Genomic DNA, 279,748 nt, shown 5'->3' with positions numbered 1-279,748 from the left:
CAAAAACTTTTGTGGAGCGATGCTGGCCTCTCTGCGTTGTAATAGAGCATTGGAGAGAAGCCCAGTAATTCCATCTTACGAAGCTGAGAAGAGAGAACAAAATGTTTTAAACAAGAGTACACAGTCAAATGAAAAACTATGCTCTTATCCACTATCTACTTAAATAAATATTAGTTTTTTGTTTACTGAACTGAATTGTAGTTGTAATAATTATAATAAATAAATAAAAATATATTTTATAAATGAAACTTACAAGCAAGTCCACACAGTTCATAATTTTGTTAGAATTGGCATGTTTTTTTATTTGGCTGCCCACTGATCATCAAAATTTACTTTTGGGGATTTCAAGTTTTTCTTTTGTATAATCTTTACTCCACAGTATTTGCAGGTTTTGAAGGCACCGCCAATTTCTTTGTAGCAAGCACTACACTGGCGTGTTCTGGATCCAGGTACCTTGTGTGTGTCAGTGTGTGAGTGAGTGAGTGAGTGAGTTGGAGAGTGAGTGAGTGGGATATATTTTTTAAATTCTTTATTTACTAAACATTGTATGTGTATAACTATTTACAACAAACCCCAAGATCCGCCCACTATCATAAGACTATATAATAAGATAAATAAATAAATAAAACGGCAATATAATAAAACTGACCAAAAAAAGAAAGATCTGAATGTCTAAAGATTTCAGATTTGTACATCAAATGTATTAAAAGCATGTTGTTGGTGTTACTGTTTTTTTTACTATGTATAAAAAGGCTGAACTACTGTGGTAAAAGCATAAGGTTTGCTGTTACTGCACTACAAAATACCACAGTAGAAGTAGACTAACTGCGGTAAAAACATGGTACGATTTGTGTACTATAAACACACAATACCACAGTAGTACATTGGTAGTTAATTCCAAAAATATGAATATAATAAAATGATCGAGGATAACGTGACTAGCTTTTAATCACGCGCTAATCAATCACCCACTGCTTGATTATGTGTTGATTGAACTTATTTTGAACAAAAAGAAAGAATGTAATATAGATGACCAATACAATTCAGATAACATTTAGAAGCCGATCTGGATTAATAAAGAACATATAATGAATTTAATATCGAACAAACAGACACTTTTAGTATACTCACCGAGTGGCGACGTTTGTAAACAGATGATACATATCGCGATGATGTGCGAACGAGATTTGGGTCGCGGCAGGGGCGTAGCCACGGGTGTGCCGGAGCCAACCACAGTAGCACACCTAAAATTGATGCAGAATATTTATTTATAGTTTCAATATTTTTTTGTACTAAACTTGGGCTGTTGTTGTTTACTTAGAATATATATATATATATATATATTTAAAATCAACCCTTTCACGCGTAAGTTAAAAATATTTTATCTGACCCCTTGTGTCCATGGCGACGGGTCATGATTGTCACGTGACACACCGCAACAACAATAATGTATTCTATTCGTTTTATTTCGTTTTTCCTTTTTTTAATTAAAATATTAACTAACTTGCTTACCATGTCAACTATCTGATACTCCAATCCTTCGTTTAAAGATCTTTATAAATTATCTTGATCTATAACGAGATGAGTCCTGTCCACCGGATTTACAGCACCTGAATTCCCCAGCGTTTCTGCTTATCTTGCCTGTGACACACGCAGATTTTCAGATGCACACCCAGAGTTTTTTTCTGGCTACGGGTCACGCTTCTTGAATGCGATGAACAAAATCGTATGGTATAGTACGATTTAATCTATTCGTATTAATTAGCACGAAATCCCTGCAACACAGGGCTGTGTTAAATGCGATGAACTAATCGTACGATTTCGTACGAGCCAGCTCGTATGATTTCATACGATTTAGCCACTTGGTTAAATCGTTTGAATTATTACGAATTCGCCGTGAGATAGGGTTGAATAATCATACGTGTCTTGTTGATCGAGCTTTGCGTGTTGTGTTGTACAAAGTCAATGCAGCTTACATTACGCTCGCAAATCATGTGAGTTAGAGAGGCAGGACTCAAGAAAAGCTAATCCACATTGAACATTAGTAGGGACATGTCCCTAGCGTCCCACCCTAAATCTACGCCCATGGCCAATAGTCTTTGATCAGTGAGCACAGGAATGCAGATGATACAAGATGGAAATGAACATTTTTAATGTTATACATAAGGTAAACTACAGGGGCGTTGCTAGACATAAAGCTTTACTGGGGCACAGGCTCCCCATTTTTTTCAGATTTTTTAAAAGTAAGTAAGTAATTTTATTTCTATAGCACCTTTCGAGAGCAGTGTCAGAAAGTGCTTTACATTATAAATACAGAAATATACACAAACACAGTACCATTAGACTAAAACAAAAAAAATGATAAAAATCAAGCGATTATTTATTGATCTTAAGTCCAGCGGAAGAGTATTCCATAGCTTAGGAGCGCAACTTCAAATGCAAAGTCACCTTTAGTCTCGTACGTGGAACCACTAGCAGGGCGGAATTGCTGGATCTCAGATTCCTGCTGGGAATATGAAGTTACAACATGTCCTTTATTTATGCAGGAGCTTGCCCATGTAAAGCTTCACAGGAAGCCAGTGTAGCGTCATTAAAATTTGAGTTGCTGAAGACCTTTCGGGCACTTTATTAAGAGTCTGGCAGCCGCATTTTGTACCCCTTGTAGCTGTTTCAAGGATGAATTATTTAAAAAAGTAAAAAGAGAGTTGCAATAGTTAATACGAGAGGAAAAAAAGCATGAATAATTAATTCCAACTCCACAGTAGTTACCACTGGCCTCAGTTTAGAAATGTTTCTCAGTTGATAAAAGCAGTTTCTTACTAAATGACTTACATGTTGGTCAAGACTAAATGCTTTCCCCATATGAACACCAAGATTACGAATTGAAGACTTAACAGAGTGTGCTAGGACCAAGATGTGTCATCACTTTCGGGAGGATATCATGAAAAGCCTGCTGTGTGCAACACTTCTATACAATTTCCTTTACTTAAAGTGACACCATGTAATTTTTCAACCTTCATAATACATTTTCAAGACCCTTGTGATAGTACATCGACTTTAAATAGGTTGAATGACATGTCTACCATAGCCTGACGGGGTCTGTATCACTTTTACTCGTATTTTAAAACTTAGGGTTTCTGGTAGTAACCAGAGCACAAAAAAAAACTACAAAATTCGACTGCTTTACGGCATACGTCACTTCCTCCACACAATTTGTTTTTAACGTGAATTTTGCTGGAGGCTACTTAAGGAGTGTAGAGAGCAGTTTCTAATATGTGACTCTGTGGCACAGTCTTTAGTGTCACGGACCTATGACACGGGCGACCCGGGTTCGATTCCCCTTTAAGGCAATTTTTTATATAAACTCTTGATTCATACATAAATGCGATGTTCTTTATAAATGAAGGCGATTATATTGCATATAGTTCCCTGTATTCAGATGCTGTGTTCACGTATTTACCTTTCTTTTTACTGTGTCTATGATATTTACATTACAATCCAGGATGCTATAGCACTCAAACTTGCTCACAGTGTAAAACCAAACCCTATTCATTCACCAATCAGATCCGAGCGTTTCTCTCTTCTCTCTTCCTCATTTGCTGCGTTCCGCTGTCACTCGCGTGACGTATTACAAAGCGGCAGACCTAAACGCATCGGTTTACTTGGATTTGGAGCGATTTTCACACAAAAAAGAGGAATAACGAGCGCCATTGCGGAAAATCCTGGTGGCGAGGGAGAGAGAGAGGATGCAACAATATTTGTTTGGAAAAAGGCAAGGAAATACGTCTGGTCGTTTCTGAATTGGAAGGCTGCAGCCTCCGGAGGTCAAATATGCAGGCTGCACACGTCGTCAAGCCTGGGTTATTAAGGTAAACTGAGCATTACATTCGCAGGTCATAAGCATACTGCAACAATTTACGATTAACTAAGTATAATAGTCAACTTTGTAATTGTTAATATTGTGAAATAAGACAGTCTTGATGACGTATTAGAAATACGACATCCGGAGGCTGCAACCTTCAGATTGAGAAATGGCTTCTGCCACGACGAGTTCCTCATCAGAAAGTTGTAACATGACTGCGTTTCTCCCTGTTGTCTCAAAATGTTGATCGTTTAGCATTTTAAATGTTTAGTTTTTAGTTTAGTTTTAAGGTTGGCCAGTTCCTTTCCTTTGCGACAGTGCTGCGGCGCTTGTGGGCTCTAGGGGCGCTAGAAGTGAAAAATACGTGTCTAGCACCCCCTAGTGGCCAAAAGTTTCATGGTGTCCCTTTAACCCACTATTTCTTCACTGCATTCAGAGGTGATTCTAGGGTCTATGGGGGCCCCAAGCAGAAAATTCCCTGTGTACAAGAAGTGTGCAATACTTCTATACAATATCCTTTGCCACTATTCTACAGTGCAATAGTTACTGCGAAAGATACATATAATCCTCATCATACCTAACATTATTAACATGTTTGGATGCATAAATGGCATAACATGTTTGGAAATAATGACAGCAGAGAAATATTTTCTACATTATACAATGATAGCAATGATTAATGACTTATTTTTACAAAAATATTTTTACAAGAATATTTTAAGAAACCAGTCATTTTATGACTGCTACTAAATAATCTCAGTCATAGTTACTGCTAACTGTTATGTAAGTTAGTGTCCTAGAGTTAAATATTAGTAAACTAAATATTAATTTCATATCTGAAAATACAGAACAGTATAACACATACATCTGTTGATTTTCTCAGCAACAATGCAATTCTACAGACTTGACAAAAGGTTTTCCTGATATTTGTTTGATAATGTTTGAGACCTGACAGGGTGGGGATGTAATTTGTCTTACCTCCCTTAATGAACTCATCATCTCTCCTTTCTGCTTCCCTTTCCCTGCTTTGCACAAAACATTTCTGATGTATATCTATGAAGCCAATAATGATCGGGTCAAAATAAAATTAGCATTGTTAGTTAGAAACTTCCTTTAGTCTCGTCATGTTTTCATAAGCTAACTCACTCGCGTGGCGTCTTTTGAATGCGGTTGTGCGCGAATGAACGCAAAGACGCGCACAGACATGAATACGTGCGTGCACGCGTCATTGCGACTGCTTCGTCGCTTTTACAAGCGTAAATTGGGTAACTACATTGCATATATCCGTTTTTGCCGCGATTGTCTTTGTAAAGGATTGCACTAGTTAACTGTTAAAATTTTAACTTGAGATTTACACCAGAAGATTTACACTTGGGCACGTGCCTGTCTGGAGCTGGACCGGGCACATTAAACCACATGTGGGTACAGAGGGTTGCTCACTTTAGCGCCTTTTATATGCGGTTAAATTGTTTAAAATCACTTGAGTGTTATCATTTGCAAGCCTTTGAAACACGTGCAAATGATAAACTTTTCATATTTAAATTTGCGTATTAATCTGGCAATCACATGTGAGCCAAACTGTGGGTTGTGATCCATACGGATCAACTGCGACATTACGACTGAACGAATACAATGTCACCCATTCGCTACGTTCATTTTCAAAACTGGCAAGTTATCCACCTGGGTTGGATTTTGACTGGGCTAAGCCAATGTCAATCAACATTCCATCCAATCGGAATTTTGATATGCAGTCATGTTGTTCATCTACCGGGTGTAGCTGGCCATCCGAGAAACAAACTCGGGGGCCCTCTAGTGGCTCGGGGCTCCAAGCAGTTGCCTGCCTTGCCTGTTGACAAGGTGCGCCTCTGACTGCACTGTGAAAGATAAACATTTACTTAAAAATATTTAAGTATAACCTTCATATACTTAACACTTTTAACATGTTTGTTGGCATAAATGGCATAAAATGTTTGAAAATAATGAGAAAATTGAGAAAATATTTATTTGCATTTTACATATAATGATAACAATGATTAATAACTATTTTTTACAAGAATAATTTTACAATAACACTATTTCAATGTCATTTTATAGTCATAGTTACTGCTAACTGATTATGTAGTGTCCTGGAGTTAAATATGATTTTTCTCAGCAACAATGCAATTCTATAGACTTGACAAGAGCTTTTCCTGAGATTTTTCCTCTAATGTTTGAGACCTGACTGGGTGAGGATGTTATTTGTCTTACCTCCATCATCTCTCCATTCTGCTTCCCTTTCCCTGCTTTGCACAAACCATTTCTGATGTCCATCTACAGAAGCCAATAGTAATCGAGTCAAAATAAGATTATCATTATTATTTAGAAACGTACTTTATTTTCTTCATGTTTTTATAAGCTAACTCAATCGCGTGGTCGCCCCCTCACTGGCACTATTCCGCCCCCTCAGATCACCATTAATTTTGAATGGGATTTTAATGATAAAATGCGCTATTTAAAAATCACGTTTGCCTTGTGTATTGTCTTCCTAAAGTGAATTTTAAAGTCTAATTATTTAACAAAACAAAAAAACAAGTGTGCATGTATTCTACCGTGACACACGCCCACTCATGTGTAGCCTATAGGCTTGTTCGAATTCATCAGTCGAAGACGTCAAAATGCCGCGAGAGCGAGACGAAACGACACTTAGTATGATTTCTCGAATCGTTCTCGCGGTACTTTGACGTCATGTGGTTGTTGGTTCTTGCAGCCGCGCCTGAAGTTGAACAAGTTTATGTTGACGGCTTGAGGCACGCCGACATTGAGCCCGCGTTCTGAGTCTCAGAGGGAAATCAAGATGTCGAAGTGGGAAATTATATAAAAATTTACAGACAGGAGTGTGAGAGTGACCTGGGCCTGCCCTGTAGCAATGGATATATGGAAAATAGCATTGGAAGTTCTACAAACCGGACTCCGGATTGTCACACATCAATTAATGCCGTGGCGTGGATGAATTATCGGAGCATTTCAGGTGCAAAGATCCAAATGTTCGGCTGTCATTAAGTCAATTCGGGCACCATGAACTTCAGCCAGACTGTACATAGTTTTGAAAAGTTCAGATGTTCATGTTCTTCAGCATCCTTGCAAGTCAACGCACAACCAATAGCCTATTATTGTTCTGCATTTAACGTTAAAGGTAAGCCTGTACGATCTCTCTCTCTCTCACACACCTGTTTATCAGGAGTAAATAGATAAAAAACAGACATTGTTAAATTTATAATTAACGAATTTGAATTAGCCTATCCTACAGCATAGCTGTATACTGTATGTAAACGAGTTATTGTCATTTTGCTATTGTGGTTCTCTAGCTGCTTAATCGCTAGCTTTTGGTGCATTACTTGTGGCAGTTAAAATAACTACGTTATATGATCAAATTGAACCAAAATGTTGATAAAATGTTGCGTTTGGACCGTTTTTGGGCTGAAAACCATCAACTCTATTTGCCAACACTGCCCCCCACCATTACGTAAAATTTATTTCTACCTCTGGGTCTGAACTTCAAATGAGTGTTGTGCTAATATGTAACGTTAGGTATGCGTTTTTTTGTTGTTGTTGTATTGTTCAGAGCTCTGTACGTTGCTCACTATAGCTGTAGTTTTTGTGGTTGTATTACAGAGATGTTTGTTTATAACACTTTAAAACTTAATGTACCAAACCTATGTATTTTCTGGCTGGGGGAATTATATGCATTCATGTGATGGTATCGCCCCCTCTAGTATTTTAGACGCCCCCTCATCAGCGCTCGGCTGGCGCCGGCACTGCCTGGACTTTTGTATGCGGCTGTGCCTACTGCATTCCATAAAAAATTACATTTTATTTTTACACATATAACTTGCCAATAGACAGAGGTGGGCACAAATACATCAAAAACTATTTTGTTACAAACTACAAATAGAAATGTCTCATGAAATGTAACAAAGTAAAATATGAAATACTGATGTGAAAAATGTATTTAAATAAAGTAATTAGTAGATTTTGAAAATACAAAAATACTCCCACAATAATCTTAAGTCTTTTTTATAGCGTTACTGCAGAAAATGTTGGGGATAGGCTAGTACTCCAGGGGGAAAAATAACAGACCGAGAATGTTTGTCACAAAATCTAAATTCCATTTTAATCATGAGTGTGTTTGTTTTACACACAAGACTCTACTGCCCTGACCATGTATGACTTTTCCATAGTAGAATCGCACTGCATGCGCAATTATTGAAAAACAAAAGGATTGATGATTATTTTATACGCATTTGACAGAATATCAATATTTCTCATATGTAATATATGTTTAAAAATGTGTAAAAACTGCAGATGGATGTTATATAGTGAACGCTTGCTTAACATGGAGATTTCAGTGAAGTTATGACATGGGCTTCATGGGTTTCATAATAAGGTATGATGTCCTTTAATGATCATTGATCTCAAAAAGCACAATTATTTTCTCTGTAATGCCATTCAGTCTTCAATTTGTGTGTGTAGACTATATTTTTCACAAAACACTTAACCTTAATGTCGTTTTTTAAGAGGAGCAGTGCCACCACTTCTCTTTTTTTCAAAAGTCATTCACTTCTTGGAGGTAGCCCGGTCTACAGGGTGTGAGGTGATTTTCGTGCATCTAATCTGGACACTGCCAACTTCAGACCGAAAATATGGCAAAATCATTTACTATGGTGATAAACATATGGTGATTTTTCTTAAAGGAACACGCCCAGATTTTGGGGATATTCTCCGTATCCCCCAGAGTAAGATAAATCCATACATACCTTTCTCGTCTCCATGCGTGTTGTAACTCTATCTGACGCAGCCCCCGCTAGCTTAGCTTAGCACAAAGATTGGAAGTGAATGGCTTCAGCTAGTATACTGCTCCCAATAAGTGACAAAATAACATGAACATTTTCCTATTTATGTGTTGTGATTTGTAAAGTCACACCGTGTACAAATAACACGGTGATATGAGACACAACTATCTTTTAACAGTTTACATACTGGGAACTATATTCTCAGTAGGCGAAGCACTGCTACTTGGTCGTAGTGATTTGCACAACTCCGACCGAACTCTCTGCTCCTCACCAGGGGCTTCTCGGGTGCTGTGAGCAAATCACTCCACCCATGTAGCAGTGCTTCGTCTTCTGAGAATATAGTTCCCAGTGTGTATACTGTTAAAAGATAGCTGTGTCTCATTTGGCCTTGTTATCTGTACACGCTGTGACTATACCACACACAACACATAAATAGGAAAATGTTTGCGTTATTTTGTCACTTATTGGGAGCAGTATGCTAGCTAAAGCCATTCACTTCCAGTCTTTGTGCTAAGCTAAGCTAGCGGTGGCTGCGTCAGACAGAGCTACAGCACGCACAGAGATGAGAAAGGTAGGTATGGACTTATCTAACTCTGGGGGAATATGGTGAATAAGCTAAATTCCTAAAATGTGGGCGTGCTCCTTTAAGTATTTTAATATTTGAAATACTCTAAATACACTCCCTCAAAATATTTTGTTACAAACTACATTTTATTTTTTCCACACCTGCAAAATACAAATTACAAAATACACTAAAGTAATTAAATACATATTTAAAATAAATTTAATTGAAATACTGCCCATGTCTGCATATAGATCGGTTTTGCAGCGATTATCTTTGTAAATGAATACACCAGATAACTGCTCAAATTTAAACTTGAAATTTACACTGGGGCACGTAGCGACGCCCCTGGTAAAGTATATTCGGAATATTGCCAAAATCCCATAATCACATTATGAGGGTGCATGTAAACGTGGTCAATGATACTGACTGATGTTTCTCTACATAAGTGTGTATTAAAATATTATGAATTAAACTGTAGTAATAATAAAAATCATACATGTTCACTGAAATAAATGATTCATTCAATTTACTCATTTTTTTAAGTTTAGTTTGGTTGCAATCAATTTATTTAAGCTACATTTAAACAAAAAAGATTAGAAAAGCCGAACAAAACAAAAAACTTTTGTTTGAATGTAGCTTAAATAAATTGATTGCAACAACTTACCTTAATTAAATTAATCATTTTTTCCGTGTTGAAGCTGTTTTAACACAGCAGAAATTAATAGATAGTTGTAAATCGTATCATTAATTTATTTTCTATCGAAATAAATAATTAACCAATTAGATGTATAATAAAACCTATAAAGTTGTTATTTAAATAAACTATAGTAGAAAATAAATAATCTTTAAGTGAAATAAACTATCAGCATCATCATCTGCAGTATCTGTCACTGTGCAGTCTGACTGACAGAGGTTTTTGTATCACTCTTTATCACTGTGTCAACACATAAGTGCTACTAGGATCGTGAAAACTCTGACAGTAATAATCTCCTGAATCTTCAGTCTGAACTCCACTGATGGTCAAAGTGAAATCTGTTCTTGATCCGCTGCCACTGAATCTTGATGGAGTGTTTGAAAATCTTCGACTTGCAGCATAAATCAAGAGTTTAGGAGCTTCTCCAGGTTTCTGCAGGTACCAGGCCATACAAGTATATGGACCAGGACAAGCGTCTCTTACTTGTGTATTTGTTTTGCAGTTTATAGTGACAGATTCACCAGTCTGAACAGTTTTAAAAGATGGAGTTTGAGTCACAGTTATCTGTCCACTGACACCTGTTGGAGTTAAACACAGTGTAACATTAACTTTACATTACATTTTCAATAGTTTAACATTTCTATTAAAAAAAAACTATACCTTGGATAAAAAGTGTCCAGATGAAGATGATGATGAAAGTCATTGTTGTTCTTTTGGTTTGTGTGATGATGAAGATTCTGTTCTGTTCTGATCTCAGTCATGAAGTGTTAAACTCACAGCACTATAAACACTCACACATCACTGAAGCATGACAACACAATGCAAAGAAGACGACAGGAAACTTCTGCTCGTACAGACTACTACACTATCATTATTTAATGTGGACTTGCATGCTAAAAATATTCTGAATAAAATTAAAACCTTAGAAAATGAATACATTAATATAAAGATCTTAATAAAATTAATTAATGTGCAAAATTCATTTGTGTAAAGTGCTTGTGTATGCATGTTTAAGAGTTACAAAGTGTCCACACAAGTAGAAAAATAAAATCTAAATGATAGAGAAAACTGGAGAAAATACATTGATCAAGCAATAACAAACATGACAAGATTTTGAAATAGTTTTCTGTTCATTATTTAGACATAAATCATTCAGAGATCTTCACAATATTTGTTTTTGTTTTGTGATGTTAGTGTTGTATATTCTGCTGTAGTTTGTGTTCAGTCAAGTGTGTAGAGGTTTTTGTACAGTCGCTCTATTAGTTTGTATCACTGTGGTTCACATTCGGCAGCGGCACCAGACTGGATGTTGGCAGTAAGTAAATAATCCAATAATAATTTTAATACAATAAATAACTGTTCCTAAATATAAACATCAGGTATGAAATAATAGATGTTATTCACTTTATTTAAGTTTATTCTATGTTTGAATTATTGATTCTGATTGGCTGGAAAGTATAAAATAAAATTGTTTAACTGAAAATATTTTTAGCCATTTGGTCAAATACTGCACTGTAAAGAGCAATATTAGTATTAACTTGACTATAACTTGACAAAAGACCCTGGAAGAAGTGGAATAATCAATGGCCTGAAGGATTTAATGCACTCCTCATCACGTCGGGTAGTTCTGTGCCTTCACGTTGTGCAATTAAAATCCTTTAATGCACGGCAGGCCATTGATTATCCTTTACGTATTAACAATTATATTGTGTCGATCACCTTAGAATTTTGACTGTTGTGTTTTGGTATAAAGTAATTTTGTGACTAATATATTCGCTTGTACATAAAGTTTGTCAAATTGTCCAATCTGCTTCAAAAAATCAAAAAGTTTTATAATATTCATACGGACTCTGACAATCTTTTTCTGTTTAGACTCAATATTTTGTTAACAAAGTACAGCTTAATTTTAATATTGCTGCTACCCAGTCTCACAAGCTCTTGTGATATAGTCACGTAATATTTTGTATTATTTTTTCGTGATATTATCACAAATTTCTGCGTTTTTTCGTGATCGTATAACGAATTCCTGTTTTCGTGTGAATATCACGTATTGGTTACTCAACAGCTTTTTCCTATTTTTAAACCATTGTCGCTTCGGTTAAGGGTTAGATTTGGTGCTTGCATTTGAATGTCACTTTATTTATTTTTTAATACTTTTTTTCCTATTTATTTTTTTATATGTCGCCTGCCGTTAGGGTTTGGGTAGAGATGTAATTTTATGTAAATCTAACCATAACTGAAGCGACAATGGTAACAAAATAGGACAAAAAGTTGAGTAATACGTGATAATCACACGAAAACAGGAATTAATTATACGATCACGAAAAAACGCGAAAATTCGTAATAAAATCACAAAAAAATAATTAAAAAAATTACGTGACAATATAACGAAATGTGGAGCTACAAATGTAAAATTGATATTAATAATTAATAGTTTATGGTGAACTGTAAGGTAAACTCTGCACTTGTTTATAAATGTGTTTATGGGTATTTAGGCAAATTGAAATATTTTGGTAGTTTTATCTGTAAAATGAATGAATTTATATTCACCTCAAACTAAAATTTAAGTTTAAAAGTGTTTAAAGAAGCACATGTCAAACTTGTATTCTGTACAACATGTTTACATTATTTAGATTTTATATATTTATATTATTTACATATAATGCATACATATTACATATTATAATTAAACTATGTTATAACTGCTGTTATTTGTACAATTTTACACTGAAAAAAATTTCATTGAATTTAATCCATTTTTTGTAGCTTAAATAAAATGATTGCAACCACTTACCTTAAAAAAAATGATTAAATTCAATTAATAATTTTTTTCAGTGTACTTTATTTTACAAAGTCACTGTTACAGTGTAATTAAACATTTAATACTGAGTAATAATGATTAACAACATTTACTAAGTACAGGATAGGGGTTTGGTTTAGGGTTAGTTGAATGTAATTATGCATAATTTACTGTCAAAATTATATTAATTGTATTATATTGTATTATATTAAAATACTTAATGCCATAATGTGAATATGAACTTTCACCTTAAAAGAGATGATATTAGCTGTATAATTCAGCCATATGATTAAATAACCTTAAAATTATTTAGGAGAACAAAATATGTATTATTTATTATCAAGATATTTTATGTTTAACACCGATTCTTTTGTGAGTTATTGACTATTGATGTGATTGTCAGGTAACAGTCCCCCTAAAGTGAGCGTCCTGCCTCCGTCCAGTGAAGAGATTTCCACAAAGCAAACAGCAACACTGATGTGTGTGGCCAACAAGGGCTTCCCCTCAGACTGGAGTCTGAACTGGAAGGTGGACGGGATCAGCAGCAGGTCTCAGTACAGCAGTGTTGCTCTCCTGGAGAAGGACGGTCTGTACAGCTGGAGCAGCAGTCTGACTCTCTCTGAGCAGGAGTGGAGCTCAGTGATCTCAGTCAGCTGTGAGCTCACACAGAAAGACCAGCGTGATAAAGTCACTGGAGAATTGAGGAGAGATCAGTGTTCACAGTAGATCCACTCACTCTCACATCAAGACTAACAGACTAACTGTGTTTCTCTTCATTTCTCGCTCTCATCTCACATCAAGCAACACAAGTCTATGTCTGCTTTATTCATTCACTCATGATTGTGTGACAATTCATCAAATAAAATCATATTCTATCTTTATGTCTTTGACTCAGTTTGTCTGTTTTGAATACGAAAGCTCACATTTTATAAATAAACCTGACTCAATGAAGCATGAAAACACCTGCAGATGAAGTAAATTTACATAACTGTCAGTCAAATTTAAAACCTCGAACATGGAGCAATCAAAGGAAAAGTCGAGGAACACCTAGTTTTACTTCAATATTTTGGATGTAAATGTTTATTGAATCATGACAAACTATATATTTTTGGAAAGGTCTAAGCCTCTAGAATACATATTTCAGCAGTGTTTTATAAAATAAATTATGTAGGGAGAGTAATTGATTAATTTATGAAGAGACTGTGCTTCAAAACATTTATGTCCTGCTAAATGTCACTGTCCCACCGGTGGGATGCCTACAATTACTTCAGTGTTTTGCATATGAATTCTTATCCAATCATGACAAACTGTATATCAATGGAAAGCTAAGAGTGTAGTTTTCATTTGTCATTATCATTTTGGGAAAATATTGATAGTGTGAGTCATTTTCTAAAAGGTCACGGGCCCTCAAGCGGGCCCACATTGTTTTTAGATATTTATAACACTAATACCCTATCCTAAACCTAAAAATCTTGACAAACTATATATCTTTGGAAAGCTCTAAGAGTGTAGTTTTCATATTTCATCACAATTTTGAGGAAATTCTGACATAGTCAGAGTCAGTTTCTAAAACGTCATGGGCCACAGGTGGACCCAATTTGTTTTTACATATGTATAGCACTAATGCCCTGTTCTAAACCTAAAAAATCTTGACAAACTATATATCTTTGGAAAGCTCTTAGAGTGTAGTTTTCATATTTCATCAAAATTTTGGGAAATAAGTGATGTAGTAAGAGTCAATTTCTAAAAGGTCACAGGCCAACATGTAGGCCCAATTTGTTTTTACATATTTCTAACACTAAAACCCTACTCTAAACCTAAAAAATCTTCATAAACTATATATCACTGGAAAGCTCTCAGAATGTAGTTTTCATATTTCAAGGTCATCTGATGATAGAAATAATGTAGTGACAGTTTTTAGTTACATGACCCCACCCCCCATAGGAATGCATATTAATTTTATATATTCATAATTCTAATATCATATTATAAATCTTCAAAAATGTTGACAAATTATATATCATTGGAAAGCTCCAAGATTGTAGTTTTCATATTTCAAAACGTTTTAGCAGTTATAATAATGCAGTGACAGTATTTTATTAATTTGTGACAAGAGAATGCAGCAAACCGTTGACACCTAGTGGCCGTTGTTGGTAAAACCACTAAAAGTGTTACACAAACCTCATTTTTTGTGATTTTAACTTAAAATTTGGATCACAACTGCTTGAGACATATGGCCTCATGTTTACATTATCATTTTTATAATTTTATTTATCAAATTAAAGAAATATTTAAGTATGACTTTGCGTGACCAAAACACACACTTCAGTTCGTTATACAGGGCCTGAAGTTAACTTTTTTGACCACCTGCCACAGTGAATTTTTACCAGCCATTTTTTTTTTTGCCTGAATAATGAATGATTACTGTCTTTATTGTATGAATTAAATATAATTATTTTTTTAGAGCTACAAAACTGATTTTGTCTTTGTCTCAGGTTGTTTGATTAACATTAATGACACAGACTTAAGTAGGTTAATTGAGGTTACTGTCTCTTTAAGAACAAATAAGCACAGACTGGTTTTTGACTCCCTATACATACACTTAAGACATAAAGAAATGTTTTTATTAGAAAAATAATACTGTGAAGATCATTTTGTTTATATGTGCCCTGTCAAGAACAGAAAGATTTTCTGTAAGCTTGCTTTTTGGAACGCGTGTCTTCGTATGTGCACTATTGTTTTGAGTGCCCTTAAAGGTACAATTTGTAAGATATTTGCAGTAAAATATCCAAAAACCACTAGTCTGGTGTTATATATTTTGTCCAGCTGATTACTAACAAAATCTATAATGTTTTCATCTTGTAAATTATGAGAAAATTGCTGCCCTAAACAGTGACAAGGGGCAGTGTAGTCGCCTGTAAATGACGGTAATATCTACTTTACCCTTTGTTACCGCCTTTACTGACATAAAAACCACATGACAACAGTGTCGTGGACAAAAAATGCGGAAGTAATAGCGTCTGTCGGGCCACTTGCTTTTTTATGCTAAGTTTGTTCATCTGAACACTTAATTCTGTGCTGTGTTAACAAACCATCGAATTGGACTAATACTGTAACATCTATGACTAACAATTGCGTTTTGAACATTACATAAAACCTTACATAATGAAAAAAAAACGATGTCATCAAACACAACATTTATAAAACTTGATTACTTTACCTCATGTGGAACATGATTTCTCGTTCCATCTGATTGATGGCCATCAGCGTTTGAGTTAAAGACAACAATAAATCCCATCAGTCTACACTGCTTCAGAGCGTCATTAATCTACGTCATTGTTATTTATTTGATCTGGCGCCCTCTAGCGGCGCGGATAATACAAATTGCATCTTTAAACCCGCGTGCACACATAGACGGAGGGGGAATTCCAAACTGCTCACATAAACAGTCGCCCCACATACTTTGTTTTTCATTGCTCTGTTCGCAAAATGTATGTTAACCCATGTAGAAGGTGACGTTCTCGTGACCTTTCGCAACGTTCCCTAAAAGTTCTCTAAAGGGGGTGAAAAGACCTGAACCTTTAGAGAACATTAGTTACATTCCTAAAACATCCTTTGTTGGTTATTAAAGTCTTGCAGTTCAAGGTTCCTTATGTGACTTTAGGGGGACACCTGAGACATTAACAAAACATTCCCACATGGTATTTTGGTCAGATAACAACGTTCCCGATATGACTGTAGGGGGACGTCCCATATTGGTTATTCTGTGGTCACATGGCAACGTTACAAAGAGGACATTTTGAACATTAATAGAATGTTCCCACATGGTCCTCTGTTGGTCATTTAATAATGTTCCTGATATCACTAGGAGGACATAATATGAAATTACACTTAGAAAATGTTATTTTTTTAGGCAGTTAATACAAAGGATGTGTCAATGTGCAGTGGACCATACAAACAAAGTAATAAATAAATGATTTCAGAATGAAGAAAACTAAATGAGTGATTTAGTCTGTACTATCGTACATCAGCTACTAATATGTATTATGTAGTACTCTCCAAATATGATGATGTAGATTGCAATGCATCTTGGAAACAGTAGTCAGTTAACAGCAACAGCGTTCAATCCGCTTTATGAAAAGGACTAACTTTCCCATAATGCCACAGCTTACAAGAAGACCCGGAAGTCGCATGAAATACAAACTGCCACACATGACGACGTGTGATCTTCATTTTGTCTTTATATAATACTGTAAGGTAAGTTAAGATACTTTTCTTTTTAAACCTACATAGATTTCACTTGTTGTTCTACAGCGAGTTACATGAATGTTTTTTCTGTTTATTTGCTATTCTTTTATGTGATGTTTTTTATTTCTATGTTAGGCTGCAAGTGCTAGTATTAAATTCTTATTTGCCATTTAAAGTAGCGATAAACATGCAGGCTTACAAAACAATATGCATAAAGAGGATGTTAAAGAAATCTATAAGATGTTCGATCTTTACAAAACAAATTAATGCCCAGACCACAAAGAAGCCAACCAAAGATCATATGTTTTGTTTACAAAACAAAAAATCTTTTTGAAAATGCTTTTGTAAATGAATTTAATACCTAAGAGTCATAAATTTGTGTTTGTCTTACTCTTTTATTTTACTTTTTTACAATTAAAATGAACTCATGTTTGTGTTTGGTTTGCCGAAGTCATGTACCACACTTCGTCAAACCTGAAGAAGTGTATCTTCCTACAATCTGGGTAAAGAATTATGTAAGTTTACTTAAAAACTTAACAGTCATGTTCATTATTTATCTTTGTGCAATTTGATTTAAATTACAATATTGAATGTATTGAATTTGGTAAGTTTTGTATGGGTTCATTTCTTGGATGGGTTAATTTGCCTAATATTAGTATTAGATACAAAAGCACAAGTGTTTTGGCTTAAAAGCTTGCATTGTTTGAAGTAGTAAAGAATAATGGCAAATAATGATACAGGTGATAAAAAATACTTGACCAAGAAGTTTTGGAGCTTAACAATTTTGTAGTTTGTAATTGCTTTTTCTTTACATTGGTAATTTGAAAATCTATCTGGAAGTCTGAAATCTTCCAACATATTTTTTCACATCTCGATTTGAATGTTAAAAAAAGTTCTTGGACTTGTGATGTTTTGTACTATGTGTTTTTGCCCTTACTTATGCATTTTATGTACATTTATTTTTTAACTGGATTTGTATTTGTATGCTCTTATTCGGCAGGCTCCAGACCTGGAGATTGAAGTTCCTAAAGGTTGATGTTTATCAAGCTTGTGACCTTATTGCATGGTGTTATTTTTTACATTTGTATATCTAATACACATTTGCATCTGTAAACATGAATTTTATATTTCGTGGGTTATTTTTTTATTTTATTTAACCAGTTCTTGTATATTGGATTCTGTTATTACATTTTATGCACTTCAACTGTAAATGTTTTGTTTTAATTGCATCTTTATTGTTTTAAACAATTTAATTAATGTGGGGTTTTGTTAGCTTTTATGTTATTCTTGTATTTTTTGGCAATTTATTTGTAGCTTTTTTATTATCATTCTGTTTATTTGCCAGATTTTGACATTCTATTTATTTTTCCTGTAATTCCACTTCGATTATTTTCTGTGTTTTTCAATGATACATTTCTGTCACAGTCCCAGTTTGTTAAAGCTTGTTTCTCCATGTTTCACCGTTCATCACTCATTTGGACTTAATTTCCCATAATCCTCTTCACTCTCTCACCTGAACTGTGTTTGTTATTATCCTCACCTGACAGTCATCCCCCTCATCACTCAATTGTCTAAATACCCTGCTGTTCCCTTTGTCTAGGTCAGTTCTTGTTTGTAGTGATGTGTTGTGAGTTTTGCTGTTTACCAGTTGCCATGTGCCTTGTTTAATATTAATTAAAGATTATCATTTTGGTTTCATCATCTCTATCTCCTCCTTTATCCTCCACCACACCAACCGTATAAATTTCACAGTATAATTATATATTGGTTGAGTCACGGCTTTTTTGGGGGGGCTTCTGGATAAGTTGTGGGTGAGTCTCAAAACGTTCTGGGAACTTTACTAGGCAATGTCCTTAACACCAGCAGGGTCGTTCTGAGAGCGTTTTGTGAACGTAAAGTCTACATGAAATATGGTCCCCTTAACATTTCCAGAATGTCCTGAATGTTCCGTGAAGGTCTGCCAAATAACGTCCTTCAACCCTTTAAATAACTCCACAACACGTCCGCCTCATAACGTTCTGTAAATGTTACTAGACAACGTCCTTAACACCAGCAGGGTCGTTTTGAGAATGTTATGGGAATGTGAAATTTCAACCTAAAATATGGTTCTCTTAACATTCCCGGGATGTCCTGAATGTTCCGTGGAGGTCTGCCAAATAACGTCCTACAACCCTTTAGGGAACTCCACAACACGTCCGTCTCATAACGTTCTGGGAACTTTACTGGGCAACGTCCTTAACACCAGTGGGGTCGTTCTAAGAACATTATGGGAACGTAAAGTGTACATAAAATATGGTCCCCTTAACATTTCCAGAACGTCCTGAATGTTCCGTGGAGGTCTGCCAAATAACGTCCTCCAACCCTTTAGGGAACTCCACAACACGTCCGTCTCATAACGTTCTGGGAACTTTACTGGGCAACGTCCTTAAAACACGCGGGGTCGTTCTTAGAACGTTATGGGACCGTAAAATTTCAACCTAAAATATGGTTCTCTTAACATTCCCGGGACATCCTGAATGTTCCGTGGAGGTCTGCCAAATAACGTCCTCCAACCCTTTAGGGTACTCCACAACACGTCTGTCTCATAACGTTCTGGGAACTTTACTGGGCAACGTCCTTAACACCAGTGGGGTCGTTCTGAAAACGTTATGGGAACGTAAAATTTCTAGGGGGGAATATACTACAGAATAAGACACAGTAGCACAACTCTGCATTCTCATCCCATCTAAACAACAGTTTAATACTTACTCGCACATCCAAACGTAGTCAGAGAAGTGCCTCATCTTCTTTCCAGTCGCATGAATGTCGCATCCTCTCAATGAATCACTTAATTCGCATCAGTGATGCACGGGTTCATCCGAGTCCGAGTTGCGGGCGGGTTAGTTAAAAATGTCGGTTGGTACGAGTTGTTTATGCATTGATCCGCGCATCACTGATTCGCATTGGCTACCCACCAATGTGGCCGGTAGATTGACAGTGTTTCCCGCCAATTGCAAAAATCACCCGCATTGGGCGCGTGGTCGGGTGTTAATTTCAGGCCCTGATGGTATAGATGCGATTAAAACTTTTGGCACTAAAACTGGATTCAGTTATAATTGAAATGGTTACACTATGCATGAAATATTAAATATTACATCTACGATGAACTGTTTCCAATGTGTCTGAGATATTACCTGATAGGATAGAGAACAGAGAAAGAAAGAAAGTTTAGAAGAAAGAGAGTCACCATTGAGAACTGAAATCTTGGCCAAATAGCCTGAACCCCAGAGCTCAGGTAATGAAGAAGAGCACAGAGAATGAGACGAGTCCAAGAGCAAAGATCAAAGAGACCGGCCCAAAGAAGAAGAAACCCATCATGATAGATTCAAACTGACCAATCAGAAGACCACGTTTAACGCCCACGATACTGGATAAACAACTCTGCCAAAAGTCTTTGATCTATCAGTGAGCACAGCGATGCAGATGATACAGGACAGAAATTAAGGTTGTGACAGAGTAATAAATTCCTACATTTTTACACACAAGGTAAACTATAATCACAATATTGCCAAAATCACATTATTATCACATTATGAGGGTGCATGTAAACGTGGTCAATGATACTGACTGATGTTTCTCTACATGAGTATTAAATTATTGTGAATTAAACTGTAGTACAATAAGAATAAAAATCATCCATGTTGAAGCTGTTTTAACACAGCAGAAATGAATAGATAAATAAATAATTAACCAATTAGATGTATGATAAAATCTATAAAGTTGTTATTTAAATAGACTATAGTAGAAACTAAATTATCTGTAAGTTAAATAAACTATCAGCATCATCATCTGCAGTATCTGTCAGGTGTATGAGTTCAGTCACTGTGCAGTCTGACTGACAGAGGTTTTTGTATCACTCTTTATCACTGTGTGTACGTGGGTTCATTGTGATAACTCTGACAGTAATAATCTCCTGAATCTTCAGTCTGAACTCCACTGATGGTCAAAGTGAAATCTGTGTTTGATCCGCTGCCACTGAATCTTGATGGAGTTCCTGACTGGAGGGTTGTTGCATAATATATGAGGAGTTTAGGAGCTTCTCCAGGTTTCTGTAAGTACCAGTGTAAGTAATTACCATTATACACTGCACTGCTGACTTTACAGTTTATTTTAACTTGTTGTCCTGGTTGAACTGCTGTTATTGATGGACTCTGAGTAAGAGTGTACTGTCCTCTACACACTGAAAGAAACAACAAGAATGAAATATAAGACAAGACTGAAACAAATCAATATTTCACTCTTCAATGATTTAATGATCATGATAAAAATGTTACAACACAAACCTTGAGTAAAGACTGTGAGTGTCCAGATGAAGATGATGATGAAAGTCATTGTTGTTCTTTTGGTTTGTGTGATGATGAAGATTCTGTTCTGTTCTGATCTCAGTCATGAAGTGTTAAACTCACAGCACTATAAACACTCACACATCACTGAAGCATGACAACACAATGCAAAGAAGACGACAGGAAACTTCTGCTCGTACAGACTAATACACTATTATTATTTATTGGACTTGCATGCTAAATATATTATAACGCATAACTTAAATCTTAAACAATAATAAAGTTTTGAATGAACATAAAACATTATTATTATTATGTGCAAAAATCATTTGTGTAAAGTGCTTGTGCATGTATGTTTAAAGTGTCCACACAAGTAAAAAATAATAATGATACAGATAAGAAAAAAGTGGAAAAAATACATTGATCAAGCAATAACAAACAAGATTTTGAAATAGTTTTTTTGTTTATTATTTAGACATAAATCATTCAGAGATCTTCACAATATTTGTTTGTGTTGTGTGATGTTAGTGTTGTATATTCTGCTGTAGTTTGTGTTCAGTCAAGTGTGTAGAGGTTTTTGTACAGTCGCTCTATTAGTTTGTATCACTGTGGTGGACTTTCGGCAGCGGCACCAGACTGGATGTTGGCAGTGAGTAAATAATCCAATAATAATTTTAATACAATAAATATTTTTTTCTAAATATATACATCAGATATAAAACAATTAATGTAATTCACTTTATTTAAGTTTATTCCATAGTCTTTTGGAATTCTTTATTCTGATTGGCTGGAAAGTATAAAATAAAATAGTTTAGTGCACAGTAACTGAAAATATTTTTAGCAATTTGGTCAAATACTGCACTGTAAAGAGAAATACCAGTTTTAACTTGCCTTTAACTTTAACTTAAAATCAATGGCCTGCATTGTATTAAAGAATTTAATGCACTCCACTTCACGTCAGGCGTTTGTGCAGTTAAAATCATTTAATGCATGACAGGTCATTGATATCCCTTACGTATTAATAATACATTGTTGTGATCACCTTAGAATTTTGACTGTAGTGTTTTGGTATAATGTAATGATGTGACTAATATTCATTTGTACATACAGTTTGTCAAATTTTCCAATCTGTTCCAAAATTTGTTGCAAATTTAATAATATTCATTTGGACCCTGACAACTAATCTTATCCTGTTTAGACTCAACATTTTGTTAACAAAGTGCAGCTTCAATTTATTATTGAGTTTATTATGAGATTTTAACTTTATGGAGCAACAAATGTAAAATTGAGTTACAAAAACATTATCATTTTATGAATAGTTTATGGTGAACTGTAAGGTAAACTCTTTTAACTGCACTTGTTTATAAATGTGTTAATGTGTATTTGGGCAAATAAAATATATATTTTTTTTATCTGTAACATGAATGAATATATATTCACCTAAAACTAAAATTTAAGTTAAAAGTGTTGACAGAAGCACAGGTCAAACTTATATTCTGTACAACATGTTTATATTATTTAGATTTTATATCTTTATATTATTTACAAATAATACATACATATTGCATATTATAATTAAACTATAAATATGTTATAACATCTGTTATTTGAACAATGTTACTTTATTTTACAATGTCACTGTTACAATGTAATTATACATTTAAGTACTGAATAATAATGATTAACAAAATTTACTTAGTACAGGATTGGGGTTTGGTTTAGGGTTAGTTGAATGTAATTATGCATAATTTATTGTAAAAATTACATGTAATGTGTAAGACACTGTAAAATAAAGTGTTATCATTATTGTTTTTACAATAACCAATCATTTTCAACCTGACAAATAGTATTTTAATGAAATAAAATACTTAATGCAATAATGTGAATATGAACTTTCACCTTAAAAGAGATAAATTATATTAGCCGTATAATTCAGCCATATATGATTAAATAACCTTAAAATTATTCAGGAGACCAAAATATTTATTATTTATTATCAAGATATTTTATGTTTAACACAGATTCTTGTTTGAGTTATTGATTATTGATGTGATTGTCAGCCAACAGTCGTCCTAAAGTGAGCGTCCTGCCGCCGTCCAGTGAAGAGATTTCCACAAAGCAAACAGCAACACTGATGTGTGTGGCCAACAAGGGCTTCCCCTCAGACTGGAGTCTGAACTGGAAGGTGGACGGGATCAGCAGCAGGTCTCAGTACAGCAGTGTTGCTCTCCTGGAGAAGGACGGTCTGTACAGCTGGAGCAGCAGTCTGACTCTCTCTGAGCAGGAGTGGAGCTCAGTGATCTCAGTCAGCTGTGAGCTCACACAGAAAGACCAGCGTGATAAAGTCACTGGAGAATTGAGGAGAGATCAGTGTTCACAGTAGATCCACTCACTCTCACATCAAGACTAACAGACTAACTGTGTTTCTCTTCATTTCTCTCTCACATCAAACAACACAAGTCTATGTCTGCTTTATTCATTCACTCATGATTGTGTGACAATTCATCAAATAAAATCATATTCTATCTTTATGTCTTTGACTCATTTTGTCTGTTTTGAATATGAAAGCTCACATTTTATTAATAAACCTGACTCAATGAAGCATGAAAACACCTGCAGATGAAGTAAATTAACATAACTGTCAGTCAAATGAGGAACCTCAGACATGGAATGATGAAAGGAAATGTCTTGAAGAGATATTGAAGTAGAAACATGTGAGACAATCAAATATGTTTGATGTGTTAGTGTATTTAGTTTGATTAGTTATAGTTATTCTCATGTAACTCCTTCAGTATCTGTGATTGTGATGGAGCACGACTGTCATCCACCCTGAGCAGGCAACACTGGCGCACATACACATCCATACACCGCATCCACTAACTTTAATCATACTCTGATTCGGCGGCGGGTGCACACAAAGCCGATACACACAGACATTTCAGTCTACAACTTTTCCCCAGTTAATCCTGTTATTTGGCTGGCTAAACAAACAAACAAACAAAACAAAATGTGTGCATGTGTCTGGGTGTTCACAGCTGTTGACTGAATGACTTCATTTACCAATAATCAGAGTAAGGACTTCATCACAGTAACTCTCCACATGCAGTTTTTATTTTCTGATTATTCACAATTAATTGTGTTTATTATTCACATATTTTAAATATTGAGTAGATTGCGGTCTTTAACTGTCTAGCGATGTGTGTTTATATTAAAACTAAAACAAACGTTTGTCTTCATAAAAGTTTGCATTTCATGAAGTTTATTGAGTAGGCTTGCGTGATTTTCGGTTGGAGGGCTTCAGAAAAGGTCACGTGATTTCCGGTAAGGGAGCATGTGGACCATCGATGCTCACTGGTTTTTGCATTGCATTGTGGGAATTTTTAGGTAATTAACATTTCAGTGCACTGAAGGATTTTGAGATTGAAACAGCACTAAAATGGCCGACTCCCTAATCAGTGTCCTGACTACTGAACAACGGTGTTGATGAGAGCTCAGCTCCTCTTCTGCACCTGCACTCACTCTTGTACAAAATAAATGTTTATATGTTTGTTAAGTAAAATAAAGTTTAAGGGGCGGTTTCTCGGACAGGAATTAGACTAGTCCTAGACTAAAATAAATGTAAGAGCTGTCCAAACTGAAAACAACTTGCACTGACATATCTTAAAATACATCAGTGCCCTTTGTTTTGCTTCAAAATGCACACAAGTAATGTTTTTAGTACGGCATGTTTGTTAAAACTAGTAAAATTTTCTATATAAACTAAGTCCTACTCCTGGCTTAAACTAATTCCTGTAACCACCCCTATAATCTTTAAATATCATTTGTTGCCCTTTTTTTAATGTGCCCCTCTGGTTAAACACTGGCCCCTCCTTGGCCCCCTAGTGAAATTTGTCCAGAACCGCCAATTGGAAAGAAGAAGAAACCCAAACATTATACAGTCAAACTGACCAGTGATGTGCGGGTCAATGTATAAACAACATGCACACGACCGTTTTCAACTAACCCGCCCGCAAGTCAGACCGCAAAAAAAAATATTGTACCCGACCTGTACCGCTTCCTGGCCCGCATTTTAAATTGTTTTAAATAGTTAATTGGCATCTTTATTTCAAACGACCCAACCGACCGTGACCTGAATATCATTTAAAATATATTTGGATAACTCGTAACCGCGGGTGACCGCAGGCACTCACTCATTTTGGATCAACCCACACGCATCACTAAAACTGAGCAATCAGAAGACCACATTTAACCCGCACTGTACTGGATAAACAACTCTGCCAATAATCTTTGATCTATCAGTGAGCACAGGAATGCAGATGGTACAGGACGGGGTTGTGACAGAATAATAAATTACTACATTTTTAATCTTATACACGAGGTAATCTATAATATTGCAAAAATCCCATTATAATCACATCATGAGAGTTCAAGTAAATGTGGTCAATGATTCTTACTGACGTGTCCCTATATGAGTGATTATCATTCGTTTTTTATATTGTGAATTAAACTGTAGTACAATAATAATAAAAATCATGCTGCTTTAACACAGCAGACATTAATAGACAGACAATAAATCAATGATACAATTTTTAAACTTACAAAAATAATCTATTACCTGTATAATTGTCTATAAAGTTGTCATTTAAATAAACTATAGTTCAAAATAAATAATCTGTAAGTTAAATAAACTATCAGCATCATCATCTGCAGTATCTGTCAGGTGTATGAGTTCAGTCACTGTGAGTCTGACTGACAGAGGTTTTTGTATCACTCTTTATCACTGTGTCAACACAACACCACTGTGATAACTCTGACAGTAATAATCTCCTGAATCTTCAGTCTGAACTCCACTGATGGTCAAAGTGAAATCTGTGTTTGATCCGCTGCCACTGAATCTTGATGGAGTTCCTGTGTAGAGGGTTGTTGCATAATATATGAGGAGTTTAGGAGCTTCTCCAGGTTTCTGTAAGTACCAGGCTAAACGATTACCACTAGACACTCTACTGCTGACTTCACAGTTTATTTGAACTTGTTGTCCTGGTTGAACTGCTGTTATTGATGGACTCTGAGTAACAGTGTACTGTCCTCTACACACTGAAACAACAAGAATGAAATATAAGACAACACTGAAACAAATCAATATTTCACTCTTCAATGAATTAATGATGATGATAAAATGTTATAACACAAACCTTGAGTAAAGACTGTGAGTGTCCAGATGAAGATGATGATGAAAGTCATTGTTGTTCTTTTGGTTTGTGTGATGATGAAGATTCTGTTCTGTTCTGATCTCAGTCATGAAGTGTTAAACTCACAGCACTATAAACACTCACACATCACTGAAGCATGACAACACAATGCAAACTCACTCTCACTTCATTTACATCTTTAACCTGAACAGACTTTCTCATTTCATTTTTCACCATGTACGGTGCATTCATTCCCCCCACCCCCCCGGAGAAAATGTATGACAAACAAACTGTTCTCCAACTTAACATTATAATTAAACAAAACATTAAATTATACAAAGTAGTGCTGTTGGTTAGTAGCCTTATTTTTTTTAGGTTTAATTACACAGAATTCATGGTAAATTAATGTATTTTATAAAATGTCATCATATTCATGCAGACCTGTGTAACGTCACACTTTCAGATCTCACACATCTCTACTGAACTCCTCTATCATAGATCAAACCTGTGTATTAATGAGAATCAGTCGTATCTCATGCCTACTGAAGGTCATACAGGTTATCATAGATGAGCGTTTGGGTAACATCAACAACCACTGGGTTTCAGTATTACAATCTGATGTTAATGTCACAGATATTTGGATATAGAATCACACCTGGACATCCATCGTTTTATTTACATTCACTTATGTAATGTTTTCTTCTGACGTCTGTTGTTTGTCCACGAGCTCCACCTTGTGGTTCCAATACAATAAGACACAAAATTATTTTCATTGCTCTTCAGTTAAAGGACAAGTTCGGTATTTTACACTTAAAGCCCTGTTTTCAGATTGTTTATGTTGAAATAGAACGGTTTTGACTGAAATTTGGACATATGATGCTGGCCCGAGAATTTTCGGGTGTTTCTTGTATCACCTCCCACCTCTACAATAACTGTATAGTTTCACTGGAACAATCCTTCCTAACATGCATTAAACTTTTGTTTACAAAGACGTGAAACTCACCGAGTGGTCAGGGGTGTTCACTGGTATGCTCACACAAAAATCGCTGCAAAAGATGCTTTCCAACAGGTTTTATCGCAGTTTTTGTCCAACTCCATTGACTTGTATTAGATGTGCTGTGAGGTACGGTATTAAGGTTGTTTGTATTCTTGCATTTGGCAAAGGCGGATTATCGCCACCAACTGGGCTGGAGTGTCTATTATTCAAGCTCTCAACGGAAGAATATACGGGTGTGAGGCGTTTGGAAAAATAGGTCCACAAGTTTACAACGAAAGGTAAAACGCCTGCTGGAAAGCATCTTTTGTGTGAGGGTGGGATATTAGGAAAATTAAAGTTTTTCCTTACGTAGTAGTGCACTGAACAAGTTATTTAACATCAAATATGTGTACATAGTCCTCAACAAAATAAAAACAACACAGTTCCAAAGTTTACATCCAGCTGATTATTAACACTGTATGATGTTAATGGACAATCTTTCCCACATCTTTTACTGTTTGCCCGTTTGGTCACAAGCTAGAGTTACAACTCTGAAACCACTGCAATCACTTAACAAACAAACGGTTAAAATTCTGGATAAGAAACCGAACATTATTCATTATTGTCCAATACTACAACAATATAGATTACTCAGTTGGGAAAACATGGTAAAATTCTCAAATCTATGTCTTGCTTATAAAATTATTCATGGTTCATCTTCCCCTCCCCTCCATCAGTTTATCAACATTTGAACAGCTGATTATAGTAAAACCAGAGGTGCAGTGAGGGGGGATTGTATCATTCCCCTTAGGAAAAGTGTTTTTGGTCAAACAGCTTTTTCTTTTCGAGCTGCTACTGAATGGAACCTTACTCCTATAAACATCAGAAACCTGAACACGTACAGTACATTTAAGATCCAGTTCAAGAAATTGTTACTTAATAACCAGGGGCCTCATTTATAAAGCGTGCAAAGGTTGGGATTTATAAAAAAACACACTTGACAGGAGAATGAGCTTGCAGGGTGGGATATTAGGATGATTCATGTACGCACACTTGCAGGTGATCTGTGATTTATAAAGGGAACGTTGTTTTGTTTTATAAGTCTTCATATTTTTTGCTGTATGTCATTTTTGGTTTTTGTGCGTTCGTAGACTTTAAGTAAGGATCCTACGCACAGTTTTATAAATGATGCCCCAGAGCTGTCAACATTAGCTTACTTTATGACCTTTTCTTGTTGCTTCCTGACGGTTTCTTGCTAATTGTGTGTGTGTGTGTGTGTGTGTGTGTGTGTGTGTGTTTGTGTGTTTGTGTGTTTGTGTGTGTGTGTGTGTGTGTGTGTGTTGGTTTTTGTGATTTACGAGGACATTTCATATGAATACACGCCACACTATGAGGACATTTTGTATTATGAGGACAGGGTCGGTGTCCTCATAATACGGGCAATGTAGAAGTGCTTCTAGGGGTAGGAGGAGCTTAAATTCTAATTTTCTCCGAAAGTCTCCATAAGTCACAATGACCAGACTTTGTGTATGACGTGTGTATCGAGACTGCGCCCCTGTAGGCCGGTCTGGTGTACTGCACCTCCTAATTAATATTCATGTGTGTGTATGAAATCGCCGCTTCCGATTGGCTGACAGCCAGATGTCCTCATAATTTCGGGATTTGTCAAAGGATTGTGTTATGTACATCAAGGACGAATACGATAAAAATATAGTTCTAAAATCGTTTTTAATATAAAATGATCGCAGTGTTCATACCACAACTATATCAATAACAGCACAGAGGAACAATATGATTGGAAACACTTTCAGATCGATTGAACTGATGCATGGATTAACGTAGTAAAATCTGCTGAGAAGACCACATGTGAGGATAAATCATCGATTAAATCATCAAATAAATCATCAAAGTTACAAGACTCCAGGTAAGATTTATACAATGTTAAGCAAACAGCTGCTATTAAAGTTTTAAAACTGTTTTTACCACGTTAGCATTAGCAATCTTATGAAAATTAACCTTGGTTTTACTATAGTAAAAGTGTAACTTAGTAACCATGTCTTTTTTGGCAGATTATCATTTGTGAAACCACAGTTTTACATAGCATGGTTAAATTATGGTTACACTAGCAAAACTATGGTTAATTTGTGGTTACATGGTAAAACTGTAACTGTAACTACGTTATTTGTAATATTTATTTGTCATTCCCTGAGGAAAATAAACCATGGTTTTATAGTAACAGAAGACCATGGTAAATCTGGGGTTTCTATAGTTTTACTTTTATTTAAAAAATAGGCTAACTACTTAAACTATGGTTCATTTCATAAGGTTTGATTTTCTCATCATATAGTTGTATTAAGTAATTAAACCCTCTTATAAATGTACTGATTTTATTCCCATCAAGATTTTTAGAATAGATCGATAGTGATAACATGTTTTCTTTACATTTGCTCACATACAGTTGTGGTCATAAGTTTACAATACATCTATATTTGGTAATTTAATAAAAATAAGAGGAATGATGAAAATTGAAGTTTGTTTTTCATTTAATGCTAACTTGAACAAGTTATTTTAGATGACAGTGGTTTACATATAGTCCCCAACACAATAATAACTGAATTTACAAAAATAATCCAGTTTAAGTTTTTACATGAAGCTTCTTCTTAATACTGCTTGATGTTACCTGAATGATAAATGCCTGTTTTAATGTTTTGTGATAGTTGTTCATAGTTGTCTCTTCCTTCAGGTCTTGCAAATTATTTTGTTCCTTTATCAAGAACGGTCTCTTGATATTGCGTCAGAAGCTATGGGAGCTTCTTCCACTTTCCTTTTCTCTGAAGCTTTATTGAACAATGCCAGTGTACTGACCAATGCCGACCATAACGCTGTGTAGAAGTGCCTTCCAACACTATATAGCCTGTCTACGTGGTAAATTCATAGATTATTTATCTCCACATCGTGATGCTGAATCATCACCAGAGAGAATCGCACGGATTACGGACAGAAAGCCCATGACCCTTGCATGCATGCCGGTAAACATTTACATGGACATAGCTCCTCGCTTCATTCCTTGCCCCCCGTGCAGCGATCCGTCTTAACACAGCGCACAGCTCTCAGCCCTGTTCTTGATTGTGACCACAACACACTGCAGAGAGAGCCACGTGTATAAGCCTCCCTTTCCCACCAACTCGCCACAGTGTGCACAATACATAGACAGACCATAGGTTTCAGTTTTGTAAGATCACAGCTTGCTTCAGCCGCTCCCCATACATGAAAAGACCCTCATTCTGGCATCTGCCTTGTAACATAATTCACTTCGTTCACTGCTCAGACATGAACAGCCCCAGTTTCTTTGGAGCCTGTCATGTTCAGCGCACGGCATCCTCTCGTTCACAGCATACCAACGTCCCCATAAGTTCAGCCAAGTTTAACCTCACAGGCCTGTAAAAAACAGCAGATTCCCCGAAACAAACATATGTAACTGCCACCCTTTGTGTGCGTAGCGAGCTGTAACAAGTGTTTCAGTGTTAAAAGCAGGGTCTGATTTGATCTAGAAATTTTTTTAGTTATGCTGGTTAAAAGTCTCCTCACATCCTGATAGCAATCACTATGTTAATGTGTTTGAATCTATTTGTATAAATATGTTATCTGTGAAAGGTGTAGGACCAAAACATTCAACAAATCATTGAACTTGGACCAAATACAATAATTGGACGTATGCAATTTTTGCTCCTCTTCTGTGAACGTGTTTTGCATGCCACTGCGTTCACGCAGACATCATACGTCATCAGCGCGTTCATGTCTCCTCTGTAAACAGAGTCAAACCATGACAAAAAATGTCTGGATCAGCAAAGAGCAAAAACCCGAATTAACATCGGTTACTTTACTGCAGGGCTATTCAATTAGTTTGTCGTGGGGGCCAGTTCATGAAAAGCATCTCAAATGAGGGTCCGAAGATATAACAGTGATGATGATTAAATTTTCATACATTTAAACATACTAATGTTATATTTTGAAACTGCATAAAAACAAAATCAGTGCATTGTACAATAGGCTTTTTCTACAAACGTGTATTTTGAAACTGCATTCAACAACATTAGTGCATTGCCAGATGTCTAAGTAGGCTTTTTCTACTTCCAGACATGTTCATATGTTGTATTTAAGAAATTGCATAACAACAAGTGCATTGTAAGATGCCCAAGTAAGCTTTATTCTACATTTAAATAGGTAAATAAGATCCATATCACACTCATTGAGAATTTAACTCATTTACTCACTTCGGTGCACATAACAAAAAAGTTTATAATATGGAACATAATTGTTTTATGCTGTTTTTTGTCAAAGCTAATTATTACAGTAGCCCTATTTAAACTAAAACAGCCATCTTAATAATTGGCAAACATTAGGCTACCTTCTAATAAGACAATATGTTTTTAGATTTCGCAAGAGCAGTAAAATCAGGTGTATGTTTGTCAGCACGATACGCATAAAGTGGTGCAGGTGCTGGGCTGTGAGCGATAGGGTAGTGTTTTTAAGCTGGAAATACTACAAATAAAGTTAAAACCACCATAGAGTCCGGTCTCTTAACTCTGTCACTGTTGGCAAGAGGTCAAATATATAGAAGTTGCTGGAAAGGCAAATTCACCATACATCAGTTTAAGAACCACTGATCTAGATAACATCACACAGTACTAAGAATCACGTGACTTTAAATTTTGGTCTTGGACTAAGCCTAAATGTAAACATCTGCTCTGTGAAATAACTTATTGCACAAGTACTATCAATTACACAAGAGCAAAGAATACGTTGTTCATCATTAAAGCTTGATTCACTTTTCACAGGTAACTTCTAAGATGAAAAACAGACAGAAGGTTTGCTCAACTGTCCAGCAGATGATAGAACAAAGAAGGTATTTGCCAGTGAAGTGTTTGTTTGTATCCTGGAAAGATGATGACCAAGGTAAAGGGAACTCTGCTTTTGGAGAACCACTGTCCTGCAGAGTTTAGGTCCTACCCAGATAAAAACTGTTGCTACAGTTCGTTTTCAAGAGTTTGGCTATTCATTAGCAATACCACGTAAAACAAAATATCATAAACTGACTAATTTCACTGCACTGTGATTGCCATTAAACTCTGTCACCATACTGATAGTTAAACACTGTCACCGCACTGTGCTGCTACATAAACACTCTCACTGCACTGTCACTACAAGGAAAACACTGTGACTAACTCTGACTTCTAGTAAAACACTGTCACCATACTGTGACTTCTAGTTAAAGACTGTCACTATACGGTGTCTGCTAGGTAAACACTGTCCCGCACAGTGACTACTAGGAAATAGGGGTGGAACGGTACATGTATTCGTTTCGAACCGAATCGGTACGGGGGTCACGGTTCGGTGCATGAATTTAAATGGAGAATGCACGGTATGAAAATAAAAAAACTTTTGTGCAAAATAATTAATGTATGTGGAACTACTGTTAGATACGCGGGCTTTTTATGGACAGCTAATCTGTAGCCCCGCTTTAGCTCTGAAGCTCTGATTGGCACCGATGCAGCCGAGCTCCGCCTATGTATGCGCTTTATCAGAGCCTGTCTACATTCTCTGTCACTCTGCAGTTTTTTGTCAGGTCGACGCCGGTCCAGTCAGTGAGTGAGCGAGCAGCGACAGCGAGTATGGCAAGTGGTGATGTTCCACAGGAGTTAGGAGATCCGCCGGCCTTTTTAAGATCGCAAGTTTGGCAAAACTACGGTTTTCCAGTCAGTTATAGTAGCACAGGCGAGAGAGTGTTGGTAAAGACGAGGACTGTGTGTGGGCGTTGCTCAGCAGTTGTTGGGTATGTGAGTGGAAATACATCTAATGAGGGCTTTCAAGTCTCACGCATTCACCTTGAGACACACGCATTTCAGTTAGTTTACACGCTCACACGCCACACTTTGTGTTTCTCACGCTGAGAAGTAGGAGATAAATTGTCCTGTATATACAATTTATGGACAAAGCGCAGGCAAATACAGGGCAGTTCTGTCGAGTCCAGCTGCTTTTTTTAAGTGTGCTCAACTTTACGCAGCGCCGTCAGCGTCAGAGTACCGCGAGAAATCTTGCAGAGGATGCTGATTTCAAATCGCTCTTGCGTTACTCTGACGTCATCCACTTGACGTTTCTTACAGCGCCCCGTGAAGTCGTACACACCTTATTAATTCATCCTACAAGCCTATTTTTTTTGTTCTTTAGTACATTAATATGAAATAAGGCCAAAATGTAATTTTAAAATGTATTTAGGTAACACTTGTAATACATTTGAACTCATATTTGTATGTAAGATGAATACAAGATTACTTAAAGTGGTATACATTTTTCAGGGATGTGATTCTTCCGGATTAATCCGGAATTCCGGATTTTCCGACCTGAAAATGTGACCTACGTGAATCACGCAGAATATGTTTGCCGCTTTGTTTCGCGTCACGCGGGTGACAGCCAAACGTCGCAAATGAGGAGAAGAGAGGAGAGAAACGATCGGGTCTGATTGGTGAATGAATAGGGTTTGGTTTTGCACAGTGTGAGTGTAAGCAAGTTTGACAACATAACATCTGGATTGTTTTAATGTAAATACGTGAACACGTGCATCTGAATGCAGGGTATGAATCGAGATCGTGATTCCTTTTTCGATAGACACAAGCAATAATACATACCCAGATCATCCGATCTGGAGATGTTCTTTTCACGATACCACTGTACCGCGAGGGCGACTGAGGTACACTGCAGGACCCCTCGCAGGGAGCTTTATTGATCTGACCAATACAATCATACTTCGCCATCCGCCATTTGCGAACGGTCGGAAACACGTCCTTGTTGATACTTGGAAAGGAAGGAAAATGCATCTCTTTGTCATCTAACGTGCCGCCCGGTGTGGCCCTGTTGCGCGGGGACGGCGATTGTGGTTCCGTCCCGGATTACCATGGTGACGGCTGTGAGATACCCCCCTCCCCCCTATTTTTTACGTATCTGCATGATTCACGTAGGTCAGATTTTCAGGTCGGATAATCCGGAATTCCGGATTAATCCGGAAGAATCACATCCCTGATTTTTGTAATACGAGATAGTATGTTAAATGCATTTCAGTTCATATTCATGACATCTCAAAATAACACAGATAAGGACACCTATGTTTTTAAGATTAGCTTAAGTACTAAAAAAATTGCCTTCTGCATTTTTGTTTTGCTTTTCCCTCCATTGTACCGAAATTTAATCGAACCGTGACGCCTGAACCGAGGTACGAACCGAACCGTGACTTCTGTGTACCGTTCCACCCCTACTAGGAAAGCACTGTAACTAACTGTGACTTCTAGTTAAACACTCTCACCGCACTGTGACTGCTACTTAAACACTTTCACCACACTTGACTGCTAGTAAAACGCTGTCACTGACTCTGACTGCTAGTAAAACTCACTAACTGTGACTTCTTGTTAAACACTGTCACCGCACTGTGCAGCTAATTAAACAATCTCTTCGCACTGTGCTGCTAATTAAACAATCTCACCGCATTGTGACTGATAGTAAAACACTGTGACTAACTCTGACTTCTAGTTAAACACTGTCACCTTACTGTGTCTGATAGTTGAACACCGTCACTGTACTGTGTCTGATAGTAAAACACTGTCACCATACTGTGTCTGCTATTTGAACACTGTTACCACACTGTGTCTGCTAGTTGAACAGTGTCACTGCACTGTGACTGCTAATTAAATACTGTCACTAACTGTGACTGCTAGTAAAACACTTTGACTGCAATATGTCTGCTAGTTTATCACTGTCACCGCACTGTGACTGCTAATAAAACACTGTCATTAACTGTGACTACTAGTTAAACACTGTCACCATACTGTGCCTGCTAGTTAAACACTGTCACCATACTGTGTCTGCTAATAAAACACTGTCACTAACTGTGACTTCTAGTTAAACACTGTCACCATACTGTGACTGCTAATTAAACACTGTCACTAACTGTGACTGCTAGTAAAACACTTTGACTGCAATATGTCTGCTAGTAAAACACTGTCACCACACTGTGACTGCTAATTAAATACTGTCACTAACTGTGACTGTTAGTAAAACACTTTGACTGCAATATGTCTGCTAGTTTAACACTGTCACCGCACTGTGACTGCTAATAAAACACTGTCATTAACTATGACTTCTAGTTAAACACTGTCACCATACTGTGACTGCTAGTTTAACACTGTCACCACGCTAGTCTGTGACTGCTAATAAAACACTTTGACTGCAATATGTCTGCTAGTTAAACACTGTCACCGCACTGTGACTGCTAATAAAACACTGTCATTAACTATGACTTCTAGTTAAACACTGTCACCATACTTTGACTTCTATTTAAACACTGTCACTATACTGTGTCTGCTAGGTAAACACTGTCCCGCACTGTGACTACTAGGAAAGCACTGTAACTAACTGTGACTACTACTTAAACACTGACACCATACTGTGTCTTCTAGTTAAACACTGTCACCGTACTGTGTCTGCTAGTTTAACACTGTCACTGTACTGTGTCTGATAGTTAAACACTGTCACCGCACTGTGACTGCTAATTAAACACTTTCAACGCACTGTGTCTGCTAGTTAAACACTGTCACCGCACTGTGTCTTGCTAGTTAAACACTGTCACTGCACTGTGTCTGCTAGTTGAACACTGTCACCGCACTGTGTCTGCTAGTTGAACACTGTCACCGCACTGTGTCTGCTAGTTGAACACTGTCACCGCACTGTGTCTGCTAGTTGAACACTGTCACCGCACTGTGTCTGCTAGTTGAACACTGTCACCGCACTGTGTCTGCTAGTTGAACACTGTCACCGCACTGTGTCTGCTAGTTGAACACTGTCACCGCACTGTGTCTGCTAGTTGAACACTGTCACCGCACTGTGTCTGCTAGTTGAACACTGTCACCGCACTGTGTCTGCTAGTTGAACACTGTCACCGCACTGTGTCTGCTAGTTGAACACTGTCACCGCACTGTGTCTGCTAGTTGAACACTGTCACCACACTGTGTCTGCTAATTAAACACTGTCACTAACTGTGACTGCGAGTAAAACACTTTGACTGCAATATGTCTGCTAGTTAAACACTGTCACCACACTGTGACTGCTTTTAAACACTGTCACTTACTGTGACTGTTAGTAAAACACTTTAACTGCAATATGTCTGCTAGTTAAACAATCTCACCGCATTGTGACTGATAGTAAAACACTGTGACTAACTATGACTTCTAGTTAAACACTGTCACCTTACTGTGTCTGATAGTTGAACACCATCACCGTACGGTGTCTGATAGTTAAACACTGTCACCATACTGTGTCTGCTATTTGAACACTGTTACCACACTGGGTCTTCTGGTTGAACACTGTCACTGCACTGTGACTACTAATTAAACACTGTCACTAACTGTGACTGCTAGTAAAACACTTTGACTGCAATATGTCTGCTAGTTATACACTGTCACCACACTGTGACTGCTAATTAAATACTGTCACTAACTGTGACTGCTAGTAAAACACTTTGACTGCAATATGTCTTCTAGTTTATCACTGTCACCGCACTGTGACTGCTAATAAAACACTGTTATTAACTGTGACTACTAGTTAAACACTGTCACCATACTGTGCCTGCTAGTTAAACACTGTCACCATACTGTGTCTGCTATTTAAACACTGTCACCACACTGTGACTGCTAATAAAACACTGTCACTAACTGTGACTTCTAGTTAAACACTGTCACCATACTGTGACTGCTAATTAAACACTGTCACTAACTGTGACTGCTAGTAAAACACTTTGACTGCAATGTGTCTGCTAGTTTAACACTGTCACCGCACTGTGACTGCTAATAAAACACTGTCATTAACTATGACTTCTAGTTAAACACTGTCACTATACTTTGACTTGTAGTTAAACACTGTCACAATACTGTGTCTGCTAGTTTAACACTGTCACCACGCTAGTCTGTGACTGCTAATAAAACACTTTGACTGCAATATGTCTGCTAGTTAAACACTGTCACCGCACTGTGACTGCTAATAAAACACTGTCATTAACTATGACTTCTAGTTAAACACTGTCACCATACTTTGACTTCTAGTTAAACACTGTCACTCTACTGTGTCTGCTAGGTAAACACTGTCCCGCACTGTGACTACTAGGAAAGCACTGTAACTAACTGTGACTACTACTTAAACACTGACACCATACTGTGTCTTTTAGTTAAACACTGTCACCATACTGTGTCTGCTAGTTGAACACTGTCACCGCACTGTGTCTGCTAGTTGAACACTGTCACCGCACTGTGTCTGCTAGTTGAACACTGTCACCGCACTGTGTCTGCTAGTTGAACACTGTCACCGCACTGTGTCTGCTAGTTGAACACTGTCACCGCACTGTGTCTGCTAGTTGAACACTGTCACCGCACTGTGTCTGCTAGTTGAACACTGTCACCGCACTGTGTCTGCTAGTTGAACACTGTCACCGCACTGTGTCTGCTAGTTGAACACTGTCACCGCACTGTGTCTGCTAGTTGAACACTGTCACCGCACTGTGTCTGCTAGTTGAACAGTGTCACCACACTGTGTCTGCTAGTTGATCACTCACTATATTGTGACTGCAGTGCTGACTAAACACTGGCAGTCTAAAGTTCAGTGTTGAGTTCAGTGTTTCTCTAACTACATTCAGAATGGACCAGGGTTTTGTGCTCATACGTCCTCATAATTACTGATTGTGTCTTACTTTTCACCGTGGGGGATTGGCAGCAGTTCAGAGTTTCTCTAACTACATTCAGAATGTACCATGGTTTTGTGTTTGAACGTCCTCGTAATTACTGATGGTGTCTTACTGTACACTCTGGGGGATAGGTAGCAGTACACTTAGAATAGATCATGGTTTTGTGTTTGTATGTCCATGTAATTACTGATGGTGTCTTACTGTACACTCTGGGGGATGTTCAGCAGTTCAGTGTTTCTCTAACTACATTCAGAATGTACCATGGTTTTGTGTTTGTACGTCCTTGTAATTACTCATGGTGTCTTACTGTACACTCTGGGGGATGTTCAGCAGTTCAGTGTTTCTCTAACTACACTCAGAATGGACCATGGTTTTGTGTTTGTACGTCCTCGTAATTACTGATGGTGTCTTACTGTACACTCTGGGGGATGGGTTGCAGTACACTTAGAATAGATCATGGTTTTGTGTTTGTATGTCAATGTAATTACTGATGGTGTCTTACTGTACACTCTGGGGGATGGGCAGCAGTTCAGTGTTTCTCTAACTACACTCAGAATCGACCATGGTTTTGTGTTTGTACGTCCTCGTATTTACTGATGGTGTCTTACTGTACACTCTGGGGGATGGGTAACAGTACACTTAGAATAAATCATGATTTTGTGTTTGTATGTCCTCGTAATTACTGATGGTGTATTACTGTACAATCTGGGGCATAGGCAGCAGTTCAGTGTTTCTCTAACTACACTCAGAATAGACCATGGTTTTGTGTTTGTACGTCCTCGTAATTACTGATGGTGTCTTACTGTACACTCTGGGGGATGGGTAGCAGTACACTTAGAATAGATCATGGTTTTGTGTTTGTATGTCAATGTAATTACTGATGGTGTCTTACTGTACGCTCTGGGGGATGGGTAGCAGTACACTTAGAATAGATCATGGTTTTGTGTTTGTATGTCAATGTAATTACTGATGGTGTCTTACTGTACACTCTGGGGGATGTTCAGCAGTTCAGTGTTTCTCTAACTACATTCAGAATGGACCAGGTTTTTGTGCTCATACGTCCTCATAATTACTGATTGTGTCTTACTTTTCACCGTGGGGGATTGGCAGCAGTTCAGAGTTTCTCTAGCTACATTCAGAATGTACCATGGTTTTGTGTTTGTACGTCCTCGTAATTACTGATGGTGTCTTACTGTACACTCTGGGGGATGGGTAGCAGTACACTCAGAATAGACCATGGTTTTGTGTTTGTACGTCCTTGTAATTACTGATGGTGTATTACTGTACACTCCGGGGGATGTTCAGCAGTTCAGTTTTTCTCTAACTACATTCAGAATGGACCAGGGTTTTGTGCTCATACGTCCTCATAATTACTGATTGTGTTTTACTTTTCACCGTGGGGGATTGGCAGCAGTTCAGAGTTTCTCTAACTACATTCAGAATGTACCATGGTTTTGTGTTTGTACGTCCTCGTAATTACTGATGGTGTCTTACTGTACACTCTGGGGGATAGGTAGCAGTACACTTAGAATAGATCATGGTTTTGTGTTTGTATGTCCATGTAATTACTGATGGTGTCTTACTGTACACTCTGGGAGATGGGCAGCAGTTCAGTGTTTCTCTAACTACACTCAGAATAGACCATGGTTTTGTGTTTGTACGTCCTTGTAATTACTCATGGTGTCTTACTGTACACTCTGGGGGATGTTCAGCAGTTCAGTGTTTCTCTAACTACACTCAGAATGGACCATGGTTTTGTGTTTGTACGTCCTTGTAATTACTCATGGTGTCTTACTGTACACTCTGGGGGATGTTCAGCAGTTCAGTGTTTCTCTAACTACACTCAGAATGGACCATGGTTTTGTGTTTGTACGTCCTCGTAATTACTGATGGTGTCTTACTGTACACTCTGGGGGATGGGTAGCAGTACACTTAGAATAGATCATGGTTTTGTGTTTGTATGTCAATGTAATTACTGATGGTGTCTTACTGTACACTCTGGGGGATGTTCAGCAGTTCAGTGTTTCTCTAACTACATTCAGAATGGACCAGGTTTTTGTGCTCATACGTCCTCATAATTACTGATTGTGTCTTACTTTTCACCGTGGGGGATTGGCAGCAGTTCAGAGTTTCTCTAACTACATTCAGAATGTACCATGGTTTTGTGTTTGTACGTCCTCGTAATTACTGATGGTGTCTTACTGTACACTCTGGGGGATGGGTAGCAGTACACTCAGAATAGACCATGGTTTTGTGTTTGTACGTCCTTGTAATTACTGATGGTGTATTACTGTACACTCCGGGGGATGTTCAGCAGTTCAGTGTTTTTCTAACTACACTCAGAATGGACCATGGTTTTGTGTTTGTACGTCCTCGTAATTACTAATGGTGTCTTACTGTACACTCTGGGGGATGGGTAGCAGTACACTCAGAATGAACCATGGTTTTGTGTTTGTAATTCTTTGTATGCAACAACTTTGTAATGTTTTATTGTTTAAATGCTATTTGATACGTACAGAGTGAATTACATCCATATGTTTATTATATAGACCCCTTAATCGCCCACGTCACTTCAACGTCACCGCTCTAGCTGGAGGCAAAAAATAAGTAGGAACTCATAGCCGGCGCGCTAAAAGTTTGAGTTTTTGACTTTAAAATGTCATCTTGTTGTGTTTTTGGCTGCCAGATTAAAAGGAACAGCACTTTTGGTTCAAAAATAAAGTTTTACCGGATCCCAGCAGACATTGCTTCACAGAAATCAAGAAGACAATTGTGGTTGAATGCAATACGGCGTACAGACTAGACGGAGACTATCATAAATAATGCTCGTGTTTGCAGTGCACACTTCATATCAGGTAAAATAATCTATGCATATTTACTGTTGTGTTGGTTTTATCTAGTACAAATCAGCAAGTTTCTGTTTTATAGGTGAAAAGTCGCCAACCGCGCTATTGTTTAGCTTAAATGTTAAACAAACATACAGCGATAGATGTGTATGCCATCGTTTGAATAGTCTCTTAAAATAATCAATAGTTAGCCCAGCGATAGGTTACATAAGACAGTAAGCCTAGACAAAATTACCCAAACCACCTGAAAGTAATTCATATGTTGTCTAGGAAATATCTAAAACCTTAAAATTGCAAGAGTTAATTTACAAAAATACGTGTCACGGTCCCGCGGTCCTGACAGTGTTTGCATCCATGTTTAATAAATCCCTCCTAAAACGTGCTATCTTAAGCTTGTCAACATTGCCTCTGCGGCTCTTTTTGCCTCCAGCTAAGCCCCGCCCACACAAATACGTTACAATGTTTACCAACTGTAAAAGGGTCTATACCCTGGCTGCGTCTGAAACCGCATACTGTACAGCACGTACTGAATGAGAGTACCTACTTACAGTATGAATCCTGGTAATATAAATACCATTCAGACATACTACATCCGCCATGTTGATACGTCACATATGTCGTCATTACGTCATGTCATACCAGTGCGAATACAGCCTCATTGTCATTTCTGACATTTCCTAATATGACGACGCCTCTTCTTCAGTGGATAACTCCACTCCCGGGGCATCATGGGATAGAGAAGTGTCAGTCATATGCACACTGCAAAATCTAACCGGAAGTAGTAGGTCATCCAGGTACATTTCGCATACTGTATTTTTAATACTATGTATTCGGACATACTACTCACCTCGCCTACTGTTTTTTGCCCAAAATATGGTATGGAAGAAGGCGGTTTCGGACGCAGCACCTGTATAGTGTGTCATGGCCCTACCTTCCTGTAATAGTCTTTGTCCTTTGTGGCAGGATTATAACAGGAAAAAAACAGAAAAAGATCTGCATACTGTAAAAAGTCCCTTTTATTTCAAAAGTTAAAAAAGCTACGTTTCGGTCGAAGACCTTCGTCTGGCAAACCAGTGTTTCCCAGACGAAGGTCTTCGACTGAAACTTTGCTTTCTTAACTTTTGAAATAAAAGGGACTTTTTACAGTGTGCAGATCTTTTTCTGTTTTTTTTATTCATCTTTTGATCTTGCACCTGGTCAAGACTTTTTTGGATGTGCGTATCCTGTTTTCTCTTCAGGATTATAACAGGCCCAAATCTTTTTTGAGGTAGCACAAGGCCTTTGTTTATACTGTAGCTGTTTCTCAATGTCAAAGATACTTCCTTGGCAGGACTGGTCCTTACAAGTCACTTCCTTCAGAGGCCATGCGATGCTCCTCTTTAGCATTCAGTGTTTCCCACAGAATTTTGAGAGACTGTGGCGGTGATGACGTGACACGCCTATTAGCATATATGTGACGTCATATATTAAATTTAGAAAAATTAGAGAATACACTGTTGCTATGTTACGACTATAGAACACGTGCACAAGCATACTGTATCATAGGGGAGGGAGAGAGCTTGCACACAGACTCAGACCAAGAAAACGGGTATGTGTGGGAAACACTACTGCTAACCTTTCGTTAAGTCATGATGAACTCGATCAGGTGTCTTCTCTGTCAGTAACAGCCGTGACTGTTGACGTTTGCGCAAAAAAGAAAGTACACGGAGGAACACGGAGTTAAACATTGAGAATCACCTCCTGTGTGCTTCCTTGTCTTATTTCCTTACCCTGACCCCCGTCTCCTCGTTAATTATCTTATTATTGTTTCATGATTGCCCTCTTGATTTGCTCCTTATTTAATGCCCTTTTGTTTGCTTGTGCCGGTTAGTTTTGTACTCTGTGCCAAGTAAGTCCTAGTGTTTAAGTCTAATCTAAGTCTAGTTAAGTCATTGTCAAGTTTATTGTTTGTTTTACCTAGTCTGTTTATTGTTGTTTACTGGTTCCGTGTTGTTTTTACTTCTTGCGGGTCTTTTTTCTTTTACATGTTTTTCTATTTAAATAGTGTTGTGTTTCATCAGTCTGCTCCTGAATTCTGTGTTCCCTGAGAATCATGACATAGTGTGCTTCACACACGCTATGATTAAATTGTGAAGTCTAGTGCTGTCGCACTAGTGCCCGTGCACGTGTTCTGAAGTCTGTGTAACAACAACAACAGTGTATTCTCTTATATTTCTGAATTTGCACCGAATTGTCTGCGCTATATCACTCGCATTTAAAATCAAAAAATGGCTCAAAACACAACAACAATTATGATTATTAATTATAATTAAGAGCAACAGCAGTAAAGCTACAATGTAAATGTATGGTGATTTTGTCAGACAATGTTGCATATCTAAATCAGGATTTTAGCAGCAGTTAAAGGAACAGCTGGTTGGATTAAACACGAGGTGTAATGGGTCGTGTTTAGTCACTATTTTATAGGCTACTCGTTTTATGTCTGACAACAGAACAGATAATATGTAAAATAGCATTGAGTTGTGTTAAAATGCAATATAATGTGATAGATCAAAGAGTAGAAGTGAAACTGTTAATTTTTCTGTTAAGCCACTACTTTGCACTGGAATTTTACATTGTAATTGGGACAGGATTTGAAAAACTTTTTAAAAAGCGGCTGTTATCTGGGGGTAAGATGGGAGAGTAGAGCATGGAGAAAAGGTGGCAATTGCATCAAGGGGAGTTACATTAAGTAAATAAGTACAACACACACACACAGATTGGCAAGTTGGATAGTGATGCCAAGAGTAGCAGCTAAAGTGGCACCAGAATTCCCTGAATCACAGTATGATCCGATAAATGACAGTGCAGGTTAACTTCCTTATAAGTTTGAGCCGTTAGACCATCATGTGCATACAGGAGAACGTGAATATGAACCTAATGAAGCGTATATAGAAGTAATAACTATAAAAAATAACTATTCAAAGTTTATCTTGCATATAAATGCTGACGTATTGAAAACACTTATAATACTAAACAGTGTATTAATACAAACTAACCTGTATGGTGTCTTTAAAAGATGAAGATATGTGGAACTGGATTGCACTCAATACCAATTCACAAAACTGTCTGGTAAAGAAATGTTCCTTACAAGCATATTTTCTGTGTATGTTTGTAGGCCACCACAAACCAGCAGCATGCACCCAAACTTCACGTTGTGACATGGCTTTAACTTAACTTTTCAAACAGGATAAACAATATGGCCTCAATAAATGCAAAAATAACTAGTTTCCACTTTGTAATATCATTTGTGACAGCTATTATTGTTTTAAGTGATTTGCAACACATATACAACTTTTAGCGCATCATAACATCATTAATGACCTTCATCACCCTTTAAGAAGTTTCTTGCAATACAGTCCATTTTAAATCCCCCCACAGGACCTCAATAGGTTTTAGGATCTGGGATTTTCACTTTGCCAGTTTGCAGCCAGTCCTTGGTGGATTTGTTATGTTTTGGGTCATTGTCATGTTCCAAGGTCCAGTTCCACTTCAGGTAAAACATTTTTGACAGGTGGTCTCACTTGTTCTTCAAGCAACTTCTGATACAATGTAGAATTTACTTTAGATTTTATCGTGTTAAAGGGCAGCTCATCTAAGGACGTTCAGTGTCATCGCTTATTTTGTGTCGCTTACTGGAGTGAAACTCGATGATTTTTTCTAACAGTATGATTCCAGACACACCAGACAGGATACTTTTTTTCCCAGTACAAATGTCACATGTTTCGGATCCAGCATATTCAGCTTGTGGTTTAGTCCTCAGTTTCTCCACCACTTCACTCAGCACCGCGTTTTTACCTAAAACAGGTCTTGTGGTGAAGGTCTGTCTGCATTGAGGGAACCTGTAGACTTTAATGTCATCATTCTGATCCCAGCAGCCTGTAATACAGCTCGTACAATAAGTTCTTTATGAGCTTTGAACCTAATAGTTGTGTTACATATCTTCATTTGTGTTCTGAAGATGAATGAAGGTGTTATGGGTGTGGAATGGTATGAGGGAGAGTAATTAATGACAACATTTACATTTTGTAGTGAACTAACTCTTTAAAAGATGTAGTCTGTCAATCAGACTGATCCTGTCAAACACCTGAAGTGGGTGGTTACACTGAAGTCTTAAGGTGAAAACAGAAATACCCTTTCCAGTGGCGGCTTTTCCATCATATATGTGGCTTGTCATGTCAAAATACGTGTTCTGTGCGTCATGTGAACCTATGTGCATCACATCACATAAGGGTTTATGATAAAAGAGACACTTGCGTTTACTAAATACTCACTTAATATAATTTGTAATCAGAGTTAAGTGTGTTACAGTCCCGTTTTGTCAGCCTGCCTGTTTTCCTTTGTTTTCCCAGTTATCTCTCTAAGAACTCAATTTCCCATCATCCTCCACTCTCCCTCACTTGATCATCATCTTCAATCCTCTTCACCTGACCAGTCATCACACTCATCACTCCATTGTGTATATATACCCTGTTGTTTTTTAGTCATTGTCCTTTCTCGTTTAAGTTGCGTTATTGTGATGTAGATTTATTGTTTATTTCATAGGGAATGTATATTGAAGTTCTTGTTTATATTTATCCTCATTTTCTTCGTCATCATCCACCACTAAACCGTAACAGAACAGACCTTATAAAATTGATTCTCCAGAGGACTACTTGCTTCTTCACCTTCAGCAAAATGGATTGCCTCTGGAGGTATATGTAGCTGAGATCATGGAGTTGGCTCATCTGGAAAGCTGGGGTGATGCCATCCCTAATGCGTGTTTTAAGGTGGGGCTGGATGATCATATATTCATGATGATTTCTCCCCATCTATGCAATTTATCTCTTGAGCGCTCATTCTCCTGGCTTCCCTGAACTCAGCCCAGCACTCACTGTCTACCCCAAACTTAGCCCAGCACCCTCAGAACTGGATCCTGAAGTCGTTGTGGCAGCTGTGATGACGCAGGCCACGGTATATATCTTCTTCACCTGACAGTCATCACCCTCATCACTCCATTGTATATATATTGTATATGAGGAAAATAAGTATTTATGGAGTAAATCATGGGGGGGTCTGAAATTGTCCAAAAGCATGATAATACCACCCCCATGCTTCACAGTAGGGATGGTGTTCTTGGGATGGTACTCATCATTCTTCTTCCTTCAAACACGTTTAGTGGAATTATGACCAAAAAGTTCTATTTTGGTCTCATCTGACCACATGACTTTCTCCCATGTCTCCTCTGGATCATCCAAATGGTCATTGGCAAACTTAAGACGGGCCTGGACATATGCTGGTTTAAGCAGGGGAACCTTCCGTGCCATGCATGATTTCAAACCATGATGTCTTAGTGTATTACCAACAGTAAACTTGGAAATGGTGGTCTCAGCTCTTTTCAGGTCATTGACCAGCTCCTCCCATGTAGTTCTGGGCTGATTTCTCACCTTAGGATCATTGAGACCCCACAAGGTGAGATCTTGCATGGAGCCCCAGTCCGAGGGAGATTAACAGTCATGTTTAGCTTCTTCCATTTTCTAATGATTGCTCCAACAGTGGACCTTTTTCTACCAAGCAGCTTGGCAATTTCACCGTTGCCCTTTCCAGTACAATTTTGTCTCTGTCTTTGGAAAGCTCTTTGGTCTTGGCCATGTTAGTAGTTGAATTCTTACTGATTGTATGGGGTGGACAGGTGTCTTTATGCAGCTAACAGGTGCATCTAATTTAGGATAATAAATGGAGTGGAGGTGGACATTTTAAAGCCAGACTAACAGGTCTTTGAGGGTCAGAATTCTTGTTTAAATAAGCCCAAAAGACATAAAACAAAATAGCTAACGGAATAAAATAGAATAAATGAAAACATGTAAAACCTATTAAAACTCAAATATACATAAAATCACAATATACTGTATAAGATGAGCGGTACAACATGTTTCTTGTGTGACATTGTCACACTTGAACACATATTTTGCCATTTCTATCACTAGAAACAGGGTGCAAAAGGTCATAAATTACTTAATTTTGCACGTTTTCTATGCAAAAACTGTAGTAACATAAAAACTTGGTGAACATAAAAAATTAAAAGCCCATATGTCATGAACCTTTTATTGTGGTTTTAACAGTGTTTACTGCTGTTTTTTACTGTATGTTTATGAAAGGTTATAATGTTAATGCTACTGTGTGCTGAGTCTAATGTCCTTATAGATCAGTTGTGTCCCTTTAATACACACTGCTATCACTTTTGTGTTTGTGTTTAATCGATTGTCCTTATAAATCAGTTGTGTCCTTTTAATACACACTGCCATCACTTTTGTGTTTGTGTTTAATCGATTGTCCTTATAAAGCAGTTGTGTCCCTTTAATACACACTGCCATCACTTTTGTGTTTGTGTTTAATCGATTGTCCTTATAACTCAGTTGTGTCCCTTTAATACACACTGCCATCACTTTTGTGTTTGTGTTTAATCTATTGTCCTTATAACTCAGTTGTGTCCCTTTAATACACACTGCCATCACTTTTGTGTTTGTGTTTAATCTATTGTCCTTATAACTCAGTTGTGTCCCTTTAATACACACTGCCATCACTTTTGTGTTTATGTTTAATCATTTGTCCTTATAAATCAGTTGTGTCCCTTTAATGCACACTCCCATCACTTTTGTGTTTGTGTTTAATCATTTGTCCTTGTAAATCAGTTGTGTCCCTTTAATGCACACTGCCATCACTTTTGTGTTTGTGTTAAGCTATGTCCCATTAATTCACGTTGGACCCTGTAATACACTTTAAAGTCATGTGTGTGTGTGTTCATAATCACTGTCCTCATAATAACGTTTGTCATGGGTGGGGCTTCCATCTAATTATCAAATGTCCTCATAAATGCGTATTTTGTCTGGTTGCTATATTATACATTGTGTTGTGTGTAAACAAACTTTGAAGTGAAATCTGTGTTGTATGGCTCAAAATAAAATTTTTGATATCCTCCACATCACTGTAGAGCAAGTGGAAAGGGGTGTCCCCCTAATTCAGCAAAAAACTGGTTTGGGCTGAAGTGTCCTTGTAAATCACAAAAACCAGTATGTGTGTGTGTGTGTGTGTGTGTGTGTGTGTGTGTGTGTGTGTGTGTGTGTGTGTGTGTGTGTGTGATTTGTTTTTAATGAACATTCTTAGTTTAATAGTATTTTTAGTAAATATACTGAAGTTGTTTTATTGTTATTTAAATATGTACTTTTATCAATTTTCTTGTTTTTAGGGTGACTATTACCATCTGTTTAGGGACTACAGGTAAAAAATAGCAATTTGGCTAACTTTGGCATATTGGCTTAAATGTCTATAAAAATGCATTGTCCCTGTAATAAATAAATAAATAAAAATCAGTGAATGTTTTTTGTGATAGTTGCTTGTGAGTCTCTAGTTTTTGCTAAAAGAAACTGTTCATTGATATTCAGAAAAATCCTCAAAGTCCTTCACAAACTTTTGCTTTTCAGCATTTTCTATACATTTGACCATTGCAGCAACTGATGAGATTCAGATTTTAAAACACAAAAGTGGTATGCACATCAAATAAGCCCAAATTGGGGCCAGGTGCAGGACAACTAGATATGCAATCAAATAATACAAAGTGAAGTCCGCACACTGAAAAGTACTGCTCCTAACAAGTGTTTATTTTCACTTCACTTTGTATTATGAGATTCAGATTTGAACAGCAATGACAACCGAGACAACACTAAATATAATAGATGATGCACAAGACTGCGACACCAAATAATAAATGTATGATTTTAAAAATGAATAACTGATATTCTAATTCGTTAAAATAATTCAAATATTATAAACAAACCTTTAAATCACAACTAAATGGCATAAAAAGTGAAACTTCACAAAACTAATAGAAAGCTCTTCGACAGATAAAATGGGTGACTCTTAAAAGAGCCTTTGGGGTGTTAAAAGCTTCAACAGATTTATTTGGAGCTGGTGTACTTTGTGACGGCCTTTGTCCCCTCAGACACGGCGTGTTTGGCGAGTTCACCGGGTAGCAGCAGACGTACGGCGGTCTGGATCTCTCTCGATGTGATGGTGGAGCGCTTGTTGTAGTGAGCGAGACGAGAGGACTCACCGGCGATACGCTCGAAAATATCATTGACGAAAGAGTTCATGATGCCCATGGCCTTAGAGGAAATCCCGGTGTCAGGATGAACCTGCTTCAGGACCTTGTAGACGTAGATAGCATAGCTCTCCTTCCTGGACCTCTTGCGCTTCTTGCCGCCCTTTACAGCGGTTTTAGTGACGGCCTTCTTGGACCCCTTCTTAGGTGCTGACTTCGCTGGCTCAGGCATGATCACTCAAGACAGATTAACAAAGTATGTATCGATCGGCTCTGGGAAGAATTATTTATTCTCTGCGTATGCTAATTTTCAAAGACACCAGGCTCACCATGCTGATTGGGTGTCTTCTTTCGACAAATGCCATGAATGGATTTCATTGGTGTGGCTAAGACGTAGGAGAGCCAATCAGTGTCTTCAAATCGGCAGTCCCACCTAACGTTTGAAATGCCCTGTGTTTGAGTTTCGTTTTATTTTCCCGCTCAATTTTAATCCAAATTCAAGTATTATGGGAAAACATTGCTTAAAATAGTCTAGTTCTGTTCCTCGTTTTGAATGGAGTATTTTAATTGAAATGTAACATTTAAAATACTAGTATGATATTTATGTTTGAAAGCAATACGACATAAATTTACTAACAAAGTTTCAGCATTTTATAAATCTAATTCATGTCATTAAAAATAAGCAGTACATTGTTATTTTAGATTAAAAAGTATGTGAATAAAAAGATGTACGTTAACATAACGAAAGCTAGCGGGAACACACATTATACGAAAACCCATGAGAATGAGAATTCAATTCAGTACGCCATTTATATTTAGCAGAGGTGTTTGGCAAAAGCGACACACAAAATTAAAAACGAATAACCCGTTTGTAATAGGGAACAATAACACGTGTTACAAGCTTTCGCTATCCGTTACGAAGCAATTACATTTCAAGAAACACCACCGAAATCAGAATAGGATTCTTACGTCGACTTCTCAAACAACGGACACGTTTACTCTTTGTGCCAATGTGGGTGGCTCTTAAAAGAGCCGTTTGGATTTGTATGAAGTTTAGGACTTTAACCTCCGAAACCGTACAGAGTACGTCCCTGTCGTTTCAGAGCATAAACGACATCCATGGCGGTGACGGTCTTTCTCTTGGCGTGTTCAGTGTAGGTGACGGCGTCACGAATAACGTTCTCCAAAAACACCTTCAGCACACCGCGAGTCTCCTCATAGATCAGACCGGAGATACGCTTGACACCACCACGACGAGCGAGACGACGGATGGCGGGTTTGGTGATTCCCTGGATGTTATCACGCAAAACTTTGCGATGACGCTTAGCGCCTCCTTTACCGAGCCCTTTACCGCCTTTGCCTCTTCCTGACATGATTTCAGTTTCTCGTAGCAATAATGCATAATGAAGTGGTGTGATACAGGACTTTACAGTTGCCTACAGGACCTGATGGAAACACATAGAAATGAAGGCGGCACCAACAATGTGTTTTTACGTCACAGAAGGCACGACCCACCTCCAGTTCATATTATTTGGAAGCTGCAGTGCATTGTATCTTTTGTCGATCATTTTATTGGTTATGTAAAAATCATTTTTTAAAATATGTATTTTGTTTATTTACAAATAGGTATTTTGCAAACACAACACAACATACAGCCATACATTACATTAAAAATGTGCTGAATTACAACTGCAGCAACATACAATACCATTAAAATAATGACACAATTTTTAAAGGGGGCATTTCACAAGACCTTTTAAGATGTCAAATAAATCTTTGGTTTCTCCAGAGTAAGTGAAGTTCTAGCTGGAAATATAATATAGATCATTTATTATAACACACACACACGCACGCACGCACGCACGCACGCACGCACGCACGCACGCACGCACGCACACACACACACACACACACACACACACGTTTTTGTGATTTACAAGGACACTTCAGCCCAAACCAGTTTTTTGCTGAATTAGGGGGACACCCCTTTCCACTTGCTCTACAGTGATGTGGAGGATATCAAAAATTTTATTTTGAGCCATACAACACAGATTTCACTTCAAAGTTTGTTTACACACAACACAATGTATAATATAGCAACCAGACAAAATGCGCATTTATGAGGACATTTGATAATTAGATGGAAGCCCCACCCATGACAAACGTTATTATGAGGACAGTGATTATGAACACACACACACATGACTTTAAAGTGTATTACAGGGTCCAACGTGAATTAATGGGACATAGCTTAACACAAACACAAAAGTGATGGCAGTGTGCATTAAAGGGACACAACTGATTTACAAGGACAAATGATTAAACACAAACACAAAAGTGATGGGAGTGTGCATTAAAGGGACACAACTGATTTATAAGGACAAATGATTAAACACAAACACAAAAGTGATGGCAGTGTGTATTAAAGGGACACAAATGAGTTATAAGGACAATAGATTAAACACAAACACAAAAGTGATGGCAGTGTGTATTAAAGGGACACAACTGAGTTATAAGGACAATCGATTAAACACAAACACAAAAGTGATGGCAGTGTGTATTAAAGGGACACAACTGAGTTATAAGGACAATAGATTAAACACAAACACAAAAGTGATGGCAGTGTGTATTAAAGGGACACAACTGAGTTATAAGGACAATAGATTAAACACAAACACAAAAGTGATAGCAGTGTGTATTAAAGGGACACAACTGATTTATAAGGACAATCGATTAAACACAAACACAAAAGTGATAGCAGTGTGTATTAAAGGGACACAACTGATCTATAAGGACATTAGACTCAGCACACAGTAACATTAACATTATAACCTTTCATAAACATACAGTAAAAAACAGCAGTAAACACTGTTAAAACCACAATAAAAGGTTCATGACATATGGGCTTTTAATTTTTTATGTTCACCAAGTTTTTATGTTACTACAGTTTTTGCATAGAAAACGTGCAAAATTAAGTAATTTATGACCTTTTGCACCCTGTTTCTAGTGATAGAAATGGCAAAATATGTGTTCAAGTGTGACAATGTCACACAAGAAACATGTTGTACCGCTCATCTTATACAGTATATTGTGATTTTATGTATATTTGAGTTTTAATAGGTTTTACATGTTTTCATTTATTCTATTTTATTCCGTTAGCTATTTTGTTTTATGTCTTTTGGGCTTATTTAAACAAGAATTCTGACCCTCAAAGACCTGTTAGTCTGGCTTTAAAATGTCCACCTCCACTCCATTTATTATCCTAAATTAGATGCACCTGTTAGCTGCATAAAGACACCTGTCCACCCCATACAATCAGTAAGAATCCAAATACTTACATGGCCAAGACCAAAGAGCTTTCCAAAGACAGAGACAAAATTGTACTGGAAAGGGCAACGGGGAAATTGCCAAGCTGCTTGGTAAAAAAAGGTCCACTGTTGGAGCAATCATTAGAAAATGGAAGAAGCTAAACATGACTGTTAATCTCCCTCGGACTGGGGCTCCATGCAAGATCTCACCTTGTGGGGTCTCAATGATCCTAAGGTGAGAAATCAGCCCAGAACTACATGGGAGGAGCTGGTCAATGACCTGAAAAGAGCTGAGACCACCATTTCCAAGTTTACTGTTGGTAATACACTAAGACATCATGGTTTGAAATCATGCATGGCACGGAAGGTTCCCCTGCTTAAACCAGCATATGTCCAGGCCCGTCTTAAGTTTGCCAATGACCATTTGGATGATCCAGAGGAGACATGGGAGAAAGTCATGTGGTCAGATGAGACCAAAATAGAACTTTTTGGTCATAATTCCACTAAACGTGTTTGAAGGAAGAAGAATGATGAGTACCATCCCAAGAACACCATCCCTACTGTGAAGCATGGGGGTGGTATTATCATGCTTTTGGACAATTTCAGACCCCCCCATGATTTACTCCATAAATACTTATTTTCCTCATATACAATATATATACAATGGAGTGATGAGGGTGATGACTGTCAGGTGAAGAAGATATATACCGTGGCCAGCGTCATCACAGCTGCCACAACGACTTCAGGATCCAGTTCTGAGGGTGCTGGGCTAAGTTTGGGGTAGACAGTGAGTGCTGGGCTGAGTTCAGGGAAGCCAGGAGAATGAGCGCTTAAGAGATAAATTGCATAGATGGGGAGAAATCATCATGAATATATGATCATCCAGCCCCACCTTAAAACACGCATTAGGGATGGCATCACCCCAGCTTTCCAGATGAGCCAACTCCATGATCTCAGCTACATATACCTCCAGAGGCAATCCATTTTGCTGAAGGTGAAGAAGCAAGTAGTCCTCTGGAGAATCAATTTTATAAGGTCTGTTCTGTTACTGTTTAGTGGTGGATGATGACGAAGAAGATGAGGATAAATATAAACAAGAACTTCAATATACATTCCCTATGAAATAAACAATAAATCTACATCACAATAACGCAACTTAAACGAGAAAGGACAATGACTAAAAAACAACAGGGTATATATACACAATGGAGTGATGAGTGTGATGACTGGTCAGGTGAAGAGGATTGAAGATGATGATCAAGTGAGTGAGAGTGGAGGATGATGGGAAATTGAGTTCTTAGAGAGATAACTGGGAAAACAAAGGAAAACAGGCATGCTGACAAAACGGGACTGTAACACACTTAACTCTGATTACAAATTATATTAAGTGAGTATTTAGTAAACGCAAGTGTCTCTTTTATCATAAACCCTTATGTGATGCGATGCACATAGGTTCACATGATGCACAGAACACGTATTTTGACATGACAAGCCACATATATGATGGAAAAGCCGCCACTGGAAAGGGTATTTCTGTTTTCACCTTAAGACTTCAGTGTAACCACCCACTTCAGGTGTTTGACAGGATCAGTCTGATTGACAGACTACATCTTTTAAAGAGTTAGTTCACTACAAAATGTAAATGTTGTCATTAATTACTCTCCCTCATACCATTCCACACCCATAACACCTTCATTCATCTTCAGAACACAAATGAAGATATGTAACACAACTATTAGGTTCAAAGCTCATAAAGAACTTATTGTACGAGCTGTATTACAGGCTGCTGGGATCAGAATGATGACATTAAAGTCTACAGGTTCCCTCAATGCAGACAGACCTTCACCACAAGACCTGTTTTAGGTAAAAACGCGGTGCTGAGTGGTGGAGAAACTGAGGACTAAACCACAAGCTGAATATGCTGGATCCGAAACATGTGACATTTGTACTGGGAAAAAAAGTATCCTGTCTGGTGTGTCTGGAATCATACTGTTAGAAAAATTCAGCGAGTTTCACTCCAGTAAGCGACACAAAATAAGCGATGACACTGAACGTCCTTAGATGAGCTGCCCTTTAACACGATAAAATCTAAAGTAAATTCTACATTGTATCAGAAGTTGCTTGAAGAACAAGTGAGACCACCTGTCAAAAATGTTTTACCTGAAGTGGAACTGGACCTTGGAACATGACAATGACCCAAAACATAACAAATCCACCAAGGACTGGCTGCAAACTGGCAAAGTGAAAATCCCAGATCCTAAAACCTATTGAGGTCCTGTGGGGGGATTTAAAATGGACTGTATTGCAAGAAACTTCTTAAAGGGTGATGAAGGTCATTAATGATGTTATGATGCGCTAAAAGTTGTATATGTGTTGCAAATCACTTAAAACAATAATAGCTGTCACAAATGATATTACAAAGTGGAAACTAGTTATTTTTGCATTTATTGAGGCCATATTGTTTATCCTGTTTGAAAAGTTAAGTTAAAGCCATGTCACAACGTGAAGTTTGGGTGCATGCTGCTGGTTTGTGGTGGCCTACAAACATACACAGAAAATATGCTTGTAAGGAACATTTCTTTACCAGACAGTTTTGTGAATTGGTATTGAGTGCAATCCAGTTCCACATATCTTCATCTTTTAAAGACACCATACAGGTTAGTTTGTATTAATACACTGTTTAGTATTATAAGTGTTTTCAATACGTCAGCATTTATATGCAAGATAAACTTTGAATAGTTATTTTTTATAGTTATTACTTCTATATACGCTTCATTAGGTTCATATTCACGTTTTCCTGTATGCACATGATGGTCTAACGGCTCAAACTTATAAGGAAGTTAACCTGCACTGTCATCTATCGGATCATACTGTGATTCAGGGAATTCTGGTGCCAATTTAGCTGCTACTCTTGGCATCACTATCCAACTTGCCAATCTGTGTGTGTGTGTTGTACTTATTTACTTAATGTAACTCCCCTTGATGCAATTGCCACCTTTTCTCCATGCTCTACTCTCCCATCTTACCCCCAGATAACAGCCGCTTTTTAAAAAGTTTTTCAAATCCTGTCCCAATTACAATGTAAAATTCCAGTGCAAAGTAGTGGCTTAACAGAAAAATGAACAGTTTCACTTCTACTCTTTGATCTATCACATTATATTGCATTTTAACACAACTCAATGCTATTTTACATATTATCTGTTCTGTTGTCAGACATAAAACGAGTAGCCTATAAAATAGTGACTAAACACGACCCATTACACCTCGTGTTTAATCCAACCAGCTGTTCCTTTAACTGCTGCTAAAATCCTGATTTAGATATGCAACATTGTCTGACAAAATCACCATACATTTACATTGTAGCTTTACTGCTGTTGCTCTTAATTATAATTAATAATCATAATTGTTGTTGTGTTTTGAGCCATTTTTTGATTTTAAATGCGAGTGATATAGCGCAGACAATTCGGTGCAAATTCAGAAATATAAGAGAATACACTGTTGTTGTTGTTACACAGACTTCAGAACACATGCACGGGCACTAGTGCGACAGCACTAGACTTCACAATTTAATCATAGCGTGTGTGTGTGTGGCACAAGTAGAAGCACACTATGTCATGATTCTCAGGGAACACAGAATACAGGAGCAGACTGATGAAACACAACACTATTTAAATAGAAAAACATGTAAAAGAAAAAAGACCCGCAAGAAGTAAAAACAACACGGAACCAGTAAACAACAATAAACAGACTAGGTAAAACAAACAATAAACTTGACAATGACTTAACTAGACTTAGATTAGACTTAAACACTAGGACTTACTTGGCACAGAGTACAAAACTAACCGGCACAAGCAAACAAAAGGGCATTAAATAAGGAGCAAATCAAGAGGGCAATCATGAAACAATAATAAGATAATTAACGAGGAGACGGGGGTCAGGGTAAGGAAATAAGACAAGGAAGCACACAGGAGGTGATTCTCAATGTTTAACTCCGCGTTCCTCCGTGTACTTTCTTTTTTGCGCAAACGTCAACAGTCACGGCTGTTACTGACAGAGAAGACACCTGATCGAGTTCATCATGACTTAACGAAAGGTTAGCAGTAGTGTTTCCCACACATACCCGTTTTCTTGGTCTGAGTCTGTGTGCAAGCTCTCTCCCTCCCCTATGATACAGTATGCTTGTGCACGTGTTCTATAGTCGTAACATAGCAACAGTGTATTCTCTAATTTTTCTAAATTTAATATATGACGTCACATATATGTGACTATGATGCTAAAGAGGAGCATCGCATGGCCTCTGAAGGAAGTGACTTGTAAGGACCAGTCCTGCCAAGGAAGTATCCTTGACATTGAGAAACAGCTACAGTATAAACAAAGGCCTTGTGCTACCTCAAAAAAGATTTGGGCCTGTTATAATCCTGAAGAGAAAACAGGATACGCACATCCAAAAAAGTCTTGACCAGGTGCAAGATCAAAAGATGAATAAAAAAAACAGAAAAAGATCTGCACACTGTAAAAAGTCCCTTTTATTTCAAAAGTTAAGAAAGCAAAGTTTCAGTCGAAGACCTTCGTCTGGGAAACACTGGTTTGCCAGACGAAGGTCTTCGACCGAAACTTAGCTTTTTTAACTTTTGAAATAAAAGGGACTTTTTACAGTATGCAGATCTTTTTCTGTTTTTTCCTGTTATAATCCTGCTACAAAGGACAAAGACTATTACAGGAAGGTAGGGCCATGACACACTATACAGGTGCTGCATCCGAAACCGCCTTCTTCCATACCATATTTTGGGCAAAAAACAGTAGGCGAGGTGAGTAGTATGTCCGAATACATAGTATTAAAAAAACAGTATGCGAAATGTACCTGGATGACCTACTACTTCCGGTTAGATTTTGCAGTGTGCATATGACTGACACTTCTCTATCCCATGATGCCCCGGGAGTGGAGTTATCCACTGAAGAAGAGGCGTCGTCATATCAGGAAATGTCAGAAACGACAATGAGGCTGTATTCGCACTGGTATGACATGACGTAATGACGACATATGTGACGTATCAACATGGCGGATGTAGTATGTCTGAATGGTATTTATATTACCAGGATTCATACTGTAAGTAGGTACTCTCATTCAGTACGTGCTGTACAGTATGCGGTTTCAGACGCAGCCAGGGTATAGACCCTTTTACAGTTGGTAAACATTGTGATGTATTTGTGTGGGCGGGGCTTAGCTGGAGGCAAAAAGAGCCGCAGAGGCAATGTTGACAAGCTTAAGATAGCACGTTTTAGGAGGGATTTATTAAACATGGATGCAAACACTGTCAGGACCGCGGGACCGTGACACGTATTTTTGTAAATTAACTCTTGCGATTTTAAGGTTTTAGATATTTCCTAGACAACATATGAATTACTTTCAGGTGGTTTGGGTAATTTTGTCTAGGCTTACTGTCTTATGTTACCTATCGCTGGGCTAACTATTGATTATTTTAAGAGACTATTCAAACGATGGCATACACATCTATCGCTGTATGTTTGTTTAACATTTAAGCTAAACAATAGCACAGTTGGCGACTTTTCACCTATAAAACAGAAACTTGCTGATTTGTAATAGATAAAACCAACACAACAGTAAATATGCATAGATTATTTTACCTGATATGAAGTGTGCACTGCAAACACGAGCATTATTTATGATAGTCTCCGTCTAGTCTGTACGCCGTATTGCATTCAACCACAATTGTCTTCTTGATTTCTGTGAAGCAATGTCTGCTGGGATCCGGTAAAACTTTATTTTTGAACCAAAAGTGCTGTTCCTTTTAATCTGGCAGCCAAAAACACAACAAGATGACATTTTAAAGTCAAAAACTCAAACTTTTAGCGCGCCGGCTATGAGTTCCTACTTATTTTTTGCCTCCAGCTAGAGCGGTGACGTTACAGTGACGTGGGCGATTAAGGGGTCTATATAATAAACATATGGATGTAATTCACTCTGTACGTATCAAATAGCATTTAAACAATAAAACATTACACAGTTGTTGCATACAAAGAATTACAAACACAAAACCATGGTTCATTCTGAGTGTACTGCTACCCATCCCCCAGAGTGTACAGTAAGACACCATTAGTAATTACGAGGACGTACAAACACAAAACCATGGTCCATTCTGAGTGTAGTTAGAGAAACACTGAACTGCTGAACATCCCCCGGAGTGTACAGTAATACACCATCAGTAATTACAAGGACGTACAAACACAAAACCATGGTCTATTCTGAGTGTACTGCTACCCATCCCCCAGAGTGTACAGTAAGACACCATCAGTAATTACGAGGACGTACAAACACAAAACCATGGTACATTCTGAATGTAGTTAGAGAAACTCTGAACTGCTGCCAATCCCCCACGGTGAAAAGTAAGACACAATCAGTAATTATGAGGACGTATGAGCACAAAAACCTGGTCCATTCTGAATGTAGTTAGAGAAACACTGAACTGCTGAACATCCCCCAGAGTGTACAGTAAGACACCATCAGTAATTACATTGACATACAAACACAAAACCATGATCTATTCTAAGTGTACTGCTACCCATCCCCCAGAGTGTACAGTAAGACACCCTCAGTAATTACGAGGACGTACAAACACAAAACCATGGTCCATTCTGAGTGTAGTTAGAGAAACACTGAACTGCTGAACATCCCCCAGAGTGTACAGTAAGACACCATGAGTAATTACAAGGACGTACCAACACAAAACCATGGTCTATTCTGAGTGTAGTTAGAGAAACACTGAACTGCTGCCCATCTCCCAGAGTGTACAGTAAGACACCATCAGTAATTACATGGACATACAAACACAAAACCATGATCTATTCTAAGTGTACTGCTACCTATCCCCCAGAGTGTACAGTAAGACACCATCAGTAATTACGAGGACGTACAAACACAAAACCATGGTACATTCTGAATGTAGTTAGAGAAACTCTGAACTGCTGCCAATCCCCCACGGTGAAAAGTAAAACACAATCAGTAATTATGAGGACGTATGAGCACAAAACCCTGGTCCATTCTGAATGTAGTTAGAGAAACACTGAACTGCTGAACATCCCCCGGAGTGTACAGTAATACACCATCAGTAATTACAAGGATGTACAAACACAAAACCATGGTCTATTCTGAGTGTACTGCTACCCATCCCCCAGAGTGTACAGTAAGAAACCATCAGTAATTACGAGGACGTACAAACACAAAACCATGGTACATTCCGAATGTAGTTAGAGAAACTCTGAACTGCTGCCAATCCCCCACGGTGAAAAGTAAGACACAATCAGTAATTATGAGGACGTATGAGCACAAAAACCTGGTCCATTCTGAATGTAGTTAGAGAAACACTGAACTGCTGAACATCCCCCAGAGTGTACAGTAAGACACCATGAGTAATTACGAGGACGTACAAACACAAAACCATGGTGTATTCTGAGTGTAGTTAGAGAAACACTGAACTGCTGCCTGTCCCCCAGATTGTACAGTAATACACCATCAGTAATTACATTGACATACAAACACAAAACCATGATCTATTCTAAGTGTACTGCAACCCATCCCCCAGAGTGTACAGTAAGACACCATCAGTAATTACGAGGACGTACAAACACAAAACCATGGTCCATTCTGAGTGTAGTTAGAGAAACACTGAACTGCTGACCATCCCCCAGAGTGTACAGTAAGACACCATCAGTAATTACATTGACATACAAACACAAAACCATGATCTATTCTAAGTGTACTGCAACCCATCCCCCAGAGTGTACAGTAAGACACCATCAGTAATTACGAGGACGTACAAACACAAAACCATGGTCCATTCTGAGTGTAGTTAGAGAAACACTGAACTGTTGACCATCCCCCAGAGTGTACAGTAAGACACCATAAGTAATTACATGGACATACAAACACAAAACCATGATCTATTCTAAGTGTACTGCTACCTATCCCCCAGAGTGTACAGTAAGACACCATCAGTAATTACGAGGACGTTCAAACACAAAACCATGGTACATTCTGAATGTAGTTAGAGAAACTCTGAACTGCTGCCAATCCCCCACGGTGAAAAGTAAAACACAATCAGTAATTATGAGGACGTATGAGCACAAAACTCTGGTCCATTCTCAATGTAGTTAGAGAAACACTGAACTGCTGAACATCCCCCGGAGTGTACAATAAGACACCATTAGTAATTACGAGGACGTACAAACACAAAACCCTGGTCCATTCTGAGTGTAGTTAGAGAAACACTGAACTGCTGAACATCCCCCAGAGTGTACAGTAAGACACCATGAGTAATTACGAGGACGTACAAACACAAAACCATGGTACATTCTGAATGTAGTTAGAGAAACTCTGAACTGCTGCCAATCCCCCACGGTGAAAAGTAAGACACAATCAGTAATTATGAGGACGTATGAGCACAAAACCCTGGTCCATTCTGAATGTAGTTAGAGAAACACTGAACTCAACACTGAACTTTAGCCTGCCAGTGTTTAGTCAGCACTGCAGTCACAATATAGTGAGTGTTCAACTAGCAGACACAGTGTGGTGACACTGTTCAACTAGCAGACACAGTGCGGTGACAGTGTTCAACTAGCAGACACAGTGCGGTGACAGTGTTCAACTAGCAGACACAGTGCGGTGACAGTGTTCAACTAGCAGACACAGTGCGGTGACAGTGTTCAACTAGCAGACACAGTGCGGTGACAGTGTTCAACTAGCAGACACAGTGCGGTGACAGTGTTCAACTAGCAGACACAGTATGGTGACAGTGTTTAACTAAAAGACACAGTATGGTGTCAGTGTTTAAGTAGTAGTCACAGTTAGTTACAGTGCTTTCCTAGTAGTCACAGTGCGGGACAATGTTTACCTAGCAGACACAGTAGAGTGACAGTGTTTAACTAGAAGTCAAAGTATGGTGACAGTGTTTAACTAGAAGTCATAGTTAATGACAGTGTTTTATTAGCAGTCACAGTGCGGTGACAGTGTTTAACTAGCAGACATATAGCAGTCAAAGTGTTTTATTAGCAGTCACAGACTAGCGTGGTGACAGTGTTAAACTAGCAGACACAGTATGGTGACAGTGTTTAACTACAAGTCAAAGTATAGTGACAGTGTTTAACTAGAAGTCATAGTTAATGACAGTGTTTTATTAGCAGTCACAGTGCGGTGACAGTGTTTAACTAGCAGACATATTGCAGTCAAAGTGTTTTATTAGCAGTCACAGACTAGCGTGGTGACAGTGTTAAACTAGCAGACACAGTATGGTGACAGTGTTTAACTACAAGTCAAAGTATAGTGACAGTGTTTAACTAGAAGTCATAGTTAATGACAGTGTTTTATTAGCAGTCACAGTGCAGTGACAGTGTTAAACTAGCAGACATATTGCAGTCAAAGTGTTTTACTAACAGTCACAGTTAGTGACAGTATTTAATTAGCAGTCACAGTGTGGTGACAGTGTTTTACTAGCAGACATATTGCAGTCAAAGTGTTTTACTAGCAGTCACAGTTAGTGACAGTGTTTAATTAGCAGTCACAGTTAGTGACAGTGTTTAATTAGCAGTCACAGTATGGTGACAGTGTTTAACTAGAAGTCACAGTTAGTGACAGTGTTTTATTAGCAGTCACAGTGTGGTGACAGTGTTTAAATAGCAGACACAGTATGGTGACAGTGTTTAACTAGCAGACACAGTATGGTGACAGTGTTTAACTAGTAGTCACAGTTAATAACAGTGTTTTATTAGCAGTCACAGTGCGGTGACAGTGATAAACTAGAAGACATATTGCAGTCAAAGTGTTTTACTAGCAGTCACAGTTAGTGACAGTATTTAATTAGCAGTCACAGTGTGGTGACAGTGTATAACTAGCAGACATATTGCAGTCAAAGTGTTTTACTAGCAGTCACAGTTAGTGACAGTGTTTAATTAGCAGTCACAGTGCAGTGACAGTGTTCAACCAGAAGACCCAGTGTGGTAACAGTGTTCAAAAAGCAGACACAGTATGGTGACAGTGTTTAACTATCAGACACAGTATGGTGATGGTGTTCAACTATCAGACACAGTAAGGTGACAGTGTTTAACTAGAAGTCATAGTTAGTCACAGTGTTTTACTATCAGTCACAATGCGGTAAGATTGTTTAACTAGCAGACATATTGCAGTTAAAGTGTTTTACTAGCAGTCACAGTAAGTGACAGTGTTTAACTAGCAGACATATTGCAGTCAAAGTGTTTTACTCGCAGTCACAGTTAGTGACAGTGTTTAATTAGCAGACACAGTGTGGTGACAGTGTTCAACTAGCATACACAGTGCGGTGACAGTGTTCAACTAGCAGACACAGTGCGGTGACAGTGTTCAACTAGCAGACACAGTGCGGTGACAGTGTTCAACTGGCAGACACAGTGCGGTGACAGTGTTCAACTAGCAGACACAGTGCAGTGACAGTGTTTAACTAGCAAGACACAGTGCGGTGACAGTGTTTAACTAGCAGACACAGTGCGGTGAAAGTGTTTAATTAGCAGTCACAGTGCGGTGACAGTGTTTAACTATCAGACACAGTACAGTGACAGTGTTAAACTAGCAGACACAGTACGGTGACAGTGTTTAACTAGAAGACACAGTATGGTGTCAATGTTTAAGTAGTAGTCACAGTTAGTTACAGTGCTTTCCTAATAGTCACAGTGCGGGACAGTGTTTACCTAGCAGACACAGTATAGTGACAGTGTTTAAATAGAAGTCAAAGTATGGTGACAGTGTTTAACTAGAAGTCATAGTTAATGACAGTGTTTTATTAGCAGTCACAGTGCGGTGACAGTGTTTAACTAGCAGACATATTGCAGTCAAAGTGTTTTATTAGCAGTCACAGACTAGCGTGGTGACAGTGTTAAACTAGCAGTCACAGTATGGTGACAGTGTTTAACTAGAAGTCATAGTTAATGACAGTGTTTTATTAGCAGTCACAGTGCGGTGACAGTGTTAAACTAGCAGACATATTGCAGTCAAAGTGTTTTACTAACAGTCACAGTTAGTGACAGTATTTAATTAGCAGTCACAGTGTGGTGACAGTGTTTTACTAGCAGACATATTGCAGTCAAAGTGTTTTACTAGCAGACATATTGCAGTCAAAGTGTTTTACTAGCAGTCACAGTTAGTGACAGTGTTTAATTAGCAGTCACAGTATGGTGACAGTGTTTAACTAGAAGTCACAGTTAGTGACAGTGTTTTATTAGCAGACACAGTATGGTGACAGTGTTTAACTAGCAGGCACAGTATGGTGACAGTGTTTAACTAGTAGTCACAGTTAATGACAGTGTTTTATTAGCAGTCACAGTGCGGTGACAGTGATAAACTAGCAGACATATTGCAGTAAAAGTGTTTTACTAGCAGTCACAGTTAGTGACAGTATTTAATTAGCAGTCACAGTGCAGTGACACTGTTCAACTAGCAGACACAGTGTGGTAACAGTGTTCAAATAGCAGACACAGTATGGTGACAGTGTTTTACTATCAGACACAGTACAGTGACGGTGTTCAACTATCAGACACAGTAAGGTGACAGTGTTTAACTAGAAGTCAGAGTTAGTCACAGTGTTTTACTATCAGTCACAATGCGGTGAGATTGTTTAATTAGCAGCACAGTGCGAAGAGATTGTTTAATTAGCTGCACAGTGCGGTGACAGTGTTTAACAAGAAGTCACAGTTAGTGAGTTTTACTAGCAGTCAGAGTCAGTGACAGTGTTTTACTAGCAGTCAAGTGTGGTGAAAGTGTTTAAGTAGCAGTCACAGTGCGGTGAGAGTGTTTAACTAGAAGTCACAGTTAGTTACAGTGCTTTCCTAGTAGGGGTGGAACGGTACACAGAAGTCACGGTTCGGTTCGTACCTCGGTTCAGGCGTCACGGTTCGATTAAATTTCGGTACAATGGAGGGAAAAGCAAAACAAAAATGCAGAAGGCAATTTTTTTAGTACTTAAGATAATCTTAAAAACATAGGTGTCCTTATCTGTGTTATTTTGAGATGTCATGAATATGAACTGAAATGCATTTAACATACTATCTCGTATTACAAAAATCAGGGATGTGATTCTTCCGGATTAATCCGGAATTCCGGATTATCCAACCTGAAAATGTGACCTACGTGAATCATGCAGATACGTAAAAAAATAGGGGGGAGGGGGGTATCTCACAGCCGTCACCATGGTAACCCGGGACGGAACCACAATCGCCGTCCCCGCGCAACAGGGCCACACCGGGCGGCACGTTAGATGACAAAGAGATGCATTTTCCTTCCTTTCCAAGTATCAACAAGGACGTGTTTCCGACCGTTCGCAAATGGCAGATGGCGAAGTATGATTGTATTGGTCAGATCAATAAAGCTCCCTGCAAGGGGTCCTGCAGTGTACCTCAGTCGCCCTCGCGGTACAGTGGTATCGTGAAAAGAACATCTCCAGATCGGATGATCTGGGTATGTATTATTGCTTGTGTCTATCGAAAAAGGAATCACGATCTCGATTCATACCCTGCATTCAGATGCACGTGTTCACGTATTTACATTAAAACAATCCAGATGTTATGTTGTCAAACTTGCTTACACTCACACAGTGCAAAACCAAACCCTATTCATTCACCAATCAGACCCGATCGTTTCTCTCCTCTCTTCTCCTCATTTGCGACGTTTGGCTGTCACCCGCGTGACGCGAAACAAAGCGGCAAACATATTTTGCGTGATTCACGTAGGTCACATTTTCAGGTCGGAAAATCCGGAATTCCGGATTAATCCGGAAGAATCACATCCCTGAAAAATGTATACCACTTTAAGTAATCTTGTATTCATCTTACATACAAATATGAGTTCAAATGTATTACAAGTGTTACCTAAATACATTTTAAAATTACATTTTGGCCTTATTTCATATTAATGTACTAAAGAACAAAAAAAATAGGCTTGTAGGATGAATTAATAAGGTGTGGACGACTTCACGGGGCGCTGTAAGAAACGTCAAGTGGATGACGTCAGAGTAACGCAAGAGCGATTTGAAATCAGCATCCTCTGCAAGATTTCTCGCGGTACTCTGACGCTGATGGCGCTGCGTAAAGTTGAGCACACTTAAAAAAAGCAGCTGGACTCGACAGAACTGCCCTGTATTTGCCTGCGCTTTGTCCATAAATTGTATATACAGGACAATTTATCTCCTACTTCTCAGCGTGAGAAACACAAAGTGTGGCGTGTGAGCGTGTAAACTAACTGAAATGCGTGTGTCTCAAGGTGAATGCGTGAGACTTGAAAGCCCTCATTAGATGTATTTCCACTCACATACCCAACAACTGCTGAGCAACGGCCACACACAGTCCTCGTCTTTACCAACACTCTCTCGCCTGTACTACTATAACTGACTGGAAAACCGTAGTTTTGCCAAACTTGCGATCTTAAAAGGCCGGCGGATCTCCTAACTCCTGTGGAACATCACCACTTGCCATACTCGCTGTCGCTGCTCGCTCACTCACTGACTGGACCGGCGTCGACCTGACAAAAAACTGCAGAGTGACAGAGAATGTAGACAGGCTCTGATAAAGCGCATACATAGGCGGAGCTCGGCTGCATCGGCGCCAATCAGAGCTAAAGCGGGGCTACAGATTAGCTGTCCATAAAAAGCCCGCGTATCTAACAGTAGTTCCACATACATTAATTTTTTTAGTTTTTTTTATTTTCATACCGTGCATTCTCCGTTTAAATTCATGCACCGAACCGTGACCCCCGTACCGATTCGGTTCGAAACGAATACATGTACCGTTCCACCCCTATTTCCTAGTAGTCACTGTGCGGGACAGTGTTTACCTAGCAGACACCGTATAGTGACAGTCTTTAACTAGAAGTCACAGTATGGTGACAGTGTTTTACTAGAAGTCAGAGTTAGTCACAGTGTTTTCCTTGTAGTGACAGTGCAGTGAGAGTGTTTATGTAGCAGCACAGTGCGGTGACAGTGTTTAACTATCAGTATGGTGACAGAGTATAATGGCAATCACAGTGCAGTGAAATTAGTCAGTTTATGATATTTTGTTTTACGTGGTATTGCTAATGAATAGCCAAACTCTTGAAAACGAACTGTAGCAACAGTTTTTATCTGGGTAGGACCTAAACTCTGCAGGACAGTGGTTCTCCAAAAGCAGAGTTCCCTTTACCTTGGTCATCATCTTTCCAGGATACAAACAAACACTTCACTGGCAAATACCTTCTTTGTTCTATCATCTGCTGGACAGTTGAGCAAACCTTCTGTCTGTTTTTCATCTTAGAAGTTACCTGTGAAAAGTGAATCAAGCTTTAATGATGAACAACGTATTCTTTGCTCTTGTGTAATTGATAGTACTTGTGCAATAAGTTATTTCACAGAGCAGATGTTTACATTTAGGCTTAGTCCAAGACCAAAATTTAAATACACGTGATTCTTAGTACTGTGTGATGTTATCTAGATCAGTGGTTCTTAAACTGATGTATGGTGAATTTGCCTTTCCAGCAACTTCTATATATTTGACCTCTTGCCAACAGTGACAGTAAAATGTTTAAAATCATCTTTTCATACTAAAAACTGAGGCTCACACACATTAAAAAAGATTTAAAAATGCACTGATGATCAAAAAGGCAAAACCATAGGTGAAGGTTGAAATGATAATTATTATTGGTGTCAATTTTTTTTTTGTTGTCTGAAAAAACAGTTTCTAAAGACCACAACTAAGCTATAACTAAACAACCAAATGAATAAAAACTCTAAAAAAATAACTCTTTACACTGTTAACCCTGTCCAATATTCCACATACACCTGACTTTGAAAGTATGGTGCTACATTCTTGATCTTTAAATTGAAGTAAAAATGAAATCCCAGGACACTTAAAACAACCAAGAGAGATTAACTTTGCTACCTGTTCTATCACTGATGTGAAAGTGCGAGACAAGCGGTTATTTTAATTCAGTCAAGTTTGAAATCGCTTTTATCCAGTCATGACGGTTCACACCACAAATGAAAACGCAGGGTTTAGGGATGACAGTGTGAAACGTCAGCTTATGAATACCCAGGGTTATCTCTTAACCTCTGGTTAAGTATGAACAATGTGAAACGTGAAACAGATAACCCAGGATTCTGTTAACCCAGGGTTTAGAATAACCCAGGGTTAACTTTTCCAGTGTGAAAAGCCCTATTGTGTCAGAAGCTGATGCTATGAGAGCTCCTCCCACTTCCATTTTCTCTGAAGCTGGCGTGCAGACTGTCCTTCTATGTCCACACACAGGCTTAGATGGGATAGCGCTGCAACCTGTGAACGTGTGCTGGGCTAAATAGATCCCAGCATAAAGCACCGGCATAAGTGCGCTGTACAGTGCTTTCTCATCAGGCATGTGTTCATTGCACAGTCGCAATGTCTTGACTCAGTATTGTGCACTGCAACGATAATGTGAAAGGACCGTGGCAGATGGGGTGGTCTGCGTCGCATAGAAGCATTAGGCCGCTCTGAGTACTAGGATATAAGAATACCCGAAGCAGTAATGCAGAGTTCAGACTGCATGATTTTCAAACTAGTGGAGTCACAGATGTTTTCACTTTGCGCGACTATCTGGGGTAGCATGACTATCTGGGGAACTTCCAGCTGTCCTGTATTTTGCTCTCTCATTGGCTGTAGGTCATTGGCGATGTTTTTTTAGTCAAAACATATTTCACACGGCATGATTTTGAATCGCTCAGATCACGTCTTTGATAATTTACACTGTGTCATTGTCACTCGCGTGTACAAGCATCGATTTGCCTGTGATTTCAGGCATTTAGCTGCAATTTCTCAAAACCTGTCGGCGAGTCAAAATCAGGGCTAAAATCGTGCAGTCTGAACTCTGAACTCAGCATAAGTTAAAGGGGTAAACACTGCCGGGTAAGATAAAGGGGTAAACACTGCCGAATGATCGAGACATTGCGGCCCCATTATGACATGCATGCGGGTGCCCATTATATGCTGTCCGCTGTGGAATAACCCCCCTGCTAAAGACAGGCATGTGGGGTTTGCAGTAGTGAAAAACATTACCAAAATATTGAACATAAACAACTGTTTTAAATCAAAATTAGATACAGCATGTTTTCGGTTGTGTAGATGTAGTAGTTTGCTATTAATTTTGAAACGTAAACATTCAGACCCTTTGCGCTGTTTCTATCTCATGTTAAAGCAGTAAAGCAGGGCTATTCAATTGGCGGCCCGCGGGCCAAACCCGGCCCCCAAGGTAATTTGATCGGGCCCTTTATGTAGTCTGTTAAAAAGACATCTCTAGAATAAAGTTAGACAACGGGCCCTACAGTTACGAGTTGATGCGCGTGCGTCTGTTTCATACAGCATGAGCTGCAGAGCGCGAGTCATGTGACTGGTGCGAGCAGCTGTGTCACGTGTTTATATTCGCGCTTTGGTCCACAAGTTCAACGCGATCGCCTCCCCCGCTCGCGCTCGCGTCTCAAGACGCGATAGCTGACAGTGGTGAGTTAAGAGACCGGACTCTATGGTGGTTTTAACTTTATTTGTAGTATTTCCAGCTTAAAAACACTACCCTATCGCTCACAGCCCAGCACCTGCACCACTTTATGCGTATCGTGCTGACAAACATACACCTGATTTTACTGCTCTTGCGAAATCTAAAAACATATTGTCTTATTAGAAGGTAGCCTAATGTTTGCCAATTATTAAGATGGCTGTTTTAGTTTAAATAGGGCTACTGTAATAATTAGCTTTGACAAAAAACAGCATAAAACAATTATGTTCCATATTATAAACTTTTTTGTTATGTGCACCGAAGTGAGTAAATGAGTTAAATTCTCAATGAGTGTGATATGGATCTTATTTACCTATTTAAATGTAGAATAAAGCTTACTTGGGCATCTTACAATGCACTTGTTGTTATGCAATTTCTTAAATACAACATATGAACATGTCTGGAAGTAGAAAAAGCCTACTTAGACATCTGGCAATGCACTAATGTTGTTGAATGCAGTTTCAAAATACACGTTTGTAGAAAAAGCCTATTGTACAATGCACTGATTTTGTTTTTATGCAGTTTCAAAATATAACATTAGTATGTTTAAATGTATGAAAATTTAATCATCATCACTGTTATATCTTCGGACCCTCATTTGAGATGCTTTTCATGAACTGGCCCCCACGACAAACTAATTGAATAGCCCTGCAGTAAAGTAACCGATGTTAATTCGGGTTTTTGCTCTTTGCTGATCCAGACATTTTTTGTCATGGTTTGACTCTGTTTACAGAGGAGACATGAACGCGCTGATGACGTATGATGTCTGCGTGAACGCAGTGGCATGCAAAACACGTTCACAGAAGAGGAGCAAAAATTGCATACGTCCAATTATTGTATTTGGTCCAAGTTCAATGATTTGTTGAATGTTTTGGTCCTACACCTTTCACAGATAACATATTTATACAAATAGATTCAAACACATTAACATAGTGATTGCTATCAGGATGTGAGGAGACTTTTAACCAGCATAACTAAAAAAATTTCTAGATCAAATCAGACCCTGCTTTTAACACTGAAACACTTGTTACAGCTCGCTACGCACACAAAGGGTGGCAGTTACATATGTTTGTTTCGGGGAATCTGCTGTTTTTTACAGGCCTGTGAGGTTAAACTTGGCTGAACTTATGGGGACGTTGGTATGCTGTGAACGAGAGGATGCCGTGCGCTGAACATGACAGGCTCCAAAGAAACTGGGGCTGTTCATGTCTGAGCAGTGAACGAAGTGAATTATGTTACAAGGCAGATGCCAGAATGAGGGTCTTTTCATGTATGGGGAGCGGCTGAAGCAAGCTGTGATCTTACAAAACTGAAACCTATGGTCTGTCTATGTATTGTGCACACTGTGGCGAGTTGGTGGGAAAGGGAGGCTTATACATGTGGCTCTCTCTGCAGTGTGTTGTGGTCACAATCAAGAACAGGGCTGAGAGCTGTGCGCTGTGTTAAGACGGATCGCTGCACGGGGGGCAAGGAACGAAGCGAGGAGCTATATCCATGTAAATGTTTACCGGCATGCATGCAAGGGTCATGGGCTTTCTTTCCGTAATGCGTGCGATTCTCTCTGGTGATGATTCAGCATCACGATGTGGAGATAAATAATCTATGAATTTACCACGTAGACAGGCTATATAGTGTTGGAAGGCACTTCTACACAGCGTTATGGTCGGCATTGGTCAGTACACTGGCATTGTTCAATAAAGCTTCAGAGAAAAGGCAAGTGGAAGAAGCTCCCATAGCTTCTGACGCAATATCAAGAGATCGTTCTTGAAAAGGAACAAAATAATTTGCAAAACCTGAAGGAAGAGACAACTATGAACAACTATCACAAAACATTAAAACAGGCATTTATCATTCAGGTAACATCAAGCAGTATTAAGAAGAAGCTTCATGTAAAAACTTAAACTGGATTATTTTTGTAAATTCAGTTATTATTGTGTTGGGGACTATATGTAAACCACTGTCATCTAAAATAACTTGTTCAAGTTAGCATTAAATGAAAAACAAACTTCAATTTTCATCATTCCTCTTATTTTTATTAAATTACCAAATATAGATGTATTGTAAACTTATGACCACAACTGTATGAGAGCAAATGTAAAGAAAACATGTTATCACTATCGATCTATTCTAAAAATCTTGATGGGAATAAAATCAGTACATTTATAAGAGGGTTTAATTACTTAATACAACTATATGATGAGAAAATCAAACCTTATGAAATGAACCATAGTTTAAGTAGTTAGCCTATTTTTTTAAATAAAAGTAAAACTATAGAAACCCCAGATTTACCATGGTCTTCTGTTACTATAAAACCATGGTTTATTTTCCTCAGGGAATGACAAATAAATATTACAAATAACGTAGTTACAGTTACAGTTTTACCATGTAACCACAAATTAACCATAGTTTTGCTAGTGTAACCATAATTTAACCATGCTATGTAAAACTGTGGTTTCACAAATGATAATCTGCCAAAAAAGACATGGTTACTAAGTTACACTTTTACTATAGTAAAACCAAGGTTAATTTTCATAAGGTTGCTAATGCTAACGTGGTAAAAACAGTTTTAAAACTTTAATAGCAGCTGTTTGCTTAACATTGTATAAATCTTACCTGGAGTCTTGTAACTTTGATGATTTATTTGATGATTTAATCGATGATTTATCCTCACATGTGGTCTTCTCAGCAGATTTTACTAATCCATGCATCAGTTCAATCGATCTGAAAGTGTTTCCAATCATATTGTTCCTCTGTGCTGTTATTGATATAGTTGTGGTATGAACACTGCGATCATTTTATATTAAAAACGATTTTAGAACTATATTTTTATCGTTGTCGTCCTTGATGTACATAACACAATCCTTTGACAAATCCCGAAATTATGAGGACATCTGGCTGTCAGCCAATCGGAAGCGGCGATTTCATACACACACATGAATATTAATTAGGAGGTGCAGTACACCAGACCGGCCTACAGGGGCGCAGTCTCGATACACACGTCATACACAAAGTCTGGTCATTGTGACTTATGGAGACTTTCGGAGAAAATGAGAATTTAAGCTCCTCCTACCCCTAGAAGCACTTCTACATTGCCCATATTATGAGGACACCGACCCTGTCCTCATAATACAAAATGTCCTCATAGTGTGGCGTGTATTCATATGAAATGTCCTCGTAAATCACAAAAACCAACACACACACACACACACACACACACACACACACACACACACACACACACACACACACACACACACACACACACACACACACACACACACACACACACACACACGCACTCTGGTTTCCATGTTTTATGGGGACAGTCCATAGACGTAATGCATTTTATACCGTACAAACTGTATATTCTGTTCCCCTTACCTACCCCATTCCCTAACCCCAACCATCACATAAACCCTTCCACTACTTCACATTTTCAAGATACATCATTCTGTTTGATTTATAAGCTTGTTTCCTCATGGGGACATCAAAATGTCCCCACAAGGTCACAAAAACACTGGTATTCCTATCTTTGTGGGGACAATTGGTCCCCACAACGTGATAATTACCAGGTACACGCGCGCGCGCGCGCACACACACACACACACACACACACACACACACACACACACACACACACACACACACACACACACACACACACACACACACACACGTTTATCGGGCTAGAGGGACATTTTTTTTAATTTTTCATAAATCAGACTGGGCACAGGGCTGTGGGGACACCGGGATCCAGTGGTGCTAGAGCTACAAAAAACATATCAAAAATCATGAAAAAAATCAGCGAACCTATACACAACTTAAAATTAAAAGATTTTCTTTGCACAAATGAGATATAAAAAAAGTATATTTTTCAGACTTTCTGGTGGTTTGTAAAGACTTTTCTGTAACAATGTCTATAAGGACAGTGTGGTGTACAAGGTCAGTGATGACATCATACACACACACACAGAGTATAACCTGCTTTGAATGGACACAGGGTCTGTAAGGCCGGTTCACCATACACACACACGGAGTATAACCTGCTTTGAAAGGACACAGGGTCTGTAAGGTCGGTTCACCATACACACACACACAGAGTATAACCTGCTTTGAATGGACACAGGGTCTGTAAGGCCGGTTCACCATACACACACACGGAGTATAACCTGCTTTGAAAGGACACAGGGTCTGTAAGGTCGGTTCACCATACACACACACACGGAGTATAACCTGCTTTGAAAGGACACAGGGTCTGTAAGGCCGGTTCACCATACACACACACGGGGTATAACCTGCTTTGAAAGGACACAGGGTCTGTAAGGCCGGTTCACCATACACACACACGGGGTATAACCTGCTTTGAAAGGACACATGGATAATAAGACCAAAGTGAGGCGCACCATTATAATAACATGGAATCGGGACATACTTTTCAGATAAGCATATCCATTAAGCATGGGCAAGAGCAGGGAAAGCAGCAATACCCCCTCCAAGGGTAAACAGAACAGGACCAACATAATGTATTGCAGATATCATCCCTTAAACAGGCAATGTGCACCACGGGATATGCTCTCTTCAGTGTCTTGTTTGGGGCATAAAAAAGACTTTTCAATCAAATCCTTGTATCACTTATCAAACCTTGGTCTGTCTTGAATATGTGGGTAACATTATTTGCTTCAAGTTTTTTTTATTGATTGGTCAACCTAAATCCAACATGGCCACCGGTGGTGCAGGACAGTCAGATTTTGTGGTAAGTAAATGAATATTAATCTTACTTTTCTTCTTTAAAAAAATTTTTTAAAACTGATAATATTAATTGTGAACATTGTCTTAAGGTGCTGAAGAAGAAATTTCGGTAATATGTTGTTCATATTGTTATTTAGCACATTTTGAAATATGTGTATCCACTGAGATACATTGCCTGATTAGCATATAAAAATGGGATTAACCACAATATTGACTTTCTTTGTATTTTGAGTTGAAAAATGTAATAAATGATCAAATTTGCAGGTTAAACTGATATTCGTATATTAAGGTAACTGAATCTTAGCATTTTAACTGGATATTTTCTTTCGCGGCCTCACAGCGAATAGGAGTTATAGAGCCGATACCAATGAATTCTTCATCTTCATCACTGTTCTAAAATCTGAAGTTTTTGTGACAGTGCAGCAGTGTATTAGAACCAAGAAATTTAGTTAATTTTCCTCATGCCAGGCATGCATTCCTCTGAATTGCAGCCAATAAGAGGCTTCTGCATGAGACACATATAGTTTATATTGAGGGGTAGTTCAGGTAGTATGCAAAATGAATCAATTGCTAAATAATTTTTTTTTTTTTGCAGATGGAGGAGAAAAAGCACCAATTAAGCCAATGAAGACATTCAAAAACTGCTCATTCTTAGTTAGGCCTACTAACATTTAGTTGGTCATTTACATGTATTGTTACTAGTAAACCTGTTGTTTACACTGTTTAAAATGAATGAAAAAATATGTATGACATGTTTTAGAGCAAGAGAAGAAGTCAGAATCACATAATTTTTGCTGCAAATAAAAAATAAATATTGATGACTTAGTCCTTTTTTATACTTTAAAAGGGAAATGTATCCTGGGAGATCCTAAATAAATCCTGAATATATCAAATTTTAAAAATTGAAAATATCAATGAATATCTTTTACATAAGTTCAGATGATACCAAAAATGTCATGAAATGATTTTTTGCTCATCGTTTTCTACTCTTGACTGTTTAAGGGTTAAATGTACAAAATAATTGAGGAATTTAGTCCGATTCAAGGGAATAAATGAGCTCTGGAGAACGTGATAGCATGTGATAATACTAAAGAGCTACAGGTATCATAAATGTATGCTGTGATAAACATCATATTCCTATAGGTAGATGTGATCAGCGGACATTCAGCTGATGCAAACTTGACTAACATTACCTGCCAGAACTGACACAATACACTCGATTTATATGAAATATGCTCTTTGTTTTGTGGAGATTACGAATAGGATTGCAACTTGCTGAGGTCTCAAAGTATATTTAGCGCATTAGTTGATTTCATTATGTTTGACTACTAAACTTAACTCATCTGCAATTAAGCTAAAAATGTTGGGGGGGGGAATCTAGGTTTGTCATTATTAACACACACAACACAACATTTGTTGAATCACTGAAGTATATTTGATTTTGTCACCTCAAGAATAAATTCCTTAAAAGGAAACATTGTAAAATCACTTCTGAACACAGGACACCAACGTTTAAAACATGTCAGAAATGTAAAGGCTCAAGCTGTCCAAAAGTGCATTTACTTTTTAGCAGTGCCTCTTAAAGGCCAAGCCTCTGTTGCGTATAAAATTTAATAAAGGAAAATACAAGTAAATCTTGACATTAAAGGAAGACACCACCGTTTTTCAATATTTTACTATGTTCTTCTCTCAACTAGATGAATTAATATGCATTGAAAAAAGATAGGTATGCATCAATTCATCGAAGTTGAGAGAAGTACATAAAATATTGAAAACCGGTTGCGTTTTCCTTTAAAAGGCCAAGGCTAACCACATGGCAAAACAAAACACTGCCTGTTAGTGAAATAATTGAAGAAGTTACCTGAACTATTTCTGACAAAACATGCCTGGGAAGGGAAAGGCTCAATCTGTCCATTTAATGTTTAGCATTTGAATGCCTCTTAAAGGCCAAACCTCTGTTGCGCACAAAATCCCTAATGTTTTGAATGGATCTTGTGTCCAAGATGGGTTGTTCTTTTTCCTTGCACTTCAGGCACTGCTCATTGTTGACAGTCACGCCGTTTTCAATAAAAGGTCTCATGTGTTTCATCACAGCATGTATCTCCTCCTCAGACCATGGTCTCTTCACACACCGCCTTGAAACACGGGAACCTGAACAATTAAAAAAAAGATTAAAAAGAAAAGATCATGTGAGATGTACTTGCAGGTAGGGATGTTGCTGTTGAAAAATGCCAAACAACCTGGAACAATTTTGTGTAGAAAAAATGTGTGTTATAATACATTGACTTTAGATCTGCTAAAAATCAAGTTTGATTGTTTTCATTAACATGAAATTTCATCACACTGCTTGTTAAAAACAAAATACATCCAGCTTCTTTATATGCTTTATATGTCTAACCAAACATAATTTTAGTGTTGACTGCACATTAGCAAGTAACACATTATGTCATTCCATGTTGATTTTGAGTTCAAATAAATTAAAGGGACAACACAAGATGTGTTTAAACAACACAAAGTGTGTTGTTCCAAAAATAACACAGAGATGTGTTAAGTTAAAGACAACACATTAGATGTGTTGTCCTTAACTAGACACAAAATGTGTTATTTTAACACATTCATTTTAAGAGTGAAGGACATGGCACCGCATTTAATACCTTGAGTAACTGAGTCAGGGAGATGAGGTGAACCAGAAGCTACACAGGCAGCGCTCCCCTGGTCATCTAAAAAAAATATTTATACACAGTATAAATGTATGGGCTTAAAGGGGCATTTCACCTGTAGAAACATTTATCTTTATTGAAAGTGTCATATTTGTAGTCGAAATGTAACATACATTTAGAATTGGCGCCTATTTGACAGAGAAAATGGGTGTTTGTAGTCTCACTCCCTCAACAAAGATATTGGACTTTCTTCTTTCAATGATGCAAAATGATGATTTTTACATCATTGAAAGAAGGAATTGCAACACTGAAATCTGTATTTCTCCTGTCTCAGCGGAGACTGAGGAAATGATGCATGACCATTCAAAAACATGACTGGGGTTCTAACTATACAAAGCTTAATGCAAACGGGTGAAGTGTCCCTTTAAAGACCCTGTCTGCCTACCAGTCAAACACCATGCGCATGGAGGGGATGCATGTTAAACTGCAGAGAGCCAATTCTATTATAATAACTATACTCATGGCAAAGTTGTGAATATGAGCAACAATACCTTGAGTGATAATTGTACTAGGAAATTATGTAGATTTAACACAGGCCAAGTCTTCCCTGTTGTTTTAAAATGATCATGCAAACTACTGAACACATCAAAATACTAGCCACAAAGCATATGCATCACAATTAGAGATGGAGTGATTACCGGGTTCACCATAACCATAGTAAAAGGTACTGAAGGTTAGTATCGTTTAAAATTGATCATAAAAACGGTGTATGATTATCATGATTTTGAAAACTTGCAGTAAATCCTATCCAGCCAGCATCGGTCTAATGCAGAAGCAGTGCGAAACATTGTTTTTTGAATGTGAAGAAATGGCAGAAGGAAGTCACAGCACCAGGAGATTTCAGCCTTCTAAAAGGACCAAATCTGAGGTGTGGTCATATTTTGGCTGTTTGTAGGGAAACTTAAGAGTATGATCACCCTGTTTGTAAAACATGCAAGAAGAAAGTCGTTGCTATAGGGGCAAACACTTCAAATCTGCAAATGCAAGGCAAGTGGACTTTGACCTCAATACTAAAACTACATCTGGGAAATAATAACATGAATCTTCCACAAAGAAAAGTTTGTAGAAACTGGCTTTGAGCAAAAGACGAACTAACAAGTTCAGACAAGACTAGGGTGACAGTTAAGTAAGGAATAATTGACGACGGGCTATTGAATTATAAGAAAATAATGCACACCAAGGTGGTAATCCGTTACACCGCAGGTGTGCATTATTTTCAAATAATTCAAAGGACCGGAGTCAATTATTCCGCTTATACCACGGTTACCACAAACATTGCTCTGGTGTAGGGCTGAACGACACATCGAATTTTCATCGTCATCGCGATATGAATTCACGCGATGAACACATCGCAACAGACAGCCTTGACGCAATGAATGAAGGGAAAACAGTAAGCGCATGTAATAAACGTTTGACCGATCACGTTTAGTCCTGAAGACATGTGCTGCGTCCGAAATCGCCTACTACCATACTATATAGTATGCAAAAAGCACTACTTTGCCTACTATATAGTATGGAAGTAGGCGGTTTCGGACGCAGCGATGGTTTGCGCGTTCATGCTACTAGGCCAATCAGGGGAACCCCCAAGTCAGCTACGCTCATGATTTGTGAGGTGTCAGTTGCGACGCTGTGCCTGTTAGCAAAAACGATGGCAGAGGAAGGAGAGAAAAGTGAGGAAAATGTGTTGTCAGACGAAGACCTTGTGGTGAAAATGAACAGCACTTCAGCTATATCATGGAATTATTTTGGATTTAGGAGAGATGAAGCTGCAAACACAGGTACTGTGGAAGCGGTGATTCTCATATTGCGTCTATTGCACGCTCAAGTTCATTATTTTAAATGTATGTGTGCTCTGGAAGTGCCGCGGTCGCGACACGCTCGTTTTTCCAGGTATTTCAAAAAAATTTTAACTTTTCAGAATGACACAAGCGCAGCGTGCAGGTCATGTGACAATAACCTACGTGTCTAGTGTTTTCCACGTGTTTTTAGGCGCGACATGTGAATGGCCCCTAAAACATGAAAAAAAAAAATTATCGCAACTCACATCGTCATCGCAACATTAAACAATGTCATCGCACATCGCAACTTTTCCTCACATCGTTCAGCCCTACTCTGGTGCCTATTTTTTAGACATTTGACAAGTTAGGTGTGTGGTTTACAGAAAAATAATCAACACCCATAGAACATTTCTCAGCCAATCAGAATGCAGCATTCAACAGACCCGTGGTATAAAGGATAATAATGTATAGTCATTGTGCACTTATTACACAGATTTTCTTTACCACATAAATAATTACAGGGACATACTGAATAGAGATAATCTAACCTGCGTATTTTAATGCATTTTCTACAGTGTACAAAACAATGGCCCAGACAAGATCATAACAAGTTATAGTAATAATTATAGTACTAATAGTAAAGTCTGATTTCATTTTCAATACAAATCAAAAACAGAGACGCAAGTGGCATTAATGAAACGAGAGACCGTGTCCCTTGTTATAATGGGTTATTGGGCTATTGACATTTAAAACTTGTTAAAATGTTTTTAGTGTGTGCATCTGTTCTTTTGAAACATTTTCATCTCATTTTAACAACGCCGTGGTAATACTGATAACTGTGGTATTTTTGGGCACTATAACCGTGATATGAAATTTTAATACCATTCAATACCGTTCCATCCCTAGTCACAATAAAGAGAGATGACAAAAAGTTAAGCCTCTAACAAAGTTTCTAACCATTGTACTACTGGACTAACTTCTGACTAAAACATTTTTTATATACTCTAAGGAACCCATAGATCCCAGCTCATTACATGTGATATGTTGGAAATTGTGATTATACCTTGAGCTGCAGTCTCAGAGAGGTGAGGTGATCCAAGAGTCACAGAAGCCAACATTTCTTCATTGTCTAAAAACAAAGAGACATGTAGCCGTTATCTAAATGTATAAAAAAGGCATATTCCACCCATTTCACCAATACAACTGCAAAATTCACAACACAGGCTCCCAAGGCTACTGAAATTGTGGTATTCTATTTTAACAGTACCTTGCGATGTGGAAACATTAGGGAGTTGCTGTGATCCGGTATCCATATTGTCTACATCATCTATTAATTGACATTGTAAAAATGTTATCAAATGTTATTACACCAACTATATACACATACACCAAGCAGATTTAACAACATGTAAATGATGCATACCACCAATTTCATCCAGAGATTTTCCCTGAATATCCTTCACACTTCCCTTTTCCATAGCCATAAGCAGCTTTGAGATCTTAGCCAGCTGAATTGTTGATTGGGGCAGTCGATAGTACTCCCTATGCACCCTAATGTCATGGCCGAGAAAATCGGCCAGTTGGTCCAGTTCATTATCTTTCAAGTTCATGACTTGGCTTATTGTGGCGATCTGTTTGCGAAGGTTAGTTGATCGGAGGTTTTGAGGATCTTCGGCTCCACAAGCATCTGCAAATTGACCAAACTGCCCTCTGTAGTGACCATCACTACAAGGAATCGCGAAGAGGTAATTGTTGTTTTCAGTTACTCCACACTCTTTCCTCTTACTAATGAGAAGTGACAGGTTAGCAGTCATATCAGGAGTCAAGATCACAGCAACCTTTCGTCCTTTTTTCCCTTTCAGTTCCACTCTGGCGAATTGTTTGCAAAGTCTCTTTTCAACTTCTGTAAGCCCAGTGCTTATGTCATCGTTTAGCTGGGACATGTCACGATCTTGAAAATTTTTTACAGTCATCCGTGCCACTTCACCTTCCCTCCTCCTATTAAACAAAATTACTTGACAGAGTGTCACCTTTGCTAGTGCTGCATAAGTGCCTGCTGTTGGGTTACTGGCTAGTTTCTCCCTAGTCAATTCCACTTGCTGACCAAGATATAACTGTAGCTTCTGAACGTCTTTGGCCAGTGGAAGCCTGGAGCTCTTGTTGTATTTTGCCTCACTAAGGTTTGATAGGGCAGAATGGGAAACTAATTCAGACCACTTTGTTTCATGAAGTGTATGAAACCTCCTGATGGAATCGATCACCCCTTGGTCCTCTTCCATGAGAGCACGACACATGATGAGGTCACTTATCTTTCTGAGAGAATGCCCAATTTTTAGGGCCAAACTTGGGGCTTTGAATGTGTTTTTTTCGTTATCAAAACCCGAAACTTTCTTGACAGCACTAGTAAGAATAAAGAAGTTGCCGGGTTTTATTGCCTCTTCCATGTTATGGATTCTTGTTGTGTGGCGCAAAGTTACAAGTAATCTCCCAAGTTCCCTTACTTTTTGTCTTATATACTCATGCTTTGATCTGTCACTCCCATGTTTATTAAAGAGGGACTGTGCAAACTGCATGAGATAATGGTCATTCCTTATTGCAGTGGACACGTCATCCTTGTGCATTTTGCCCAGCACTGACCAAAGTTCACTTGAAATTGGCTGGGACATTGTGGATTGAGCAGATGCTATACCAAAGACTCTCCCTCTCAACTCAGGTCCATCTTCACCATTATTCTCTGGTCTTAGAGCACATCTTTTCATATGTCGAGAAAGTTCTTTTCTGGATAACATTCCCTTACAGTACAAGCAGTAATCATACGTCTCAGGGCTGCTGCTCTGTTTGGAACTCCTTTTCACTTTAAGACAGCCTGATCCCGTGGTTTTAACAATTGAGTTATGCTTGAAGTTGCCAAGGTTTCGGAATTTCTCAAGAAGAACCTTTCTGTCCTTTGATGATTTCGGGAACTGGAGTGCCTGAGCGATTTCAGCATTTTCATTTACATGCCTCTCGAGATGACGAGCAAATTTTGTTTGAGGTTTTCCACATACAAAACAATAATTGACTTGGCTTTTAAGTAATTTTGCCGATTTGGTTGGGGATTTACTTTGGCCAAGAATATCCACAGTACCCTTTTCACTACACTGCTGGTATGACTCTGAGCTTTCTGATTCTGGGTCACTTTGGAGATCACCAGTAGTTTCTAGATCCATCAGGATATTCTTACAGTTGTCCTGTATATCTAAGGTCTGTTCTTGTTCAGCAACAGTAACGCCTAAATCCGGCTTATTAGTGGTATGGGCCTTTTTGGATGGTGTAGGCAACTCAACACTCAACTCTGTCCCTGAGCTTTCTGAATCCGATACAGATCCTGGGATGTACTCATCATCAGATGAGACATCATCCTGTAAAGAACATTAAATTAATTAATTAAATAAATACAGCATACTTTAAAACAAAACAGAATTACACATGGAAAGGACGGATGTCAAAAACAAACTGCTAAGAGCCATCATACTGATATTAAGCATATTATACTTCGATGTACACTTACATCTGTTATATCCCAGTCTTCTGAGGATTTTTGGAGGCAGATTTTATGCCACACACCAGAGCATTCTTGACAGACAAAATTAAGCAAACCACAGCATTAGACAACATATGATCAGTTTTCCATGCTGACCAATACTCATTTTCTTGTTACATGCAAACAGCTTCACACTTGAAACATTCAAAATCAAGAAATGTAACAGTTCAGTACAAATGCAGTTTGAGTGATGGCTAACATTTCCCATTTAGAAGAATTAACACAGGTTGTAACCATTAAGGTAGAATTCACTAGAGTGGCAGAGCTTTTACATTACCCATTTAATGTCAAAAAAATGATGTAGTGATCCCACACATCACGAACGCCACTAAACATAACCATAAAGTGAACTAAAAAACTTAAGCATGAAGTGAGTTCAGAAAAAAAGCGGAATTTTTTGGAAAATGACTGTTCAAACTGGTGCATTCTGATGGGATTTCCAGACAGATACAAACAGATTTAAACTTACAAATATATATATATATATATATATATATATATATATATATATATATATATATATATATATATATATATATATATATATATATATATGGCATCGTCCTAACAATCAAGAGATTTGAGAATCTGATTATAAAACATTGTTATTGTAAAGACAGACACATTAGTAGTAGGGCTGGGACGATTCACTAATTTACCGATTAAATACGATCCTGATAATTGTGTGCCGATTCAATACATATTGCGATTTGTTTTTTTTGCCTAATAAAGACTAGACTATTGAAAATACTTGATCATTCCATTAAAGAGACTGTATATATGTTAAAAATCATATTAACAAAAATAATGCATTACATCTTTCTGGAGCAGACCACATAGTGCATATTTTAAAGTACCTTGAACTATAAAACTTTCCAAAACCCTGAACTTGAATATAATATTCAAATGTAAACCGTTCAAATAAATAACAATAAATAAATAAGCTACTGAACAATTTATATGATTTCAAAATGGTCTGGCAATTTCAGCTTGCAAACTCACTTGCGTGGTATGTCATAGTATCAGCCACTACAGTGTTTTCCACCACAATGGTTTGAACTGATAAAACATTCAAGCAAAATGTTTTTATGATTTATAGGTGTGAGCCTGGAACTGACATGTGGCATGAAATTAAGATACTTATGGTATACTGAGAAATGCATTAATTAAAAGAACACATTAAAAAAACACACTTACGTTTGCATCTTACACCTTGCCATCTGATAGATGTCATAGGTGAATGGCATATCCAGCATTTGTCAACTCTTACCAATTCAAAAACCAGCTTATGGATTGTACACTGTGAAAACAACAATTCAAAACATGAAATAAAACACCTTTACATTCACAAATTTTATCATGAATTAAAACATTTTGCTGTTTTACTTTCACACAATCTTTTCTACAAATCCTTCAGAAGAGATGAAAAGTAAGAAAGAAGTTTCTTTTGAGATATAACAGGGAAGCATATCTATTTCAATTCCTGCACACACATAAGAGAAAGATATGCTTCTACTTGGAACTCTTGTGATGATGGCAAGGAAGACAATTCCTCTAAATAATAAAGTAAACCTTCATCTGGCATTTAAAAAAAACACAACACATCTAGTTTCTGAACCTGTGTCCAAATTAGGGCTGGGCAATACAGCTAAAATGTATATCATAGATAGAACATGTTATACAGCGAAAATTATTGATACATTTTATTAAGCTTTTTAAAAAATTACAAGTAGTAATAAGTTTTAATTTAACCACTGTATGTTTTATTTACACACTTTATTAAGGCAAACAATATACAATTTTAGTTTAGCAGTACATTATATCTTACATAAAGATTTAGTTGGTATTAAATAAACTCTATAGTGTTAAATAAAGTTGTACAAAACCTGTGCAATGTATATGTAGAACAATTAAGGCAAACTTTGAGGTAGGAGCTGAAGGAGGGGCGCATTACAGTAGGTACGAGTGCATTGCAGCAGAGAGCAATATTAAAGTCTAAAATATAAAATTGTGTAACTCTAAAGTTGACACGCTGTTGGTGGCTCGTGACTCGACGGCCCGACTGTTTAAGTTAATTTTCAATAAAGCAGTGTTGATTTTTTTTTTCGCTTCTGGTCCATGTTTCAAAACCTGGCAAATGCTCAAGTAAGCCACGGACTAACTTAGGCTATGTTTACATAAATGCGTTTATCCTTTAAAACGCATTACTTTTGCTACGTTACGCCTTTCATTTACACTACACCACACCACCGTTTTCGACCCTCGTATTCGTTCGCAAACGCTGCAGGCCCTGTTTTAGTTTGAGAACTCAGACGTTGCGCTGCATTGTAAATGAACGTAGATGGGGTCTTATGTAAACGAACAGCTGATGTTAATGTGACAACGCATCATTTTCAAAGTAAAAATTATTTTTATTCAGGTAAATGGAGGTTTGCAACGGAGGTTTTGCCAAAAATAGTAAACATCTACCAACCAGCTATTATAAACGCTATATATTGTTTTAACATATATACTTCTAGATAATGTTTTATATTTATGTTTGAGTATTGTTGGGTCTGAATATTGTTGTATTTTTGTTTATGTTTTGTTTAAATTTAGTTAGCTTATTACGAAGGATAGACTGTAATTTTAAACGCCATATAGGGCGTTATAAAGGCCAATATGAAGGGAGAAGTGTAATGGGTCAGACATAATTTTCGAGTTTAATTTAAGTTTTGTTTGCTACTTTAAAATGAATTTCACTTCATATAATTTGTCTCTTAATTTTAATCAATGTTTTGTTGATAAGTTTTGTAAATATAAATTAATAAAAACAATAAAATCAACGTCAAATTTATATTTAATGCTTGTTTAGCCGCTTGCGCTTTTTGCTATTTCTGTGTTGCTAGCGGAGGACGTGCACGGACCTCGCATTCTATTTAAAATTAACGTCATATTAATTTTTATGAATTAATTACACAATGAACAGCGACAGGTAAAGCCTGGGATACACTGCACGATTATTGGCTGTCCCAGACGAAAGATTGCCATCGTGAAACTATGGTCGCGATTTCTGTGATCGTGGCTCTTCATCGGTGGTCCTATGTCGTACAATGAGAGAGGTTCAAAGACGGCCGTTTTCCCGGTCTTGCGTCCAAAGACAGCCTACGATAGTTTTCTGACAGTGTCAGAAATTCGGCATGATCACCGCACAGTGCGTTTGCTGCTACGACCTGCGCGCCGGTATTTGTTTACCACGAGCGCATGCTGGTGACGTTGTGCAACGTGTGACGCTGCCGCCGAAGCTTCAGTGTCATCATCGTACAGTCTATGTGCCTCTTGTACCCGAGCTTAAACGATACATGCCGCACATTGTGATAAGGTAATGATCTTATAAGAGGACAAAAATCGTGCAGTGTATTCCGGGCTTAAGGGAAGATAATTTATTTGGTGTTTACCTCTTATAATGTTTGATTGAAGTTTGCATTTGCTGAAATTTTTGCTTCAAGTTCGCTACTGTTTAGTACTGTTCACTTGAATGCTTCCTTTTAAAATCATAAAGACCTTGGTGTTTGGTTTATAACCTCAACAATAACCTATTAATCACATTTATATGTTGTAGGGGGAACTAGAACAATATAAGACTTTCCCAAACACATTTTTATAGGTACAAAAATAGTGTCTGTGTAGTTGCCGGCAAAGGATCCAGGTATGAATTTTTGTCAATATCGCACACCCCTAGGCTGCATAAATGCGCACAGATACTCTAATAATAGCTTAAGAAGTTATTTTACACTTTTATGCGCATGCCCAGTTACGTGATTGGTCATGTTTCATGCGTTTATGGTCGTTTATAGTGTGGATGAAGATTCTTTTTAAAATGCCAGTAGAAACGAGGATCGTTTCCATTTTAAAATGCCGTTTTAAAACGCAAATGCTCTAATGTAAACAGGGCCTTATTTGGTTAAATTACCCTGAAAAAGAGTTTTGCTTATACAAAACTAAATTTAAGGATTGTTTCTCGCCAAACCCACAGTATCCGGTCAGATCACAACACTTAAAATATAGCTTATGGCACGATTTGCATGGATTATGACAAAGTGCGGAACGTTTCTTTTTAGACACCCACCCATCACACACTTTCTGCCTCCGCCACTGATTAAGTTAGTTCTTCTGCATTATAAATTACTATTTTATTTTTTCGGACAGCGCTTTTCAGGAATGAACGGAGGTAAGAAATTCAAGACTTGGGTAAATTAAATTTAAGACTAAGACTCAATTTTCTACATTACAACCACTAGCGAAACGCAGGAAACTAAGTGATAGGAGCGAAGAAACTGATTATTCTCTTCTTCCTAGAAAAAAGGTATAGATTATGTATGTACGTGTGTGTGTGACACAGACAAACTCAAGGTATGCAAGGACACTGTCCTTCACACTTATAATGACATCCATGCTCAAACCCTGACTCTTCCACTGTTGAACTCCCAGTGTGTGGCACACTCAGAAAAACACGTGTGTTGGGAGGACACTGTGGTAAGAAAAGACCATCCATACTGAATAGAGGACATTTCCACCACAACTGCAAAGACGTTTACTTAAACACTGAAAACTGTGCTCCATGGAACATCACTTTTAATTAGGGGTCAAGCACCGAAGGTGCTGAGACACCTATTGTAATTGTTAGTATTATTATTATTATTATTATTATTATTATTATTTTTCCCCAATGGGAGTCTATGGCAGCCCTATGAACCGTACATAGGAAAATGATGAAATTTGGCACAGATGTAGAGGTGGTCATAAATAGTCATGTGACCAAAAATGGGGTCTTTAGCAGTAACTCTATAGCGCCACCAGTAGTCCAAAAATTCAATGTTCAAACTGTTATAATTGGTGAACCATTTGATCTATGAAAATTCTGCTTAGTACACGTGATTGCTCTCATCCCGCTTATTGAATTTGATACTTTACAGTAAGACTCCACCCATTACAGTAGCGGCCATTTTGAAATGTACAGTATTTCGTTTTTTCGCTACTCCTCCTTCAAATGTGGTTCAATTCTTATGAAATTTGGCACAGATGATCTTTGGAGTGAGCCGCATAGAAATGACCGAACAGAATTTTGATATTTATCTTTGTTCAAAAGTAATAAATGCGCAAACTTAACGAGGTTGACGCAAAAATGGTTCTGAAGCTGTAGCTCAGTCATTATTTGATCAATTGAAATGAAATTTGGTACACTTCATGTGGACCATGATCTTGGGGTCCATGCCAAATTTGGTGACAGCGCCACCTATGGGTCATGAGATAATAAAATAGGCTATTTTTGCCCATAACTTCTGAACTGCTTGTCAGAAAATTATGATCTTGATGTCTATGGATTGCTTACCTCATGCCGCATCTGTCAATGTGTATTATGCCGGGTTTGACCGAACCACCTGTCTGCCATTTTGAAATTTAACATAAATTGTTATATTTTTTGAACTATTTGACATATCCGCACAAAAATTGGTAAGGAGCTTTGACATGATGTCCTGAAGTTACCTGGGAAGTCAGAGTACAGCGCCACCTAGGGGTTATAAACTATTACAATTCTTATTGATATTATACTGTTATCTCTTTCTGCTGCCCAATGAACCGTGTCAACTGAGTGGCGCACCTAGTTAATCGTATGCATTGAGATTCTGAGATCCTGGGTTCGAATCCCACCTGAGTCAGGTATTTTGTTCTTCCTCATCAATTCTTCTAAACCTGTCTGTAGTTCACATGTGTTCTATTTTTCCATGTTTGCTGTTGTTGCTCTGCATTGTGGTGGTTCTGCTCTATGATTCCTGAGCCTTGCGTTTTTGATGCAATTTATGGTGCTTGCTGTGCTTTGTGTGCTTGCTGTGCTTTGTGTGCTTGCTGTGCTTTGTGAGCTTGCTGTGCTTTGTGAGCTTACTGTGCTTTGTGTGCTTGCTGTGCTTTGTGAGCTTGCTGTGCTTTGTGTGCTTGCTGTGCTTTGTGAGCTTGCTGTGCTTTGTGAGCTTGCTGTGCTTTGTGTGCTTGCTATGCTTTGTGTACTTGCTGTGCTTTGTGTGCTTGCTGTGCTTTGTGTGCTTGCTGTGCTTTGTGTGCTTGCTGTGCTTTGTGAGCTTGCTGTGCTTTGAGTGCCTGCTGTGATTTGTGTAATTAATGTGCTTTGTGTGCTTGCTGTGCTTTGTGAGCTTGCTATGCTTTGTGTGCTTGCTGTGCTTTGTGTGCTTGCTGTGCTTTGTGTGCTTGCTGTGCTTTGTGAGCTTGCTGTGCTTTGTGTGCTTGCTGTGCTTTGTGAGCTTACTGTGCTTTGTGTGCCTGCTGTGATTTGTGTAATTGCTGTGCTTTGTGTGCTTGGTGTGCATTGTGAGCTTGCTGTGCTTTGTGTGCTTGCTGTGCTTTGTGTGCTTGCTGTGCTTTGTGAGCTTGCTGTGCATTGTGTGCCTGCTGTGATTTGTGTAATTGCTGTGCTTTGTGTGCTTGCTGTGCTTTGTGTGCCTGCTGTGCTTTGTGTGCTTGCTGTGCTTTGTGAGCTTGCTGTGCTTTGTATGCCTGTTGTGATTTGTGTAATTGATGTGCTTTGTGTGCTTGCTGTGCTTTGTGAGCTTGCTATGCTTTGTTTGCTTGCTGTGCTTTGTGTGCTTGCTGTGCTTTGTGTGCTTGATGTGCTTTGTGAGCTTGCTGTGCTTTGTGAGCTTGCTGTGCTTTGTGTGCTTGCTGTGCTTTGTGAGCTTGCTGTGCTTTGTGGGCTTGCTGTGCTTTGTGTGCTTGCTGTGCTTTGTGTGCTTGCTGTGCTTTGTGAGCTTGCTGTGCTTTGTGTGCCTGCTGTGATTTGTGTGCTTGCTGTGCATTGTGAGCTTGCTGTGCTTTGTGTGCTTTGTGTGCTTGCTGTGCTTTGTGAGCTTGCTGTGCTTTGTGAGCTTGCTGTGCTTTGTGTGCCTGCTGTGATTTGTGTAATTGCTCTGCTTTGTGAGCTTGCCGTGCTTTGTGTGCTTGCTGTGCTGTGTGTGCATTGCGCCGAAGGTGCTTGACCCCGTGTTGCTGCTTGCAGCTATATTTTCTCTTGTTTTTATTCTTATTTTTAACTGTTTTATACTTTTTTTCCGTTTTATTCTTTTTCACACATTTTAAATCACATTTATTTTCTTTTAATTGATATTTCAAATTCAAGTATCTTTGATTTTTTGTTTTCTCATTTCTATGTAAAGCACTTTGAATTACCTCCGTGTATGAAATGTGCTATACAAATAAACTTGCCTTGCCTACTTCTAACCATTGGTCAATTTCAAAACAAAGGTATATTCAGACTCACCTCAGAAGCAGAGTTGTTTGGTGCGGCTCTAGATCTTTGACATGCTGATCTCGATTCGGTCTCTGTACAGGGGAACACAGGGAGAATCAGTGCTTGGCTTTCCTTGAGTCATAAAACCAATATAGGCATAACATACTCAACTCACATCCCTAACAGACAAAATTCTGTCAAGACACAAAATAATCATCTAAAAATGGCCTGATATTGCCACATGCTTTTCATGCTGCAAACCCTCAGGCATGCCATGCATTGCCAGAAGTTAACAACATTTACTGACCACTGTTAAGATCTGTTGAGAACGTAGGGGGTGAAATCTCCTGGTGCTGGACAGGAATTTCTCCAAACCCCTCTTTCGCAGAAGAAGTGTTACATTGACCTCTGACACAATGCACCTAAAAATAAAAGAACAGCAAAATGCAAAGATGAACAGGCATTAACTGGTACAGTATCCATTTCACCCAAGAGGAACATCATCACTAAAACCTTTTATGACACTCAAAATGATGTAGACAAGGGAACACAATGTTAAATGATGACTACTTGTACCAAACAAAGATTTCCAGACTAAACCTGCATTAATAATTGCAATTAATTGGTAAATATGCCCCTTACGAAACTAAACATTCATACATCCCAAAATAAACAGCTGAATTCACACTAACCTCATGCTCAGGGCTGTTTGGTGTGGGACTGGATGACTGACACACTGCTCTCAATTCGGTGTCTGTTGAAGACAACACAGGACATGAAGGCACAGTGCTTTGCAAGACACCAGTATTTACAAGGAATTGCTTATTCAAGCAAGAACTCACTTCTGAATAAGTCTGTAGAGGACACATTGGGTTCCAAGTCATGGGCGTGGTCACCAAGCTCTGCAATGGAGTATTGACCAGAAGGGATGCTTGCATTTGGATTTTGCTGTGTATAAAAAGTTAAACAGATACAGTAAACAGGGTTCCTACACAATTTTCATTTCAAAATTCCATACTTTTCCAGACTCCAAACTTCCAGACTTCCCTACAGATTTTTCTGACCATTATTTAACTTAATTTTAACATTATATAAATTGTTTTAAAATTCAACTGCTAACAAGTATGTTACATTCTAAACATTTAGTATTGGCGTTTTTGGCTTTTATTAGGATAGGAAAGCTAGACAGGAAGTGAGGTGGGAGGGGGGGATGAGTCCATGAGCCGACTTGGGTCTCTAGCTAAAACAGTGCAATGTTACTCATATTTGGAATTTTGTTCATTTAAATGACTGTAAATACCTACAGAAACAAAAGATATGTTCATGTACAATTAACCAGAAAATATGAAAATAGAGCTTAAGTCAAATGACAATGCTTAACTGGCTGTTAGGCACAGCAAATTTGAAAAGACTCTTTAAACAATAGGCTAATTATAAATAAAATATTTAGAAATTCTATATTAAAATATTGCCTCTTGTGACCTCAACAAAATGCTAAATCAGTCACAATTTTTAAAGGGTTATTAATTTACCCAAAAATGACATTTCTATCATCATTTACTTACCCTCATGTCAATCTAAACTAAGACGACTTATGTTAACCTTGGAAACACACATGAAGATATTTAAAGGATTAGTTCACCTCAAAATGAAGATGTCCTAATCATTTACTCACCCCAATGCCATCCAAGATGGCAACTAACTCAGTTGGTTGCTCAAAAACTTAAATTTATTTTTCACTAAAGAAAGACATGGATATCTTGGATGGCATTGAGGTGAGTAACTGATTAGGACATTTTCATTTTGGGGTGAACTAGTCCTTGAATAAAGGGAATTAAATCTATCAGATTTTTTGAAAAATATATTAATTTGTGTTAAGGTCTTGTCTTATAGTTTTGAAAGACATGGGGGTAAATAAATGACAAATTTTCATTTTGTGTGTACTATTCCTTTAAGAACTCCACCATTGACTTATTTTTCCCTATAAAATTTTAAGTCTTTGGCTAACCAGTCCTTATATCTAGGATAGGCAAGCCAGCCCTCGAAAACTTGCATTTTCACATTTTGTTTGCTGTGAAGTCCACACTCAAATGTAAAAATCAAGGAGAATGCTCCAAGAGATTTTAAGCAAGCAGTTTGAGGTCGGGGTGCTGCGATGGCAACTGCTGCGTAACAACCAATCACTGCAGACCTCCAGTAGACCAAGTGTAAAAACAATCTTTTGGCAGTGCTGGCACACTGATCCAAAACCACGAAAAAACGATTGTATATATAATAAATATTTATTATATACATTTAGAAATTCATAATTTTATATTTAGAAAACGAAAAGGTGACAACAATAGTCTGGAAACGTAAATTTTTTTCCATACTCAGATTTATTTTTTCCATACTTTTCCAGACTTGGAAATGACTCAAATCAAATTCCATACCCCATAGGAACTCTGAGTAAATATCTTGCAGTTGTGGTGGAAATGTCCTCTATTCAGTATGGATGGTCTTTTCTAACCACAGTGTCCTCCCAACACACATGTTTTTCTGAGTGTGCCACACACTGGGAGTTCAACAGTGGAAGAGTCAGGGTTTGAGCATGGATGTCATTATAAGTGCGAAGGACAGTGTCCTTGCATACCTTGAGTTTGTCTGTGTCACACACATGTACACAGTTCAATTTGTACTTGTTAACTAAATTACTTTCTTTTCTTACAATTGTTTTTACATTTCTTGCTTTACTTAAATAGATATTAACCCTGGACTAAACCCTTCCCTTGCTGTTAGGAGTGGCAGTGTTGTGGGTAGGAAAAAGATGGAGAATAATCGGTATAGCATTGACCGAAGTTGTAGGCTAAAGCCAATTGAACTGGGCAGGGAAATGACACTGAAACGGAGTTTCCTTCCCCTATCAGTTTGCAGATGTTTACTAAAACTGTGCTCCATGGAACATCACAGTACTTCTAACCATTGGTCAATTTCAAAACAAAGGTCAATTCAGACTCACCTCAAAAGCAGAGTTGTTTGGTGCGGCTCTAGATCTTTGACATGCTGATCTCGATTCGGTCTCTGTACAGGGGAACACAGGGAGAATCAGTGCTTGGCTTTCCTTGAGTCATAAAACCAATATAGGCATAACATACTCAACTCACATCCCTAACAGACAAAATTCTGTCAAGACACAAAATAATCATCTAAAAATGGCCTGATATTGCCACATGCTTTTCATGCTGCAAACCCTCAGGCATGCCATGCATTGCCAGAAGTTAACAACATTTACTGACCACTGTTAAGATCTGTTGAGAACGTAGGGGGTGAAATCTCCTGGTGCTGGACAGGAATTTCTCCAAACCCCTCTTTCGCAGAAGAAGTGTTACATTGACCTCTGACACAATGCACCTAAAAATAAAAGAACAGCAAAATGCAAAGATGAACAGGCATTAACTGGTACAGTATCCATTTCACCCAAGAGGATCAACATCACTAAAACCTTTTATGACACTCAAAATGATGTAGACAAGGGAACACAATGTTAAATGATGACTACTTGTACCAAACAAAGATTTCCAGACTAAACCTGCATTAATAATTGCAATTAATTGATAAATATGCCCCTTACGAAACTAAACATTCATACATCCCAAAATAAACAGCTGAATTCACACTAACCTCATGCTCAGGGCTGTTTGGTGTGGGACTGGATGACTGAGTCACTGCTCTCAATTCGGTGTCTGTTGAAGACAACACAGGACATGAAGGCACAGTGCTTTGCAAGACACCAGTATTTACAAGGAATTGCTTATTCAAGCAAGAACTCACTTCTGAATAAGTCTGTAGAGGACACATTGGGTTCCAAGTCATGGGCGTGGTCACCAAGCTCTGCAATGGAGTATTGACCAGAAGGGATGCTTGCACCACTGAGCTGTGTCTAAACAAGTTAAACAGAAAAATGCACATGTGAACTTGGACATCACCTACACAATTGTTATTGCACAGTTAAACTGACTAAAGTATCATTATTGTAAAACAAGACAGCAATATTCAACCTCACCTCACAAGCAGAAATGCCTGATGTTATATTGCAGAACTGGACTTCTGGTCTCTCTCTGGTCTCTGTAGAATACAGGAAAGAAAATGAGGAAGGCCAGGGAGGGTTGGGTTGTGCATCACTCTAGAAGCCACCGCACCATCACTGGTTCACATCCTTTATAGTCACAATATGGTTATATTGCCAACCATAACTACATTAAGTCAAACAGTCACTGACCTTCAATAGAGACTGTGGATGACATGCTTTGGTCTTGAAAATGGTCTTTAATAGACTCTTGGGCAGCAGTGCTTGTAACAGTAGGGGGAATCTAAAAACACACAGGACAAAAAAATGCAGATACGCTTGCTGGCATCACTTGGAAGAGTCATGCAAGTTCAAGATTAACCTGACAAGATTGACTGAAAACCGGATTGAATACCACCAAGAAGTGACTTCTGTTTTTGGTCAAAATGATTGGCACTAACAAGCGATAGGTGTTGTGGAGTGCTGCACAATTAATCGCATCACAATCGCGATGTCAGCCTGTGCGATTATATGACAGCAAAATGTTGCAATTATATTAAATACATAAATATGTGGACTTGTTAACACAAACTTTCTGATAACAGTTTGATGATTTTCCTTGCCGTTTAAAAAAAGAACGAAAAACGAACAAAAAAGGCAGTGCAATAGTGGCATGCACGTGTGTGGTGTGCGTCGTCACTTATACCAGAGCGAAGATGGATGCAGAGGAGGTTGACAGTGATCTGGTAGCTAAAAAAAACTATGTCTGTTGTATGACGGTATTTTGGATTTAGGATTACTGACACTGAGCAGTTGCTACATCACGTGGCAATACCAAAACATTTCTAGTTTTACAAACACACATTTCAGCTAAACTGTGTGTGGATTTTCCTTAAAACCCATCAAGTTGACTCATGATTCCACTTAGTATAATCGCAATCGTACATCGCAATATTAGCATCAATAACCGCAATGGGAAAAATTACCCAAATCGTGCAGCCCTAGTGTTGTGTAATCTCTGTGGCATCACGAAACTGACACATCTTAACACACACACTGCAAAAAATGACTTTCTTACTTAGTATTTTTGTCTTGTTTTCAGTCGAAATATCTAAAAATTCTTAAATCAAGATGTATTTTCTTGATGAGCAAAATGACCTTAGAAAATAATACTAGTTTTTACACAGAAAATATACAATTTAAGTGAACTTGTGCTTAAAACAAGCAAAAATATCTGCCAATCTGGCAATTTTTTCTCAGATAATTTTGCTTGTTTTAAGGACAATTTCACTTAAATTGTATATTATTTGTCTTAAAACTAGACTTATTTACTTGAGTCGTTTTGCTCATCAAGAAAAAGCATCTTAATTTAAGAATTTTTAGATATTTCTACTGAAAACAAGACAAAAATACTAAGTAAAGTCATCATTTGCAGTGCAGTAGCTTTTAAGACAGATGATTTCATTGTTATAAAGACATATAGATGTATAGGCTTTAAACCTTGACACTAAATCATAGGAAAAAATCTAAATGACCCACCTGACGCCAGGGCCATTCTTTCCCACCATAGTCATAAGTTATTTCAGTTCCTATAGTAATTTCCTTCAGTGCAAAAAGGCAGAGATGTGGCTTCCCTTCTGCTTCGATCAACTTCATTCTGCAATTTGGTGCCCTGTGCTCATCGTTTACCAGTCGCCCAAATGACCCATCTTCAAGTGCTCCATCAATACTGCAAATTAACAAACATTATGCACGCTTTGAGTTGCATTTTACTTGTATTGGATGTTGGCATTAGTGTAGTTGCTTACAAGTTATAGTTGTTCGAGGCATTGTTCATAAGTTAAAGAACTTACCACCATGTCTTCCGCTTCCATATGAAGTCAAACATGAAGATCGAACATGCATTGTGGTACAGTTTACGTCTATGTTCAGCTTCAGCTTCATCGATGAGTTCCCCTCTATACTCCACCACAAAGTCTCCTTGATTGAAAGCAGCTAAAGTGAAGATACCACGACCTGCAAAGTGCAAACACAACCTTATCAGAGACACAGAGTTAGCAGACTATCCACTGGATACAACTCATGGATAGTCTGCTACCTCTACAATGTAATTATTCCTATAAATTGCTACTATGCAACGTTTTATTTTTTCAATTCTACATGTAGAATCATGAATACATGTCCAAGAGTAGAATATAGCAACAGACAGGCCCAGTATTAACTAAAATATTATTAAAATACTATTAACAACTTTAATTTATATTGATGTTTGTACAATCAATAGTCATAGACTGAAAACCACTGGACATAACATCAATTTAAGAACCAGTGATGTGTAACCCTTCAGTCTAGCATGCAGTAAGTCACTCACCTTTAACTGGATTAATATATTTGATTTCTAACATTGAATTCTTGTCTCTTCCTGCAAGGATGTGATTAAGGGCATCCTGACGGGGAGTAGTTCTTCGTGGCATGACAGAATTTGCTAAGAAAATTAAGAACAAAAATGTAACATGGATATTCAAACAGTTTCAATTGAGCTATATGCTTTCCTTACATTCACATAACATTTTCCTGCTGTCATTATATCAATATATTTTAAGTGATGTGAGGGGACATACACAGACAAACAGATGGACACAAGGGTCTATTCCGGTTTCAAATACAACGCTTAAGCTAGTCCAACAAAAATTCATGTTTGAGCCGTTTTTACTGAAAGCAACTTTCACTGACAGATCTTAAAATGTGTAATTGTTGGTCTCAAAACCCACACCAGTATGTTCCTGGCTTAGTCTAAATCCTGTCTGTGAAACCAGGCTTTTGATCTCTTAGAAATGTAATGTGCTTCACGAATACAACTATAATAGTGCAAAACAATATAATGCAATTTAAAAAGGTAAAACATTACAATATTATATAAACAAATATGTGCAGAGTATACTAAAGAATGTGTCTTGTCATAACTGTTACTCTTGTCAGTCCTTTTACTATGCTCATATGTTTGAAAACTATAATATAGTTCTAATTAAAACTATTGTATAACAATAACGCATGTGTCTGTAACACCCAGGTGAAAAAATACTATAGTAATCTATATTTAATTCTATAGTGTTTTTGAACTATACTATAGTAAAGTACTTGGTTTAATTTGCTGTGGTAATCAGATTACTTTTGTCAAATACTTTACCCAATACATTTTCTACAACTATATTATACTACAATACACTACAGTTTACTGTAGTAAAAACTAAAGTATACTATATTATTTATTGCAGTTTATCAGTTCACTATAGTTAAAACTACAATATCCTGAAGCATTCATTGACAAAGTATAGTAAATACTACAATATAGACACAATACACTACATTGTTTACTGTAGTAAAAACTAAAGTATACTACATAGTTTATCAGTTCAAGTAAGTATGCTCTAGCATTCATTAACAAAGTATTTTAGATACTACAATATACAATACACTGCAGTTTACTATAGTATGGTTCAAAAACACAGTATTTACTATAAAAGTACTATAGTATTTTTTCACCTAGGCAGGCATGACAAAAATACCAAAACAAAACATGAGTTTTTTCTTTTAAGCTGCCTTCATTTCATGAATATTTAAAACAAATCGATTAAACGTTTTATTTAATTTGCCAGAGTGAAATGACCCGTTTTACTGTTAAGTTGAACTTCGTATTGTTGCTATTTGTACGTTGCTTTGGATAAAAGCGTCTTCTAAATACCATATCCATATTTATCATTCGAACCTATTAAAACGTTTTGTAATTATGTTGGCTTGACAAAGCCAACATACTGTTCTTCGATCTAAGCTTATTATTATTATGTTGGCTTGACAAAGCCAACATACTGATATTGCATTTAAACTTATTATTATTATTATGTTGGCTTGACAAAGCCAACATACTGATATTGCATTTAAACTTATTATTATTATTATTATGTTGGCTTGACAAAGCCAACATACTGTTCTTCGATCTAAGCTTATTATGTTGGCTTGACAAAGCCAACATACTGATATTGCATTTAAACTTATTATTATTATTATTATGTTGGCTTGACAAAGCCAACATACTGATATTGCATTTAAACTTATTATTATTATTATTATTATTATTCTTCTGAGACTATTTTTCTGCAGCTAACTCGTCCTACAGCTTTCAAGCTACATCCACCAAATTTTCCACGGACATTCAAACTGGTCTGACGAAGCGGGCTATATCTTTTCAAAGGGATCCGACTTATAGAATTCCTAAAACGGGACATCAAAATTCCGAAAGTCCCATTGACTTAACATTGGACAAACTTTGACGGGTCATAGCTGCGAGTGAGAAACTTGTAGAAACTTGTGGCTTACCACATTTAAGGAGGCTGACATGCTGTGTAAGAACATACCTCACAATGGGGTGTAAGCTGTACCCCTGGGGTGTAAGAGGCCCCCAAATTTTCCCATTGACTTATAATGGGGCAGGAAACATGCCCATAAAAGGGAATAAAAGCGTCCCAGATGGAATATCTTCACTTTAGAGTGTCTTAGAGACATGGGGGTGGGCTCATTTTACTCAAGCATCCAATCAGTATTTTAGGATCACCCCAGAGCTATTAAGCCACGCCCCTAGCAACAATTTTGGGTACCCTAGCAACATCTCCCATAGACTACCATTATAAAAAGCCCAGATGGATATCTTTGCAGCACAGTGTCATAGAGACATGGGGGTGGGCTTATTTTACTAAGGCATCCAATCAGTCTCTTAGGATTCTTATTGAGCTATTAAGCCACGCCCCTAGCAACCAAATATAAGCACCCTAGCAACATAATAAACAAAGCCTTATATCTCTGGATCCGAACATCATAGAGACACAGGGGTTGGGTCTTTTGCTCATGTTAGCTTCATGCTAGCTTCATGCTAAGTCATACTAGCTTCATGCTAGTTTTATGCTAATTTCATAATAAATCTTGCTAACTTCATGGTAAATCATGTTAGCATCATGCTAGCTTCATGCTAATTAATGTTAGCATCATGCTAGCTTTGTGCTAATTAATGTTAGCATCATGTTAGCTTCATGCTAATTAATGTTAGCATCATGCTAGCTTCATGCTAATTTATGTTAGCATCATGCTAGTTTTATGCTAATTATTGTTAGCATCATGCTAGCTTCATGCTAATTAATGTTAGCATCATGCTACATTCATGCTAATTAATGTTAGCATCATGCTAGTTTCATGCTAATTAATGTTAGCATCATGCTAGCTTCATGCTAATTCATGTTAACTTCATGCTAACTTCATGTTAAGTCATGTTAGCATCATGCTAGCTTCATGCTAATTCATGTTAGCATCATGTTAGCTTCATGCTAATTCATTTTAGCTTCATGCTAGCTTCATGCTAATTCATGTTAGCATCATGCTAGCTTCATGCTAATTCATGTTAACATCATGCTAGCTTCATGCTAACTTCATGCTAATTCATGTTAGCTTCATGCTAATTCATGTTAGCATCATGCTAGCTTCATGCTAATTCATGTTAGCATCATGCTAGCTTCATGCTAATTCATGTTAGCATCATGCTAGCTTCATGCTAATTAATGTTAGCATCATGCTAGCTTCATGCTAATCATGTTAGCATCATGTTAGCTTCATGCTAATCATGCTAGCATCATGTTAGCTTCATGCTAATCATGCTAACATCATGCTAGCTTTATGCTAATCATGCTAGCATCATGCTAGCTTCATGCTAATCATGCTAACATCATGCTAATCATGATAACATCATGTTAGCTTCATGCTAATCATGCTAGCTTCATGCTTAATCATGCTAGCTTCATACTTAAACATACTAACAGCCAGATAGCCTTTTAAACTAAACTTCTGTCAAACCGTTTTAAAAGTTCAGGCTACGCTTTGTCAAGCCAACATAAAGTTTGTCAACAAACTTTTCTATCTAGTTATTATTATTCTTCTGAGACTATTTTTCTGCAGCTAACTCGTCCTACAGCTTTCAAGCTACATCCACCAAATTTTCCACGGACATTCAAACGGGTCTGACGAAGCGGGCTATATCTTTTCAAAGGGATTCGACTTATAGAATTCCTAAAACGGGACATCAAAATTCCGAAAGTCCCATTGACTTAACATTGGACAAGCTTTGACGGGTCATAGCTGCGAGTGAGAAACTTGTAGAAACTTGTGGCTTACCACATTTAAGGAGGCTGACAGGCTGTGTAAGAACATACCTCACAATGGGGTGTAAGCTGTACCCCTGGGGTGTAAGAGGCCCCCAAAATTTCCCATTGACTTATAATGGGGCAGGAAACATGCCCATAAAAGGGAATAAAAGCGTCCCAGATGGAATATCTTCATTTTAGAGTGTCTTAGAGACATGGGGGTGGGCTCATTTTACTCAAGCATCCAATCAGTCTCTTAGGATCACCCCAGAGCTATTAAGCCACGCCCCTAGCAACATCTCCCATAGACTACCATTATAAAAAGCCCAGATGGATATCTTTGCAGCACAGTGTCATAGAGACATGGGGGTGGGCTTATTTTACTAAGGCATCCAATCAGTCTCTTAGGATTCTTATTGAGCTATTAAGCCACGCCCCTAGCAACCAAATATAAGCACCCTAGCAACATAATAAACAAAGCCTTATATCTCTGGATCCGAACATCATAGAGACACAGGGGTTGGGTCTTTTGCTCATGTTATCTTCATGCTAGCTTCATGCTAAGTCATACTAGCTTCATGCTAGTTTCATGTTAGCTTTATGCTAATTTCATAATAAATCTTGCTAACTTCATGGTAAATCATGTTAGCATCATGCTAGCTTCATGCTAATTAATGTTAGCATCATGCTAGCTTCATTCTAATAATGTTAGCATCATGCTAGCTTCATGCTAATTAATGTTAGCATCATGTTAGCTTCATGCTAATTAATGTTAGCATCATGCTAGCTTCATGCTAATTAATTTTAGCGTCATGCTAGCTTCATGCTAATTCATGTTAGCGTCGTGCTAGCTTCATGCTAATTCATGTTAGCGTCGTGCTAGCTTCATGCTAATTCATGTTAGCGTCATGCTAGCTTCATGCTAATTCATGTTAACGTCGTGCTAGCTTCATGCTAATTCATGTTAGCGTCGTGCTAGCTTCATGCTAATTCATGTTAGCGTCGTACTAGCTTCATGCTAATTCATGTTAGCTTCATGCTAATCCATGTTAGCATCATGCTAGCTTCATGCTAATTCATGTTAGCACAATGCTAATTCATGTTAGCATCATGCTAGCTTCATGCTAATTCATGTTAGCATCATGCTAGCTTCATGCTAATTCATGTTAGCATCATGCTAGCTTCATGCTAATTCATGTTAGCATCATGCTAGCTTCATGCTAATTCATGTTAGCATCATGCTAGCTTCATGCTAATTCATGTTAGCATCATGCTAGCTTCATGCTAATTCATGTTAGCATCATGCTAGCTTCATGCTAATTCATGTTAGCATCATGTTAGCTTCATGCTAATTCATGTTAGCATCATGCTAGCTTCATGCTAATTCATGTTAGCATCATGCTAGCTTCACTGCTAATTCATGTTAACATTATGCTAGCTTCATGCTAATTCATGTTAGCATCATGCTAGCTTCATGCTAATTCATGTTAGCATCATGCTAGCTTCATGCTAATTCATGTTAGCATCATGCTAGCTTCATGCTAATTCATGTTAGCATCATGATAGCTTCATGCTAATTCATGTTAGCATCATGCTAGCTTCATGCTAATTCATGTTAGCATCATGCTAGCTTCATGCTATTTCATGTTAGCATCATGCTAGCTTCATGCTAATCATGCTTACTTGATGCTAGCTTCATGCTAATCATGTTAGCTTCATGCTAGCTTCAGGCTAATCATGCTAGCTTCATGTTAAATCAGGCTAGCTTCATACTTAAACATACTAACAGCCAGATAGCCTACTAAACTTAACTTCTGTCAAACCATTTAAACGTACAGGCTACGCTTTGTCAAGCCAACATAAAGTTTGTCAACAAACTTTTCTATCTAGTTATTATTATTATGTTGGCTTGACAAAGCCAACATACTGTTCTTCGATCTAAGCTTATTATTATTATTATTATTATTATTATTATTATTATTCTTCTGGTACAAACTTTTTCTCACAGTAACTCCTCCTAGAGCTTTCAAGCTACACCCACAAAACTTTACAAAACTTTTAAGACTGGTACGTAGATTGTTGCTATGACTTTTCTAACTGATGGGACCTACCGAATTCCTAAACGGGGCGCTCAAACACCCCAAATTTTCCATTGACTTAACATTGCGACAAACTTTGACGGGTCATAGCTGCAAGCGAGAAATTTGTAGAAACTTGTGGGTTACCACATTTGAAGAGGCTGGCAGGCTCTGTAAGAACATACATCACATTGGGGTGTAAGTTTCACCCCTGGGGTGTAAGGGGCACCCAAATTTCCCCATTGACTTATAATGGGGCAGGGAACATGCCCATATAAGGGAATAAAAGCGTCCCAGATGGAATATCTTCACTTTAGAGTGTCGTAGAGATATGGGGGTGGGCTCATTTTACTCAGGCATCCAATCAGTCTCTGAGGATTCTTATTGAGGTATTAAGCCACGCCCCTAGCAACCAAATATGAGCACCCTAGCAACATAATAAACAAAGCCTTATATCTCTGGATCCGAAAATCATAGAGACATGGGGGTTGGGTCTTTTGGTCATGTTAGCCTTATGCTAGCTCCATGCTAAGTCATACTAGCTTCATGCTAGTTTCGTGCTAGCTTTATGCTAATTTCATAATAAATCATGCTAGCTTCATGCTAATTCATGTTAGCATCATGCTAGCTTCATGCTAATTCATGTTAGAACAATGTTAATTCATGTTAGCATCATGCTAGCTTCATGCTAATTCATGTTAGCATCATGCTAGCTTCATGCTAATTCATGTTAGCATCATGCTAGCTTCATGCTAATTTATGTTAGCATCGTGCTAGCTTCATGCTAATTCATGTTAGCATCATGCTAGCTTCATGCTAATTCATGTTAACGTCGTGCTAGCTTCATGCTAATTCATGTTAGCGTCGTGCTAGCTTCATGCTAATTCATGTTAGCGTCGTGCTAGCTTCATGCTAATTCATTTTAGCTTCATGCTAATCATGCTAGCATCATGCTAGCTTCATGCTAATCATGCTAGCTAGCATCATGCTAGCTTCATGCTAATTCATGTTAGCATCATGCTACCTTCATGCTAATTCATGTTAGCATCATGCTAGCTTCATGCTAATTCATGTTAGCATCATGCTAGCTTCATGCTAATTCATATTAGCATCATGCTAGCTTCATGCTAATTCATGTTAGCATCATGCTAGCTTCATGCTTATTCATGTTAGCATCATGCTAGCTTCATGCTAATTCATGTTAGCATCATGCTAGCTTCATGCTAATTCATGTTAGCATCATGCTAGCTTCATGCTTATTCATGTTAGCATCATGCTAGCTTCATGCTAATTCATGTTAGCATCATGCTAGCTTCATGCTAATTCATGTTAGCATCATGCTAGCTTCATGCTAATTCATGTTAGCATCATGCTAGCTTCATGCTAATTCATGTTAGCATCATGCTAGCTTCATGCTAATTCATTTTAGCATCATGCTAGCTTCATGCTAATTCATTTTAGCATCATGCTAGCTTCATGCTAATTTATGCTAGCTTCATGCTAATTCATGTTAGCATCATGCTAGCTTCATGTTAATTCATGTTGGCATCATGCTAGCTTCATGCTAGTTCATGTTAGCATCATGCTAGCTTCATGCTAATTCATGTTAGCATCATGCTAGCTTCATGCTAATTCATGTTAGCATCATGCTAGCTTCATGTTAATTCATGTTAGCATCATGCTAGCTTCATGCTAATTCATGTTAGCTTCATGTTAATTCATGTTAGCTTCATGCTAGCTTCATGCTAATTCATGCTAGCTTCATGCTAATTCATGTTAGCTTCATGCTAGCTTCATGCTAATTCATGTTAGCTTCATGCTAAGTCATACTAGCTTCATGCTAGTTTCATGCTAGCTTTATGCTAATTTCATAATAAATCTGTCTAACTTCATGCTAAATCATGTTAGCATCATGCTAGCTTCACGTTAAATCATGTTAACATCATGCTAGCTTCATGCTAATTCATGTTAGCATCATGTTAGCTTCATGCTAATTCATGTTAGCATCATGCTAGCTTCATGCTAATTCATGTTAGCATCATGTTAGCTTCATGCTAATTCATGTTAGCATCATGCTAGCTTCATGCTAATTCATGTTAGCTTCATGCTAGCTTCATGCTAATTCATGTTAGCTTCATGCTAGCTTAATGCTTATTCATGTTAGCTTCATGTTAATTCATGTTAGCTTAATGCTAGCTTCATGCTAATTCATGTTAGCATCATGCTAGCTTCATGTTAATTCATGTTAGCATCATGCTAGCTTCATGCTAATTCATGTTAGCATCATGCTAGCTTCATGCTAATTCATGTTAACATCATGCTAGCTTCATGCTAATTCATGTTAAAATCATGCTAGCTTCATGCTAATTCATGTTAGCATCATGCTAGCTTCATGCTAATTCATGTTAGCATCATGCTAGCTTCATGCTAATTCATGTTAGCATCATGCTAGCTTCATGCTAATTCATGTTAGCATCATGCTAGCTTCATGTTAATTCATGTTAGCATCATGCTAGCTTCATGCTAATTCATGTTAGCATCATGCTAGCTTCATGCTAATTCATGTTAGCATCATGCTAGCTTCATGCTAATTCATGTTAGCATCATGCTAGCTTCATGCTAATTCATGTTAGCATCATGCTAGCTTCATGCTAATTCATGTTAGCATCATGCTAGCTTCATGCTAGCTTCATGCTAATTCATGTTAGCATCATGCTAATTCATGTTAGCATCATGCTAATTCATGTTAGCATCATGCTAATTCATGTTAGCATCATGCTACCTTCATGCTAATTCATGTTAGCATCATGCTAACTTCATGCTAAATCATGTTAGCATCATGCTAGCTTCATGCTAATTCATGTTAGCTTCATGCTAGCTTCATGCTAATTCATGTTAGCTTCACGTTAATTCATGTTAGCTTAATGCTAGCTTCATGCTAATTAATGTTAGCATCATGCTAGCTTCATGCTAATTCATGTTAGCATCATGCTAGCTTCATGCTAATTCATGTTAGCATCATGCTAGCTTCATGCTAATTCATGTTAGCATCATGCTAGCTTCATGCTAATTCATGTTAGCATCATGCTAGCTTCATGCTAATTCATGTTAGCATCATGTTAGCATCATGCTAATTCATGTTAGCATCATGCTAGTTTCATGCTAATTCATGTTAGCATCATGCTATCTTCATGCTAATTCATGTTAGCATCATGCTAGCTTCATGTTAATTCATGTTAGCATCATGCTAGCTTCATGTTAATTCATGTTAGCATCATGCTAGCTTCATGTTAATTCATGTTAGCATCATGCTAGCTTCATGCTAATTCATGTTAACATCATGCTAATTCATGTTAGCATCATGCTACCTTCATGTTAATTCATGTTAGCATCATGCTAACTTCATGCTAAATCATGTTAGCATCATGCTAATTCATGTTAGCATCATGCTAGCTTCATGCTAATTCATGTTAGCATCATGCTAGCTTCATGCTAATTCATGTTAGCATCATGCTAATCGTGCTAGCATCATGCTAATCATGCTACCATCATGCTAACTTCGTGCTAACATCATGCTAATCATGCTAACATCATGCTAGCTCCATGCTAATCATGTTAGCTTCAGGCTAATCATGCTAACATCATGTTAAATCATGATGGTTTCATGTTAAATCATGTTAGCTTCATACTCAAACATACTAACAGCCAGATAGCCTACTAAACTAATCTTCTGTCAAATCGTTTTAAACGTTAAGTCTACGCTTTGTCAAGCCAACATAAAGTTTGTCCTCAAACTTTTATATCTAGTTATTATTATTCTTCTGGTCCACACTTTTTCTAACTGTAACTCCTCCTAGAGCTTTCAAGCTACACCCACAAAATTTTACAAAACTTTTAAGACTGGTACGTAGATTTATGCTATATCTTTTCTAACTGATGGGACCTACCGAATTCCTAAACGGGGCGCTCAAACACCCCAAATTTTCCATTGACTTAACATTGCGACAAACTTTGACGGGTCATAGCTGCGAGCGAGAAATTTGTAGAAACTTGTGGGTTACCACATTTGAAGAGGCTGGCAGGCTCTGTAAGAACATGCCTCACATTGGGGTGTAAGTTTCACCCCTGGGGCGTAAGGGCCACCCAAATTTCCCCATTGACTTATAATGGGGCAGGGAACATGCCCATATAAGGGAATAAAAGCGTCCCAGATGGAATATCTTCACTTTAGAGTGTCGTAGAGACATGGGGGTGGGCTCATTTTACTCAGTCATCCAATCAGTCTCTTAGGATCACCCCAGAGCTATTAAGCCACGCCCCTAGCAACCATTTTGGGCACCCTAGCAACATCTTCCATAGACTGCCATTATAAAATGCCCAGATGGATATCTTTGCATCACAGTGTCACAGAGACATGGGGGTGGGCTCATTTTACTCAGGCATCCAATCAGTCTCTTTGGATTCTTATTGAGGTATTAAGCCACGCCCCTAACAACCAAATATGAGCACCCTAGCAACATAATAAACAAAGCCTTATATCTCTGGATCCGAACATCATAGAGACATGGGGGTTGGGTCTTTTGGTCATGTTAGCCTTATGCTAGCTCCATGCTAAGTCATACTAGCTTCATGCTAGTTTCGTGCTAGCTTTATGCTAATTTCATAATAAATCTTGCTAACTTCATGCTAATTCATGTTAGCATCATGCTAGCTTCATGTTAATTCATGTTAGCATCGTTCTAGCTTCATGCTAATTCATATTAACATCGTGCTAGCTTCATGCTAATTCATGTTAGCTTCATGCTAGCTTCATGCTAATTCATGTTAGCATCGTGCTAGCTTCATGCTAATTCATGTTAACATCGTGCTAGCTTCATGTTAATTCATGTTAACATCGTGCTAGCTTCATGCTAATTCATGTTAGCATCGTGCTAGCTTCATGCTAATTCATGTTAGCTTCGTGCTAGCTTCATGCTAATTCATGTTAGCATCGTGCTAGCTTCATGCTAATTCATGTTAGCATCGTGCTAGCTTCATGCTAATTCATGTTAGCTTCGTGCTAGCTTCATGCTAATTCATGTTAGCATCGTGCTAGTTTCATGCTAATTCATGTTAGCATCGTGCTAGCTTCATGCTAATTCATGTTAGCATCGTGCTAGCTTCATGCTAATTCATGTTAGCATCGTGCTAGCTTCATGCTAATTCATGTTAGCATCGTGCTAGCTTCATGCTAATTCATGTTAGCATCGTGCTAGCTTCATGCTAATTCATGTTAGCATCGTGCTAGCTTCATGCTAATTCATGTTAGCATCGTGCTAGCTTCATGCTAATTCATGTTAGCATCGTGCTAGCTTCATGCTAATTCATGTTAGCATCGTGCTAGCTTCATGCTAATTCATGTTAGCATCGTGCTAGCTTCATGCTAATTCATGTTAGCATCGTGCTAGCTTCATGCTAATTCATGTTAGCATCGTGCTAGCTTCATGCTAATTCATGTTAGCATCGTGCTAGCTTCATGCTAATTCATGTTAACATCATGCTAGCTTCATGCTAATTCATGTTAGCATCGTGCTAGCTTCATGCTAATTCATGTTAGCATCATGCTAGCTTCATGCTAATTCATGTTAACATCATGCTAGCTTCATGCTAATTCATGTTAACATCATGCTAGCTTCATGCTAATTCATGTTAACATCGTGCTAGCTTCATGCTAATTCATGTTAGCGTCGTGCTAGCTTCATGCTAATTCATGTTAGCATCATGCTAGCTTCATGCTAATTCATGTTAGCTTCATGCTAATTCATGTTAGCATCATGTTAGCTTCATGCTAATCATGCTAACATGATGTTAGCTTCCTGCTAATCATGCTAGCATCATGCTAACTTCATGCTAATCATGCTAGCATCATGCTAGCTTCATGCTAATTCATGTTAGCATCATGCTAGCTTCATGCTTATTCATGTTAGCATCATGCTAGCTTCATGCTAATTCATGTTAGCATCATGCTAGCTTCATACTAATTCATGTTAGCATCATGCTAGCTTCATGCTAATTCATGTTAGCATCATGCTAGCTTCATGCTAATTCATGTTAGCTTCATGCTAATTCATGTTAGCATCATGCTAGCTTCATGCTAAGTCATGCTAGCTTCATGCTAATTTATGTTAGCATCATGCTAGCTTCATGTTAATTCATGTTAGCATCATGTTAGCTTCATGTTAATTCATGTTAGCATCATGTTAGCTTCATGCTAATTCATGTTAGCTTCATGCTAATTCATGTTAGCATCATGTTAGCTTCATGCTAATTCATGTTATCATCATGCTAGCTTCATGCTAATTCATGTTAGCATCATGCTAACTTAGTGCTAAACATGCTAACATGGTAACTTTTGGTATCATGTTTACGGAAAGTTATAATACTAAACTAAACTTGTTTTAAATTTCTCTCAATCTGTTTTAAACATTCAGGCTAGGCTTTGTCAAGCCAACATAAAGTTTGTCTTCAAACTTTTCTATCTAGTTATGTTGGCTTGACAAAGCCAACATACTGATATTGCATTTAAACTTATTATTATTATTATTATTATTATTCTTCTGAGACTATTTTTCTGCAGCTAACTCGTCCTACAGCTTTCAAGCTACATCCACCAAATTTTCCACGGACATTCAAACTGGTCTGACGAAGCGGGCTATATCTTTTCAAAGGGATCCGACTTATAGAATTCCTAAAACGGGACATCAAAATTCCGAAAGTCCCATTGACTTAACATTGGACAAACTTTGACGGGTCATAGCTGCGAGTGAGAAACTTGTAGAAACTTGTGGCTTACCACATTTAAGGAGGCTGACATGCTGTGTAAGAACATACCTCACAATGGGGTGTAAGCTGTACCCCTGGGGTGTAAGAGGCCCCCAAATTTTCCCATTGACTTATAATGGGGCAGGAAACATGCCCATAAAAGGGAATAAAAGCGTCCCAGATGGAATATCTTCACTTTAGAGTGTCTTAGAGACATGGGGGTGGGCTCATTTTACTCAAGCATCCAATCAGTATTTTAGGATCACCCCAGAGCTATTAAGCCACGCCCCTAGCAACAATTTTGGGTACCCTAGCAACATCTCCCATAGACTACCATTATAAAAAGCCCAGATGGATATCTTTGCAGCACAGTGTCATAGAGACATGGGGGTGGGCTTATTTTACTAAGGCATCCAATCAGTCTCTTAGGATTCTTATTGAGCTATTAAGCCACGCCCCTAGCAACCAAATATAAGCACCCTAGCAACATAATAAACAAAGCCTTATATCTCTGGATCCGAACATCATAGAGACACAGGGGTTGGGTCTTTTGCTCATGTTAGCTTCATGCTAGCTTCATGCTAAGTCATACTAGCTTCATGCTAGTTTTATGCTAATTTCATAATAAATCTTGCTAACTTCATGGTAAATCATGTTAGCATCATGCTAGCTTCATGCTAATTAATGTTAGCATCATGCTAGCTTTGTGCTAATTAATGTTAGCATCATGTTAGCTTCATGCTAATTAATGTTAGCATCATGCTAGCTTCATGCTAATTTATGTTAGCATCATGCTAGTTTTATGCTAATTATTGTTAGCATCATGCTAGCTTCATGCTAATTAATGTTAGCATCATGCTACATTCATGCTAATTAATGTTAGCATCATGCTAGTTTCATGCTAATTAATGTTAGCATCATGCTAGCTTCATGCTAATTCATGTTAACTTCATGCTAACTTCATGTTAAGTCATGTTAGCATCATGCTAGCTTCATGCTAATTCATGTTAGCATCATGTTAGCTTCATGCTAATTCATTTTAGCTTCATGCTAGCTTCATGCTAATTCATGTTAGCATCATGCTAGCTTCATGCTAATTCATGTTAACATCATGCTAGCTTCATGCTAACTTCATGCTAATTCATGTTAGCTTCATGCTAATTCATGTTAGCATCATGCTAGCTTCATGCTAATTCATGTTAGCATCATGCTAGCTTCATGCTAATTCATGTTAGCATCATGCTAGCTTCATGCTAATTAATGTTAGCATCATGCTAGCTTCATGCTAATCATGTTAGCATCATGTTAGCTTCATGCTAATCATGCTAGCATCATGTTAGCTTCATGCTAATCATGCTAACATCATGCTAGCTTTATGCTAATCATGCTAGCATCATGCTAGCTTCATGCTAATCATGCTAACATCATGCTAATCATGATAACATCATGTTAGCTTCATGCTAATCATGCTAGCTTCATGCTTAATCATGCTAGCTTCATACTTAAACATACTAACAGCCAGATAGCCTTTTAAACTAAACTTCTGTCAAACCGTTTTAAAAGTTCAGGCTACGCTTTGTCAAGCCAACATAAAGTTTGTCAACAAACTTTTCTATCTAGTTATGTTGGCTTGACAAAGCCAACATACTGATATTGCATTTAAACTTATTATTATTATTATTATTATTATTCTTCTGAGACTATTTTTCTGCAGCTAACTCGTCCTACAGCTTTCAAGCTACATCCACCAAATTTTCCACGGACATTCAAACTGGTCTGACGAAGCGGGCTATATCTTTTCAAAGGGATCCGACTTATAGAATTCCTAAAACGGGACATCAAAATTCCGAAAGTCCCATTGACTTAACATTGGACAAACTTTGACGGGTCATAGCTGCGAGTGAGAAACTTGTAGAAACTTGTGGCTTACCACATTTAAGGAGGCTGACAGGCTGTGTAAGAACATACCTCACAATGGGGTGTAAGCTGTACCCCTGGGGTGTAAGAGGCCCCCAAAATTTCCCATTGACTTATAATGGGGCAGGAAACATGCCCATAAAAGGGAATAAAAGCGTCCCAGATGGAATATCTTCACTTTAGAGTGTCTTAGAGACATGGGGGTGGGCTCATTTTACTCAAGCATCCAATCAGTCTCTTAGGATCACCCCAGAGCTATTAAGCCACGCCCCTAGCAACATCTCCCATAGACTACCATTATAAAAAGCCCAGATGGATATCTTTGCAGCACAGTGTCATAGAGACATGGGGGTGGGCTTATTTTACTAAGGCATCCAATCAGTCTCTTAGGATTCTTATTGAGCTATTAAGCCACGCCCCTAGCAACCAAATATAAGCACCCTAGCAACATAATAAACAAAGCCTTATATCTCTGGATCCGAACATCATAGAGACACAGGGGTTGGGTCTTTTGCTCATGTTAGCTTCATGCTAGCTTCATGCTAAGTCATACTAGCTTCATGCTAGTTTCATGCTAGCTTTATGCTAATTTCATAATAAATCTTGCTAACTTCATGGTAAATCATGTTAGCATCATGCTAGCTTCATGCTAATTAATGTTAGCATCATGCTAGCTTCATGCTAATAATGTTAGCATCATGCTAGCTTCATGCTAATTAATGTTAGCATCATGTTAGCTTCATGCTAATTAATGTTAGCATCATGCTAGCTTCATGCTAATTAATTTTAGCGTCATGCTAGCTTTATGCTAATTCATGTTAGCGTCGTGCTAGCTTCATGCTAATTCATGTTAGCGTCGTGCTAGCTTCATGCTAATTCATGTTAGCGTCATGCTAGCTTCATGCTAATTCATGTTAACGTCGTGCTAGCTTCATGCTAATTCATGTTAGCGTCGTGCTAGCTTCATGCTAATTCATGTTAGCGTCGTACTAGCTTCATGCTAATTCATGTTAGCTTCATGCTAATCCATGTTAGCATCATGCTAGCTTCATGCTAATTCATGTTAGCACAATGCTAATTCATGTTAGCATCATGCTAGCTTCATGCTAATTCATGTTAGCATCATGCTAGCTTCATGCTAATTCATGTTAGCATCATGCTAGCTTCATGCTAATTCATGTTAGCATCATGATAGCTTCATGCTAATTCATGTTAGCATCATGATAGCTTCATGCTAATTCATGTTAGCATCATGCTAGCTTCATGCTATTTCATGTTAGCATCATGCTAGCTTCATGCTAATCATGCTTACTTGATGCTAGCTTCATGCTAATCATGTTAGCTTCATGCTAGCTTCAGGCTAATCATGCTAGCTTCATGTTAAATCAGGCTAGCTTCATACTTAAACATACTAACAGCCAGATAGCCTACTAAACTTAACTTCTGTCAAACCGTTTAAACGTACAGGCTACGCTTTGTCAAGCCAACATAAAGTTTGTCAACAAACTTTTCTATCTAGTTATTATTATTCTTCTGAGACTATTTTTCTGCAGCTAACTCGTCCTACAGCTTTCAAGCTACATCCACCAAATTTTCCACGGACATTCAAACTGGTCTGACGAAGCGGGCTATATCTTTTCAAAGGGATCCGACTTATAGAATTCCTAAAACGGGACATCAAAATTCCGAAAGTCCCATTGACTTAACATTGGACAAACTTTGACGGGTCATAGCTGCGAGTGAGAAACTTGTAGAAACTTGTGGCTTACCACATTTAAGGAGGCTGACAGGCTGTGTAAGAACATACCTCACAATGGGGTGTAAGCTGTACCCCTGGGGTGTAAGAGGCCCCCAAAATTTCCCATTGACTTATAATGGGGCAGGAAACATGCCCATAAAAGGGAATAAAAGCGTCCCAGATGGAATATCTTCACTTTAGAGTGTCTTAGAGACATGGGGGTGGGCTCATTTTACTCAAGCATCCAATCAGTCTCTTAGGATCACCCCAGAGCTATTAAGCCACGCCCCTAGCAACAATTTTGGGTACCCTAGCAACATCTCCCATAGACTACCATTATAAAAAGCCCAGATGGATATCTTTGCAGCACAGTGTCATAGAGACATGGGGGTGGGCTTATTTTACTAAGGCATCCAATCAGTCTCTTAGGATTCTTATTGAGCTATTAAGCCACGCCCCTAGCAACCAAATATAAGCACCCTAGCAACATAATAAACAAAGCCTTATATCTCTGGATCCGAACATCATAGAGACACAGGGGTTGGGTCTTTTGCTCATGTTAGCTTCATGCTAGCTTCATGCTAAGTCATACTAGCTTCATGCTAGTTTCATGCTAGCTTTATGCTAATTTCATAATAAATCTTGCTAACTTCATGGTAAATCATGTTAGCATCATGCTAGCTTCATGCTAATTAATGTTAGCATCATGCTAGCTTCATGCTAATAATGTTAGCATCATGCTAGCTTCATGCTAATTAATGTTAGCATCATGTTAGCTTCATGCTAATTAATGTTAGCATCATGCTAGCTTCATGCTAATTAATTTTAGCGTCATGCTAGCTTCATGCTAATTCATGTTAGCGTCGTGCTAGCTTCATGCTAATTCATGTTAGCGTCGTGCTAGCTTCATGCTAATTCATGTTAGCGTCGTGCTAGCTTCATGCTAATTCATGTTAGCGTCATGCTAGCTTCATGCTAATTCATGTTAACGTCGTGCTAGCTTCATGCTAATTCATGTTAGCGTCGTGCTAGCTTCATGTTAATTCATGTTAGCGTCGTACTAGCTTCATGCTAATTCATGTTAGCTTCATGCTAATCCATGTTAGCATCATGCTAGCTTCATGCTAATTCATGTTAGCACAATGCTAATTCATGTTAGCATCATGCTAGCTTCATGCTAATTCATGTTAGCATCATGCTAGCTTCATGCTAATTCATGTTAGCATCATGCTAGCTTCATGCTAATTCATGTTAGCATCATGCTTGCTTCATGCTAATTCATGTTAGCATCATGCTAGCTTCATGCTAATTCATGTTAGCATCATGCTAGCTTCATGCTAATTCATGTTAGCATCATGCTAGCTTCATGCTAATTCATGTTAGCATCATGTTAGCTTCATGCTAATTCATGTTAGCATCATGCTAGCTTCATGCTAATTCATGTTAGCATCATGCTAGCTTCATGCTAATTCATGTTAGCATCATGCTAGCTTCATGCTAATTCATGTTAACATCATGCTAGCTTCATGCTAATTCATGTTAGCATCATGCTAGCTTCATGCTAATTCATGTTAGCATCATGCTAGCTTCATGCTAATTCATGTTAGCATCATGATAGCTTCATGCTAATTCATGTTAGCATCATGCTAGCTTCATGCTAATTCATGTTAGCATCATGCTAGCTTCATGCTATTTCATGTTAGCATCATGCTAGCTTCATGCTAATCATGCTTACTTGATGCTAGCTTCATGCTAATCATGTTAGCTTCATGCTAGCTTCAGGCTAATCATGCTAGCTTCATGTTAAATCAGGCTAGCTTCATACTTAAACATACTAACAGCCAGATAGCCTACTAAACTTAACTTCTGTCAAACCGTTTAAACGTACAGGCTACGCTTTGTCAAGCCAACATAAAGTTTGTCAACAAACTTTTCTATCTAGTTATTATTATTATTCTTCTGAGACTATTTTTCTGCAGCTAACTCGTCCTACAGCTTTCAAGCTACATCCACCAAATTTTCCACGGACATTCAAACTGGTCTGACGAAGCGGGCTATATCTTTTCAAAGGGATCCGACTTATAGAATTCCTAAAACGGGACATCAAAATTCCGAAAGTCCCATTGACTTAACATTGGACAAACTTTGACGGGTCATAGCTGCGAGTGAGAAACTTGTAGAAACTTGTGGCTTACCACATTTAAGGAGGCTGACAGGCTGTGTAAGAACATACCTCACAATGGGGTGTAAGCTGTACCCCTGGGGTGTAAGAGGCCCCCAAAATTTCCCATTGACTTATAATGGGGCAGGAAACATGCCCATAAAAGGGAATAAAAGCGTCCCAGATGGAATATCTTCACTTTAGAGTGTCTTAGAGACATGGGGGTGGGCTCATTTTACTCAAGCATCCAATCAGTCCCTTAGGATCACCCCAGAGCTATTAAGCCACGCCCCTAGCAACAATTTTGGGTACCCTAGCAACATCTCCCATAGACTACCATTATAAAAAGCCCAGATGGATATCTTTACAGCACAGTGTCATAGAGACATGGGGGTGGGCTTATTTTACTAAGGCATCCAATCAGTCTCTTAGGATTCTTATTGAGCTATTAAGCCACGCCCCTAGCAACCAAATATAAGCACCCTAGCAACATAATAAACAAAGCCTTATATCTCTGGATCCGAACATCATAGAGACACAGGGGTTGGGTCTTTTGCTCATGTTAGCTTCATGCTAGCTTCATGCTAAGTCATACTAGCTTCATGCTAGCTTTATGCTAATTTCAAAATAAATCTTGCTATCTTCATGGTAAATCATGTTAGCATCATGCTAGCTTCATGCTAATTAATGTTAGCATCATGCTAGCTTTGTGCTAATTAATGTTAGCATCATGCTAGCTTCATGCTAATTAATATTAGCATCATGCTAGCTTCATGCTAATTAATGTTAGCATCATGCTAGCTTCATGCTAATTATTGTTAGCATTATGCTAGCTTCATGCTAATTAATGTTAGCATCATGCTACATTCATGCTAATAAATGTTAGCATCATGCTAGTTTCATGCTAATTAATGTTAGCATCATGCTAGCTTCATGCTAATTCATGTTAACTTCATGCTAACTTCATGTTAAGTCATGTTAGCATCATGCTAGCTTCATGCTAATTCATGTTAGCATCATGTTAGCTTCATGCTAATTCATGTTAGCTTCATGCTAGCTTCATGCTAATTCATGTTAGCATCATGCTAGCTTCATGCTAATTCATGTTAACATCATGCTAGCTTCATGCTAACTTCATGCTAATTCATGTTAGCTTCATGCTAATTCATGTTAGCATCATGCTAATTCATGTTAGCATCATGCTAGCTTCATGCTAATTCATGTTAGCATCATGCTAGCTTCATGCTAATTCATGTTAGCATCATGCTAGCTTCATGCTAATTCATGTTAGCATCATGCTAGCTTCATGCTAATTCATGTAAGCATCATGCTAGCTTCATGCTAATTCATGTTAGCATCATGCTAGCTTCATGCTAATCATGTTAGCTTCATGCTAATCATGTTAGCATCATGTTAGCTTCATGCTAACATCATGCTAGCTTCATGCTAATCATGCTAACATCATGCTAGCTTCATGCTAATCATGCTAGCATCATGCTAATCATGCTAACATCATGTTAGCTTCATGCTAATTCATGCTAGCATCATGCTAGCTTCATGCTAATCATGATAACATCATGGTAGCTTCATGCTAACATCATGCTAGCTTCATGCTAATCATGCTAACAGCATGTTAATCATGCTAGCTTCATGCTAATCATGCTAACATCATGCTAGCTTCATGCTTATCATGATAGCATCATGCTAGCTTCATGCTAATTCATGTTAGCATCATGTTAGCTTCATGCTAATTCATGTTAGCTTCATGCTAGCTTCATGCTAATTCATGTTAGCATCATGCTAGCTTCATGCTAATTCATGTTAACATCATGCTAGCTTCATGCTAATTCATGTTAGCATCATGCTAGCTTCATGCTAATTCATGTTAGCATCATGCTAGCTTCATGCTAATTCATGTTAGCATCATGCTAGCTTCATGCTAATCATGTTAGCATCATGTTAGCTTCATGCTAATCATGTTAGCATCATGTTAGCTTCATGCTAACATCATGCTAGCTTCATGCTAATCATGCTAACATCATGCTAATCATGCTAACATCATGCTAGCTTCATGCTAATTCATGCTAGCATCATGCTAGCTTCATGCTAATCATGATAACATCATGGTAGCTTCATGCTAACATCATGCTAGCTTCATGCTAATCATGCTAACATCATGTTAATCATGCTAGCTTCATGCTAATCATGCTAGCATCATGCTAGCTTCATGCTAATCATGCTAGCATCATGCTAGCTTCATGCTAATCATGCTAGCATCATGTTAGCTTCATGCTAATCATGCTAGCATCGTGCTAGCTTCATGCTAATTCATGTTAGCATCATGCTAGCTTCATGCTAATTCATGCTATCATCATGTAAGCATCATGCTAATTTATGTTAGCATCATTCTAACTTTATGCTAATTTATGTTAGCATTATGCTAACTTTATGCTAATTCATGCTAATTTATGTTAGCACCGTGCTAGCTTCATGCTAATTCATGTTAGCATCATGCTAGCTTCATGCTAATTCATGTTAGCATCATGTTAGCTTCATGCTAATTCATGTTAGCAATCATGTTATTTTCATGCTAATTCATGCTAGAATCATGTTAGCAACATGCTAACTTTATGCTAATTCATGTTAGCATCATACTAGCTTTGTTTATTCATGTTAGCATCATGTTAGTTTTAATGCTAATTCATGTTAGCATCATGCTACTTCCATGCTAATTCATGTTAGCATCATGCTAATTCATGCTAATTAATGTTGGCATCATAATAGCTTCATGTTAATTCATGTTGGCATCATGTTAATTCATGTTAGTTAATGCATGTAAGCTTTATACTAAATCATGTTAGCATCTCATGTTAAATCATGTTTACTTTATACTAAATCATGTTAACATCATGCTAGCTGTATGCGTAATCATGTTAGCATCATGCTAACTTCATGCTAAATTATGTTAATGATAGCTTCATGCTAAATCATGTCAGCATCATGCTATCTTCATGTTAAATCTTGTTAACATCATGTTAAATCGTGTTAACTTTATACTAAATCATATTAGCATCATGTTAGCTTCATGTTATAACATGTTAACATCATGTTAACTTTATGCTAAATTATGTTAGCTTCATGCTAAATCATGCTAGCTTTATACTAAATCATGTTAACATCATGCTATCTTTATGCTAAATCATCCAAATTCATGTTGGCATCATGTTGGCATCATGCTTGCTTCATGCTAATTCATGTAAGCATCATGTTAGCTTCTTGTTAATTCATGTTGGCATCATAATAACTTCATGCTAATTCATGTTGGCATCATAATAACTTCATGCTAATTCATGTTGTCATCATAATAGCTTCATGCTAATTCATGTTGGCATCATGCTAATTCATGTTAATTAATGCATGTAAGCTTCATACAAAATCATGTTAGCGTCATGCTAGCTTCATGCTAATTCTTGTTAGCATCATGCTAGCTTCATGCTAATTCATGTTAGCTTCATGCTAGCTTCATGTTAGCTTAATGCTAAGTCATATTAACATCATGTTAGCTTCATGCTAATTCATGTTAACATCATGCTAGCTTTATGCTAATTCATGTTAGCATCATGCTAACTTTATGTTTATTCATGTTAGCATCATGCTAGCTTTATGCTAATTCATGTTAGCATCATGCTAACTTTATGTTTATTCATGTTACCATCATGCTAGCTTTATGCTAATTCATGTTAGCATCATGCTAGCTTTATGCTAATTCATGTTAGCATCATGCTAGCTTTATGCTAATTCATGTTAGCATCGTGCTAGCTTCATGTTAATTCATAATAACATCATGTTAGCTTCATGCTAATTCATGTTAGCATCGTGCTAGCTTCATGGTAATTCATGTTAGCATCGTGCTAGCTTCATGTTAATTCATGTTAACATCATGCTAGCTTCATGCTAATTCATGTTAGCATCATGCTAGCTTAATGCTAACATCATGTTAGCATCATGCTAATTTATGTTAGCATCATTATAACTTCATGCTAATTTATGTTAGCATCATGCCAACTTCATGCTAATTCATGTTAGCATCATGCTAGCTTTATGCTAATTCATGTTAGCATCATGCTAACTTCATGCTAATTCATGTTAGCAATCATGCTAACTTCATGCTAATTCATGCTAGCATCATGTTAGCATCATGCTAATTTATGTTAGCATCATGCTAACTTTATGCTTATTCATGTTAACATCATGCTAGCTTTATGCTAATTCATGTTAGCATCATGCTACTTCCAAGCTAATTCATGTTAGCATCATGTTGATTCATGTAAGCATCTTGTAGCTTCATGTTAGCTTCATGTTAATTCATGTTAACATCATGCTAGCTTCATGTTAATTTATGTCGGCATCATAATAGCTTCATGTTAATTCATGTTGGCATCATGCTAATTCATGTTAGTTAATGCATGTAAGCTTTATACTAAATCATGTTAGCATCATGCTAGCTTCATGTTAAATCATGCTAACTTTATACTAAATCATGTTAACATCATGCTAGATTTATGCGTAATCATGTTAGCATCATGCTAACTGCATGCTAAATTATGTTAATGATAGCTTCATGTTAAATCATGTCAGCATCATGCTATCTTCATGCTAAATCGTGTTAACTTTATACTAAATCATGTTAACATCATGTTAGCTTCATGTTATAACATGTTAACATCATGCTAGCTTCATGCTAAATCATGTTAACATCATGTTAGCTTCATGTTAAATCCATGTTAAATCATGCTAACTTTATACTAAATCATGTTAACATCATGATAGCTTTATGCGTAATCATGTTAGCATTATGCTAACTTCATGCTAAATTATGTTAATGATAGCTTCATGCTAAATCATGTCAGCATCATGTTAGCTTCATGTTAAATCTTGTTAACATCATGTTAAATCGTGTTAGCTTTATACTTAATCATGTTATCATCATGTTAGCTTCATGCTATAACATGTTAACATCATGCTAGCTTTATGCTAAATTATGTTAGCTTCATGCAAAATCATGCTAGCTTTATCCTAAATCATGTTAACATCATGCTAGCTTTATGCTAAATCATGCTAACTTCATGCTAAATCATGCTATCTTCATGCTAAATCATGTTAACATCATGTTAAATCATGAAACCTTAATGTAAAACCATGTTAACTTTGTTAAATCATGTTAGCATCATGTTAGCTTTAAGTTAAATCATGTCAGCATCATGCTAAATCATGTTAGCTTCATGTTAACAGCATGTTAGCTTTATGTTAAATCATGCTAACGTTATACTAAATCATGTCAACATCATGATAGCTTTATGCGTAATCATGTTAGCATCATGTTAACTTCATGTTAAAATATGTTAATGATAGCTTCATGCTAAATCATGTCAGCATCATGCTAGCTTCATGTTAAATCTTGTTAACATCATGTTAAATCTTGTTAGCTTTATACTAAATCATGTTAGCATCATGTTAGCTTCATGCTATAACATGTTAACATCATGCTAGCTTTATACTAAATCATGTTAGCTTCATGTTATAACATGTTAACATCATGTTAGCTTTATACTAAATCATGTTAACATCATGCTAGCTTTATGCTAAATCACGCTAACTTCATGCTAAATCATGTCAACATCATGTTAGCTTCATGCTAAATCATGCTATCTTCATACTAAATCATGTTAACATCATGTTAAATCATGAAACCTTAATGTAAAACCATGTTAACTTTGTTAAATCATGTTAGCATCATGTTAGCTTCAAGTTAAATCATGTTAGCATCATGTTAGCTTCATGCTAAATCATGTTAGCTTCATGTTAAATCAGGCTAGCTATATGCTAAATCATGCTAACTTCATGCTAAATCATGTTAACTTCATGTTAAATCATGGTAGCATCATGTTAAATCATGCTAGCTTCATGTTAAATTATGTTAGCTTCATGTTACAGTACCCTAGCAACGAAAAAAACAAAGCCTTATATCTCTGCATCAGAACATCATAAAGACACGGGGGCTAGAACGTTTTACTTGTGGATTTAAGTATAATCACTAGGGCATGCCAATTTTCTTCCTAGCAACAAAATACAGTACCCTAGCAACGGAAAAAAACAAGCCTTATAACAACTAGTTGTTATTCAATTTAAGTGATGCATGTACAAGTGGATCGCATTTAGTCTGGAACCTCACCCATCAGCAAGCCAATCTGAAGTTAAAATCAGCTTCCAACCAACTTGCTTTTAGGATCATTGGAACTCACAAGCCTTTCCACCACGTCAAGGTAGCGATCCTTGGAAAGGACCCCCCCCACACACACATTCTGTGCTAAAGTATTGTTCACTATAGTTTCAATGCAGTTTTGTTGATTTTTATATTAAGTTTATTATTTAATTTTTCCTGAGGTATTTCTCAAGTGGCTATAATTAATTGATGTTGCCCAGAGTGTGATTATTTAATTGTTCTGGAAACAAGTAATTGCCTGACAGGATGATGCGGTCAATAGGATTCTGGTCGAGTGGATTTTTTATTAAGGCAGCTTATAATTTCTTATAGCCCCTCATTTGATACTTTTGGCCCAGAAAGCATCACATCCACTTCACACATCACATCCATTTCACACCCCCCATACTTGGGCAGGTGCCCAGGGCGGTGATGTCCTGCCTTAGGTTGCCCCCCGCTGGCCAAAAGGGAGTCTTACCCGTCATTGGATCATCACCTCATGCCGCTGGTTACCGCTCTATCCCATTAGGCAAAAATGATTATAGGGTCTCGCTGTAGATCTGAAGTATGATTTAGGTGCTTTCTTGGGGTTGGTAGAATGTCACTTGAGATCCACCACCAAGTAAATCTGTTATAGAAAACAGAAGTATTGATTAATAGATAATATTTAATGATTGTTTTGTGTGTGTTTACCCTGCTGAAAAAACATCATGTACTGGTTGTTGTGCTTTTAAATGTTTACATGGTGAACAGCACAGGAGTGCAGATGTGCCATTGTAAGGTTAAATACTTTATATTAAATACTAAAACTTTGCCAAAAAAATGTATCAATGGTCCACAAGCTAGACTATCATTAAAATAGCAATAATTAGCATCATTCTGGTAAAGGTGTGCTGCTTTAGCAGGGTGTGTGTGTGTGGGGGGGGGGTTATTGGGGAGGGGAGCGTGTGTGGGGAGCATTTGTGGGGAAGGGGAGGGGGTTTGTGGGGTAGTGTCCCCCACAAACCTCCCCCTTTTTGTGGGGAAGGTTTGTGGGGTAGTGTCCCCCACAAACCTTCCCCCTTTTTGTGGGGGAGGAAGGATACGGTAGAGGCCAAAAACAGATGTAAATATATAAACACCAAACCATTATATACATGTATAAACAGCTACATAACATACTACAAAGGAAGAAAACATGAATTTGCATCATATGACCCCTTTCAGGTTTATAAATGTCTTATGTTTTATCATTTCTTACAGTAACTAGTCCAAAACACAGTAAACAGGATCATGGTAACTGTAATATGTCTGGAGTACTCCTGTTCTGGCATGTGAGTGTGAGCTGCTTATGAACGTAGGATCCATAAGGGTGTTGTTTTCTGTGGTCCCAGTATGAATCAGTTGTGTGTATCCTTTGTTGTTAAAGAGCTTCAGATTGGGTTTGTTTCCATATGACAATTTGTCATCATTGAAGTCTCCACAGACTATAACAGGGTTGATGTCTATGATCTCCAGAGTTGTCAAAAGTGCATTTAGACTTGTCAAAAATTATTTTAGGTTGTAACAAGGTGGTCTGTAAATTACTGTTACAAGTGCTTGTTTGGGGTCTTCTACCTTTAAAACCAAATATTCCATGTCTGTCACATTCTGTATGTACATCAGAGGATGTGCTTGTAAGCAGTTTTTCACATGCATGGACACACAGCTACCGTTTCTGCTAGCCAACTGTACACTGCTTGTGTAGGATGCATATTTGTTGCGTTTGTGGTGGAGGATGGATGGGGTAGGGGCCGAAAACAGATGTAACTATATAAACCAAAAACCATTATATATATGTATAAACAGCTACATAACATACTTCAAAGGAAGGAAACATGAATTTGTGTCATATGATCCATTTTTGGTTTATTAATGTCTTACGGTTTATCATTTCTTACAGTAACTAGTCCAAAACACAGTAAACAGGATCATGGTAACTATAATATGTCTGGAGTACTCCTGCTCTTGCATGTGAGTGTGAGCTGCTAATGAACACAGGGTCCAGAAGGGTGTTGTTTTCTGTGGTCCCATTATTAATCAGTTGTGTGTATCCTTTGTCGTTAAACAGCTTCAGAATGGGTTTGTTTCCATGTGACAATTGGTCTTCATTGAAGTCTCCACAGACTATAACAGGGTTGATGTCTATGATCTCCAGAGATGTCAAAAGTGCATTTAGACTTGTCAAAAATTCTTTAAGGTTGTAACAAGGTGGTCTGTAGATTACTGCAACAAGAGCTTGTTCGGGGTCTTCTACCTTTAAAACCAAATATTCCATGTCTGTCACATTCTGTATGTACATCAGAGGATGTGCTTGTAAGCAGTTTTTCACATACATAGCCACACCGCCACCGCTTCTGCTAGCCAACTGTACATTGCTTGTGTAGGATGCATGTCTGTTGCGCTTATAAATTCTGTATCCATCCAGCTGAAGAGATTCAGGAACAGTTGAACCAGAAAGGTGTGTTTCAGAGAGACACAAAATGTCAGCCAACAGAAGCTCATGGTGACTTTTTAAATCATCTATATGACACTGCAGTCCTTCTGTGTTATGATGAATGATTTTAAGAGCTGAATCCCAGTTTGAATCCTGAACAATGTGTAAAAGGGGTTGGACTTTATGAAAGTCAGCTTTTGGCATGCTACCCAATGAGGAACTTATTTCTGGATCACAAAAAATTTTCTTTTCTTCAAAGTCAATGATGTGCAAACCAGTAAGTGATGTGGTTCTGCTAAGTGCAACATATGCCATGCCTGGTTCAAAAATATGCTTAAGAGATACAACAGCACAATGGGTTGTCATTCCTTGCACTTTATGGATGGTGCATGCAAATGCAAGTTTCATGGGAAATTGCCTTCGAACTGTTCCTTTTCTTTTTAATGGTTCCTCTGACCTCTCAATGTACACAATGTTGTCATCTCCACCGTGTGCTTTGTTACGATGTTTCTGTCCAGCATTTACATTATCCAAATAAAGACCAATTAACAGCACAGATAGAACACCATCTCGTTCCTGAGTTGTTATTTTTGCCACTTTACCAAAAGTGCCATTAACCATTCCATCTTCCACATCAATATTTCTGGTAAGCATTACTCGTACACCAATAGCAATCTGTAGTCTGTCACTAAGATCACATTTGTCTCCTTTAAATGGTGCAGCTTGCCTTTTCATTTCACCTGTTCGAGAATCTTTTTTATAGTCATGTGCATCAATTGTAATAACATTTGAGAAACCAGAAGATATGACTGCAGTGTTGTGATTGTCTACCTCTTTGTTGGTTGCATAAATGTGTAATACATCAGTAGGACACTCTTCAGGAGATGATCTTATAACAGCTTGTAACATATACCTGTCTGCCTCAGTAAGTTTCTCATGCTTTTGTTTCACTCTCAGTCGGTTAAGCAGCTCAGCATAAGCAAGATCATCTCTCTGTCTCATTATCTGTGTCAGTGTTATGATCTGAAATTGATCTTTCCAGAAGTCCAGCACATGGTCCTCATATACACAGAGTGGTTTTGCTCTTCCAAGAGGAGGTAACTGTTGAAAGTCTCCTACAGCAAGAACCGACAATCCACCAAAAGGTTTCTGGTTTCCTTTTATTTGCTGGAGTCTCCAGTTAACATAGGCAAACAACTGTTTTGACACCATAGATATTTCATCAATAATTATGATGTGCACATTTAAAAAGTCTGCCCTAATTTCATCCAAACTGTTTCCCAGGCCTTGGTATGGAGGTTTTAAGCTTCTTGGGAGTTTTAAAAGACAGTGCAGTGTTTTACCAGAGATGTTAAAGGCAGCAGTACCCGTGAACGCTGATAAAAGTACAGATGGTTTGGAAATATCAGTGTGCTCTCTTACACATGGAAGCTTGCGCAATATTTTAGTTGCTTCTGCATGTATAGATTTAATAACATGTGATTTACCAACTCCAGCTCCTCCATTCAAGAAATACAGAAACTGTTGTGGTTTTTCACCAGAAACACATTTCTTGCACCAGTCTCGCACAGCATAAAATACAGAGGCTTGTGTTTGATTCAAGCTTTGATACATTTTGCGAATCTGTAGAGGGTTTAGCTGGGCAGCTTCCATGACTGGCATTGCTGTGTTATTAACAGAAGTATATGTTGTATATTCAGGAATATCATCTTGTTCATCATTAGCATCAGTTGGTTCATATTCCATTATGCTCTCCAATCGGATAAGTTCATTTGCTGGTGCCAGTGTTGTCCATGCGTCTTCAGTTGGACCGTTATTTTCAAAATCCTCAATTGCCTGCTCAACAGCTTCATTATGCTTCTCATATTTCTCACGATTTTCATTTACAATTCTGTACACATGCTGCAGTTCATCAGTGCCTGGTAATTTTACTGAAGCAAATGTATAAAATGATTCATATGTTAGAAATCTTGAAGACTTAAGCTGTTCATCTGTGCGATGTGGTAGGTAAAGTTTTAATAGTGTTCCAAAGTATTTTTCTGGGTTTTTTTGTTGTGAGAAGCGGGCAAATCTAATAACAGCAGGTTTTCCCCTTGTTCTTTTCTGTATGTATCCCATACTTTTTTGAAGTGGTAAAACATTTTTACAATTTTTTTGTCCTCCGTAAACAATGCGATATTCACTTGCAAATTCAGCCATGCACATGTTTTCAAATTCAGGTCTGTTTGGTCTAGCCTTGTATTTTTCTGGCAATCCAGTCATCCACACATTTTCCAAGTCAGCATCCATGGTCTGTAAATACTTCATTGGTAAACTCATCTTCACTGCATTATCGTCAGTAGGTATGAATATGACAGCTCGTGATGATGATTTCAGTTTCAGACTGCATGTGCGAGCAACTGCCTCTTGCGCACTAACTTCACGATTTTTCGCATAGCAATTCATGACCTGCTTCATGCTCTCACGGTCAGACAGGTTATCATGACTTGAGTCTTTTATTACTTTTTTTAGATAGTCACTCATCTCATGTTCAGCTTTTGAAATGTATGAAAGAATGTACATGATACAGCTGTAGGGATTCAGAATATACTGTATGTCCATGTTTGCGTTCCAAGCTCTTAACAGCATTGGATTATAGCCATTAACCCAGCAGTCCTGCAGCCGCCTCTCCATGACAATTACATTTGAAGTAGACAGAGATTCAACATAATTCTCATACTCTTCATAAGTCATGTTTAATTTATAAAGCAGCTGTGTGGTTGTTTCAAAACTCTGAGTTGAGTCATTCAGTAGATCCCACACTTTCTGAAGCTGTGCTTTCGCTTGTGAGGTACTGGTCATATCTCTCTCATCTGTTGCTTCATTTTCTTCATCAGACTCATCTGTAGGAGGGGGCCTGGGATGAGTTATCATGGTCCTGTTTATGGGTGGTTTAGGAAATCCAAATCTGCAGTGCTTGTTGTTTTTTCTACAGGATTTGGAGTGGTTACGACTATGCATCTGTACTTCACTTACAATTCTATGCAGTTCTTGGTCTTTGATTGGATCTGGTAGTTTACATGTGATATATTTATCAATGAAATTACACACATCTTGGTCTTGATCTTTTTCAAACTCTGGAGAATCTTTCACCCAAAATAAGCAGTGAATATGCGGAGAGCCTCGCTGCTGGAACTCTACTCTGTAAAAAAAATCTATAACCTCACCGATAGGTTGAGCAGGTGACATGATTAGATCTCTCATTAAGCTTTCAACTCGTTTTTCAAACATTCGCATAGCTGTGACAGGGTTGCTTCGAAGAATTTCACATTTTTGTGACCAGTCTAATTCTGAGAAGTTTATAGTTTCACCCTGTTGTGTTTTAATAGCTGTTATTACTTCTGGCCATCTCATTTCAGCTGCACTGAATGTACAGAAAAACGTGGGTGTTCCCAACTGTCTTAGCATAGCAAACAAATCACGCAGAGTTTTTTCCCAGTATGCTGGTGTTCCTCGTAGTGGTTGCATGAAACGTGTTGCCTCTTTGTGATGCACAAGTCTTTCTAACTCTTGTTTATCCTGTAGTAATGAACAGTTTATTCTGCGACCATCACGTGTTATGGGTTTTGCTTTTCTCAACTGGATGGACATACTAGATGTGGCCATGTGCATTTCTGTGACAAACTGTGCAAAAAATATGTAGTTTGTATCCATTGCACAACGATTATCTACAGAGAATAGTCTTGTGTTGAAGTATCTGCAAGGGGAGAGACCTTTCACTCTGTCAGGCGCATCAAATGTATTCTTACCATCAGGAAACTGCACTGGAAATGCCATAGACTCAAGCTTAGGGATTTTGAAAATGCTTACAGGACTGTTTTTCTCGGCTGGGGCAATACAAAATATCCCATCATCATAAGACAACAACTGTTGGCCAAGATCTGGGGGTTGAAGGCATGTGTCCAAGACAAGACCTGAGTGTTGCTCTGCAGTAGATTCAGGGTCATCATTACATTCGTTCTGTTGTTCAGTGTTCTCACTTTGGCTGTTGTTGTCAACGTCTATTGGCTCATCATGTGCACTGCTGTTATTTGTAGACTGTTCATACTCATTCAGCATTTCATCTGCTGAGAGTGATGTGTTTATTTCAATGTCTTTATATTCTGTATGCATTTCTCTTAATTTTCCTAAAGCAGATAAAACCTTGTGCATATTCAGAGTCTGATACTGATAATGACCTTGGTAAGATAAACGTCTTTTTAGTTTCACTGTAAGTAGTTGCGATTCACTTCTTGGCCTAGGTAAACAATTTACTGTTGTTTCCATTTCGGATGCAACAGAAATTACAGCTCCTTTTATAGCTTTCTGTTGGCCTTTAGGAAGTGTTACAATTTTAGCAAAGGGAATGTACTTTGCAATAATATGTCTTTCTAGAATATTCAAATTACACAGTTCTGTAGGAATAGGAGTAAACTGAAGCTTATTAGCCATAGCAATGTCTGGCATTACACCTCTTAAAATTGTTGTATGACAGCTGTGACAGATCCATTCTGTTTTCCTCACACATGGATCAGGGCAATCAGAGCAAACGTGAACATAGTTACCTGTCAAACATGTTGAAACAACTTTTGGATTCTTTTGGTAGCTATGATGATCACAACTGCGCACTTGATTTGAGAAGAGTGCTCTTGCACAGCATGTGCAGATATATGTTGGTCCCTGTTTTATTACATTTTGAAAAGTATGCAATGCCTTCAAAACCAATGGATTATGCATTTCAACAGATGGGCTGTTTGGGACTATTTCTGTCACCTGGTACATACGATCAATTGTTTTGTATTTTAACTTTATGACTTGCGCACAGTGTATCTTGTGAAGCATTTTGAGTGCAGATATTCTGTCTTTAGTTTTAAATAAGTGGTATTTTTTCTGACGGGCCCTGAATAGTGGATCATGTTGATAAAGTTGTTTAAACGTTTCTTTTCTTTGTTCATAAAAAGCTAAATCAGTTTTACACCGGTTTAAATAATGGTCTTTTTGTCTTTGCCTGAAAATTGGATCTCTTGAATATCTATCAGTGACATACTTTTTATGTTTTTCTTTATATTTCTCACTTTTCCTGTAATTTGTTGTGACATATTTCATTTGTTTCTCCCTGAAATGCTCATTGGTCCTGTAAGTTGTTGTGACATGTTTTTTTTGTTTCTCCCTAAAATGCTCATTGGTCCTGTAATTTGTTGTGACATATTTTTTTTGTTTCTCCCTGAAATGCTCATTGGTTCTGTAATTCATTTTGACATAGTTTTTTTGCTTCTCCCTGAAATGCTCATTGGTTCTGTAATTCATTTTGACATAGTTTTTTTGCTTCTCCCTGAAATGCTCATTGGTTCTGTAATTCATTATGACATAGTTTTTATGTTTCTCCCTGAAATGCTCATTGGTCATGTACTTTGTTTTGACATTAATCTTTTTTTTATTTCTATATTCTTCCCATTTTTTATAGTTATTTTTCAGGGTCTGTTTAAGTTTTTTTCTGTAAACCACATTATTCCAATATTTGTCCTTAATTGTTTGTCTATGCCTTTCCTTATAATCTTTGCTTGCTTTGTAATAGATTTTTTTAGTATGTTCCCCTTTATTTACATCTTGTTTTATATCCATTTGTTTTTGCCATTTCATATAAGCCTTGCGCCTTCTGGTCTTTTCAAGCTTTACTGATTGCTTATTTAAGTCAAATGTTTGTAAACACTGGTCATTCAGATTTGACAATGCAATTTGAACTGAGGAATCTTTTGAGATGTCATAAGACTGTTTATTAAATTGAACATTTTTGTTCATGATCTCATTTACAGTCGTTTGAATCTCTATTTCATCTTCATCTGTCATGTTGACTGGCAACTGAACTGGATCTCTGACTTGAACACACTGTTGTGAAAATGCAGCAGGTGCACACTGATCATTGCTGGACAGAAATGTATTTTCACATGTTTCAGATGCAACACATAGCTCTGTGTTATAAAGACATTCAATGGAGACATCGGTACATACTGTTGTGCTTATAAATGATACTGGAAGCAGATCAAATTGCTGCTGATCTCCTAACTGGAAACATCCTTGAAACAACAGCAAGAGTCTCTCTATCATGTCTTCTAAACGTGAAAATGTCAACATTACAGCAGTACCTGTGCCCTCCTCAGTAGGCATACCATCTGGTGTTCTGCAGTGTGAATCAAAATATCCAAACCTCCCGGAACGATCTCTGAACACAGCCAAACAATAGAGTCCGCACAAAAACAGGGCGTGACTTATTTCTCCTCTGAGACATTGCAGAGTATTTTCTAAGTTTTCATACCCACACAGTGCAGGTGCATCTCTTAGTAATCCAAATCTCAGGGGATGTTTATGGACGTTGTAACACCGTGAGTTTGTCTCAATTGTCTCTGGGATCTCGTCAAACTGTAACAAACTATTAACAAACCGTCCATTGCTCTGTAGTGATTGTTTCACACTAGTGTACACAGCATCACCTTTTTGCAATATGCAGTCTAAATCCAGACTTTCTAACTCATTAAGCTCACTATGCATTGCGAGAAATATTAATGAATTGCAAGTACACTGGCTGCCCCTAGAATAAATGTTGTACCTCGGATCACTTTGACAGTGCGACGCCACAACAGACAGGACGTATGGGCTCAGGTTATCTGTACCTGTTGCAGAGCTGGTGATGCTGCTGGGGTCTAATGAAGCTTCTAACTTTCTACGTTGCTTCTGGGCGTCACTTCTCTTTCCTTTTCGTGGCATGGTGTTAACACTGTTTTAAACTAAATTTGTTTATAAACAAGCAATGTCTGTTTTTGTTTATTATGCAAACAAACCAATAGCAACTTTTAGTATCTCAGAAGTATCTTTTTTTTACTGATATAAAGTGCCAATCTAATGAATTACACAGTAAGGTTGTGTGATATATCAGGCAACTTAAGCAGATATAATGCTTAAACACAGATCAACTTTGAAATATTTGACTGATTATGAACTTCCAGCCACAGGTAATGTCTATTATGCAATCGATCACTCAAGCAAGTTAAATATACGACAGACACGTATATGAAAAGGTTACTTGTATAACTGTAAACACGAATGCTTTAAATCACAATACTGAACACAAACGTAATGTATGAATATATGTTATCACTCCCAACACAGATGAAATAAGTTTTAAGGAAAATTTTACTGTTTACTTATCCACTGAAGTTTTATATGTGATAACAGGAATGTATAAACAGAACTAATGTAATACTTAACACAGATGTAATAACCCTGGCTAATGCAAAACAGATGTTACAACTCAGACTAATGTAATACTAGCACAGATTTAGTAACTCAGACTACTGTAATACTTAACACGGGTGTATCAACCCAGACTAATATAAAACAGATGTTATAACTCAGACTAATGTAAGACTTAACACAGATTTAATAACTCCAACTAATGTAGTAGTTAAAACAGATTAAATTATTCAGACTAATGTCAAACAGATGGTAAAACTCAGACTAATGTAATACTAGCACAGATTTAGTAACTCAGACTACTGTAATACTTAACACGGGTGTATCAACCCAGACTAATATAAAACAGATGTTATAACTCAGACTAATGTAAGACTTAACACAGATTTAATAACTCCAACTAATGTAGTAGTTAAAACAGATTAAATTATTCAGACTAATGTCAAACAGATGGTAAAACTCAGACTAATGTAATACTAGCACAGATTTAGTAACTCAGACTACTGTAATACTTAACACGGGTGTATCAACCCAGACTAATATAAAACAGATGTTATAACTCAGACTAATGTAAGACTTAACTCAGATTTAATAACTCAAACTAATGTAGTAGTTAAAACAGATTAAATTATTCAGACTTATGTCAAACAGATGTTACAACTCAGACTAATGTAATACTAGCACAGATTTAGTAACTCAGACTACTGTAATACTTAACACGGGTGTATCAACCCAGACTAATATAAAACAGATGTTATAACTCAGACTAATGTAAGACTTAACACAGATTTAATAACTCAAACTAATGTAGTAGTTAAAACAGATTAAATTATTCAGACTAATGTCAAACAGATGGTAAAACTCAGACTAATGTAATACAGGTAGAGGTTTAATAAATCAGACTAATGTAATACCCAACACAGGTGTAAAAACCCAGACTAATGTAAAACAGATTTTTGTACTCAGACTAATGTAAGACCTAACACAGATTTAATAACTCAAACTAATGTAATACTTAAAACAGATAAAGATACTGTATGATAAACAACACCACAAAAATTTAACTAATGTAACGTTGAACAGTAGGCTTCAAAAGCTGAGCTTGAATCAGTGGTCCTTCTTGAAGACAGCAGGCAGCAAGGTGTACTGGAAGAGATGTTTTGGAGCTCCTTTTCTCTTGTAGTAGTTGTAGTTCACTAACTGGTGTCAATGTTCACTTGGTTTTTGTAGTAAGGCTCACAGGAAGATTTTCAGGTTCACAGGAATGGGGTTTTCAGAATCACAAGAAGCGTTTTTTCAAAATCACAAGAAGCTTTTTTCAGAATCACAAGAAGCGTTTTTGTACGTTTTCAGCGTTTTTGTACGTTTTCAGCGTTTTTGTACGTTTTCAGCGTCTGGCCATTTTTTTAAAGATGCGTAGGCAAGCAGCAAGATGCATTTGTCAGGTTTGCATTGGTAGATTGCATTGGGGTGCGTTGGGGGTGCAGGCAAGCAAGCAGCAAGCAGAGCAGCAGCATTTTGGGGGGGGCATGGCCAGTTATTTTATTAGTTGATGAAGTGAAAGTGCAGAATAGAACAGCGGTGAAGATTTAAGCAAAGTAAAGGTTTGAAATTTAGTTTAAAAGGTATTGAAAAGACAAGACAAGAACATACAACAAACAACAAACAGAGAAAAAAAACAAGTTAGTTACACTGTAAAGACATAATATAACATAACATTACAACATACACAGTAAATGTAAACGAGAACATAAATTATTGAAAATGGAGCAGGACACATTACATGCATTACTATATTCTCTGTTTTTCTATTTTTACTAAATGTGTTATGAATAATAAAAATCACTACTTGTATAGTATCATGTAAAATATAAACTTTTTCATGACAGCTCTAGTTACATTATCTCACAAAATTGAGTACACCCCTCACATTTGCAACTGTTTTAGATTATCTTCCCAAGGGACAAAACTAGGGGTGGGACAAAAAAAACCAATTATTCGATGCATCGCTATGTGGACGTGGCAGATTCTGAATCGATCCACAAATGTCAAGAATCGATTCTTAAATGTTCGCTTACAAAATAATAACGTGACGTTATCAGAACCAAAAAGTGGGACTCAACGGGGGGACACGGACAGCTTGAAAGAGTGCCCACTCCACGAGCACCTACAGTGGAGATTACACAAGCAGTAGAGAAAGAAATAAACAAATACATCTAGGACAGCCCTATTTCTAAACTTAAATTCCTTAAACCATCCGCTGACTGTTTAGATATAAGAACATGAATATACTTCTGTAAAAATATCCACATAGCTTGTTATCTAAGACGCTGGTTGCGCTGCATTAGATAAATACATTAATACTGCCAAAATAATGATGATGATGAGATGCTTAACGTTAGTCAGTTTGTGGAAGTTAATGCCAGTTAACATATAGAATTAATATATGTCATGTTTAATTACTTTTTTTTTACTGGCTTTAATGTCTTACAACAGAAACAGAACAAATCGTCCAAACGATTCCCACCCGTAGAAAATACTACAAAAAATAAAATTTGGATACATTTTAGAATCAATGTGCTACTTGTATAGCAGAAGAGATTTACTATCCTCTGAAAATAACTAAACCTACAGCCATTATTGTCAAAATAGCTGACAACAAAAGTGAGTACACACTATATGATAATAGATGTTGTAGTCCTCGTGCTGTATGTCAGGTGCAGAAGCTGGCTTAAAAAAAAACATAAATGCTGCCAACATTGCATTACAAGTTGCAGAATGTCAGATTGTCAGTGCTCAGACCAAATGCCACACACTGCAACAATTCGGTTTGCATGGCCCAACACCACACATTACAGGATATGGTTTCTGTAATTCATGGTTAGGTTATCTTCAGCAAAACGTTTGTGGGGTTTCTTGCCAGCTTCAGAAGAGGCTTCCTTGTGGAATGACAGCCATGCACTGACTTACTGTAGTGTGTGACACATAATTTGAGCACTGATAATCTGACCTTCCAGTTCCTTCTGTAAAGCAATGCTAGCAGCACTTATGTGTTGTTTTTAAACTGCTCTAATATAAGAGAACCAAATTTGTAGGGTCCGGTCTAGCAAATAAAAACATAAACATAATGAATAGGCTTTGTATTGTTAAATGATATACATTTATAATCACTTAGGGTGTACTCGCTTTTGTTGCCTATACTGACAAAAATGGCTGTATGTTCAGAGAACAGTTAATCTGTACTACTATACAAGTTGCACTTGACTACTCAAAAATACATCTAAATTTCTATAGTACTGTTCCTTGAGAAGATATACTAAAATGGTTGCTGAAATGTGAGGGGTGTAAGATACTTTTGTAAGATACTGTAAATATGTAATATCTGACAGTGTTACTTACAATAATGAATAAGACGTCCAATAGAAAATGTCCTAAAAGAAGAACAAAAAGACAAATTTTGGTTTAAAGTTCAGACAAGGGATGATTAAAGTTATACAAAAAAAATACAGCGTCATCAACCTTTTGTGTTTCTGCTATCCCCCAAGTCATACACAGCATTCCCAAACTAGTCATTTCCATTAGGGCTGTTTATCGCAAACAATTTCTGAACTCTCTTCAAATAAACACACACTTTACACCTGCAGCTCTTTGTCGTCTTTCTTCCTAAATGCGTTACTGTATTATAAGATAGTGAACAAAAGGCCATGCAATAGGTTTATTATGAATTGCTTAAGACATGACATGCAGTCTTTATGTGCAATTCTACCTAAACTGCTGAATGGGTGAGTGACAGGGTCCGAAATGAACTTTTTGGCTCACCTGCCACGGGGACTGGTAGATGAAAAAATCCACCAGCCAAGCATATTTTTTACCGGCCAGAATAATAAACAGCCTTTTTTTGTCACATGTACATTCATTTAATTTGCTGTATTCATGGCAGGGCTCGCAAAATTTCAAAATCCCTGGTAGCCTTTCGGGCAGGCACTCTTCCGTTTTTGGTAGCCCGAAATGAATGCAAGTAGCCCAAATAAAAAATACATTACTTTTAATGTAGAATATTAAGACAAAACATCTATCAAAACACAAATAACACATATCAATTTTCAGTACATATCATCAGTACAAATTTTTCTTCTAACCGAAGTGAAATATCTATACATCAGATTCTGAATCTGAAATATTAACTGAAGTCACAGATAAGAAAATGCCACTTGACTTTGTGGGCATAGCACAGGCTTATTCAATTAGTTTTACCACAGGCCAAATTTTGCCAATACAAAGCTACTAGGGCCTCTAATCACAATGTTTGATCTGCTATTTTTGTTGTTTTGATGCTGTTGTTTTTTTAACAAACAAAAAAATGGATTTCCATGTAAACCAACTGTTCCTGCTCATCCCCACACCAGATATACTCACTATTTAAAAGTGGTTCACAAAACTCACAGTTTGGATCATCCAGTTTGGATCATTTTTTGATCAGAAAAACGGGGGCTACTGTCGCTTTAAGAGCGATTCTGTCACTCTCTTCACTGCCCGTACAATCTATACTTTAAAGCTTGCTGCGAGAGATTTCATTTTCTTAAGTGAGGATACTAATGACTGACAGTACAAAGTTGGACGATCTGCCCAACAAATCCATGACAAATCATTACGGATTGCTTCCTGTACTGCGGCTTTTCACGCGATCGTGAAAGTAAAACTCGAGCGCGTGCTAAAACGTAATTTAAATACCCAATGCCTGAATTTCATACACCATTATTACCCATCCAAATCTGTGAAAGAATGCATAAGCATTTAAATATATTTTTTCCTCCCTATAAGTCAAGATAGCCCGACGGGCAGGGCGGGGATGCATTTCGTTAGCTAATATGCAGCAGATAGCTGCAGACCGCAAGTTACCTGCAGTACTAGCTAGCAACAGACCGTCTCTAGTGCGAGACTTGGAGCGTAGAGACGTTCTGTGGCTAGCTCACCTCGTTCCCAGATTAGTTACTGGCAAACACATTATATTGCATTAATATTTTGGTATGAAAATTACCCGCCAGTGTTTTGAATTTAGTCGCCATATAAACAGTTTCGGTACAGGGCTGGCCGAATGCAATCTTTTAAGTGCGGAACATAGGTAAATTTTTGTGTTTCCACACGAACATATTAAGTGGCGGAAGTCTCTGTGTTCAGCACAAGTCTTCTGTAAAACATATAACATTAAAAAAATGTATTTACTTAGCTGTATATTCATTTGATTATTGATTTAAACGTTTACGGGGCCGCTTACGTGTCGCATCTAAAAGCGTGTGTTAAACGCATGTCAACGCACTGTTTTGTTCTTTCAAAAGTGCGTGAGAGGTTGCCCGTCTTTCATTGCTACGCAATCATGAGCTGCGATTTCTGTGACAGCGAGAATAAAGGAATGTGTGATCAGATTTTCATCTGCACCTCGCGTCAATCATATCATCGTCACAATGCGATCAGTTAATCTTGTCCGGACAGAGAAAAGCTGTGGGTGGGTTCGTTAGTTTAGTCACAGCTTACATTGGCGACACAAGCAAAGATTAGAAGAAACATGCAAAAGATAAAAGATGGCTATGTATGCAACTCACTCATCTCAATATGAGCGTATAATAAGTATATCATCATGTTGCTTGCTATGCAGTTACACGTAGAGCAGTAATATTATTTTTTATACAGAGGTGGTACATAACCAATTCAATACTGTGACTTAAAAAAAATCCAAGATAAATCTTGCGTACCGTTACACCCCTACTTAGCACTAATGACGCTTTTCCATTGCATAGTACCCCACGGTTTGGTTTAGTTTGGGTCGGGTCAGCTTACTTTTGGGAGCTTTTCCATTGGGTGCAGTACGTAGTACCCAATACTTTTTTCGTACCACCTCGGTTGGGGTTCCAAGCGACCCGAGCTGATACCAAACGTGACGCGAAAACACTGTAGGTCACTGATTGGTCTGAGAGAAGCGTCATCGCTATAATGTAAATATTAGCTTTAGCTTATTGCTAGCTTGCGCTGTCTCAAGCAAACATGTTGTTATCTGTGTTCTGCTATAAGTTTCCAAACACCCTTTTAGCGATGAAAAATATCCACAGGTTGAGAATCCGGGACACCATAACAGTTTTTTCCAGACTTGCAGTTTCTGACGGCACATTCGCGACGTGTACGTCCGCATTTTATATGCTTAACTGCAACTTGAATGAGGCTCAGCGGAGCGCCGTCGACTGACGCTACGAGACGGGTGTTTGAACAGAAACTGTCATGTGAGACAGAGGTAGTTATAAACGCGATGTGCAAACATCTATTTGTGGTGGCCAATTTTAATTTTGTGGCAGACTGAGAAATAAATGAATATATGGGAGTGTACAACAACGCTCTCACTTGTATGATGTCACAGCAGTAGGCAGCGTAAATATAACGACACGCCTATAATCCCTCCCACTGCGAAGTGATACTAAACTCGATGGAAAAGCTAACCACGCCAAAGTGAGGTGAGCTGACCCGACCCAAACTAAACTAAACTGTGGGGTACTATGCAATGGAAAAGCGCCATAATAAACGATACAATCCTTGGGTAAAATGTCCCTGTTATTGGAATATAATTGTAAGCAGTCAGTTATTTACTAAATTAATTGTAAATGGACAGGTGTTACAAAAACTACTAAGGAATTACTTGATTCAAGATGACACAAATTGACTTACCTGTGCAATGTGGATGGCTCTTAAAAGAGCCTTTGGGTTCGCTTGAATATATCCACTAAAAAGTGGGGCTTGTTGTGCAGCACCACAAACTGGATGTTGGCTGATGTTTAGGGAACATAAAATGTAAAACAAGAAATAAGCACTTAATATCTACATCAAATATTACAAGTCTGTTTACAGATAATTTATCATAAAAAATACTCACAGCTGAAGCAATGACCTGTCTGTAGAACAGCAAAAAGAAAGAGAGACGTTACTAACTAAAAATGAAATGCAAGAAAAAAAAGACTTGTCACACATGTGTCTGGACAGCACAAACTATCTGAAGGCAAAGTCGTGAGGCAAGGAAACACAACTTAGCACATTATATGAATTGCTATAGCAGCATGTAACTTTAAGTTAATGGTATCCAGTATCAGAAGTACATTGTAAACACACGTATATTTTGTTTATAAGACCCAGGGTTCCCCAACACCCTTAAGCAAAACTTTAAGTGTCTCACAAACAGACACAGCTGATCCATCTCGTCACCCCTGCATGTTGGCACCAGTGGATGCTGGCTGGAGCCCTCAATACGACCGTGTAAACAAATGCTAACCCTCATGCTAATAAACGCTAAACTTTATAATGAACGTTAAAACAAGTAAATATATACTCTAACTCGTGGTACATCTCTAATTGTGACAAAAAACAGCTCACATTTAAACCACGCGTGCAAAGGACCTGTATTTCGTGTGGAATTAACGTTACTTGAACCATATTGTTTATCGTTTAAACTATAGCAAAACAATACAGATATCTAAATTAACAATCGCATTTAGTCTAAAATAATCATGTGAACGTATTTCACTGTTGTTTTTACAACTTTTATGAATTTATGTCGAAAAATACCTCAAAAAATAACGGAGCGAACGTCCTGAGGCACTTACCTGGCTCAACCGAAAAACCGGATGAATCAAGTTCGGACTGACGCATTACGGATGCGGCCAAATCTCGCGAGATGTTGAGTTTAGCGTTAGATTTAGTTAGGATTAAGTTGAAAAACAGCGATTCTGCTAGACAGCATACAGTCACAACTTAAATCCCGTGAAATGTTGTTGTAAGGTTTGGGTTTATGTAAAAAAAATATGCGGCCGTTCCTCAATCCGAAGGCTGCAGCCTCCGGAGGTCGCATATGCAGGCTGCATACTTTATCAAGCTTGGTTTATTTCAGTTAACTGAGCATTACATTCGTAAGTCATAAGCATATTACAACAATACACGATTTACTAAAAATAATAGTCAATTTTATAATTGTTAATATTCTGAAATAAGACAGGCTTGATGACGTAGGCAGCCTGCAAATCCGACCTTTGGAGGCTGCAGCCGTCGGATTGAGAAACGACCTCCGCCAACGACCTCCGCCAACGACCTCCGCCTTTATTATGAATGGAGAAAACAGCGCTCAACCGCCGAGACTTCAAGAGATTTTGGCCGTAGCTGTATCCAGAGCCATATGGCTCTGGCTGTATCCATAGCCACAATCATTGAATCTAGCTCATTAGCAAAAGGTTTAGGGATCTTTTGTCTTATTGGTTTTAAGGAATCATTTGTCATCCATTACAGTTTTTACCAATTGCTTACACACGTTTTCAAAACTAAGTCTCCTTTTTTCAAAACTCTACACACAATTCTCAAAACTGCACACACAAAATGCAAAATAGCACATATCTCCTTCAAAATGCAACACTACATTAAAAATGCCACAAACACGTGTCAAAATGAAGCATTTGCATCAAATGACAAACACTTCTTTCAAAATAATACATTTTTGGATATACCATCTAAACACTGCTGTTCTAAATCTAAAGCTCTTTGGTCTTTCATGGGCTTATATCTACATTTCAATACAATGTTCTACAGTGAAAGTAATCTGCCGAGAGGGGTAAAAAGTACACCGGAGACGCCAATGCAATGTAGAAACAGAAAATATTTATTAGTCCATTACTGTTGTATACATTAGCATACAACAAAACTATAAAAATGTAAACCAAAAGTACATTCTTTACAGTAGAATACAGTAAATTGTGTGGGGTCCTGTTCCAGGAATTGGCAGGGGGGGTGCAGATTGACAAAACAGTGACCTTTGACCTATTTATAGGCATATCTATACTACTGTAAAGTAAAGCAGTGATTGGTTGGTGATCAGTAAAGCATTTAGTGTTTGCACATGTGAGGAGTGTGTCTGTGTGACCTGGTGAATGAGTGTAGCATTTTGATTGGTTGTGTTTGGAAAAGGAAAGCAAGTGACTTCCTCATAGATCTTTGTGTTTTAGGTAGAGAATTGTGTGTAGTGTTTTGAAAAAAGTGTTTTATGAAATTGAAAACTGAGTCAAAGGCTGAGAAATAGCTTATGGTTTTGAAGATTTGGCATGTAGTTTTGCACTTTGAGTGAGAGGTTTTGAAAATCGTGTGACATGAAAAGATTTTGTGTGTAACCAATCGTAAAAAACTGTAAAACAGGAACAATAGGAATACTGAAAAAATATTAATCAAAATAATGATCACTAGACAACAGTACTACAAATAATAATAATAATAATAATAACTAATAAACGTTTTATTAGCATAAATTTATTTACAAAGAAAGGCACAGTGAATATATGTTTATATAATACAGTTTAATATAAGTGTGTGTTTGTGTGCGTGTGCATGTGCGTGTGTGTGTGTGTGTGTGTGTGTGTGTGTGTGTGCGTGCGTGCGTGCGTGCGTGCGTGCGTGCGTGTGTGAGCGTCAAGTTGAATTGATTTTCATTTAATATATATATATTTTTTTAAATAGAAGTGTCACCAAAGAGTATAGAAGCCAAAGAGGCGAAACTCAATAGAACGCTCCATAGCAACAGTTGCCCCATGACGTGACGGCGCGGCCGCCATTATGGCCTGAAAACTGAAGGAAAACGCCGAAAAATAATGAGAGTCAATGGCACTGAACCAACTTAACATAACAAAAACTTGGCATAACTTTTTTTTTTTTCTGGTCATCATATCTAAATACGAAAACAACGTGGTTATGCATGGCCTAATTATCCTTAGGAAAATAGTATTTTTGGACAAAATATTACTATAAAAGTACGATAAGACTACTATAGAAATACTATAGCGGCTCTAGGATATTATAGAGGTATTACAGAACATAACATACTTCTGTGATGTTCTAATACCTCTATAATATTTTAAAGCTGCTATAGTATTTCTAATGTAGTCTTATCGTACTTCTATAGTATGTCCCAAATTACTATAGTATTCCTATAAGATTACTATACTATTTTGTCCCAAAATACTATAAGATTCCTATAATACTTTTTCGTAAGGGTATGTCCCCCACCGAATCGGCTTCATTAGCCTACCACTTACGGTTTGCAAAGATACAATCATAAAATTAATGCAAACCTTTAATCTATCAATATTTATGTTCTGTTATGCATTTTTCTTGTTATATGAATAACAGAAATTCATGAAATAATATATAGGCAGACACACAGTAATATGATATTTATTCAAATGTTGATTTTGAAATGAGTGAACATCACCATAGATTTGGAAAAATAAATAAATAAAATTATAAATGAACATTTCTTAAGAGTTAATCTTTTTCATAGAATATCACAAAAATATTAACAAGTTTTTTCAACATCTTCAGTGAAAGTGCACAGAGTGAACGTTTCAATGGCAAGAACAAAAACAATCTGTGAATGTTCTATTACAGGCGGAAAGGTACAAAAAAGATGTGCAATCTAGCAAGTGCACACATGAACTATAAACAGTACTAAAATGGAGCCATAAGATCTCAGTAATTAATCAGACACCACCATCTATTGTTTGAGCATTTGTGTATGAGAAGTTTTGTTGTATTTTTTTCTTTTTGTGAGAGAAGAGGCACTGACATAGAATGGAAGAGTGTGGAACAGTTGTGAGGCGCGCTAACGATTTCAGCAGCTTTCAGTCCATAATGGCGGCCGTGGCTCCGCAGCGCCATCTACAGACTGTTACCCATAACATAACAGAGTTTCGCCTCTTGGGCTTCTATACTCTTTGGTGTCACTTTCACTACTTCCTATCCATGCCCTAGCAACCATTGTTGAGCACCCTAGCAACCAGAATCCAAACAGTTATATTTTCAAATACGAATGTCATAGAGACATGGGGGCTGATTTATGTCACTCAAACTGCATCATGCTAGCTTAATGCTAATCATGCTAGCATCATGCTAACTTCATGCTAATCATGCTAGCTTCATGCTAACATCATGTTAACTTCATGCTAATCATGCTAGCAACATGCTAGCTTCATGCTAATCATGCTAGCACCATGCTAGCTTCATGCTAATTATGCTAACATTATGTTAGCTTCATGCTAATCATGCTAGCAACATGTTAGCTTCATGCTAATCATGCTAGCATCATGCTAGCTTCATGTTAATCATGCTAGCTTCATGCTAGCTTCATGCTAATCATGCTAGCTTCATGCTAGCTTCATGCTAATCATGTTAACTTCATGCTAATCATGCTAACAACATGCTAGCTTCATGCTAATCATGCTAGCATCATGGTAGCTTTATGCTAAATCATGCTAACTTCATGCTAAATCAGGCTAGCTTCACTTAAACATACTAACAGCCAGATAGCCTACTAAACTAAACTTCTGTCAAACCGTTTTAAATGTTCAGGCTACGCTTTGTCAAGCCAACATAAAGTTTGTCTTCAAACTTTTCTATCTAGTTATTATTATTATTCTTCTGGTCCACACTTTTTCTAACTGTAACTCCTCCTAGAGCTTTCAAGCTACACCCACAAAACTTTACAAAACTTTTAAGACTGGTACGTAGATTTATGCTATATCTTTTCTAACTGATGGGACCTACCGAATTCCTAAACGGGGCGCTCAAACACCCCAAATTTTCCATTGACTTAACATTGCGGCAAACTTTGACGGGTCATAGCTGCAAGCGAGAAATTTGTAGAAACTTGTGGGTTACCACATTTGAAGAGGCTGACAGGCACTGTGAGAACATACCTCACATTGGGGTGTAAGTTTCACCCCTGGGGTGTAAGAGGCACCCAAATTTCCCCATTGACTTATAATGGGGCAAGGAACATGCCCATATAAGGGAATAAAAGCGTCCCAGATGGAATATCTTCACTTTAGAGTGTCGTAGAGACATGGGGGTGGGCTCATTTTAGTCAGGCATCCAATCAGTCTCTAGGGATCATCTCATAGCTATTAAGCCACGCCCCTAGCAACCATTTTTGGGCACCCTAGCAACATATCCCATAGACTGCCATTATAAAATGCCCAGATGGATATCTTTGCAGCACAGTGTCACATAGACATGGGGGTGGGCTCATTTTACTCAGGCATCCAATCAGTCTCAGAGGATTCTTATTGAGGTATTAAGCCACGCCCCTAGCAACCAAATATGAGCACCCTAGCAACATAATAAACAAAGCCTTATATCTCTGGATCCGAACATCATATAGACATGGGGGTTGGGTCTTTTGGTCATGTTAGCCTTATGCTAGCTCCATGCTAAGTCATGTTGGCTTCATGCTAGTTTCGTGCTAGCTTTATGCTAATTTCATAATAAATCTTGCTAACTTCATGCTAATCATGTTAGCATTATGGTAGCTTCATACTAATTCATGTTAGCATCATGCTAGCTTCATGTTAATTCATGTTAGCATCATGCTAGCTTCATGCTAATTCATGTTAGCTTCATGCTAGCTTCATGCTAATTCATGTTAGCATCGTGCTAGCTTCATGCTAATTCATGTTAGCTTCGTGCTAGCTTCATGCTAATTCATGTTAGCTTCGTGCTAGCTTATGCTAATTCATGTTAGCATCGTGCTAGCTTCATTCTAATTCATGTTAGCATCGTGTTAGCTTCATGCTAATTCATGTTAGCATCGTGCTAGCTTCATGCTAATTCATGTTAGCATTGTGCTAGCTTCATGCTAATTCATGTTAGCATCGTTCTAGCTTCATGCTAATTCATGTTAGCGTCTTGCTAGCTTCATGCTAATTCATGTTAGCGTCTTGCTAGCTTCATGCTAATTCATGTTAGCGTCGTGCTAGCTTCATGCTAATTCATGTTAGCGTCGTGCTAGCTTCATGCTAATTCATGTTAGCGTCGTGCTAGCTTCATGCTAATTCATGTTAGCATCATGTTAGCTTCATGCTAATCATGCTAACATGATGCTAGCTTCCTGCTAATTCATGTTAGCTTCATGCTAATTCATGTTAGCATCATGTTAGCTTCATGCTAATCATGCTAGCATCATGCTAGCTTCATGCTAATCATGTTAGCATCATGCTAGCTTCATGCTAATTCATGTTAGCATCATGCTAGCTTCATGCTAATTCATGTTAGCATCATGCTAGCTTCATGCTAATTCATGTTAGCATCATGCTAGCTTCATGCTAATTCATGTTAGCATCATGCTAGCTTCATGCTAATTCATGTTAGCATCATGCTAGCTTCATGCTAATTCATGTTAGCATCATGCTAGCTTCATGCTAATTTATGTTAGCATCATGCTAGCTTCATGCTAATTCATGTTAGCGTCGTGCTAGCTTCATGCTAATTCATGTTAGCATCATGTTAGCTTCATGCTAATCATGCTAACATGATGCTAGCTTCCTGCTAATTCATGTTAGCTTCATGCTAATTCATGTTAGCATCATGTTAGCTTCATGCTAATCATGCTAGCATCATGCTAGCTTCATGCTAATCATGTTAGCATCATGCTAGCTTCATGCTAATTCATGTTAGCATCATGCTAGCTTCATGCTAATTCATGTTAGCATCATGCTAGCTTCATGCTAATTCATGTTAGCATCATGCTAGCTTCATGCTAATTCATGTTAGCATCATGCTAGCTTCATGCTAATTCATGTTAGCATCATGCTAGCTTCATGCTAATTCATGTTAGCATCATGCTAGCTTCATGCTAATTTATGTTAGCATCATGCTAGCTTCATGCTAATTCATGTTAGCATCATGCTAGCTTCATGCTAATTCATGTTAGCATCATGCTAGCTTCATGCTAATTCATGTTAGCATCATGCTAGCTTCATGCTAATTCATGTTAGCATCATGCTAGCTTCATGCTAATTCATTTTAGCATCATGTTAGCTTCATGCTAATTCATGTTAGCTTCATGCTAATTCATGTTAGCATCATGCTAATTCATGTTAGCATCATGCTAGCTTCATGTTAATTCATGTTAGCATCATGCTAACTTAGTGCTAAACATGCTAACATGGTAACTTTTGGTATCATGTTTACGGAAAGTTATAATACTAAACTAAACTTGTTTTAAATTTCTCTCAATCTGTTTTAAACGTTCAGGCTAGGCTTTGTCAAGCCAACATAAAGTTTGTCTTCAAACTTTTCTATCTAGTTGATTACTTACCTTTTCTCCACAGCGTGCACTAAAATATCAAAACATTAGGTTTTCCTTTTAAGCTGTCTTCATTTTATGGATATTTAAAACAAATCGATTAAACTTATTTTTTAATTTGCCATAGTGGAATGACCCGTTTTACTGTGAAGTTGAACTTCGTATTGTTGCTGTTTGTACATCGCTTTGGATAAACGCGTCTTCTAAATACCATATCCATAACCACACTTATCATTTGAACCTATTAAAACGTTTTGTAATCGATGTCTTACCTTTTCTCCACAACGTGCACGTCCAGAACTCCCGGGAAATGGATTCACCTGTTGATAGTCGAAGCCCTCTCCCATCCAGCCAATCAGAATGAGTAATGCTTGTTTGCGCATGCGCGGCGTGTAATTTCGCGCGTTGTGTATAATTTCCCGCGCTTGTGTGTCACTGCATGCAGGGACCATGGCAACAGATAGGGGGCAGTGGCGGACACACAAATATACAACATATGTCAGGTTTTTGGTATATAAAGACTTTTGAGGAAACCACTTTTTGGGTATTAAAACATGCTGAGAAAAGGTTTTATAAGGTTTATTTTTATGAGGACAGCCAACTGTCCTCCTATACCAGAGGGTCCTCATTGCTCTTTGAAATGTCTTGAAATCTGTCCTTATATGCCCCAAAACAAACACACACACACACACACACACACACACACACACACACACACACACACACACACACACACACACACACACGCCTGCAACAGAGAGCATTTTTATAGAGATTGGCAAATAAAATCAACAAAACTGGCATAAATCTAAAAAAAATTCAAGTAAAAAAATAATTTGCTTTTTTTTTCACAAACCAGCAGATGTCAGTATTCTATCCCTTAAACATAAAACAATGTCCAAACACAATTTAGATTTAATTAAGATCGACATTTAAGTGATTTTTTTCTTTAAGAAAATAATTTTTCATTAGCCAATTTATGGCCTAGTTAAGAAATTGTACAGTAAATAGGTAAAAAACTGCCAAATGTCCACAAAACATTTTTGAACACTAATTAAGGGTTAAAGAGTTGTGTAATAATCTGTATTATATTTTACCTCTTCAGTTTGATGCCACTGTAGATGACATGAGGGGAAATGAGGTAACTGTTAAAGCCAAGGTTTTCTCTTATGGTAAACATTTCTCAACATTCGTAAAGACGAACTGCTTATATCTATTTATAAAGGGTTGTTATAGCCTTATGAATTCAGTTTGTGATTGAAAATTGTCCCTTTTCTGAATGTGAAGAAAAAAGCAAGGATAGTCATTCATCACTGTAAGGAGTGGTCCGAGGGAAACTGCTTATACTTGAGCTTGGCCCAAAGAAAATCCTGCTTTGTGGATTGTTGTACTTCCTGCTATGCTAGAAGCACAGTTTGTCAGTGAGCTCCATCTTGTGGAGTTTTAAAGACAAGAACCTAAACCCAAAAACACAGAGATGGTTAAAGCACACACATATGTTTCAGATATGTGATTATCTCATTTTATAAACAATTAATTAAATTTTACTGATGTGAACTCAAAATAACATATTATTAAATAAAATTACACATGCAAATGCTCTCTCTCAAATATAATTTACAAATTAATTTCCAATAATTCAGTAGTTACTAAAGGACAAAGACAAAAATTGTAAACTAAAATGTGTCTATGCTATGCATTACCACAGAAAGTTATTTACCACTGAAACATTTAACCCCAAAGATAGTTTATATTAAATAGTATACAAAAAGAGTTGTATTTAATCTATAATAAACGTTTAAATTTCCCTGTTGCCAAACAAATCAAAACATGATGAAAACCAATAATAATAATAATAATAATAATAATATAACTAATAGTTGTATATAACAGTAAGACGCAGATGATTTCATTCTTCATATTTGGTGCAGATGAAGTTGCGTAGTTCAGTTTGAGGAAGGCTGATCCAGCGCTGATCTCCTCCAGACTGAACTGCTCCAGATCTCACAGTGTCACAGCTCTTATCTACTGTACTGTTCACCCAATTCTGATAGCAAACCATCTGTCCATTCATCCAGAACCAAACGCCCAGAGCACAGGAGTGACGTAACCCCAACCACACCTCTGGAGTAGAGGCCTTTTTAACCAATCCTGACACCCAGCGCTGAATCTCCTCTGAATCAACCGAAACCAAATCCACATGATTCAGTCTACAGTAACTCAGAGCATCAGACCAGCTCAGATTCTGATTGATCAATACCAGATTATCTAAAACACACAATAAACCACAATGACATCAGTCAAACACAAACATGAAGGGAAATACTGTAGATGAATCTGATTTAATTCTGATAATGAAGAAAGGTTTGACATAAAACACACATTGATATTTATTACTCACCTTCATGACACACAAAGGTCTGAGAGTTCTGACACCCCGCATCATTCTATTGACCCTGATCCTTCATTTTCACCTCTGTACACATTGGATAAGAACCCCCGTTATTTTATTAGAAGTTTCATAGACGTATCCTTTGCTTGTCTCTTAAAAACGAAAATAATAGTTTAATGTTTATTTATTACTACAGCTTGAATATGAATCTTCTGAAACTATTTTTTCCTTCTGAAAGTATTGGTTTACAGTAGTATGTCTGTGTGTCTCGCTGTTAGTAGTTTACAGGAGGGATTTATTTTTAAACGATAGTGACCAAGAGCATACATGTCATAGAATACCCAACTCTTATAAATAATTTCAAATGTAACTAAATTCAACCTGTTATAAATCTGGATATTATTTTGGAAATAAGCCTGAGTAAAGCCCTGTCTGGGTGACTCTAATAGCAAAAGGCCAGGAGGCTTACGCAGGGCACTGGAAGGGGCAGCACCTGTGGCATTTTGGTAGGATTTCCCAATTTGTCTTTTATTAGCATGACATTGAAGTGACCGACTGAAGATGTCACATCCCCTCGCCACAGTTACTGAACCACCGCTGAGGCGACCGGGTCTCTTATGCTCAGCACCTCAGCGAAAACCTAAATAATGCTGTGCACTCGCCATCTATTAATACTCCCCTGATGCAAATATTGCATGCTAATATTCATTGGCTTTTTTTTAGTTACACTCAAAGCAGATTGGTCTCTATAGCGACTTCCCAATTCATCTGTTATCGACGTGACGTTTTCATTCCATACCTTAAGGTAAATAGGTTTACATCCGTAACCGAGACGTTTCTTCACAGTAGAGTGAATGTGTCAAACATAAACTAGTATGCTATTTCTTTTTCTATTAATTCAGTGTGATTATTGTGATTTTCAAAAGTTGACACATGATGTTTGTAAAGATTTGCCGTAATATTATGAAAGTCCACTCACCATTGAAGCAGATGAACTTTGACCTCTCATTACAGGCCTGCTCAAGCCATTTTCCATTTGTTTTAAATGCATAGCATTTATTTTGGCCTTTTGGTTGTCCTTTCATCCAGTTCGTATAGGTCACAGGGTCACCCATAGACCACTTCAGTTTGTTATGAAGTCCAATCCAGACTTTCATATTGTTATTCAGTTGACTCATCAGCTGTTTCATGTCGTTCATGTTGTAGACTGTGGCCAGATCTGTGTAGGTCTTTCTGCAGTATCTCTGAGCTTCAGTCCAGTTCATATTCCTGCTTATGTAGTGATAGCGGTGTTGAATGCATTCAGATAATGAACAGAGAGCTATGAAAGAGAGGGATTGAGTATTTATTAAAACAGAGTCAATTCAAATGACACTTTAAACAAATTAGAAACAAAAAACAACTCACCAATGACAATGAGTCTGAAATATAGAGTTTGTGCCATTTCTAAAGGGTTAAAGACATTTTAAAACTTTAGATTCATCTGACAATTGTAAGAAACAAAAGTACTGTTGCTTATTACATGTCTGTCTAATTATACTTAATTCTGATTGGTCAGATCATGACCTTTTAAGTTTATTTATTAACCAATAACAACAACAAAACTTGATTATCATCCAGATACTGCAAATCATCTTGATGTGATATAACATATATATATAAAGTGTCTGTTTAATCAAAAACACTTTTAATAATCTTTAGCACGAGGTTAAATATTTTACAGACAAATGCTGATTATAAGGGATAATATTACAAATAACCCAACCCCTGATCATCCTGTTTTGTTACACAAATGAACACATTTTAATAGTAGTAGATTAAACTGAACACTGACATTAAATACAATAAAACATATACAAATGGTACTTGAATAGAAATAATAATATAAGTTGTTCTTACTTTTGATGTTGTGTGTTTCTCTCTTGAATCTGCTGTGTCTCTGTCTGCACATGTGATGACCTGATATCTGTCCTTCATCACATAACATCATTTGTTTATTTCCTTTAAAAAGTTATTTTCATATTGTGTGTGTGTGTGTGTGTGTGTGTGTGTGTGTGTGTGTGTGTGTGTGTGTGTGTGTGTGTGTGTGTGTGTGTGTGTGTGTGTGTGTGTGTGTGTGTGTGTGTGTGTGTGTGTGTGTGTGTGCGCGTGTGACGAAGATTAAAGATGTTAAATAGACATTTAAGTGTCTTTAAGATGTTAATAGTTCAGGTGGTGTGTTTGTGAAACTCACATTTGAATACACAGTGTTGCTGGTCTCTGTCATGGCCGATAATGACAATTCCTTTCCCGTTGCCTCCTGATGAGGCAGGGATGGAAAAGTAGCCATCGATCAGTGCTTCAGAATCTGGGAGGACACAGTACGGCATCCACGGATTTCTCACGTACTCTTTATAGAAATAATGAGGATTTTCTCATCAGACATAGGCTACCATTATTTTCATGTACTGCTTTCTCCTAATATATAGTGGGTATTCATATGATAATGCATCACTAGTATACATACTTCTGAATCTCACAAGAAATGGTCCCAAATCCCAGTAATTCTCAAGTACCCTTTAATGAATACATTGGGACATATTTGATCACCTACTACATAGGGAAGTATGCGGTTTCAGACGCAGGGTGGTGAGTGCTATTCATGTAAGAACAAAAGATTTTCAAACACCTGAATACAGGTGACCCATCACAAATGTCCCAGATCATTAGCTGATCAGAACAGCCTGCAGAACAATGGATGTCAAACCTTTTCTGTTAACATAATACCAACCTATAACCATTATAACGAACATTTAATTTACATATGCATGCATCTTCACAGTAAATAACAATCAGTGAAAATCATTCCTTTAATACAGAGCGATAAGTGTGAACACTAGTTGAAGTTTACACACCGTTTTCTAGTGGTTATAAACCCATGTTTTTAATTGAAGTTAGTCTTCTGTCATCACTTAAGTTTAGGAAATATAGAAAACAATATTTTGAAAGTATTGTGATAAATGATGAAGAAAATATTTTGATAAATGATTGTAAGCACACAAGTGACATAACCTATTAAATCATATTTTTATTCCTACTATGGAAGTTAGTGGTCACTTTCTGCTATGTGTTTACCATCATTTTTCAAAATATTTTCTTTTGTGTTCATCAGAAAAAAAGAAATTCATACAGGTTTAGAACAACATGACGACGAGTAAATGATGACAGAATTTTCATTTTAAAGTTAACTATTCGGTCCGTGTACCTTCGGATAATTCGTTTATTCGTTTCTGTCTTCAAAACGGAAAAACAAATAAACAGTTAATTTATTACATATTCCACTATACTCGTGAACATAAAACACCAGTTTTGGGTTTGTTTTTGTCAGAATGTGATCTAATGCATTAAATAAAACCAAAACGAAAAATCAAGCATTTTATGATCAAAGTTCGTTTTTGCCACCGGTAGTTCACTTGTTCTGATGTATTATAAATATTAAATAGCATCTTAAGGGGAACACGTGGTCGCATCGCAGTACATCACTTTAGAAAGCGACGGACACATAAAGCTACCTGCTGTGCTGGAGCGTGAGGGTGTAGCAGCCAGTAGCATACACGCGTAAACAACATTATTATACTATAATAATAATATACTATATAATGGGCATATAATAATAAATAATACACAAGGTTGAAGACAAATTTATAGGCGTTAACTTGTAGAACAGCCCCTATAGGCTTCTTCACACTTAAATCAATTTAATACGTTAGCAGACATATGCCAATGAAATCATTTTAAAAAGGTTGTGCATATGACAGAGCAATCATGCTCTCCTGTAAGTCTTATTCGCTTATACAGTCCCACTTTTAAACTTTTTTCTGCTATTATTATTTATTCGGATATGGCATGCACGGTCATAAAAAATGTGTAGGCTATTGCCTAAAAAAAATAACCTGATCTCACAAAATACGTGAAATAGTCACGCATTATTTTGCTCAGTTTTGCGTGACATTGTCACGTATTTCCACCATATTACGTGCCCCTGACACGACTTCTTTTCCGTGACAGTTTCACGTATTGGTTACTCAACTGTTTTTCCTATTTTCTTACAATTGTCGCTTCGGTTTGGGGTTAGAACAACCTTCTGTTACATAAAATGACATCCTTACCCAAACCCAACTCTAACCCCAACGTCAGGCGACGATGGTTTAAAAAGCATACGATTTTTTTTTATAAACCAATACATTAAGTGACATCCTAACGCAAACAGCAAATCTAACCCCAAACCGAAGCGAAAATTGTTTAAAAATAGGAAAAACAGTTGAGTAACCAATACGTGAAACTGTCACGGAAAAGCAAGTCGTGTCAGGGGCACGTAATATGGTGGAAATACGTGACAATGTCACGCAAAACTGAGCAAAATAATGCGTGACTATTTCACGGATTTTTGTGAGATCATGTTGAAAATAAATGCTGCCCAAACCTCTTCCACTACATGAGAAAAGATGTGGCTGCTTTGCGATTTCACGGTTTGCAGCATACCGTGTAAAATGACAATAAGGATTCTTGTGGTGTGGGATTAAATTTAAGAGTATAAATACGGTAGGGGTCGGAACTCTGGTCTTCCCTGACGGGAACGAGCGGTCTGGCCTGTGTTTCCCGATAAAATTGAACTTAGCACTTAAGAGCGCTTTCTACAAGCTTTAATGAACGTTAGTTATTCTTTCACGCGCATTCCCCAAAAATGCACTTAAACAAGATCGCACAGTGGCTATCCATTTGTCAAGAACTGAAATGTCGCCTGTAGATGACTCTTAATTGTAGCACAAACTTGTTAAAAGTTTAGCCTAATGATCTTCACCCAATGTGCATGTAATATATCATTGATATATTAATATCTTATGCCTTTCTATGTAATGTTTATTTTACATTTATTTTTTTTTACCAGCACGGATGTACACTGTTCTATGCATACTGTACACATTATATTAAGCACAACCTTTGGTCATTATTAACTTTACAATCAAAGAATGAATTATATGAGCTTAATGATACAATGTCTCTGCAAATCGTTAGTCTCCTCAAGTATTGCCTTCTACATTTTAAAGAATAGATGAAAGGCGAAACATCATCATGGTAGAGCTGTGCTACATAAGTTACGATGCTTTTGGGAAATGCAGCCCTGACTGACAATAGCGCACTCCCGACATCCTTTGATAGCGTTAGCGTTGGCGAATCCGCACTTCATTCTGATCACATGTACACCTGCAAGATTGTTTGGCAGAAAATAGGTTTATATGGTTTTTAGTGATATGTTTATATAGTGATATGCTTTGCCCTATTTAATGTCTGTTTCTCTGTTACATTTTGCGTTGACCATGGATGTTTTTTTTAAATATGCCCTTTAAACCTGGCAATATGTCTTTGCATCCAGATGATGCCACAAGGGCACCTTAAAAGACAGTCTATGAACATTCTTTATAGGCTGAATGTCGGTTAAGCTAGTTCAGTTAAAAGTTATTTTTTACATAGCACTACCTACGTTTTCCCTTCATTCATATTTTGCTAATAATTAGTGACAAACGTCGCAGGGAAAAAAGTTTGGAAAAAAAGCATTCTAAGCGGTGATACACAGAGTGAATTTTGGTGCGGGACGAAAAAAATGCCGCGCAGACCTCTATTTTAGATGTGTATGTGTGTGCCTCGAATAAATAATAATAATAAAAGAAATAAAATTCAAAACTCGGACTGTAAGCGAATGAGATCTTAAATAGGAGCACAGTGCAATTCACGCCCTTATTATGGCTGTAATCTGTTACTACTTCAATAATTCTACGTCCAATAATTCATTGAAAAATATTAAACAATAGTATTAAAAATATTATTACATGCACATTGGGTGAAGATTATTAGGCTAAACTTTTAACAAGCTTGTGCTACAATTAAGAGTCATCTATAGGCGACATTTCAGTTCTTGACAAATGGATGGCCACTGTGCGATCTTGTTAAAGTGCATTTTTGGGGAATGCACGTGAAAGAATAACTAACGTTCATTAAAGCTCGTAGAAAGCGCTCTTAAGTGCTAAGTTCATTTTTTTCGGGAAACACAGGCCAGACCGCCCGTTCCCGTCAGGGAAGACCAGAGTTCCGACCCCTACAGTATTTATACTCTTAAATTTAATCCCACACCACAAGAATCCTTATTGTCATTTTACACGGTATGCTGCAAACAGTGAAATCGCAACGCAGCCACATCTATTGGGCAAAAGCATACACATTTTTTTTAATCACCGTGCCATATCCGAATAAATAATAATTGCAAGAAAAAAGTTTAAAAGTCGGACTGTATAAGCGAATAAGATTTACAGGAGAGCATTGCTCTGTCATATGCACAATCTTATTAAAATGATTTCATTGGCATATGTCTGCTAAGGTATTAAATTGATTTAAGTGTAAAGAAGCCTATGGGTCTGTTCAACTTAACGCCTATAAATTTGTCTTCAAGCTTGTGTATTATTTATTATTATAGTATATGCCTATTATATAGTATATTATTATTATTATAGTACAATAATGTTGATCGCTTGTACAGGTATGCGTCACCCTCCCGCCCCAGCACAGCAGGTAGCTTTATGTGTCCGTCTCTTCCTTAAGTGATGAAGTTGCTTTTTAATGTTAATATTTATAATGCTACTGTTCACAAGCGCTCAGAACAAGAGAACTTCGGGTGGACAAAAACGAACTTTGATCATAAAATGCTAGATTTTTCGTTTTGGTTTTATTGTACATTTATTTAATGCATTAGATCACATTCTGACAAAAACAAACCCAAAACTGGTGTTTTATGTTCACGAGTATAGTGGAATATGTAATAAATGAACTGTTTATTTGTTTTTCCGTTTTGAAGACAGAAACGAATAAACGAATTATCCGAAGGTACACGGACCCTATTCCTTTAAGTAGATTTAATTTGTCCAGACTAACAGTGTAGATTAAGTACTCTGTATGTCATTAGCAATAACCAATGTTAGGTAAAAAAAAGATACACAAAGCAATTTATTTCAACAATTTTAATTGTTTTAACAGAGTTTTAATCAGGTTCAATTTGTGCATTCTATGCAAACAACATCAAACAACAAAATGTCTGTCCAGATGGGGATGAAGCCAGGAAACTTGTGCAATTACATGTTTGAATGCAGTACCTTTTGAGACAACATGTACAACTATAAACTGCTTTTAATGGCTGGTCGTAGAATGAAACGCTCAGATGAAAAAGAATAAACTGGTCCATAATCCAACTCGCACTCTTTCAAATGAAGAAGTAGATGCATGTTGCATGCTGCAAACACCAAACGTCTGTTATATGCTCGCCTTGTACTGCTATTCACCTTATTTTTCACGACAACAAGGGCGGCGCCATTTCGCTCATTTTGTCAACGTTCTTCCGGCCGCATAGACGATGAGCAGCTGAGGCAGTGACTGAAGGCGACGTGTTAAGCTTAAAAAGCTCACTCGAGCGCATTTATGTTTCTTTCTTACCAATTTTAAGCCAACTGAGGAACACCCTTATCCCAAGTAATGGTTCGACTACGATGTTCCGGTAACTTTAAACCACGCCTGGTGTTGAAAAGGTGGTTTCAGGTAAGCTATCTTAGCTAACTTTGTGCTCGTTCGCCTAAAGTTAGATTTGTGATGTCCGTTCTACAAATACACTTAAGATCAGTAATGTTAGTTTATAAAATGCAACTATTTGAATGGTTTTAATTGTCCACCTATATTTTTATATTTACGATAGTACAACGAGATATTATAGTACATTGCATTCTTACAGTAGCCCACGTGATTCCTACAAGTTACTGAGATTTCAGATGCTAGAATGTCAGTTCATTTTTCATTCAGATATTGATAATGACATATTAAACAACGTATTATTTAACACTGAAGTTAAAGGTTGTGTGTATAATGTTTCTGTCTCTTTTTAATGCATCTCTCTCACACACTGTTCTGTTTAAGTATGGGTGCCATTTATATATTCATTCTCATGATGCAAGTTTATTTTAAATACTAACATAAAAATGTTTATGGTTATATTGTTTTCACAGATGCATTGATGTTTAGTGATGCAATGGACAACTGTGAGGATGATACAATCAACATGTTCCTAAACTGTGATGCAGAATCACAATGGGAGGATCCATACGTCTCTGAATACAACTACACTTTAAAATCACAACTCAACCTGAAGCAACATACATCTGATATGGGAAAACAACCTTGCAGTTTCCCAGACAGGGCTTATCCAGGTCCCAGGCTAAAATGCATATTTGAGCTACAATAATTTAAAAACACCTTTTACTGACATACCTCAACATATATTAGTGCCATTGTTTTGTCACAAGATGCGCACCAGTCTTGTTTTTTTGTAGGATTTGTTTGTAAAAACTAAAATGTCCTAATATAATTAAGGCCTAGTCCTGTAAACCCTGTCCGAGAAACTGCTTCAATGCTTCTGCTTCATGTGTTGAGCTGGCACAAATGTACATATCTCTGCTAAGAAACAACCATCTTTGGTTCAGCTTTACACAGGGTTGATATTGCATGCATTACACAGTCGCCAAGCACTTTACCAGTACATACCCCAACAGCTTCCAGATATACGCTTGGGATCAGCTCTTGATGACTCCGATAAAGCTGTGTCTTAATTTATTGCAGGGTGGTCTTGCTTTACCGGTTGTAAAGTTACATTAAACCTTCATATGTGATCAGATGTCATGCAGTGATATTAAACATTTACAGTGTGATCAGATGTTGTGCATTTATATTAAATCTTTACAATGTGATCAGCTGTTACCTGTCATGCAGTTATATTAAACATTTACTATGTGATCAGATGTAACCTGCCATGCATTTATATAAACCTTTACAGTGTAATCAGTTATTATCTGTAAGGAATTTCTTAAACCATATGTGAGCTTTAGAGATTCCACTTAAAAGGATTTTAGTCTCATGATTTGAAGGAATAAGTGTTGGCAAGTTTGCAAATTAATTATATCATGGTACCAAATAAAAACGAAATAGTTATTGGACTGGCTAAGGTGCACATTTGCTTTAAAAAAGACGAAATCACTGTGTAAATATTGGTAGACATACTTTTAATAATTTTCAATGCTGCTCCATCAACTCCTGACAGGACGAGGTAATTAAATATGCCAGGTTACTTGTCGCGGCCGCTTCATATCGTCTAACCACGAGACGATTGATGGGACAATATAAGACTATCCAATCGTCGTATGAAGTTTTAACCGTGCTCCTAACTTAAAACATTTACAGCAGTAGCGATATTTGTCATTTCACTAAAGTTATAGTGAACTACAAACAATCTTCTAACCACCAAACTAACCACCGAATGCACTGTGCCATATTAGCAGCGGAAGTCGGTTGACAAAATGCGGAAGAGCGAAGAATTAAAAAGGGGCGTGGCGGAATAAGGTGAATATGAGTCATGGCCATGTCTTCGCACGTGATTGGACGATGGCGAGAAGCTCGTCGGGCTCCTCCAATCACATGCGAGGTTATTGTTATAAGGAAGATCTCGCGAGACGTGCACGTATGATATAAACAAGCGCGGTGTGCCTGAAGCTCTGTGTGATATCAACACAGTGTGCTGTCAGTTGAAAGATGGAAGTCCCAAGACTGAAGAAACGACCTCGGCGCTTCTGTGAACATTGCGACACTGAACTGTGTCAGACACAGTATTTTGACCACAGAAAGCGCTATTTCAAAAACTGAGTTTGGGAGAAAAAAACCAAAAGGGCTTCGTCAGATAACGTACAGAGCCTGCTGCTATCCAGTCATGAACCCGCTGTGAGTGATGTACCGTCAATGTGTAAAGACACGGAAGAAAACTTTACTGGAGTTAGAGAGATTGATGAAAGTGAAATGCACTCCGAGGATATGGCAGGACGGCGTCTAGCCTTCAGCTCACCTTCATCTACGCTGCATGGACGCGACCAACCCCTTTCATCACGTCCGCTGACCAATGAGAGTAAACTGCTGAATGCTTTGAGTGGACTGTCTCGTCAGCTTGATCTGCTTACTTCCAATGTGAATGAGCAGTTTGCCGTAGTAAACTCCAGGTTGCTGTCCATGGAGGAGAGGTTGGCTGCTTTGGAATCGAAAAACTGTAACGTTACTGTGAAAGAAAAGAACTCCAAAAAGAGAAGACTGGTGCACAATCCCAATATTGCGGTAAGAATAATTGTATGTTTAAGCATATTTTTTAAGTAGCCCCGGCTAAAAGTAACGTTAGCACAACCAGTGTGTGTTTTATAACTTAGTGTTTTTTTGTCTTGTAATTTTCAGGAGGATGTACGGCGTCTCCATAACTCTGAGGCAAACTGCAGGCGCTATGAACCATAGCAAGGGTAACGTAACGTTACGATTTAAAGAATATGTTTTTATTCTTGTTTAAGGAAATAGATACGTTAATAGATCCGAGCTTAAACCCGCACATTTTGTTTTGACAGACTAACGCCGCCTCATAACGAAGCCGTGACCTCCTATTTGCCACAGTGGAAGTGCGCCACCATAGATCTCATGTCTGATGAGGAAGACGGCATTGTTGACGGGGTGTCTGGATTGTGTGGCCACCGCTCTCTCGCAGCCTGGAACTCTCCGAGCTCTGTGCCACGCTGCAATCCGGATTAGAGGCGATACCAAAGGACAGGGCAACTCACCATATGCGCCTGCTAAAGTGATTTTTTCCCAACGTTTTAGTGTTTTTTTTTCAACACTTTGAAAAAATTTTTTAGGGATCTTTCCCGAGTGTCTTGGGCACTTTTTGACGTGTTTGGAGGAAAACATAAGAGACATTATGCTGCTTTGTACATAGTTGTGTGTTTATAAATAAAGCTCTTTGTTTTCTCTTATATGCCTCGATGGTGTGAATAGTGTAGTTCATAGCACAATGATAGTCATATATAATAAATTATAACATAAATTATAATTATTGGGGTTTACATTTATAATGAGCCAGGGTGCCCGACATCCTCCCTCTTTGGAGTAACGGCCGACTTGAATTTGCACAGAAATAAAGGCGGAGTCAGCAATGTGCTTCTAGTTTGACCCACCTCCAATTTACTTCAAAGCTGCATTTGTTATCACATATAAAAATATTTACGTTTACCAAATTATGATTTTTGCACATGCAGCCATGCTTGTTAATAGTAAATGTGATGTTTTACAGATGCAGCAATGTTAACAAGATGTAAAACCAAATGTAAAGCGAGGATCTTCATTTTTTGTGGTTTATCCCATTTTTAATAGGCACTTACGTATGGTAGTGTTAATAGATGCAATTTTCACGAAACGAATATTTGACCACTTTATACTTAAGCGAAAACTATAAATGCTTGACCATTACATTATGAGCTCGGGAATAATTGAATGGGTCTTATTTTCCGGCTGTACTCACATGTCATAACGTTTTAGTTGGTGGTTAAATAGTCAGTGGATTGTTGTGTTTATATGACCACTAAAACGTTACTACAGATAAAATCAGGGAAAAAAACTCAAAATTTAAATTGAATTTAAAATCAATGCTTCTTTTCATTACTTTTAATGATAGTTGTAAAGTTAATGTTTTTTTTTTCTTAAAACTATTCAGGAGTTAAAGTTTAGATTAAATGTAAAGAAATTCTGTCAATCAGTGGAATTGTGGTGGCTCTTAAAAGAGCCTTTGTGTTGATGCGGATGACGTTGAGTTTAGGCGCGTTCTCCACGAATGCGGCGGGCCAGCTGGATGTCTTTGGGCATGATGGTGACCCTCTTGGCGTGGATGGCGCACAGGTTGGTGTCCTCAAACAGACCGACCAAATAAGCTTCACTGGACTCCTGCAGGGCCATGACGGCAGACCTCTGGAAGCGCAGATCAGTCTTGAAGTCCTGGGCGATTTCTCTCACCAGACGCTGGAAAGGCAGCTTACGGATCAACAGTAGCCTAGAAATCTAGACGCACCCTAGCGGCCGCAAAATATATTTGCTGCCAGGGTTTAGTCTAGGCACTCACAATACACTTAACAGCTCCAAAAACCAAAATTTGGTCAGGCCAATCACATCGTGTGTTGCGTCTGTGGGGCGGGCTTAACATGATGACGACAGAGCTGCGACGGTTCCTACTTGAAAACTTCGTTGTTCGTTGCTCTGATTGGTCATAGCGCTATCCTATTGCGTGCAGAGGCATTTTGAGGGACAACCTTATATCCCGCCCCTTGCATTGAGCCGTTTGTGTGAAGAGTTGCCAGACCTTACATCTTGATGTAGGTCTGGCTAACCCGGCTAGATCAACAGCTCAGTAGACTTCTGATAGCGGCGGATTTCTCTCAGCGCTACGGTACCAGGCCTGTAACGATGAGGCTTCTTCACACCGCCGGTAGCTGGGGCGCTCTTACGGGCAGCTTTAGTAGCGAGCTGCTTCCTGGGCGCTTTGCCTCCGGTGGATTTACGAGCGGTCTGCTTTGTTCTTGCCATGACTGCAGTCAAATCTCTTCTTCATAGAAAAGTGAATGCAGAACTACGCTCAGAAAGCTGCTTTTAAAGACTAGAAGACCACGAGCTCAGAGGGCGGAGACAGTAAACTGGCGTGTGATTGGCCAATGTGTGACGTCTACTGGCCATTGGCTCTTTTTAAACGTGCAGAAGCGGTTTGTTCCCGCTCGATATCCTTTGTTTAGTTTAATGCCACATTTAAGCGGCTATATTGAAGTTTAAAGTCATGTGTAATTAATCATTTGGAATGTTCTGATAAAAAATACTTTACATAAAAACGTTAAAATAGTAAGTGATATTTTATAAAGACACTCTGTTCGGACTTAAATAGTTGGTTGCACTTTGTATGAACAAACCTGAAGAAATACATTTTAATTCGATTTTATTACAGCAATCCGATTTCATAGCAGCTTTACAGAAAATATAATAAACATCACTAAGATAAAAGGCACAGTAGAAAATAAAACTGAAAGTATCCATTTAGCAAGAAATAGGTAGGGATGGCTCCCGCGAAACTGACGTTTCGACACTGTGTCGAGATCCCGAAGCGTAAATGTTTCGAAACACTGCTCCGAAATGTGATTCGAAACACCCATGTCACGTGATGAAGTGATTCGAAACACCAAGCCGTGCATTTCACAAGTATTTCGAAAGGTGGCATACCTGTCGAATCTGCTTCGAATCTTAAACTGACAGGGTAGGAAACAAAACTGACAATACCTCATAGATGCGTTTTTGGCAAGATCAAATACTATAAATTACTGAAAAGAAGTAATTTTTCCTCATAGGTATGTAACACTTAGGTTACTTACAAAAAATGCATGCCAACAACAAGTGTCCCTTGTGTGAGAATGTTTTCAAAGGCTGGAGAAATTATATGTAAAAAAGTAGCTGGTTGAGTTTATCAACACAGAACAATTTATATATGTGAATAAAGATCTTTATATCTAAACAATGTGGCATATTATGGCTTGATATATTTTATGAATCTCTTTTTATTTATTTGGTATATCTTTATTCTTTTTTTTTTTTCATTAAATCGACCCGAATAGCCTATAGTTATCGACAATTGTGAGCCAAAAAGCTCATGTAGTTGTGAAACAGATGTTAAAACAACAAAAATCATTTTTTTATGATGACGTAGCGCATGCATTTCCCAGGTTCGATCCTAAGATCTACGCATGAGAGTCGAGGGCACTATCCACTCTCCCATTCTATCACTTGTGTGTCAATCAAACAACATGTGGGATACAATTTGTCAGCCCTCGTCTAAAATCTTGTCAAGGCTGCTTCATGTAAAGACATGCAAACGACCGCTAGGTGTCACTGTGGAGGCGGTTTCGGATTGATGTTTCGAAGCCTCGAAACATACGGCACAATTGATTCAACTGTTTCGGTGTTTCACGAAGCCTCGCTCTGCCCACCACTAGAAATAGGACGTTCCCTGACCCCAGTTTGAAAACCCCTGCTTAAATCAATTCTAACATGGATATTTCTTAAAGCATCCTGCTTTGCAAATGCTGTAACGTTATAACACACATGCACAATCTATACAATAAAACGGGTTTCACTCTTTTATAGTTATAGTGGGTGGCTCTTAAAAGAGCCTTTGTGTCATTCTTGGTCAAACTAGGTTTACTTTGCCTTAGCGGGCTTCTCGGTCTTTTTTGGCAGCAACACAGCCTGAATGTTGGGCAACACACCGCCCTGAGCGATGGTCACGCCACCCAAGAGTTTGTTCAACTCCTCGTCGTTACGCACTGCCAGCTGTAAATGGCGGGGAATGATGCGAGTCTTCTTGTTGTCACGAGCGGCGTTTCCGGCCAACTCCAGGATCTCAGCAGTAAGATACTCGAGCACAGCGGCGAGATAAACTGGAGCTCCGGCACCTACGCGCTCTCCATAGTTTCCCTTGCGAAGAAGTCTGTGAACACGGCCGACGGGAAACTGAAGCCCGGCTCTGGATGACCGAGTCTTAGCCTTTGCTCTGGCTTTACCACCGGTTTTACCTCTGCCGCTCATTTTCGTTTCACTTATGTAATCTCAAAAAGTTGTGACTCAAGGTTGTTGTTTCGAGTATTTAAGAGCTGCTTTATTTGCCTATTGGTTAAAGTCTGTGAAAACTTCAAACCAATCACTGAACTTCCCTCCAAATAACAAATCCCGCCCCCTCTAGCTTTCTGCCTGCCTTTGTTTTACAGTTGCCGCTTATATTCATATTTACACATTTGGCAGATGCTTTAATACAACTTACAGTTCATTATAATGTTTATATTTATGTGTTTATCTGTATGTGTTGCCTGAGGAGAAATAAACTGTCAGAAACTGAGAGTTTACTATTGTTTTTGTTGTTAGCACATTTAATAGCAAAGGTGGAAAGTAGGAAAATAGACCTAAGGCCTATATCAAACTGTCAAATATCATAAATGTTTAAAAAAAGCTGTGCTCAAATTAATGTCCATACATGCTTTAAATCGCAAACGTAATTAGAGATGTTGCTTTATTGGTTAAATAAACGCTTTTGTGCCACACGAACATCATGTTTTTAGAGAACCAGTTATATTTCAAAGATACTGTATTTAAAAAAAATAAGCGGGAAAGTTAAACTACCCTGAGGCTATGGGTGGCCATGAGGCCATGGGTGGGGTTACATTTTAGATAATTTGATTGGCTCGCTTAGTTTACAACTACTCCAATGAAATCCATTCGTCTTCTTTGTCCAATCACATCCCGCAATCATAATGTACGTCTATGGTCTCTGAAAATTAGCATGGGCAGTGTATATATGCTACTTCACACACGCAAAACCTTATTCATTGTGTTACTGTAACAGAGTGATCATGCCTGAACCAGCGAAGTCCGCACCTAAGAAGGGATCAAAGAAGGCCTTTGCTAAAACCGCCGGAAAGGGCGGCAAGAAGCGCAAGAGGTCCAGGAAGGAGAGCTATGCTATCTACGTCTACAAGGTCCTGAAGCAGGTTCATCCTGACACCGGGATTTCCTCTAAGGCCATGGGCATCATGAACTCTTTCGTCAATGATATTTTCGAGCGTATCGCCGGTGAGTCCTCTCGTCTCGCTCACTACAACAAGCGCTCCACCATCACATCGAGAGAGATCCAGACCGCCGTGCGTCTGCTGCTGCCCGGTGAGCTCGCCAAACACGCCGTGTCTGAGGGAACAAAGGCCGTCACCAAGTACACCAGCTCTAAATAAAACTGTTGAAGCTTTCAACACCCCAAAGGCTCTTTTAAGAGCCACCCACTTTATCGATTAAAGAGCTTCCAGTTCTTAATACACTTCACTGATAACTGAAAGTTTCTTAACTTGTGAAGAATGCAACTTTGTGACTAAATTCTGGAACTTTTAAAGAAATGACTATGTAGAATACATTTAGTGTAATGCAATTAGTTGATCTTTGTTATGGATTAACATGCAAATGCTAGTTAAAGGCAGGGTAGGCAGGAATTATCTAAAAAACTTTTTTACAAATTTGTTTAAACTGTCTTTATATACAAATGCATAATTAAAATGTAAGTACTCTGAAAAAGAGAATATAAAAGTCGAGTGTCTGTAGACCTCTCACGACTGTTTTAAACACAGTTAATTATTTCCATTCGGGACGAAACAAATGATTAGCTTGCGCGAATATCACTCTCTCTCGCGACCATGTCACCACCCATTGTTATGGGATCTGCCCAGACATGCGCACACCCGATTGATTTGAACGTGCACGAGGCACTCCCCAGATAGCACACGTACGTCTCAGATACGTCTTGTAAAGATCTTTACATCTGCTGACGATCGTCTTTGAATAATACGTCTTCCATATCTCTACAAGACGTATTTAAGATCTTAAAAAATTCTAAATCCTACCTGCCTGCATGCATCTCCGTTTGGTCTTGAATCCGATCAAACGCAGACGAATCAGCAAAGTCCTCCAACTCATTTCATTTTTTAAATAAATGTCTTGTTTAATTGTTTTAAAAATATAGTCAACATGTTTTTAAGGGTTGGCATTAATTTTGAAGCAAAAAATATAATTAAATATAATTAATAAAAGCCCATATCACGTATAATAAAAAACCATGCACAAGAAAAGGTGATCTCATACTCTTTCTGACTACAAAATATTAACAAATACAAAACACACAAGAACATCATTGCCAACAGCCACTGCCCCTCTGACTGTTTTATCAGTCTGAAATGAAAAAAGTTATACATTTAATTAAATAAAACAATTGCCAACAAGCAGATTATCTTAAGGTGACCCTGCTTACTGTAATTCCTGCTTATTATAATTACTGGGTGTGACTCACATTTGTCAACAGTTATATATCTAAGGTTGAAACTTTTGATAGTTTTTGACCCCACGCCATCCATTGAAATTGTGTAACACACCTTGCATTTTCACAACATTTAGTTTTAAAAAATCATCTGAACAAACTCTGAGCAAACCAAAGGTGATATTAAGAATGTTTATATAGATGAAGAAACCTCATAAAAATTGAAAACACAATACACAATCATTTGACCAGGTTTAATCCAGCATCACAGCATGAATTATATTGACTAGTTTGTTTACCAAATTTGAATAAAATGTTTAACCTATGTGTTAATATGATTACAGCCACAGTGTAACAAAATACTGCAAAGCTATTGATCACGTTCTCATTACATTACTTCACAAGACCCAAAGCTGATCAGGACACTTTAAGAGCACTGTAACGTAGTAACTGCTGAAAGAACCATGTAATACTGTGAATATAATGACAAACTTAGATGTGACTTTAATTACAATACAACATACTCTTTCTCATACTCAGGGTTTTTAAACTGTGGGTGAAGACCCACTTGTGGGTCGCACCGTAAGATAGTGAGTGTTGCATTGTAGTAATGGTTTGTCCAATTAATTATTAGCAATGGTTTTGATATACTATAAGATTACACCCGTCTAAAGCCCATAATACACGGCACGATTTTTGGCTGTCCCAGATGAAAGATTACCAATCGTGAAACAATCGTGGAGATTTCTGTGATCGTGGCTCTTAATTGGTGGTCCTATCTCATACAGTGTGAGAGGTTTAAAGACGTCTGTTTTCCCAGTCCTTGGACCAAAGACACCTACGATAGTTTTATGACAGTGTAAGAAGTTCAGCATGATCAACGCACATCAACAACGTGTTTGCTTCTACGACCTGCATACCTGTATTTGTTTACCACTAGCGCATGCTGATGACGGATGTCGCAGCCTCAGACGCAATAGGTGTCTTCATCGACAGTCTACTGCTGAAGTTTTAACAATCCTTGTCACACAGTGTGATAATGTCTTATTGGATTGCAAAAATCCTGCTGTGTATCCTGGGCTTAATATGTTGTGGAATGAAAAGTTTGGAAACCCCTGCTTAACACAAAGTCTCATTTAAAGTTTATAAGAACTTTTGCAATAGACCGACACTAAACGAAACTGATGGCAGATGAGGTGTTGGGATGACAATGGGCCAGAGTTGAATCTGTGCATCTTAGCAGATCACAGGCAGGTTTCTCCTGAAGTGCTGCATTAAGAAAAGAAAGGAAAAGATGTTAGAACATTTTTAAGGAAATTTAAATAATTCTCACAATCAATATTGGACTATAAACAATAAATTATTACCAATGCAATAACATGCAAACAGACCTGTCAACCACCTTAATAATAGATACTACGCGGTAGGCATGGGCTGGTTACCAGTTTTAAGGTACACCGTGGTTTTAAACAGTCAAGGTTACAAAACCACTAAAATGGTCTGTGAAACCGTCTCCAAGGTATGAACTGTATTTATACAAAATTCATTAAGTCATGTGATTGATTTGATGTTTACATGTAATATACATTTCGAAAATATTATATATAATATAATTTAAAGGCTTTATTTTTACCTGCCATTTAAAAATAAAAAAAATTAGTGTAGCAATGGGAATACCGCAACACTGTGAAACCGTGGTATTTTTGCTAAAGGTAATCATACCGCCAGAATCTTAAACTGGCCCATGCCTACTAAGCGGTTGTACCATGTGTTAGAAACATCAAGATTCTCACATTTTTAGGGCTAGCGCAATACCACAGTTTTGGCTAATCTTCATGTTCTCTAGGGCAGTTATTTTGCCCCAGTGACAGAAACAGCGACAGTAATCAAATAATTCATTACCTTATCTACATGTGGGTAGAGGCCCACAGGTGAAGGAAGATTTTTGGCCTGCACTTTCACAGCTGGTAAACATGGATTGTGGTGGGCTAGTGACAGAATGAAGAAGATCAGTTTAAAATGTGCTTTACAACCAGAGGTTGCATTATTTTGACAGACAAGGGCTGTAAGAAAATTGTCAAAATCAATAATAATATGAGCCAACAGCCAAACAATAACAACTAAACTCAATCAACTATCTTAATCTGCCTGAACTCAAATCTTGTGGTCTATAAAGTGGGAGTTTATCTGTGTGTAATTCAACCATCATGTTAGACTGAAGGAATTGCAGTTATCATTAGATTTCCCGACAGCACTGGACAAATGACTTCTCACACTCAGTGTGACTTGAGACAAAGGATAAACAAAGACATTGAGTATGTTTACATGCACATAATAAGAGGACAATTATCCTATTATGATATTATAAAAATCAGCTTATTACATTAACATGTTTCAAGCGTTTTAATTTACTTTTATTTGTGAAGTTTATCTATCTCAGGTGGAGACATACGCACATACGAAACGGCAAAAAAGACTTTAAAATCTGGTTTAAGAGCAAAAAAACTACCTGTGCCATTCAGTTTTTGCCATTTATGGGCTTTACCCTATAAAAGAAAACCATTTTATGCATTTAAATGACCTTACACGTTATCAGTTTATTAAGCGTTTAGACTATGTAGACACACTCACTGTGCACTAAAATTAAAAAAATTGGTTAACACGACCACTCGTGGTGGCTTCACTCAGAGGTTGGAGAAGACAACCGGTGGACTAAACATCAAGCCTCTGCACGATTCAGGTAAGTGGAATAAAATACATTGTAAATAAACATTATTAAAACAGATTGTAAGTCATTCATTCAAAACTTGCTATGACCTAAGCCTAAATGACTTAATTTCTTTTTAGAATTAAGACAACCTTAGCAGGAGAGCCCCAGCAGTAACTTTCTCTCAAGCAGATGAGCAATAAGTTGCTTTGTATGAACACCACCCTAACAATCAAGGTAAAAGAGCATTAAACATTAAAGTTATTGCGGAGAATTTAGGTTTTCCGGGTGGATCATCAAGACTATTGGTCCTCCTAGTTGTCAATCTGGAGTGTTGCGCAATTGAATTTTTTTTAAAAAGCGGAGACGGCGTTTCTTTTCTAAAATTCGAGAAAATCCTCCGCTACACCTTTAAGTGGAACATTTCTATAGCATGCTGCTTATAGCTAGTGAGAAAGATAATCTAATTGATCTACCATGCATATCCTTCAAATAACTTAACAGAACAACTGAACATGTATAATATAATTTAATATGTACATTATTAATAATAATTGTTAATAATATTTAATATTTGTGAAATTATATACTTGTGAATTCATTATATTTGCAATGTTTATACATTACCTGTTTTTAGGTAAACAGATTATCCATCAGTGGGTGCCTCAAGGTCGGCTCTGTAAATCCTGTATTCTGCATGTTTCCGAGCACACGTTTTCCAGGACACACTAATATTAAACAGAAAAACAACATAAATCAGTGTTAAACACAAACAAATTTTAGGTAAATTAAATAAGGTTTTCATTTTCAATCAATATAAAAGAAATAAACGCAATAAAAAACAATGTCAGTGACGTAATAAATATGTGTAAATTTACACGCATCATTTATTAAGCATTATAAAAAAAATCCAGCAATATGATTAAACTTTGGTTATTTGTTATTATCCCTGCATTCAAATGGTTGCAGGTTGGAGCAGGAAGTTAACCCTTCTGTCGCGCAAGCGCGAACATAGACAGTGGTCGCGAGGCCATTCGTACGTCACGTGAGCGCCATTTTCATGATATGACCGTTTTTCCTCAGGCACACTTCAACATTTTCTTCGCATTTAACATCAATATTAACATGTAAATAATATAATTCGTAAACATAACGTTTATGTTAATTTATAATATGTTTTTTTTTTTTTATTGTTGGCTTTAAGTTAATTTGTCTGTCAGACTCAGTTTGTTCGTGTTGGTAAGTAACTTAACGTACGTTATTAACGTTACGCTAGCCTTTTGTCATGTATGTGTTGTTAGAAACTGATAAAAATACGAATTAATTCACAGATATAAATAACTTTATAGCTAATACAACTGATAAAATATATTAACTTAATTATCAAACCACTTCGCTATAAAACTTTAAGGCTTCTTGTGAATACCGGTCGTTTCCATAACGTTAACTTACTCCAAGCAAGTCGGACGGGAAGATTGATACATTTTATAACTCAAGTAACTTTAAGTTAAACAGGGGCTGGTCTAGGCTAACTTAGCAAATTTTTACCCCACCACCGCTGAGAAAACGGTTACATGTTCAACGTGCCTTGCCTTCAGGATTTGCAGCTCGATTTTGGCTTGCATTGATAAACGTTACAAACAAACAAACCAAAAAAAGAATGATCATATACGACAATCAATCTTTAGATCCACTACATGCATAACATGTTGGTTACTTACCTCTACTGATGAAACTCCTTCGTCAGCGTTGTAACTTCACATGTTGGTTTTGGTAAATCACACGAGGCCAAAGATCGAGGTGAAAAAGAGAAATAAATCGTTCTGCGATCGTTTAACGCGATGAGACACGAAGCCTTAAAAGCCACAGGCTACTCCAGCCCAAAGCCCTTGTGTCCGGCTTCACGTGGCTTAGCCTTAACCAGTATGACATCACAGTACCGCGTGATTACACTGTTTCGTGGGCTTTTGAATCACTCTCGCGGTACTTCAATGTCTGCGCATGTGTGCCTGAAGTCAATCACTCATGCTTGTAACAGGGGTAGCGTTTGTGCGCTCAGTGATTTAGGGTGTTACAAAACAAGATTATTACATATATATTATCAATTAGTATTGTAATAAAGCTTTTTAAATGTTTGTTAATGATTAAGTGTCATTAACAAACTCTGATTTAAAACATCAATATATATGCTACGTAAATTTTCCTTAAATCATCAAAACATCCAAAATCAATGAAACAAAAACAACAACAATGTATTTAAGATGAGACACATTCAGCATTTATAATTTTTTCTCTCTTTTTTGTTTGACTTTGTTTTCTACAGTAGCCTGTTAACAGTAGACCAAAGGTATGATGATCAATTATAAATGCAATATGGTTGAAAGGTCAGTAAACAAACAACAAAAAGGTAATTTCTTAATAGAATGTCTATACATTTTTTGCTTTTGTTACATATTTCATACATCAAAATCATTAAACGTTAATAATTATGTATTCCAACTTGTTGCAGCTTGACAAAAATGTAGCTTGAAGGAGAAGGGACAGCTGAGTAACAAAGTCCTGGTATGCAGACGACGATACTATTACACTGACAAGAGTGTAATGATGATGGAGACACAAGCCAGAGAAAGGGGGGACCAAACACCACGCCAGAATTCTGCATGAGTCAGGTAAGCATAATGAGTTACAGCAGTGGTTCTCAACTCTGTTCATGGAGTCCCACTGCTCTGTGCATTCTGTATGTCTCTTTGATTTGACAGACTGAGGCTGCGTCCAAATATCACTTTGTGCATCCTATCGTGCATCATGTTCTGGATGTAAAGCATGAGACTTTTAATTGTATGTTAACATTTCTATGGTGTTCACTGCATTATTGTTATGCATTTTGTGAAACATCTGCAACATTGTGTCGTTTATTTAGGGACTACTGAATAAATAATACACTTTAATAAAGCTACATACTCAAAACAAAGAGCTTTTTTACAGGAGCAAAGAATTCTGCATCTAAAAGTTTGATATAAGCAAATGTTCATTTCAGAGTGTTCATTTTATTTACAGAAAAACTTAAAAATGTTAAATATAAATTAAAAGTAGTAAATAAAACACAAATACGTTTTGGTGCAAATTGCTGGCACTACCTGGATTGAAATTTTTACCCATGCTAAGTGTGTCCCATCGGATGAATAATTCTACATGCACGCTTGGGATCTTCACGCCCACTAGAATACTTAGGCCAAATACAAAAAAAAAACCCGTAATGTAAGTAGTCTAGTGCAAAGACAACAAGTGTGTACATTTGGACACAGCCTCAGTTCAGTTCATGAAGATCTCTACTAATGAGCTGATGATTTGAATAAGGTGTGTTAAATAAGGAAGACATACAAAATGTAAATAGCAGAGGACCTCAAGGAACAATGTTTAGGTACAGTTACACTGTATAAAACATTAACTAAACAGACAAATTATTTGTCATAGCTTCAATAAACAAAAGAATGTCACCTGCATAGTAGTGTACCCTACTACACTTGGTCTCTGCAACAGTCCAGTTTAGTTCATGGTAGGGGGGCATATTTAGAAACATAAATATTTTCAAATTATTTGCGACCCTTACAAAGACACTAATTTCCCACAGCCAGCAACAGCACAATGTTTGTCTGACATCACAATCTTACTGTTATTACAACTTTATGATTGTCAACAACTACTACTTTAGACTGAACACCAGTGGGCGGAGCCAACGATATAATGATGTGCTGTGTCTTTCTGTGGGGGAGGTCAAATGAAAATTAATTTAGCTAGTGACATCACTACTCCAGCCATTTTACATTCGTAAAAGAAGAATGCTGTCTGCGATTCACTTATGTTTCCATGATTGCAAAAACCTTTATCGAAGTACATATACAATTGTTTAAGTGTCATAATTAAAACATGCCTAAATTGGCAGTGACCCTGGCTTAAGTCGATACAAAACTCAAGTGCAAATCATGACACTCATATTAACTGTAGTTTTGCAAATTATTGTAACACCGATATCAGATATGAATAGTGTCTTATGTAAATATAAAAAGATCAGAACAAAAAATGAATATAGTCAAAAAAATATGATCTGTGCATTAAGATTTGCATTGTAAATGCAGTCTTATTGTTACGAAAAAACTTGGTTATTGCTGGAATCATGAATGGTCTGAATAGGATTTGAGTTTGTTTACTTGTGAAACTTACCTGCACCACCATTTACAGATCCAGTGGGTGCAGATCATCATACAGATGGTTCAAGTGTGGATCCACCTAATATTCAAGGTAAAAGAGCATTTGTTCACAGCATTATCTAAGAAAACATATCACTAGATATTACATATTAGATGTTAATGTCTGACTCTGATCCATACGAAACAGATTTTCTGTCCTGGGACACTCGGCTAACCATCAAGAAAGAACACAGTAGGTTAACAAGAATCTGACCTCACGTTTGATCATTACAAGATTATGGCAGTACATTACACATTTAAGGACTGTTATTCCTCTGGCTGATTTAAAAATAACCAAAAGTTCTTAAAAAGAAGCAGCCCTAGTTATTTTGGCTTGTTAAACATAAACTATATAGACATAAGTATTGCGACACCTCCTTCTAATAAACAGGTTTAAATACTTTACATATTTCCATGAGCACAAATCTTAATGCTACAGCATATGATATTCTAGAAAAACCGTTTGATGCTAAATTTATAGCAAGAGTTTTGGCAGGGCCCTTTTCAATACCAACTTAAGAATGACCCTACAAACAAAGTAAGGTTCAAACAGAAAATTAGTGATTCAGTCTGGTGTGGAAGAACTTTGACTGGTCTGAATAGACCTTAACTCAGCTAACACCTTTGATATGACTCAAAGGTTTTTAGCCAAAAACTCATCACCTAAACCTATCAATGACTTGTACAAGAAGCTGTAGTCATTTCGGAACAGAAAAAGGCACTTACAAAACTGTTGCAACAAAAATCAAAATTCTTTGTAGTGGTATTATATGGTATAGCATTTTTATTTGTTTTGATTGGACATACTGGAATAAATAAACATGTTTATTAGAATGAGGCCTCCCAATACTTTTGTCTAGTGTATTTGCCACAGACAGGGTAACGCAATCCTTAGAGTGTGCTTCTTTGTAAATGTGACAAATGAAAATGACCTGATCCATCATTTCCAGCTCCAGTGGGCATCCTTTATCCATCCAGACCCTCATACAGATGTTGGAGTTTTGATTCACCTAAAGTACCATGCAAGGTAAGAGAGCATTTGTTGACATAATTAGGAAGAAAACATAAACGCATTGTTCATGGCATTTAAATACAACATAACACTGTTTAATACTACCTTTTTCTGTTCAATCCATAGAGCACTCATTTTCCCTCTTGAGACCATGGTGTGACCTGCAAGGTCGAATGGAGAGTAAGTTGCCTAAAAAATAAAAAAAAATAAATGTATTTAAAATTGTCATTAGCTAAACATCAACATGTCTGAGGCAGATGCAGGTCTGATAATCTGTCCAACATTCAAAACCTCACAGTAAATCTACAGTCTTGAGTACTGTTTTAAATCAATGTATACATATGCTCATTATGAATTTTAATAAAAAATACTAAATGTATATAAAAAGCCTCAATTCAATTATTTTTTTGATATTGCAGCTGTAAGCGAGACAATCTTGGAGTCACCTGCATTGACTGGTCCAGTTGTTAGTCCAATTACAGATGGAGATTATAGAAGAGGATGATGTCTTTTCTCCAACATCTTTCTAGACTGATAAAAGATCTAGACAGGCTTGAACAAAAGTTAACAGAGGGGCTTATATAGAGAATGGTAAGAACCATTTTATCCGTCAAACTTTTTACCAATTATTGTAAACATAAACAATATTATAGGGCTTAATTTGTTTTAAACATTACTTCAATGTACTGTATCTGTTAAAGGTGAGCAGCTACACATAAAAGAAGAACATGGAGAATCTGCCCAGAGGTGTTAACCAGCAATGCAGCTATACAACTAAAGTGATGCAGGCGGAAACAATGTGTGTATGTTATGTCCAAATGTTGTTATGTTCAAATGTTTTACAATATACTTAAACAGGTGGACCTGTCATTATTGCATTAGTCAAGTACAACTGAGTAGGTTAAGTTTACATATCAACGTCAATAAATATATAAAAATAAATATCAGTCTTGACAGCAAACATAATAATGTTAAATAAAATAATAATTACAGCTTTTTAAGAAATTTACACGGGCTCAAACTATCAGTGAAATTAACTATCAAAAACCTAAAATAACCACAGACACGTGAATAAAATATCTAACGTGAACTAGCTAGTTACTGTACATACATTGCTAATTATCAACGAAATTTCTAGTTAACTGATCCCACACCCAGCATTATTAAAATGTATTATTACTACATACCTTAAACAAATGTCCCCTTAAATCGCCAGACCAGGACAGGTTTCTTTCTTGCCCTTCTTCTTTTGCATTGCGACGTCGATATAAGTGCATGGTGTGGTGTAGCACGAATTTAACGCAAAGACGCTCATATTAATAATATACACGATATTGACTATTAATACGGATGATTTTATCTTTGTTTGACATTCTAATCAGAGTTATATTGAGGAAACAAAGAAAACATATGACATAGTTTGTAAAATTAATTTTTCCTTATTTTTGTAATGGTTTCTTTTAGAATGCAGCTGCTGCAGATGAAGAATCCGTCCGTCTACCACTGAAGGAGACGCGGAAAATCGGGAAAAGATGTTCTTTGCCCGAGGAAGCATTTGATTAATTTAAAGATATTGTGTTTCTTGTATGTTATAGAAAAACGTTGCTTTTTTGCATACACTTGTGTAAATATGCATCTTATGAATGTTTTCCTTTGTCTACTTTTAATAAATTTTACGCAATCAACTGCCTGTTTTATTGAAAATACTGTTTTAATTGTTGTCAATGATTTATTGTAATAATGTGTATAACTGTGTAGAAGATGTAGTTTAGAGCAATTTATTTTTAATGATCTTTTAATCGTCTTTTAAAGCTCTCAGAAACATCTTAGAAAGAGCTCGACTAAAGCTCTTATAAAGATCTTTTAAAGATCTAAGAAACATCTTGGAAATATCTTAGATACATCTGCTAACCATCATTCTAAATATCAAGCGTCTTGAAAAGATCTTAAAAGCGTCTTCAAAACGGCTGGGCTCGTACGTCTCAGATACGTAATTCATATGGGCAAACGACCTTTATAATACGTTTTCCAGACGGAATGGAAATCTGAGTGATTACCTCGCAGATACGTATCTGAGACGTACGTGTGCTATCTGGGTCTAGAAAGAGCATTCACAACTCACAGAAAGTGCATTCAGAAGTCACAGTACCTGCATATCCAGTCAGCGAAGGCAAAAAGGGAATAAACGAAGCAATCAAACACGAGTAAATATCACGTGGCTTTTCCTCGAGTCGATGATGCGGTAACTTAGATGTATTGTCTGCGGAGTGTAGTCCTCATCAGAGTCAACAATGCTTTCATCACAGAAACTCTTCCATGCAAAATACTGGCTTAATAGTGAGTACTAGAAGGCATCCTATCTGTTTATATTCCTAGTGATAAAGTTAGGTGTATTATTACATGTGATTGTGACATGATGTTATTACAAGCACCGCGCTCCTTCCTCTCCGCTTGTCTGAGGTAAATCCTTCTCCCAGCAGAGCTGTCAGTGTCCCGCGTTCATGTGTTTTGGGGGCGTGGTTTTAGAAGAAACCCAGAAGGGAGGGGGTGGAGTGAATGGAAAATGAGCTGTGTTTAAAACAGTGGTGAGAGGTCTACAGACACTCAATTTTTATACTCTCTTTTTCAGAGTACTTACATTTTACTTATGTATTGATATATTAAGACAGTTTAAACAAATTTGTAAAGAAGTTTTTTTAGATAATTCCTGCCTATCCTGCCTTTAACGTGTGTTAATTTCCTATTATTTGAATTTATAATTTTTTTACAGATTGATGATTTTAATAGAGCAATAGTTTTTGTCAGGTTTATTTTGAATGCTGCTGATTGCATATTTGTTTTTCTTTTTCTACAGAATGATGAAGGATTATGGGTTATGGTCAGTAAACGCATTCAGAAATTACTCTTCCTAGAAAATGGAAATAACGCTAATTTAAAGGAAAGCACCACAATTTTTCAATATTTTACTATGTTCTTACCTTAGACAAATTATAACACTTCTTGTAACGGTCACGGTTTTATTTATTATTTTTTGTGTTTGCCTGTGCTTGAGAGGGAATTACACTTCTACATCTAGAACATACTACTACATCTTTTTTTATGTGTGCACTACTACATCTTTTTTATGCGTGCACTTAATCTTTGTTCAACACTTTGTGAATGTGTTAGCATTTAGCACACATTAAAAAAACAGGCATGTAATAATTCGTTGAGGTAAGAACATAGTAAAATATTGAAGAAGGGTGGTGTTTTCCTTTAATGCTTGCTAGAAAAGTCAGAGTGTTTCTTTTTAGGGATGTAACAGTACACATAATTCCCGGTTCAGTATATGTACCTTGGTTTGTTTCGATTTCTAAACAAATGGGAAAAAAATACAAATCTACTAATATGTTTCTTTTAATTTATTTTGAACAGACAATAGTGCAAATTACAATTTTGACAGACCAACAGGGTTACCCCATGCTCGTGGAATTGACCTATGGCTAAGCCACGCCCCTTCACTCACTCAGACAAACAAACAACATTCGGTGATAGGCGCTATGGCACCTGTCACATTAGGAGACATTTCACAGGAGGCAACTGATGATTTTTGGAGACAGAAAGACTATATATCATCTCAAAGTTACCAAAAGGGCCTTAACTATGCATTGGATGGTTATATTAATCATTTTATTGTTAAGAAGGTCGATGAAAAGCTTCAGCATACATTTCTAGGCCTTTTTACCATCTTTACCAAGAGTAAGTTACCTCTCCATTAGTTTGGTTCTACATTATTAACATGAATCATTCAGCCCAACATTGCTATTACAAATAACATTTTAACATGAAGCTAAGTGACAAGATGTACAACGCAGCTAGAAGCTAACGTTAACGTTTTTGGTAATGTTAGGCTAACGTTACATTAGAGATGTTAAAGATAAATTTGAAATACACTGTTGACTTAGCTTAGAGTAGATGTGGACATCCTTGTTTAATTTTTCGTGTTTAGTTGGTGTTGTGGTCTACCACATAACTTAATCCAGAGCAGACACTTATCTCGGTTGAGATGTGGCTTGGGAAAGGGTAAAAAATACACAACGTCGCCCAGCCTCTCGGGATACCTATAGTGTCGGAGTTGCATGTACCATGCACACCGTTTGACCAGTACGAATATGCATTTGTAATTACAGGAGGAATATGTTAGGTATATTGATGGTATTTTGATGTGCCACACCTCCTTTCTGTAGCAGGTATTGCAATTGACCTATCAATAAGCCCCACCCCTCAAACGCAGATGAACCAATTGTCAGTTGAGTATCAGTTGCACTTGGACTGGAACTCGGACAACTGCGGGTTTCAGCGCCATAGGAAAGCAATGTAAGATTATAAGCTTACATCAATTTTAATGTGTTTATGCCGACATAATGGTAAAACTACGTGCTTGGGGTACGTGCAACACTTATCCCAGGTATTTGGGGAGGATGGTCAATAAAATGTATTTTATAATTATTTTTTTTTCTAAGCCCAAACAAAATGTCACTTAATGTCCAGATCAACAAGGATGCATGCATTTGTTCTAAGGTAAGTCGAAGGAATGCGCATGCCTGCTTACATTGCCAGCAGGTGGCGTTATGACTGTAACTGAATATTGCGATGTTGATGTGTATCAAACCTATGACGTCTGAGGTAGGTTAGATATTGTAAGTCATTGTTGCAACAGCCTGTTTTATAGCAAAACGCCAAAATTTGTCAGGCTGCTACAGACACAACCTCCAACGAAAAGTCAAAATCTCCACAATTTAGAATCACAAAATTACCACATCCTGGGTAAATATTGTACAGAAGTCATGCTGAGTTGAATGCTATGGATTACCACAGAAAGGTATTTAACACTAAAAAGTTTAATCCCCAAAGATATTATACATTACATTTGATTCAGACAATGACAGTTGTATTTGATCTATAATAAACCTTCAAATTCCCACATTGTCAAACAATTCAAAACAGTATGAAAACAACAAAAATAACTAACAGTTGTATATAACAGTAAGATGCAGATGATTTCATTCTTCAGATCTGGTGCAGATGAAGTTGCGTAGTTTAGTTTGAGGAAGGCTGATCCAGCGCTGATCTCCTCCAGACTGAACTGCTCCAGATCTCACAGTGTCACAGCTCTTATCTACTGTACTGTTCAACCAATTCTGATAGCAAACCATCTGTCCATTCATCCAGAACCAAACGCCCAGAGCACAGGAGTGACGTAACCCCAACCACACCTCTGGGGTAGAGGCCTGTTGAACCAATCCTGACACCCGGCGCTGAATCTCATCTGAATCAACCGAAACCAAATCCACATGATTCAGTCTACAGTAACTCAGAGCATCAGACCAGCTCAGATTCTGATCGATCAATACCAGCTTATCTGAACACACAATAAACCACAATGACATCAGTCAAACACAAACATGAAGGGAAATACTGTGAATGAATCTGATTTAATTCTGATAATGAAGAAAGGTTTGACATTAAACACAAATTGATTTTTATTACTCACCTTCATGACACACAAAGGTCTGAGAGTGACTACAACCCGCATCATTCCATTGACCCTGATTATTAATTCTGACTTCTGTACACATTGGATTACCACCAGCATTAGGTTCAACAGACTTCCAGTATCTGAAGCCAGAGTTACTCTTATCTGACCACTCCCATGAGCAGGGGCGTCAGTTTGTGTTGAAAAGTGGTGGGGACAAAAGATCAGATGAAAAAACATTACAGCAGTATGGGAAAAATACTAAATAACGGCGCATCAAAGATGGGCATAGCGTAAGCCAGTCAACAACACAAAAATACTCAGCATAAAACCCTTAACAATGTCGACTGCACATATAACAGTCCCTGCAACACCAGCTCAAACGAATAGTGCCAAAGCACCATACTGTAGAAAACAGCAGCGCATTAAGTCAATAATTACAATGAAATTCATTACATATGTAAAAGAAAACTATAAGCATACAAGCAACATATGTGACCCTGGACCACAAAACTAGTCGTACTGTAAGTCCCCAGGTGAAAAAGTAGTACACTTCCATAGTGTACTTAAGGTGCTTTATGTTCGCACACTAGTTTTGTACTTAATATAAAATTAATCTTTAGTACTTAAGATGTTCTGTGCTATTTAGAGACACCATGAATATGAACTAAAATGCACTTTTAACATACTATCTCTGTATTAAAAAATGTATTTAGTTAACACTTGTATTAAACTTGAACTCAGCTTTCATACAAAGATGGGTTCAAGTTTACTAGTACAAGTGGTACCTAAATACATTTTTTAAATACATTTTTAGCACATTTTAGTTCATATTTATGGTGTCTCAAAATAGCACAGTACTAAAGATTAATTTTTATTATATTAAGTACACAATAAGTGTGCGAAAATAAAGCATGTTAAGTAGACTATGGAAGTCATGGATTAAAGTGAAAAAAATTCTTCTGACTGATCAAACACAACTTTTTCATATCATATTATTCAGTACACATATACGAATAATCCAGGGTCTGTTCTGTTCACACAACAGCTTAAAGTCACAGCTCTAATACAGTAACGTTATGTATGAATATAAACCCTGAACGAGTTAACTCCAGTCAAACTCGTGTACAATTCGCACAGGATGTCTGTAACCACAGTGACAGTTGTAAATTTGATGACTGTACCTTTATCAACAAAATATTATGTTACAATAGAGGCAGCGCTGTTGTGCTATTTTATTCGCAATGTTTCTGCTGTTTACTTTCTCCTAAGACCTAAATGGTCGTGTTTATATGAGGATACTTGGAAAGATGGGATTTTTGACGCATATTTGTATTAAAGGCCAATAAAGTGGCAAAAATACTCACAACACAAGCTCAATGAGAAGCGAATGCGCAAATTGCATACTCCTCTGAAACAGAAACAGCACTGTTTGTGTTTGAATGGCTTAAAATCACTTGTTTTTAAACTGCGGTGCTTAAATGTTACGTTTTTGTGACCACACGCAAATGGAACTGAACCGACAGGTGGATGACATCAAAGTGCCGCGAGAGCATTTCGGAAGCAGTCTCCTCTTATGATTCTCGTCAATCACAGGATTTGGATGTCATCTGCCTCTTGGTTCTTGTGGCGCCACATGAAGTTTACCCACGAGTTTAACAAACCCGTTGTATCAGCCACTGGTTAGATCAGCAAAGCAGTCAAAAACGGGATGCGGGTGATTACGTACGGAAGAAATCACTTACCCTCAAAATACAGGACCCCTAATCATATTGTGCAAAGACACGCAAGGTACCTGGCTGTTTGGTTTTCTTATCCCACGAACTGAAAGGCTTGCCAATCTTCATCATTTCGCTAAACCAAGTCAATCTCCAGGTCTTACACCTTTATCGATCTCCAAAACATCGAAGCCTTCCTGCATTATCAGTTTGTCCATGCTAGCTGAAATAAAGTTTTACCTCAGCTTAACGTGATACAGCCACAAAACCCGGAGTGGATCTGGTACGTAGCGATTACAGAACGCTTACAGTGGAGAGAGGAACGTGATTGGGCTCCACTCCAGGCTTTGATCACATCCCACTTAATACACGTCGTCTTTATGAAAAGTGAATTTAATAATTTTGCAATTTTCTAGCGATGGAAAACTTTAATCCATGTGTACTACTTTTTCACCATGGCCACAAAGGCATGACTTGATTTTTCAGAACATTTTAACAAATGCTTTCAAAAAGTGGTGGGGACAAAATCAGCCATTTCAAAAAGTGGTGGGGACATGTCCCCAGCGTCCCCAGTGTAAATGACGCCTATGCCCATGAGTCACTGAACAGACCGATCCAGACAGATATCTGACTGTTATTAATGATCTTCTGAATCTGATCATTCTCATTCTGGTTCCTCACACTGGCCAGATCAGTATGATGCTGTCTGCAGAAACTCTGAGCATCTCTCCAGGTTGTTTTAGAAGTTTGATAGATGAATCCTTTGGTGGTCTCTATTTAAGAAATAAATAAAGCTAATGTAACATTTTTAATCATTCTTACTTTTAATGAAAGTTACGAGTTATTGCTTTGTGTGTGTGTGTGTGCCTGGTAATTATCACATTATGGGGACCAATTGTCCACACAAAGATAGAAATACCAGTACATTTTGACCTCGTGGGAACATTTGTGTGGTTGTAGATCATTTTAACATCCCCTTCACAGTCAATGTGTAATGATAAACATCAGAGAATAAACTGATCTCAATGCTTCCTAAACACATGTAGTTTGGTGACGGTGACTCAAATGTTATTTCTGTTTCTTTACTGTCTGTTGTTGTTGTCATGAAAAGTTGACATATGATGTGTGTTTTGTTTAGTGAAGGTTGGCTGTAATTTTAGGAAGCTGCACTCACCATTGTAGCAGACGAACCCTTGCTTCTGACCACAGTACTGATGACGCCATTCTCCATTTATCATATATACACAATTACCATCACCATTAATGTCACCGTTTTCTTCCCAGTTATTATAGTTCACAGGATCACCCATAGACCACTTCCATTTATAAACACCTGTATTCTTCAGTCCAATCCAGACGCCAATATTCCCACTGTTATTTACTTGACTCATCAGCTGTTTCATGTCATTCATGTTGTCGACGGTCGCCAGATCGGCGTAGTTTTCTTTGCAGTAACTCTGAGCTTAATTCCAGTTCTTATTCATGTTTATATAGTGATAGCGGTGCTGAATGCATTCAGATAATGAACAGAGAGCTATGAAAGAGAGAAATTGATTCTTCATTAAAACAGACTCAAATCTTATTACACTTCAAACATAATATAAACCAGAAACACATACTCACCAATGAGAAGAAGTCTGAAATATAGCGTCTGTGCCATTTCTAAAGGGTTAAACATACAAAAAACTCAGACTCTTCTGGACAAAATTAATGATGCTTATCACATGGCTGTCTAATGATACTTAATACTGATTGTTCACTTAGGACCTTCCAAGTTTTTTTAACCACTAAAGCTAAAAGCAGACACTCAGACAAGGCTTGAGATGAGGTTGGATCCATATATGCAGTTTTATTGGCAGCACAGTAAACAAGCAATAGTCAAGCAGGGCAAACAGATATATGTAACGCAAGACGTCATAAACAGTAAACAAGGGTCGGTGTCAGGGCAGGCACCAAAACTTCGGTACACAATATGTTTGTGCACAAACAAAGCCTGCAACCAGCTGGCAAAATCAAAATCTCAAGTCGGACACTTGCTGTGTTTGCCTTTCTATCACAGATGAAGTGGATTATATGTAATATTTGTAAGATATGGAAACGTTTAAGCACCCTTGCTACAAGTGGCTTAACACATATTGCAAGCCATCTTTACTGATATTTAATTATATATCTCATGCCAACATAAACAATTTAACTTCTAAACAAAAACAATTTTAACACACTTTAGGATAATTTTTTAGCAATCACAACAGTGTCACGCCAAAAGTATATTTAAAATAGAAATGAGAATGTAAGTTGTTCTTACTTTTGATGTTGTTTGTTTCTCTCTTGAATCTGCTGTGTCTCTGTCTGTATCTGTATATGTGATATATGATATCTGCTCTTCAGCACATCACATCAGTGGTTTATTTCCTTTGAAAGTTATTTTCATATTTCATTTCCATCTTATTGTGTATAGAGGTCCGGACGTCACCACTAGATGAAACATAAAAGATCCCTATAATGCCTTTTAACCAGAGGCAGACACTACAACTATTTTTACTTTCTAAATAAATTTTCAAGTATTTGTATTTCTTTATTTGGAAAACATACATTCCAAAGCATATTATCATAATTTTTACTTCACTTCATTTCATAATTTCAATTTAAGTACATTAAACATCTAGTATTTTTTTTACTTTTACTTAAGTAAAAAGGACTTTCGTACTTTTACTCAAGAAAAGTAAGAGTACACAATTTTTATGTAATTAGGTATTAAATCAATTTTATTTTGCAATATAAAAGCAATACACAATATGATTCTATTCTTTAAAATGTAGTGAACATTTTTTAGTTAAAAGGATCATATTGCCAGATTGCATGTTTTCCTTTGTTTTTAGAGTGTTTGATGATGTCTGTGCACATAAAAGATCTGTTAAGTTGCAAAATTTAAGTTTCAAATCCAAAGAGATCTTCTTTTTAAACATGAAGCCTCATCCATGTGTTATGGTGTAAGGGTGTGTGGTTTTTTTTGTGTGTGTTTTTGTTTTCTCTTGTGATTTCTTCTAGGTGCTGGCGTAATGAACAACACCTGTTATAGATCGGGACGTACGAATAAAAGTGCCTCTGAGACATGGGTCGAGGCACATGGGAAGTGACATCATCCCATGCTGCCACTTGATCGCGTGTTGTTTGTGGATCTGACGTCAGAAAATTAAATTAATGTGCTAATATTTAATGTAAACCCCTAGAATTATGTAATAAAAAATATTCTTCATTATACGTTTTTGGTTTGGTCTTCGTCATTCTTGTTGCTGTCATGACTGCTGGGTGATCGATGGCTGTGTGATCTGTGTGTGTGTGTTGTTTACCTGTGGTGCCGGTTCCTCATGTGTTCACTAACTCCGCCCCCTTGTTTCGGTAATTGTTCACCGGTGATGTCTCGTTTACCTTTTCCTTTATATTGCACGTAGTCCTGTCCTTCGTTGCGCGCTCATTGTTTTATCACAGTCCTGCTGCCCTGCCTTGTCAGTCGCTCTCTGTCTCTTCCTCTTGTTACCCCAGGTTTGGTTTTCGGCGTTCGGGGACTCGTCTTCACCCGGACCGCTCGCTTGTGGAGTACTGGATCTCATTGACTTTGTTTGTCTCTCGGTACAGCTGGTTCGCTTCGTTTCTAGGCGGTATACCAGCTGTCTCTGTCTCTCTCCGGTTTGCATCATCACCCGTGAGTGGAGTACACCTATTTACCATTGTGGATTATATTGACTCTAACGACTGTTGTTTCTCGGAACCGCTGGTTCGCTTCGTTTCTAGGCGGTATACCAGCTGTCTCTGTCTCTCTCCGGTTTGCATCATCACCCGTGAGTGGAGTACACCTATTTACCATTGTGGATTATATTGACTCTAACGACTGTTGTTTCTCGGAACCGCTGGTTCGCTTCGTTTTTAGGCGGTGACCAGTGGTTTCCGAGTGGCTCTTCTACATCAGGATTTCACAGTGGATTACCCATCTGAGAACTTGGATTTTCTATCTTCCATCTCCGCCTGTCATCCACCTTCAGGGCGGCGTGTATCATCCCTCTGTTGCATGTGGTGACTGTGCCGGTGTTCTCGACGGAGTGCGTGGGTGGCTCTCTCTCTCCCTTCGGATCTGTACTGGATTATTGTGTAGCGCCGACTCACTCTCTCCTACTGTGGGAGTGCTTCATTCCCACAGTAGTGTTTTCATCCAGAGTGAGTCAACGGGTGTGTGCCGTGTTTGGATCTACCAGTGACTTTGCTCTCCAGTTCTCTATCTCCTTTTCTAAATAAATATTGTTAACTTGCACTTGACTCCGAAGTTCATTTTCCTGACAGATGAGCGCGCCACGAATGGAGTCAGCAAGTTTAGAGAGTCTGGAGGTGCAGACCGCCCTTCACCAGCAGGGGGCGGCCATCGACCAACATTCGTCGTTATTGTCTGCTGCTGCCAGAGATTTCAGTATCTTGTCGGAGCAACTTAAAGAGCTCAGCAATCGCTTGGACCAAGTGACTCCTCACCATGAGGCCCCAGCCTCATCCGGAGGATCTGTTGCGTTTGAACGGGAGCCACACACGGCAACACCCCCCACCTACAATGGCGACCCCAACACCTGCAGATCCTTTTTGCAACAGTGCTCTCTCGTCTTTGCGCTCCAACCCCGTCGATTTTCTTCATCCACTTCCAAGGTGGCCTATGTTCTGACGTTACTCACGGGAAGAGCGAGAGACTGGGGTATGGCCGCCTGGGGGGCTAAAGCTCCATTTACACTTTCATTTGAGGCTCTTGAGGAGGAGATGTTAAAGTTGTTTGATCGCTCACTCAACGGGGACATGGCAGCCGCTGAGTTGGTGAGATTACGGCAACGTAATGACTCCGTCACAGACTTTGCTATAAGTTTTAAGACTCTCGCTATTTGCTGCAACTGGAACGACGCGGCATTAAGAGCGCAATTCCTCGAGGGTCTCACACCGGGCATTCAAGACGAGATTGCACTGAGGGAGCCACCCACGTCACTGGAAGCTGCCATCGATCTGGCTCTGAGGGTGGAGTCTCGCCATCGGCAGAGAGATCTGCGTCGCTCATTTCATCATCTGATGTCGGAACCAGGAGAGACTGCTTCAGAGACGCCCTCCGAGGAGCCTATGCAGCTGGGCAAGTTTCGTATCTCTGCTGGTGAGAGAAATCGTCGGCTGTCTAATGGCCTCTGCTTATATTGTGTCAAGCCGGGGCATCTGGCGGCTACCTGTCCGGTAAAAGCTCACGCCCGCCGATGAACCTGGGAGTCTCGGTGGGCGCATCGTCATTTAAATCTCCCGTAAGCAGCACTACATTACCTGTTATTATTAACTCTTTCCCGTCACAGGCGTTGCTGGATTCCGGTGCGGAGGCGTGTCTTTTGGATGCCGGGTTGGCCAAGTCCTGGGGTATTCCACTCATCCCTCTTTCCTCTCCTTTGTCTGCCTGGACATTGAAGGGCCAGCATATGGCTGTGATCACGCACCGCACACCCCCTGTGAGTTTGTTTGTTTCTGGCAATCATCGTGAGGAGATTGAGTTTTACATCTTAGAGGATTCACAATCACCAGTCATTTTAGGTCATGACTGGTTATCCAAACATAATCCTCACGTTGATTGGCAGAACAATGTTATGTTATCTTGGAAGTCTTCGTGTTATGTTTCTTGTCTTGGTCCTGCTCCTTCTCTTGTCTCTTGTTCTGTCTCGCAGGTTCCGGCTATCGATCTCTCAGGAGTCCTGACGGAGTATTCGGATCTGTATCAGGTTTTCAGTAAGTCCCGGGCTACTTCTCTGCCTCCTCATCGGTCGTATGATTGCGAGATCAAACTACTTCCCAACACTTCTCCGCCTAAGGGTCGTATATTTTCCCTAGCTAAACCAGAAAGAGAGGCTATGGATAAATACATTAATGACGCTCTTAAAGCCGGTCTCATTCGCCGCTCCTCGTCTCCAGCTGGTGCTGGATTTTTCTTTGTAAAGAAGAAAGACGGGTCTCTTCGTCCGTGCATTGATTATCGAGGGCTGAATGACATTACTGTTAAGAATAAGTACCCCTTGCCATTAATGTCATCAGCATTCGAGTTATTACAGGGAGCGCGCGTATTTACCAAGCTAGATCTGCGCAACGCTTATCACTTGGTACGTATTAGAGAGGGCGATGATTGGAAGACAGCCTTTAACACACCCTCAGGACACTGGGAATATTCCGTTCTGCCGTTCGGTCTTTGTAACGCTCCAGCTGTCTTCCAGACCATGGTCAATGAAGTGCTGGGTGACATGATTAACAGATTTGTCTTTGTGTATCTCGATGACATTCTCATCTTTTCTCCCTCCATGCAGATATACACTCAGCACGTTCGCATGGTTTTACAACGGCTTTTAGAGAATCAGCTATTCGTTAAGGCGGAGAAGTGCGAGTTCCACAGGAAGTCGGTTTCGTTTCTGGGTTTTGTTATTGCCGAGGGAGAGATTTGTCCCGATCCCGCTAAGGTTAAGACGGTTGCCGATTGGCCAGTACCCGACACTCGGAAGGAGCTTCAGCGATTTCTGGGGTTCGCCAATTTTTATCGGCGTTTCATCAGAAATTTCGGTCAGATCGCTAAGCCTCTTACTGCTCTCACTTCACCTAACGTATGTTTCCGTTGGAAAAGAGAGGCTCAGGAGGCCTTTGATGTGTTAAAGTCCCGGTTCATCTCTGCGCCTGTCCTCTCTATTCCCGATCCGGCTAAACAATTTATAGTGGAGGTGGATGCATCTGATGTCGGGGTAGGCGCCGTTTTATCACAGCGATCGTCTATTGATGGGAAAGTACATTCGTGTGCTTTTTTCTCTCACCGGTTAAACCCAGCAGAACGTAATTACGACATAGGGAATCGGGAGCTGTTGGCGGTTAGACTCGCTTTGGGTGAATGGCGTCACTGGTTGGAGGGAACCTCGGAGCCCTTTCTGGTCTGGACGGATCATAAAAATCTTGAATATATCCGTTCGGCCAGAAGACTAACATCTAGGCAGGCTCGTTGGGCACTCTTCTTTGATCGTTTCAACTTCACCCTCTCGTACCGGCCTGGCTCGAAAAATACCAAACCTGATGCTCTCTCCCGTCTGTTCGAGAAGTCCGATTCGGAGAGGGCGGAGACCATTCTCCCGGAGGGGAGGGTGGTCGGCGCCCTCGTATGGGGAATCGAACAGCGGGTGAGAGAGGCCGGCCGGGAGTGGGAAGTTCCGGAGGGGTCGCCTATGGGTTCCTGAGCGGTTACGTTCCGATGTCATCCGGTGGGGTCATGAGTCCAAGTTTGTCGGCCATCCAGGTATTCGGAGAACGTTGGCTGCCGTCCGTCAGCGTTTTTGGTGGCCTTCTATGTCCACTGACGTCAGACAGTTTGTACTAGCCTGTTCGGTTTGTGCTCGTAATAAAGCATCTAATTTACCACCCGCTGGTCTGCTTAAATCTTTGCCCGTGCCCTCCCGCCCCTGGTCTCATATAGCCCTTGATTTTGTTACTGGCTTACCGCCATCTAATGGTAACACTGTTGTTCTAACTGTGGTGGATCGTTTTTCGAAGGCGGTTCATTTCATTCCCCTGCCCAAGCTACCTTCTGCAAAAGAGATGGCTCAGGTTTTGATTAATCACGTCTTTCGGTTACATGGTATTCCGACTGACGTAGTGTCAGATAGGGGTCCTCAGTTCATCTCTCGTTTTTGGCAGGAGTTTTGTAGACAAATTGGCGCCACGGCCAGCTTGTCTTCTGGTTATCACCCGCAGACCAATGGGCAATGCGAACGGGCTAATCAGGATCTCGGTAGAACGCTCCGCTGTCTGTCGTCACAATATCCGAATTCCTGGTGCGATCAGCTCCCGTGGGTTGAGTATTCTCATAATTCTCTTCCCGTTACGTCTACCAATTTATCCCCGTTTGAACTTTCCATCGGTTATCAACCTCCCCTGTTTCCATCACAGGAGCCCGAGGCAGCCGTTCCGTCTGCGTTAGCTTTCGTATGCAGGTGCAGACGCACCTGGAGGAGAGCTAAGACACTGTTATTATCTAATTCCAGACGAACCAAAGCTGCAGCTGATCGTCATCGGCGACCTCCACCCCGTTACGTTTGTGGTCAAAAGGTATGGCTTTCTACCAAGGATCTGTCTCTCCGTGAGCCTTCTCGTAAGCTGGCTCCGAGATTCATTGGGCCATACAGTATTTCTAAGGTCATTAATCCGGTGACGATAAAGCTTAAGTTACCCCTTTCTCTTGGTCGGGTTCACCCTGTTTTTCATGTATCCAAGGTTAAACCTGTGATGTTTGCTCGCTATAACCCTCCTGTCTCTGCCCCTAATCCCCCCGCCCCTCATCTAGTGGATGGTGCCCCTGTCTATACTGTTAAGAGGTTACTAGACTCCCGCCGCAGGGGCAGAGGATTTCAGTATTTAGTGGATTGGGAAGGATACGGTCCTGATGAGAGGAGCTGGGTTCCGGGTCGGGATTTGCTGGATCCTGGGCTGATCGAGGACCTCCGTCGGCGACAGGGTGAGTCTCCCGGTCCGTCTGGTGCCGGTCGTGGAGGGGGGGCTACTGTCATGACTGCTGGGTGATCGATGGCTGTGTGATCTGTGTGTGTGTGTTGTTTACCTGTGGTGCTGGTTCCTCGTGTGTTCACTAACTCCGCCCCCTTGTTTCGGTAATTGTTCACCGGTGGTGTCTCGTTTACCTTTTCCTTTATATTGCACGTAGTCCTGTCCTTCGTTGCGCGCTCATTGTTTTATCACAGTCCTGCTGCCCTGCCTTGTCTTGTCAGTCGCTCTCTGTCTCCTCCTCTTGTTACCCCAGGTTTGGTTTTCGGCGTTCGGGGACTCGTCTTCGCCCGGACCGCTCGCTTGTGGAGTACTGGATCTCATTGACTTTGTTTGTCTCTCGGTACAGCTGGTTCGCTTCGTTTCTAGGCGGTATACCAGCTGTCTCTGTCTCTCTCCGGTTTGCATCATCACCCGTGAGTGGAGTACACCTATTTACCATTGTGGATTATATTGACTCTAACGACTGTTGTTTCTCGGAACCGCTGGTTCGCTTCGTTTTTAGGCGGTGACCAGTGGTTTCCGAGTGGCTCTTCTACATCAGGATTTCACAGTGGATTACCCGTCTGAGAACTTGGATTTTCTATCTTCCATCTCCGCCTGTCATCCACCTTCAGGGCGGCGTGTATCATCCCTCTGTTGCGTGTGGTGACTGTGCCGGTGTTCTCGACGGAGTGCGTGGGTGGCTCTCTCTCTCCCTTCGGATCTGTACTGGATTATTGTGTAGCGCCGACTCACTCTCTCCTACTGTGGGAGTGCTTCATTCCCACAGTAGTGTTTTCATCCAGAGTGAGTCAACGGGTGTGTGCCGTGTGTGGATCTACCAGTGACTTTGCTCTCCAGTTTCCTATCTCCTTTTCTAAATAAATATTGTTAACTTGCACTTGACTCCGACGTTCATTTTCCTGACAGTTGCAGTTTTGAGCTGACCGTAACAAAATGGGAGCTCGTCCTTTTCTGTTTTTTTTAAGAGAAAAATATTATTATACTATTTCTCCCAGTTTTGTTTTCCTCTCATAGTTATGTTTTTCCCGTTTTTGTCATTCGCATATACGAGTTAAATCAGCTGTGCGTTTGTTTGGAGTTGTGTTGTAAAGCATGTTAGTAATTCCAACCGTTATCAGCAGTTAAGCTGTTTGCACGCGAAGCTGCCGACAGATCTTTGTGTAGTTTGATGCTTTTGCCAGTTTGTGAAGTTTTTCGTCTTTTCTTCCACTTTTAATGGAAAAGGATATGGCGATGGGTGAGTCATATAAAACGGCTCGTTTAACACGCCCATGCAGTTAGACGTCATACTGGTTTGAACATTTTCATAACACCGCCCTCATATATACGCAAAGATAGAGGGTGTAAGGGGTTGTGTACACCAAAACTTTTACGCCCGCGGCCGGCGCATGTTTTCAATTGTTTCCAATGGAAGCTCTGCGTTTTTCAAATAAGCCAGCAGCTAGCGGGTTTTTTCCGCGCTGAAAACCGGCGCTCGGCGGTTTTTCCGCGCTCGGTGCTGAGCGTCGAGAGTTGAAAGAGATTCAACTTTGGGAGAAAAGCTCCGCTCGTCAATGTCAGTTCTCACACGGCCGCCCAATCACAGTGGAGGAGGGGCGGGACATTACCACAGCAACCAACCTGCTTGCAGCTGAATTATCACACAGCTATCAAAGCGCTCAGCTGAAGAAAGCTGGCACTCAGCTGAAAAACAGTTGGCATTCAGCGTCCTCAAGGCGTTTTCAGCCGCGTTTAAAAGTTTTGGTGTGTCCAGCCCCTAACTGTCAATCATGCTGTAGTATTGTTGTTTCCGCCATGTCGAGCAGACGCTGTGTTTCATTGCAAAACTACTTTGGTTGGCATTCCAACAGAGTAAACATCAAGAAACCAGTGGTTAGGTTTTATTTACAACACTGTTTCAGAACAGTACAGCCTAAATGTTCGATTGTGTGCTGCACAATTTAAGGAGGATTACTTTCTAAACATCGCGGAGTACAACCGCTGGATGTACACAAAGGCTTCGTTTTAAAAGTGGAGCAATTGTAACTTTGCAACTACACTGACATCCTGTAAGTAGCCGATGTTTTCATATTTAATACATTTCCTCACTGACGATTCAAAGATGAGTTTTGAGTAGAGAGGCGCCTGTGTTTTAATGCATTTCCTAATGATGATCCAAACGCGAGATTTGAGAAGTGCAGATTAGTGTTTGTTTGTTGTTTCTACGTTCACAAATGCAAACATGGTTTATGTTTTAGTATCGTTACCTTACCATCTGTTACGTTCTGCTCACATCGCGCTGGTAAAGTTGATCGATTAGCTTAGCCATCCGTGTTTTCTGGGTCAGATTCAGGCTCGTGTTGATAAGGTAGTAGTAAATACGATAGTATCTCGTGGCTTTTATTATTGTTTTGGGAGCTCATCTTCCAAAACTTGGCAAGGAGCGTCATATATCCGATTACGTTACTGAGGTATTCAGCCAATCACAACGCACTGGATAGCTGGCCAATCAGTTCACACCCATTGACACCGCGCTTTCTCACAACGATGAGCTTTGTACCAAACGACCTGTTTCAGATGGGCGGGACTTAGAGGTGCTAAAAACATTTATGGTATGTGGAAAATAAAGATTTTTTTTAACCATAAACCACACGAACACATTGTATTACACCAAATACACAAAGTAATGTGCTTTTTAGCCCTATAATATGACTCCTTTAAGTGAAGTATTTTGTTCCCAAGACCAACAATCTGATAAAGCACAGACGCTTGTAAAATGTAACTTAAATTCTCAAGTAGTGTCCACCTCTGCTTTTAACATGTTTCAGCCCAGTACATTTCCACGTTTTTAACTCTTTTAGGTCATTTCAGGGTTACTGTTAAACATAGAACTCTTATACAACATGTTAAAATAGTAAGAATTGTAAGGTATAAACAGTCTGGTTTCAAATAATTTTTCAACCACTATTGATACCAACGCTACACTATCAAGCGCTCTACGATTGCCTACCAAAAGGGTAGAGTTTAGGCTGCGTGAAGTCAACTGCAGGAGCTCTATTGTGGACAAACTTGGACAAAATGAAAGGTCAGTTCTCACCTTATTTGCATGTTGGTGTCAGACAGTGTTATAGTGTAAGGGTGTGTGTTTTTTTTTCATTGTTGTTTTGTTTCTGTGATCTGTTTTAGGTGACAGGAGAAATGAGACACACCTGTTTCAAGTCAGGATGCAGAAATAAAAAGTAATAAATAAAATAAATAAACGTGGCGCGAAGTGAGGAGGTGACATCATCCTATGCTGCCTGCTTGTTATCTCACTCCGTTTTTGGATCTGCCCTTTGAAGTGAATTTACTGATGTGCTAATTAGGGGTCAAGCCCAGAATGGGCGAAGATCCCTATTGTATCCGTTAGTTTTCTTATTATTATTGTTCTTCCGATTCTTCTTCTTCCGCCATTGCGGTCTATGGCAGCCCATAGCTTTGAACATAGGAAAGTTATGAAATTTGGCACGCTTATAAAGGACTGTCCAAAAAGTCTCCACAGCAAATTTGGAGTCTTTATCTCTAACCCGCTAGCGCTACCAATAGTCCAAAGTTGCACTTATGTTTTTGCCTATAACTTCTGATCCGTAAGTCCAAAATTCTTGTTTCGTCTGGTTCCTTGGTTCAATTGGACCCTATGACGTCATTTTCCATCACGAAATTTTTTCTGCCATTTTGAATTATTCGTAAAACCTGCTTTTGTGAACCCCTCCTAGAGCTTTTGCCCAATTGTCAAAATCACTATGTGGCATCTACAGACACTCAAGGCAAAAAGTTATGGAATTCGTGTCGATTCGTCAATCTGTTTCCATAAACCGCGTCAACAAAAACAAAAACAACACTTGTTACTTGTGATGCCAGTCAGGAACTGAAGGGTCATGCCCAGTTTCGTTGCAGCGTCCCCTAGTGGTAAGACAAATGTTTTATATGCTTATAACTTTGGCTGTGATTGACATATTCTCACGGGACTTGTTTCCTTGGAGTCCTGAGTAGTCGACAAGTCCAACGATACTAAACATGCCAGAATTCGCCTTACGGTTAGCCCTGCACAGCAAAATAGCACTTAAAAAACATGCACGAATATCTCTGCGAGTGTTATTCTGATCGACTCGAAAACACCATAGGACAATGCATTACCTTCTGAACAAAAAACTCTATTGGCATTATATTAAAATTTCCTTCAGAAATGGCCGAAAATTGCAAAAAAAAAATACCTTAAAATGTTGTGTTTTTTACACATAAATGGTTATAACTCCGCAACAAAATGTGGTTATAACTCCGCAAACACAATGGGTTTGAGCCCAGGGAAACACACATGCTAATAAAAATATGTGTACAATATTGTGGGACAGGTTTCTGCCAAATGTGTCAATGTAAATAAATGTAAATGTCTCTGAACAAAACAAAATTATTCAGCATGGCTGCTGCTGCTGGGATATCATGGGACAGATGAGAAAGCTAATTTGACTTTGTTTCATAATATATTTGGAATCAGATAAGGAAACCTTTAATCAAATTAAGTCAAATCAAAGTTTATTTATAGAGCACATTTTCATAACAACAGGTGTTCACCAAAGTGCTGTACATACAATATAAAATAAACAGTAGAACTAAAAAGCATAAAAATAATAAATAAAAACATAATAAAAATGCAATAAATACAATAGTGATTAGTAACAGACACTCAAATACTCCTAACATGTAGCTCTCATACTGGGTTAAATGCCATGCTATGCAAATATGTTTTTAAATGCGATTTAAAAACAGAAAGTGAAGGTGCCTGCCCTAATGTAGAAAGGCAAAATATTCCAAAGGTTCGGGGCTGCTACTGCAAAGGCACGGTCCCCTCTGCTCTTTAATCTTGCATTGGGGAAACTAGAGCCCTTTTCACACAGATATTCCGTAAGATACACGGGACAGGCATCCTGGAATTTTACGGGACCGCTTGATATTTTATTCATTCACACTGCCAAGTTTACACGGCATCTGATGGTCCCGGAAAGACACGTGACATGTTGAAAGTCCCGCCCTCTCTTCTACGCAGCGTCTGAAGTTTGCATATTATTTATTATTTCTCTCTCCAGAAACAACTCGCGTGCATTTTTGTTTATGATAAGACTACAAAGGAGCGCGTGAATGCACAGTTCTATTCTGGTGAATGATCTCAGCTTCAGAGTGTATATTTGACAAGCTCCCTGATTTCTGCTTTGATACAGTTTTCAGACATTTCTCATCGTGATTGTTTATATGCATTTAAAACCCGCATTTCGAGGAGCTGAACAATATATCTCGTTGGGATGACATGTGGGTATTTTCGTTTATTATAGCTCAAATGAGCACGTGACGCGATATTCTTTTATGCTGCTGAATGATCTCCGTTTCAACGCAGTAAGTAACGAGCTTACTTACCTGATATCCGCTTCAGTCTAGTATGCTGATATTTCTCGTAGTGAATGTTGTAAATCCCTGATTTTAAAGAGTTGAACCAACTTCATGTTGCCATGACACGCGCGTCCTCACTACGGCACGTGCGTCATTGTTTATGCGTCTCATATATCATTTCCTGATAACTGCTTCAATCTAGTTTGCAACATTTCTCGTGGTGAATGTTTATATACATGTTAGTTTGCAACATTTCTCGTGGTGAATGTTTATATACATGTTATCTCTCGTTGTAAGGAGCTAAACCATAACTTGTGTTGTGATGATGACGCGCGCGTCCTCACTTCGACACGCCCTTTATGGCATTCTTGTTCACACAGAGGGTTACCCGCGTATCTTACTAGGTCCTCTTTCCGGCAACGATCCCAGAAGATTAACGAGTTTTTGTTCACACAGACGCTTGTCTGGCAATTTTACGGGTATTTTCTGGGACCAGAGGTCTGTGTGAATGAGGTTTAGAAGTAGTTGCCCAGCAGACCCAACCAAGTGCTCTGGATGGAGCATATGGGTGTAATAGATCAGAGGGATTTAGGAGCAATGAGGGATTTAGGAGCAATGTTATTTAATTATTTAAAAAGTAAATTCTTGAAATCAATTCTCAGATGAACAGGCAACAATTGAAGGGAAGCCAATATCGGTGTAAAGTGTTCTCGTTTGCGTGTTCCCATAAATAGACCTGCCTCACCATTACCTACAAATGACTTGATTTAGATAACTGCCTTAGCTGATAAAAAACACCATTAAAACCTCTAGGTTTTTTACATCGGGCTTCACAAATGATTTTAAGTCAACCAGATCTACATCAGGGATATTAATGAAAACACCAGTACAAATTAAATGGTTTCAGTTGATTAAACTTTAAGAAGTTGGAGGCTATACAGGATTACATATCGTCAAGACATCTCAACAAAGGTGCCACAGAGTTGGCATCGTTTAATCTCAAAGGCAGATAGAGTTTCGAGTCATCTGCATAACAGTGAAACGAGATGCCATGTTTCCTAAAAATGGATCCTAAAGGTAATATATATAAAGAAAACAAAATCGGTCCAAGAATGGAACCCTGGGGGACTGCATATACAAGAGATGCAGTAAAGCACACAAATTCTCCAAGACGTACCTAGAAATGTCTTTCATCCAGATAAGATCTAAACCATTGTAACGCTGCACCCTTAATACCAACACAATGCTCAAGGCGAGAGATCAGTATATTGTGATCTATGGTGTCAAATGCAACAGTGAGATCTAACAGCATAATCACAGCATAGTTACCTGCGACAGTGGCCAAAATAAATCATTATAAACTTTTAACAGGGCCGTTTCTATGTGAAGTGATTTAAAACAGCTACTTTTTCCAATATTTTGGAAAGAAACACAAGTTTTGAAATGGGTCTAAAATTAGCAAGAACCAATGAATTCATGCTAGTTTTTTAATCAGTGATTTCACTATTGCTTGTTTAAAATGCAGGCATACAACTCCATTAATGAGACTACTATTTATAATCATTAGTATTTTAGGGCCAAGAGTTTTAAACCCCTTTTTCAGGAAAACTATGTAAATAATGTCTGCGGGGCAAACAAGTCATTGTCAATAATGTAGGGGTGTCCTCGACTAAGGATTTACATATTCGAATCAGAATTGTCGAATCTTTCCATAGTCGACCGATAGTCGAATCATCTATGTTTGTCTGCATGGGTTGGGAGGGGGCCAGACCAGGTACAAATTGGTAACTTTTATTTTCTTTCACAAGCAGCACACATAAACAACTTTCTAATAAAGTGACCAAAACTGTCTTTCAAGTAATAAACGAAGACAAAACTGACGATGCATTTATATATATATATATATATATATATATATATATATATATATATATTTAAGGTAAAATGTAAGGCAACATTTGTTTAATAATTCCTCATAACATTTTAAAGCCACGTTCTACAGAACATCACACAAAAATACATTTTGATAACTAAACCTAAAAAATAACAAAGGTGATCCTGCCTTGGAAACTCCGGCTACAATGAAGTGTTTTTATTTAATTTGGAGATAGCGCGTCAAAGCAGTCATGACCAAAAAAAAACCCGACAAATGAGAAATGACAAATGATTTGTGATTGTGACTGTAAATGATAAAAACTAATCTTTATTTACAATTCATTAAACTTTAATTTATAACGAGAAAAACACTGAAATTAATGATTTTATAGACACTACGCGTTATTATTTAGCACAGAAATACCTGCTTGCTTGCTTTGACTCAGAGATGTTCACAAGTCTCTGAGCTCGAGTCCGAGTCAAGACTGAAGTCTTTGACCTCGAGTCCAAGTCAAGTCTGAAGTCTTTGAGCTTGAGTCCAAGTCAAGTCTGAAGTCTCTGGGCTCGAGTCCAAGTCAAGTCTCAAGTCTCGTTGTAACAAATAAAACTCTAATAACAAAAAGAAATTATAAACATTTATTAAAAAAACAAAGTTGCACATTAAGTAAGGTCAGTGGTGTAGTCTAGATTTTTGTAGTGAGTATACTGTGATTTTTCCCTCTCACCCTTATGACACTCGTCCCAGCGCAACGCACCACTCACACTCACAGATGCATACAGTATGGATCTTCATGTAACAGAGCATTCTGAAAGTGTACTCATAAACACATAAACTGAATGTGTTATCAACATGTCAATTTATTATAAGAAAAAAAAGAGTTTAACAGCCAATGGGTTTACAGCTGGGGAAACTGGACTGATTTTTAGACTGGTTTAGTGTTAATTAACATCTAACTCGGGGCCAAAACTTACTCAACTGTTAATTAAAATTAAATAAACTGTTTACAATCTTCAATCCGTGGCTAACACACGCATTGAAGAAGAAAAATATCCACTCTTTCAATAGCTATTATCTGACAACTATTGATAACATTACCATGTGTAATTTAATGGTGTAAATGTTTTTAATTAATACACATTTAAGATGACCATGAATTAACTCTAATTTGCATAGTCATTGATATAAAAAGCTTATTTTTTGCATATAATACAAGCATTGTCTAAAAATGAAAATAGGCTTTTACTTTTATTATTACAAGACCATCATGTAGCCTAATATTAGACATCAAAACCAAAGTGAAGAAAATTATATTTAATTTGCAAGTCTGAACTGAACATCAACGCAGACATGAATTTCCTCACAGAAGTTTAAGATCATATACATCTTGAACGTAGATATATAAATGAACACAGAGAAGGGAAGTTTAACACTGTGAAGCACAAGCAAACATGCTGAAGGCAGCTAAAAACCATCAGGATATAATCACAGGCTTATTTTATTGCACTTGAAACCTTATCTATTAAACTGGACTGATGATTTAAATGTTGTTTACTCACATGTGCGTTGTTAACTCTCGGATTTCATGTTGAAGCACTGCTCCACTCGTTTACTTCTCCATATGGACAATTCCTGTTTGTTTACAGTGTCGCGTGAGCAGCTACACTGCAGGTTCGAGTTCATTTGGCGCTAAGCAGACCTCTTGGTGATGTCAAAGTACCGCGAGAGCGATTCAAAGCAGATTTCTCCATGTGATAACTGAAATCGCTCTCGCGGTACTTTGTTGTCACTCGCCTGTGGGTTCTTGTGGCGCCACAGCAGTCTGCTCCCCAGTCACTCTAGATCCGCTATAGTATTAATTTGATTTCATACTCCGATCGGATTGCGCAGTTCGGCAGGTACAGTATGACACAAAGTAGCGCAACTCTGGACCTGACTGGAGCCGGACCGGATACACTGAACCGCATGTGCGTACAGAAATCTGCTCACTTGAGCCCCTTTTTGCGGTTAAATTGTTTAACCTTTTAAACAATTGCAAGCCTTAGAAACACGTTAATGATAAACTTACCCTATTTAAATTGCATATTAATCCGCAAATCGCATGCGAGCTGAACCGCGGATCCGTCACAGCAATACCCATAGCTTCAGATGAATGCCACAGCAGCAGCTGCCTGCAGGTACAGTCGACATGTATGTTTGCGGCCGCGCGCGCGGAGCAAATACGTCACGTGTTACGTCGTGGGCAGGTTGTAGGTAACGGAGGGAGCTATGACAGCGAGCTCATCAGACGTTTCCTAAAAATAAACATTGTTCACGAGTCGCGCGGCTCGAGTCCGAGTCGAGTCTGAAGTCTTTGAGGGTCGAGTCTCAAGTCGAGTCTGAAGTCACTGTGTGTGCGACTTAAGTCGCACTCGAGTCCGAGTCTCAAACTCGAGTCCCCATCTCTGCTTTGACTTTGATCATCTCTGTATTCACTTTAGATACAGAAAGACCGGATTATATTATTTATTTCAGGAATCTCTTTGCTATCATTTGAAAGTGAACACCGACCGACCATAATATTAAATCACAAGAAAGACATTCGTGTCAGGCAGAAATAGGTTCGTTGCAGAAACTAGTTTCCGTTTCATCACCGAAATAAAAAAAAACGGCTTACCTCTTTTGTAGTTTAACTTTTGACAAACCACTATGTTTTAAATACATTTTAAAAACTTATACTCGTTGAAAAACATCCGTTTTTTTAATGTTTAGTTTGATGAACTCCTAAATATGAGACGCAGAGCACCTAGCCTGTTCGGCTAAATTACATGCGCAAGCATGGCCAGCACGCAATAGCGCAACATCGATACAACGAAAAGCTATCCAAAATTTACATACTTGAATTAGATCAGAATTTACGTTTATAATAAATAATATTTTTTTAATAAAATAAGGTCAGAAGTAACAAAGTGCAGAACAAATATGCAAAATGCCTCAAGTGCACGGAAACAAAACCAAAGCCAAATAGTTAAATCAGATAACCCAAAGTGATTTATAAATAAAATAAAATATAGAAATTATTAAAAGAACGAAAGGCATAATATAATTTGCCAGCTTTGTCTTTTAAATGTAGAAACAAAGAGGCAATGGTTTATTAACATAGAAACCACGTATGGACGTGTAGCCCGGTCACAGGGGTTGTTGGATTTATTAACGCATTTTAAAAATATTTATTGAAAGCTGCTACTTCACATATTATTTGCAGCATTATCATAATATGCAGTTTATTAATATATTGTGAGAAAGCTGTTATATGTGAAGTCATATAATGTGTGCACCCATATACGGCCAAAATTGAATGATCCTCATTTCATAACACATCTGCGACGATTCGACTGTGAGATTGGTAGTCGAATCAGGCTTCTCCTATCGATGCATCGAATCTTCGACTATTCGGGGTCACCCCTACAATCAGGGGCGTCAGTTTGTGTTGAAAAGTGGTGGGGACAAAAGATCAGATGAAAAAACATTACAGCAGGACGGGAAAAATATTAAATAACGGCGCATCAAAAATGGCCATAATGTAGGCCGGTCAACAACACAAAAATACTCAGCATAAAACCCTCAACAATGTCGACTGCACATAACAAAACCAGCTCAACCAAACAGTGCCAAAGCACCATACTGTAGAAAACAGCAGCATGTTAAGTCAATGATTACAATGAAATTCATTATATATGTTAAAGAAAACACACCATAAGCACACAACGCAACATATGTGACCCTGGCCCACAAAACCAATCGTACATTGCAAAAAATGATTTTCAAGAAATGACCTAAGAAAATATGTCTAGTTTTTAAACCAAAAACATCAAATTTAAGTGATTTTGTGCATAAAACAAGCAAAAAAAAAAAAAAAAAACTGCCAATGTGGTAAGCAAAAAAATCTTGAACATTTTTCTTAAACAATAAATTCATGAAAAATTCAAGAATTTTTTTTTACCCCATTGGCAGATTTTTTGCTTGTTTTAAGCACATTTTTGGTCTAAAAACTAGAAAAAGTACAAAAAAGTAAATTTTTTGATATTTTTACTGAAAAAAAGACAAAAATACTAAGAATTTTTTTCTTGAAGATCTGACTTTCTTACTTAGTATTTTTGTCTTGTTTTCAATAGAAATATCAAAAAATTCTTAAATTAAGATGTATTTTTTGCTGAGCAAAATGATGTAAGAAAATAAGTCTACAAAAACTATACAATTTAAGTGAATTTTTGCTTAAAACAAGCAAAAATATCTGACAATAGGGTGAGAAAAGTTTGCTTAAATTAAGTGTTTAAGAAAAAAGAAATCTTATTTCTAGATTTTTTCTCACCCCATTGGCAGATATTTTTGCTTGCTTTTATCACAAATTCACTTTTTTGTCTAAAAACTAGACTTACTTTCTTACGTCATTTTGCTCATCATGAAAAAGCATCTTGATTTAAGAATTTTTTGATATTTCTACTGAAAACAAGACAAAAATACTAAGTAAGTCATTTTTGCAGTGTAATTCGCACATGTATTGTTTGATTTTTCTGAACATTTTAACCAAATGCTTTTCAAAAGTGGTGGGGACAAAATCAGCCATTTCAAAAAGTGGTGGGGACAAGTCCCCATCGTCCCCAGTGTAAATGACACCTATGCCTACAATAATGTCTTTTAAACAAGCAAGAGACACTGGCTCAAACTGATAAAAAACAAATGAGCACACTTTTGAATAAATTAATAAAAAACTATATGTTAAGCATATTTCACAGTATAAGTGGCAAAGCCATGTTAAATAGTCTACGCAGTGACGTCATTAGAATGCCTGCGTGCACTGTATTGTTTTTGAGCATGCGCAGAAAATAAAAATCTCTGTTGTCAGTTGTTCCAGAGGAAAGAGACGATTGTGGTCTATCTGATTTTTCCCCCGTAAATAAGTTAATCACTTTGGTAACTGTGACACGCGAGACTGCTGCAGAGATGTCTAACGCTACAGGTTATGGGCCCAGTAATTTAGGCCAAAGGTGGTTCCGACTGTTATTTGACGGTGATGAGAAAAATTACGAACTCTGAGAAACGAGATTCCTCGCGCACATGGAGTTGCGTGGCCTCAGAGAAGTTATTTCAGATGACCCGCAGATAGACGCAGGAGACGAAGAAGCTCTCGCGGAAGATGAGGCAAAGAACGGAGAGGCATATGTGGAGCTAGTACAATGCCTAGATAACAAGAGTTTGTCGTTGATAATGAGGGACGCGAAACGTGATGGAAGAAAAGCACTGGAGATTCTTCGCGTGGTGAGTTTGTATTGTGAACTTTCGTCACTGCATAAGGCTAGCAATGAAACTGTCACTGACTACATTATTCGAGCAGAGACTATATTTACGTCATTGAGAAGAGCAGATCAGCACATTAGTGATGGACTGCAGATAGCCATGGTAGTAAAGGGGCTACCTGATTCTTACAAGCCATTTGTCGTGCACATCACCCAGACCAATAACAATGTAACGTTCTGCGAATTTTAAACAAAATTGCGAAGTTACGAGAGTACCGAAAAATACGGGAAAAGTGACGTGAATGTTGAAGAAGACAACGTGATGAAAACTAGCAGGACGACAAGGTCACGTGTAAGAGGGAGAGGAAAGAAAATGGATTTGACTGAAATCGAGTGTTACACCTGCGGTAAAAAGGGACACATGGCCAGGACATGTGCCGACGAATTTCAGGCGAGAAGAGATGATCGAAAATGGGAAACACCACAACGTGGGAAGGGACGCAGTCGAGGATGAGGGTGTGACCACGTGAAGAAAGCAGATGGAGAGACAGAGGCAGAGCCTACATCTTTCTGTTTCTTCAAGATGAGTGAATGTCCTATTCAAAGTGGAAACAAGAAGGGTCTCATGGTCGACTGCAGCGCCACAACTCACATGATCAACGACGCCACAAAGTTCAAAACAGTTGACAAAAGTTTCAAGCCCGAGGATCACATGATCGAGCTCGCCGACGGAACAAAGGTGAGCGGGATGGCTAAGATGAGAGGAGATGCCAAAGTCTACTAGCTGGACAGCGAGGGAAGACAAGTAAAAACGAGGCTAAAGCAAGCACTGTACATCCCATCGTTTCCACAAAACATCTTTTCAGTTAAATCAGCCACAGCTAATGGAGCTGAGATGCACTTCAAGGACGGTGATAACTGGCTCATTCACGAGAACGGTACCAAATTCAAAATGGACGTGTATGGTAGGCTGTATTACCTTAAAACTGTAGAAAAGGAAAATGTTGATGAAGTGTATGGTTGTCATGATATTCAAACGTGGCATAGGATACTTGGTCATTGTAACTTTGATGATGTAGCAAAATTAGAAAAGGTAGTTAAAGGGATGACAATAAAAGGGAAACATGACAAGTCCAATCAAAATTGTGAAATATGCACACAGGGCAAATTTACACAAAGTCGAAACAGACAGGCAGACGCTAAAGCTACAACCCTACTAGAGCTAGTACACACAGACCTATGCGGCCCTATAGAACCAGCAGATAAAGATGGATACAGATATGCGATAGCATTTACCGATGACTACAGTGGGATGATTTTTCCATACTTTATCAAAGCAAAGAGTGACACAACAAAAGCTACAGAAAAATTCATAGCAGACGTAGCTCCATATGGAAAGATAAAGTGTATAAGATCTGATAACGGTACAGAATTTACCGGACAGGAATTTCAGTTCCTAATTAGGAGTAACGGGATAAGGCACGAGACCAGTGCACCCTACTCACCTCATCAAAACAGAACTGCCGAAAGAGGTTGGAGAATCTTATTTGAGATGTCACGATGCATGCTATTGGAGTGTAACCTCCCAAAGGAATTATGGACATATGCTGTACAAACAGCAGCTCAAATCCGTAACCGGTGTTACAGTAAGCGGCTAGATCAGTCACCTATAAACATGTCTTTGAGTGGGAGTGTTAAGCATATTTCACAGTATATGTGGCAAAGCCATGTTAAATAGTCTACACAGTGATTCTAACCCTATGATTCTAAAAGATTCTAGTAAGTTCTAACGTCATTAGAACGTGTGTGCCTGCGTGCACTGTATTGTTTTGAGTATGCGCAGAAAATAAAATCTCTGTTGTCAGTTGTTCCAGAGAAAAGAGACGATGGTGGTCTATCTGATTTTTCTCCCATAAATAAGTTAATCACTCTGGTAACTGTGACACGCGAGACTGCTGCAGAGATGTCTAACGCTACACCCATACCTCTACACCGCGTTGAATATTTCACTGGAGAGAGACGTTTCAAATACACATGCAAACACAGGTAAGAGTATACCTCTTTAAGGTAGTTCGTCTCTCTCCAAACCTGTCTCAATGGTTCGTTTCCTCTCCTTCTTCACTGCAGCAAATCCTCTCCCTGGTTTCTATTCGTGGATATCCGGTTTGTGCTAAAGCTACAACCCTACTAGAGCTAGTACACACAGACCTATGCGGCCCTATAGAACCAGCAGATAAAGATGGATACAGATATGCGATAGCATTTACCGATGACTACAGTGGGATGATTTTTCCATACTTTATCAAAGCAAAGAGTGACACAACAAAAGCTACAGAAAAATTCATAGCAGACGTAGCTCCATATGGAAAGATAAAGTGTATAAGATCTGATAACGGTACAGAATTTACCGGACAGGAATTTCAGTTCCTAATTAGGAGTAACGGGATAAGGCACGAGACCAGTGCACCCTACTCACCTCATCAAAACGGAACTGCCGAAAGAGGTTGGAGAATCTTATTTGAGATGTCACGATGCATGCTATTGGAGTGTAACCTCCCAAAGGAATTATGGACATATGCTGTACAAACAGCAGCTCAAATCCGTAACCGGTGTTACAGTAAGCGGCTAGATCAGTCACCTATAAACATGTCTTTGAGTGGGAGTGTTAAGCATATTTCACAGTATATGTGGCAAAGCCATGTTAAATAGTCTACACAGTGATTCTAACCCTATGATTCTAAAAGATTCTAGTAAGTTCTAACGTCATTAGAACATGTGTGCCTGCGTGCACTGTATTGTTTTGAGTATGCGCAGAAAATAAAATCTCTGTTGTCAGTTGTTCCAGAGAAAAGAGACGATGGTGGTCTATCTGATTTTTCTCCCATAAATAAGTTAATCACTCTGGTAACTGTGACACGCGAGACTGCTGCAGAGATGTCTAACGCTACACCCATACCTCTACACCGCGTCGAATATTTCACTGGAGAGAGACGTTTCAAATACACATGCATACACAGGTAAGAGTATACCTCTTTAAGGTAGTTCGTCTCTCTCCAAACCTGTCTCAATGGTTCGTTTCCTCTCCTTCTTCACTGCAGCAAATCCTCTCCGTGGTTTCTATTCGTGGATATCCGGTTTGTGACGTCACGCTGAACAGATTGTGCATCGGAGCTCCGTCGAGTTCATCATCTAAAATCCTTTTTTTACCATCTTATTCCTATTTATATAATATAACTTATTAGTTTTACATAGGAATACTTTACCGTGACGATTATTGAGCAGTACAGTACAATGTGAAACTATTTATCACTAATAAACACCCAGTGTTAGCATATAGCCCGCTAGCATCATCAAACGGTGGAGGCTGAAGCTAGCATTTTCCGATCTAATGGCGGATTCATCTGATATATGCTTTTCTGACCTGTCCTCACCTGAGCGGGAAGCTGTGGAGGAGTTGTTACCCGGTTTTAGCAGATCAAACGCGAGGTACAGCGCCCACCTCACCCTGCCTTCCGACGTCCACAAGCGAACGAGGCGTGCAACAAACGAGCATTCCACGCGAAGCAGCTTCACGGACCGTGAACAACTGAACGGAGACGCCATCGCCCAACATGAAAGCGATCGGGAAGCTGTGGAGGAACCGCTGCCCGGCCTTCGCAGATTCAGCATGCCCCACATCACCCTGGCCCCAGACGTTCGCAGGCGACCGAGGCGTGTCACAACCGAACACCCCACCCGATGCAGCTCCGGGGACCGCGTTCGGGTAAACGAAGACGCCATCGCCCAGCATGAAAGCGGTAAGACTCCGCTTGTTATTGTAACATGTACTACTTGCCACATGTACAGTTTAGCTTCTGCTGTTAGCATAGAGGGGTTTACATGCAGTAAGTGTATTGAAGTATTAAGGTTAACTGAGAAGGTTGCTGAACTAGAATCGCGCATCCGAACGCTAGTTGAGGATAGCAACTCCGCTAATGTTACTGTTGCAAATAATCTATCGAGCGAAAAGACTAATGGCTCGGTTCCGACATCAGCTGCTAATGTAAATATTACAAATACTGTATCGAGCGCGCATAGTGTTTATCAAAATACACATGGCTCGGTTCCGACATCAGAGTCAAGTTGGTGGTCAAACTGGGTGACTGTCAGGCGGCATAGTCATATACGGCGTCCTTCTAAGACCCATAACGTTACGGTAATTTCTAACAGATTCGATCCCCTAAGGAGTACACCAGCTGAAACACCTTTTAAAAGTGCCCTGGTCATTGGAGATTCTATACTCAGGAACACTAACATTGAGGCACCAAACACCATAGTCGACTGTATACCGGGAGCCAGAACATCTGACATTAGATCCAAACTTAAAGTGCTGGCTAATGCTAAGCGGAAGTTTTCTAAGATTGTTATTCACGCTGGCACGAATGACACCAGACTCGGACAGTCGGAAATCACCAAAGATACTATTAAGGAGATGAGTGAAATTGCAAAAACAATGTCAGACAATGTAATATGCTCTGGTCCCCTCCCCGCCTACCGGGGAGATGAAACACATAGTAGATTAGTCTCTTTCAATGGCTGGATGTCAAAGTGGTGCCCTCAGCATAATGTAGGGTTTATAGACAATTGGAAGCATTTCTGGGGAAGACCATTCCTCCTAACCCGAGATTGCCTTCATCCGTCATCGGAAGGAAGTGCTATACTCACTAGAAATCTGATCAATAGTCTTAATTCTGATATAGTCTGACTATCCAGGGCCCAGGTCAGGAAACAGACGGATCGGCTTAACCGTCCATCTGTTAGCTGCCGTGATATGTCAAGACCACTTATATCCCAGCACTTCGAGTCAATCTTACCGAAATATCAGCACATTTCAACTGTAACTGTTCCCCGAACAAATAAATACAGAGCACCGCTTGTTACATCTGGTACAAATCTGATTAATATAAAATTAGAAAACAATACATTAACAGATGAACCTCGAATGTTAAAATTCGCCTTCATAACATTAGATCGCTTACCAATAAAGAACCTATTGTCAATTAAATAATTACAGACCAAAACTTAGATGCAATCTGTTTAACAGAAACCTGGCTTAAAGCAGACGACTACATTAGTTTAAATGAATCCACCCCACAAGACTTTTTATTATAAACACGAACCACGATTAAAGGGGAGGGGGGGTGGTGTAGCTACAATATACAACACAACTTTTAAAGTAAACCAAAAATCTGAGCTAAAATTTAAATCATTTGAACTAATGTTGTTAAATATGGAAATAACTGATCGTAACCACAAACAGCTTTCTTTTGCCTTAGCAACAATCTATAGACCACCGGGCCACCATGCAGATTTCCTTAAAGAAATAGCAGATTTCCTGTCTGAGCTTGTAGTCACTGTAGATAAAGCTCTTATTGTTGGTGATTTTAATATCCATGTGGATAACCCAAAAGATGCATTAGGACGTGCGTTTATGGATGTTCTAAATTCTCTCAATATTAGACAAAACGTGACAGGGCCAACGCATACTCGTAAGCACACATTAGACTTAATTCTGTCACTCAGACTCAATATTAATGACGTCGAAATATCACCTCAGAGTGATGCAGTTTCTGACCATTACCTTGTGTCATACACTGTACTTCTAGATAGAATCACTCAATCCACAACATGCTTCCGACTAGCCAGAACAATAATTTCCACCACTAAAGATAGCTTTATCACTCTTCTAGACCTGTCCCAAATGAAACATGTAGCAGATAACTGTGAAGATCTAGATATTGTAATAGAAAACCTAAACAATGTCTGTTCTAACACATTGGATGCCGTTGCTCCCATTCGAAAAAAGAGATTCAAAGAAAAACCGCCAGCTCCATGGTATGACCATCACACCGCAGCCCTTAAAAAGGAAGCTAGAAAAATGGAAAGAAATTATAGAAGCACAAAGTTAGAAGTATGGAGTGCAGCATGGAAAGAGAGTGTTAAACACTACAGACAGGCTATTAAAACCGCCAGATCTACATATCTTAGCAAGCTTATAAATGAGAATCATAATAACCCTCGTTTCTTCTTTAGCACAGTTGCGAAACTGACTAGAAACAAAGAACAAACAGAAACCAATAGTAAACTTCAACACAATAGTAACGACTTTATGAACTTCTTTTCGAACAAAATTTTGGCTATTAGGGAAAACATCGTAGCTACCCAGGCAGCCACCACTCTACCCATTAGTTCACTTAACACTAGACTACCATACGAACATCTTGATTCATTTAAACCTACTACAATAGATGTGCTCTCTAAACTAGTCACATCATCCAAATCATCGTCCTGTATATTAGACCCCGTTCCCACAAAACTACTTAAAGAGGTATTCCCTGTAGTGTCAACCCCGGTTCTAAATATCTTTAACTCATCGCTAGAAATAGGATACGTTCCAACAGCTTTCAAACTAGCAGTTATTAAACCGCTGATTAAAAAACCACAGCTTGATCAAGGAGAGCTTAATAACTTTAGACCAATCTCAAATCTCCCTTTTCTTTCGAAAATATTAGAAAAGGTAGTGGCAAGCCAGTTACGCACATTCTTGACAAATAATAGTACATATGAAAATTTCTAATCAGGATTCAGGCCCCACCATAGCACAGAGACAGCGTTGCTTAGAGTTACAAATGACCTCCTATTAACATCCGATCGTGGTGAAATCACAATTCTTATATTACTAGACCTTAGTGCAGCATTTGACACAATAGACCACAGAATCCTACTCAATAGACTAGAAAACTATGTTGGTATCAGTGGTCAGGCGCTAGCCTGGTTTAGGTCATATCTAACCAATCGCTATCACTTTGTTTATGTAAATGAGGAAGAGTCATATCACTCCCTGGTTAAATACGGTGTACCGCAGGGATCAGTTTTAGGTCCTATCCTGTTCTCCTTATACATGTTACCCCTAGGAGACATTATCAGGAAACATAACATAAGTTTTCACTGCTATGCGGATGATACCCAGCTTTACATCTCCTCGCATCCCAGCGAAACACACACGTTTTCTAAGCTAAAAGACTGCATTAGCGATGTAAGTGACTGGATGGCACATAACTTTCTTAAGCTAAACTCCAATAAGACAGAGATACTTATTATTGAACCAAATCGCTACAAACATTAGGGGCTCTATTTTAACGATCTGAAACGCAAGTGCGAAGCGCAACGCGCAAGTGAGTTTGTGGGCGGATCTTGGGCGCTGTTGCTATTTTCCCGGCGTGAGAAATAACTCTTGCGCCGGGCGCAAATCAATAAGGGGTTGGTCTGAAGTAGGTTCATTATGCATAGGTGTGGTTTGGGCGTAACGTCAAATAAACCAATCAGAACGCTAGCCAACATTCCCTTTAAACGCAAGGGCGCAAGTTCCATGGCGGGTTGCTATTATTATGACCGATTTACCAGGCGCACGCCAGGAGCGGTTCACAGCCGAGGAGACCGACGTCCTTGTACGAGGGAATCCCACGCTTGCCAGAATAAATCGGGCACGCCGTGTAACGGGAGGTGGATCTGCCTCAGGACTTGACGCCAGCAGAGGACATCGCTGCGTCCACCCTCACCGCTGAAAGGGTTTGGGGGCTTTGAAATCGGACCCAAGAAACGCAAGCAAGGTCCAACCCCAAAGTACTCTTACAAATCAAGTTCATATACATTAAGGTTTCTTATGAAAACATTTTAATTATTATTTACATAAAATAAACGTAATACAGCCACACAACAAAGTTATGAAAATATTTTAATCGTTATTTGCATGAGAATAAATAAAAAATATCACCACAATGCTCACCACTATGATTCCCCTTATCTCGTGTATTAATATTTTTAAGTGTAACAATTTATGATTTGCAAAAATAACTGTTGCATCTGTGTAGATTAGATAAGCAAAGTGTATGCGCGTTGTGCACGCTATACATTATGGTCAAGCATGCGCCCTTAAAATAGCATAATGAACCACGCGCAACGTGCCACTGACTTTAGACTAGTTTTTTTTGGTTAGTAGCGCAATTGTTTTTTGAAACTGCAAAATAGCATGAGAGATGGTTTGCGCCGCAACACGCCTCCTTTTTGCGCTGAACCGCCCAGGGAGCGCAAGTTCATTCCCTAGTTTGCTGACGTGCATCTGTGGAGGGAAAAACCCCGCTGTGCGCCGGCGCAAAATACGAATGATACATGCGTCACTGACAAAGTCAATTGCGCTGGGTGCAAGATAGAGCCCAATATGTCAGATTACAAATTGCACATAGATGGCTGTACTGTGGTGCCATCTTCCACGGTTAGGAACTTAGGTGTGATGTTCGACAGCAACTTATCCTTTGATAGTCATATCACCAACGTCTGCCGCACAGCATTCTTCCATCTTAGAAAAATCTCAAAAATACGCCATATACTGTCTTCATCTGATGCAGAGAAGCTTATTCATGCTTTTATGACCTCTAGAATAGACTATTGTAACTCGCTACTCGGGGGATGCCATTAAAATCAGGTCAACAAGCTTCAGCTAGTTCAAAACGCTTCTGCAAGGGTACTTACTCGATCTAAGAAGTATGACCACATAAGCCCAATTCTGGCATCTTTACACTGGCTACCAGTTAAATATCGCATACAATTTAAAATATCACTAATCACCTACAAAGCCTTAAATGCCCTAGCACCCTCATATCTTAGAGAATTACTATCAGAATACAATCCATCACGCACACTACGGTCGCATAATTCTGGTCTATTGATTATCCTTAGACTATCAAAATTGTCTAAAAGTGGAAGATCCTTTTCCTACTTAGCCCCTAAGCTCTGGAATGATTTACCAACCGATGTCCGAGGATCAGACACAGTCGATCATTTTAAATGTAGACTTAAAACTTTTCTCTTCAACAAAGCATTCGCATAATTTGTCTAGTAAAGGTACTTAACTCGCAATAGTTATTTTTACGGAACAAAGCACTCACGGTCATAACACAGACCAACCAAATAAATAAATAAAAACCTTTTCTGCATGAACACTTAAAATGAATTGCATTAAATAGTTTGCCACCGTTTGCCACTGAACCTGCATTAACGACGACAGTGGGGCTTCCGGCCTTAGTCAAACGGTTTGGCACGTATGGTTGGGTTGCGATTTTGGTGCTTTTGTGTGTCTTGTGAATAGTATGCCATACCGACCCGTTTGCCACTGAACCTGCATTAACGACGACAGTGGCGCCTCCAGCCTTAGTCAAACGGGTTGGCACACATGGTGGGGTTGCGATTTTGGCGCTATCGTAAGTCTTGTGAATAGTATGCCATACAGACCCGTTTGCCACTGAACCTGCATTAACGACGACAGTGGGGCCTCCAGCCTTAGTCAAACGGTTAGCACGTATGGTCAGGTTGCGATGTTTGGCGTTTTCTCGTGGTCCTGTAAATGGTATACAATATAGAGCCGTTTGCCACTGAACCTGCATTAACAATGACAGTGGGGCTTTAGGCCTTAGTCAAACTGGTCGTCAGGTTTCATTTTCTCTTAAAGATCGGAAGGTGACCCTTATTTACCATATATACCTTCGCATTGGGCCCCAATTTGCTAAATCCTCAACTGTGGATAATATAATTATGCCGCAATAGTTAGTCTGTCTGGAACTAAGCTGAGTTAAACCACATCACTGTGTGACACTTCAATACATATGAATGGCCGCTACACTAATACGATTTTGTTTTTCTCTCCCTGTCTCGTCCTCGACCCCGAGGACAACGAGACCAACAGACCCAGTCCTGGTAGATGTGGAAGTCGGCACACCTCTGATCTACTGGCCGTCCTTCAACGTGATGCCCAGCTGATGCCTGACCAACGATCACTGGCAGAACCCGCTTAAACTCCGCTAAATCTCCTTATCCATTCTCCCAAGGGTTTTTCCCTCCTAGGACTTATTTTTCCTCGGATAAAAGCCCAGGGTTTTTTTCTCCTAGGGGTTTTTTCACCCCGGGGAGGCAGCCTTTTTGGGCTTTACTTAGCTTCCTCTTCTAGATGTTACTTTAGTAATACGTTCACTTATAATATTGAGTCATAGCCGCAGCAAATTTAACTGCTTATGCTATCATGTATTTTGTTGTGCTATCTGTCGTTTTTCTGTGCTTTTCATTGCTTCTATTTATGTAAAGCTGCTTTGAAACAATTGACTTTTGTGAAAAGCGCTATATAAATAAAATTGAATTGAATTGAATTCGTCCGCCTGGCCGTATAACACACTGCTTCGCCACAACGGAACAGCGGAACATGAACAGCGGAACATGAACGTCTTCCTGTGTTTCACACACTCCTTTTATATTTCCTGCTTCCTGTGAACCGCCCAGTCAGCGTTCGCCACATCAGCACACACATCTGACGCTTTTTCTCGCTGATTTCGTTGCTCGGGGTTACCCGGAAGTGATGGTGTTTATGTAAATCGGTGTGGGCGGAACTTTTCTTTAGTTCCGCCCCCATAGTCACTCGTGACAAACATAACCTTTAACTCCAGTGTTATTATGACGTTTAGGTCATTATTTAATTAACTGTCATTTGAAATGTTGACAACTTACAGGAATAACTGTAAGATTCTAATGTACCATAATATCTAACTATCGTAAATAGGAAAATATATAGGTGGGCAATGAAACTCATGCAAGATTTGTTGTATTTTGTTAACAACTCGTTACTGATCATAAGTGTAGTCATAGAACGGACTTCACAAATCTAATATTAGGCTAACAACACATAGCTAACATTAGCGATGTTAGCTTACCTGAAACGGTCAACCTTAATTCTGCCCCTGGCGTGACTTCTTAACATGTGTCTTAGCCGAACAATTTCTCGGGAAAGGGTGTTCGTCAGTCGGCTTCCCGTCTATTAAAATTGGTACGAACAAACATAAGGGCGCTTGGATGAGCAACTTTAATAACGCCTTTAGCCACCATATCTCTATGCGGGCAGAAGAGGAAGACAAAATGACAACATCTCGTCCTGACATCTCGCATGGTTCTGTGTAACTTGGACAACTTAAAGTTACGCCCCCTGCTAAAAGTTACGCCCCATTAAGGTACGGCCCTCTCTTGCGGTCCGCAGACAGACCCATCTTTGTGGGGGGACCAAATGTCCCCACAAAGATAGGAATACCAGTACATTTTGACCTCGTGGGGACATTTTGAGGTCCCCATGAGGAAACAAGCTTATAAATCAAACAGAATAATGTTTCATATCAAAGGTAGCAAAGTTTTCTGTGATGTCTGGGGGTTTGGTTAGGGGAAGGGAAGGGAATACAGTTTGTACAGTATAAACACCAATACGTCTTTGGAATGTTCCTACAAAACATGGAAACCCAACATTTCTGTGTGTGTGTGTGTGTGTGTGTGTGCGTGTGTGTGTGCGTGTGTGTTTGCGTGTGTGTTTGCGTGTGTGTGTGAGTTGGTCTATGTGGTTTACGAGGACATGAATAGTGTATAATGACATGTTTATTATGCTATAAACGTGGTTTACGGGGACACAGAGAGTGTCCTCATAAACGGAAAAGCTAAAAAAACATACTAAATGGTAGTTTTTCATAGATTAAAGACTGGCAACAGGTTTTTGTGACATTGGGGTTAGGGATTGGGGTAGGTAAGGGGAATAGAATATAACAGTTTGGACAGTATAAAATGCATTGCGTCTATGGAGATGTCCCCGTAAACCACATACACCAACATGTGTGTGTGTGTGTGTGTGTGTGTGTGTGTATTGTAGAAGATAAAGAGCAAGCAAATTTGAAGGACCTGATGAGAGAGAAATAAAAGTTTTCTGAATTATACAGATTACATTTTCACCAGTATTCTTCATCAGTCTTGTCAAACTGGACGTTTTCCACCCGTTTGGTTGGTTTTGGGTTGTAGGCTACTATGTGCAATAAAAAGGGCTTGGGCAGGTGGATTTTTTATTTTTAGGGAAAGGACAGAAATGGAAAATAATTTTACAGTTGCAATGTAAATTGTAGGCTCCTATGTAATCTCTGAAAGAGCAATTAAATTATTCATTATTTAATATTAAAACATGATTCCCAATTATGGTGCTGTTAATGTATTAAACCCCTGGTCAGAGCCTGACTCCACCCACTGGCAATATTTGAAAAATGCAAGAAAAGTGGGCAGATCCCAACGGAGAAAGAGGGGATGAACTAAGCTCGTACCAAGTGTGTGTTAAGATCGTAACAAGGGCGTGGTGAGCTTGAACCTGCTTACGTCACGAGTCATTTTTTGGACCCAACATCCAATAGGAGAATTCACATGCAGTAGCCACCGTTCAACCTGAAGAGGGCAGCACTCAGACGTTTTTACACCATATATTGTAGTATTTAAACACTTTATATCCAAATGTCAAAAAACGCACTAATAAACCATCATTCTTACAGATCAATAACTAAGAAAAGTTGGATTAGGGTTTAGATACTCTTTAATGACTACTATTATTTACCATCCTAATATTGCTACCGTATACATTATAATGTTCCAAACGCAAATTATTGTTACGATTAAACATTTTTTTTTGCTGTGTAAATGTAAGAATTATCTTCATCTCAACATACAGAGTTGAAATCGCCATGGACCTTGGGATCGTCTCATTCGATGATGTCACAGTTATTACAGGATTTTAAATAAACAAATTAATAATCAAACAACTTATTAATTAATCGAACACAAGTAAAATGTATATTTAGATCTATATTTATTAACATCAACGAGGATTTGATAAAAATGATTTACCACCCAGCATGCATCACGTCTAATCAAAGTACTTACATGATCAGAAAACGATCTCCCGCGCCGTGGAGCATTGTTAAACTCACCTCTGAATGTTGTCTTACCTGCAGTTAAACGCTGTTTTAATAAAACTCCCCTCTGAATGTTATTTTACCAACATTTGAGCGTTGTTAAACTCACCGCTGAATGCTATTGAACCTGCAGTTGAACGTTTTTTAACTCACCGCAAACCGCTGTTGACTGCGAGGGACTTTTAACATTAAAAACCAGTTGAATGACCAGATAAATATTGACTTGCGCTGGCATAGATCGTTTATTGTTGCCAATTCCTATTTATTCTTATGTATTGCAGTCTTGATGTGAATAAATGTTGATTAAACAGCTTCCCTACTGCAGCCCGACTGGCAGAAAGAATCATGCTATATGCACGAAAGATGCATCCAATTGAAATGCATTTGTTTAAAAAAAACGTGCTGGAATTACGAAAATAAAGAAATAAACGTGTTCCTGCCACAAATAAATAGATTAAATTACGTGACCAAATCACGAACTGCCGTGAGACTGGGTTGCTTCTTCATACTGTCAGTCTCTTTTCTTTGCCACAGACATATTGAGCGTTGCACTTTGCCCAGACTAAAACCACTGCAGAATCTTGTTAATATTTAAAGTCGTTGACTGCATTTAACCACAACCACCTGCAGACTGATCTACTGTACCAATCTCATGCTAGCAGTGGTAACTGTTTGTTACATCTACTAGCACACAAACAGCCCTCGCATAAAAATCTTGTTCCTGCACTGGAAAAAACTACTTGTAACATACAATAAAATCCTCATAACAATTTGCACAAACTTTTTTACGTAAAATGTCCTGCTTTTTTAAAGTACAATTTAGCAAAATCAAATAAAATCTACCTAATAATGCATGAAACATTTGTTACATAATAAAGTAAATGTCACTTTTTTTAATTAAAATGTACTTAATTTAGGACTATGTGTGGTAAGTTTAAAACAGTTAAATAATACAAAATATTTAATAAGACTTACCATTCTGCTGATTTTGAAGACAAAAATTATACCAAAGACTGTAAAAGATTTCTGTAAATGACAGTATTACTGCCAGCTGTTTGTCAGTAATTTATTGTAGATTTAAATTGTATTTACTGGCAACAGTTTGCTCAAAGTTAAGGTTAAGTTAAAGGTTGTAAAGTTAAATCTTTACAGAATAAAAGTAAAATAACAGCCTCATGCAAAGCATTCTGGAAACCAAAATCTGAAGGTAAAAAAACAGAAAAAGTTTGATGAAGATTTCTGGTTCCCAGAATGCTTTCCATGGGGCTGTTATTTATTCTGTAAGAACAAAGACTTGTTAATATTTCATCTTCAGTTAACTTTGAACAAACTGTTACCAGTAAATAACATAAATTTAAATCTACAGGAAGTTATTGGCAAACAGATGCATAACTACAGCAAAAGAAATACACTTTTCACTTGTAGCACAATCGTAATAAAAATTAAGAAGTTTCGAGATTTTGCGTCTTTATTTTCGGTGTTGCTCACCAACTTCCTTCCTTTTTATAAACATGCAGTGTTCAGAGATTTCGGCACAGAATGAAAACTGACAGCAATCTGAAAATTCTGCTATCATGTCTTCAAAGAAAAAGTTCTTTCATTTATCAGGTAAAAATGACTGTGTTGAGCATCTGTTAATAATCTTATTCTCTTTATTTACAAATAGAAAAGTAATAAATACATTTATTAGTACATAAATAAGTCAATGTAATAACAAATGAACTTTATTTTTGATAAATGTTAACGTTTGAGGTTTTGGTTAAAGATATTTTTGATATATTTATGTTCTGTTGTCTGAGCATCAGTAATGCATCTAAATAAAACTTTGGGTACAATTATTTAGTTTGCCTAAGTGTACATATCTTGTCCACAGAACAAAGGGTATTATTTTATGTAATGTTTATATTTAAAGCATTTATATACCATACTGTATATGGTTAAATTTACTCTGTTGCATTATTATGTGCTTATAGCTTCCCGCATCAAGTTCAAAGCTTTTCTGCTAACCTATAAGACGTCCACTGCCTCCGCACCCCTATACCTACACACATTAATACACACACTTAAGTTATGTTTTATTTACTATTTCAAGGAAATATATTTTCTTATTCTGCACTGGATTTTTTGGTAGGTTTATATCATTGTGCTGCTGAATGTCAGACAGTCCAAATTTACCCATATCTAACAAAAATACAGTAAATAAACATGCATATCTGCACAGACACAATGCAAGACACTACAACAAATCTGATTTATGTCCCTAATAATCTTTGTCTCTGTTAAATTTAAATGGGTCATTGCATGAAAATCTGACTTTTTTCATGTTTAAGTGGTATAACTGGGTCCCCAGTGCTTCGGTCAATGATTTTAAATGATTTTATACCAAGGTCAAGTGTGGTTTTGCATTTACACTACAGAACAGAAAGACACTGCTAATAATCAGTTAATCATTTACAATAGTAATATGAGCTTTATATTTTGACTTGATGTCTGTGAAATAGGAAAATCTTGTTGAATGCACACACATCTACTTAAAAAAATTCAAGTACAAATTATGAGATTTCTCAGTATGTATCGGATAAAAGTTTTTGTCCCATAAGAGCACAGGAACTGAGGAGATGCCAATAGAAAATTGTATGTCATTCTGCATGTCATTGTCATAGTGCAGAATACAGTAGTACAGAAGTACAGGGCCAATAAAGTTAAATCTAATCTAAATTCAACTTATCCAGAAACTCAGCAAATTTACCTACGGCTCTTCCTGACTCACTAGAAATCAGAGAGAGCAACAAAAATGTTAAGACCCAAACTATACACTGTAAAAAACATATTGTGAAATTCACAGTAATTAACTGGCAGCAATTGACAAATAACTTACTTTAGAAAAAGCACAGTAAGTTACTTGTCAATTGCTGCCAGTTAACTACTGTGTTTTTTTTCTATAGTAAGTTACTTGTCAATTGCTGCCAGTTAAATACTGTGATTTTGTCGTACTGTAAGTTACTTGTCAATGGCTGCCAGTTAACTACTGTGATTTTTTCGTACAGTAAGTTACTTGTCAATTGCTGCCAGTTAAATACTGTGATTTTGTCGTACTGTAAGTTACTTGTCAATGGCTGCCAGTTAACTACTGTGATTTTTTCGTACAGTAAGTTACTTGTCAATGGCTGCCAGTTAACTACTGTGATTTTTCCGTACAGTAAGTTACTTGTCAATTGCTGCCAGTTGACTACTGTGATTTTTCCGTACAGTAAGTTACTTGTCAATGGCTGCCAGTTAACTACTGTGATTTTTTTTCTACAGTAAATTACTATTGTCAATGGCTGCCAGGTAACTACTGTGATTTTTTTCCACAGTAATTTACTGGCAGTCATTGACAAGTAACTAAGCAGAGATTATATGTTTTTAATATATAGTTCATTGTGGTTTTCCCTACAGCATTTGATTGGTTAGTTATTTTCTGTAAACATTCATCAATGTTAAAATAAAGTTGTAACGGCCAGCCTTAAAGGTTGAGTTACAATTATTTAAAAACTCAAGACTGTTAAAAGAAGGAAATACAAAAAACAAATCTAAAACAATATAAAAGTCCAAGCGTGTTAAAAGTCCAAATGTGCAAAGTTTCCACTGTGTATATAAAATCCAAGAAAGTGATATCCAAAGTCCATAAAACGTAACTGGACAGGTAAGCCCAAATACACAAACTCCACAACCCAGCAACCGCTTGTTTTAGCTATAGCGTCAGCTAACCATGTGCTCCTGCTCCTTCCTTTTATACAAAGTTCCATGTCATGTGACCCCTCACATGACAGGCAGATGAAGCAAAATAAAAGACATACACACATAAAATAGCAAAAGGATAAAATGGCTAAGAAAACACGTAAAACTAATTTAAACTCAAATATACATAAGTCACAATATAATGAGTGGTAAAACATGTATCTTGTGTGATCATGTCACAACGTTAATTATCTAATTTAAATATGCTAAATTACAAAACAATACAATAAGTTTTCTGATTTGAGGGAAAATGCTACTATTTCACAGATATGTACTAAATTAAAAAAAAATGTTTACAGTCAAATACATTCAATAAATGCATGCTAACATTTGTAAAATAACATTTTAATTTGGATGAAAAAGTATGAATTCCCAAGAAATGTATCTTAAAACATCTTAAACTTTTGTTACAATCTAAAAATATCTAAATATAATTCAGTACAATCTGTAAATAAAACAAAATCATTAATTATAAATCAAAAGTACACTTCAAGTAAACTGTTAAAGTTTCCTCCAATTTTTATTAAACACAATATTACTGTGAAGTATAATAACTGAAATGCAAAACAAATTTATGTCTACAATATTTTCACTCCAAAATAAATAGTTCTAGTGCACAACACAACCATTGATTCTAAAAATTATTCTAAATTCAGAATCCTAATTTTACAGTGTATAAGTAACATTAAAATATGCCCAAAAAGGTCAGTGAAACCATACCACAACAGACAATGTTAAGAGATTGAAAAGCTATTTTCATTTAAATTGCTAGTAATCTACTGGATCCTACAGTATGAATAAACATATTTACAAGATTTACTAAAAGTTAGAATTTATGTTTAATTCTATTCAACATGCTTAAACACATTATTGTTTAAGTTACATTAAACGTGCCCGTATTGACATTTAAGTACGAAATAATATCAGCTTTGAGTGGACTAGTTATCAGATGTTTAAGTGAATCACCAAAACATGACTCCAAACAATGGACCTTTTCCAATAGATTATGTATCATATATGTGAACAAAGTTATTTATTAAGTTATTTATACACACTTCACTTTGATGAAACTGCAATTTTATTTCCTGTGTGCAGGTTTAGCCACTGGTAAAACTCTAATGGGACTGCTCTCCATTCAGATGGCTTATGTGTTTTCATGTCTCACCAGCATATGGCCAAGATGATTTCAGTGTAATACTGTTTAAAGTATCTATTAGCCTACCATGTGTATTTTCTCTAAAATTAAATATTTTAGCAGCAAAAGAAGTCACAGAAGAAGAAGCTAAGCAAGTTAACCCACAAACGAAGAAGAAACAGCAACTTGTTGTGTATAATTTGAGAAGACCAGTAATGATGGAAGTAAATAAACATCGACTTTTGATGCAATTTGAGTTAAATCTCTCCTCAACTTGGCTCATTTTTGTTTTCACCGTCACAAACGGAAATACCTATGACACAGTTTTTTTTACCTGACGGGAGGGGCTCTGGTGGACCAATCTGACGCGCTGTAGATAGACGCGCGTCAGTAGATCTGATGCGCTGTTAAAAATTTTGTGAGGTGCGCGTCAGGCTACGCAGAGCTATGCACAGGCTACGGACCTATGCACGACTATAAATCGCCCTTTAAACTGACATACTGGGTGCATCCCAATTCAGGGGCTGTGGCCTTCCAAGGCCGTATCTGAAGGCAAATGACATCACCGGGCTGTGACGAAGGCTGTCACAATTCGAAGGCTCATTCATATAAAAGCCTCTTACTGTGGCCTTTTCCCCACTGATTCCGAGTTAGGGCTGTAACGCTATAGCTTGTCCCATTATAAAGACCTGCCTGATTATGCATCAAAAATCATAATCATTCAAAATAAAACAAAATCATTCAAAATATTCTTTATTATCATGAAAATACCTGAAACCATTTGAAGAACAGCAATATAAATATTCAGGTAGACATTTCCTGGAACAGCGTTTGCAATGCTAGCCTACTTCTTCTGTGGCACAAAGTTAGTTTCTGCACGAAAGCGCCCCCTGGCTTTTGGATGTGGCGGCATTTCACCGTAATTCATGCAAATTCATTAATTGAGAAAATGCGCATTTGCACGATAAATCGTTACAGCCCTACCGAGGATCCATAGATGTATCCTTCACAGCCTTGGCTATCCCAAAATTCAATATGAAGTCTGGGTATTTTGAAATAAACATTCAAAACTGTAGTTAAATAAAATTGTATATTTTGCTAATTAAAGGTCCTTGTGTCTGTTTTACTATTATAAATGATGTTTTAGTGATGTAAATTAATATTATTGCTGCAATGTTGTGTGTTGCATTTTGCTTTTGTATATTTCTAAGGTTGGTGAATTTTACATACTGTTGGATAGTTTAATCTGCATCAATGTGTTATATTTTCTAAAGTATACAAAGAACAATTCCCGCACACTATCTGCTTGCTGAAAAAATGTATTTAATGAAAGTTGCGTTGCAACGTTTCGATCAACTGATCTTCATCAGGCAACTGATGAAGATCATGTTGCTCTTCATGTTGCCTGATGAAGATCAGTTGATCGAAACGTTGCAACGCAACTTTCTTTAAATACATTTTTTCAGCAAGCAGATAGTGTGCGGGAATTGTTCTTTGTATATTTTGAGACTTTTTGTCGTCATATCCTACGCACCCATCTATTGACTTCAGGTGTGCGACGCTAATTTGTTTGCATATTTTCTAAAGTAAAATAAAAAAATCTGCCACCATATTTATTTTTAAAAGTCTGATAGGTCTCAGCTTTTGTGTCCCAGTGACAAGCGTAGTGGGCGGGAAAAGCAAGTGATGCCCCCGTAGGCTAGACCGTCTCATTTCATTTCACTCCGTGGCGTTTAGAGGCTGCTGCCTTCAAATATTGAGCCTTGCCTTCAAAGTCCGCGGCCTTAAAAGGATCCAGACCCTGAATTGGGATGCACCCTCAGTTTGTTCAAACTAAAACAGTGCTCACACAGCAGTCATTGGCCAGTTTACTGAATGACAGTCATATTAACCAATTATACTCAAAGCAACATGACGAGTCAGCCAATACAATTTGGTAACACTTTTTTTTCGATAGTCCACTTTAGACATTTTACTAATTATAAGTAACTTTGCAACTATTTATCCTACCAATCTTTACCGTATTAGTAGACTGTCTGCTTAATATCTATTCACACTTTATTGTGATGATATTGTGAGAAGTATCTTTGCAGGTGCATGTCAACTTATTCCACTAACCCTAACCTCTTCCCTAACCCTAACAGTCTACTAATACTCTAAGGACAGTTAGACAGTTAGTTGAGATATAGTTGCAAATTAGTGAAAGTTGGTTCACATAGTTGAAAAGTTATTTATAGTTGTATAAGTATTAAGTGTAATCTACAATTAATTTAGTGTGGTAGCATATTTAATGGAATGTTGTGTGTACCATATTGTAGACAAAACAATAATCATAGTGACTTTCTCCTTTAAAGAAATAGAAAATAAATCTAATTTGTCATTACTAGCATAATACTCAAATATAATATAATAAATATACTTTAAAAAGGAATTCCCAACAAAGATTATTGAAGAAATAATTTTCTTCAGTTTATTTTGAGTATCCTGAATAAGATTAGACATCAGCATGTTGCTAACAAAAATTGTTGTTGACTGGACTTAAAGGACAAGCTCGGTATTTTAGACTTAAAGCCCTGTTTTCAGATTGTTTATGGTCAAATAGAATGGTTTTGACTGAAATTTCGACATTTTCGGCTGCCCTGAGAATTTTCGCTTGTTTGTGTTTCAGCTCAGACCTCTACAATGGCTTTATAGGTGCACTGGAACAATCCTTCCTAAAATGCATTAAACTTTCATTTACAAAGACGAGAAACTCACCGAGTGGTCAGGGGTGTTCACTGATATGCTCACACAAAAATCGCGTCAAAAGATGCTTTCCAACAGCTGTTTTACCATTCGTTGTTAACTTGTGGACCTATTTCCCCAAACGCCTCACACCCGTACATTCTTCCGCTTAGAGCTTGAATAATAGACACTCCAGCCCAGGAGGTGGCGCTAATCCGCCTTTGCCAATTGCAAGAATAGAAACAAAGTTCCCGGCGCGGAGTAATACCGTACCTCACAGGACGTCTAATACAGTCAATGGAGTTGGTAAAAACTACGATAAAACCTGTTGGAATGCGTCTTTTGGAGCGATTTTTGTGTGAGCATACCAGTGAACACCCCTGACCACTCGGTGAGTTTCACATCTTTGTAAACGAAAGTTGAATGCATTTTAGGAAGGATTGTTCCAGTGCACCTATAAAGCCATTGTAGAGGTCTGAGCTGGAACACAAACAAGCGAAAATTCTCAGGGCAGCCGAAAATGTCGAAATTTCAGTCAAAACCATTCTATTTGACCATAAACAATCTGAAAACAGGGCTTTAAGTCTAAAATACCGAGCTTGTCCTTTAAATACATTTACTGTAAAATGTGCTGTAACACATCATGAAGTTTGATTTCTCAGAGTTTTTAAAAATAAAACTCAATCGGGTTTAAATGTCAGGAGTTCCTGTCGGGATGAAAGTAACACTTTTTACTCTTCTCCTACTGCCAATACTGTTGCATTATGTTGAAAATGTATATTTTTTTATTTGATTTAATTTTATTGTGTTCAAACTGTTACAAATGTTTTTTTTTTCAACAATTCAAGTTTGTACTGTCAGGTTGCTTTAGAAACATTTGATGAAACCAAAATGTAACCGAAAATACATATAAACAAGATCATAGTCATGTTTATTTACTAAAAACAAGTGTAACACGAAAATCTATCTTGTTCTGTTCTGCTTTTGAGCCACCTATGTGTTACTTTCGTCCCTGCTGACAGAGTCTAAGGCCATTTTGTTTCCAAAATTTCACCTGGAATTCATAGTCCACACTTGAGTTACTGATCACAGCAAAAATATATCTGTCTAAAACTTTATCTTTTAAAATTAAGTTTTTCTGAAAAATGGTACTTTCGGCCCTGCTCACCCCTACTGTGAGTCTATACAGTACAATGTTGGTTACTGTGAGTATCTACAGTACATTGCTGGTTACTGTGAATCTTTGCAGGATATTTTATTTACTGTGATTTTCTACAGCACATACCTTTTAACTGTGATTTTTACAGTTTAAAAACACTACTGTGATTTCACACTGAATGCACTGTAATCCACTGTGAACTTTATTACAGTTATTTGCTGTGCATGAACACAGTTAATTACTGTAGATTTCACAAGCATTTTTACAGTGTACTGCATTTGTATTTTTCCTGTGATCGTTTTCAAAAAAAATAAAAACTTTGATCTAAAAAAGTTTAGCATCATCATTGCTTACTGTGTTTCTTGTCAACTCCCTTTCTTTCAATTTACACACAGGGTTCAGAGATTTCTGTACAGTTTAAAAAATGTCAGCAATCTATTAAAATTTTATCATGTCTTCAAAAGAAACTATATGTTATTACTATATGTGGTCTAGTCAGAACCACTGGTCATTGTCCCTGCTTTAATTAAGTTGTTATAGTGTTATTATTCACTATATCAGGCCAGAAGACGCTAACCTGAACCCCTGATTATTATCTGAGGTCTGTGATATAGGCGATTACATTGGCTGCATGGGTACATTTCAATGATCATGCGGCTTCAACCAAACCTCTGGTGTGCGCGAGTTTGTGTTTGAAGCTCGAACAACGGCCGGTGTGGACCGATATGACATTCGTAACTGAATGAACAAACGCAATATTGAGTAAAGAGGTAAGGCAGAATAATCAAACATAGATCCAAATGACTATCTATTTGATTCATATTATAAACAGCGAGATTTTATCTTTTGGAGTGAGATAAAATGACCTAAATTATGAAATGTTAAAACTTCATCAGTACTGAAAATGAGGAGCATGTTTCGTCTTTATCTTTTCTCTTTTGACCCAACCTTGATTTCTACTTCATGATTTTAATGTGTGTTGATGGTTTTAGATTTCCCACGACACCCATGCCTAAATCCTTCACTGCAACTATGTGTTTAGATGTTAATTTTTTAAGCATACATTTGCAATTTCTGCAGCACAACCATGCAGCAACTTCAGTCATGCAAGACCAACACTTATTTATGTAAATGGTTTACCTTCAAACTACTAGCGTGTTGTTTTTCATATTGGCAGCTATACTGCATGTTGGCAAATACACAACATTCTGTACAAAACCTCTTCTTCATACTGTCAGTCAGTATTGAGCGTTGCACTTTGCCCAGACTAAAACCACTGCAGAATCTTGTTAATATTTAAAGTCGTTGACTGCATTTAACCACAACCACCTGCAGACTGATCTACTGTACCAATCTCATGTCAGAAAATGTCAGAACCCTCGATGTGAGGAAGAACAAGTTCTGTTATTTGTCAGTTGTTATGTATTGTGCACATACATAAAGTTAAGTATAATCTTTTGACACGTCTGTTTATTAAAATAAGTAACACTTAATGACTACATACTACATGTCCATACTCGGACTAGATCAATAAAGTTACCAATCGGATGCTTCTCAATGTTCCATGATGTAGGCATAAAAACAAAGCAGACCAAGAATTTTCAGTGGCACCACCCAAATTATGACGCCTAAAAGATTACACTCTAAAAAATGCTGGGTTGTTTTTAACCCAGGGCTGGGTCACTATTGGACAGAACACACTGCCGGGTTAAAATGACCCAACTGCTGGGTTATTTTAACCCAACTGCTGGGTTGTTTCAACATGGTTGATTGACAATAACCCAGCAATTGGGTTAAAACAACCCAGCAGTTGGGTAATTTTAACCCGGCACTGTGTTCTGTCCAATAGTGACCCAGCCCTGGGTTAAAAACAACCTAGCATTTTTTAGAGTGTAGTTATGTTGTCTTGGTAATGTCAAATTGTCATGACAAGTTATGATGTATGGGTTTATGTAAAGTTGTCATAAAGACATTACAACAATGTCATCTTTGCACTAAAAATGACATACAGTAACTGAACGAATGACACTGAAAGTTATCATAAATGTGCATAAAATCTCCTTCATGTTCATGACATGTATTATGTCATGATTATGAAGGTGTCATGTCAGTCTTATGAATACCCTTCAAGTAAAGCGTTACCATTTTTTCATTCAGATTTTGGTTCCCAGAATGCTTTGAATTTTAGTTTAATTCTGTAAACACAAAGACTTGTTAATATTTAATCTTCAGTTAACTTTGAACAAACTGTTGCCAGTAAATAACATCAATTTAAATCTGCAGTAAGTTACTGGCAAACAGCTGCATACATTTTTTTTTTAAAGTGCACACTTGTATTTTTCCACTTGTAGCACAATTGTAATAAAATTAAAACCAGTTTCGAGATTCAGCGTCTTTATTTCCTGTGTTGCTCACCAACTTCCTTCCCTTCTATTTACATGCAGTGTTCAGAGTTTTCGGCACAGAATAAAAACTGACAGCAATCCTAAAATTCTGCTATCATGTCTTCAAACAAAAAGTGCTTTCATTTATCAGGTAAAAATGACTGTGTTGAGCATCTGTTAATAATCTTATTCTCTTTATTTACAATTAGAAAAGTAATAAATACATTTATTAGTACATAAATAGTTAATTGTAATAACAAATGCACTTAATTTTTGATAAATGTTAACGTTTGGGGTTTTGATTTAAGATATTTTTATGTTCTGTTGTCTGAGCATCAGTAATGCATCTAAATAATACTTTGGGTACAATTATTGAGTTTGCTATTGAGTGTACATATCTTGTCCACAGAAAAAAAAATATTATTATAATGTTTATATTAAAAGCATTTAAAAATATATGGTAAAAGTATACTGTGTTGCATCAATATCTTTAATTTTTAAAATTACTACTAATAAATGCTGAGTTTTTTTTCAACCCAGGATTGGGTCAAAAAGGGATTAACCCAGCCCGCTGGGTTGTCATTAAACCTATGATAGGTTGTTTTAATCCAACGTTAGGTCAAATATAAAGATTTTCTGGGACCCTTTTAGACCCAATGCTGGATTTAAAATAACGCAGCATTTTTTTAGAGTGCATTACAGCCAAACCCATTCTTCATACAGGTTTTTATTCAAATGTAGCTTTTTAAATATGAATGTTATAGCATTAAATTATGCTGAATTTATGATCATATTTTATAATGACACAGATAAGGACTCTGTCGCCCGTAAAAGAGAAGTCAGATCTGTTAAATGGATTAAAGTTCTTCTGATAGTTGTTGGTGTTTCTCTTGTTTTTGCTCTGGGTGTCATCTGTGCTCTCAGTTTACTCTGTGAGTATCTCATATTACATCTTTAATCATCTGAATTATAGCTGTTTATTATTTGAGTTGGAATGTTAAGAACGGATCACAGATTTTTGTGTATTGAACGATTTAATTCAACAGATTTTTGTATTACTGTAATCTTGTTGCTTTGCTATGTTTAGTATTTCAGTAAAACAACAATACTTTTATCTTTTTGAGACCTATTTTTTAAGGTCTCAAAGTTAACAGACAAAGATTAACAGCCCTTGTTTCTGTTATCATGGGGTCTTTAAATTTTGTCTGTGCAGACATGCTTATGTACTATATTCATTTAATATTTACTAGATGCGGGTAAATTCGGACTGTCAGTCAAAGTTAAAGACTGTCTGTACTCTTGTACTGGTGAGTGGATTTTTTAAGTTTTGTTTAGTTTCACTTACTTTTCTCTACTTGTGATCAGTGTTGTCTTCCGTTTTTTGCTCTGCTTGTTTTAATGTCCTGTGTTGTTTTCTCAGTGGTTCTGACTCTTCTGTGACCTTTGCATTTGAATTTACTATTGTGAATTTTGACTAGTGATGAGTTGCTATTGTTACAACTTGTGGGTCAAAGTAAAGAAACTAAACAAGCGGAAAAAAAACTAATAGGCTCAAAGTAATACTTTATTGATTAATAAAGCAACCCTGAATAGTAAAGAAAAATGGTCAAGTGCTCAGCTGGAAGTTAAAATTGCTTCATTTGATAATAAAATGCAGTAAAAAAATCAACTTAATTTGATAATAAAATGCAGTAAAAAAAATTCAACTTAAATTGGTAATAAAATGCAGTAAAACAATTGAACATAATTTAATAATAAAATGCAGTAAAAATCAACTTAATTTGATAATAAAATGCAGTAAACAAAAATCAACTTAATTTGATACTAAAACGCAGTAAACAAAAATTCTACTTAAATTGGTAATAAAATGCAGCAAAATAAAATTCAACTTAATTTAAAAATACAATGCAGTAAAACAATTTAAATTAATTTGATAATAAAACGCAGTAAAAAAATCAAATTAATTTGATAATAAAACGCAGTAAAAAATTCAACTTAATTTGATAATAAAACGCAGTAAAACAAATTCAACTTAATTTGATAATAAAATGCAGTAAAAAAATCAACTTAATTTAATAATAAAATGCAGTAAAAACTATCTAATTAATTTGATAATAAAACGTAATAAAACAAATTCAACTTAATTTGATAATAAAAAGCAGTAAAAAAAGCAACTTAATTTAATAATAAAATGTAAAATACTAAGTTGGAATGACTTGTTAAGCATATTTTATTAAACTTGATTAAATAATGCAAATCGCTAATTAAAATGCCAAAGAAATGTAATTAAATTAAATAAAACACTTTTCACAGTTGAAGAGTAGAGATGTGAGAGCCTTTCAATATATAGAAGTGACGGTATCATCTGCACTGTATAAAGAGAAAGTTGCTCTACTTAAAAAATTACTTTCATTGGTCAAATTCAACTTAAAAAATGTTCACTTTAAGTGAGAAAATGTAAGTAAAAAAACTTTAGGCATTACCAATTTTTTACGTTGATCCAAATTTTTAATGTACAGTCTGCATCAAGATCCACTGCTGAACTGGAAGTCGAGTCAAGTAGCTTTTATTGTTATTTCAACAGTAGTGAAATTAGACAACATTTCTCCAGAAATATGGTGATATAGACACTGGGTTATAACAACACACATCTAAAAACTAAAACAATACATAAAATTAAAGTTTCTTTAAGTCTTAAGATTAAACATTTTTTTTATATGGATTGTTGTCTTGTCTGCACTGCATTACATCTATAAATGATATACACTAAACACCTGTGGGCTGTTTTAATTTATAGTTTTGTTCATTGTGCTTTAGAATTCAGTGGTTCATCTTGTAAGCTTTGTGAAGAGGGCTGGACACCACACGGTGGAAAGTGTTATTTCTTCTCTTCTGTAAATAAGACTTGGTTTGAGGCTCGTGATTTATGTGCTGGATTAAAAGCTCATCTGGTCACCATCAACAGCAAAGCTGTACATGTAAGTCTGATCAAATGTTGTGCATTTACTTTTGTTTTGTTTATGGAATAACCACAGTACAACACACTGCTCACCTTTAGGGTTTCCTGGTGTCTAAAATTAAAGAGACTCACTGGATCGGTCTTAATGATCAGAAGACTGAAGGTCGATGGGTTTGGTTGAATGATCAAACTCTTGAAGAGACCGGAGTAAAGTAAGAGCTTTATGTTTTGATTTTCAGTTCATACTATGATAAAGTGAATCAGTAGGTTTTGTCAATAAGACACTGAATGTATACAGTCATTAAAGCTGCGAGCCATCATGTTTGCCTCTCTATCGCCATTCTGTATGAAAAATAAAATTGCAGCTTATTTGAGGAGTGATTCACTACTGCTCCTCTGCATGAATTAATCTGATGGTATATGTAAAATGTAAAAATATCATCTGAACAAGCAAATATCTGCCGAGTTTGTTCTGGCCAAATAAAGGGTGAAAGTAACGCGGGACGAAAGTAACAAAGCAATTTTCTCCGAGCCCTGATTACATCTGCATTCCAAACTATGACAGCATCTTTAGCAAATTGACCCCAAAGCTACTTTGACATTTCTGAAATATATGCTAATTGTTTTTTTAAACCTTTTTACCTAATTTTTTACTTTTGCTTGATACTTTTTGACTTAGTTACTTTTAGTCACTTTGGATAAAAGTGTCTGCCAAGTATGTACAGTACACCCAGAGTTCCTGTAAAACTGATCCAATGAGTGTTTTTTACTATTAATATGTGGAAAACTGGTAAAATTGTTCTCAAATAAAATAAATGTTATATATTATTTTCATTACTACGTTTATTTTTTACTAAATATACACTCAATTTATGTGCAACAAAATATATGTTATCATATAGAAGAAACTATTATACTGTATATTAAAAAAAGCTTTTATTATTATTAAAAGCATATATTAAAATATTAGTACAAATTAGTAAATAATTAAAATTAAAGTGTTGATTTGAACATTAACAGGAGGGTTAAATGTCAGGAGTTTCTGTCGGGACGAAAGTAACACTTGTTACTTTTGTCCTGCTGCTAATAGTGTTACATATGTTAAGAATTGATGCTAATTTGATTTAATTATATAATATGGGGTATTGAGTTTGATCCAAAAGATAAACGCCATTTTCTTCAAAATTAGATAAATTCTTAATTTTACGCAAAATTCGATATCTGCCGTGTTATTCTGTCATCTTTTTCTCTTTATTCCCAAAACGCGATAAACGCCATTCCTCCAGAATGCAATAAATCTGCTTAACCAATCACAGCGCACCATTCCACGCATTGTAAACAAAAATGGTGGCGTGTTGAATACACACAGAATCCTAGTTTTCCTCATTTACTTTGTACTTGTGATCAAGAAACAAACAAAGACAAAATAATACTTTACCCCATCATAGACCAACAAGAAACGCAAGCCATCAAAATCTAATAATTTACATGAGAGGCACGCAGGACGGAAAAATGTCGGCTGTTGCTTGTTCTCACACAACAGCATCACGCTTCTGTCATGCTAACACATTGACCTCAGGGGATCTATCTTATAAAAACGTTCCCTTATTTTACTCAAAGTCAACAAAAATCAAGCAGGACTAAAACATTATATAGCTGATCGCTGTCAAAAAAGTTCAGCGACGACATCCCAAGTACATAAAAAAAAATTATTCATTTACTCATTTTTTTAAGGTAAGTGGTTGCAATCAATTTATTAAAGCTATTTAACAAATGTTTTTTATTTTATTTTTCTATTTTTTGTTTAAATGTAGCTTAAATAAGTTGATTGCATCCACTTACCTTAAAAAAATTAGTAAATTGAATGAATAATATATAAATATTAGGGCTGCCAAAAGATTAAAATATTTAATCTAAATTAATCGCATTATTGTCATGAGTTAACTTGCGGTTAATCACAAATTAATTGTACATTTTATCTAGATGTATTTTTTTACTTATGTAACGATGTTTGTTGTACATTTGTTTGTTGTAACTTCAATGTAAAATTGTCCATGTAAACTCAGTTGCCTAACTCGGCCAGGACACTCCCGTAAAAGAGATTTTAATCTAAGTGTGTTCTATTTCCAGGTTAAATAAAGGTATCTGTTCTAAATTTACCTTAATTCAACACTTTTCAGGTTTTTAATACTCTTGTCAACATGGGAGTGCACAAATATAGATGCTTCATGCAAATGTAGGCTATGTTCAAACGAGCCTATTTACATTTTCAACAGAACAGCCATAGTTTTGTATCTGAATTTTCATATACAACATCAGTTTGCTGCTGAGCAAATTTTCAAAAATTATTTATTTGTTATAATATTTACGCATTTTAATGGAGATGGATCTTTGCATTAGGTGTATTAATGTATTAAGCATTTTTGACGGTAGAGCTCTCAAAAAAACATACAAATAAAGATCATTTTAGATGTCCAATGACCATTTAGAGCATAGGATTGCTAGACGACAGCTTAATGTTCTTATTTCTATGAAAACCTCTAACTCATTTAGACGACACAGGTCACATTTACTTTGCATTGCATTAATTGAAGTAAATAAAATTAGTGGCGTTAAAATAAATTTACGCTAACCCATTATTAAAGGTGGAATACGTAGAATTCGCCACTAGATGGGATTTTTGTTAGGTCGGACAATGATTACCAAATTTCTCTCTCGTATTGCTCCTCATAAACACTGAAAACATTCGAACCAAAAGTCAAATTATTATGGACGGAAGTTAAAAGTGGTGGGTACAAAATGGCTCATGACGAAACTGTCACTGAAATCGGCGCCTATGAAAACATCCCCCCCTCCGTTTTTTTCACAAATCGCACCCTGGTTAACAGTACAATGCCTCTTGATGTGCATTATATCGTCCGCGGGAAGACGCACTGATTACACCCACTGCGCAAAGTGACGTCGGAATTACGTCTTTTTCATGTATTTTTGGGACGTCCGAATCCGGTCAATAAAAGGGGTTGTTTTGTAATGCCAGGCGACGTCTTTTTTTCGACGTGTTCTGCACGTCTAAAAATGTTGACAACCGTAGGACCGCCGTGTAAGGAAAAGAGACATGAAAAAAGCGAAAAGACATGATTGCCTCTGCACTTCACCCATCCACCGCAACTCTTCAGACATTTCCTGGCGGCTGTGGGATTTGAACTCACGATCTCCGGGTTTCAAACAAGTCTCTCTAACCACTCGGCCACATGGTCACATATATGAGAATATTTTCATGTTCAATTGTTAGTATGGTCATATATATAGACTATTTATATGTATTAATCATGTTGGTACAATATTGCTGATATTTGTAAATAAACACATTTTTGTAGGCCTAATCATGTAATATAGACATTGGCCTGTCATAGAAGTCCAAATGACGTCCAAAAAATACCCAGTTTAAACGTCAAATGTTGCCCGTCAATATGACGTCCAAATAAGGTCATAGTGGGACGTCCAAATAGTGGACCTAGTTTGGACGTCGAATAGATGTCCAGAATTGGTCATGGACCGACGGACCCAATATAGACATGATCTGCACGTCTATCCGACGTCCTGTGTTTAGTGGGCAGTCTACACACTAATCTTGTGATCAATATAATAGAATAAGATTTTTGAAGGGTTACGAATCAAAACAACTCACCCGTTGCGTAAAACGCAAGCAAGATCAGCATCTATGTCTAGTTAAATGTTGTCGCAAAGCTCTCTCCATCCAGATAATGCAACACCGATATTAATCCTCATTCTTTCTCTCATCTTGTCCCAAACTCTTCTTGGGTCGTTTGGTTTGCACAACCAGCAGCAGATGGTAAAGAGTATTCGTAGTCCATAAACAAGCGCGTAGCCCGACAGCATAGATCAGGGGTTCTCAAAGTCCAGACTCCGGTCCGGATCCGGACCAGAAGGGAACTTGATCTGGACCCGCGTACACTTCATATTGCAAGTGCATTAATTTCTATGTGATTGATTAAATGTGTGCATTTGCAAAATTCATATATAACTTGTAAACCATTCGTTTAGTTTTTTATCTTTTTTTGATTTTAGAGTATTCCTGGTCCGAAAATAAAACGAGTTATTTAAAAATTTCCTGTGTGACGCGCTGTAGCCATCACCCCCAGATATTATGCACAGCTACTTCATGTAACGTTACTACGTCTTTTAATAAGTAAGTCCTAATCAATCTGAAATCACTGTTTGTTTGAGTCGTTTAAAACATGCATTTGAAAAAGCAACACTCATCAAACATAATCATTATTCTTTATTATTATGAAAATACCTGAAAAGGTTTGAAGAACAGCAACATAAATATATCCTTAAGAAATTTCCTGGAGCTGTGTGTGTATTGTTCTTCGTCTGCAGCGAAAATTGAGTTTCTGCACGAGAGCGCCCTCTGGCTTTTGGATGTAGTGGCATTTCAACGTAATTCATTGAGGGTCTACAGACCACACCTATTTTGTCATGGTTTATGCATCTGATGGAAAACAAACTGTGACATTTCTCTAAATATGTTGCTCTGTATTTTGCACCTGGTTACTTTTGGCATACTTCTCGTGTTTCATGTTTATTTATTTTTTTTACTTTAAATGCAAAACACACTTGTTATGAATGTACTTTAATAGAAAATACTTTTTCCCAAACTATCCCTACTGAAAAATCCAGCTAAGACCAGCATAAGCTGGTGAGCTGGTTTTAGCTTGTCTCCCAGCTTAGTTTTAGCAGGTTTTGCTGGTGTAGCAAGCTGGTCTAGCTGTGTTTTGGTCACTTTTTAAGCTGGTCTAGTTGGACTTAGCTGATCAGGCTGGAAGACCAGCTGATCCACCAGCTTAACCAGCTTTGCCAGGCAGGGAGGACCAGCTTAAACCAGCTACTGGAACCTGAAACCAGCTAAAACCAGCTACCAGCTTATGCTGGTCTTAGCTGGATTTTTCAGTAGGGATTTGTGTTGATTTGTTATATGAACAAGTGATTTACATAAAATTATTACCATGCTTCACAATTTTGTAATAACCAGTTTTTCCGGACCTATGGAAATGATGAGAATTCAGATTTGGACCTTTGAATGTAAACTTAGAGAACCCCTGGCATAGATATATACACTAGATGTCGCCTTGGGGTTCTAAGTATGCGTCAAAACTGCCGCCATCTTAGAACAGGGGGTCTTGTCATAGGAAGTAGCTAGGTAAAGCTGCTATCTCCGCCTGTACTTCGAATTCATGGACATTGCCGTACTTTTGTGCTGCGTATGGATGTTAGGGCTACTAGCACTATGCATTTTAGTTAGAAAAAGTAGATTTTCAAAATATCAAAACTTTATTTTTTTCTGTACTCAATGCTAAATACATGTCTGACTGTTGAAACGAACCAAAAGAAAACCAAGAAAATTGCATTCATGACGATTTATGGTGATTTTATTTCCGTTACACCATTGCCTACAATGACACTGATGCGGGGTTCCCCTGTTTCAAGATGGCGGCTCTAGTTGACGCATTCCTGCTGTAGCCAAGGCGACATCTATCTAGTGTACATATCCATGGCCCGACAGGCATAGATATGTATAAAGGCTAGATGGCTCAAGGCGGAGTCAGCTGTGTCGTCACTTGGCGGCCATCTTAGGTCAGTGCTGCCATAGTGCTGCTCCCTGCTGCTGTGGACGGAAGGTGAGTGACATACGCCAACTAAAATGCTCGTAACTTGCTGAATTCTTGACGTTTTTTTACAAACGTTATTAATGTGGCTATAATTCTGGATGCTTTAACATGTTTCATGAATTTTTTATTTATTTTTAGTATACGTACTCAGTGTCATAGGTACATCTTTGACGTTTATAACAAACCAATCCGTTTGAAAATCGGTAAAAAATAAAGCAAGTTATGGTCATTTAAAAGTACCTGCATCATTAAAACTCAATGCTACGAGTGAGCGAGCGCCCTGCCGTAAGATGGCCGCCAAAATGCGGACGTTCCACTCAATTGGCCATCAGCGCGGACGAGACATCTAGCCTTTATACATATCTATGCCGACAGGCGCTTCTTTTTTCTTCTTTTATTTTTTTATTGTCGGTTGACTCTACTAGGTGTATTACCGCCACCGCTGGACTGGAGTATGGAACAGGTATTGCACTTTACCTACAAACTAGATTCTTTTTAAAAGCCCTATGTCCCTTAAAAAAAAAGAAAACAAAAAAAGAAAAATATTTTCTGTATTTTTCTGTAAAATGTTTCTCAATTCAAAAACCACTTCATTTGCCTCTACCTGAGCTTTAAATATTTAAATATTCATTTAACTCTTTCACCGCCAGCGTTTTTTTAAAAAGTTGCCAGCCAGCGCCAGCGTTTTTCATGATTTTCACCAAAGTTTAATGCCTTCCAGAAAATGTTCTTCTTTAAATATATAAACATACAATATACCAAAGGAAAGAACAGACCCTCTGCTTTCAAAAAAAAAAAAAAAAACGTTTCATCCTACCTTCAGTGGTTCTTTTGCAATCAGCTTTTGAATATGGGTAGGTCTCTGCAAAAACACCACATTTTGAGCAAAAAGCAGAGAAAATTCAATTTTTGTGACGGACTTTTCATAGAGATCCCATTCAGAGCGATCTTTAAAACAGACACGGATATGCAGCCGCTTGCCATAGGGCAATACTTCCGGGTTTAAAAAGTTGCGGAAAGTGGATAATAGCGGTATTGCGGAAAGACGGAAAATCTCGTCATTGGCGGGGAAGTGTTTTCTCTTAATTGACGAGATATCTCGTCAATGGCAGGGAAAGAGTTAATTATGCTGTTATGTTAAGTTATAGGATATTTATTGCCATATGAGATGTTCGTTGTCGTCATATGCGGAATAATGAGTGCATCTTTTAATAACTGTAAGAATGCAGTTCCTTTGAAAATATTTTTTGTCAAAGTTTTGAGAAATAATAATGTTGTGAGGATATTTATTGTCACGCAGTTGATTACTCTCGTCTTTAATATGAAAATCACATAGTAGGAAATATATAATGCGATACTGCAAAGTTACCCTTCTATTTTTTTATTATAATATAGCCATATGGAGATAAACATTTGCAAATGTGCTGATTTGATCCATTCATGTAATAGTCTATCCGCTTGATGGGTCCGACTGCATATGTACTGCAATAAACAAGCATTCGGCGGCTTTTTACATCAAAGGCCGACAGGCTATGCCATTTAGGGAGGGGCCGTTCAGTGATCCCCATATATTTGTAAAATCCTAGACATGGTTGGACCTGCTGAACGGTTTAGCACTTTTATATACTGTGTTGAGCAAAGAGGCTGCACAATTGGTCGCCGGGAAGCGGCCGCATCAGGCCGCCAGACGGGGTTGCTATATAACTTGCAATGTAGACTGCCCTCGCAGCCTCAAAACACTACCGGCCCCCCGGGAAATGTCCCGACTCTCCCGATGGTCACTTCGCTACTGTGTGAGTGCTTATACTTAAGTCTTTCCTCAGATTTGATTGAAAGTAATGCCTGACAGGCGCTAACGCATACTTCCGCATTTGTCCACGACACTGTTGTCATGTGGTTTTTATGTCATTAACGTAGATATTAACGTCATTGACAGGAGACTGCATTACCCCGTGTCACTGTTTAGAATGGCAATTTTCTCACTATTTACAAGTAGTTGAAAACATTAGAGATATTGATATAGATATCAGTTGGACAAAATATATAACACTGGCCTAGTGGTTTTTGGATATTTTACTGCAAACATCTTACAAATTGCACCTTAAATGCATTCATTTTGACACTACAATATATATGGTAAATGGACTACATAGGGCTTTCAAAGACCAATGGCTGTCCAAAGAGCTTTTTACAAGTGTGTTGCATCACAGATTTATCATGCTTTTAACATACTAAAAACGTTTAAAAACTAAAATTGTACACATTTTTGATATCATTACACCAGTTTTGGTTTTCTCTTAAATATTATTGTGAATGAAAATGTTATGTTTCTCAAAGTGCTTGTTTGTTCTTCTAAAGGTTCTGGTTCAGTAACCAGCCGGATAACTGGACTGGAGATAATCCATCTGGAGAGGACTGTGTCTGTCTGGGATTTAACCGTGAATTTTTAAAATCTTGGTTTGATGCATCTTGCAAATACAAGAAAAAGTTCATCTGTGAAAAAAAATTCATTGCACTTTAGTGATGACTGACAGTTTCTATCTTATATTGAGGATCTTCACACGTCTCTCTGTATTATGCATTTAAATCTTATTAAATAAAAGACGTTGTGTTTTATACCAAGGTCAAGTGTGGTTTTGCATTTACATTAGTATAAAAGACACTGTAATATGTTTATCATTTATAATAACAATTTGACAAATTAAAAAACTCATATTTCTACAGTCAGTGATTTAATGTTTTCAACATAATCGCATTATTACATTATGAGATGTCTGGGTCAGATATTGTGAACCTGATGAAGGATTCATCCGGAGAAAATTGTGCAGTCTTTGAGACGGGCAGCATTAACCACTTACAAACTTGGTTTGATGGTTCTTACTGAAGAGGTTTATCTGTAAAAATAAATATTATGTCACATCCACATTTGATGAAAATAAGTCTATTTTCTAAATCATGAATGGAAAAACAGAGATATACAACTTTTATTTGTGTGTAAATTAAGGGGCTGTTTACACTTGGTTTTAAGATGTGTTTTCATCGATCGGATCACAAGTGGACAAGAGAGACACATTTCGTTTACACCTAGTATTTAAATCCGTCTCTTTTGTCAACTTTCGACCACTTTTGTCCTGAATACTGTGAGGGGGTGGTCTGTGAGACGGTGGGCGAGTCTCTCTGCTGTCATTCAAACGCGAGCGGGAGTAATTATGAGTTTATATGGACGCAAACTAATATTATGTCGGAGTCCACTGCTTGTTTAGCAATTAAACATGGCTGCACAGAGTTTTGTACGTGTGTATGTAAGAGCTTTCTCTGAATTTTCAGCGCAATTGATGAATAGGATCGCGCAACTTTCATGCTTTCAAAACGAAACTACGGAGAACACCCGCAGTAGTTTTATCAATGAAAGGCTAAAAATAGCGCTGTTCACCGTATGTTCACGCCAGAAGTAAAAAAAAGACGTAAAATTTGACGTTTAATACCTCAGATTAGATAATGGGCAGAGAGAAGGCGGTCGCGTGTGGTTGTTCGAACACATTCAACCACATTGCGTTCCGCAGCTCCAAAGCGATCCGATCGAAAGTGGTTTCGACTACCTCTGAATGTGGTTGAAAGTGGTCGAAAGTGGACGAGCTCAAAACGTTTTGAACACCGTTTACACCTGGCATTAACGCTGTCCACTTGTGATCCGATCGACGAAAACGCATGTTTTGCCAAGTGTAAACAGCCTCTTAAATGCAAAGATTTTCTGCACCTTTTCTTTTGAAGTAAACATTTGCAGTCAGCCATGATTTATTCATACTATACTTCCTCCTCGTTGGTTGCATGACTATGTCACTTAGAGGCTGTTTACACTTGGCATTAACATGCGTTTTCGTCGATCGGATCAGAAGTGGACGACGTTAATGCCAGGTGTAAACGATGTTCAAAATGTTTTGAACGCGTCCACTTTCGACCACTTCAACCACATCCAGAGGTAGTCGAAACCACTTTCGATCGGATCGCTTTGGAGCTGCGGAACGCAATGTGGTTGAATGTGTTCGAACAGCCACACGCGACATTTATCCCATTTATCTAATATGAGGTATTAAACACAAATGTTACGTCTTTTTTTTACTTCTGGCGTGAACATACGGTGAATAAGAATAAACTCCAATAAGACAGAGATACTTATTATTGAACCGAATCGCTACAAACATAATATGTCAGATTACAAGTTGCCCATAGATGGCTGCACGGTTGTGCCATCTTCCACGGTTAAGAATTTAGGGGTGGATGTTCGACAGCAATCTAGCTTTTGATAGTCATATCTCCAACGTCTGCCACACAGCATTCTTCCATCTTGAAATATCTCAAAAATATGCTATATTCTGTCTGCATCAGATGCAGAAAAGCTTATCCATGCTTTTATGACCTCTAGAATAGACTATTGTAACTCGTTACTCGGGGGATGCCATGCAAATCAGGTAAATAAAGCTACAGCTGGTTCAAAACGCCGCCGCTAGAGTGCTTACTCGATCTAAAAAGTATGACCACATCAGTCCAATTCTGGCATCTTTACACTGGCTACCAGTTAAATATCGCATACAATTTAAAATATTACTAATCACCTACAAAGCCTTAAATGGTCTAGCGCCCTCGTATATTAAATGATGTTTTATTAACAAAGTTCGGGAGGAACATGTCAAGTAAAATACCTAAGTGACTTCAGCTGTTTTCAATCAGTAGTCAATGGCACCAGCCGCTTTCAATCGGTAATCAACAATACACCCAATCAGCTCGAAAGCAAGCCATATATAAATCACAGTTGAACTCACTGAAAATCCTTCGCATCTTTCAGAATGGCATCTTTCAGAATAGTAAGACCAAAACTCAGTCGACCTCCAGGTAAGAGTACGAGCCCCCAGCAAGCCTGGGTCGATCCCCAGTAATACCTGCTACACCGCAACCTGCTGCTCCACGTCATTCAGCGGGGGCTTCCAGCACTCCTCGCCCAGCTTTACCAGCCACCAACAGTAACCGTCGCTCCGCTAGCGTGAGGTTGCCTCCGCTGGCAGGGCAGGCGCGAACTGTTGCCACTAAACAGCAGCGGTCCGCGGCTCCTGACGGGAGGCTGCCTCCGCCAGAGCCGCGAGCCCGGAAAACTTTTCCGGGTTATTCTCCACCACAGGCTTCCACTCCAGATATACCGGCCACCAGCAGCGACCGTCTCCCCGTCAGCGTGAGGCTGCCTCCGTTGGCGGAGCAGACGCAACCTGCTGCCAATATCCACTGTTCATGGCCCGGGGCTCCTGACGTGAGGCTGCCTCCGCCAGAGCCGCGAGCCCGGACAGTTTTAGCCGGTCCTTCTCACGAAGCTAACCCTAACACTTTTCCTCAGCCAGGGCCTACGGCAAGTGGTAGCGCGATGATGCCTCCACTAGAGGCGCAAGCCCAGCCCATCTACTTTCCACCTCAACACTCTCTCTCCTTCCCGTTCGCTTCCCAAACTCCACCTCATTTTTTCTACACTGAACTGTATTCCACAAAAGTGGTTGTTTTGAAAACTCCAGAAGCGCTCAAAGCTGCGATCTACATGTAAAATAATCCACTCATAACAAATGAACGAGTTATTTGTGTTATTTTTATAATAAGCGCCAGTGAATCCACCGCGGGTCTGGCAGCGAATCTCTCTCTCTCTCCCCCTCTGTGCTCATGCAGCCGGTCTCTGACGGGCAGAGGTTTCTTGAGGCGCGCGCAACAGGTCGCCAAATAAAGAGTTCTTCTCGCACATAATGCTAATAGTTGTAAGTTTCTGAACTTTAAGCAAGCTAAGACAAAACTCTCGTTTATATCAGTGACACATGCGCCAGTACCTCAGTATTCGGAATTAATCTTCCCGTAAACCATTCCTTGAGAACATTACTCGACGCTTCTCTCAACTCAATTTTCCAAGCCTTTTTCACCACTCTCCTATCATATCTAACAACCTGGAAATGTTTTTAAACCTTTCATTTAATTTTTTATCTTCCATTCCTAGATTTCTCACTGCTCACAATTACATTATCTATCTCCTACCTCAACAACACCAAAAAAACTACAAATCAGTTCCATTAAAGGCCATCTAAGCGGAATCCAACTTTTCCATAAATTAATATTCGGCTCTCCTTCCCCTGCTCTAACAAATTCACAAACATCACTGCTTATTAAAGCCACCCCACTCGCCCAGATGCAAGACAACCTTTAACACTAGACCTACTTACTAAATGTATCCGTACCCTGCATCTAGGCTACCATTCCATCAATACAGCTCGCACATTGGATGCTATGTTTATTTTGCTTTTTCGGGTTTCTCAGATCCTCGGAACTCACCACGACCTAAAATTTTAACCCAAAGATTCATCCCACAACTTCAGATCTATCCCTAGTAGACGATGAAACTATCTCCTACTTTATTAAACAGAGGAAGACAGACAAATTCAAAAAAGGCCATTTCACTTATATTTTCAACCTCCATTCACCTATCCAACCTTACCAAACTCTCAAGTCCTACCTTCAATTCAGGAAATTAACAAGTAAAGGCCCCTCAGACCCACTTTAGCAGATCCAAGCATTTGGGCGTTGGTCATCTGAAGCACCAAACCCTTATCAGTTAAATTAACTCCAATCACAAAGGGGGGCTTAACCATCCGATTGCAGCGAGTATTGAACTCCTGTCAAATTTCGCAAAACCCTCCCAATATGAAACAAACAGTAAGCCTTCTAATATAAATGATTCAATTTCCTCACCCATTGCCAGCGAGGCTACCTGTCCGATCGCAGCGAGTATTGAACTCCCGTCGGGCACCACTAGAAAGCCTCCTAATATAAATTATCATTGCCCATTTCATCGCCAGCGAGGCTACTTGTCCGATCGCAGCGAGTATTGAACTCCCGTTGGACACCACTAGAAAGCCTCCTAATATAAATTATCATTGGCCATTTCAACGCCAGCAAGGCTACCTGTCCGATCGCAGCGAGTATTGAACTCCCGTAGGACACCACTAGAAAGCCTCCTAATATAAATTATCATTGCCCATTTCATCGCCAGCAAGGCTACTTGTCCGATCGCAGTGGGTATTGAACTCCCGTCGGGCAGAAAGCCTCCTAATATAAATTATCATTGCCCATCTCATCGCCAGCGAGGCTACCCGTCCGATCGCAGCGAGTATTGAACTCCCGTCGGGCACCACTAAGCCTCCTAAATGATCAAATTCCCCATTACCAGTGGGGGGCTACACGTCCGATCGCAGCGAGTATGGAACTCCCGTCTGACGCCGCAGAAGCCTCCCAAATTCAAAACGTGAAACAAACCATCAGCGAGGGCTTACTGCCCGGTCGCAGCGAGTATTGAACTCCCGTCGGGCTCCATAAGAAAGCATTCTTATTTAAATTATTAATTGCCCACCATCAACGGTGCTTACCCGTCCAATCGCAGTGAGTATTGAACTCCCGTCGGGCACTATTAGAAAGCATCCTAATATAAATATTTAAATTGCCCTCCATCAACGGGGCTTACCCGTCTGATCGCAGTGAGTATTGAACTCCCGTCGGGCACTATTAGAAAGCATTCTTATTTAAATTATTAATTGCCCACCATCAACGGTGCTTACCCGTCCGATCACAGTGAGTATTGAACTCCCGTCGGGCACTATTAGAAAGCATCCTAATATAAATTATTAAATTGCCCACCATCAACGGGGGGCTTACCCGTCCGGTCGCAGTGAGTATTGAACTCCCGTCGGACACCACAAAAGCCTCCTTTCATAATTTAATCAAATTACCCATCCGACCGCCAGCAGGGCTTACACGTCCGATCACAGTGAGTATTGTACTCCCGTCGGACGCCGTAAAGCCCCTCCAAATCGTCCAGCTCATCGGAGGTGGCAGGCTCACCCATCCTACAGCGCAGCATATATTAATCTTCCATCGGAAACAGACTCAAAACTCCCGATTCCAGACTTCTCAGCAAACATCAGCCTCATCATTTCTACGTTTGGGGGGCACAGCTCCCGGCTGCTGTCCGAATAATCTATTTTGCCTTTTGGGGGGATACTCTGTGTTTCAGGCTCATTCCCTGCTCAGAGCCCTCTCCCCGGACAGCACGCCAAATACGTTTACTAATTTAATTCTTTTAACTTATTTGTAAGTGTGAACTCGTGAAATGATGTTTTATTAACAAAGTTCGGGAGGAACATGTCAAATAAAATACCTAAGTGACTTCAGCTGTTTTCCCTCCTCCACCCCGTCTCCTCTCACTTACCAAGTTATTTCCTTAAGGGGGGGGGATACTCTGTGTTTCAGGCTCATTCCCTGCTCAGAGCCCTCTCCCCGGACAGCACGCCAAATACGTTTACTAATTTAATTCTTTTAACTTATTTGTAAGTGTGAACTCGTGAAAGAACTACTATCAGAATACAATCCATCACGTAAACTGTGATCACAAAATTCTGGTCACTTAATTATCCCTAGAATATCAAAAGTGTCTAAAGGTGGTAGATCCTTTTCCTACTTAGCCCCTAAGCTCTGGAATGATTTACCAAATAATGTTCGAGTATCAGACACAGCCAATCAATTTAAATCTAAACTTAAGACATTCTTCTTTAACAAAGCATTCACATATATTGTCCAGTAAATGTACTTTTCCCGCAGTAGTTATTTTTGTCTAGAGCAAAGCACTCACATACCTCATATGGGTAATATGCTATTGCCGCAATAGTTAGCCTGTCTGGAACCGAGCTGAATTAAACCACTATAATGTATGACCCTTGCATTACATGCGAACGGCCCCTACGCTAATAGAATTCTGTTTTTGTCTCCCTGTCTCGTCCTCGACCCCGAGGACAATGAGACAAACAGACCCAGTTCCTGCTGCTGTGAAGGTCATCGCACACTGATCTACTGGCTGTCCTTCAACGTGATGCCCAGCTGATGCGCGACCAACGACCACCGGCTGAACCAGTTTAATCCACTTACCCGCTTCCTATCCTTACCGTGTCTATATATATAAATATATATTAATTTCTCCCTAGGGTTTTTTGTCCTTCTTTGAGTTTTTCCCACCGGGTTTTCTCCTAAGGGTTTTTTTTAGTCCCAGGGAGAGTCAGCCAACTTTGGCTTAACTTAGCACTTTACTGTATACGTTACATTATTAATACGCTCGCTTGTATGGTTTTAACCTTAGCCGCTATATTCTACTTCTTATACTATCTATTGATTTTCTGTGTTCTCCTCTACATCTTCTCATGTAAAGCTGCTTTGCAACAATTAACACTTGTGAAAAGCGCTATATAAATAAATTTGAATTGAATTGAACAGCGCTATTTTTAGCCTTTCATTGATAAAACTACTGCGGGTGTTCTCCATAGTTTCGTTTTGAAAGCGTGAAAGTTGCGCGATCCTATTTCATCAATTGCGCTGAAAATTCAGAGAAAGCTCTAACATACACACGTACAAAACTCTGTGCGGCATGTTAATTGACCATGACTCCGACATAATATTAGTTTGCGTCCATATAAACTCATAATTACTCCCGCTCGCGTTTGAATGACAACAGAGAGACTCGCCCACCGTCTTACGGACAGTCGCCTCACAGTATTCAGGACAGAAGTGGTCGAAAGTGGACAAAAGAGACAGATTTAAATACCAGGTGTAAACGTAATGTGTCTCTCTCGTCCACTTGTGATCCGATCGATGAAAACACATCTTAATACCAAGTGTAAACAGCCCCAGAGTTCTAAAGACATTCTTTCTGATGTGCTAAATGAGAAATTCGTTATAGTTTAATATGCATGATATCAGAAGGTAATATATGGTTGCATTTGAATTCATTGAATTGGGTATAATTATTGAATTGAATTTCTATGGCACCAAAAATGTATGGGGGAATGTTGTGTTGTGTATTTGTCATTAGATGGCACTGTAGGCTGTATGTAGGGTTGCCAACTTTCTGAAATGGAAATAAGGAACGGGGGGGGGGGGGGGGGGGTGTTGCCTGGGTCTGGTGACATGCCCCCATGGAATAGCATTTTGAAAACAAAAATAACCCCTGAAATAAAGACTTCTGGTGAAAATAGTGGAAACTAATTAATACATTTAGATAAATATATTTCATACAACTTCTTAGGCCTAAATATTTAATGAATAGAAAGTATTACTAATAAGTATACAAGACTGAACCACATAGATGTGAAATATAAAGGCTATCATGATCATTTTGCCAACAATGAACCATGGTTTTATTAAAGTTTATAATACGCCCTTCTTCAAAGACCCCACCCCTTTTTAAAACGTGAGCTATCTAAATCCATAATTATTTAATAAGAAACCCATCAGAAATTATTGACACATTATGAGACGGGAGGGAGCGGGACACAGGAACAGAGGGAGAGCACTGGAGAGATATATATGTGGATTGTTAGGCTAAATCTGTACTATCTCTTTTAATATAATCACTTTCTTATCAACTATATTTGAGTTTTAAAAATCCACATAATTACATACCATATGAGCCTCTGGAGACGACTGACGGACAATGAACCTTGACATTGCTCCATCCTGTGCCCGCAGCCTCTCGCTCCTCTTGTGATTGTCTCCTCATGCGTGCTGCTTTATATCACACACTCCGCCGTGACAAACAGAAAAAACGCGAAGGCATATGGTAATTGGCCTTGTATTCATTGTCCCTCACGCATTCCAGCCACGGGTAGTCATTTTCCCATTCAATTCTGTATTTTTGTGCTCGTTTCTTTTTCGCCGGCTGCTCGGATGCAGTCATTTTTACATTTCCCGCTGTTGTCACTTGTCGTCATCGTTGCTATGAGACGTGACATCACAATGACTGAAACGACCAATTAAAAGGGCATTCCCTGATGGGGCTGTAAGATGTTAAAACGCTACGCTGATCATAGACAAACAGAGGGAGAAATGACCGCACTGTCAGGGTTTTCTTATACAAATGACGCGGTCTTCGTTCATGGCTGACATATTATAAGCTATGTATGTGTCTGTCATGTATTTGCACTGAATTAATTTTCATAAAATACGGAACAAACTGCGTTCCGTATCAGTTCAATACGGAACAAGAATTTTATGTGTCAAATACGGGACAATTCCGTATTATACGGAACGGTTGGCAACCCTAGCTGTATGTTATCTATAACAGCTGCAGAGGAAGAATTGGGGTGGTTGTTACACCTGCTGACAATTATGTAATGTATGGCGTGCTTGCCTCGTGAAGTGCTGGAATAAAACTTTAAGAATGAAGAACTTTCTTGATATTTTTGGTTTATTTGAATTGAAACATAACAGATTGCTGTAGCACAACTCTGCAGTCTCGTTAAATTAACAAGGAGGGACGGCGGATGATGGTTTACAATGGCTATGATCCTGCAGAATATTAAGCAAATAAAAAAGGATAAAAATATCCTGACTAAATCACTAATATGAATGACAGTAAGTAACTTACATACATATCACATCATATGATTCTGATCATTTCGGACGAATCCAAGAAACACCAGAGAATACATTGCAAAGTAAGCATCCAATCTTTAAAACATTCCACATTTATTCCAAAACAACAAAAAATATGGAAAAATCCTAAAAGATCATCCTTTGTTTACTTTATATACGCGCTTCCAGTTAGTATGATCAATCATGTTTATTTTCCAAAAGATATAGATTCTTATAACTGAAAAGTCACGTCGTCCTGCTCTGTGTTAGAATCTTCCGACAAAACTACGGCTGTGTCCGAAACCGCATACTGTTTGTGACGTGTAACAGTAAGAGCAAAGAGCTACATACATTTTAAAGCTGAATTTTAGCTTTCCATTATTGACTGATCTAACAGACATCTATAAAAAATAAACGTTATTGTTTATTGTAGAAAAGTATATGAATTATATGAAATCAGCTGTGCTTGCTGAGTGATTTTAAATAAATGGGGTGCATGCTTCTAATAAACGTGCTTATAATGAAGATGTTATTCTAATATCAGATAGTCATTTTGTCAGTAATTTTTTTTTATTCACAGAATTTTAAACAACAACTTTGACAAGTGCTTAGTTTATAATGGTCTTCCTTTTGCGATGCTTCTGCCATTACATACCGGTCAAGATATTCAAAACTTTACACTACATTTCCTTATTAAAAAACTGGAGAAAAGTAAATTGATGTTAAACAATATGCCCATGATACCTATACAAATAAAAATCGGTATTATTTGAAAACAAAAAGATAATAATTAATTAACAATTTTATAAAGAACACATCCTTAAAAAAAAAACACAAAAAAACTTTGTAATTAAATAAACAATGGGAAATTTCTCATTCAATGGAGTTGTGGTGGCTCTTAAAAGAGCCTTTGGTTTTGATGGTGAAGTATTGAGTTTAAGCGCGCTCTCCACGAATACGGCGAGCCAGCTGGATGTCTTTGGGCATGATGGTGACCCTCTTGGCGTGTATGGCGCACAGATTGGTGTCTTCAAATAGGCCGACCAAATAAGCTTCGCTGGACTCCTGCAGGGCCATGTGAATCTTGAGTGCATTTGTAAATGTCGTTTGCATTTCTGAATTGGTTGTGTATTCATGAATTTTGTGTGCATTTCTGAATTTTGTGTACATTTGTGAATCTTCTGTGCTTCTTAAATTTTGTGTGTGCATTTGTGAATCTTCTGTGCTTCTTAAATTTTGTGTGTGCATTTGTGAATTTTGTGCGCATTTGTGTATCCTGTGTGTGTATTTATGAATCCTGTGTGTGCATATGTGAATGTAGTGTGTGCATTTATCTTTATTGAGACTCTTCTAGCTCCATACTGATCAGTCTTGAAGTCCTGGGCGATTTCTCTCACCAGACGCTGGAAAGGCAGCTTACGGATCAACAGCTCAGTAGACTTCTGATAGCGGCGGATTTCTCTCAGCGCTACGGTACCGGGCCTGTAACAATGAGGCTTCTTCACACCGCCGGTGGCTGGGGCGCTCTTACGGGCAGCTTTAGTAGCGAGCTGCTTCCTGGGCGCTTTGCCTCCGGTGGATTTACGAGCAGTCTGCTTTATTCTTGCCATGATCACAAGGAAAACTTTGCCTTTCGACACAAAAATGCATCTCTGCAGGCTGTTTTTAAAGACAAGTCTGCTATGAGCTCAGAGGGTGGCTACAGTGTACTGGCATGTGATTGGCTAATAGGTGACGTCAAAGTATACAGCTGGCCAATGACTGTGCGTATCCAGGAATGTATCCATATTGTACGGAAATAGAAACAGTGAAGCTGGTACTTCTGATATGAAAGCAGTACTCTGAAAAGAGAGAAAATTTGAAGAATGTAGCAAAGAGCTCTGTAACTTTGAGCAACCTGTTGAGTTTATCTGGAACACAGTCTATAAGCAAAGCAGTGATAGAGTATCTAAAAGAAACACAACTAGCAAAAGACTTTAGCCCAATTTAATTATTTATTTATGTTACTTTTATACACATTTATTTTTGACTTCCCAATGTGACCACACTTTAATCCAGTAGATGGCGATAATGCACAAGATTGTAAACTGCCAAAAATAATCACTGAAGAAGACGACTGTGCTTCTCCTGTTTTCAAACAAGCGGTGTTTCCCGCTCGAAATCCTTTGTTCACATACAAGCAGCGTTTCAAGCGGTTTTTATGCATCGACGTATTTTATAATGGTTCAATATTAAATACCTTACTGGTTTGGAGAGATTACGCTTAAATAATATAATAAAGCATTAGACAAAATTACCAGTATGACTGCATTCACGAGACAATTTTATTTGTTTTAATATAGGCATACGTTATATTATCATATGCCAGCACTGCATGTGAACTTTAAAAGCTACAGTTAATTTTGTGATTAACTCAAACACTGCATTGCACATTCGGGGGATTTTTTCTTTTGTTGTTTTCCTACAGCATATCATCCTACACACTGTAAAGAACATTAACATGGCCTTACAATAATTTTTTTTAAAGACTAACATTAAAATGAAATCAACAACTTAAATGAAACGTTAGTATGATCAGTGATTCTCTTTTCCTGGAGGCCCACTACTCTACACTTTTTTCGTCTCTCTTATCTGTCCGACTCCGTTCAGTACATAAATCTCTACTGAACTGATTGTTTTAATTAGAGATATACAAAATATGCAGGGCAGTAGGCCTCCAATAGATGCTGCCTTTAACCCTCGTGTGGTGTTCATATTTCTGTTACTTAGCCAATGTTTGTGGGTCTAGTGGACCCACTGTATTATTCGTATCTTAAACCAATGCAGTCATACTAATTTATGTATAACTGTTTACAGATGATTTCTTTAGCCTTATTGCAAGTAAAATAGACATAATTTATGGTTAAAATTTGTCATTTACCACTGGTACAGGACTATATATAGATTAAAGTGCCATTCGTTTTTGTGATAATATGAAATAAGAGAAGAAAGTTCTATTCTCCCCCAGATGTTTATATAAAATAAGTATTTTCATCACTTTTTCATCTCAAATAAGTTTTTCATCACTTTGACATTTAATTATTTTAACTTAGTTTGAAATTGTACACATTTGTGTCCGTCTACACAGCACAAGCCTCATCTGAAAAGATGCGGTTTTATAACACATTATCTACACTGAACACATAACCTGTTCATGTCAGCCTACACAACCTATAAGAAGCAGATTTTTACTGTGTAGCTGTGTTGCATATGCATTTTATAGACGTATACTGTGTCTTCCTGTCCATCTTATGTCCACACACACTGCAGTAAAATGTGTTGCTTTTGGCTACAACCTAAAATGATGAAAATGCTTGGATATGAAATTATACTTTCTCTATTTCTCACTCTTTCTCTCACACTCATACACACACAAACACACACACACCATAGGTTTTGTGGTAAACTCATGTGTTCAGGCAAGGAATGGTAATCAATACACCAATTTACCATGATTACTACACTTTTACTATAATACAACCATGGTTATATTTTGTAAGGAATATAATAGTAAAATGTAGAATTGTTCCTTTTAGACAAAAGGTAAAGTTTTTGGGACAGTGGGGGCAGTCAAGTGTTCATGCTTGATATATAACATGTTGTATCTTTGCGCTGTTACAGCAAGTGCAGAAGGACAAAACTCTGCCATGCATCCATCACATATGTACAGACATATATACAAACACACTCATGCACTCACAGGAGTCCCAGATAGGAGAATAACAAAGTAAAGTTACATAGCACATTCAATTTTCACTCTCTTATTACCCCCGGGTCCAGTGGACCCGAACACCACATATGTAATATAAATGTGTAGGGGGGTGTACAGTGTACAGTCATTATAAAGTTGTTTATTTTTATGTTCTTTATAGAAAATGAGCCAAGGCCAATGAATCTGAGGTTGAAACAACAATTAATTGCATATTTTTTATTTAAGTAAACATTAAAAACGGGTCCCACAGACCCGAACACCACACAAGGGTTAAATTCAGACCAGCATAAAAGAACTAAAACAAATTTCACTCTTTTATAGCTCAAGTGGGTGGCTCTTAAAAGAGCCTTTTGTTTAGTTTTGAAGGACCGAGTAGTTTACTTTGCTTTAGCGGGCTTTTCGGTCTTTTTTGGCAGCAACACAGCCTGGATGTTGGGCAACACACCGCCCTGAGCGATGGTTACGCGACCCAAGAGTTTGTTCAACTCCTCGTCGTTACGCACTGCCAGCTGTAAATGGCGAGGAATGATGCGAGTCTTCTTGTTGTCACGAGCGGCGTTTCCAGCCAACTCCAGGATCTCAGCAGTAAGATACTCGAGCACAGCGGCGAGATAAACTGGAGCTCCAGCACCGACGCGTTGTGCATAGTTACCCTTGCGAAGAAGTCTGTGAACGCGGCCGACGGGAAACTGAAGTCCGGCTCTGGATGAACGAGTCTTGGCCTTCGCTCTGGTTTTACCTCCGGTTTTGCCTCTGCCGCTCATTTTCAGTTGAAGGATTTGGTGCTTTCTTGTAGAAATACAAAAATTCATGTAACTCGATGCTCTGCTGTTTTCAGTATTTAAGAATGCTTGCCACTCGCCGATTGGTTAGATTGTGTAGAAAGTTTAAACCAATCACTGAACTTCCCTCCAAAAGAAAACGCCCACCCTTCCTTTTCCTTCTCTCTCTGATGTTGTTTGTATTACAGATATATTAATAATGACAAATAAACGACAAAATCTCAAAGCTCATGCCACAGTTTCACAGCCCTTCAGAAGCAGATCAGATGCAGATGTTAGACAGACACACATCAGCTGGGGCCCGTACCATGAAAATGGTTAAACAAACTCAGGGTTAAGCTAAGTTCACACTACATGATTTTAAGCCAGATTTAAGCCCGATTTGCAAGTCGTTCGCTCGCCGACAGGTCGGGGTGTGATCTGGTGCAAATCGCGGGGGATTAGCGGGCGATCGACGTTCGCCAATCTGTTGGTATGAAAGAGCCAACAACGCATCAAAGACGCTCGCAGACGCCTCGCAGACGCGTCGCCGACACCAGAAAAATATCTAGCTTGTTAGATATCTGGAGCTGTCGCGCGACTCAATCTCCTATGATGTCACGAGCTACAGCCAATCCGACGAGGGGTTGACGTCACACGGAAAGATGAGCAGCATGTCACCAAGAAAACATTGAACTCAGTCATAAATGTCTGTATGACGTTTCACATATATTTACCACAACTGCGCTGAGAAAAAGAAACGGTGGAGAGAAATAGCAAACGCTGTAAAACAGCCAGGTGAGCAAATGTTATTATTACATTATCTAAATGTTATAGGGTAAAATGTAAATTGGTCATATTTCCATATACATGCATATTATAGAAGCTAGCGTAATCCTATTTTTGGGATATGTCTGTAAAACATTATAAAGTGTATAATTCTTTTTACTGTAATTCTGTTTATTGTTATATATTGTGTATTAGAGGATATTCAGTTACATTACAATCTGCCTTTTGTACCAGTCGAAAGAGCTTGTAAACAAAGGAATAAATTATCATTTTTAGTTTGAATAGACAAATAAAATAAAGTGTGGAGGTAAATATTAACTGAAAACATTGCATTTATTTTTTGATTTTAGACTTTACTGTTGCACAAGTGGACTCACAAACAACTAGGGATACATTAACTTCATTTGGGAACCATGGCTTTGGAATTGAGGGATATTGAAGACCCAGTTCTCTTATCACATCTCAAAAGAAGCATAATGGTGATGCTATACAACGCCCAGGAGACTGACAGAAGCGGATCAATGTTGTCACCTGAACAACCTACCCTATGCATATATCATGCATGACATGTGCGGTCCGGTCCCGATGTGTTTTTGTTTACAAACGATTGACTTTACTATGCATTACATTTATCAATAAGGTGATTAAACTTGTTGAAGGGTTTAGATTGAATTTCCCAGTGCTGTTTCATGAAATAAATGGTCTATCGAAAGTAATACATTTAATGCAAAAAAGTATAAAACACATTGTCATATTTTACAAAAAACGCCAATATGAATAGTGCTTTATAGCCTTGCATTGTTGTTTGTGCAACTTGAAAACAATGTAGTACATTTGAATGTATATTATGTGGACAGACAGAATATACATTGTTAGAACACGTGCAGTGCACCACATTAACACAATTAAACATTACAAAAATCCCTATGTAGAGCCCCTTTAAGGGCTGGGTGATATATAAATATCATATTATAATTTTGTGTGATTGGCTGTTAGATTAATCCACATTGAGTAAAAATGCCCAGAGCTTATCATCACAATCGCCATAAATGTTTAGCATGATCAGATATGTTGATGTTTAGCGCCGTAGTATAGAAACATTGTTAATGTTCTGTGAATAATGAGTGTGGATCAAGAAATAAAGTTAGTATAAGGCACTTAATTGCAACATGCAGATTGCCTTTATTTGTTACATTCCTGCACCTTTTGATTTGTATGAAATTAAAATTAATTGAATAATAACACAACAATAAACAGAATACTTAAAACAATGAAAAAGTGAACCACATTTGTGTTCTCTACAAATACAGGACTTTAGAACACACAAGAAAACTAATGTCCTAAACTGACAATAACTGGCTTTAATCTGCTGTTTGCAGGGATAACTCTACATCAGTTCCTTTTAAAATGTGTTGAACTTTCCAATAAACACTACCCGCTGGTGAGACAAAGTAGTCCCGCATCAGAGTACGTTGCACTTTTGCTGTTGCCATACAATTGCGATGTGAGGTGGTGTTCATCAGTTGAAAAGCACCCGTCCCACGATTCTTCCATTGCCCATCAACCATGTTTTGGTCAGCAGTCTGCTACAGCTGGAGTGGTAGCAAGTACCCCAAAGCAATGTGGAAACTGCCACTTCCTTTCGCAGTCCATGGCTATTGTATGCCACTCTCCTTCTGTTGATGGTGTCTAAAACAATAGGACACACCAAATGTCAGTGATTAAATTCTTATATATTCAAGACTACAGTTTACAATGGATTTATTTGCATAGTTATATGTAGAACAAAATTGGATAGCCATGCTTTTGTGAGTCAAACACCTTGGGTCTCATTTATAAAACTCTGTGTAGGATCCTTACTAAAAGTCTACGTATGCACAAAAGCCAAAAATGGCATACGCCAAAAAATACAGACAAAGCAATGTTCCCTTTCTGCAAGTGTGCGTACATTAATTATCTTCTGATCCCACCATGCAAGCCTATTCTCCCATTAAGTTTTTTTTTTTAAAGATCACAACCTTTGTGTGGTAACTGGTGTACGCATGTTTCCAGAACTGTTTTGTGTATACGCATGCTTTATAAATGAGACCCCTTCTTACTTAATCCATATAAATAAGTGTAAAGATAAACTAGGGACTAAACCACATGTAGAATAACAAATATTACAGTATAAGGTTTGGAAGTAATTTTATATTTATTGCTGTGTTAACATAATTCATGTTTATACACAAAATACTTTAATATACAAATAGTGTAAGCTCAGATAAAATTATGAAATTAATGTATACAGGTATGTATAGACATAAAAATTAAAATTACTTGTGCTTTTCGGAACTATACCCCTGTTTCTAATAATAGTTTTTACTAAAATACTTTTATCAAAGACAGTCAACGGCTGATGTCCACAATGTTATGGGTGTTCTTTTTTTAAATGAAGTAGATAGATAGATAGATAGATAGATAGATAGATAGATAGATAGATAGATAGATAGATAGATAGATAGATAGATAGATAGATAGATAGATAGATAGATAGATAGATAGATAGATATTTTGTAATAACCCTACCTTCAAGAAATCGTCCTTTATAACCTGGTACAGAACAGGTATCCAAAACTATTTGTGGGATGGTGCTGGTCCCCCATCCTGGACTTGAACCTGAGGGACTTGAACGTGTCCTCTGCATGACACCAAAAAGTTCAAAAACATACCCAGACAGAAAAAACGTAATGACAACATTCAGTTCATATTCGTTTGAAATGAAATCACACAAACCTGTTGCATAGAATCGCAGGGTCAAAGACAAACGCTCTCCAAGTCATGCTTTGCGAAGCCTGTCCTATTCTATTTGAACGATAATTAAATCAAGAAACACAGCTTTTAAACACAGTAGACAACACGTTGATATTTTAAATGTGATCATAGCCAAACATAAGCATGCAGCTATATTTCCTATATAAACAAGCTGTACTCACCTCCAACTCTTAAATCCCTGCTGTCCGCGTGTGGTGTTGATCCACCTCTCCACATACACATCTCTTCATTTTTTTCTTTTGCGGCTTTGCATCGCGCAAACGGTTTGCAGCACTAATTTCTGTCTGAAGTCTATATATACAAACAAAAGTTTTGCGCGTCGTCTTGATTCTTCTTCTGTGGGTTTACTGGTGCGCGTGTTGTTTCGCGTCATTTCCGGTTTGTTTTATCGCGTGATTTTTCGTGACAAAACGTGGTTTGTGGACAAGATAGAATCGCCGGGTGATAGAGTTGTTCTCAACTCGTGTAGTGCGTTACCTCCTGTTGTGGGGCAGTCACGTTATGTCGTGTGGTGTGAACTGATCAACAACGTGAACACTCCTGATTTCACAGAGAGCAAGTCATGTAGTGTGAACCGCACAGTTCGGACCAACGTTTTAAAGTCATGTAGTCTGTACGAGCCTTTAGAGGATTAGTTTCAGATTGACAAAACCAAGCCAATGTGCAGGCCTTGTTGGTAAAAGCTATTTTCATGGTACCCAAAACCCAGGATTTGCACAAACTAATCCTAAACAAAGCTGGCTAACCAACTAAACCAGCTTCATGGTATAGGCCCCTGATGTTTGATCAGTTAAACACCTTCAGAAACAAAAAGCAGGTCTGTTCTGTACACTGCGTTTATTCAAACTTTCATGTGTCTTTGTGTAAAATGTAAATTTATATACTTGAAATGTTCATATTTCAAAGTAAATTTTATAATGTAAATAATCTATTATATTCAGTGCTTTATCCATCACCCAGCACCTTGTTTAATTCCACTTAAGTGTTTGTCATTGTGTTATTTTGTTGTTTTATGTACACGCTCATCCCAATAAAGCACCATTTCATGAATTCAAATATATGTGGCAGACAGTGCATTACAAATTGTATTTAATATGGTTTTACTACAAACATCTTGGCTAGTTAAAGACATTTGTGGCTACTGTGGTTTCACTACATATACTGTATCATGACACTTAAACAAGCTGTCTTAATTGTATTTATACACATGCAGATTGTTTGTTGTTAATAATTGCTGTTATCTTTACGCTTTGTTTTAATTAAAGATAACTTAAATAGCATGAGCCAATCATCTGGGCTGTTAGGAAAAATATAATTAGTTTGATTTACTGATCAAATTCACCCCTGGGAAAGCTCTAAAATGCTGCTAAAATGCTGCTTTACTTCCTGTCTCCTGAGATACTTTTATCAATTAGATTTTTGAAGCCAGCGTGGTGTGCAGTGGGAATGTGATTGGTTAAGCATGGTCGAGTTTCCAGAAAATAAATCAGCAGCCAAGATAGCGGCTGGAGCACAGTTTTAGGTTAAATAAATGTATATTTTAACTTTTCCAGCAAGAAATTAGTATTGTATTTTTTAAATATTCGATTAGTTATCACAAAGCTGCTCTCTGTTTATATTTCAAACAGAATTCCATTACGTTGCATATGAAGGCTGTCCGAATGCGTTTCCTGGAGCTGCCTTTATGTTAGGCAACACTTCAACTCCCTAAGCTTTGAATGAGACTTGAACTTCTCATTTGTGAACAACATCAAATGTCAAAACATGAAGTGCTGCATGCATGTATTTGAGGGTAGTGGACCCACCATTCCCTTCACAGACACAAGTTGGGAGAAATTCATTAAATCTGTGTTTCTGTGGAAAGACCTTGAATGCAGAGAAATCATTATAGCAGAAGAGGCACTTCAGGCATACAAGTTACAAAGACAGGAACCTACAAACCAGTTAGTCAAACCAGCTAACACTGGTTACCACATAGAGTGCTACAGCCAATCACAAAGATAAAATGCACTAAAGGAGAGAGGAAGTTTTTATTGAAGAAACTGCAGAGGAAGGTTGGTATTATATTGTATAGACATGCAATGGAGACAGTAGTATACAGTAAAGAAAGTAGTATGTTTACAGTAATATAAATTAAATATGCAGTGTTTTAGCAGTAGCCTTTTAATAGCAGAGCAAAAATGCATCATAAACAAATGGTTTAAGATTATTATACACAAAAAAATCGCTGTTGAGTGGCATATATGTATAAATATTCACACATGTGCAGTGTAGTTAAAGTATGAGAGTAGTACAAATATAGATACAATGTATTAACAGTAATATAATTAAAACAACCTACAAAAATGTACCCTTGTTTGGTCCTGATCAATTTTTATTGACTTTGTGTAAAATAATGGAAAGTTTTTCATAAGATCCTCTGAGGTCAATGTGCATGACTGAAGCTTGATGCTGTCGTGTGAGAACAATCAGCCAACATTTTTCCGTCTCCCAAGTGCCTCACGCGTAAATTATTAAATTTTGATGGCTAACATTTATTTCCCGTCACAGAAAACCACCACAGGTTTATCAATGCCATCAAAGTATTCATTTGTTTTTGTTTGTTTGTTGATCACGAAGTACAAAGTAGGAATCTGTGTTTATTAAAAGCGCTGCCATTGTTGTGGGGCCCACACCTGCTTTCAGTACAATGCATTATCTGCAAACATAAGATAAGGTTCAGAAACACAGCAGGAAAAGTGTTAAAGAAAAATGAACACAGTGTGAAACTGTACTTCGACTGTCAATTTCGCTTTTCAAAAAAAAGTGTGGAAGAAACAGAGGGAGTAAAGATTGCAGCTTATAAAGTTTGTAATACTGTGAAAAGCATAAATTAAATCGAAATGTAAATTCGGGGGGTGACTTGGTGGCGCTTAAGCACAAAATGGTCTTGCAGAGCAAATCATGTTAAAGGGGTAAACACAGACCAAGAAGATGCATCGAGGCTAGATGAGGAGCTGATGTCTTATTGTTTTATATAAATACATTGCTTAAAAAATATAAATATATATTGTTATAAAAACAAAGAACTTTATGACAAACGCGACATGGACTACAAAAATCTTGCTAAGAGAGAGTTCTAATCAAATGGGATTTGACGGTTAGTTTAATTTCTCTTATTACCTTAACCATGGTTTGGAAACAATATAAAATCGTTGTGCTTAACCTGTGTACTGTGTGACCTCCTGTTGTGGGTCAATCACATTGTGTCATGTGGTGTGAACAGCTCAACAACTTCAACACAACTTCTACAGTCATGTAGTGTGAACAGCTGGGGAATAGTTGGGGCCCACACTTAAAAGTCATGTAGTCTGGACGAGCCTTTAAAGGCCCCCAATGCTGCCAGAGACAAAGACCTTTACAGTGCAGTCAGAGCAAATCTGTGCAGACCATCAGAGATGCAAAAGCAGAGTACAAAAGAGAGATGGAGGACCACTTAATAAACAATGACCCACAACGACTCTGGCAAGGGAATTCAGCACCTCATAAACTACAAAAGCAACACTCACAAGACCTTTGATGCCAAAGTCTCCCTAGCAGAAGAACTCAACTGCTCTTTGTTTGATTCGAGGTAAAATCGTCAGAGACCGTCACACCCACCCCCAACATGGAAAATGCATCCAGGATTTGTCCGGGATTGATTGATTTTGGGTTCATTCACACTGTCAATGATTTTTCAGAATCTGTTTGTGCGTTCACACCGTAAAGATCCTGTAAAGACACCTCACGTATTTAACCCTTATGTTCTGGGTCAATTTGACCCTTTTTGATTTTTAAGCTGTCGGATAAACCAGTTAACCTGTGATTTTTTTTCTTGAAATTTTGTGACTTTTTCTCATTTACCGCCATGAACATGCATGCAAAGTTTGGACATGCTGATATGTTTTGAAGTACCAAAATAATTTTGTAACGATTTTGAGGTTTTGTTTTGTTCAAAAGCAACTGTATAGACCTAAATGAAATATATATTTTTAGTGTTTGTTGCTATATTGGTGTTTTACTATCCTGAAATGGGGGTAAAAATGCTTCTTCTCACTTTTATAGTACTGAAAAAGACTTTTACAGACACAGTTGGTAAAAGTGAGCTATCATTTCTATTCACAATGTATATGAAATACTACTTAAGTTACCGTTTTCTTCCAGACATTTTGTCACTTTTTTCTCATTTAGGGTCATGAACATGCATGCAAAGTTAGGATACACTGATGTGTTTAGAAGTGTTTTTTTTTAAATAATGCATTTTTTTACAATTTTGATGTTTGCGGGTCAATTTGACCCATATTTGTTTGTTCCAAGGCAACTGTATAGACACAAATTAAAAACATTTATTGCGTTTATGTTGGTGTTTTACTACTCTGGAAAGGGAAAAGTGAGCTGTTTCTTACTATTTTCAGTACTACAAAAACTTCCTCAGACACAGAAAAGTAAATGTGAACTATCATTTCTGTTTAAATGTATATGAAATACTATGTAAAGCAGATGAATTCAGACCCACAAAAAATCCAGAGGTGAACACAGGTGATGCCAGCTGTGCCCCACAAAATAAGCACCATTTGTGTAAAATGCAAGAAGTCAGAAAGCACATGCTTGATGTGTGCACATCATATAAACAGGGATTTCTTGAATTCGTACAATGAGCCTCAAGAAAAAAAGATGAGCATATTTAGAAAAATAAAAGCTTAATTTAATTTCACAGCAATATTAAATTGTTTATGTAGGATGTTTTAAACATAGGTATGTAAAAAAAAACATGTTGAAAAATTAAAAAAGTTTTTGTTAAAAATTGTGGTTAAATGCATTTTTTTAAATCATACTTTTTAATTTTAAGTGTTTGTAATGTGTGAGAAATACTGATACTAAAATGGTCCTGTTCATACCAAATTCCTTCTTGTTTTTCATAATTTGATATTTAAGGAATTGCATTGAATCCAATGCGGGTCAATGTGACACGCTCCATCAAAATCGTCACGAAAATCGAACACAATACAAGGGTTAAAGTCCTGCACTTGGTAGGTTTTTTCTGCAGCATCTGAAGTTTGCTTATTATCCGTTATTTCTCTCTCCAGAAACCACTTGCGTGCATTTTTGTTTATGATAAGACTATAAAGGAGCGCGTGAAGTGCTATTTTTTATGCTGCTTAATAATCTTAGCTTTAGACACTTTTATGGGTATTTGCTGTGTGAATGAGGTTCATGTGAGGATGCTCTGTACTGACCACAGATCTGCGTTCAATGCAGTCATCCCTGACAGACTACTAGCCAATCGGCTATACTAAGGTCTCTCCTCATCTTTCTGCCAATGGATCTTCCTGACCAACCGCCCCCAAATGGTTAGATTATTTCTCCTCCACCCTAACATTCTGCACATTGTGTGAATATTCCCGCCGTACCTTACTGTATAACACATCTATATACAGTTTAACACTTGAATTCCACTGTACAACTTGTAATATTGGGTTAAATGTTTATGCAGTACATTACTTTGTATTATGCAATAACACTTATGATGTGCAATAAGACCCTGCTGTATATATTTACGTCTCCCACAAACACTGAGACACTCCGCTATGTCCCAGCAGACAGAGATTTGATCCCATGGCCTACACGCCACTGCCTGAATCACTTCAAGCTTTTCATTGATTCTGATGCATGAAATCCTGCAGCATATTGGGGCAATGACAAACCTACATGGGATTCACTCATTTGCTGAATGGAAAGATCTTGGGACAATTTGATTGACAAACACATACACAAAGAAAATTATATCAACTTATCATAGACAAAGTAACAGGAAGCCCCTGGATGGCGCGTGTGCTTCAAGATGATCAAAACAACTACTTTATATAACATTTCACAAGTCCTTCAGTGATGTTCATTTAATTCAAGCGATTTAACAAAGTGTCTGTTGAAAACACAGAAGACGCGCTCGACCTGTCAATAAACATTAAACGAGAAAAACTCATGAAAACCATAAGCAGCTTCATCCAGCGGCTGATGATTATCTTGAATTTTATATGAAGATGCCAAAATAACCTTTTGTTCACACGTGTTTAAGTTTCAATATATAGCTGTGAGCCTCTGCTCGGTGTTTACATTGTTCTCATCGCGCCAATGTGTTTTAATACTCCAGTTTTATTGTAAATGTTAGAGGAGAAAACACACGCCAGCGGCTCGTGGAGGCGCATAGACACTGAGCTGTACCGGTTGAGTCTATATGGTTCTCATGTGCTGTGTAAAAGCGCCGCGAGCTCTGCTACTCATCATTACTGATATTTTGTTTACTGTGTGATCCTACATACGCGTAAAGAAATGGCAGAAACCGCCCCAGCTGTTGCCGCAGCGCCGGCCAAAGCGCCTAAAAAGAAATCCGCTGCAAAAGCAAAGAAAACCGGACCAAGCGTGGGTGATCTCATCGTTAAAGCCGTCTCGGCTTCCAAGGAGAGGAACGGCGTCTCTCTCGCCGCCCTGAAGAAAGCGCTCGCCGCCGGTGGTTACGACGTGGAGAAGAAAAACGCCCGCGTCAAGATCGCCATCAAGAACCTGGTCACTAAAGGCACCCTGGTCCAGACCAAAGGGACCGGCGCTTCCGGGTCTTTCAAACTGAACAAAAAGCAGACAGAGACCAAGGCAAAACCAGCGAAGAAAGCCGCTCCTAAAGCAAAGAAGCCCGCAGCCAAGAAACCCGTCGCTGCCAAGAAGCCCAAGACTGCAGCGACAAAGAAGACCGCCGCTAAGAAATCTCCCAAGAAAGTGAAGAAACCAGCCGCCACCGCCGCTAAAAAGGCAACAAAGAGCCCCAAGAAAGCAAAGAAGCCAGCGGCTCCTAAGAAAGCAGCGAAGAGCCCCAAGAAAGCAAAGGTTGCTAAACCCAAGACAGCAAAGCCTAAAGCAGCCAAGCCTAAAAAGGCAGCGCCCAAGAAGAAATAAAGTCAATACTTTATTTTTTTTACACTCAAAGGCTCTTTTAAGAGCCACCCACCAGTCCTTTAAAGAGCAATGTTTCAATTTGTGCAATGGTTTTTGCAGTTAATTTTCTTAATTTGATTTATTAAAACAATCAATACTAAATAAAATAGTGCTTCTACTAAGAAGTCTCTGATATTTTTTACTGAAGTGCCACACAGATTTTGCAGCGTCTTTGCCCTAAGAAAGCATTAGAATTTTAATGAACTTGAGTATTAAAGTTAAAGAAACTTCGTATTTATGACGTCCAATAGAGTAAAGCTGTAAGTAAAAGTTATTGCAGCATATAAACACTGATACAGTACAGATGCTTGTATTTTGTTCACTAGAAAAGTAAAAATACTTCACTACGTTCCACCTTGGCTTGTTAACTTTTGTTCAGTTTCTTTATTTCAGTTTCTGCCAGTTTAAACATCTGTCCTCATGTAACACATACAGATAAACACATATAAATGTATGCATTATAATGAACTGTAAGATGGATTAAAGCATCTGCCAAATGTATAAATGTGAATTTAAGCGGCAAATGTAAAACAAAGGCAGGCAGAAAGATAGAAGGGGGCGGGCTTTCGCGTTTGGAGGGAAGTTCAGTGATTGGTTTGAACTTTTCACAGACTTCAACCAATAGGCAAATAAAGCAGCTGTTAAATACTGGAAACAACGTCCTTGAGTCACATATTTTTGAAGTTACAAGAATAAAGCGAAAATGAGCGGCAGAGGCAAAACAGGTGGAAAGGCCAGAGCAAAGGCTAAGACTCGCTCATCCAGAGCCGGGCTTCAGTTTCCCGTCGGCCGTGTTCACAGACTTCTTCGCAAGGGTAACTACGCAGAGCGCGTTGGTGCCGGAGCTCCAGTTTATCTCGCCGCTGTGCTCGAGTATCTTACTGCTGAGATCCTGGAGTTGGCCGGAAACGCCGCTCGTGACAACAAGAAGACTCGCATCATTCCCCGCCATTTACAGCTGGCAGTGCGTAACGACGAGGAGTTGAACAAACTCTTGGGTCGCGTGACCATCGCTCAGGGCGGTGTGTTGCCCAACATTCAGGCTGTCTTGCTGCCAAAGAAGACCGAGAAGCCCGCCAAGGCAAAGTAAATGCGGTTTCTCCACAAATAAAAAAAAGGCTCTTTTAAGAGCCACCCACTTGACCTTAAAGAGAGCGAACTTTTGTGAGGTTGTTTGTATAGATCATTTATAAGTGTTTCATACAATATGTAACACAAAAATGGTTTAAGAAATATTAATATTATGCTGAAACTGGTTTAAGCCGTAGTTTTCAAACTGGTCAGGGGATGTCCTGTTTTTTAGTACAAGCCTACTTTCAAAAATTATTAATTTCTAGTGTTTTCTACTTTGCTCTTTATCTTCGTGATGTAATGTTATATTCTCTGTAAAGCTGCCGTGAAACCGAATTTCTGCAATAGAATTGAATTGAAAATGTCTCTTCAGGTTTATACGTCCAGCGTTAAGTGCTATTTAAATTCAAACAGTGTTTTTATAGATTAGATTCCTTGTGTTTCTTTTTACATAAAAGCGGGTTCCTCACATAAACCTTAACCATATTTGGTGATTCTTGGCACCATAGTTCGAAAACCCCTGGACTAAAATCACTGAAGGCTCAAAAATACACACTGAACATTATATGCTGTTAAAGAATGTCTGAGATCACATCGCGATTGTGATTTGTGTGTCAGGGGCGCTTTCATACTGGTGATGTCTTTTACTTTTTATGTAACACATTTTTTTTTTTATCAGAACACTCCAAATTAGTAATTACACATGACTTTAAACTTAAATGTGGCGTTAAGCTAAATAAAGGATATCGAGCGGGAACAAACCGCTTCTGCTCGTTTAAAAAGAGCCAATGGCCAGTAGACGTCACACATTAGCCAATCACACGCCAGTTTACTGTCTCCGCCCTCTGAGCTCGTGGTCTTCTAGTCTATAAAAGCAGCTTTCTGAGCGTAGTTCTATATTCACTTTTCTACGAAGAAGAGATTTGACTTCAGTCATGGCAAGAACAAAGCAGACCGCTCGTAAATCCACCGGAGGCAAAGCGCCCAGGAAGCAGCTCGCTACTAAAGCTGCCCGTAAGAGCGCCCCAGCTACCGGCGGTGTGAAGAAGCCTCATCGTTACAGGCCCGGTACCGTAGCGCTGAGAGAAATCCGCCGCTACCAGAAGTCTACTGAGCTGCTGATCCGTAAGCTGCCTTTCCAGCGTCTGGTGAGAGAAATCGCCCAGGACTTCAAGACTGATCTGCGCTTCCAGAGCTCTGCCGTCATGGCCCTGCAGGAGTCCAGCGAAGCTTATTTGGTCGGTCTGTTTGAGGACACCAACCTGTGCGCTATCCACGCCAAGAGGGTCACCATCATGCCCAAAGACATCCAGCTGGCCCGCCGCATTCGTGGTGAACGCGCTTAAATTCAACGTCATCCGCATCAACACAAAGGCTCTTTTAAGAGCCACCACAATTCCACCGAACGAGAGAATTTCTTTAGGTGTTTTTAAAAGTTAAACTCTTATGGATATTTTTAAGAGAAGTTCATTAACTTTAAAACTGTTGTTAAAAGTAACTGAACGGAAGTATTAGTTTGTAAATTCAAAGTTGAGTTCCCCTTGGTTTAAACTGTAATTCATTTTTAGTAATGTAAGCACTACAATCTACTGACTATGTAACCACTAACTTGAGGGTTAGTGACGTCTAAGCACAGCAAGAAAATAAGACAAATAAGAAATTGTTCTCGTGCTCCGGGTTTACGAACTCAAAATGTAAAAGTTAAGGATTCACGGTTTTCGCTTGAGTATAAAATGGTTAAATATTAGTTTCTAGACAATTGCATCTGTAAACACTACCATACGTAAGTGACTATTAAATATCGGATAAACCACCAAAAAATTAAGTTCTTTACATTTGGGTTAACATTGCTGCATCTGTAAAACACATTTACTGTAAACAAGCATGGCTGCATGTTGTGTTGTGTAGGTGCGAAAATCATAATTTGGTAAACGTAAAAAAAAATCAAATGTGATGTCTTGTGTGGCAATAAATGATTGAGAAGGTGGGTCGAACTAAAAGTACGTTGCTGGCTCCGCCTTCATTTGAGTGTTTCCATCAGGTCCTGTAAGCAACTGTAAAGTCTTGTATCACAGCACTCCGTTGTGCAGTTTTAATACGAGAAACTGAAGTCATGTCTGGTAGAGGCAAAGGCGGGAAAGGACTCGGTAAAGGAGGCGCTAAGCGTCATCGCAAGGTTCTGCGTGATAACATCCAGGGAATCACCAAACCCGCCATCCGTCGTCTCGCTCGTCGTGGTGGAGTCAAGCGTATCTCCGGTCTGATCTATGAGGAGACTCGCGGTGTGTTGAAGGTGTTTTTGGAGAACGTTATTCGTGACGCCGTCACCTACACTGAGCACGCCAAGAGAAAGACCGTCACCGCCATGGATGTCGTCTATGCTCTGAAGCGTCAGGGTCGCACTCTGTACGGTTTCGGAGGTTAAGTGATTAAATCACGCAAACCCAAACGGCTCTTTTAAGAGCCACCCATTTTCTCAAATAAAGAGTTAACGTGTCCGTTTTAGTATAAATCAAGTTTGTTCTTTAAGATTAAGCTTTCTCATCACGGTCTTTCTTGGTATTGTGTATCTATTTGGACCGTTTTGGTCGTGATACTTTAGTTAATTTCGGACATTAGAAATAATGTGTAAGCCAAGCATTATGACACGTAAAGCCGGTTACAGAATTTTACAACTGAAATAACAATCCAGTTCTAAAGTTTTCTTCGTAGTAATGCTACATACATACATACTTTATAGATCTTGCTTACAGACGCTAAATATCATAGTCTAACTTTGTCACATAAGCTGTACATGCTATCAGTTTATTACACAAATGTAAAATGAAGGACAGGACAAGATTAGCATACAAACTTCATTACATGTTTTTTCGACTAAAAGTGGTGGATTAATTTTTGTTTTCTTTGAGTAAATAAATCTTGGAATAGAATTGTGCATAAAATCTCCTTCATGCTCATAGTAAGTGTCATGTCAGTCTTATGAACACGCCTTCAAGTGAATTGTAACCAAAAACTTTATAGTATAATAAGCAATAGCATTGTGTACAAAATTGAGCGGGAAAGTAAAACAACCCTCAAACGCATATGGCGATTCAAACATGAGGCGGTAGGTGGGACTTAAGCTTCGAAGACACTGATTGGCTTACTTGGTTTACAGCTACTCCAATGACATCCATTCGTGTTCTTTGTCCAATCACATACCGCAATCAGATGGTACGGCTACAGTCTCAAAAAAATTTGCATGGCCAGTGTATATATGCTTCTTCACACACTCAAATCTTCATTCATTGTGTTAATTTGACATAGTGATCATGCCTGAGCCAGCAAAGCCCGCCCCTAAGAAGGGATCTAAGAAGGCCGTTACTAAAGCTGCCGGAAAGGGCGGCAAGAAGCGCAAGAGGTCCAGGAAGGAGAGCTATGCTATCTACGTCTACAAGGTTCTGAAGCAGGTTCATCCTGACACCGGGATTTCCTCTAAGGCCATGGGGATCATGAACTCTTTCGTCAATGATATTTTCGAGCGTATCGCCGGTGAGTCCTCTCGTCTCGCTCACTACAACAAGCGCTCCACCATCACATCGAGAGAGATCCAGACCGCCGTGCGTCTCCTGCTGCCCGGTGAACTCGCCAAACACGCCGTGTCTGAGGGAACAAAGGCCGTCACCAAGTACACCAGCTCCAAATAAATCTGTTGAAACTTTCAACACTCAAAGGCTCTTTTAAGAGCCACCCACTTTTTCATCTGAAGAGTTTCCATGTTTATAAAACCTCTAGTGGTGTTAAAATATCTTAAATGAGAAGGCTTAAGTTTTGATATATGGACTTTAGTTTGAGTTGTGCAATTGTGTTTGCAATGTTAATGCACTTTGCAAACAGAGCAATTACGAAGTTTCAATTTTGTCCGGTCTACAACAAACATGCACATTTAAGCATGAAACACTCGTGCTGCTGTCTACTAGTTAATTAATTTACCATAGATAATGCTACACAATACTATAGTAATTATTCTTTGCCATATAATGAAAGTTTTACCAGGCCACTTGTACAAATGCTGAATGGAAAGCTGGTTGTTTTAACCTTAAACTGCAACATTGTTTACAACCTCAAAATGTTATACTAAGTGTAAACTATTTGTATGAGTAATAGTGAGATATCTTTCTGGCATGAGCTTTACCAGAGCCTTTTATTTGTCAGAGGATATTTGTATTGTCAAAGACATTGTTGGCATTCATTTGTGATGCTGTGAAACAAAAACATATATTCATTTATCTTATTTGCATGGTGAAGAATTTATTAAAGCAATACACACAGAATCTGGGACTTCTTCATTTGTAATGAAGGCAGGTTTTTACGGTAAAATAATAAAACAATGATAAATGATTTCAGAACTTTTACACATTTAATGTAAAATATGCAAGAGAGATAAAAAAATCAAACGACCTAACTGCAGAAGTCTACACACCTTAAAACTAACACGTTTTGATTTTACCGGCCTATTAACATCATCATCTTGGCACATCTTAACTTCTTGTCATCTTAAATATTTTCAAAGTTATAGATCTGTGAAATGTTGAGTTCATTCCTGTGCATGGACCTCTGCTTACCCACACTGATTTTCTTGTGCTTTGTATCGTTGTTATTCTGAACTGTGAAATCTCTCAAAAATGTTTCCCCACTCCTAATTCTAATGCCCTACCCTTTGAGATGTAAACCAAGAATAATAATGTAAATGGCCACTCTTAAAGGCGATTTATAGTCATGCGTAGGTCCTACGCAGATTGATCTGATTAGGCTCCAGTGTTCACCCAATGACTGGATGATGTGTAAACAGAGGTCTTTAATTATCATAGACCCCCCCTTTGACATGAAGTCTCACTTTTGCTCCAATACTATAATTAATAAAATATCACTTAAGGTTGTATTGCTTGGACTGAGATTACTTCTATAATAATCGAGGCTTTTATGATGAGCTTGTTTTAAGTTGGAGAGGAATCTGTTTAGAGTCCGTCTGTAATTCTTACACGTCATTTCATTTAGATGATTTGTTTATATGATTTTGAAAGAAGAGGATGAACTGGAGTTATCGATGCACTTGAAAGTGGTTGAATTTGATTATGTAATTTATAAAAATATTTTTAATTTTATAAAAATTATAAAAAAAATGAAATGTTTCAATTGTGAAGAATGGGTCATTTAATTTGTGCATGTCCAAGAAATAACAATGCGGCAGATGGGGGCACTGCTGATGAAGGAGAGCAGGCCGGGACGTCAAGAGAGGGGTGCAAGTTGAATTTTTTTTTCTGATATTAAACAGTTCATGGACAAAACTATGATGTTTATGTTGGAAGGGTTGTTTACCAACAAAGAAGTATAACGGTTGAAGAAAATAGTCAGGAAACTGGTCATCCAAGATTCCCTGCGCCGTTGGGCTCTTGACCTTTTATGTCTAAGATGATAGAGACCTATTCAGACCTATCTTGATAATTGTATTTATGAAACATTTAATTCTGGCTTCAAGTCTATGTACAGTACAAAGTCACAGTCTCCGTGGTCTCTCTGGTTTCTTGATAGTAACCTAAAAATGGATAAACAGATCAATACTGTGGTAGGCGCGAGCTTCTCTCTTACACACCCCCATCTTATGTTCATTCTTGGCTTCCTGTTCATTTCCGTATCAACTTCAAAATTCTGCTTTTGGTCTATAAATCCTTAAATATCTAACACCTCTTTATCTGTCTGAACTTCTACACTTGTAGGCTATAGATCTAGAGATCAAAATCTTCCTCTGATTCTCAGATCACCGCTAATAAACAGATGGGACAAAGCTTTTGCAATGCAGGCCCTAAATTATGGAACAGCTTGCCGTCACATTAGAATCGCTCCATATCCTCAACTGCTTTTAAAACCTTGTTAAAATCCTACTTTTCTTTGGATTTTAATATTGTGTGAAGTCTATAGACTGCTTTTATTGTTTAAGGTACAATATGTAAGATGTTTGCAGTAAAATATCCAAAAACCACTAGGCCAGTGTTATATATTTTGTTCAGCTGATTATCTCTAATGTTTTAACTATTTGTAAATTATGAGAACATTGCCATTCTAAACAGTTTCAATGACATTACCCTTTGTTACCACCTTTACTGATGTAGAAAGCACATAACAATAGTGTCGTGGACAAATGCGGAAGTATGGTTTAGTGTATTTAGTGTCTGTCGGGCCACTCGCTTGTTTATGGTAAATTTGTTGATCTGAACACTTGTGCCGTGTTAACACACAATTGAATTGGGCTAAAACAGTAACATCTATGACTAACAATTTAGTTGTAAACATTACATGAAAGCTTACATAATGAAATAAAACAATCTCATCAAACGCAACATTTATATAACTTAACATGATTTCTCGTTATCATCTTAATGATTACCATCAGGAATTGAGTTAAAGACAACAAATCCCATCTGGAACATTTTGGCAAGATGTGCTAAGGTGTAAACAGGCTGTTAAAATCAAAACATGTTAGTTTTAAGGTGTGTACTCTTCTACAGTTAGTTTCTTTTATTTTTTTCTCTCAAACATGTCACATTAGATATTTTACACTAAAGGGACACTCCACTTTTTGAAAATATGCTCATTTTCCAGCTCCCCTAGAGTTAAATATTTGATTTTTATCGTTTTGGAATCCATTCAGCCGATCTGTGGGTCTGGTGGTACCACTTTTAACATAGCTTAGCACAATACATTGATTTTTACGCATAATCCATTGATGATAATATGCAGCAGCACCTGAAAATAGTCCCCTTGGACTTTCAATAGCAGGGGTCTATTTTCAGGTGCTGCGTAATATCATCAGCAAAGTCCTTGATTGTTACGCCATAATGAGACTATAGTTCATAGCCTTATCTGCCTAGAAAATCACAATCAATGGATTATGCTAAACTATGCTAAAAGTGGTACCACCAGACCCAGAGATCAGCTGAAAGGATTCCAAAATGGTAAAAATAATGTTTAACTCTAGGGGAGCTGAAAAATTAGCACAATTTAAAGTTACGACTACTAGTTTTGCCTTCAGTGTTTGTATGATGTAGTCTATATCTGAATACCATGCACATGCAGGGGGTGCCCGAGCACCTGCCCTTTTACCCCTAGATGATCAAAGTGCCCATTTTGTCAAGGCATTTTTTGTAATTAAATGACCTTTTGTGTAGGCCTGTCCAATCTATCTATAGGTAAAATTAATTTAAATAAAAATATGCTGTAAATAAAACGAGTCACATGTTGACCTATTGACCTTTCACCGGACAATCTCTTCCGGGACGATCCGGATGTAAAGAGAGTATGCACAGCTTTTGTTTATATTGCTGTGTGTAACCTCTCGAGAACATTAGATGCAAGTAACATTAGCACAGCAACTAAACGTCTACACACAGCATATAAATATAAACAATGATCCATACATGTTCACGCACTTCTTTTTTGGGGGAAATAAAAGATTCACATGCTTTGAGGGGTCTGGTCTTTGTTTTTTGACTATAAACTATTTATACTTCAAATTACTATCATGAAAATATATGATATATAAATATAATAAAAAATGTGGAGTGCTATAAAAATGTTCACGTCACTGGTAGACAGACTCATACTGATTTTATAATTCTCTGATTTATCCTCATAATTGCAGTTTTTATTATTATTTAAATAATCAAAAATAATAAATTCAGAACAGGATTAGAATAGACTTCAGTGAGGAATGTGCTTTTACACTTTAAGCATCGCCCCTCCGAAGATCTCTGCACAGCCCTGCTGAATATCAACAGCATCTTGTCACTGGGTTTTATTATATTACAGAAGTGATCTGGTATAAGAGTTATAATAATGATATGGTAATATGGCATATAATAATGACTACAGTATTGTGTAACAATAACTATGGTAAATTGATTAACTGATTAAAAGGTGCAGCTTGATGTTGTCTAATCAGACAAAAATTCAGTTTTCATTGCTCTGTTTGTAAGGGGTGTACGAATAGTTCAAGTACAACACCATCTAAAAAGTATATGCATCAAAACATCTATGAAGGAGAAGAATTTACACATTTTTAAAGAAAATTGATATGGCATGTGTTTTTCTAAGCATATAAACTCTTTAAGCGATAAAGTGGGTGGCTCTTAAAAGAGCCTTTGGGGTGTTGAAAGTTTCAAGAGATTTATTTGGAGCTGGTGTACTTGGTGACGGCCTTTGTCCCCTCAGACACGGCGTGTTTGGCGAGTTCACCGGGCAGCAGCAGACGCACGGCGGTCTGGATCTCTCTCGATGTGATGGTGGAGCGCTTGTTGTAGTGAGCGAGACGAGAGGACTCACCGGCGATACGCTCAAAAATATCATTGACGAAAGAGTTCATGATCCCCATGGCCTTAGAGGAAATCCCGGTGTCAGGATGGACCTGCTTCAGGACCTTGTAGACGTAGATAGCATAGCTCTCCTTCCTGGACCTCTTGCGCTTCTTGCCGCCCTTTACAGCGGTTTTAGTAACGGCCTTCTTGGATCCCTTCTTCGGTGCGGACTTCGCTGGCTCAGGCATGATTTCTCAAGACAGAACAACCGAGTGTGTAACAATCTGCGCTGGTGAAGAAATATTTATTCTCTGTTCATGCTAATTTTCATGGAGATCAGGCTCACGGTACTGATTGGGTGTCTTCATTAGACAAATAGCACGAATGGATTTCATTGGAGCAGCAAACACGTAAGCGAGCCAATCAAAGACGCTTAAACGGTAGCCCCACCCATAGCCGAATGTTTGAATTTAATACACCCACGCATTCTAGCGCGAATGTACTTTCCCGCTCATTTTTAAAATACAATTTCTGTGAAATATAATCGTTTCTTTAAATAGTTTTTATAAAAGTCGGCAGCCTTCTGCTCTTTATCTTCATTTTGCAAGAAAATGTTTAACTATTACAAGCGAGATCTCTTATAAAGGCAGTATAACATTACTAATGCTGGGGACACAACACTAATAAATTGCGAACACATTCGAAGATTCTCAACACAAGAGTGTTTATTACATAAATTGTTTTTATCCGTGACTGTAAACAAAGACTAAGCACAACTGGGACAGGCTAGGCATAATCAATCGTTATGATCAAATTACATAATCACTGCGAACATTATTAGGGGTCCCTAACTTGAGCGCACAGTTTTTGGGAAAATCTTCCGTGTTTAGGGCGTTAGTAAAGCGAACTTTGTTATGAATCCAAAACACTTTTGTATTTTGGAGAAGTACCTTCATATTAAAAGGACGGCCAAAACAACGCAGCGCCATAACATGTCTGTGTAAGATGAAAAATTCAAATACTCCATACATGTTGCTAACTTTTAAACACGGTATATTTATAAAAGACCATTTAAACCAAAACAAAAACCCCGAGCAAGTATCGACTCTTCATGTGATAATGTGGGTGGCTCTTAAAAGAGCCGTTTGGGTTTGCGTGATTTAATCACTTAACCTCCGAAACCGTACAGAGTGCGACCCTGACGCTTCAGAGCATAGACGACATCCATGGCGGTGACGGTCTTTCTCTTGGCGTGTTCAGTGTAGGTGACGGCGTCACGAATAACGTTCTCCAAAAACACCTTCAGCACACCGCGAGTCTCCTCATAGATCAGACCGGAGATACGCTTGACTCCACCACGACGAGCGAGACGACGAATGGCGGGTTTGGTGATTCCCTGGATGTTATCACGCAGAACCTTGCGATGACGCTTGGCACCTCCTTTGCCAAGACCTTTACCGCCTTTTCCTCTTCCAGACATGACTACAATGTTTCGAAATCAAGATGAACGAAGTGGAGGCAGTGAAAGAGGAATTTACACTTGCCTACAGGACCTAGTGGAAACACACTAGTTGCATGGTAAGGAGAGTTACGAGGTCACCTGCTGGACAACCGGCAAATTGCACATATTAGGTCCTGAACAATGTGACTTCAATGTGATTGACTGAACATTGATTAATAAAGCAATGAAGAAGAAAACAACACTGGCAAGTTATTGGTGGGGACAAAAGGACAAAGAATTGCTGGCGACTGCTGCTGCATTTCAGGGCCAATAAAAATTATATTAAAAAGGAAAATAGCTAACATGCGTAAAACTCAAAACAGTGTCCATGACAGCTACATCATAAACCTGATGGCTTTCTCTTACTCGCAGTTGAAAACACTGTAGTGCAGCCATGATTTCCTGTACTGAAGTGTAAACTACTACTACAAGACTACTAAAGTGTAAACTTCACAACAAACTATCATTTAATTGTGTAGAGCAGTGGTTCTCAAACTGGGGCCCGCAAGAAGGTTCCGGGGGGCCCCAGTTTTATGACTTTTTATTATGAATTCTGTGGAATTAAACCTAAAAAAAAAATAAGGCTACTAACCAACAGGATTAATTAAAAAAAAGGATTAATTTTGTTTAATTAAAAGTTAAGTTTTAGAGCAGTTTTTTGTTTTACATTTTCTTTGGGGGGGCCGCAAAGGAATGCGGCATACACAAGGGGGACCGCACGATGAAAACGTTTGAGATTCAGAAGCTACACAATACAAAGCACATAATAATATAAATGATAATATAAATAAACAATATAAACTTCATTTTGAAATAAGACTTAGACAACCCACTTCCAGACTCAAGATGTTGAACATTTATTATTTTTATTATTTTTGAAAACAATTAACATTAGCCATTGACTATTGAAACACCGTAATATGCTGAACTGTTTCATTCGGCCTCACTGATTTAACAAAAAACATGGAAATTAAAAACATTAAATAAAAAAATACAGCGGCTCTGAATAAACTTTACAAGCAAGCGTATTAATAATGGAACATATAGAAGAGGGTGCTAAGTTAAGCCAATGTCGGCTGACAATCTTGAAATGCAGCCCTAAGATTCCAACTAAGCAAAATATTTGACTGTTATGCAACTGCAACATAATCTGACGACCAAGCTAGGATTGTGAAAGTCTTTTATATGTTGCCACAACATCATTTCATAACAACAATATTTCATGATATTTGCAAATTACAATACCTTGTCATTTGTACTATTTAATAAAATTACAGTTTATTTTATAGATATATTATAACAATATATGTGTCATAAAGGCTAATATTATAAAGACTATGTAACATGTACATGGACATTTGGGAGAAACATGTTGATAAAATGTAAGAGTTAAAGCCTAGGGAAAATAAACACACAAAAAGTTAAAAGCAAGAGATTATGTTCTTGGGATCAGATTTGGAATTAAATGTGTTTATTTTACTGCCTCTGGATTTTAGGTAAGCAATAGCATAGACAGCAATTCAACGCTGCATAGCTCAAACAACAATGAAGGTCTCACAATCCACCAGACACTTCATCAACAGCATTGTCTTCTTCATCTGACATCATGTTAGCTGTGATTTCTATCAGACAGACGGACAGACAGAAAGACGGACAGATGGACAGACAGAAAGACAAACAGACCGACAGACAGAAATACTAAGAGACGGACAGACAGAAAGACAAACAGACAGATGGACAGACAGACGGACGGTCGATAGATAGATAGTATCTAGACAGATATAGATAGATAGATAGATAGATAGATAGATAGATAGATAGATAGATAGATAGATAGATAGATAGATAGATAGATAGATAGATAGATAGATAGATTCCCCTTCAGAAACACACTTTGTCCACAGCCAGTACACTGGGTTTTAATCCAAGAGCTGAAAATAAAAACATGTACATCAGGTTTATACTAATGCAGAAATAAATCAAACATAAACTAATTCTAATCTTTCTCACCCTCTTCTTCCTCTGGTGACTGGCTAGCTCTGGTAATGTCTTGCAGGCCACTAGAAACAAGTGATTGGGTTTGTTAATAGCAAAAACAGACACAACATAACTATACAGAAATAACCAAAAGAGAAATAACAATGAAAATGACTTACCAAAGTAATTTTTATCAAGGCCTTCAATTCCAAGCTTGTAGTTAGTACTTCCACTAAAAATGAGGTGACCTTCTTATTATCTTTATCTTTCATTCATACCTCTGCTCCTGGTGACGGTGCCTACAATTCGCCTCCGAGTTGTGTAGCCGACAGACTGCCTTCTACAAATACAAATAAAAAATACTTTGTTACAAAACAGATTCTGTCAAATTAAAGCATGACTTATATTTAATAATTACCAGTCGAGCAGTTTTTTGATTCGCATTGAGAGCGCTTTACTTTTTATTTTCTTAAAAAAAATGACACAATTAACAACATTTACCAAATTAGAAACATTCAAAAATACAAATCAAATTGCATAAAGATAAATAACAAACATAATATTATTAATCTTACTTTATTTTCTCTTGATGTCCTCACATCACTGTCTCCGACTGGTTTGGACACTGGAATAGACAGACAGATGGACAGACAGACAGACAGACAGACAGACAGAAAGACGGACAGACAGACAGACAGACAGACAGACAGACAGACTGATAGATAGTATCTAGATAGATAGATAGACAGATAGATAGATAGATAGATAGATAGATAGATAGATAGATAGATAGATAGATAGATAGATAGATAGATAGATAGATAGATAGATAGATAGATAGATAGATAGACAGATAGATAGATAGACAGATAGACAGATAGATAGATAAATAGATAGATAGATAGATAGATAGATAGATAGATAGATAGATAGATAGATAGATAGATAGATAGATAGATAGATAGACAGATAGACAGATAGACAGATAGATATAGTATCTAGACCAGGGGTCTCAAACTCAAACTGGCTTGGGGCCATTCCTGAGACTGACATTTCATCAGAGGGCCGCAGAGCTATTTTAACGTTCAAAAAAGTACATTATTTCTTTAAAATATTTTTTAATGTATAATAATACTTGAAAATATATAAACAGTGGTTTTTATCTTTTAATAAACATTATTTTATAAAAGTAAGTAAATATTTTCTTAACCTTATTAGGCTTTGAATTATTAACTAAGGCCTATTAAAACTAGGAAAATTAATTCCTATACATTTATAAACTATTATAAAAAAAATTTACCAACAGTAAGTGTTTCTGTTTTTATTTATTTTGGACTGTTTTCAGTCATAGTATTGATTTCATTATGTTCCATTTTTGTTATTTCACCGTTTTAATGAATTTGCTATTATATTTAGAAAAATATTAATAAGTGAAAGTGATCCTAAAACATTTGGATGGGTAGTCAATGTTACATAAGCTAGTTGTACAGTAAAAATAAATAATACTGCTCTATGTATAAGCAAGCTAGATAATAATGTATTATACTTCATATATATATATATATATATATATATATATATATATATATATATATATATATATATATATATATATATATATTTCATTATATACTTTTATCCTCTGTAATTTCTCCTCATCTTTCCTCTTTTCCTAACCTGGGCACTTTGATGGGTCATTTTCTCATACGTAGTTTAATATTAAACTTTTGCAGTACATCTCCCACTGCGGTGTCTCCATTAAAAGCTGTGACTTGATGTGAACTACGGTAATAACCCCACAGCAGCTCTTCTCTGAGTAACACAGACTATCCACCCGGAAGTAACAAATCTTCTCTGGACAAACACTACAAAGTCGCGATCAGATGAACTGATCGCATTGTGACAATGATATGATTGACGCGAGAGGAATTAAAATCCGATCACGCATTCCGTTACCCTTGCCCTCACGGAGCGCGCGCTCGTGTCCGAGTAGAAACGGGTGACGCGACCCCACGCTGCGCAACCTCCACTTCCAAGCAAGCACTTTGAAAAGTAAACATAGTTTAAGAAACGCCTTGACTGGTTTTAACTCGCGTTGTTAGACGCGACATGTGACCGAACCCTTAAACTTTTAAATAAAAAAACCAAATTTAAATAAAAATCTTTCTGCGGGCCAGATTACGTTATATTGTTGAAAGGTGACGCGGGCCGCAGAGAGGGGGAGGGCGGGCCGCAGAGAGGGGGAGGGCGGGCCGCAAATGGCCCGCGGGCCGGGAGTTTGAGACCACTGATCTAGACAGATATAGATAGATAGATAGACAGACAGACAGACAGACAGACAGACAGACAGACAGACAGACAGACAGACAGATAGATAGTATCTAGAATACTCCCTTCCTGCTTCGCTACTGTTCGGACGCTTTTACTTGCGCTCTGTGCTTTGCGCTTTTGCTTTTTCGCTTTTATCTTTTGATTCAACTACCAGCAGTTCAGCACAGTGCTCAAACTAAACAATTGGGCACTCACACTAAAACTACAAATTCCTGGAACTATATTGATATTTGGAACATTCAACATCTTGGGGAATTTGTCAAAGCGGTCTACCAGTCTGCTATTGCCGGCAGCTGACAATCCTAAAACAGGACAACACAGCTGCCCACACTCAAACAGAAGAAAAGAAGAAAGAATGCCTTCTTCTGGATCTAAATCCACCTGCTGCTCAAATTGCCACAGACTTTTACAAAAGATTGCAGTTCTCGAAACAAAGTTACTTGTGGCGCTGCCGACCCTGCCAGAACATACAGCGGAGCTTCATCGTGGTCCTTCTCAACATAAAGCTGGTGAGTCCTGTGAACCTAATGCTTTTAAACAGGTCATAGTGAGCTCAGAGAAACCTAAAGAAATTGAGGACACAAACCGATGGCATAAACAGGGTGCGAGACCCAAAAGTGCTCAAGACATTAGACTGTCACGAGTGTCACAAATTGCTGCATTAGCATCATCTACCCCAGATATGGGTACAACTCGAGTAGCCAATATTGGTATTCTACCACCCCCTGTACGGCTTGCAAATAGATTTGAAGCACTAATGAGTTTGGGTGAAGAATCCCCAAATGTTAATGGACACAGATCACGTCAGCCAGTAGCTTACAGAGCTAACAGACGCTCAACATCATATAGGCAGCGGCGCTCCGCTCAGACAGCAGCCGAGCCAAACACGCTGATAGTGGGTGACAATATTATCAGAAACTTTGAAAGCAAGGCTACCCGTACATACTGTTTTCCTCGGGCAACGGTTTCTGATGTTAACAAGGAACTTTGCAACATTCTGATGAAACATAAGTCTGTCAGTCGGATTGTCATACATGTGGGAAAGAATGATATTCGGAAAGAGCAGTCTGAGCTCCTTAAGGGGGATTTCAATGAACTTTTTGAAACACTTACAAAACTGAAAGTTCAATTTTTCATCAGTGGACCTCTTCCAGCCCGAGGAACAAATATGTTTTCTCGTCTACTAAGCTTAAATTCATGGCTGCAAAAAACCTGCACCATGAGAGGACTGAATTACATTGACAATTTCAATATCTTCTGGAGTCAAAGGCAACTTTTTAACACAGATGGTATCCACCCAAACAAACTAGGTGCTAGGTTGCTTAAAGACAATATCTTTTTCTCCATGCATCATCCATCAGCTGAGTGTGCCAGTCCACTACTGAACAGCGGAAATGACCACAGGATTTTACACCAGCACCTGGATGGACATTCAGATGACAAGGATAAAACTCTGCAGTCACAACTACTGTTCACAGACACAGCTCAGGCTGAGCCCTGCCCACAGAACTCGCTACAGCTGGATTGTGAATCAACACCCAAGGACGTTTCTGTTGATAATGACCAGAGGAATGATAACACTCCCTCCCAGCCTTCAGGAACACCAGAATCACAGCTGATGTCGTCACACTCTCTCTCCCTCTCTCCAACATCACCACTTCTGGGCTTTTCAGAGAAAATGGAGAAACTGGTATCTGCTGGAACAAAGCTCTCCCACTCTATTGCTGCGAGTCCCCAAATATCAACCAAGAAACGGCGGGCTCCTCAACCACCAAAGCCTTCGGGCCCAGCCCGCCCTCCCCCTCCATCTCAGAGAGCACTCCGACCTCTGCCTCAACGTCAGGGATCACACCAGCCCTCATCTGCAAACAGCACTGGTAACTGATGTGTGTTGGGTTCCCGCTACGTCAGCAGTAACAATCATAAATATTTTAAGAACAAGCGGGCGCCCGATGTCCCTTTAGCTTTCCCTATCTCTGTCCTGACATGTGATAGAAAGATGAAGGCCGTCTCCAGCCGCACAGCAATTCTATCTAATCTACTGCCTATTATACGTCATTCTGAGATTGATACAGTTCCAAAACCAGTTACTGTTAAGTTAGCACTTCTGAACATCCGTTCACTAAAGAACAAATCCTTTTTAGTTAATGATCTTATCACCACTAACAACCTGGACTTTATGTTTCTAAATGAAACTTGGTTAGATGACAGCTGCAGTGCTACAGTCCTCAATGAATCAGCCCCACCCAACTTTACCTTTATAAGTGTATGTAGAGCTGTTAGAAGGGGTGGAGGAATAGCTGCTTTATTCAAAGATGCCTTTCAATGCAAGCAAGTGTTACTTGGTGATTACCAGTCTTTTGAATATTTGTGTATTGCTCTAAAAGGTACACCACGCATTCTGTTTACAATTATTTATAGACCTCCCAAATACACCTCAGCATTTGTTGATGAATTCACAGAACTTTTATCAACAATTTCCTCTGAATTTGATTATTTTGTTATTGCTGGAGATTTCAATATTCATATAGACAATTCAGAAAACAATACTGCGATTGAACTGTTAAATGTTTTAAACACTTTTGATCTGACCCAGCACGTGCAAAGTCCTACACACAATCGGGGACACACTCTTGATCTGCTCATTAGCAAGGGTCTAAACATTTCATCCACTGTAATCAAGGATGAAGCGCTATCTGACCATTTCTGTGTTTACTTTGATTTATTGATCTGTCCTGCCACTGATGCTAGATCTGTCTATATCAAAAAAAGGTTCATAAATGAGAACACCAGTGAGGTATTTATGAATGCTATGTCAATGTTGCCAAACATATCCGCAGACTCTGTTGATGTTCTCCTTGAAAACTTTAACATAAAAGTTAAAGATGCTATTGATGATATAGCTCCAGTAAAGGTCAGGATGATCACTGGCAGACGTAAAGCACCCTGGAGAAACACAACAGCAGTACAGCACATGAAAAGAACATGCAGAAAAGCTGAACGTATGTGGCGGAAAACAAAACTTGAAGTACATTATAGCATCTATAAGGACAGTCTTCGTGCTTTCAATGTAGAACTAGGCACAGCTAGACAGACCTTCTTCTCCAATATTATAAATAACAACATAAACCACACTCGCACTCTTTTTGCTACTGTAGAGAGACTAACAAACCCCCCAAATCAAGTTCCTAGTGAAATGCTCTCTGACAACAAATGCAATGAGTTTGCTAAGTTTTTCTCCGAGAAGATCAGTAATATCAGAATGGCAATCAATACGACCTCAAATTGTACTGTGGTCAGTCAGATATCATTGCAACAACCTCAGAAATTAGCCATTCTCTCAGAATTTGACATAATTGATATAAAAACCTTGGAAGAAACAGTACAACATCTTAAAGCATCAACTTGCAGCCTTGACACTCTCCCCACATCTTTTCTCAAAAAGGTGCTTAACTGCTTAGAAACTGACCTCTTAAAAATAGTAAACACCTCTCTGATCACAGGCACTTTTCCAGAGTCATTAAAAAACAGCAGTTGTAAAGCCTCTCCTAAAAAAGAGTAACCTAGACAAAACCATACTTAGCAACTACAGACCTATCTCAAATCTTCCGTTTATAAGCAAGATCGTTGAAAAGGTTGTTTTCAATCAGCTGAACAAATTCTTAAACTCAAATGGCTATCTGGACAACTTTCAATCTGGTTTCCGTCAGCATCACAGCACAGAGACAGTGCTCATAAAGATAATAATTGATATTCGCTTAAACTCTGATTCAGGTAAAATATCAGTGCTGGTGCTACTAGATCTTAGTGCTGCCTTTGACACAGTAGATCACACCATACTCATACATAGACTGGAAAACTGGGTAGGGCTCTCTGGGATGGTTCTCAAATGGTTTAAAACATACCTACAAGGAAGAGGTTACTATGTGAACATAGGTAACCATAAATCTGAGTGGACATCCATGACATGTGGAGTCCCACAGGGTTCAATTCTTGCACCGCTTCTGTTTAATTTGTATATGCTCCCACTTGGTCAAATAATGAAAAAGAACCAAATTGCTTACCACAGCTATGCAGATGACACCCAGATATACTTAGCCCTGTCACCCAATGACTACAGCCCCATTGACTCTCTATGTAAATGCATTGATGAAATTAACTGTTGGATGCGTCAAAACTTCCTCCAGTTAAACAAAGACAAAACCGAAGTCATTGTATTTGGAAATAAAGATGAAACTCTCAAAGTTAACACATACCTTGACTCTAGGGGTCTAAAGACACAAAATAAAGTCAGAAATCTTGGTGTAATTTTAGAGTCTGACCTTAATTTCAGTAGTCACGTGAAAGCGATAAGCAAATCAGCTTACTACCATCTCAGAAATATTGCCAGAATTAGATGTTTTGTCTCAAGACAGGACTTAGAGAAACTTGTTCATGCTTTCATCACCAGCAGGGTGGATTACTGCAATGGACTCCTTACTGGGATCCCCAAAAAGACCATTAGACAGCTGCAGCTAATACAGAACGCTGCTGCCAGAATTCTGACCAGAACCAAAAAATCTGAGCACATCACTCCAGTCCTCAGGTCCTTACACTGGCTTCCTGTTACATTTAGAATAGATTTTAAAGTATTGTTACTCGTTTATAAATCACTTCATGGCTTCGGACCCAAATACATGACAGATATGCTAACTGAATATAAACCTAACAGATTACTCAGATCATTAGGATCAGGTCAGTTAGAAATACCAAGGGTTCACTCAAAACAAGGTGCGTCAGCATTTAGCTTTTATGCCACCTCTAGCTGGAATCAACTTCCAGAAGAGATCAGATGTGCTTCAACAGTAAACACTTTTAAATCTAGATTAAAAACACATCTGTTTAACTCTGCATTTACTGAATGAGCACTGTGCTGCTTCACACTGACTGCACCTTTAACTCAAGTCACTTTTACTCCTGTTTTATTCTTTTTAACATTTTAAACTGTTTTATTAAAATCACATTTATTTTCTTTAATTGTTATTTTAAATTCTCATGTATCTTTGTCTTTATTGTGATCTTATCGTGTAAATCTTATTTTTACATTTTCTTTTTTATATATTGTTTTCTCATTTCTGTGTAAAGCACTTTGAATGACCTCTGTGTATGAAATGTGCTATACAAATAAACTTGCCTTGCCTTGCCTTGCCTAGATAGACAGACAGACAGACAGACAGAAAGTATAGTGGTTTTTGTTGGGTATATTACTGATCATGTATTAATATTATATTAAGCCTAAGGCCTATTGCTTTTACACAAGGCTATAAGAGACCCAGTTAAACTTTCGTTTTCTCAGTTAACTTTCGTTTCCCTAATTAAAAGAGACCAGGTGCGATCCTGCGACTATGCCACGATTGTTCTTGCCACGATTATTATGAGAAAAGGTCAACATAACCGATA

At 38.0% G+C, this 279,748-nt stretch overlaps 15 protein-coding genes, 4 long non-coding RNA genes, 1 pseudogene and 4 gene segments (V, D, J or C); 10 read left to right on the top strand and 14 right to left on the bottom strand.

Annotated features, from left to right (window-relative positions):
* Positions 1-10,758: 10,758 nt before the first annotated feature.
* Positions 10,759-13,546, top strand: LOC141281480 (Ig kappa-b4 chain C region-like). The segment is given in 3 exon segments: positions 10,759-10,800; positions 11,214-11,265; positions 13,154-13,546. Coding segments are annotated over 3 exon segments (417 nt in total).
* A 7,354-nt stretch (positions 13,547-20,900) lies between these two features.
* On the bottom strand, positions 20,901-21,369 carry LOC141281479 (Ig kappa chain V region S211-like). The segment is given in 2 exon segments: positions 20,901-21,217; positions 21,321-21,369. Coding segments are annotated over 2 exon segments (366 nt in total).
* Positions 21,370-21,950: 581 nt separating this feature from the next.
* On the top strand, positions 21,951-23,851 carry LOC141281477 (Ig kappa-b4 chain C region-like). The segment is given in 2 exon segments: positions 21,951-21,969; positions 23,381-23,851. A coding segment is annotated over 1 exon segment (249 nt).
* A 2,246-nt stretch (positions 23,852-26,097) lies between these two features.
* Positions 26,098-26,561, bottom strand: LOC135781087 (Ig kappa chain V region K29-213-like). The segment is given in 2 exon segments: positions 26,098-26,414; positions 26,513-26,561. Coding segments are annotated over 2 exon segments (366 nt in total).
* Positions 26,562-49,081: 22,520 nt separating this feature from the next.
* Positions 49,082-49,456, bottom strand: LOC135788191 (histone H2B-like). Its single transcript, XM_065298084.2, has one exon. It carries the CDS (start codon positions 49,454-49,456, stop codon positions 49,082-49,084), a length of 375 nt encoding a protein of 124 aa, XP_065154156.1.
* An 829-nt stretch (positions 49,457-50,285) lies between these two features.
* Positions 50,286-50,597, bottom strand: LOC141281471 (histone H4). The gene has a single exon (XM_073813246.1). The coding sequence runs from the start codon at positions 50,595-50,597 to the stop codon at positions 50,286-50,288; it is 312 nt and encodes a 103-aa protein (XP_073669347.1).
* A 25,117-nt stretch (positions 50,598-75,714) lies between these two features.
* On the bottom strand, positions 75,715-80,213 carry LOC135781013 (uncharacterized). Its single transcript, XM_065291324.1, has 5 exons — positions 79,788-80,213; positions 79,632-79,691; positions 79,428-79,493; positions 76,521-76,586; positions 75,715-76,017 (listed from the first exon to the last, which is right to left on the bottom strand). The coding sequence occupies exons 1-5, from the start codon at positions 80,176-80,178 to the stop codon at positions 75,782-75,784; spliced, it is 819 nt and encodes a 272-aa protein (XP_065147396.1). The 5' UTR covers positions 80,179-80,213; the 3' UTR covers positions 75,715-75,781.
* A 12,294-nt stretch (positions 80,214-92,507) lies between these two features.
* Positions 92,508-93,127, bottom strand: LOC141281522 (uncharacterized). The gene is made up of 3 exons (XR_012335892.1): positions 93,037-93,127; positions 92,887-92,948; positions 92,508-92,616 (listed from the first exon to the last, which is right to left on the bottom strand). It is a non-coding gene; the product is annotated as an uncharacterized lncRNA (long non-coding RNA).
* A 36,658-nt stretch (positions 93,128-129,785) lies between these two features.
* LOC135768685 (uncharacterized) lies at positions 129,786-137,113 on the bottom strand. The gene is made up of 4 exons (XR_012335841.1): positions 137,048-137,113; positions 136,843-136,942; positions 133,531-133,562; positions 129,786-131,525 (listed from the first exon to the last, which is right to left on the bottom strand). It is a non-coding gene; the product is annotated as an uncharacterized lncRNA (long non-coding RNA).
* A 9,068-nt stretch (positions 137,114-146,181) lies between these two features.
* Positions 146,182-148,119, bottom strand: LOC135781019 (putative C-type lectin domain family 20 member A). Its single transcript, XM_065291329.2, has 3 exons — positions 148,083-148,119; positions 147,655-147,996; positions 146,182-146,551 (listed from the first exon to the last, which is right to left on the bottom strand). The coding sequence occupies exons 1-3, from the start codon at positions 148,117-148,119 to the stop codon at positions 146,193-146,195; spliced, it is 738 nt and encodes a 245-aa protein (XP_065147401.1). The 3' UTR covers positions 146,182-146,192.
* Positions 148,120-158,384: 10,265 nt separating this feature from the next.
* Positions 158,385-159,182, bottom strand: LOC135788187 (histone H3-like). The gene is made up of 2 exons (XM_073813387.1): positions 159,045-159,182; positions 158,385-158,621 (listed from the first exon to the last, which is right to left on the bottom strand). Exons 1-2 carry the CDS (start codon positions 159,180-159,182, stop codon positions 158,418-158,420), a joined length of 342 nt encoding a protein of 113 aa, XP_073669488.1. The 3' UTR covers positions 158,385-158,417.
* Positions 159,183-160,794: 1,612 nt separating this feature from the next.
* On the bottom strand, positions 160,795-248,494 carry LOC135781016 (uncharacterized). The gene is made up of 3 exons (XM_065291327.2): positions 248,112-248,494; positions 192,434-192,442; positions 160,795-161,232 (listed from the first exon to the last, which is right to left on the bottom strand). The coding sequence occupies exons 1-3, from the start codon at positions 248,492-248,494 to the stop codon at positions 160,836-160,838; spliced, it is 789 nt and encodes a 262-aa protein (XP_065147399.1). The 3' UTR covers positions 160,795-160,835.
* On the top strand, positions 162,021-162,415 carry LOC135781744 (histone H2B-like). The gene has a single exon (XM_065292319.2). It carries the CDS (start codon positions 162,041-162,043, stop codon positions 162,413-162,415), a length of 375 nt encoding a protein of 124 aa, XP_065148391.1. The 5' UTR covers positions 162,021-162,040.
* LOC135745112 (uncharacterized) lies at positions 163,664-172,901 on the bottom strand. Of its 2 annotated transcripts, XR_012335835.1 has the most exons (9): positions 172,639-172,901; positions 171,898-172,003; positions 171,557-171,640; positions 171,372-171,449; positions 170,414-170,479; positions 167,914-168,848; positions 166,820-166,920; positions 165,388-165,473; positions 163,664-164,754 (listed from the first exon to the last, which is right to left on the bottom strand). It is a non-coding gene; the product is annotated as an uncharacterized lncRNA (long non-coding RNA). The 2 variants fall into 2 exon arrangements; XR_012335834.1 differs by lacking the exon at positions 172,639-172,901 and having other exon boundaries at positions 171,898-172,036.
* On the top strand, positions 168,840-173,035 carry LOC135781093 (uncharacterized). 3 transcript variants are annotated; one of them, XR_012335836.1, is made up of 8 exons: positions 168,840-168,861; positions 170,432-170,491; positions 170,588-170,632; positions 171,390-171,466; positions 171,578-171,631; positions 171,871-172,042; positions 172,153-172,254; positions 172,916-173,035. It is a non-coding gene; the product is annotated as an uncharacterized lncRNA (long non-coding RNA). The 3 variants fall into 3 exon arrangements; XR_010545058.2 differs by lacking the exon at positions 168,840-168,861 and having other exon boundaries at positions 168,868-170,491; XR_010545060.2 differs by lacking the exon at positions 168,840-168,861 and having other exon boundaries at positions 168,868-170,491; positions 172,153-172,250; positions 172,916-173,028.
* LOC135788183 (macrophage mannose receptor 1-like) lies at positions 176,122-181,164 on the bottom strand (annotated as a pseudogene).
* Positions 223,863-235,338, top strand: LOC135781022 (CD209 antigen-like protein C). The gene is made up of 6 exons (XM_065291333.2): positions 223,863-224,003; positions 224,662-224,784; positions 225,103-225,159; positions 226,670-226,830; positions 226,911-227,023; positions 234,863-235,338. The coding sequence occupies exons 1-6, from the start codon at positions 223,970-223,972 to the stop codon at positions 235,023-235,025; spliced, it is 651 nt and encodes a 216-aa protein (XP_065147405.1). The 5' UTR covers positions 223,863-223,969; the 3' UTR covers positions 235,026-235,338.
* A 9,815-nt stretch (positions 248,495-258,309) lies between the features above and the next one.
* On the top strand, positions 258,310-259,121 carry LOC135787889 (histone H1-like). Its single transcript, XM_065297813.2, has one exon. It carries the CDS (start codon positions 258,443-258,445, stop codon positions 259,058-259,060), a length of 618 nt encoding a protein of 205 aa, XP_065153885.2. The 5' UTR covers positions 258,310-258,442; the 3' UTR covers positions 259,061-259,121.
* Positions 259,122-259,802: 681 nt separating this feature from the next.
* On the top strand, positions 259,803-260,189 carry LOC135781045 (histone H2A-like). Its single transcript, XM_065291359.1, has one exon. The coding sequence runs from the start codon at positions 259,803-259,805 to the stop codon at positions 260,187-260,189; it is 387 nt and encodes a 128-aa protein (XP_065147431.1).
* A 904-nt stretch (positions 260,190-261,093) lies between these two features.
* On the top strand, positions 261,094-261,557 carry LOC135787893 (histone H3). Its single transcript, XM_065297816.2, has one exon. It carries the CDS (start codon positions 261,106-261,108, stop codon positions 261,514-261,516), a length of 411 nt encoding a protein of 136 aa, XP_065153888.1. The 5' UTR covers positions 261,094-261,105; the 3' UTR covers positions 261,517-261,557.
* A 726-nt stretch (positions 261,558-262,283) lies between these two features.
* Positions 262,284-262,595, top strand: LOC135780814 (histone H4). Its single transcript, XM_065291093.1, has one exon. It carries the CDS (start codon positions 262,284-262,286, stop codon positions 262,593-262,595), a length of 312 nt encoding a protein of 103 aa, XP_065147165.1.
* Positions 262,596-263,481: 886 nt separating this feature from the next.
* Positions 263,482-263,856, top strand: LOC135781057 (histone H2B-like). Its single transcript, XM_065291372.1, has one exon. It carries the CDS (start codon positions 263,482-263,484, stop codon positions 263,854-263,856), a length of 375 nt encoding a protein of 124 aa, XP_065147444.1.
* Positions 263,857-268,373: 4,517 nt separating this feature from the next.
* On the bottom strand, positions 268,374-268,748 carry LOC135781072 (histone H2B-like). The gene has a single exon (XM_065291387.1). It carries the CDS (start codon positions 268,746-268,748, stop codon positions 268,374-268,376), a length of 375 nt encoding a protein of 124 aa, XP_065147459.1.
* Positions 268,749-269,436: 688 nt separating this feature from the next.
* Positions 269,437-269,980, bottom strand: LOC135781076 (histone H4). Its single transcript, XM_065291391.1, has one exon. The coding sequence runs from the start codon at positions 269,978-269,980 to the stop codon at positions 269,669-269,671; it is 312 nt and encodes a 103-aa protein (XP_065147463.1). The 3' UTR covers positions 269,437-269,668.
* Between the last annotated feature and the right edge of the window lie 9,768 nt (positions 269,981-279,748).

This window comes from Paramisgurnus dabryanus, chromosome 23 (genome assembly GCF_030506205.2).
Source record: "Paramisgurnus dabryanus chromosome 23, PD_genome_1.1, whole genome shotgun sequence".
NCBI classification, from domain to species: Eukaryota; Metazoa; Chordata; class Actinopteri; order Cypriniformes; family Cobitidae; genus Paramisgurnus; species Paramisgurnus dabryanus.
Note: the sequence above shows the minus strand (reverse complement) of the source record. Positions and strands in the feature narration are given on the sequence as shown.

Excerpts from the sequence above, each read along its gene's own strand:
- LOC135788191 (XM_065298084.2), bottom strand. The coding sequence starts at position 49,456 with ATGCCTGAGCCAGCGAAGTCAGCACCTAAGAAGGGGTCCAAGAAGGCC.
- LOC141281471 (XM_073813246.1), bottom strand. The coding sequence starts at position 50,597 with ATGTCAGGAAGAGGCAAAGGCGGTAAAGGGCTCGGTAAAGGAGGCGCT.
- LOC135781013 (XM_065291324.1), bottom strand. The coding sequence starts at position 80,178 with ATGACTGCTAACCTGTCACTTCTCATTAGTAAGAGGAAAGAGTGTGGA. Across the intron at positions 79,494-79,631 it reads TAATGTTTCCACATCGCAAG|ACAATGAAGAAATGTTGGCT; the intron begins GTACTGTTAAAA and ends CTTTGTTTTTAG. Across the intron at positions 76,587-79,427 it reads CTCTGAGACTGCAGCTCAAG|ATGACCAGGGGAGCGCTGCC; the intron begins GTATAATCACAA and ends TATTTTTTTTAG.
- LOC135781019 (XM_065291329.2), bottom strand. The coding sequence starts at position 148,119 with ATGGCACAAACTCTATATTTCAGACTCATTGTCATTG. Across the intron at positions 147,997-148,082 it reads TTTCAGACTCATTGTCATTG|CTCTCTGTTCATTATCTGAA; the intron begins GTGAGTTGTTTT and ends TCTCTTTCATAG. Across the intron at positions 146,552-147,654 it reads AAAGTTCATCTGCTTCAATG|ATAATCTGGTATTGATCAAT; the intron begins GTGAGTGGACTT and ends TGTGTGTTTTAG.
- LOC135788187 (XM_073813387.1), bottom strand. The coding sequence starts at position 159,182 with ATGGCAAGAACAAAGCAGACCGCTCGTAAATCCACCGGAGGCAAAGCG. Across the intron at positions 158,622-159,044 it reads ATCGTTACAGGCCTGGTACC|CGTCTGGTGAGAGAAATCGC; the intron begins GTAGCGCTGAGA and ends CTGCCTTTCCAG.
- LOC135781744 (XM_065292319.2), top strand. The coding sequence starts at position 162,041 with ATGCCTGAACCAGCGAAGTCCGCACCTAAGAAGGGATCAAAGAAGGCC.
- LOC135781022 (XM_065291333.2), top strand. The coding sequence starts at position 223,970 with ATGTCTTCAAACAAAAAGTGCTTTCATTTATCAG. Across the intron at positions 225,160-226,669 it reads CTGTCTGTACTCTTGTACTG|AATTCAGTGGTTCATCTTGT; the intron begins GTGAGTGGATTT and ends ATTGTGCTTTAG. Across the intron at positions 226,831-226,910 it reads TCAACAGCAAAGCTGTACAT|GGTTTCCTGGTGTCTAAAAT; the intron begins GTAAGTCTGATC and ends GCTCACCTTTAG.
- LOC135781016 (XM_065291327.2), bottom strand. The coding sequence starts at position 248,494 with ATGAGCGGCAGAGGCAAAACCGGAGGTAAAACCAGAGCGAAGGCCAAG.
- LOC135787889 (XM_065297813.2), top strand. The coding sequence starts at position 258,443 with ATGGCAGAAACCGCCCCAGCTGTTGCCGCAGCGCCGGCCAAAGCGCCT.
- LOC135781045 (XM_065291359.1), top strand. The coding sequence starts at position 259,803 with ATGAGCGGCAGAGGCAAAACAGGTGGAAAGGCCAGAGCAAAGGCTAAG.
- LOC135787893 (XM_065297816.2), top strand. The coding sequence starts at position 261,106 with ATGGCAAGAACAAAGCAGACCGCTCGTAAATCCACCGGAGGCAAAGCG.
- LOC135780814 (XM_065291093.1), top strand. The coding sequence starts at position 262,284 with ATGTCTGGTAGAGGCAAAGGCGGGAAAGGACTCGGTAAAGGAGGCGCT.
- LOC135781057 (XM_065291372.1), top strand. The coding sequence starts at position 263,482 with ATGCCTGAGCCAGCAAAGCCCGCCCCTAAGAAGGGATCTAAGAAGGCC.
- LOC135781072 (XM_065291387.1), bottom strand. The coding sequence starts at position 268,748 with ATGCCTGAGCCAGCGAAGTCCGCACCGAAGAAGGGATCCAAGAAGGCC.
- LOC135781076 (XM_065291391.1), bottom strand. The coding sequence starts at position 269,980 with ATGTCTGGAAGAGGAAAAGGCGGTAAAGGTCTTGGCAAAGGAGGTGCC.